This window comes from Calonectris borealis, chromosome 3 (assembly GCF_964195595.1).
Source record: "Calonectris borealis chromosome 3, bCalBor7.hap1.2, whole genome shotgun sequence".
NCBI classification, from domain to species: domain Eukaryota; kingdom Metazoa; phylum Chordata; class Aves; order Procellariiformes; family Procellariidae; genus Calonectris; species Calonectris borealis.
Window position 1 is genome coordinate 100,940,573 of NC_134314.1, and position 288,358 is coordinate 101,228,930.

The 288,358-nt window shown below is 39.1% G+C and overlaps 3 protein-coding genes across 6 annotated transcripts; 2 read left to right on the plus strand and 1 right to left on the minus strand.

Moving 5' to 3' along the window:
- Positions 1–59,234: 59,234 nt before the first annotated feature.
- Positions 59,235–207,560, minus strand: MTA3 (metastasis associated 1 family member 3). 2 transcript variants are annotated; one of them, XM_075146937.1, is made up of 19 exons: positions 207,497–207,560; positions 205,158–205,225; positions 203,177–203,270; positions 184,290–184,416; positions 170,727–170,790; positions 169,431–169,548; positions 150,645–150,747; positions 137,202–137,301; positions 132,009–132,197; positions 127,443–127,517; positions 122,115–122,173; positions 119,404–119,528; positions 117,991–118,142; positions 117,281–117,503; positions 108,675–108,761; positions 103,260–103,406; positions 90,191–90,222; positions 82,696–82,850; positions 63,495–63,630 (listed from the first exon to the last, which is right to left on the minus strand). In XM_075146937.1, the coding sequence occupies exons 1-19, from the start codon at positions 207,522–207,524 to the stop codon at positions 63,495–63,497; spliced, it is 2,082 nt and encodes a 693-aa protein (XP_075003038.1). In that variant the 5' UTR covers positions 207,525–207,560. The 2 variants fall into 2 exon arrangements, with proteins under 2 accessions (XP_075003037.1, XP_075003038.1); XM_075146936.1 differs by lacking the exon at positions 82,696–82,850 and having other exon boundaries at positions 59,235–63,630.
- A 19,570-nt stretch (positions 207,561–227,130) lies between these two features.
- On the plus strand, positions 227,131–237,359 carry KCNG3 (potassium voltage-gated channel modifier subfamily G member 3). Of its 2 annotated transcripts, none has more exons than XM_075148156.1 (2): positions 227,131–227,786; positions 236,714–237,359. In XM_075148156.1, exons 1-2 carry the CDS (start codon positions 227,131–227,133, stop codon positions 237,357–237,359), a joined length of 1,302 nt encoding a protein of 433 aa, XP_075004257.1. The 2 variants fall into 2 exon arrangements, with proteins under 2 accessions (XP_075004257.1, XP_075004258.1); XM_075148157.1 differs by having other exon boundaries at positions 227,131–227,753.
- Positions 237,360–255,573: 18,214 nt separating this feature from the next.
- On the plus strand, positions 255,574–265,790 carry COX7A2L (cytochrome c oxidase subunit 7A2 like). 2 transcript variants are annotated; one of them, XM_075146940.1, is made up of 3 exons: positions 255,574–255,959; positions 264,438–264,572; positions 265,456–265,790. In XM_075146940.1, the coding sequence occupies exons 1-3, from the start codon at positions 255,888–255,890 to the stop codon at positions 265,597–265,599; spliced, it is 351 nt and encodes a 116-aa protein (XP_075003041.1). In that variant the 5' UTR covers positions 255,574–255,887; the 3' UTR covers positions 265,600–265,790. The 2 variants fall into 2 exon arrangements, with proteins under 2 accessions (XP_075003041.1, XP_075003042.1); XM_075146941.1 differs by lacking the exon at positions 264,438–264,572 and having other exon boundaries at positions 255,575–255,959.
- Positions 265,791–288,358: the final 22,568 nt, after the last annotated feature.

Consider the following 288,358-nt stretch of genomic DNA (forward strand, 5'->3'; position numbering starts at 1 on the left):
TCTAGCCGGGCTTTTGCCTTTCTAATTTCCTCTCTGCACGACCTAACGCGATCCCTGTACTCTTCCTGAGTTGCCTGACCCTTCCTCCACAAGTGATAAACTCTCCTTTTTTCCCTGAGTCCCAGCCAGAGCTCCCCGTTCAGCCAGGCCGGTCGCCTTCCCTGCCCGTTCTTCTTTCGACACATGGGGAGAGCCCGCTCCTGCGCCTTTAAGACCAGCGGAGAGCTGCACACACAACACACGGCTGTCCACGACTGAACCACAAGGAAATGCCCGGAGGGTCATTTAAATGCCACCCTGCCACGCTCTGCTCTCAGGGTGCTGCAGAGCGCCACCTCCACTGAGGAGTCACAGGGCCCTGTACTTTACTTTTTCCAAGAGCTGAGCAAAGCTCATTCTCTTCTTGCAAATCACAGCCAGAGATCTATAACCTCATTTTACCCAATAGTCCCAGGAAAAGAGCAGTCTGGCAAGAAGCAGAAGCCCCAGAAAGAGCTCCCATCTCTGCACAGGAGAAGGAAGTCAAACTCAAATCTTGCTGTCCTGCAGGAACATCCCAGTCACAGGCTCTGCTGTTAGGGGCATTTCCATCCCCTCTTGGTTCAGCTCTGCAGTATTGCAGCAAGATCAACTGAGCCATGCAGGAAGCACCACAGTGTTGCTAGTGAGCTAGAAGATAATTCCTACTCCCCAAATGGAGTTGCAGAAAACATTACTTTATAAAATAAAAGCAGTTACTGGCAGAAAGCACATATCATTACAAAGCCATCATTCCAGTGGCAGTTATTTGCCTGAACACATTTGTTATCTGTCTATAGCATCTTGGCATACATTACAAAATGAAGGTGAACAACACATTTTGATTTGGGAGAAAAGCATCAGCAGATTGTCGAATGACAAATAGATCAGCTTTGTTTATGACAACCTGAGAAAAATGTTAACAGTTACTGATTGCTTCCTGATATTGGTGACTAGCAACCCACATGGTTCAAACCCTATATGCATTATTACTGAGTGGCTAATAAACATTCAATGTGCAGGTCCCCTCAGACAATATCTTGTTATTCTCTTCAGGAGGAAAATGGTAAACACTGAATGAAACTGAGTAAAAGCTTCACAGAATGACAAGAATTCATTTCATTTTTTTATCCACCAAAACCTACTAGGTTAGCTTTACTTTTAAACGAAGATAGGAAACTGTATGCCAGCACTGGAATCAGGAATCAGATGGCCATATCCGATCAGACTTAAAATCAGAGTTTAAAATGAAAATTAACCAACTCTGGCTTCTATTTCCAATATGGATGACAACGTTCAGCTGTCTAAAGCTATTTCTTCCGTCTTTTGGATATAAGCTAGGCAATTTACACCCAATTCTTCACTGAAAGCAATTTTCCACTACTTACATCTTTGCCATTTTAGATGCAGCTGCCCTGATTTATGCCAGTATGTTAACAGAATCAGGCTGCTACACTACAATAATGCAAATGTTGCTTTATTGTGTTCTGCATCGCCCAAAATACCATTGTATAGTTGCATAAGGTTTATTTATATTATATATACACACACATTATACACACACACATACATATACACACAAACACACCTATATATGCCTTCTGAGTATTTTTATGCAGTAATTAGTTGTATCTTTCCCACACTGGTGAAATTTGTGCCAAGCATACCGTGTGTGCTTGGCGTTTTGTAACACGACTAGCCCATTATTGGCAGTCAGAGAGATAGAGATTGATACTAAAGGTCATTTTTATTTATGTCAGACACAGGATGTTTCAGAAGCTTTTATGGAGCAGCTACATCTGTGCTATCTATGGGTTGGATCCACTCCATACATACTGCTGGAGGACAGAAAAAGCAGATCATACAAGAGGGAAGAACTATCCTGGGCTTCATTGGAAGCCGACTACACTAAATGCTCCACCTAAACTAGGCTTTTCACAGCATCCCAGGCAGTGGGGCTGTGCAGCTCGCAGACATTCCTCATGGAGGGCTGAAGGTTGTTTTTTTATTATCAGTTTTAATCTAATAGAAAGGTTTGATGGCATTTATTTCCTCTATAGCAAAATTAACTCTACTTGCAAAGTTTCCTCCCCCTCAGAGGGAAGTAAGATGTAGGCTCGGAAGCCCAAATCTGCAGTGATATTTAAGTGCCTGAGGAACTGTGCCAGAATGTCTGGCAGGGGAAGCTAAACAGACTCAATTTTAAAAGGGAGTATAGTGAATGGAGAGACAGACTGAAAGCTCAGGAGAATGAAGTACTCCTTCTATCTACTATGGGGGGAGCTGTTAAGTGGCAAAGCAAACTTCTTTTCTTTTCTTGTTCATCTGTGTGCTTTAACCCACCATTAATGCCATCTCCACTCATATTTGGCCTTTGCTGTAGCTGGCACCAAGTTAGTCACAGATGCTATTTCCAATGACATCAACATCAGTGCAGTGGGAGCTGGACAGAGATACAGTTTGTATGATCACATGAACAGTCATCTTCAAGTTCCTTGCCCTGCAGGACTAATAAAAATTCTCTTTGTGAAAGGTACTAATATCCGTCTTGCTTAAAAACCAGGCACATAGAAACAGTAGAAAATATTTTGAAAACCTGTGTTACTGATTATTTTATACAGCCTGTGTATTTTGTCATTAAACTGTTATTTTCCATAATTATTTCTTAACATTTTGCATTGAACCCATTTTATTAATTTCGTCAAGTGTCTAGACTGGGACAAATGGTATTCTCAGCTGTATTTGTGTAAATATGTAGCTAATGGAAGTACCCTGATCTCACAGCACTACAACAGAGGACAGTTTGGCTCTCTATCTACATAGGCATTATAGCTAAAGCCTGACACAATGATGGAACTGCATCAGCACACGAAGGCTGCTTAATACAAGGTACACTCCAATATGACATTTCTAATCTGCAGGTTATAACTTCACTCTAATAATATACTTTATTCAAGATAGATAAAAGAACAAAACATTTGGTGCTTTAACATCCTTATTACAGCTCAGTTAGTCTTCACAGAAATGCTAGAAAACCAGACATTATTAGCTGCATTCTGTTTAAAAGGAACAGCTTCCAGATGTCGATATTAACATTTAGATACATGGAGAAGACAGCACTGGAGAGCAATGGGAACATCTCAAAAAAAAAAAAAAAAAAAATCAGTTAACTGACTACTTTCTCCTTATTTTGGAATTCAACTAAAAATTAAGTGTAGTCCAAAGCAATCTTAAAATTAGCTTGTTAATCATGTAAACAGAAGAGAATTATAAATTGAAACAAAGACCATTCATATTTTCTATTTTTTAGATTTGACCCTGCCCTAGCAAAGATTACACCTGCTCAGAGCGGACTCTACAGTAGAGCAATGAAAAGCATTCAAATGCCAGTGATGTCTCTCATATTTGTATTCCTAAAAGCCCAGCATACAGAAGTCTTTGAAAGAAAAAGAAAGAGGTTCATTTGAAAATATTTTAGGGGACTAGGAGCTAAAGAAGATTTGTTCAATTCATTGTAATGCTTTCTCAAATAAATGCACACTATTAGAATTTGACATTCATTTATCTGATTTGAAGAAGTAAGGTTAGGAAACATATGCTAGAACAAGTAGTAGCTCTTGTGTATGTGTTTTAAAGGCACACAAAATCCCTTTCACTCCAGTGCCTGATGTGTTTAGGGAAATAATAGATATAATTTAAGTTATCTGCCATAAGGTCTTCACTGAAGACGTTCATGCTGTGAGGATTTCTATGGTGACTACTTAAAGTGCCATAAGCGTTCATTTTTGAAATTGAGAGCCCAGGGATACGATTAGCTACAGTAACAATACCATGTAAACCACCTAAACAGAGTTCTTTTGTTCAGGGCCAAGTAAACTAACTTCCCTTTTCGTCTATGGGAACCAACTTCAGAATCATTCACTAAGTTAAAAAAAACTTATGTTTTCTATCAAATTTTTACAAGAAAACATAATACATTTACACATACACATATAGCTGAAATAATGAGTTCCTTAAATTACCTAGTATGCAGTACATCAGGTAGCCTATAGAAAGTCTACATGAAGAAGATTATACCAGGGTGAACCAAAAGAGGACAAAAACAGATTTTGTGGAACATTTCCAAGTCTATTGAAATTCACCTGCAAAGAGATTCCAAAGAGATGACAAGTGCTCAACGGTCATTAAAATATTTAAAAAATAAATACTCACCAGTATATTGAAGCTGCTACAACAAATTGAAGTTCTGGCACGATGTAGCAGTAAAAAGGGGAACCTAAATTAATAAGCATTGCTCCAGAGTGAACTCCAGAGTGAAGAAGAAGAAGAAAAAGCAATCTGATATCTGCCTTAGCAAACACAAAACTGGAGCAGCCAGATCCTTTATACCTGTTTCCCTTCCCTCCAGGTGCAGTCTTGATTTTACCAGGCATGAGTTGGGGGCAGGAATTAAGCACACACTGCCATTCCCAACGTGTAGACTCTTTAGAGATCACAACCAGCAAGCACAGATGCAATCCAAGGTTAATTTATAATGGGATGGGGCTGATAGGGAACAAGTCCTAAAACTGCTTGGCCCCAACTAACTCTTCTCAGCCCTGGTCTTCATGGTGATTGCTTGATCCAGCTGAATGTATTCATCTCACACAGCCGATGGCTGATACCTTTACTCATCAGCTAAAGTCATACTTTAAAACCTCTCCTTCTGCAGTATAGTGCAGTTGATACAGATCATTAAAGCCAGCTTGAAAAATACAGTTTACTTTTATGCAATCATCTGAGAGAGAGAATTTTATACCAATTCAAGTAAAGCTCCATAGAATACCTAGTTTTCATATTCTCTTTAATTCTCACATCTATTTCAGACCTCCATTAAAACTGCATAACATTAATTTATTCAGGAAAGCGTAATAGTCTCCTGTTGGAAGTTTTCTCCATTAAGTTGATATTACTGTCACTTCATGGAAGGCCTGAACAAATGTCCTTTTTTTCCTATAAGGGTTATTATTCAGAACTATGCTCAGAGAGGCAGTTTCTTACAGTAAAAGTGGAAATAAATGTTCTCGGTGATATACCGTCTCATCTTCTTATCCTCTGACTGGTCAAACAATGACAAAACTGTATTGTTCATTTTAAAGGACACTTAAGGTCTCATTCATGAAAGACATAGTAGTGGTGGAGAAACATATCAAGGAAGAGTAATGAATCAGACTGTCGGCAGCCATGTCAGCTGAAGGAATACATACATCCAGGCTGCACATGAACTCCCTGAACAAATCTACCTTGCCTATTTTTAGCACTGAAAAATACTTTAGCTGAAAAAGGAAGATGGCAAGGTTTAAAGGGACTTGTCCCAGGACTGCAGTGAGAGGCAGCAGAGCCTCTCTGCTCATAGAAGGGCTATGGGTGCCCTTCAAATGGGATGAAGGAAAGGATGAGCTGAGCTACAGAAGAACAAAGGCAGAGTTAATGCACAAATTCCTATACCTGCTCATCAGCTAGTGTCCTGAAAGCAGGGACTGGGCACAGAAACAACTCCATTGACAGAGCTGAGTGGGGAAGGGATATTTATTCTCGCTGCTCCCCGCAGCTAATGTCACTGCCTCTCAACCTGGGCACTGGAGAATGGCATATCCTCCTTGTTTTTATTTGTTCCCATTGAGTTCATTAAGTGCTTTTCTTCACCAGGGATGAAAATATTGAGTTCCTGAACATGCTATGTGTAGGTTTTTTACTGCATTCACTACCACATACAGCTACAAAGCATATGGATAAGACATAGTGTGGTCCTGTGTAGCTTGAATGGACACTGCTATTGCTGCATGCTCAGAGGAGTTTTTCTTTAGGATTCCCTGTCCTCTTAAGAAAGCTAACCTTCTCTCTGCTTTGGTTTGTGCTATTGCTGGAGACCAGGAAGGAAAAGCAAAGCTGCACAGAAGGCAAATCCCACTGTATTTGAGTGATCAATAAAGCAAATATTCTATGATGTAAGGCTCCCATGCTCAGCAAGGCACTGTAAAAACTTAGATTGAGACAATCTGTTTCCCTGAGGCTTATAGGCTAAATAGCAAGCTAGAGAAAGGCAGCTACACATCAAGCAGAGAAAGGCATCTGACAAAAGCCTTATCAGCCCTCCATTTCCTTCACCCAGAGCATATGTTTGTTTCTTCTCAGGGCTGGCATTTCCGAAGGTCTGTATGCTCAGTACTTATCCTAAGTATCCAGCAGTGAGAAACAAAAACTGCATAGTCCTCTGAGTTAAAGGATTATTGCATTAAAACCTTGCTTCTCTAATTACTCTATGTTGTGAAAATTCAGGTGCCCGACTGAGAAGACGACAGCTAGAGTAGAACAGAAATGACTAAGAAAAAGATTCCTGCCACTTTAATTGTTTTTGTACGAAGATATTACCTCTTGATGGGTAAACATCAAATTAGCAATATTGTCAGGGTGAGGAGTAATATAGCAATCAAATAATTCCTTCCAGCTATATAGCAACAACTATGTGCTCTCCTGTCCTATTGTCTTTTCCTCAGTATTTGGCACACTGCGCATTGAGTATACTTAAAAACATCCCTATGCTGTAGACACTATTAAATTCCAATTATTCTATCCCTTTGTACTAACTTCATAACTTTGAAGCTTATCAGCACTTGTGTTTCCATTTTATAGAGAAAACTGTATGCCATGGCTGGCGGCAGTGACATGGGAGTCAGTGAGCCAAAATGTTACTTCAAAACCTGTGTTTATACGCTGATGGCTCTCTCACACATTCCACTGGAGTCAGCTATAGGGAATTTGAAATCCAGCATTATCCAAATCAGTTTCAAAATAATCCTAATATTTCTTAGCATTAAAAAATAAACTTTATTTAAACTAATTTTCTTTTTTTACTCATATTTCTACTTTAATCAGATCAGTTTCTGCAGTATTACTGTCCTGTCACTACCTCACACCTTAATATCCTTCATAATTTGAGTAAGAACTTTATCAGCAGTTTAGACATTGTCTAGGGGATCTTAATTCCCATTGCAAAAAGGAAACTACTCACATTTTGGAACTGTGAGCATGCACAAGTTCATTCAGTAAATTGTCTTGGATTACCCTGTGACTCAGGATGCATCTTTGTTGCAGAACAGGCAAGTGCTGGAAGGGAGACTGAGAGCTGTTCCTAGTCTCATCCTGCAGCTCTATTCTGGGGCGTTCCAGCTAGTGCCCTTCAAAATTAGGGAGTACTTTGAGGAAGAGCACTCCTAAGGACCACTCCATGCAGTATGAATGAGGTTACAGGTTTGACTCCTCCAGCCTTCGCATCCCCTGTCATTACCCACCATGGTTTGCATTCTCCATCACTTCTGGCATACCCTCATACAACATCCCAGACCATAAAACATGTGGCACAAGCTCCTCAAGTGCACCATGTTCTCTCAGTAAATACACTATCTTTTAGGAACTTCTCATGTAGACCATCTTCTTTTCAAGTCAAAACAAGCTTGCATTATTACAATCCATAGCTAATTTCCTACTTCCCCCAGACCGCATCTATATATTTATCCTCTTTCTACGATGTATAAATTTACCTGAGTATGCTAATATGCATAGCTATGTTTGAACAAATATTTAAAGTGAAAATGTTGTTTCAGTGAACACTAGGGATGTGTTCCCTGTTCTCTGAGTTCAATCAGCAAAAACTCAATGGATGTCAATAGCGTCAGTCGGGATTTTCATCTGTATAAATAGGAGCAGGACCTGACAGCCATACAAATTACATCTGTTCCATTGCAGCCATCTGTAATTCAATCTCCAAAATATTAATCAAGTTTATCTGACATGATTTTTCCTCCATCATCAGCTCGTGCTGCTTATTGCTTCTTGGTCTGTTACCCTCATACACTAGATTTTTATCCCCCTTAATATTTATGCCTTTACTTTAAGAGAGATTGAGTTAGATTTATTGGACAACCTTTTTAGTGATCAATACTACATTACCTTCTCTTTAATCATTCTATACGCATCATCTGTTTGCTGTATGGCTCTCTGTGGTGTGGTCTTTCTTTGCACTGCTAACCTAACATGATATGTTTAGGTTTAGCAGTACATTTCAGTATTATAACTCCCTATACACTCAAAGACTAGTAGGTCAAGCACCATCTTGATTTTTATGTCAATTTCTTAGAGTTTCATTTTATTATCCTGAGTTCTCAGGCCTGACTCTGAAGTAAGGTTACAGTTAATTTTTCTCAACAATGACAAGGGCTAAAGTACTTCCCCCCCCTCCCCCTTTTTTTAATAAAAGCTTTGATTTCTTTAAGCAGTTCATTTCTGCTGGAACTCAGAAAAACATTTTGAGATCTGACAGAAATGGCTATACTATAAAGTCTTTTTGAAAACCTGTCGATACTTAAGTTTTTCTATGGTAAAGTACTGCAGTTGTACTAGCACATCATTTTACCTTACTGTCTTCTCCAGGGATGACTGGCTGTCCCACTTCTTTACTCTGCTGTTTTTCGTTCAGCTGTACTTTATATTATTTTTTCCTAGAATTAATAAACCATATAAATATAAGAATCAGAACATATGCGTCTAGAGCTCTCCCCCTCTGACATCACACTGTATCAAAACACTTCAATAGTCCAATCTTGGCTACTGAATCCACTTAAATAAATATGGGATTGTTTCACCACAATTTAAGTTTGCAACTTCCAGATATTATGTGATTTTGAAAAACCTCCATTGACCTTCCTGAAAGTATTTTCTTTCCAATTCTTGTTAGATCTGATTAACTATTCTAAAGAATATTTCAATAGAAGCAAAGAAAATGATCCAGGTAATTTATATTTTTAATAAATCATTTTGACTTCCCTCTAGTTTGACCAGGAACGGTCCACCTTGTTTTATCTTTGGGTCTTCTGATGCTATGTATGGTATATGGAAATCTCTGTTTTTCTTAAGGAATATTTTTATATCTTATTAGTCTTCTCATTACCCAGCATAGAACAGTGTACCAAAACAGTAATTTTTCTACAAAATCACATATAGTGTATAAGTCTAAAAATGCTTGAATGGGTTAACAAAAGCTGATATTGGGTTGAGCCAATCTAATTTCCTTCTAGAAACAAGGCAAATAAAGGAGAAATAGTACCTGTCATATTTTGACCCCACTAAGGCCTTAGACACTGGCTCACATAGAAGCAAATCAAGAAAGTATTGTCTATACTCTCAGTTGAACTTCAAGCGATAGTTAAAACTAGTTGAATAAAATACTGCAGAGAATTGTTAGCCATTGACTGGCAAAATGGTCTTGCATTCAATGCTGTATAGTAACAGTAATCTGGATGATGCAATAGACAGCATATTAATTTAAAACACATACAATCCCAGACCAGGTAGAATTGCAGTATCCTAGAGAGCAGGCTTAGAATTCAAAACTTTCTTGATACATTTGTAGAAAGTTCTAAAAACAATAGAGTGAAATGAAAATACAGTGGGGATGACTGTAATGCATATAAGCACAAACAAATCAACTGCATAAAAACATGGGCAACAACTTGCCATGCAAATGTTCTCCTGGAAAACGTTTGGAGGTTATTGTGGATCACAAGATGAAAATGAATCATCAGCAGGGCATTAGAAATGAAAGAACAGACTGTATTGAGATGCACAAACAAACTCCTGAAGGAAGTCCTTCCAGTCTATGGGGGACTCACAAGGCTGCAGGTAAAGTCTTGCTTCCGGTTGTGCATACCACATCTCAGAAGGGAAGTAGGCAATACAGTTACAGCCCCTCCGACCCCAACAACCACCCTGCAAAAAGGTCAAAGTCTAGGTTTTTTTGATTAATATGCAACATCTGAATACTTTTTCACTAAGATGGAAGAGATACTTGTTCATGAGTCTTCATATAAAGTTTATTTGTTAGACTTCTCAAAGCAAAGCACCTTCCAAAGATTTCCACAATATCTTATACTTTTTTAAAAAAACAAAACTGTATTTTCAGATTTTAAAAACTTGTCTATATCAGTTTTGGAGGGGCAAAAATAATTAATTAGACACAGGCTAATTCTCTACATGAAAGTTGATTTTAAGTATGGCTGATAAAATTTGAAAGGCTGAGATTAGTAAGGCAGTGTCTCTGTATGAGGTGCTTATTCTTTTTCTCATTCTTCAACTGGAGATTTCAAATTAGAGAGACTTGACCTGTTCATCCCCTGATACAGATACCAAGGAAGTCATAACAGACAAGAGAAGAGCTGTTTCTACCCAACATTACCAAGCAAGAGTCAATGAATCATAGAATCATAGAATCATAGAATCATAGAATCATAGAATCATTAAGGTTGGAAAAGACCTCTAAGATCATCAAGTCCAACCATCAACCCAACACCACCATGCCCACTACACCATGTCCCTAAGCGCCTCATCTACACGTCTTTTAAATACCTCCAGGGATGGTAACTCAACCACTTCCCTGGGCAGCCTGTTCCAAGGCCTGACCACTCTCTCAGTAAAGAAATTTTTCCTAATGTCCCATCTAAACCTCCCTTGGCGCAACTTGAGGCCATTTCCTCTCGTCCTATCGCTAGTTACTTGGGAGAAGAAACCAACACCCACCTTGCTACAACCTCCTTTCAGGTAGTTGTAGAGCGCGATGAGGTCTCCCCTCAGCCTCCTCTTCTCCAGGCTAAACAACCCCAGTTCCCTCAGCTGCTCCTCATAAGACTTGTGCTCCAGGCCCTTCACCAGCTTCGTTGCCCTTCTCTGGACACGCTCCAGCACCTCCACGTCCTTCTTGTAGTGAGGGGCCCAAAACTGAACACAGGATTCGAGGTGCGGCCTCACCAGTGCCAAGTTCAGGGGCACGATCACCTCCCTGCTGCTGGTGGCCACACTATTTCTGATACAGGCCAGGATGCCATTGGCCTTCTTGGCCACCTGGGCACACTGCCGGCTCATGTTCAGCCGGCTGTCAACCAGCACCCCCAGGTCCTTTTCCTCTGGGCAGCTTTCCAGCCACTGTCCCCCAAGCCTGTAGCGTTGCCTGGGATTGTTGTGGCCGAAGTGCAGGACCCGGCACTTGGCCTTGTTGAACCTCATACAGTTGGCCTGGGCCCATTGATCCAGCCTGTCCAGGTCCCTCTGCAGAGCCTTCCTACCCTCCAGCAGATCAACACTCCTGCCCAACTTGGTGTCGTCTGCAAACTGACTGAGGGAGCACTCGATCCCCTCATCCAGATCATTGATAAAGATATTGAACAGGACCGGCCCCAGTACTGAGCCCTGGGGAACACCGCTCGTGACCGGCTGCCAACTGGATTTAACTCCGTTCACCACAACTCTCTGGGCTCGGCCGTCCAGCCAGTTTTTTACCCAGCGAAGAGTGCACCTGTCTAAGTCGTGAGCCGCCAGCTTCTCTAGGAGAATGCTGTGGGAGACAGTGTCAAAGGCTTTACTGAAGTCCAGGTAGACCACATCCACAGCCTTTCCCTCATCCACGAGGCGGGTCACCTGGTAATAGAAGGAGATCAGGTTGGTCAAGCAGGACCTGCCTTCCATGAACCCGTGCTGGCTGGGCCTGATCCCCTGGTTGTCCCGGACATGGCTCGTGAGCACCCTCAAAACCAACCGCTCCATGATCTTTCCCCGCACTGAGGTCAGGCTGACCGGTCTGTAGTTCCCCAGATCCTCCTTCCGGCCCTTCTTGTAGATGGGTGTCACATTGGCGAGCCTCCAGTCATCCGGGACCTCCCCAGTTAACCAGGACTGCTGGTAAATGATGGAGAGTGGCTTGGCAAGCTCCTCCACCAGCTCCCTCAGCACCGTCGGGTGGATCCCAACTGACCCCATAGACTTGTGAGCGTCCAGGTAGCATAGTAAGTCGTTAACTTCTTCCTCTTGGATTATGGGGGCTTTATCCTGCTCGCCGTCCCTGTCTTCCAGCTCAGGGGGCTGAGTACCCTGAGGATAACTGCTCTGACTATTAAAGACTGAGGCAAAGAAGGCGTTAAGTACCTCAGCCTTATCCTTGTCCTTGGTGGCAACATTCCCCCCTGTATCCACTAAAAGATGGAGATTCTCCTTGGCTCTCCTTTTGTCATTAATATACTTATAAAAGCATTTTTTGTTGTCTCTCATGACAGTGGCCAGGTTGAGTTCTAGCTGGGCTTTTGCCTTTCTAATTTCCACTCTGCACGACCTAACGAGACCCCTGTACTCTTCTTGAGTTGCCTGCCCCTTCTTCCAAAGGGGATAAACTCTCCTTTTTTTCCTGAGTCCCAGCCAGAGCTCCCCGTTCAGCCAGGCCAGTCGTCTTCCCCGCCTGTTCTTCTTACGGCACACGGGGACAGCCTGCTCCTGCGCCTTTAAGACTTCCTTCCTGAAGAACGTCCAGCCTTCCTGGACCCCTTTGCCCTTCAGGACTGTCTCCCAAGGGACCCTCTCGACCAGTGTCTTGAGCAGGCCAAAGTCAGCCCTCCGGAGGTCCATGGTAGCGGTTTTGCTGGGCCCCCTCCTTAATTCACCAAGTATCGAGAATTCTATCATTTCATGGTCGCTAAGCCCAAGCCGGCCTCCGACCACCACATCTCCCACCAGTCCTTCTCTGTGAACAGCAGGTCAAGCGAGGCACCTCCCCTGGTAGGCTCCCTTACCGGCTGTGTCAGGAAGTTATCTTCCACTCACTCCAGGAACCTCCTCAACTGTTTCCTCTCTGCCGTGTGGTATTTCCAGCAGACATCCGGAAAGTTGAAGTCCCCCACGAGAACAAGGGGTAGCAACTGTGAGACTTCTGCCAGCCTTTTGTAGAATATTTCGTCCGCCTCTTCATCCTGGCTAGGTGGTCTATAACAGACTCCCAGCAGGATATCTGCCTTGTTGGCCTTCCCCCTCATCCTTACCCACAAGCCCGCGACCTCATCATCTCTATCATTGAGCTCCAGACAGTCAAAGTACTCCCTAACATACAGAGCTACCCCACTGCCTCTCCTTCCTCGCCTGTCCCTTCTGAAGAGCTTATAGCCATCCATTGCAGCACTCCAATTGTGAGACTCATCCCACCATGTTTCCACGATGGCGACTAAGTCATAGCTATCCCGCTGCACAATGGCTTCCAGCTCCTCCTGTTTGCCACCCATGCTGCGTGCATTGGTGTAGATGCACTTGAGCTGGGCTGCCGATTTCTCCCCCGACATTGGTGTGCCGTCTCTAGGCTCTTCTCTAGTGAGCCTGGTTTTACCCCCTTCCCCCTTCGAACCTAGTTTAAAGCCCTCTCGATGAGCCCGGCCAACTCATACGCGAGAATCCTTTTCCCCCTGTGAGACAGCTGAACTCCGTCCGTTGCCAGCAGGCCCGGTGCCGTGTAAACCTCCCCGTGGTCAAAGAAGCCAAAATTCTGCCGATGGCACCAGCCCCTGAGCCACGTGTTGATCTGATGAGTTTTCCTGTTCCCTTCAGTATTCCTCCCTGCCACTGAAGGGATCAAGGAAAACACCACCTGTGCTCCCGATCCTTCCACCAGTCGCCCCAGTGCCCTGAAGCCCCTTTTGATCCCTTCGGGACTTCTCTCTGCAACCCCCTCACTGCCAGCCTGTATAACCAGTAGCGGGTACTGATCAGAGGCCTGCACGAGACTAGTAATGTCCTTAACCTTCCTAGTTAAGGGAGCTTCCTAGTAATGTCCTTAACCTGGGCCCTCAAAGTGGCCAAAGGACAGCCACTGTTAATGCTGAATTATAATAAAATCTCAGTAAAAGTTTTCTACTTCTGGCATTGCAGCTTAAGAGGACATAAATTACTGTTTCATTCCTCAGAGGGCAATCTAGCCTTCTTTTTAAAAGAATTCTAAAGCCATGTAAACTCCAGACAAGACTCTTCACATTTGGCCACTGCTCTGCAAATATTAATGGTGCCTAGATTTTTAAATATTTTTAGGCCTGCTGTTTTGACATACAGCAAGATGTAAATTATTTAATTTTAGTGTCACTATTTGGCCCAACTTTTTATTAAAGTAAATCTAAAGTAATACCAAGTAAAATTACGGGAATTGGTACTGATTTCAATAGCAGGAAGTTGTATCAGAATACATTTCCTAAACAAAGGACACATTTACAAATGTTTTGTTGTATCTAGTACAATGTCTGTTATCTCAGATGGAATCAGTTGCCTTCTGCAAAAATTTAGGAGTTTACCCCTTAACAGTCAATATTGCTACTTTCAGATATTAAAAAAATCCTAATCACAAAACTGATTTTTAAATCATATTTTGTAAAAATAAAAAACTATTTAAGATTTCCATTTTTACCCATTACTTTAAGGTTTAACTCATCTCATTTACAAACTTTACAGCATTATCTCAAGAGCTAGAGACATGTAGGAAGCAGGAAGTATGCTGGGATTTATCCCTCCCTCCCTCCCTCCCTCACTCACTGTCTCACTGCCAAGTATTATATGACTGAAGAAGAGCTGGCAATCCTGGTTATCAGAATTAAGATGACAAACTGGGTGTCTAGGGTCCAAGACCATAATCCAGCCAAGCTGTTGCTCCTTCCCTTTCCTTGTATTTATAACAGCATCTGTTCCCTCAATCTTCATAGTGAGTAGCAAAGTTGAAGAAAAGAGGCAATTTTCTCTTTTTTTACCAATCTGCATGGCCTCTTGCCTAACTACCTGCCTGCCACTCAGTACACATAGCATGGGAAGCCCATTTTGACAAGACTTGAGCCTCTACCTTGTTATTTTTGATGGAAGGAAGAGAAGGAATTTTCAAATTGCAGCGAGGGAGGATGATTACAGAAGGCAGTCTTTGTAACTGCTGCCAGCTTTGCAGAACTTGGCTTAGTAAAAGAAAAACAAGTACATGAAACATGTTTCATCATTGATCTCTCTTGCCTTTTCCTTATCAGTAATTAGCATTAGTAGCAGAATGTGTGCACTTCCTCAGTGCAACTAATTACTGCGTAGATGGCCAGAAGTTTTCAAACCAAAGCTTAAAAGACACAGACCACCTGCAGGATTTCTAGAGGGACAATTTTTTCCTCTCTCATTCAAAAAAAAATTGTAACCATATAATATTTTTGTTACCACCGTCTCTATTGATACAAGACAGCATAATAGTGACTAGGCATCCTTCAAGGCTGGACCAAAATTCCTGTACTGTCATGATGAACTATCACAGAAACAACAGATATCCAGCACTGCTGTCCAGAACTTAAAGTATTTTTTTTTGTCACTGATGAGTTAGGCTTTCCAACTTTACTCCTGTCTTTCACAAATCAGCTTTTCTTTTCAGGCAGCAGAAGACTGCAGTCTCTGGAAGGAAGAAAAAATAGGAAATTTTTAACCAGGCAAGAAATTGAAAACAAATCTAAGTTTATGTTAAAGGCAAAACTCTTCCCCTCTCCCAGTTAAATACAATAACTCTGCCTTCTCTTAATTGACCTGCTTCTTCAAGTCACACAAACGCTCTTCAGTCTCAGTTAAAAGAGTAGAAGAGATCACTGAGGTCAGTGTGAGACCTGTGAGGTCTTGCCTTTCACAGGACTACAGAAGACACTGAAGTACACCCAACAGTCTTGTGTTCATGCTTGTCACTCATTTGTGAAAGGTAACCAGAAACATTTTTTGAGGGAATAGTTCATGATACTCAAGGTTAAACAGAAGAAAAAGAACAAGCACAAACTGAAGATAATGTGTGAAGAAGGGAATAAAAAAAGTAACAGTGATGAAGAAGGAGGGACAAAAAACCCCACGGAAAATAATGAAATCCCCATACCAGTGGCTCTCAGAAGAGGCTTTTGTACTGGTTCCTACAGGGTTGAAAGGTGTAATGCTGAAGAGAGCAATTATTACTGATAGATATTGAAGAATACCATACTGCCATAATTATGAATAGATGTTCCCTTTCCAGTAACTTGAAAAATGCACCTAAATGTTTAAGAGAGATGTAAGTTTCCAAGCCTTAGACACTAGCGTGGGATGCCCTAGTGGCATCCTAGCAGGTAAGTGACAGTGCTATTTTGGAAGCCACATTCAGCATGTACCCAAATTAACAGCATCATAGAGAACACACTTCCTGTACAGTGTTCTAGGGAAGCTTCAGAAACTGAGATGACAACATGATACCAAAATGCAGCCAAATATATCTGCTATTTTAAAATAGTCTAAGGCTAAAGAGTCTCCTTAAAGCCATAGAAACAGTTGTTCAACATCATGTGCCAGAGAAACATGCTAATAAATCCAGCATTTTACCAGTGGCTCAGGATCACAGATTTGGGTGATGAAAGACTTTGGTTTTGATAACGTGTTTTGTGTTCAGCAAGGAATGGTAAAGCAAGAGAACTTGTGGTTCAGCCTGCAGGAGAATGGGATGGGTATGCTTTGCCCCCAGAGTATGTGGGCTACACTCTGAAAGAGCTTCAGATACGAGGTCTATCAATATTGTCATTGGACATGACTCACTGATTTCATCTTGGTGGTGCTCTCTATCATCATAACAAAACAAAACAGTTTTTGAAAAGGGCCAAAAAAAGTTAGGTACTTCATTCCCATGGAGGTCTTTAGGGAAAAAAAATCTCAGTATCATTGAACAAAGATCAGATTAAAACAGATCAAGTATTTTCCCATATTTGTAAGTGGGAACAGTTTTCCGGGTAAGCTGTTGTTGAACAGTCATGGCAGACAATGGGGTTTATGGGGCAGGGTCTCTGGCTTCAGAGTACAATTAATTTATAAATATCATTTGAGACAATTATGAGTACAAAATTACTCATCTGCTTCTTCATGGATGACCAGGCAAGTTATTTACTCTGTGTAATTAAATCAGTTAACTGGAAACTGAGTGATTCACATTTTATACAGAAAACTTTACCACATAGTTTACCACTAATTTTTTTCCCTCTCATTGCTCTACAAAGAATTTGACAAGGCTAGACTTAGTGGATTCTGTGGCTTTTAGCTGTGTTCATGAAAAAGGTGCATGGATCAGATTTCCTGTTCAATCACCCAGCACTTTCTATTGATATTTCCCAGGTAACATCAACAGCTACATGAATTCCAAGCCTTTGTGCACCTCTGTGTAATGCTAAACCGGGCACATTCCAAAGCTCTGCAAAGGTCTCCTTAACTCCATTTGTTTTCTGGAAGGGACTCATTCCGTTAATCACACAGACAGAAAGGCTTACATTTTGTACTATTGTCTACCTGACACTGCTTTCATAGCAAGACATTCATTATTGCTAATGTCCAGGGAATAGTGGGTATGCCAGGACTTCAGTACCGTCCAAGTGTCTGCTTGGATAAAAGCATGCTCCTGAAAGAATCCCTGTCTGCTCTATGAGTTCCTTTCCTGAGATCCTTCCAGCGTTTTTCTTTCTGCTGATGTCTGAAAAGAAATTAAATTAATGTTCTGGATATCTGGCCACATCATTTCTGAAAATGTTTCTTCCTGAAAGCACTGTATGTTTGCAGGACTCATTAGAATGTGCCTGCATAAAAGTGTGTGTGTATAGTCCCTACCTTTTATCTTAGTCAACCTATGTGACTCAAATTTTGCCATCTCAGAAGGTGACAGTTACCTCCAGTCGGAGAATCTGGGGACTCCAAGTGTCTAATAATGGAAGTACAATTTAGGACAGGTCAGACAGATGCTTTATTAACTATGAACACTAGGACAGCATCTCTCCTTCTGCTCCCCATTTCTCTGCCAAGTGTTTGCAGAGACCCAACCTATATAATGTTTCAGGAAAAATGAAAGAGGTAGGGAAAAACAATTGCTTCAATGTTAATAAAGCCAGGTATCCATCCCTGGGAGGGATGAACTCCTTAAGTAGCTTGCTAGCTGCCACACTCATAAGGAATCAAACAGTAAATAACATGACAATATGGAGAGATGGCTCTTAGTGGAGCCTATAGGAGTGGCACACCCAGTATTATCTTAGCTCAGAAGCGGGGAGTTGGAAACAATCACAGACTGTTAGCTTTTAGTCAAAAGGAATGTTCTTTTAGTAAAGGTAACTTCTTAGCCAGACCTCTCAATCTTAAATATTAATAATTTTACCACTACACTCCTTTTCCCCTCAGTGTCATAGACACTAAGTTATCTCAGTGTGTGGAGCGTATTTTGTAGGTGTTGGAAGTTACTGTTCTGGATTCCAAGCACACAGTAGCTGTTCCTTCAGCAAGAATTACTACCAATGGACTTTAACTTGCATACAACATGCTGCAGTGGATTTCCTATACTGTCCTGTAAAGACACTCTGTACTTCCTGAGTGGGCAGAAAGAGTTCCCTCCTAAGTAAAACCAGCTGAGAGGAGATAAGAGTACATCACGGTTAAGATACCCAAAGTTGCAAAAGACTGAATGCTTAAACAGCCAGATTTTGGAAAAACCCAGGGACTTTGAGAATAAGACTTTAAAAATAAATCTTCAGACTTACCTACAATACATGACAGTTTTACAGTATCCCATAAAAGATGTCCTTCCTTTCAATGAGAAGTAAAGTTTATAGGAGGAGACATATCTTTTATTAGAGCAACACAGATAAACTCTGCTTACTCTTCAAAGTCTCCCACTCAAGGTAGTGATTTCCTGTCCTCAGACTAAATGTAGGGTCCTTTTCTCAGTTCCTCCTGTCCACATTCCTCTCCCTCTATATCTGACTAGTCGCGCTCATAAACTACCAGGTGTGCCAAGCACACCTCTTGCCTGGGGCCCATGTCATATGCCTGTGACCCTAGAACATCATTTTATTGGGGCAACAGTGGAGGCTATGCTGGCATGCCATTGCTTCTAATGGCACATCAGAGGCAGAGCACACCATAACATAACACCGTCCCAGATGAGAGATAGGCAAACTTGCATGTCAGCAGGAATCCCAGGTAGCTGATCACAGGAGGGCAGCAGCCCATGACATCTTTCATAACGCTGGTAGCACACAAATAAGAGAGAGATGAGGATCCTCAACACCATCTGTTTTGATCTACTGTTCCACTCCTGCGTGCTGAATTACAAATGTAGACAGACCTCAAGGGAACTAATTAGTTCCCTCCAGAAGAGAGCTGGGGAGTGAACTAACATATCCACAAGTTTGTATAATGAGGGAACCAGGAACAGGTCAGGAAGCTGTATTATATGACAGCGTAGATACACCCATCGTCATCTCTTTTTGCAGTGATATCTACTGGTCCTGTAAGGAAACAGCAGTTTACAGCTGTTGATAACACCAAGGTAACACCATTTGTTTAAAAGAACAGACGATATACTACATTCTCTCTCTTTCTTACCTACCCCTGCTACATCAGTAAAAAAGCCATAAAAATTTAGTCAGATCTCTAATTGCTATGGATGGGATACAAAGGCACAAGTGATACTGCAGCAAAGGAGGAGCAAGGCATTCCAGATGTAGGATTTCTTAGGAAAAAAAGTTAAAAGTAGACAGAAACCAGTTTGACTTAGATCCTTCTATGAGAAGAACATTTAAAAACTGTCAATTCAAAGTTATTAATATTGTAAATTGGAAGCAAAATCCCAGTAAAAATTGTGGCTGGACCCAAGCATGGTGGAAGCTGAAGAATGAGGAACCATCAAGCAAGTTACAGGAGTCCCCATTGTGTTGCAACTGGAAGTCTGGTGAGCAAAACCGTCAAGAACAAATTATTAATCCCATATGCTATTCATATTGTTTTATTAAATCTGGCAATATACCAGTGTATAACCAGAATAGTCTTGGTCCTTATGTATTTTTGTTGCCTGTCCATCTGGTGTACAGGTCCAAGAAGAGATATCACCTTCCCTGCAAGCTTTGTTCCTCCTGGATCTTCAGACAATCACGTTTACGACAGCAACGTAACAATCTCTATCTTACAATTACTGTTATAAGCAACAGTGTTGTGCATTAATATTTATATTACACAAGAACACTGTATTGAACCAGATTAACTCCTTATACATCTTCACTACTGTTTAAAGTGTTTTAAAACTTTATACTCATGTGGTAGTTGTTTTCTCCATGGTACCAAAGTTTCAATTACTACACACAGAGAAAGCTAATTTCTGGAGAGCTAACACCACTAATTCCTTGCTACTGCTAATTTGTTCCTTATCTTTCTATAGTCTAGAGCCCATAAGAGCATCCCTAATGTAGGAAAACACTGTACCTCTTCTCCCCAAGTATCATTTTATTCGCTTTTTTGTCTAAGAAACATGATTACTACATTATTCTTCAAGTTGAAACATTTACCACGCATTTACATTTTAAAAATACTTAGCTTTTTGGAAAGAGAAGCATATGACCCACAAGCTGTAAAAGCCTGATGTATACTGAATATAAAGGCTCTTGGAAGATAAATTACAATAATCAATACTACTAATCAATAAACACATAAAACCCCACTAATAAGAACTGTAAACAGTATTGAAGTATGAACTGAAGTAGTCAAATATAATTATTGTATATATGACAGGCAGAGAGAGTCAAGTCATTCTTAGAAAAGAGTGATCATTTCTACTTGTTCTCAGGCCAAAGAGGGAACTGGCTTCTGAATTTGAGCCTTTTCCAAGGCTAAGTGATTTTTTTCCCTATGAGGCACTGAAAGCCCTACTTCTCGATGAAATCCAACCACAGAAACACAAAGGCACAGAAATAAGCTTACTGCGAGGGAAGCTAACTAACCAATTAGATACCTGGCAGCTTCTGTTTGATAATTATATCAAAGTATTTGATCAGCTTGTAGTGAAGTGTTTCACAAAACCTCAGAGGGGAGGTGAAGGACTCAGAGTTTGTCTCCACAAAATGGCAGGTATTCTTGTGAAATATCTACGCCAAATTTTCAGCAAAACTAGTGGGAGTTAAAGACTCCCACAAGCTCCCAGAAAAGCTCAGCATCTTGCAGTAAACCATAAATGAGCAAGAGGATAAAATATCTACCTTATACTGTATTTCAGTGCTTTTAGATCAGAGATAAATATAGGCATACTGGCTAGATAGAATAAGAAACACGTTACCTCTGCCAGTGGTATGAAGATTGTCGGTTTGGCAGCTTCCAAGAGTATAATTTTTTACATGGACTTCTATCAAAAAAGTTTCCTATTCTAGATCAACAGTGAAAGCAGTACACAGAAATACACGTAGTCACCAGCATCTCTGTACTTTCTTATCTGTGTGACTCGTCTCTCAAAATAGAAGATATTTTATGCCTGTGAGATCCTCGGACTTTCTGCTCTGAATTCTCAGCTAGGATGCCAAATACAATTAGTGTCAAACATATGATGGCTGTTTCTGAGACCATGAAGGTCTGGTCAACTGATCACTAACTTTTAGCCAGTCTTTTTCACTGAAGTTGTTGGGCCTTTTACTTCTTTCCTGAGCAGAGAAAGCTATTATCAGTTTGCATAACACAGGAGTGGTCAGGACCCCCAGTAAGGTAGCACAATTTATAGGGTGCCTGTGTAGAAATAGATGTGAAGGCATGATCCCAGCCACCAACAGCTTCCAAATCTAGGGCCCTAATTCTCCTGTCTATGTTTGCATGAGTCATAGCTCATTCCGCTCTGGAATCAGAGATTTATTTATTTGTGTAAATACTACATATAATACACAAAAGGATATGAAAATGACGACTCGCATAGGAAAAGAAGGGGAAGAAGAAAAAGCACAGATTTTTCCATGCATTTCCTTATATATTTTAATTATCAGAAAGAAGATGAAGTTCAACCTTCCCCATCTGCCTCTCCACCCATTATTATCTGTCTCCAGCTCCTCAGACAAATCAGGGTTGGGGGAGATTGGTTTTGAAGTGATCAAAGTCTGTGGGGGTTTTTGCGGAGGCAATTACCCTCAAACTAAAATTCCATTGAAAGAAGCCTTCAGATATTGAACTGTTTATTTTTCATTTCTGTTGATTAAAGTATGAGCTCATTTTTTACTCTGTCTCTTTCATACTCTTAATAAACTCATGCCCTGTGGTACTGGTGACTTTTACAAATCAACTTCTCAACTACCCATCAATCTTTACACAGAGCATTAATGTTTTATTGTTCTTGTTCTGGTAGTAATGATTTTTCACTTCCTCTGCTGATTTTTTTAATCAAAAGTAATTTACAGCACTCTTCAACAGATGAGCCTTTGCCAATTCTAAATACATCATATATGTGTTCTCTGCCATTTGGTCAAATCAGAAATTTGACTTACATGCTTTTCTGACTTTAAATCAAGCCATATTAGGTAATAAACAAAAAGGTCCTGTAGAAATTTCCTTAACCATTTATATATAAAGAAAAAATGTCATTTAAGTAATTTTTTTTCTGTAAAGTGTTTTTGCAGGTAATTTTATTATGCATAACTGTATGAAATAGCCTTTTAAAATAACTTATCTTACACTGCTTTGATCTGCAGTTTCATTAAAAGAAACAGGTTTCTTAACTTCCAAAATGATTGTTTCATAAATAGTGACAAATCATCTGGATGTGTTATTAAGTTGATTCTGAATAACTTAAAAGCTGTTCAGAATCAATATGAATCCAGGCAAACACCTACCTGGCTTTTCATGTATGATCTATTCTACAAGAAGCAGTTCTGAAGTTTTCCAAAACCTCACTTAACAGGTGATCAGCTTTGCCAAAGATTTCCCTTTTATTGGCATATACCTCACTTTCAGTTCTCTGCTGTGCAATAGAGATAAGACTATTTCCTTTCTAACACACTGTTTTGTGTGCTTTTAAGCTCATAAGATCCTTGGATACTGATAGCCTTTTACTACAGGCATTGTATAGTATTTCTTATTACTTCCAGTAGGAATTATAGCAAAATTATAAAAATAATTAGATCTTCTTAGCAATAATTTATAATCATTTGTTAAATGCTCAGCTAATAATTTCTAAGTGTTTTTTTACATTGCTGCAACCAAAAAGTCAGCTGGTTATTCCCATCTGTGAATTTTCCATGAATGTGGTTTATAACATAGTTATTGCTTAAACATCCAGTCAATATTCGTTAACTTTTCCAATCTTAATATGAAGATTTGTGTATACTTGAAATTTTTTGTATCTTGGAAGTTTTTCAGAGCTGAAAGTAAGAAATTATCTCGACCCTTGGCAGAGACATTGTCTAAATGCTTTTTTCTGTCCATGTCCCTGCTGTTTAAGAAGTAGGCTGATGAGATCACAGACAGTAAGTGCTTCTTCCTTCAGACCCTGTTGCCAAAAGGCTTCAGTCTAGAGTGTGTGAGTCTTCTGGCAGTATGTAATCCTTGAATTTTGAACAAGCTTGACATTTATATTATATAATTAGGAATAGCAGTTATGTTGCTATGCCGCTTTTCCCATATGACACAAAAATCCAACATCAAAGACTTAACGTTCATTACACCGTTACACATTCAATAGCCCATCTCCACTGAAAGATGTTTTTCCATTCTCATTTGTGTTAGATAGCTATCAATTTTTATTACAGGAAATATTGGCAGATGGAGCAATGGAGGACTGGAGTGCAAAGGTATGTGGGAGGGGAAGGGGTGCAGGGGTGAGTTTTCAGCTCACGAGGCACAATATTAGGCATGTGACCGAAAGCCGCATTTGAAAAAGAAAAAAACAAAGTAATTAAACAAAAAAAGACCAGCCTACACTATAGTTCTTTTTTGGCTACGTGCTGTTTTTCTGAACCACAGGTCCCTTAAAGTGCTTGATTCAACAGAAATGGAAAGCAAAGCTGCAGCTAAGGTTGTAGGACCTACAGATCTATCTGCTGCCTCAAGTAGCAGCTGAAACCATACCTATCAACCATACATTAGAAGCAAAGAAAATACAGGCCCCATATCATTATAAATCATCATAAGGAAACATTTGGAAGAATCTGCATGAAACTACGAGGACCTTCCACCAGACTTATCTAGTTGCCTACTCTGTGGTATATTAGAATATATTTCTTTTATTTCAAAACTCTGCACAGATTTGCTATCAGGATGGCTATATATAATACTAATATTCAAATGTCTAGTGTTGTATTGAACATCCAAACATGCTAAACCATATCACAGATGCCAGTGTCCCTTGGAAAGAAGGTTCTTATGAGAATATGATGTTCAGAGAGATCAGAAGAGCCCACTTCCTCTCCTATCTTCAATAGAGACATCTTGTGACCAGCTAAACATTACCCAGTCTTGTTAGCTACTAAAGAGTACCTCTCTCACACTTCACGCTGTGAAGACAATGCTGGGTATCTATTAAGCAAGAGCTCTGTGAGGCATAAATCCTGGGAGAAGAGATAGGAATACAAATTAGCTTGTTCAAAAAGAGTCAAGAGCCAAAGGTCTCAATTATTCTTTAAAAAAGAATAAATGAAGCCCATGGTCAGTTCTGTTAAAAAACTGCTGTTGTCAAAGTATTACACCAAGGTCACAATTCAGGCAATCTCAGCTTTTAAATTCTCCCCAAATGCGGAAAAGGTAGTTCAGGTATAACCTTGATGTGCAGAAAATGTTGTTCTAATGAGCCCCTCTGTCTGCATACAGCCCACTAAATAAAGACATGACTAAAAAAGTATTTTTTTTATCAGAAAATAGGGAGTTTGCAGTATATTTGTAAATTCCAGATTATTTCACTCACTTCTACCCCTATAATATTATTTTTTAATTTATAGTACTGAAGAAGCTCAGCTCCTTTAGAGTGGAATTAACTGGAATTTCATTTTGGACGGCTAAAAGTTTTTCACATAGCCAGGACTTAAAGTGAAAAAGAAGTAATTTCAAAAGCTGAGATAGAAGGGTTTTATTAACATCAGCTGGTCTTTTTCATGGCACACAAGAAAAGACAGTGGGACTATTTTTAAGATAAAATAGTTAATCTAGCTTCCTTTAATGTTCTCAAAACACTAGCAGGATCTTCAGTGATATTAAATGTTAGGGGAAATATATATTGTAGGGCTTGCCTGTGCATAGAAAAATTGCTTTATTCACATCCGTTAGTATTGATGCGATCATAGCGCTATTGTAGACTAATTACAATATGAGAAGCAAATTAAATTATACCAGTGCGATTTCATTCAAATAATGCTTCACCAGGAATAACTGAGTTGGAAGAGAAGATTAAAAAAAGTCATACCTGGGAAAAACTTTTGTGCCAGGAGAAAAACTGTGTGCAGACCAAACCTTCAGTATATGGTACTTATGAAGTCTCATCAGTGGTTATTTAACTCTTTTTTTACAAAAATAAATCGAAGTAAATGCATCTGCATGAAGACCTTGGTCCTAAAAGTCACCCTCATCTTTGAGAAAGCCATCCTCAGGTCTCACTGATATGTGAAAATACTATTACAGGAAGATAATGATTTTCAGTAAGTCAATATCAGAAGGACTGTTACAAGATTGTGCTTTAATATCTTCCTGCCTACCATCTATCAGTATTTGGCAGCTTAAACGCTGAAGCACGTGATTTGGAGTCTGCTGGTATCTAGAGAGACAAGATAGCACAGCTAAGTATATAAATATTTAGGGAAACTGAAGTAGTAACACTGAGTTTTCTGAAACTGACGTAGGGGTAACTAAAAACTAACCATCTAATAAATAATGAGAAAACAAACTATCGTTTGCTGTGATATACAGGGCCAGGAAGTTCACACACAGATCCAGACCAGCTGAAGGCCTTGGAAGAATCAAGGTGAACTTCCAGGGATCCCCTGGGGGTTTCTGTGCAGAGAAAGGAATGTGGGAGTGTACAAGCCACAGCCTTGAGCTGTGCACAGTGCTTATTGCTCAGTAGGGTGCAAACCCACAGAGCCAAATGCTGGCAAGGGTCCTGTGCCTAGGGACCACTTTGCATTCCGGGAATTTCAGATACTCACCGTGCGTCACTCTTGTTTCTCCCCCCAAAATGGGGAAAGAAAAGGAATATGGCATTTTGTCTAATGGCTTTTGTGTGATGCTCTGGTAGGAAGGAGCACTTAAAAGAAATAAGAACCTGTCAAGTCTCTTACACCGATTAGTGCTCAGAGTCTCACAGGGCAGAAGAAAAGAGGCTTGAGAAGTCTGCATTAGCCAAAGTCTAATTTGGAGAGGGGAGCTAGAAAAATCAATGGAATTATGGGTGGAATAAATAGCAGAAAATAGAAGACAGACTACAACAAGCAATCAGTGAGCCAGCAGTTAGAATAGCACGTTATACTACTTTTACCACAATGATCTGAGGAGGGACTCACCGAGGAAGTACTGAAATGATCAGAAGGGTGTATAATCCCTCCACAAACAAAGTAAATGAGGAAAAAACCACACAATTATCTCTCTCTTAGGCACCTATAGAAACCAAAGCAAAACAAAACAGCAGGGAACAAACAAAAAAGATGCAAAATTGGCTGTGAAAGCCGTGGTAACCTCAGACTGTGACTAGCCTCAGAGAACACCTGCTGTGTGAATTGCTTGGGCTTTTATTAAAAATTCAATTAACGTAAACAGTTGTAATAACGGAACAAAAACTAAACAGTGGTTACGTACAGCCAAGCCACAGTCCAATAATCCTGTTCCCTTTCTCAAGCAAAAGCCTAATAAAAACAACAAAGTACTCAGAGCATCTGCTTGGACAGGAAGGGCTCAGGTGTAACAAAGCGAGACAGAACGTGCAAGTGCTCGGTCACTGCATTTGGAGAGCACGGGTTCCAAACCCGCAGTCCAAAGACACACATATGAACAAAAAGCCACCTTTCACTCTGAGGCAATTGCAGTTGAAATGCAGTTGTGCGTCCTATACTCTCGCAATATCTAGCTACCACAAGTATTCAGTGCATTTTGGCAGCAGGTAGGTACAGATGTCTTAGACTGCAGCAAGGGCCCAACCTTTTCTGGCAGGCCCTAAACAGGAGATGCAGGCATTGCCTCTGTACATTCATTCACATTCCTGAATTTCTCTCCTTCTCTAGAGATATTCAGCTGAGACAGATCTTCCTGCAATGACCTCTTCTTTTGCGGTCTTTTGCAGATAGAGCTCTGAAACAGGACATCAGGGGAGGCATAAATGTCCCAGAGGAAATTATGCCACAAGACTAAAGAATGCAGGATAAAAAAAACCCTCACTCCCCAAAGCTCCAAGGAAAACATAAGCCCCTCTTCTCCGTCTCTTCACAAAATACATGCAAACAAATCCATTGAAACCTAACCCAACTTTACTTTGGGCATTAGCACAGAAGGAGGAATGTACCAGACACTACCCAGCTAACCCACTAGACATGTCAGACATCTGTCACATTGCATGGTCCAGCAGTAGAAGGTGTTCAAGAGTGCAAGAGGTTTCTAGAAGTAAAATCTGTGAAGTTTTCAAGCTATCCATAATTTCTTTTTTCAAAAATATAAATATTAGCTGCTGGTTGCAAAGTGTAGTTGTCTAAAAAAAAGATGCCTTTATCTTTCCAATTCATCATCTAAACAAACTAATTCAAGGCGGAGAAGCAATTAAAATGCAAAAATAAAACAAAACTGAGACAATGTTCTTTGTGTACATAGCCCTCAATGTGGTTTGGAGTTAAGTTTACATGAGCTTATGTTGGTATGGTTAAAGGAAAAAAAGCAATCTTGTCATTAAAAGAGCGTATCAAATCATGAAGCTCACACGACTGGGAGCAGCATTGCTCAATTTCTGTGTTACCCAAAATGAAGTATTCAGTAGAAAACACAGGAAGAAATCAGCCATGCCATAAAAGTCCAAGACATAATTATTATTTTTACTTCTCACCATGGCTTCTGCCCCTGTTCACTAGCTCCTTTAATTAAAAAAACAGAGTTACAGTATCTCTCATAGGATTAGTAACTACATCAATCAAATTGGAGCTTAAACTCATGTTGCTAATTTAGAGGCCAAACACGCTCATGAGGCAAAAACTCCCCAGCACCTCCACTAGCAGTTCTGCAGGCAGAGTCTCCAGAACATCAGGGTGAATTTCATGCTGCTCGGCATTGGCGCCCTTTCCAGAGCCCATGAAGCCACGACAGCTTAGTTAGGGCTTGTGGGAGGCAGCCTTACTGCAACCCACAGACAGTGCTTACTGCTTCAGAGGGCAGGAAAGAAGAGATTCTCTCCGTCCTCCTCCACATCCAGGCACATACTAAGAAGAAGAAATAAAAACAAATGCTAAGAAAGAAAGAGCCCAAACCCACTGGATTATCATGTGCTTTCTATGATATTTGTATTTTTATAATTTAATGTGCTTATGCATTGCAATGCATGTGATGAAACTTAAACCAACAGAAATCACTTGGGTCACTGTCATCCCATCTCTCTCACAACCAAACATATTTCAATTAAGAGGACAATTTGACATTCAAAAACTTTCATTGGGATTTATGTGCACAAAATTAATCTTATTGATTGGTGCCATGCAGGCCCTTCTGTCACGTCCTGTGTTAATTAGGGTCACCCTTTTATTGTCAATACTAGAAGAAGGGGAATAGAAATATGACAAAATTAGCTGCTTCTTACACGCGTTAACACTTGCTCTTCCTAACTCTCCAGAGTAAAGTATTTCTTCACAACTACTTCTAAGTCAACAATAGTGGAAGAAAGAAGAATATTAGGAATAGAGTAGGGCAACAGTGTCACAAAATATTCTGGGAGCCATCCCATAATTTTTTTTTATATATTCTATAAACAAACATGTGCATGCTTCTGCAATGACTGATAAAAAAAACCCATAAGAATGGCATTTTGCTTCTGTACTTTTCCCAAGATTAATTTTAAATAGTTGAGCAGTAAAAATAAATATATGCTGAGTCTAGTTCTGAAGTTGTGGTTGCATTTCTACATCCAGGATCATGGCCTGCCAATCACACATTTCAGTTGAATTGTAATTGTGCTTCATTTGGCCTGATGTTATCCAAAGATAACACTTTTGAGCAAGTGGAAGAAGGTTTTTTTATGTTGTTGAGAAATCTTGTGTAAGCTGTAACTTTCTTGCATGTGTGCAAGTTGCATCAAGAATTACCATAGCACTTTATTTCTAAAATATAATGGGATAACAATAGTTCAAAGAAAGTCAGAACCGCTGCACATGAAACCATCCTGTTAAACTTGATAAACCTTTGCCAGATGATGCAAACTTTTCTATTAGCAAACAACTTCTGTAACAGTTCTGAAATGTGCCATGAAAGACAAATGATGTTGTACATTTTAGGCATGGATTATGCTAAGAAACCATTCAGTGTAATCTTTCTGTTGCCATTATGTCAAATATACTACTGTTAACTCAAATTTACAGAGCAATTTCCTTTTGATGAATCCCAAAAATGTCTGAAGAATTAAACCCATACAGAAGCACTGAGCTCCAACTGCCTTAGGGGCACAGCATGGACCCTGACTGCATGCATAACATTGCATAACAAAGACAACAAATTCCCACTTTCGAAGCCATCATAGGCAAGACACTGGAAAAAGACTGTAATTTATAAAGGTTCCAGTGAAAGATCCTCACAAAACCATGTCACGATTCTTAATTAGTTGACTAGGGTGAAAGATGCAAAATGAAATGGACCAGAGCACAAATAAAAATGTAGCTCTAGGAAGAAAGGGCAGGCAAATTGTTGTCTTCTAAATGCTGCTTTCCCACATGAAGGTTCATCTGGAGGTCAAGAGCCAAGTGACATGGATGTAGTGCTGTTTACATCTGGCCAATAGCCTGAATGTTGCTTGCTCATCTCACGTGCAGCTTCACGGGTCTTTGCCAATACAGGCCCTCAGGACTCCCAGAATGGGCAGCGGGGGGGGGTAAAGCATGGGGTACTCCCTGTGATGAAGCAGCCTAGGAACCTCTGTCCCCACCTTTTCACAGCTGTTAAGTTACCAAATTAACAGGCTTTGGGGGTTCCAGACATCCTAGAGAACTGTAGAAAGGTTTTGTAAAGGTCAAATCATAATTTTCTTATTCTCTTTTTCAAAACAAAGGTCTTAATTCACATTATATGACAAAAATCAACTTGTCAATTTTTTTCTCTATTTCAGAATGATTTGTTTCTATTTAAGATTTTCTTCTAGTTTTCTGACAGCTGTGATATAATCATAAAAACCATAATTCTTCACATTACAGATGATATGAATAAGAAGTACTGTGATAAATACTTTGAAAATAAAGAATCCTTTTCTTATTTATTTCCTCTGACAACTCAAGAACAAGGAGGTATTCCAGAAGAGAACAAACCTGAAATTAATGCATAAGAGTACATTATTTTACAAGGTATAGATATGCCTATAAAACTCATTTCTGCTAGATACCTTCAGCTAGATCTAGACTTCCTATAAACCTTAAAACCATGTCCCAGTTCGTACTTAAATTGAACTGTTTGGAGATAAGACCATATCCAGGCAAACGGTGTCCGCTACCCAACAGAACAAATAGAATAAAGTGAACAGCTTAGAAAGATTCCCTGGGAGTCTAATATTTTAATGGACCAAAGGAAAAAAAATATAAGTTTAATTAGTGACAATTTAAAATTTAAAAAGATGTTACAACATCAAACATATTGTTTCAGGGAACAGTCTGGTACATCTGATGAGAGAGCACAAAGAGTCTTTCTCTCTTGCCTAGCTTAGCTACAGAGTTCCTTCCTTCTGATACAACTGTTCATGGCACTTTTAGAAAGAAAGTACCGAACAGTCACATACAAAGACTAATGGACATTAATGTACTTGAGGATGCCTAAACAATTTGACAAATGTGACTCTGATGATTACACAGTACTTGTTGACTAATGAACATGGATCTACAGATTTAGTATCCTGAATAAAGGAAACCACTTGTTGGTGTTGGACCAGTTCTTACTGAATGAGACTGAATGAAAGCAAGAACAAAATTAATGGTTTTAGTCTACATGTGGTTTTGCTGGAGGCCTAAAAACAGTACAGCCAGGTTTTGCATGCTATGGCAATGCTTTATCTGAGCAAATATTTCACTAGTCACCTCTCTAGAGATCACCTCTCTTCATCACGATGATGATGAAGCCAGGAAAAGCTCCAGAACTGCAGCAATGATTAAAATGACAAGTGGACATTATACAGTTTTGATAATTTTTGACCCTGCGCTTCGCAGTGGAATTGCTTTGAGCATCTTTCGAGCTTTTATATGAATAGCTGGAGACCAAGCACCATATATATATTCACCATAATTGTTGCTGATTTCTTACTGATGATTAGACTGTCATTTCATATGCAGTACACCCTGAAAAGAGAATATTGGATTTCCAAAGAACTTCTCTGCAGTTTTCATCTATTCATGTTGCCACTGAACAGGACAGTGTATTTCTCGCTGTCATCACATTAGATTGGTTATTTAAAGTGGTTCATCTGCACCACCAGTTGAATAAAATATCAATACTTGGTGCTATAAAAATAGCAGTTACGGTCTGGATTACTGCTGTGCTGCTGACCCTCCACATCGTTGCCAGGAAAGCTTTTCATTATGACAAATCTTGTCAAAATTACATACCTGACCAGTAAGATACAAGCAGCAGTGGTACGGCATAAAACTTCAATTTGTTCTTGATTTCTTTGCTGCTTTTTATGCATTTTCTTCAGTATTTTTTGCATTATCTTCAAACTGAAGCAGTTGGCTGAAAGGAACACAGTCCAAAGAGCTATAAAGTGCTAACAGGCCTTGTTCTTTGTTCATTGTTACATATATTGCCTGCTTCTTTCCTGCTCTTCTGTTTGTTCTGATTGGCACTGTGGAAAGCATTACAAAAACTGCTGGTATTGTAGTTACTGTATTCCATGCTTCAATTGCCTTTACATACCTAAACAATGTGCTGAACAGGTGTGTATTGCTTTTAAAGGCCAGGGTTCATAAATAGATGCAAAAAAGAAAAAAAAGCTACAGCTATTTAGAGAGACTCCTGTAACAGATGAAAATGAGAGTTCAGCAAGAAATGTAGAACAGAGACTGGAGTCTCTCACAGCATTAATGTTATGACAGTAGAACTACTTCAGAATTGTGTTTGCATCCCTCTGTTACTCCTGATTTTTATTTACTAAATTAAAAGGGTGCTTTTGGGTTTTGGATACATACAATACGGCATCATGGATACATGTGTGATTTGGATACAATGAGGCATCATGGCCCAGCATTTCAAGAAAGAAGAGCATGAGGGAATCCTTAGTTAAGACTTATAGTCTTTTTCCAGCAGGTAAAACTTTGGGCAAGTCAAGTGGCCTCAGAGTTTTCAACTGGCTTCACTTAATTTTGTATGTATTCAGCTAATGCTTTGTTTGATTTTCTGGGACATGAAGGTTTCAGATGAAATCTGAGTTGCCCAGACTTGGAGTCTGGTCAGCACAAACACCACTGTAGTCACTAGAAAGAGACAGCAGCACATCCAGAGCGAGATACATATTGTAGAGAAGTAGACCTGTTGCCTTGGGCTGCTTCTTTTCACCTACTGATTACGGAGGAAATCTAGCATGACTCAATTCTTGATACAGAGACCTTAGCTAAATTGCTGATAGTAGGTAGGGTGAATAAGAGTGTAAATGTTATTACCTCTGAAGTCCCAATCTCAGAGGGACTCAGCTTTCATTTAACAGGAGTGGAAAAATCTTTTTAGAAGAGCTAAGCACTCTAAAAAATTAAAAATCTGGCCAGTGTACCACCGTCGGAACTGGAAATCTATCCAATTGTGTCTGCCCCAAATATTTTTCAATCTTTCTTTGACAAATCCAGACACAGAAAATTAAATCTGTCTCTCAAGAAGCCAATGGGAGTTTTGCAATTATCTTCAATGAAGTCAGAATTTCATTTATGAGATAGAAGTATGAGATGAAAACCAATGTATAAGAAACAGGTTTTGAGAAGCACTTTCAATAATTTAGTTTACATGCTTGACATACAAAATGAAAGGCTGGTCCAAGCACAGGACATATATCAAAAGAGGCACTGAGGTATGAAGGAGAAGACAGAATAATAAAGTGAGAACAGAGGTGAACAGATGGAGCACTGGAAGAAAAAAGAGGAACAGGGCTTTGAAGTCATGGGATCACTCGAGACTGACACTCAAATACTAAGATCAGAAACTGGCTTCCCATAGTGTAAATTCTGCCTTGGTTACCAGAAAAGAAAATAAAATCAATTTTCCATGACTTGATTATCACAATCTAGAATCAAGCCAAATTTCTTAATCCAAATTTGCTTCTCTTTGTATCCAGTGCAGAATGAACAATGCATGAACAACGTAATGAATAGCAGATTGTGAGAAGTCAGGTCAAAGTCCGTTGTTTACATTATTACCTAATCTTTAGAAAACAGCTAAATAGCAAGACCAGGTTCTCTTAGGAAGCATATATCATGTTATGAGTTATCTTCTTTGAATCATGCAGAAAATAACCCGGGAGTATATTTTTATTGGTATCACTAGCTGATCCAACTATTGTTTCACAGTATTTTCCTAAAGCAGCAGTTCAGTTCTGTTAGCATTGATTAACCCGGTATTAACTCAGTATTAACCTGGTATTAAATCAGAATTCTCATACACTTCATTTAAAGATCACAGTGTTTAAATTTTCTATATGGCTGAACTCTTCTTGCCTTCAAAAACATTAGAAATCATGTGTCATCTACTCTTTTAGTGACAGTCGACATTGCAAAGTCAATGGAGCAATGTCAAATTATATCAGTTATGAAGCTGGCCACAGTTCAAAGTTAATTTAAAATTTCTAACCTATCATAGAGCAGGCAACAGTTGTGTGGCTGAAAACATTACCACAAAAAACACCAGCAGCAGGAGAAATATTCTGCTTATTCCAGATCTAAATAAGTGAACTTAATTGCTAGGGATGGTAAGAACTTCAAACATCCAGGTGTTCTTTTTCAAACGGTCATGGAAAAATAATTTAACTCTGATTTTTTTTTTTGCCTTTTTTTTTTTTTTTAATGACATAAGGGATTGTTGTAAAATTAGTTCCTTGATAGGCTGCTAGATGGACAGCGGTAGCAGATCACCAGTAATTCTTATCAGAGAGGCTTATTGTGGATATATTCAGAATTACCATCCAGCTTCAATTTTCATTTAAAAATTCCAGAAGGAAAGGCTATGCCATATTGCTACAAAAGGCTGATCTGATCTTCTTCCAACTGAATGAAATCTACCTTATGCTGATATCATGAGATTAGAGTCAGGTCCAATGCTTTAAAGGGAGAAGCTGTTTAAAAATTCTGATTAAAGCACATTGGGTTTTTATGGTTAATTTTATACCCTGCACATGTCCAGAGCCACAGCTGAGTTCCTTAAGCCCTTCATTAGCCCCTTCCTTTCGGGCTAAAGCAATAGCGCCGTAATATTTAATTTCATCACATGATATTTTTGGTAGCCAGACACTGAGCAGAAAGAACCAAGCACTGTTTTCATTTGCTGTTATCTTCTATGCTACGCAGCAGCATGAAGTTAACCAAAGTACAACTGATGGTATGGAATCTTCTGATATAAATTTCAAGAAGTAAGAACTGTTAAGAACTCCTCCAGTATGCCATCTCTGTATTTTTGGCTATCGGCTGGTACAGAGTAAGATGCAGTGGGCATTGTTCCAAAAAGTTTGGCAACCACTGATTGGGTTTATCGCAATTCTTGTAGGCTATGAGAGTTCTCCGCCAAACACCTGTCCAAATATGTTTTCCCATAACTGAATGGGTTATTATTCTTAGTGTGCTAAGAATGTTTCTTCTTATGTTGGGCATAACTGTGCAAAATTAAAACTCACTAACCTATTTGGCACGAAGTAGTTTTCCTGTGCCTATAGATTACTACCATACATTCTGAATCAGACTGTCACAACAGTCAATGACAGGTGCTTCAGTTATACTTAAGGATATGCCTACACTTTCTGCATTTTTTTTCCCTGCAAAGGGATGAACGAGCCACATTCATTGGTCCTGGTCAAGAAATGAGGAAATTTGCATATATGTTTTTTTGCAACATTTATTAATCTAAAACAATAATGGAAAATATTTCTGTCTAGCTAGCAATCTGTTGTGGAAGTGTCTTACACTTGCTTTGCCTGCTTTTGACTTAATGCTATGAATACAATACTCTGCAACACAATCCTCAGAGTTTTGAATTAATTATAAGCTTTTTACTTAACTGAGAAAGGAAGAAAAATTTCTGGGATGCCAGTTCAACTACTTTAAAATTACATCTTTGCAAGCAGTCTGCTTCTACGACCAGGGGGTGCAGATGTGTGCTTGTGTTGCATGCAAAAGTAGTTTTCAGCTAATCCACATCTGCTCATCTGTGAGCACCCTGCACCAGCCTAGCCGTGTTTTACAGCAGCCAAAAAGCTGCACTGGGAGCTACTGATCCACAGAATAAGGATGGAGAACAGGACCACTAGTTGCAGCAAAGGCAAGCCTCCATAAAGAAACAGGCTCAGCATCTGAGACGCTAGTTTTAGGGCCAAATAGCATTTCCCAGCTCCTGAGCCTGACTGCATGTGAGCCAGCGACATCTGGACTCCTTGTCATCCTGACATTCAGATGTATACCAGTGTCACAGGGAAAACGAACACCAGGCAATGTGACACTGCTAATTAAGTGGACCAAGCGAGAGAGAAGCTTTGGCTGGAAAAGCTTTACACACACACACACACACAAACCAAGACCCACCCCAGTTACCACTTGAGTGGGTTAGCTCAGTGTTGCCTGGAGGAAGCGCGACACCCGCTGAGACCAGATCTAGTGTCAGGCTCTGTTCAACAGCTCAGCACCAACAAGTAACAGTTTCACGTTGGGTCCTGCTTATTCTACACAGTGTTGGATGTCTGCATAGCAATGTTTCCCTTGATCTCAACTACTGGAGGGTTTTATAGCCAGGATTTGGCACAGGCTGCTGATCAAATCAGTACCTAGCGATATCACTGCCTACCTTTCCAGCAGTTTCAAATAATGCACTTGTATAACATGTTGATCCATGGCCCATGCCAAGACTCACTACACACTGTTCTTGTTTGCATTTTCTTGTCAGCTATTACTCATTATACTCAACTGTGTATCAAAGCATGGTCATGAAGGTACAGCAACAATCAACCTGGCCCCTTTTTCCTCTTGATCTTCCCTCTGACAGTCCCTCCTCCTCATGGAGGAATCATTCACAGAAGCATACCAGAAAATCTGAACAAAGCTGTTCTTGCATCACAGCTCAAATTCTTCTTGTCTAGATACACCTTAAACATCCAGACTCTACTCAGAGTGCCTGTGCAAACAATCAAATAGCAGACAATCGACCAAAAGCAAGTTTCTATGTGAACCCAACCAGACAATACCTTGAGAAAGCTTTTCTAATTTGGCCCTGCTTTGAGTGGGGATTGGACCAGATGCCTTGCAGAGGTCCTTTCCAATCTATGAAGTCCTGTCCAAACTGTTTTTCTATGATCCTCTGACATGATCTCCCTTCAACATAAGCTGTTTGCTCTTGACTTCACCGCTTACATCCTTTCAATAAGAAAACCTTGAGGCAACCCTGAGGCAATTTGCATGTACCAAGAAGAGACAAATCCTCAGCTGGAACAGGCATCAAGAGAGCTTTTCAACATCTCTCTCAAAGTACAGGATAGAAGCCAGCTTTTGGAGAATATTTAGGGCACCTGTTCATTGTAATAATTGAAGGTGTCGTAGATAAGAAAAATATTGGTTCTTGCTACTGGCCTAACAACCCTTTTTCTCTTTTGGGTTGCACTCAGGAACTGTAACATGTTGATTCGATGCTGCAACATATTGAAAAAAGGTGTGTTGATGTAATGTAAAAACAATCCATTGATCATCCTGACACCCAACAAATAACTTTTCCTCTTTAATCTGGAAATGATGGGTGTTGCATGTGTTACTAAATCATGCTATTGCTATTCTACAGTCTTTATTGCTCGGCTTTAGGTTTTGGGGTTTTTTCTTTTCCACTGGCACATATTTCCAGCTTTCTCCTTCCAGGTGCCATTGTGACATTTCCTTTACAGGGAAATGTGGGTAGAGCCAGATGAGCTACTTACAGTGTACAGTTCACACATTTGTTATTATCTACAGCTCACATGATACCAAAGAGTAAGAAAAAGTCCTTTCCCCAAAGACTAGCCAGGATAAAAACAGCAGATAAAGAGATACCAATTCAGAGCTGGGAATCCTGCTGGGATAAGAAACCAGTACGTATAGATTTCAGTTCAGTAGACTACCTTCCAGCTGACTGTGCTGGCCTTCCTCGACAAATACCAGTGAAACATTACATTGATTGAAGTACTTCTCAACAATTTTCCCTTCTTGCAAATGATCCATGTGCAGATTTTCTATTAATTAGTAATTTGTTGCTTTTTTGAGATATTAAAAAAATTACTTCTAGGAATATAAATCAGACCATAGATTCCCTCAGAAATACTTGCCATATCATTTTACTAGGTGTTCACCGTTTATGCTTATTACAGCTATGCAGCTGCCATGTTATCTAATTTACATGTCTTACTCAGCAAACCCCAAATATTTTCCATGGGACGTTCAGCTGGGTGGCCTGAACCACAGCTCCTTTCCATCTCTCATTACCAGGTTTCCTTCCCACATGGAAGAAAGCACCAAGGCAAAAGTCCAGTGTACACATCTGAACCTGGAGTTCATGTTCACAACTCCAATTTAGACAGAGTCATATCCTTTTTACCAGCATTAGACACAACTTTCAAGTCAGTTCTCTGCAACAACCACAGACTGGTCACCATTTTAAAAATAAATATTTGCCAAGAGTTGCCAGTGCAACTGTGTGAGTAGCATTAATATCACCAAAGACATTCAATTGGCTTCTAATTAGAAACGTGATTTAATGTTTTTACCACCCTTTTTTGTTTCCTTTTTAAAACATCCATATGTTTGACATTTTGTTCATAGGAATATTCACAGAAATGAATTCTGGGTCCATGGCTGAGATACATAAGGAAATTAATTTTTTTGTTTGAAGTGTAAGGCACTTTTAAAGATTCATTTGTTGAGTCAAAGAACTAAAACAGTAATGTACATTCATAACATAACATGTCACACAGCTTCATTATTAATCACGAATACTAAGTACCCGACTAAGCGAGCTGGTAGAAAAAAGGACTTTCCCCAGAAAAATGCTAACAAAAATGAAAAACAATGAAAAAGAACTATCAGCATTTTTATAAGGAACTATTTCTGTTCCTCACCACCATACCCACCCCCCCAAAAGGAAACCTAACAGCAAAAATTATTTCCAGAGAAAACAAACTGGGAGATCCAGAGGAGTTGTAGTTCTAATATTTCATATCACTAGTCTCCCTCACAGATTTATCTTCTAGGTCGCACTACATTTTCAATGGTGCAACATGATCTTTCACATCATGAAAGAATCATGAGAGAAGCCAAGTATATCATGGAAGTCTGCGGTCAGAGCATATCAAGAACAATTTAACTGAGCTTGAGAGCCCAGTGTTATAATCTAAGAAAAGACAACCATGATTCCCATAATGCACTGTAGCAGAATTTTTGAATGAAATGTCTTATTATCAGTCAAATACTGGCATATTCAACCACTTGTATTTTTGAAGGAAAATAATAGACCCAAGTGAGATACTTGTGAAAATATTTGTTTTGTCAAAAAACGCTTTTTCTACAAAATAGCAATATTGACTAAAAAAAAATACAATCAACCTGACTATTTAGAGCAAATGGGTGTAAATACAAATAACTACATTGGTTAGGGAAATTATTTACTTATTTAACTTTGCATTTGGGGTGCTACAGTATTTCTATTTCTGTTTGCAAGGCTGGATTTCACGGCAGTGTAGTGCCCCCGGAGTACAGTGGCAGAGAAAGAAGCTATACCACAGCTTCCTCTGACACTGTGCATGCAGAGTGAGTGACATAGAGACCAACTGTTTAAGTAAATATTATTTAGAAGCCTTTGAAATGTAGAAGCAAGATAAACGTAAGCGGGGAACGCCATTAAATGAAATAGTTACCTACTTGAAAAGGATCTTTTTCTCTCACATTCCCACATACAATTTCATTGATTTCTGTGAGATTAATTGCATGCATCTGGGTTGCAAGAACCACTGACAGACAACCTGTGAGCAAACAGAATGGGTGCCTAAACTGCAGTTTTGCATTCAAAGCCAGTTATGTCTCTGCATGCCATCTACCATGATTATTATTATTTCTTCTGAATGTTTACTGTATTTGAAATATGTTTGAACAACATTGTTCTTACTAGTTCTAAAATTGTTCTTATAATGGATTACCAAACTATAATTCAAAGCTTTGTCATAAGTCAGGCACAGAAAATAGCGCATTCCATAATTATGCATTTTGCAGAGGCTTAGTAAAAAAAAAAAAAAGGTAACTGACTAGAAAAAAGGCTTTTCATGGCTTCTTTCACCTTAAATATCACCTCCTTTCTCTTAACTGTGTCTTCCATAGGTGATTCAAAACTACAAAACTACTATGCAGGAAGAAAATGATTAGCAGACTGTCAATTCTCATATCTTGGTTACTATAGTGAGTAAATTTTGATGCCCAATTTCCCAGAGTTCAGGGATTATCTGAAAAATTTAACAAACTTTTTGAAGTAAATGGAGAGAGCGGAGAGGCTTGACAATATGCCTCACGTATATCCTCATATTTCGGAGAGCTGAGTGCTTTTTGAAAAAAAGTAATGATTTTTACGGAGTCTGGAGGGTTTTTCAGAAGTGTAAGTCCATTCTGACAATTCTTTTCTTATGGGAGTTTAAATAGCTGTTCTTCATGCAAAAGAAGTTGGCTATTTAATATGCTACAAGGTGGATCTCCAATGCAGTAAAGAGCCCAGCTCTCATGGTGTTATGCAGTGGAAAGGCCACTTTTTCCATTCCAGACAGAGGAATGAAATCGTCTGCATTACAGAACATTTTGCTGAAGCAACAGCCCCTTTTCGACTGGTTTGTAATGGACTTTGGAGAGCAATTCGTCACGGGCCAGGACATAGGGCAGGCATAAAGTGCTGCCCACTTCCATTAGCAGCCCACAGGGTCTACGAGGAATATCTTGCTGCAGGAACAGCCAGGCCAAAACTCTTAAAGTCACTGAAAGTGCAACAGATTTTTAAAAGCTGTCTCCTAAAGCAGGGGGCCAGGACAGGACGGGCTACCAGTGTGACTGAAAACCCCATTATAAATCAAGTATACCTGTAACACACCCAGAAAATGTCTGTCACCAACTCTGGAGATTTTACCGCAGCGCTGATTCACGTGCTTCTCCCTGGGCGCAGTGTCATAAACAGCAGCCGACAAGGCCCAGACCGGCCGTCCTGAGTGCCCCACCTGAGGCCGCTCCGCCACTGGCCTCCCGCAGCAGCTCACCTGGGCGGCGGCCATTTCAGGGTGGCCATTCCCAGGCAGCCGTTTCAGGGCTCCCTGCCGTCAGATCTGCTCCCAGCTGGAAGCCGTGGGCTGAGAGGGTAGTAAGAGCTCACGCCTCCTGCTGCCTTCCCTTGCCATTTCGAGGTATTGACGTGCCCCGCAACACGTGCCGTGCGGCCTGGCAGCCTGCATCCAGGTAATCAGCTCTGAGTGCTCCTAGGTGCCTCATCAGATGAAGAGTCCAGTTACACACAGCTCTCACCAAGCCTATATTTCTCACAGCAACAGAATGCTTTCAGTTTTCCCATGATCAATATCTTTAGATTACGTACCTGTAACTGTAACTATCGCCTGGTTATTTCAGGATACAGGTGCGTATTTGCATAGGAGCCTGCAAATACAGCATATACTTTTGAAATCACCAGCATTTCAGCAATAAGGCAGCTATAACTATGTCTCAAAATAAAGTCAGCTTTGAGTGGAAGGGGGCACTTGATACTTTAATTAAGGGGGCACTTTTAATTAAAAGTGACTTTACATACTTTAAAAATAAAACTAAAAGATATCATGGGATAATTCAGGTTGGAAGGCACTTCAGACAAAAATATAATTAACTGCTTGAGGATTTGAATTTTTGTGTGCCGCTGCAATGAATATTAAAAGAAAGCTTTATTTTTCCTAGTTCATGTCTTTAAAATTCTCGTTTTCTTGCAATAAGATAGGAGACAGATATATAGAGGCTTACAAAAAAAAATGCAAAATGTTGGGAGCGTAGCCTGCATGTGCAACTCAGCACTTTGCTAGGACAAGCCATTCCTTGCTTGCCAGACAAACCCTGCTGTCTTTAAATAAGGTTCCTGTAATTTAGTGAAGAGATAATGCCATGTTATACAATAATACATGGTCTCCCTCACATTGTCAACAAACGTGGCAAAGGGGGAAATACTTCTACTGGGACAGAACCATTACCACGCCTTTACTGTCATTATGTGAAATAATGGATTTGGACACAATACTAACATGTGGTGTGGGGAGAGAAGATCTCCAGCACACAAAAGAAATAGTCTTTGCCTTAGAGTAACAGCAGTTATTCATGCTTCTACCTTTCTGGTAGAAGACTCTTCCCAGTGGTTGAAATAGAAACATTTCTTGGTACTTACCAGTAATATACACTATTAGTTTGGCTTCAAATACTTTACCTCAAAAGTATTTCTTGAGTATTGATTTTCAGAGATTTAAACTGTTTCTTAAAAATGCTTAACCATTTTAATGTAGCCAATAATAAAGGAAATAAGGAGTTCATTACACTAATACAAAGATATTCATGCAGAGTAATCATTACTTAATAAAAATTCTGCAACCTAATGTGTGGATTTGTTCTTCTTATGCATTTAATACTACCATGGGTCTTTACAGAATGCTAAAAAAGCAATTTTTGCAAAAGCCTTTGCCCCAAGGACCTTATAGTCTTGATCAACCAACTTAATGATATTCCTTGTATATCTAAAGATGGGGATAAGATATTCAAATAGCAGAATCAAACCATATGAAATTAAGTGCTTCCATCCACTTGCAGGCCTGTAGTATGTCCATGGACTAAGTTTAGGACCACATAAGATCTCTGGATTAAAAACTTAGAAAAGTAGAAAATTTGATGGGATTATTTCATTTAATATTTTTATCTCATTAGCTTTTTATCTACTTTTATCTTTTGAGGAGCATTAGCAATAAGAGCTGATGAGATCTAGTGTATTGTGACAACTATATTTCTAAGGATGTGCTTGAGCTCAAGCTTGTAAACTCCTGGCTAATACCATGTCCTGGAAAAAAAAAATTATGTAACATAAAAATATCTAAAGTTATACTTTTACCAACAGAATCTTAGTGCTGGGTGAAAGTTACTCATATTAAAGGCATTTTTTTTCTTTGCATTTCAAAACAAGTTTTTTACCATTTTCCTAAGTTTCAGACAACCCCTAAATTAAATTCTTTTTTTTTTTTTTCCTACAGTTTGGTTTGGTCTTGGAAGCCCATTCTTTCATATTTGTGATACAGAAGTCTTCTGAAATCAAGGGCTTGGTTTCACATAGCTAGGAAAATGGTTGAATACCTCTAGGAGAACTTAGCCTGATCCCTACCCCTTCCCTCCAATTTTTCCATGCAAAGCATAGGAAGTGAAGTAGGGAAGGAGATGCTGAGCAGCTTAGCAATGACTGTGTGTCGCACCCTTGAAGTTACAGTTTGCCCTTACACATCTGTGAACAAAGGACAGCCTCTTGCTGAAGGTGATTGCCAGCGTACCTATTAATTAATTCCTTTCTGTACTATATCTCAGATGCTGACTAGGAAAGATTTTTTTTTTCCCCCTGATGTGGTTTGTACACAGCCTTTGTTGCTTTATTCCTGAACTTCTGTTGTAGTAATTTCTAAAAAAAATGAAATAAACTCAAAATTTAATTAAAAAATAGCAATCCAAATGAATTGCAGCAAATTCAATGGCAGTGACAGATGTAGCATGCAGTCTTGAGTAAAGTTGTCCAACTTTGCATATTTACCCTAATGGTTTTTTTGGATACTGAGATGTCATTGAAAAATGTCCCTTTAGACATTTCATTTAATGTATCATATAATGGATTAATTACTGTTCTATAATTTTATTTCATTTATATCATCAAGTTTTAAACAACAGTAGAGTAAGAATACACTGAAAAAAAAAAGATATCATTCCTCTGATGGCTTTTACTACAAAATTTCTTAATTAGTTTGGGATCCATGTGATCTAAAAGTTAGTTCCTGGAAAATACTGAAAGACGTTCATGAAAGTCTTTCACTTTAATTCATTGTATGCAAGGGTACTTACACATGGAATAGTCTGCAATATACACAACCCGACATCTTCATTTAAAAACCCATTTGAAAGCAAGTGGGAAGCAGATGCTGTTCTCCCTTATAAGACACCAGCACAATTCCACTGGAATTCAGAATATTCTAGTGTAAAGGCACAGTCAAAATTAATGCAGAACTCTTGAGCGGCTGCCAAAGTCAGCTTTAGCTGGAAGGCACAGCAGCTCTTTCCCAAAGGCAGCTCTCTCTGACTGCACAGATGTGTCATCGGCAGATGGGCTATGGGATGAGCAGCTGCTCCATCGGCCACGAATGGGCAGTATGAAATTTCCTGACTGGACTTCCCTGTGACAGCTGAGGTGGAAGAGTTGCTCTCGAACATATACCGGCATTGGTAGGAGTGTGGCTCCTCTCTTTTCTAGTCCTGTGAAGGCCCAAGGAAGCTGCTAGGAAGTGAATATTCTGAGCTAACAAGCAACACAGTTTAAAGACAAAAACCACATCACTACTCCAACCCTACCGGTCCTGAAAAATAAGATGACATCAGTAAAAAATGAGAAATGTATTTGAATTTCCCACATACTCAAGTACTAAAATATGATATAACCAGTCTTCGATGATTACCACATCAAGCTTGTCTTTCCACAGCATGTCTCCATTATGCTCTTCCTAATAGAGCAGGGGAAACAGCGTGACCTGTTCTCAGCCTCTCTTTGCCTTGGAAAAATCCCTAATAATTTTTGTCATTACACACAAAAGTCATTTCAGGTCACTGCTTTCCATTTGCTAAGAAATGTCACAAGGGCTTGCCCCATACCCTACCTGCGCTGTCAATTCAAATTTGCCATATCAACAACACTCAACTATGGACCTCTTCTAGAACTCATCAAGGGACTGTGAGTACTTTGCCCATGGGTGCAAACGTCAGTCAGCTAGAATGGGCAGCCAGTGCAGGTTACAGAAAAGCAAAGTACTGCGGCACATCCCACAGCAAGGAAGCTGATGGCCAACGTTTTGTATTTGATCTAACTGTAATACCTTTTTTTTACATATTGCCCTGCAAAGCAAAAAGGAGTGTGTTGCAGAAATCGGAACCCAAAGATGGAATGCCATCATTATCATGATGACATTACAGCAAATGCTGCAATTACAGCAAAGCCAAGACCTGGAAAAAGATTTTTCATTCTTCTTGATCACAGCTACTGACTGAGCATCTAGAAACTGTCTAAAAGCTAATAAGGTTCCTAAAGGATGAAGCAGAATAAACAGCCGTACTGGGACTGTTCAGCCTAGAGAAGGCTCAGGGCAGATCTTGTCAATATGTATATATAAATACTTGAAGGGAGGGTGCAAAGAAGGTGGAGCCAGGCTCTTTTCAGTGGTGCCCAGTTACGGGCCAAGATGCAATGGGTACAAACTGAAACACAGGAGGTTCCCTATGAACATCAGGAAACACTTTTTTACTGTGAGAGTGACTGAGCACCGGTACAGGTTGCCCAGAGAGGTTGTGGAGTCTCCCGCCTTGGAGATATTCAAAAGCTGTCTGGCCGTGGTCCTTGGCAACCGGCTCTAGGTGGCCCTGCTTGAGCAGAGGGCTGGTCAAGATGACCTCCAGAGGTCCCTTCCAACCTCAATCGTGCTGTGATCCCGTGATAAATGCTAATATAAAATGCTAATACAAAGTGCTAGTGCAAACCATAGCTATTTTACTGATTGGGATAGTACAACTTTATGTCAGTTCAACTTCTGTTTGTTTGTCCTAATTGATATTTCTGTCTTGTTCAGATATTAGGTTACTCATGCAGTCTGGGCAGATAGGGCACTTGATGTCTTCAGTACAGTAGAGATATTGCCCTCTCCTTCCTAATACAAGGAATCCTGATGAATTGTCCCCTCTAGGGAAAGGAGCAGTTCACCCAAGCTGTCCCTTGGAATTACACCAGAGCACCCGGTTAGAAACTCCAACCACAGCCAGTCTGTGTTAACAATGGACCTGGAAGCACCTCCCAGCTCTAAGAGTTCATTAATTCGCTTACCACTCTCCTGTGCCATATCCAAGCATCAAACAGAGGTAAAACAGAATCAACTGCAACAGGCATTCCTACTAATCCTCATGCTGTCAGAAAGAGATAAAAATTAAGTCATTAATAAGCACGCTTAGATCTAAAGAGAAGCCTTTACAAGCAGCTGGCACCCCTTTCCTACGAATACAGACATAATGCCCACAGCTATATTTTCATGCAAGATGTAACCAACCATTGCCATTTATTCCCCACCTTACCCAGGAAGGTCACTGGTTTCATGGAGGCAAAAATATCATTCATATTTTAACCTCATCAAAAGTCTAATTTTGAAACTTAGCAAGAGCCTATTGAGAATGAGGTTATATTCCATCCATTGCAAATTATCCACAAACTGTCATGAGATCGTGTTACAATGGGCTGTCATATCCAGCTGTTTTTTAGTCCTTGAGTATGTTTCTGCCGTGCAGTCTATGCTGTGATGATGACATATTTAACAGCATGCTTGTGCATTCTTCAAGATGACTGGCATTGCAAATGCCCGGTTTCTTTCCGCTCATCCAAGGAGATCTATCATTTCAGGAAGCGTGATTTTCACAACAGTAAATCAACTTACTTCATTTTAAATTGAAATGGATTGCTAAAAAGAATTACTTTCAAGGAGCTGGAGGTTCAGGCCCCTTCCTGAAAACAGAGTTCCCTTGTTTCCTCTTCCATGAGCATGACAGTCAACCCATGACACTGCACATCACATTGCACAGTGAGCATTGCATTGTGACTCAGATACTGCCAGTGGCCACCTGCCTCCTTCAGCAGCTGAGAGTTTACTGTTAGCAAGTGAGACTTCCCTGTTGTGCTTTTGGGAAGGAATTTGTCCTAAAGACAAAACAATAAAAGGGATACAGAGAGATCCCAATGTTCTCTTCTTGACCCTTCCCTTGCACAGCATCACAACTATTCATGATGAAAGAGACCCCAGGGAGATGTTTTACCCATCTTTCTCAAAAACCTCTCTTACTCTCTACCAGAACATTCCTAAGTGGCTGTAGGAGTACCTATAATCCAGTTTTGAAGGGAGCAGAGATCGCTACCTGCAGCTACACTAGTTATTTTAAGTAACACTTGCATTTCTTAGTGGCGAGAGTGTATCTTGAGTAACACTTGGGAAGGGAAAACAAAGCCAGCTGGCATCCCCACCTCTGAAAGCTCTGAACAGAAGAAAGCAGTTTGAGACACACTAATTTCTGGATGAGGTGAAAAATGAGGTGAGACTCTTCAGAAGAGCTGTCTCTTCATAAAGAGGACTACATGCACAACTGCTAAAAGATAAGAGCACAAAGAGAACATTCACCCCTAGTAACACACTTACAGTGGTAGCTGCATATGCAAACACTTACTGAGATACTGCTTTTGTAATACAAAATACAAGAAAATACAAATGTGAGTAAGATTCAAATACAAGGAAAATTATATTTGAATCATAATCTCTGGATTTTTAAAAAACTTCAGTAGGAACATGAGATCCCAGAGAAAAGACACCTGGCTCCAAATTTTCTCTACAGGAAGCGATAAACCAGAGAGCTTGAACTTAATACATTGCAAATGTTTGCTTTAAGGACATGCTATGTCCTATGCTATCAGGACATGTTCCAGATTTTTAGCTACACCTGTGAAAAGGAACCTAAGACACAAAGTTACACAGCCTCATGCACCAGTTTTTCATCACTGTCTGCTACAGTCTGGGAATGCTGGATGAAAAAAATCAAAGTAAAGTTTGGAGTAAAGGACAGGCCCAGAAATGTGCCAATTACTTACAGGCAATCATTCTGAAGACAGGGTATTTTATGATGGAGATTCCACATTTTATTTTTATCATAAAAAAATACTACTCTGCTTTCTGGTTCAGTAAGCTACTTCAAGGTAACTTGCTAGAATAGAAGGAATGCATTAAAATACAGCTTTAATCTACCAAATAAACCCAGAGCAAAAGTAAAACCCAGAAGAAAAACTACAGTCGCTATAAGTATCTAACTGGAAATACAGAATACAACTCAGATGAGAAAGAAAGTCAGGAAATTCTTGGTCTGATCTTCAGCTGGTGAACAGGAAACATATTAACATTGAAATAAAAAAAAAGATGCGTTGATTTACAGCTGCTGAGAGTCAGCTGTGGATCTGACATGATAGACAAGTCTGATGGTATAAAACAGAGTCAAAGCTCTATGCTGATAAATCTACATAGGCCAGTTGTTGTTTTAAGCAGCAAAATCCAGATTGATTGTACCTAGTCCCCAACAAAGGATCTAGCACTTGGATCATTTAAAATTGGACTGGGGCATTATCTATTGAAACCTGGTAATCATTTATTCCTGCCTTTTCTTAACCAGTTTTTCGGTTTCTAAACAGGAGTCTTTTAAGGGGAAGTATTCTTAGTATAATACCTTGAGTATGTATACATTACCGTGGGTTCTAGAAAAGCCCCATTCCCAGGTGACAGCCCAGAGTGAGTCCTTTTAGTCTGCCTTGTCATTGACAAATTTCTTATGGATACAAGGAAGCACAAGTTCCTGATCCCCACTGTAATCACTGGGAGTTTTGCCTTTACCAAGGCCTTCATCCTTCATATGAGCTGTGTTGCTTGGGGACAGTTTGGGGGAGGCACTTACACATGCATTAAATGACCATTCAAACTCGAAATAAAAGCAGACAAAAGCAGATGTCTGTTTGGGCTGTCCTTACATATCTTTCTCTGGCAGGTGTTTCTTTCCAAAAACTCTCCTGTTTTTCACATCCAGACCAGAAGCCATCCTTAATGTCTGTGGCACAGTAGTTTAGGGGTGCTTTGAATTAATAGAAAAAATGATGACATGAGGAAAATGAGACCTTGCATAAGGACAATTTCTAGTTGCCCTGCTGCTAATTGCAGTAATGTAAAGTTCAAGCAAAACAGTCACTGCTGCATCACCTCTGCTGCAGGGTGGCTCCTGCTGCAGGAACAACTCAACGGTTCATGCACCAGATACTGAATCATAGCTATTAGTCCAAAATATTTAGAAGAACGAGCACTAAGGTCAGATTACTTTCATGTGCTGGGTTTTAAATTGTGATGGTTCAGCAACAAGTATTCAGAATAGTAAATACACTCTCTAACAGAAACTACTTCGGCCACCTCAGGCTACACTTGTGCCCACTAATGAAGAAGAATCTTAAAGCATGCACTGAAGATCTCTAGATGAGACTGTATCAGTCTGAAATCCCCTGCTAGGCTTGCAGGCAGGGAAGATGCTATAAGGCACAATTCCACTGTTGAGTTACAGAATTACTGATGGTAAAGACTCTAAACAGAACAATGAGCAACACATATATTTGAACAGGTTTTGTTGTCTATTTCTATTTTCTGTTATCTCACTGATAGCTAAGTTGATTACCTTCAGGAATAACACATACAGACTAAAAAAAATATTGGTCACATTAATGACCAGACACAAACAGGGAAGGGATTAACATAATCTAATCCAATTACTCCTAAAAGCACAATATGCAATAGACCTATATGAAAAATAGCAGTTAGAATTTTCCACAAAGGATGCCCTTCAATATAACCACAGACAAATGTTTGTCTGCTTCGCATTTCATCTTAACTTCCCTGTTCAGAGTCATTATATAAAACCTGCCTGTTAAACTAACCAATTCCCCTAAGGCTGGCTGTTTCATTTTTATAAGAACAAGAAGATTTTAAGTATTCTTGGGAGCTGCTCTCAGGAGTTAATTATAGGGTGAGGAAATGGGAACATGCAGGTGTATGGCCTTCAGACTCTGGCACAAAGAAGTATTCACTTATGATTAAAAAAAAACAGTTAAAGATTTGAGGTCCCTGGACTTTAAAAATATACATTTATATGAAAAACAGAAATGCAGATATCCCATTTGTTCAGTCAGTCTGTCTTCTTCAGGCAGTCTGTCTTCTTTCATGAGATATCAACAAATAATGAACATCTGGTAAGATTGGAATTCAGTGAGCTCAGCCTATTTGTTAACTTCACAGGTGGTATACCAATAGCACATAGACAGATGACTAGGTCAGGGACTAGGACTAGTTGCTACTTTTTCCACAGAATGAAATGACAGAAAAATGACAAAATTTTGACGGAATTATACTGTGCCTCTCAGGATACCTCTCTCAAAGCCATTTCAGTTGTTCTGGTAGGAAGCTTGGAGTGCTGGTGTTCAGACTTCCCCATTGACTGGTGTCAGACCGGCAGCTCTCCTCTTCATTCACTGCCTTTAAGAATTTAATTGTTCTCATTTTAACATTTTGTATGTGACTGTCACAAGCACGCAAGCACAGACCCTTGCCCCAGCACTGAAAGTGGTTACGTAGACTGTGAGATGTGTGGTGTTAACTCTGCCTGGTTTCAGACCACAATTCACGCTGGGATGTCAGATGTCCCGTCCTCATCCCACATGATATGATGGCCCAACCTGTCTCACCTATCCGTTAGATTTTGTGTTTTTAAAAAAACTCTTGGAGGGGGTGAGGACCAATGAATGTTTGCAGTAGAGTTAAGAGTCTTCAAGTATGACAAAACTATTGTTGAAGAAGAAAGGAGTTAAGTGCTTTTAAAACCACGCCCTTGAAAGAAAAGAATACATACCCCTGCTTGCAAAATAGAAACTCCATTTAACAATCCCATCAAAAATTACAACTTCCCTTATTCCAGGAAGAAAAGGCAAAACGGCAAAGCTCTCAAACTATATTCCAAATGATAAAGCCAAATCCTCTGTGAGATCGTGAAATCCTGTACTGCCAGTAAAGCACTAATGGGAAACGGTTCTTTTCCATGCAGATAACTTTAATAGTTGACTATGCAAGGAGTGTTAAAACACCTAGGAATTAAATGTTGAACTTTTTAGAAAGTTCACAAAGAAATGGAGAACCACTGAAGCAGAGCTTTCCAAGAGACTGCATCACCAAATCCTCTTAGCTCTGTGTGCTTCAAGTAAGCAAAACAATTCCAGTAGTGCTAGAAGCAACATGCTTAACCCTTAGGTTAGTGGCATTTTCTATGCTGCATACCAGAAAGCAACAACTCCACCTGAACTTTGGTAAGATTGGATTGAAATCATACCTTAGTGATGTAGGAGGCTGCAAGTCTTTTGATATCTGTGTGTGGTGGTGGGGAGTAAGGTTGAAGACTGACAATTTTACAGTCCTTGTAAATCACTTCATTGTTGCTCCCTTCAACGTATTTCTATTTAAGGGAAAAGAAGCAGTTCCTGTCCTCTTTTGAGCCTCTGATAAAGTACACGTTTGTGTATGGTTTTGTAATCAGTTTACCCATGAAAGTTCAGATCAGACACAACATCTGGTTTGCAGCAAGATTTTCCTTTCCAAAAGAAAAACTGAATTAGTCTATCATGAATCATTCAACACTATTGATATTACAATCTGAACTAAAATAAAAGTCATAAAACTACCAGACAGTAAACCCAACACTAATAAGAGTAGGGGATCTAACTTTAACAATTTTTTAAAATTATTTTCATTAATGTTTGGCATCCTCAATTTTTCTGCCATCTCACCTGAATTTACACTGAGCCATCCCTTTCTTTCTAGCCCAGTATATTTTCAATTTGGTATCTCACTCCTGGACTGTATCAAATGGCTAGAAAGGGATAACTTCCTCGACTAAAGAGGAACTCACACTGCATAGTCTTTACTTAGCATAGTCCAAAGAAAGAGAAAAATGTTTTGGATGGAGAAGGTAATTCCCATCAGAGGATCCCCCCGAAACAAGCGTTTACTAAATCTGTCCCCTAGATCGTACAGTGTACAACTCTCACACGTGCAAGGTGATGAACAGATTTCAAACCCCAGTGGGCAATGGGGTCACTCAGCGTAATGTCGTTTTTATCACTTATTATCTCGACAATATATTCTGAAAATTCATTTGATGTGTGGTTTTGGTGAAAAGTTTGCAGTTTGTACTGCACTGGAGACTAGATGTCTGGGTAGCAAGTCAGCGAATGATAGGTCAAGTTCAAAAGCTTTATCCAAATATAACTATTAAGCATTAAAATTGCAGTTATTGATCTGAATTATTTCAGATTAGATCTAGGTCACACAGAAACACAGTATCAGAGCAAGGAGTGCTTAAGTTTGCCAAAGCACATGGGCCTGTCGAGAGCAGTGATGTCCATTCCCAGAACTCTCCTACCTTGCTTGAACTGAGAAAGAAAGGTGGCCCAAATAAGCTTTTTTTCTCTCCTTAGTCCTATAAAAAGTTGATTCTCTGGGTGTAGTTTGACCAGCTTTGGCTTTCATTTCAGGGCTTAAAATAATACTGTCTTCTCTGCATAGGCAGCCTCTGTTTCATAAAATAATGGCAGCAAAAAATCAATAGGCTCTCAAGGCCAAAGTTTAAAAAAATCTTTGTAATGTCCCCTTCCTTTGCCTTTCACTTCCCAAAAGAATCATTCGCTTGATGAACAAAGCATAAGCTTTTTTCAAAAATCAAATGGTAGGTTTTGATCTCCTCTGATTTTAAAACTACTCAGAAGCCACAAGTACACATGGGAGCAGGAAATCTTTCCCTCATCATAGGAACTCTTGCAGCAAGATGCAGAACCATGATGCTCCCCAGCAGCAGCTCTTCTTGTTGTACTGAGGAACGTGAGGTGACTAGAAAGAGGGCAGGAGTTACTGCCAGAGGGACTTTGCAACACAGGTGCAAACAAAATGTATTGCAAACAGCAGCATGAAGTTCATTAGCAATGGTAATAATGGATGGGCCTCTCCCGTAGTATGCCATGGAGCACATGCCGCATGAAACAATGCTAACAGCAAAAGTAACAGCACACTGAACTTCTCATAAATGCACTCCACTCTGATCCCGGCACACAGGAAAGCAATTCATCTCTGACTGTATTCCAAGTCTGGGCAAGATCTAGAGAACATCTGCCAGGATACATTTAGCTGAAAGCTAGAGGTTTGGTGGAGCAGACAGCATCAACTTCCAGCAATGTGCAGGACTCCACATTTATATTTGTATAAATATACAAATATCTATTTGCATTTGGAAAAAAACAGCTGTTGATTTTTGATTTTTGTATTTTTAACCTGCTTGTAAATAGATACATTTAGGTTTTGTGCACTTCATTTCTTGCATTTATTTTAAGTGCAAGCAAGCGTTTAAGTGAGGCACAAATTAAAAGGGAGAGGGGGCTCATAAGAATGTATGTCACTTGAAGCTTGTTTTACTGAAAGTTAGCAGGACTTAAGTTCTGATGTGCTTGTTTCCTTTTGACATTGAAAACATGCCAGCACTTCCATTGCTAATTGCCATAGTGAACTGGCCTTCTATTTATTTTTTAAATTATTTTTATCATGCACACTAGATGGTGCTCAAGTTAAAAAATGAGTGGCAACTTCGATAAACTTTTCATAAGATTAGCAAAACACATGTTGTTCCTTTGCAGTACTTGTAACAAGAAATCAGGAAAACCTGCCTATTTACCTGAGTCTCCTCCTGACTGCTGATCATCATGCATTTTACTAAAATTTTATTTCACTGGCTTTGTTCATAATCACTACTGATTTTTAGTTGCGTATTTATGAAATTTTTGCAGTCACTTATAGCATCCTGCATTATTGAGAGCTGAATGAATTAAGTGAATATAAGCACACAGCTACAACCAACATGGAAATACATTTCACCAGTCATCAGAAATTCAATATCTGTGTTCATGACAGTACTGGCTTGTAGAAACATTTGAAAATAGAATTATTTCTTTCTCAGTGATCATATTGGATTAACCTATTAGTTTATGGAAAAGTTATCATCTTCCTTGACATTTCAAACAGATAAACTATACCAAGGATGACACTGACCTTTATCTTAGCTGCAGTCTGAGTTTTGAGCAAATCAGGCTCCTTTCAAGCAGCACAGAGAGAAAGGACTAAGCAGTTCAGAGTCTGACACTGTTTAATAGGTATCCAGTTCTGGCTGAAGACTGATAGACCCTCCTGAATTGGCAGTGATTGAACACAAGTGGTCACAATCAGACGCAGATGAGGACACAAAATTGGCAAGGAGCAGACACTGACAGCAATGCTGGATCGGTCACAGGCAGAGATACATGCAGACATCAAATTAGTCAGAAATATATAGATGCTTGAATCTGGCTGATAACATTGCATTGATTTGAGATCTTTTCTACTTTTTCAATACCTTAATAACTCCTCATGGAAAGTTATTTATTTCTGCAAGGTTAATAATTCTTTAGGTAAACCCAGACGCTAATTTGAGCTGCGGACAGATGCCCTCTTCCAGATCTAGCTGTGCAGCTGAAGATGCTACTGACCTAAGCTATTTGTCTTCCATGGCCATCAGAGGTTCTTCTTTACTCCCCTCCCTTGTTGTTAGCGGATTCACACGAATCCTCTTTCCTTCATTTCAGAAAATACCACATAGTTAAGCCTAGTTTTCAGGCTAACTTTGAAGCAGAAAACAGCAGAGTCCATGCTATTCTCTCTGCTGAAAGAGGGCAGAACCCCCCAGCAGAGGATTAGTAGCACGTAGCTGTTCCAGGGTGACACCTTCAGTCAGCATGGCTGCTTGCAAAGCGAACACCAACCCCACAGCGTTAGCCCAGTCCAGCTACCAGCTCCAGTTTTGGAAAAATGATGACAAATTATTCCAGAATTGCGAATCAATGGTCTAGGGAAAAGGAGGCAGGAAGCAAATCTAATTGAATTTTACAGTACTTCACAAATCCCCCTAAATATTTGCACAAAACCTGAAAGTGATCTTGATTCTTTTTATCCAACACCTGCTGCTCTGTCACAGTTCAGCATTAAAAAACAAATGACTCCAATCTGCTGGAAATAACAAAAGGCAAGAGAGTGTCAAGTGCTGTTTGCACAAAGAGAACTGTGCAATAAAGAAGTTCATAAAATCATGAGCAAAGTTCACCTTTATCCTCTACAAATAACATTTCAACTTCCCTGTGTGTATAATGAAAAAAGCAATGTTTCATCACATACAACCATCCTGTACTTTTCAGTGTATTATCCTATCTTTTTTGCCATTAAGTGAAAAGCATTTAAAAAGCTGTGAACAGAAGTCACCATGGATTTAAATGCAGGGAGACCATTAGGAGCTAGTAACCCTCACCCACCCCTTGATTCAGAGAAGAAGAATACATCTTTTTCTTCCTCACAACAGATAACAGCACACCTCTTCTGTAGAAACTAGTGACATCCTCTCCTGTGTCCATCGCTAAGGTGACCCTCTATCTACTACCAGCTCTTGAATCTTTTATTTTTTTTAATATCACAGACATGGCCACAAAGCTATAAATCTAAAAAGCATTTTTTAATAATTACAGGAGGATATTAGCCCTAACCTAAAGAGCTTACAGCTTAGCCTACAATCCTACTTCAGGGTTCTTTGTTGCCTTCAAGAGGATTTGCACAGATGCAGGAGTTTGACCAGGCGGCCATTTCTAGAAGCGTCATGCGACTTTACAGAGATTAATTCTACAGATCTTATGGTGAGCGTGGGATTCTTTCAGAATATCCCCAGACAGGATAAACTGATCTGCTCAGGAAATAATTTCTCTGTCTATGCAACTCCACAGTCTTACATACTGTCACCAGATTTGAACATTCAGAGAACTGAATAGTTAAATGGGAGGTTTTTTGATAGTCTGTTTGATTCACTCCCAGGCACAAGAGAGGATTAATTGCAGAGTAAAGACCCCTCTTTCATTGAGGATTTTACCCGTAAGAAAACGGAGGGTCGGAGTACACTGTTGCAGACAGCACTTTGCTGAGTTGTCAGGCTGAGTATCTTTGACTTTGGAGATGTGCACCAATGAGTTTACACACTGGTTTTAGAACAGTATACGTAGGTTGGCCCAGATGGGCAGAAGGCTGAAATCAAATCAGCAAAATGAAAAGAGCTAGTGAATCAGATTTTCTCAAATTAACTGCTATTTAAAAATAATAAGCAACTGCAATTGATTCTCATTAGTGCATCAAGGGAAGATGGAGAAAATCCAGAGCTAGGCAGTCACTTAATTTATATTCTTCACTGAAATCTTTCAAGTTTAATCCACACAAGCAGTAAACAGAAGAAAGCTATTCAGCATTCAAGTAGCAGGTCTAATTACAGGCTGGCAAGGCATGTGTAATAGGTACAGTCAAGCCAAACCCTAGAACAGAACTCCTCTAAGCCTTAAGGAAGGGTAAAAAAGCCAAACATTTGAGATTGCAAGTCTGCAGCAAGCCCCAGTCTTTGGAAAGGACAGTACAAAACCCCTGGCTCCAAATACGTGAGAAACTGGGCAGGTTTGAAATATTAATCTGGACATGAATTCTGACGATTTGGCCAATGTGTTATCTAGGCTTATTGAGCTGTAAGCCCAGGTCAAATGTTCACTGCCCTCATCCTGATAGGTACAAATTTGTGATTTTGAAGACTATGTCATATTCCAAGTAAGATCTGAGCATATTAGATGAATCTTTATCGGTAAAGGAAAGACCAATGAAAAGGAAGGTGAAAAGGAAAGAGTAATGGAATAAAAATGGCCTTAAACTGGAAAAGGAAGAAGCGGTGAGGGAGCAAAAGCTTCTAGATGCTTATAGCATCTTAATTATAATCTTCCTTGACATCATTCTGAAAAGTCAGTTAAAATTCATAGATATTAGGGTTCAGGGAAGCAAAGTAAACATAACATGGCAGGATTAGGGTGCCTGAGCATTGATGAAGCAACTTGGAAGGGGAGTGGATCCAAATATGCCATTAGGATCCAAATATGCCATTAAATGAGAGGGCTGACAGCGTATTCCCGTTATGCAGCAGCGGAATGGGAGTATCTCCAGAGGGCTCAGCCATTCTGAACCACTTATTATACTTCAAACTGCAGCAGTGCTGCGAGGCCTGCTTTAGCCACAGAACAAGACACTATTGTGCTATGGGTGACAGCAGCACCAGCCAGACAGGCCGTCCCCATACTTACAATTTTAGAATAAGAAGTATCAGAGTGGTTTGTAGTGCCCAGTACACAGTCTGCACAAAGGGACAGTCAGCAGCGATCCAACCTTTCCTTCTCCCAGGCATTCAGCAGCAACTGAGCCTAACCCACGCACACTGGGAAGGGCAGCAGCATTGAGCTCTCCTTTCTTCTGAACATGTACAAGAAGCAGGAGAGCAAGCAGAGACCATAAAAAAGGAGAAAATATTTAACCATGCCTTAACTGTGCATGTACAAATTGCAGGATGGAGTCTAGTCCACTTGAAAAGGCCAATCAATACTGCGCTTACTATTACTAATAGGGAAAATAAACAATGGGGCAGGATTAACAAACAGCTAGGATAGAGTCAGGCTCCTACAAGCAGACCGTGCAACACAACTAACCTTATGGATTATGGATTAAATGCATATCCTAAGGATCAAAGGCATTCAGTGTAACTTTTCTTAGATTCACTGTCTGAAAAGAGATTAAAATTCTAATGGAAATCTAGACTGAAGGAAAGAAAACAAATATGGAGCCATTCATCAATATTATAGTCTCTAAATTTCCATTTCATCTGCCCCCATAAGTTATCTTATTGAAAAGTTAAAGAGTGAGTGGTTCCTTTTTCCAATATGTGACTACATGTGAATATAGTTCCTTTTTCCAATATGTGACATTTGTGCAAACAGCACAAATGAGAAGTTTGATGAATACAGCAAAAATAAGTGCAGCGTCCAGAGAACTGAACAGAAAGGACTGCTTGAAAGAATGATCTTTCAGTCATGGACAGTTGTACCCATGTAACAAAAGAAAATCATGTTCAGTGTCCTATTCTGCTATATCCTGCTAGTTTAAGGTTGTACACTCTTTACTTACTTCTTAGCTTCACAGAAATCCTTGCGAAATTCCTTTTTTTGCTATTATTATACAGAACGTTCTTTTATGTGCCTAAGCAGAAATTAGGGAAGGAGCCACTTTTAGCCCAAAGGTGATATGAACTGCTTCCTCCACATTAATGAAACTATCGCTTCAGATTACTGAGGAGCAAATCTCTAAAGTAATAACATAGCTAGCAAGCAGGGGAAAAAAACCTATAAACACATTAGGGAGTCATTATACTCCTCCAGGCTCACTGGGGCTTGGCTTTGGGAAGGAAATTCTGCAGCCATTAATTGCTAGCTTGGTAGGAAGAGAATCAGCATTGAGATCTGGCTCTAATCCTTTTCCTCCCATTCTATTGCCCAAAGCAGTACAGACTAAGATTTATTTCCTGCAGGAGACTTTGTTCCTTACAAGACTCTATTAAGCCACTTAAAAACAAATGTCCTCATCACATAGTATCAGTGCCAATTCTAGTGCTTAAGGAACATCCCAGTTACGCAAAGCAGACTTTGATTTGAGTGTATCTCAAAAATTATTGGCCACAGACAGTGCTTTGGCCTGGCATCTAGGTTTTATCATCATTTAAATGAGTAATAAAGAGTTTTAATTTCCATAAAGATCCCTCTGCTTAGCTTATAAGGAACACACGTTTAATGTATACACAAAGAACATATATCTGAAGAACCTTTGGTCTTGCCACAGTGGTAACAAGTGGCTGTAATATAACAGGGTCCTAAAGCCCATGTAGGGCTTTTATGTTAAGTTGAAATGGTAATAGTCACTCATCTGCTAGTTTCCTATTGTATAAAACAGCCATAGTGCATCTGACGTCATGGAAAAGTGTCATGGTGTCAAACCAGTCTCACAGAAAATGTATTCTGCATTTACAGTGTTTTATGAAAGTTCTGCATATACCAAGGACCAAAACAGAACTCAGCTCCTAGTAAAATGCCCTCTCCAATCATTTCTGCTTTCAAGTAGACACCACAGCCTTTTTTTTTTCTTTTTAGTATTTTTCTTTTTTTCTGACTGCTAGTGCAAGGGAAAGAAAAACACTGTAAGTATATGTCCTTTCATTGCTGAGGCTTTGTAGGTGTGATCAATACCTTTACAGGGAACTAAAGAATTAAGAGACCCTCAAGTACATATTTCAGCTAGGCAAGGGAAAGGCTTTACAGTCGTACTTTGGAAGTGATGAGTATCTTGGACATCCTCCTTTTTGACTGAGATCCCGTGTAAGCCTGGTTAAAGACATTTCCTCAGTTCCCCCAGCAAAGGACTGCTTCCAGAGTTTATCCCCTCTTTGATACCAATGCAACTCACCCAGAAGGACTAGTAAGTGTAACTCATCTTGCCAAATAAATCCAAACACCACAGAAGAACTTGAGTTTTGCTACTTGGAATCTGGACAGGCCTCTTTAGGGGAGGGGGAGAAAAACAGAAAAAGGTAATCCATTGTAATGCACACACTTGAAACAAAAGTTAATGTGTGGACCAGGCAGCATGGATTTATGCAAATCCTGCCTTCCCCAAGACAGATGGGGGAATTAGGAGATGGAAAGAGTTGCCTTAAACAAACCTGTGAAGTAGCAGCCATCACTTCTGTTCAGAAGCCCTTTGTATGATTCTCCTTCTCTGCAAAAAACATCCAATTTATTTGGGGAAATTACTTCAGATGTTAGTAAGGAAGAGGATTCAGATTATGTCCCATATGCACATAGAAGCCACCAGTTCTAGGTGCTACCAAATTAACAACATGCAAAGTTTTTTACACTAATGCCGACCTGCAAAGTTGAGATGGGCCAATCACTGGAGACTGCAGTGCACTGCAACTTCTAATATTTTTTGTGGACTATAAGCCCTTTTGCCCAGATTTCAGTTCAATCCTAAGAAGTTTTCTCGTGTTCCAGTGCAATGACCACTACTTCATGGCTCTCTCCCCCTGACTTTTCAGTCTTCTTTCCTCATCCCCATTTCAACTACTTGTGTCTTAAACTCCAGTGCAGTTTAAACAGCTCATCAATTTTCAGTCTCTTGATTATTCAATAGTCTACTGTAAAATAGGATGACAGTGTCAATGCAAGAATTTGGTTTCCTGCAAAAAGGGCCAAGAGTCACAAAGTTTGTACACAAAGACACTTTAATGCAAATCAAATAGTACTATGTTTCATTCTAAGGTGCTCCACATCCTCAAACACTCAACATTGAGCTTCCCAGTTTTAACATTCCCTTGAGAAATTCACTTTTAGTCTAAACAGCAGAATTTTTAGAAGACAATTCTTTAACACTTCTCTTTTTTATTTAATCAATTCTGTATTTCAATACCAACTGTTAAATCTTTATGAGCAACAGGAGCATATTCTGCAAATTTGTTGATCACTATATAGTACAACCTCAAAACTCTTATCCAAAACCCATGTATTCCAAAATTAGGTTTCCTCCCTCAACATGCAACATTTGAATAAAAAAGTCCTGACTTACTCCAAAAAATTCCACTGTGCAGTTATATAAACTCAGATCTCTTGACACCCACTCTGATTTATGAAGACACAGGTTTATATAAAGGACCTTCAAAAGAAAATGAAAAATGAATAATATTTTGCTGAAATTTCCAGAGGATTCTAACACTTCCATTACCATAGCAGTACACATACATAAAGACACCGTGTCCACTATATCATACTTGGCAATATAATATTTCTGAAGGACTATAATTGTTCTCTGCGCAAGGCTGTGGCATGTTATGCTGTGACTATATCAGAAACTACTACGCAGCCATTCCATTTTATTTAAGCCTTCATAATTAGGAAACTACCTGTGTTGAAATTATATTTATTAAAAAAAAAATATATCTTTCTTTAGATTAATGAAAGTGCACATTCTGTAAGTGCAGATTCCATTTCACCATTTCTACTGCTTGTTTGTTCTTCATTTCAGTTTCAATACCCAGTTTTTCCTAACATGCTGCAAGGTTTGGACTGCAGAAAATAAGGCTATATTTGCCCTTAATCTAAACACTGGTTTAAAAGATGATGTCTTCGTATCACCAACACATTTCAAGCAGTCTCAAGTATTTCAAAACCTCAATTTTCCATCCCCCAGAACCAAAACTTCCATCATTAAATAGTGGCCTTTAAAAATAATCTGAAAACAATATACAAACTATTTCAAGAGAGCAGCATAGCTATATAGTTGAAATCAGCAAGATAGACACTTTAAACGTTAAAACAATCTTCCTACTTTTTATATGAGACCACTGGACACAAAAAGATCACTCATTTTGCACGGCTTTCTAGCCTCATATTTGTAAGAGGAAAGGCAGATTTTCAGATAAATTTCTTATTTAGCTAACAGGAAAATAAATCATATTGCGAATGCAGTGCTGGTGCTGCCTAGATTCTCTTGCTCACATCCATGGTGAGTACCAAACTTCTTGTCCTTGCTTCTGAGGTTTATGTTTATACTCAGTGTCATTGTTGATGACTGATACATGTTAGCTAGTTTTAAAATAACTATCTTGGGAAGCTTGATAAAAACAGTACTGAGCTCTGATTTGCTGTGGATATACTGTTACAGTTTACACAGGAATGTGTCATCTTTGCTCACAGCCAGTGGAAAAATCTTTAACTCAACAGAAAGCATGGAATTGCATGACATTGTGGTAAAGAGTGTCACAAGTTCTACAAAAATTTAAATCTTTATGCCCAAACCCAGCAGGAACATGTCTTCAGCTAATCTTCCATCAATGCTTTCGGCTGAAATTCACAGGTAAATCCTGTATCCATCTCTGGAGAACATCTTGCAAGAAAGGAGATGTAAGATGGAGAGAGGGCAGGTAAAGACAAAGGTGCGATACATGGCGTGCAGTTTCTCTGTGCACTGTGTGCATTTTAGGGGAGGAAAAGCCTCTGTGCAGCTGCATGCGAAACAGTGTAAAGACACCGCAGAAGTTATTCCAGCAGTCAGTCTCCTCCATGCCTCACCCACCCCACGGGTCGGCTATTGCAACCTGTGAAATGACTCTGCCAGGCAGGGGCACAGCATTATTTCCAGTGTATCCAGGTGAAGCACCTCAGCTTGAAGCTGCAAAGAAGGATTCTTTCTTACCTTGGCTATTTGATGCAAAAGATAATGGTATCAGGCAGCTGGCTGCGCAACAGGGAGTCGTGTTACCAATCTCTCTCTCCTCAGAGGGAAAGAATAAAAAATTACTTCATGTCAGACTATTACGGATACTAATAGTTTGTCAAAAGCAGAAACACACAGAGATTTTACAAAATACTGGCTAGACACCGTAGCACACTGACTAAAAGAAATAATTTGCGTACAAGCTTAATAAGGCAGGGTAAAAAATCCACCACCTTACAGCTAATGACACTTTGAAAATGAGTCTGCTGTGTGTGATTTCACTGATGCCTGTGGGAAACAAAGCTCTTTCTGTTCATGTTTTTCATACTTTCAGTCAAACAGATTGCTGAATAATCATGTTTTCTTTATTTTAATGGGTGAGGAAGCTATTATACAGAAGGTGTTTCCATATGTCGTAGTTAATAAAGGCAATTCTTACTAATAAGAATAGGTTGCCTCCACTTCGTTATGATGAAAAGCCCTCCTGTTGTGAGGAAAAAGCAGATCATGTGGCTAGAAGAGACTGCTAGGGCTGCACACTTCAGTGGCTACTGGAAAGAACAGTAAGCAGATGAATCCCAGGTCTTCTCCAATTGAGTCCAAATCAGTGACATTCACTAAAGTGCTCAGGAGCACTTCATGTCATAATCTCTCCTTCACATTCACTCTTTTCTTGCTGGTGAAGGACAGTGGACAAGACCTGGATCCATCACTCCAGAAAATCATCAGCAAGTCCCTTCAGGAGGTCAAGGTGCTTCCTTTTTTGAAGAAGCATCTGGGTCACTGTCTCAAGAGCTCAAAATCCTACATGGAGAGTGTGGCTAGTTATAGGCTGAGATCACAGATGCTCTTTCAGGCTGAAACCATAAATCACATGAGGGGGAAAGAATTTTTGTGGAATCACCCAGAGGTATGAGACACCACTTACACCTTTGTCTTTCTAACCACAGGGCTGAGTACACGTCCACAACTGGATGAAAGCCTCACGTCTATACTATACTGTTAGAGCTACCTAGTAAAGAGAGAGAAAAAAAAAGTCTTGAAGCTCATCTCAGCTTACTATGACGTGTTCAGTGTCTGACTACCTCTTAAAAAGCCATACGGAACTGAAACCTATTGAAGGACACAACTTGCCTCAGATAATCAATGTATCCCACAGTTTACACAGCAGTGCTACACACTGGTTGCCTCTTGATTTCAAAGCAGGGCAGAGATTGTTCACCTGTAAGTACCTGAGTAGAAAAAAGACCTGCCTCTGTTGCCATTCCCACTTCCAGGGGGACTGACAGTTTCCTACAAGTAGTTTCAAAAGGCACATCATCTCTCCATGGTAAGTATCCACCTGTAGCCTTACAATTATGAACTTCAAAGCATTCTGCAAGATATCTTTTTATCCAGATGTATCAAAATGTAGAAATTATTTTGTGGAGAGACATTTCTAATAGGAAATACTCTATTTCTTCATGTTTTCCTGGGAATGGCGTTCTGCTGGTTTTCACTATTCAGAATAGGCTTCAAGAAATGCAAAAAATACCCAAAGAAATAGGTGGATGCTTGCAAATACATAGACAATGGGACCAGTTCCTACACATGCAACTAGTCCAGCTGGATGTTCACACACAATACTTTCCAGGATTTTAACCAAAGCTAATATGGCCAGCATTTTGAAAATTGGCCACTAATTATGGGCACTTCCTAATTCAGTCTAAGTTTCAGAACTGCTAAACAAGTCCTTGTCCTCATTTCAGGCTCTGGATGCTCAGCAGTTCAGAAAATCAAATCCAAAGTGACTCAAGCCAATACTGAAAAATACGAACACCCAAAGTTTGCAGCTGTTTTTGAAAAAAGCCCCTCAAGGCTAAATCTCATTTTAAAGACACTGCAATAGTTTTGAAAGCTGCATATTTTTGCATCAAGCCACTAGAAGGCATAGACAAATGTGGTGGGTGGACTCTGCATCCATACTCCTTCAGCGTGGTCAGTGCAAACAGTCCCTCCCTGACCAGCCAACGCTAATGACTGGGAATGGAGGGAATAGCAGGGCAAACTGGGACAGGCCCGCACAGTGAACCAGAAGTAGCCCTTGCAGAGACGAGGGAAAACAAGGGCTGCTGTTGGATCCTGCCCAGAACACAGAACCCAGCCACAATTTGTCCGTACAGTGTTTCTGTCTCGAAGATGTGAAAGGTCCTGTTGTATCTGCATTCACAATTGCACATGATTCTGACATGATTACGGTGCTGATGCTGTTATATCTTCAGTGCATGATGGTTCCTGGCTCTGTTCGTGCCTGCCTATTGTTCATGAGAGACTTTGTCTTTGCAATGATCAGAGAACAAGGTGTTCTGGAAGCTCTTTTCAGCTGTGATCTGGTGAACTTCTTACGGATTTTTCTGTAAGGAGGGAAGGAGGAAAGGAGGGAAAGAAGAGAGAGACAACAGAAGAGATAAATCTCAGTCTTTAACAGAAGACTGCTCAAGAGCCAATAACAGACATAACAAATACTCTTACCAGAGCAGGAAGGCTAGTTCATGGAAAAGAGACTTGCAGTCAACAAGAGTGAGCCCTGTCCATCAACTGATGATTCACAGTTGTCTCCAAGTAGTAACTGATAATTACTCAGTGAAAAGTGAGTCGGTGTTAGACAATATTTGGATAATATCATTTAATTATATGAAATCTTGGGCCAGAATGCTCAAATGGTGAATCCTCACATGTGATACAGGAATGAAGGACCACAGAAGAATGAACCTCATTAGCACCCAAGTGAATGTGTTACCTCTGTAGAAGTGATGGACTGGGAGCAACTGTTATTTGCATTGCATCAATTCTGCACATAAAGGATGAGCCAAATCTGTGGGCTTTTTGTACTAGTGCCTTTCAAGTCCAGTAAATTCACTTTAATTTTAGACTTTTAGATGATAAATCAAACATATTAACTACAAGCAGCCATGCTGTTTGTATCATAATCTTATACATCCAAGGATAGTTAATTCTGAAACAAAAAGCTTTCTTATGTTCCAACTGCTCTGTCTCTCTAATATTATAAATCAATAACCACAATGCTGAGTGTATCCAGGGTAGAGTACCAGAAAACACAGAAATGACACACAGAGAGTATGTCAAGAATCACCTTCATTAGTAGAGTCCTGAATATTAGATGTCACTGGAAAATTACTTATTTTCTGAATTCACTCAAGTCCAGAATCCCAGCTTTCATTGAGGTAGTTTTACAAATTACAGAGATTTTGAGCTTATGGAAATAAATTAAAGCAAACTGGGGCCTCTAACACTAAATGAGACCAGGCTTTCTAATACAAACTTTCCAAGTTGAAAATGTGACCTGACTACAAACTACAGGGTGATGATGTGTCTACCTGCATCAAGGTTTGAGATGGTAACTCAAGAAGTGATTTGTCCCTTTCCTCTTAATGGGCTGTTAACTCTGAAACTGAAAAATGGTGGCATGTGGCATGGAAAATACAGGTTCAGCTTAAAATAAATTCTATTGAATACTAAAATGATAATTTGCATATTAAATTTCAAACACGTATTTAGTTACTGGTTAAGTATTCCCCAGGAATGTAAGCCTCCAGTTGAGTAACTGGGCCACAGAAGAGAACATAATCAAAGACAAAACAAAAAGCCAAAAATCAGGAGAAAATACTGTGTTCTTAGAGGCTAACAGGGAGCCTGAAAAGCACATCTATTTTGGTTAATATATTTAAAAGGTGGAGAGAAATATTCATTTTAGCTGCCTGAAAGCAGGATGTCATCAGCATCTCATGGCCTGAAATACCAAATTAGGATTTAGCATCATTCAGTAATAAGCACAGCAAAAGAAAAGGAAAGGAATCGCCAGAAAGTTAAGTTCAGGCTTTTCACACAATCCCACAGAGACACAGACTTACTGTTCGAGTACTTACTTTACATGGTCATCTTAAATTAGGCCTAAAAAGATATTCAACTGATTCACAAGATATTGCATACCTTCCAGAATGGTAAAATCATAAAAATGTAACCTGAGACTGATAGAAACAAGTATTTCTAAAATAATAAGAAAGGTAGGTTTTGTAAATTCATGTGAATAGACAATAGCTGTTATCCACCCTAATTATTAATGGGGATTATTCCAGCAAAAGCTTACAGAACAGGATCCCTTTTCATATATTTGTTTGCAAAACTTTGTATTTATTTACAAAACGAATGTCGTCATTAATCATTTGAGAAGCCCATGGTTTACAAAAATGTTAGATAATAGTTTGCCCTTTTGAATTTTTAATATGGCAACCTCAAACTGCTAAGAAGTTCCTGCTAATGAAAGCAATTTGCAGCTGACACTAAATGTAAGGACAGAAAAGTATTTGTGATTACAATTTGTGATTATTGTGTAAGGACAGTAAAGTCAAAAGATGTAGTTATTCTCATTAAATACTGGTTCGAAACTAGCATGAAAAAAGGCAGAATGAAAAAGGAGAAGTCATCAGCATTACATCAAGCAAACCACAAAAAGAGTCAACTCTTCACTTAGTATAAATAAAAGTGGCTCTATACACACTGTCAGAAGAACTAATCTGGTATGCCCTCTAAAAAGACAAACCAGCACTTCTATTTAAACAGGATTGTGAAAATGCTTCCAGAAATTAGCTTTCTGGGATATAGCCTTTCAGAAATAAAATTGGAAGAATGGAAATTTCCACCGACTTCTTTAAACAATACTTAAACAACCATTTCACTAAAAGCCAAAATGGTTCTTTTTACTGCAAAAAATATGGAGGGTGGAGGGAACTGATTCTTTACACTGAAGAATTTAGCATCTAAATACAGTCAAGCTTTTTGAAAGGCTTGATCAGGTTTTATAATGCTTCAGAGTTTTTTTTAAACACTTAAACATGCAGGTTGTAATAGTAGCTGATGAAAGGCAGGAAATTCAAAGATAAGGTTGTTGGTCGCCCTTTCACTCAGAGCACTTCAACACACTCTCCTCCCTCCCCCAACAATACAGTGAATTAAGAGCAGAGTCACCTTTAATGTTCAATTTCCTGTCCCTTTTTCAGTTAATACCAGCCATATGTTTTAATTACACAAAGCTTTTATTTGGTGATGGCAAGTAAGTGGCTTTAATATCTGTAGTGTTGATAACAACCTTTGCAGTTGTTATGAAAGAGTAATTGCCATTTTCCCCTGCTTTTTCCTTTGACTTTTGTACTAGTGCTTGAACGATGATGCGTTACAGACTTCATTTGAAATGCGAATTAAAAAGTATTTTAAAGCCTTTGCATTGTATTTCTAGTCCTCCTGAGACCAAAGGTATGAGAATGAATCAAACTTTTAATAGGTGATTGGTATATGAAGCCCACTGTGCTCATTTTTATGTCAAATGTGATCCACTGCTGCTAATGTAGGAATAAGATAAATTCTTTATGTCTGCATGATACTTCAATTAGTAACTGCAGATAAAGGTACGTAAGACCCCTGGGACCTATTCAGGGAAATATGGAACTGGACATAAGTACCACACACTATTAAGACCTATCTTATCTTTGCAAGTTTCATACACAGACTGGCACCTACTGGGTAGAAATAATAGTTGGGCTGTATAGGGCATTTATGCCATGCTTAAATTTAATCAGGCAAACCATTTCAATGAACCAACCCTTTCTCAGTATCTAAGTGAATTCCATGTAACTAACCATCTGGTGAAGTTAAGCACAGTCCTATGTAATCTGTTATGTCCAGATTTCTCAGGAATAGGATAGCTGGCAACAAAATTTCTCATTTGTAAAAGCTGACTCAAAGGTCCCTGCTCTGATTACACCATGCATTAAAACAGCAGCAACTTTTAAACTTGAATAAAATAAAGAAAGGTGACCTTCAGTTGATGTTAGTCAAGAATGTGTTTTTGAAGCCTTTTCTAATAGGAGTTAAAGGCATTACTTGCTTTAGCTCTGTTGATACCGGGCATATCTGTCTGTTAATGCTTCTATTTATAAACTGTTGTGCATCAGTCTTGCCTCCTCTGCATTAGACTCAGAGTTGTGATGACTAGAGTGACTTTGGTCTATTCAGATATACCAACCGTACTTAAGAAGTAATACTAATTAAATTCAAGTTATAGCAGAAGTTCTTACTGTGAGAGAAATTAATTGCATGTAAAGGCCCACTGAAATTTTAGCAGATGACAAATCTTGTTTTGAAAGTGAACGGAAAGAAACAAACATTTTCCCATGAAGGGGAATCGCCCCCAACACATACACACTTTTGAGATGTCCATAACCCTTCTTAAATACCAAGGTCCAGAAGTGCTTTTGATTCTCTGTTTCCATGAAAAGTGTATTAAGGACCTAATACAAACCTGGCTAAGAGTTTTAAGCTGAAGGGCATAGTATTATGTCTCATGCTCTACCTAAATTAGTTCGATATTTTTGCCTGAGTCTTTCCTAGACTGATACTATTTGAGCAACATCCTTATACACAAAGACCCAGTGCTGTGGAAATGTATTATTACCCAGTTGTTGCTGGTAGCACAAGCAATATGCACAGGTCGGCAGCAGGCATGAGAGAACGGATTCCCTGGGCAATCATAGCTGAAATTCCACCTGATCTCTAGATTGGGGTGAAGTATTCGGGTATGACTTGCCAATTGTAAACAGCAACTTAAATGTGCCAGGTGCACAAAATGCTGCCAACTCTGGAAGAAGGTGGAGTTTTAGACGTAAACTACAGCAAGGCAGGATTTTGCATTCTGGCACAAGTTTTATGCGAAACTTGCAATCAGTCTAACCATCGAGACATTCAGAGAGAAAAACTAAACCAAAAAAAAGAAGTCTTCTAGACGAAGATTCGTGAAGTTGCTGCTGCTCCAGGGCAATGTAAATTTTGTGCAATGTAAATTTTCAGTGCAAGCTCAAGGCCAGTTAGCAAAAACAACTATTTAAAAAATAACCATCATTCCTTGGGGGTTATTAGACCTAATTATCACTCTTTTCTCTGAGGGCTTCTTGTATCCAGAGGTACACTATAACTATTCAGTGGATTAAATTACAAGAGGGGGCACTGTCTTAGGAGGCTGATAGGCTTTCTATTAATTTCAACAGGCTTTTAAACAAGTGAAAGGCCAAAATGTGTGCAGTGCTGAGTCTGCTCAAAGACAATTTAACTGGGATGAAGCTGTAGGCACGATCCTTAGAAACCTGACAGTTTACAGAGGGACTGAATAACTCGGCACTTCCTACATTTCTACCTGTGTGGAAATGAGAAGTATTTTATTTAATGGTCTGTTTGGCTTGCTGGTTTAGACATCTTTCCTTCCCCCCTTCCCTCCCCCCCCCAGCACTTTGAGGCTAAAGCTTACCCATATTCCATTAAAGTTTAATCTAACCTCAAAATGACAGAAACTAGAAGAAATATATTTGGAAGGCAGAAGTGGGTTGACACTGATACACCTTTTAAAAATAAGCTCCTCTGTGAAATGTTCATTTATAAAACAAATCTGAAGTGTTTTAATAAGCATTGGGCTACTGGAAAGCAGTTGCCATGAGCCACTTGGTTGCATTATAAAACTCATACAGATGGCAGATAGAGTGGTACAGCCTTTATAAGATTAAAGAGGTGCTGCTTTAGACATGTCAACATCATTTAAATGTTTTAAGAGCTTGCCTTATTTTTCTCCTCCTAGCAAAGAAATGTTTTCCTTTGCTGGTGTTTATCTTCCATTTTGGCATCAATATTTACGGAGCAAAACTCTTCTCTATGAACAATAATTTATAGACACACCAGTTACAAATTACAGTGTCAGATCTTCCTAAGCAGCTTAATATAGTATTTTCAAACATTGCACCACCGTGAGGGCTCCTCTGATGTTTTGTGTCTCAGAGCAACAGCTTATAGCTACTATGAATATACATAAAGCAATAAATAATGTTTTTTGAGCATTTTCTTTACTGGGCGGAAAAATCCAGGTCACGTGTTTAAAGCACAGACTTCTATGACTCTGTCATACCTGACATGTTGCACGGCACAAGCCACCTCTCTGTCTCTTTCTACCTGCTGCTGATTTAAAATCTACTCAGATCAAAATCTCCTCGGAGCAGAAACCATCTCTTTGTGTGCATTTTTAGAGTGCCTAGAACAACAGGAACCTTACCTATTATTGAAATTATTTATATCCAGTTTTACTGCAAACAACTGTCATGGCTTTTGGAAAAATCACCTTGTTCGGCAGATTTTTCCATGCTTTCATTCCCCCTAAAAATGGGATATTTCATTAATATTTTGAAGTGGTTTAGGATACTAGAATTAAAGAAGTGCAAAGTCTTATTCTCAGCATTACTATTCGTTTTTCAGGTGAATGCCGGAAATGAGAAAAAACTTTTAACCCCTAAGAAACATTATAAATAGATGCTGTCATACAGCAGTCATCACATGATGACTAAATGTAGATCTTAACAATCAGCAATGAAATTATCCTCCCAGTTAATCTGTGAGCTCGGTACTTACCACCAAAAGACTAAAGTTACCTACTGCAGATGGCTAGGACAAAAAGAATGACACATCAGTTTCAGCGCAACGCTGATTTCTCAGCAGCCAGCAGCAAGGAGGCCCTACCAGACAGATTGGTGGTAGGCACAGTTTAAAAAACCCCCTTGATCTAGTTGGTAGGAATGACGGACACCACAGAGCTCAACATGGATTAAGTAGCTCAGGACTTGCCCTGCATCTTGAGTGGAGCTTTGTTAACTCAGCAGTGACGTTCTCTCACTTCACACACCATGCAGCAGTGACTATGGTAGAGGCATGCTCAGAGCCATGTTCCTCAGTCGGGTTTCTCCCTCGAAGGAGGGAGAAGGGCCTGCCTTCGGATTCATGGTGTTTCACCACAGCGTCCAGCTCCGTAGAGGGCATTAGAACCGATAAGACCTAGCAAAGGTAGCTCGATGGAATGGGTAAAAAGTAAATTATTCATACTCCTTAAGACAAAACAATGGCTCAGGCTTCAACAGACTTGTAACCTGAGCTATGGGACAGCTGCTCTGCACCTTACCTGAAATTCATTAGCCTCTCCTTAGTTACCATCGACTTCAGACATTTTAAGGCATGAAGCCTGCTGTATTAAAGAAAGAGTTGCTTATCCTCTCCTCCCCGTGAATGCACACAGAAGATCAATGCAAATTTGTCAGTACGTAGGCACCCTGGGAATCCACGGAGCCAGAAAGCCTTCTACAGCTCACAGGCACAAACACCAGATCTCAAAGCAACGCCTTTCTTCTTCCTAACCGTATCAGAAGGGTGTGGGTGAATTCCTACACTACGTAACTTTATACTCTACCAATAGGAATTTTTATTACCACCTAGTTATTTTGCAGAAGGATGGCCACTCTGTATATTGATTAAACATCACCCACTATAAGACAAAAATATTACCCACATGGCAGCATATATTTTTTCCTGAGACAGGCAAGAAATTGGAGAGAAGATACATCAGCGCTGGCGAAGAGTGGAACGCAATGTTGCTTTCAACTACTCCCCAAACATCTGGCGTATTAATTCACAACTCCAGTGCTACCCCAGACTTTAAGATGACAAAAATGTTCAGAATATACAACTTCTGTTTCTTACCTTGGGCTATAAGCATAAAGTGCCATTTCCCCAGCAACATTAAATACTGTGTTGAAAATTTTCAAAAATATTGTGTTAATTAAATATCCAAGACAACAGAAAACTTTCCATTATATGCTCCGGGGGGGCGGGGGGGGGGGGGGGGGGGGGGGAGATAATTTACTTTTGTTGCTGTTTCCAACTTTGTCACACTTTAAACACCTCATCTTAACTACTTTAGCATTTTATTTATTAGGAGAACTGTTTCAACACAAAACTTTTTGTATGGCTTTTTATTAGTATTTTTCTTTCTTTCTTTCTTTTTTTATCTTTTTTGATTAATTCAGGGTAGGTTTCATCTGAGGTTTTTGGCCTGGACACTGTGTTTACCGTATTACAGCTTATATTACCTGAGGCTCAAAAAAATTGACAATATTTTTCTCTTTATCAATTATGCATATACTTTTCCTGGAATAATATATGTACCAATATAATATATTTGGATGAGCTTCTTGCATTCTGGCTACTTGCTATTAAGCTAGGGCTGAAAATCAAAATTAATCGTGCTTACCAGAAACAGTCGGAGAGCAAAAGCTCCCTCACGAAACTGTCCCCTGGGGCTCTGCTCCGCACCATCCATCTCTTGCATAATCAGCACTTACTCTACACACAGAAGCTCCGGTGCAGACTATGGATTAGAAATCTGTACTGTGGCATCAACAGAGGAAAGCTTTGCCACAGAATGATTTGATGCTAATTTCTAAGGTCAGCTTCATTTCAAAGATTGGATTTTCACTTTTTTTTTCATATTCACATCACCGAAGGTCTACTTCAAGTTCATTTTCTGCCACTCACCCTGCTCTCTACTCTTATGGCCAGCACTTTTCATGTCAGGATCTCATAGTGTTTGCTGGACTGCTTAATTAAAAACTGCACAGCATCCTTAAGAAGAGGTACACATCAATATTATTCAAGTTTACAGACAAAAAGGTGGAGCTACTCAGAGGTAAATTACTTGTCTGGTGTCTCACATCAAGCAACAAAGGCAACTTAGGAATTTTAAATTGCGGATCTGTGCTTTTTCCAGTAGAACAACACTTCTGTTGTATTTTGTCAGGTAAATATTTTAGCCTCTATCCATAGCACAAGTAAGGCTAACAGCCAGACACATCTCCTTAGATGTTTGACAAGAACTGATAGTTATCTCTGTGATTGGCTTTCACAGTCACAGTCATTGTGTTCTCTTCAGTATTTTACATTTAAAATGCCTATGTAATTACTTAGCCAAGATTTTTCACAAAAAGAGACCAACTAACATTTGTTTTTCCACAGCCTTACTTACGTTAATGCCAGAGGGTCATGCATTTAAAAGATCTTAATGAGTTAAAAAAAAAAAAACACGACCCACAACCAAAACCAAACAAAACCAAACAAAACCCCCAAACCTATCAGAGGAAAAAGATAAGAATAAATGATTAAATACATAAACTGAAATATAGACTAGCTCAGAATTAAGTCCTCCATCTGTAATTTTAAATAAGAATCCAATACAGGACAACTTATAAATGAAAGTTAGTGGGCAGTTCTGTGTGAATTTTAAGCCTGTGAGGATCACTGACATTATATTTTTGAACATATTCACCACAGTAGTTTTATCATCTTCTTTGCTATTTAACTTTAACAACAGCACGTTCACCACAGGACTTACCTAGTTTCTGCATCTGCATTCAGATTATTGCAGTGTTTTCCTCTGCCTTCAAATGAAATAATTCTTAACCCTGTGTCCAGCTTCTACAAATAACTATTGCTCAACATAGCACAGAAATCGTAAACAGGGAAAAAGATCTCTTAAGACTGATATTGTGCAGTGTTTGAGGATTAAAATAATCAATAGCTAAGATTTAATGTGATAAACCTCTGCGGTTTAGGAGTGGTGAGAGTACACTAATTTTAACCCTAAACTAGTGTTACTCTAGCCTTGCTATAGGTAACAACTGTATAATCAACCTTGTCTTTATCTTTTCCTTGATACTTAAATATGCAGAAGACTATGCTGGTCTGACAAGTTAGCATTTTTATTGTTATTTTGTATGTTTCCCAAGGCTTCGAAAGAGAAATTGGCTTCCCATACAAAGATGTTTCTTTATAGAAAAATGTCTTCTTGTTCAAAACCAAATTGGTTTTAACTCCCACAATAGAAGGTGACCAACTATTACAAGATGACACATTCCCACTGGGGATATGGATTTAGGAAAAAGCTGAGCAGCAAGCTAACAAAAAGCTAAGCCCTAAGACCTTCAGTTAAAACATCCTGTAAAGAGGATTGGGTTCAGCTACATCAAATCCTCTGCACAAACACAAAAGACAGCTTCTGAAGGAAAACCTTTTGAAATGGCCAACCATACTGCAGGAAATTCAAAATTTGTGAAGAACTGAAAGAAAAAGTGTTGAAAGAATCGCATGACAACCCAATTTAACACCTGACATATAAGGTGTATTACTGACTAGGTGATGTGCTCTAGCTGACTGACTGCACTCAGTGGGAGTTAGGCATGCATTAAAGAGCTTTGCTGAATTGGGTCTGGAAGGTCTAACAAAGTGAATGAGGTTTATGGAAAAGTTAAGTACTTATACAGGAGCTTCTCCACCAACATCTGTTTTAAGACAATCCTTAATGCACTTATTATCATCCCTGTGTTTCATTTCAGTTCTTTTTTTTTCTCCCCAAGACAACAAAATTTTGCAAAAAGTCTCATTTCAGAAATTATATTTCCCTTCCCAAATATAAAATGCTCTGGCTACTTCTGCAGCTACTATCTGAACGTGAAATTACTTTTGCTAAGGGAAGCGGAGAAGATTGCAAGTGGTTGAGTAACACCTCTAAATGTGTCACTGCTCTTTAGCTGAGTCATGTGAATTAAGCGCATTCAAGCCCCTACCTAAGACGCAATTGCAAAATATACTTTGGTAGCTAAGCCACCATAGAGAGGCAGCATATTTGAATTTCTGCTCACAACAGGGTAGGATCAGACAAGATCATTTTACAAGATCCAATGGTGTGACTTTTCAGGCAGCAGTAACTAGGTCATTTACAACCATCTGTTCTTAGCCTCAGTCTCCCTGCGGTCATCCCCGAAGCTGTGCACTAATTAATTTTCACTTGCTAATCAGTGGAGACACCTCTGAAACTAACAAATCACCCATTTTCAGTCAGCAGCTTCTGGACTCCTGTGGGCGGCATTTCCATGAGATTTTATTACCAATAAAGGTAAAAAGTTTTCTCTGAAAGAAGATCCCCTGCAAGGCTTCTGACCTGCTCCGTGTACAACAGCCCTGTGAAAGAATAAAGTACTCTTCATCTGATTCTTCAGACAAAGAACAGAGGGTACATTGACAATTGCCTCCACATCTTCAAAGAAAGTTCTTAGGCACCTTGTTAATTTTGGTATGAGGAGTTAGGCATCTAAATGCTTGGAGATATGGACTTAAAAGACCTGTTGGAGGTCTCAAGGGAAGTCTGTGAGGGAGCAGGAAACTGAATCACATTTTCCCAAGTCCTAAGTAAGCACTCCAACCACTGCAACATCTTTCCCTTACCATGTAGCTTTAAACAGGGCAAGTAGCTTACTACAATGTCACTGAAACTTCATCTTAAAACTGTGGGAAGATTAATACGTAGCTCCAAAGCAGAATGGTTTTATTTCATTTGTTCTGAAGACTGACAAAGCAAAACTCTTAATATCATATGCTCTTCAAACCTACCAGCTCTAACTAATGGCACAACTTATACTGAACTTTGGGTTTTGTTATGTACGTGTTTTCCATGTATTTATCCATTATTCCTCTTATGTGTTAAAAAAATATACACATTCTTCAAATGAATTGATTTTAGCTTCATGGAATGATCCTGCTTTTATAAACAAATGTTTGTATTATCATAGTAGTGTTACTTTGACTTTAGAATCATAGAATGGTTTGGGTTGGAAGGGACCTTAAAGATCATCTAGTTCCAACCCCCCTGCCATGGGCATGGACACCTTCCACTAGACCAGGTTGCTCAAAGCCCCATCCAACCTGGCCTTGAACACTTCCAGGGATGGGGCATCTACCACCTCTCTGGGCAACCTGTTCCAGTGCCTCACCACCCTCATAGTGAAGAATTTCTTCCTTCTATCTAACCTAAATCTACCCTCTTTCAGTTTAAAGCCACTACCCCTTGTCCTATCACTACATGCCCTTGTAAACAGTCCCTCTCCAGCTTTCTTGTAGGCCCTCTTCAGGTACTAAAAGGCTGCTATAAAGTCTCCCCGGAGCCTTCTCTTCTCCAGGCTGAACAACCCCAACTCTCTCAGCCTGTCTTCATAGGAGAGGTACTCCAGCCCTCTGATCATCTTGGTGACCCTCCTCTGGACTCGCTCCAACAGGTCCATGTCCTTCTTATGCTGGGGGCCCCAGAGCTGAAGGCAGTACATAGGTATCGTAAAAGGAGCCAGAGGAAAAACTCATGTAGACAAATAGTGAAAGAAAATATCTGTGGGTCCATGAAAACTGCTCAATGAGAAACAAATGGCAAGAGATTATGGTCTAGTTTTTATACCACTCTTTGCGATTCTGTATCACAGTACCGCAGCTGGAGCTCAGAGAATTATGATTTATAAGGTGTGAACAGTGTGCAGCACTCATGAATAGTCCACACTAAGTAAGGTCAAAATAATAGCTTGCAGAAACTGTTACACTATAGATTTTCACCCTCATGAGTATATAACAACTTTGAGCAGTAGCCAGCCAAGTAGGACCACTCCTGAGTTATAGCAAGGACACTTCCTCCCCAGACTCCCAATGTGCAGTACTGTCACAGTGACTGGAAATGGTTGTCAGCTCACCTGTACTCAGCTGCAGCCAATCAATAAGATATTTGCAATCCTATCAGGGAGGATTAGATACAATTCTAAGGGATATATTCTGTAATCCTTGCTTTTGCAGATGTATGACAACTACATAATGCAGCAGAAGTAAAGGAACCAGAAAATTACATCCTTAGAGGCTGATTTTTTGGTTAGAGGGTAGTAGCTGGTGCATCACATTCTCAAGCTTGCAGCTGATGCTCCAAGGGTGCAGCCAGGCATCTTCATGCAGTTGGTTACAGGGTCGGGGTCTAATGGCCACAGCACCATGCAGGTAAGAAATGAAAATGCACCGTGCCCTGGATCCAAGTATGCTGAAGGTCAAAACCAGGATCCCAATTCAAATCAAATTGCCTCATCTTTATGAAAAGCAGAGATGATCCCTGACTGTATATTAAAAACACTTTTTTTGGCGCACAAATTTTTTTGCACAGTTGGGGACAACTAAAAAAGAAACAAACAGAAAACCAAACACACCTATGAACATTTCTGTGATACGATTTGCACATGTGAAAAGGAAGAAGGAGCAGAGCAATTCGCACTGGAACTCTGACTTTGATCTAGACCTGCACCTATGGGCTGTAAAGCAGACCCCGGGCACTGGAGACTCGCTCCTCCACTCTTCCCTTTTCTCCCAGCAATGTGCTACAAGTGGTAGCTCAAACCCTGTGCCTGACCTTGTCTAAGCATCAATTAAAACACATGTGGGAGGGAGAAGGGTCAAGGGCACAACAGTGAATGACCGGTTAATAGTGGTGATACTTAGAAGGGTTTCGTTCACCTGAGTCTTCAGTTTGCTTTTAAAGGTACAGGTTAGGGTTTACACTGATAAAGCTACAATGCAAAGAGTGCTAGCGGCATATGCAGGAGCACGAAGGGCTGTGAGCACTAGCATTACTCTCCCCCACTTCTGCAAGAGAACCAGACCACTAATGGCAAGGCAAGACTCAACATTCTGCTCAAGCTGGTTGTCAGCCTCACATCCTCTTCTTTCTCAACATGCAGCTTTGGTTTTTAAGCTTTTTGTGTGTGCTATGAGACATGCATAAATAAAAATGAGTGGTATCAGGTAATTATCACAGCAATTGTGCTATCCTTACGTAGTACCTCAAAAATCAAAGGAAGCTTTTCCTTTTGGAGACAGAACATGAAGTGAAGAATAGGAAAATTGCCTATATAATGCTGCCACAGGGGTGCCTCTCAAATCATTTTATCAGCACAAAGGAAGCAGTGTCTGTTGGTAACAGCTAAAGATCACGTTCTAATTTTAGCAGTTGCAGTTAACTCATTCCCAATGGAGTTGCACTTACCGTGAGAAGGTTTCTAACTGCTTCAGCACTGAAAGGAAACAAGCATCGAGTCATTCAACTGCAGTTCTATATGCAAATATGCTTTTTGGCCCATGAAGGGAAAGCATATGGAATCTGCTGCTATAACCCATTCAGCCAAACATTTCCACACATTTCTTACAATGCAAAAGCTGAAAAAAAAATTTCATTTGCCACACAGTGTTTTAGCTGTCCCTATACAAGTATGATTATTAGCATGCACGTGCATTCTGTAATGGACAGAGCATGTGCATAGAAACTGTATGCACACTGCATACCTAGAATTGGTAAAAAAAGTTTTAATCAACAGATACATTTCCCTTGACATCCCACAGCTATATTACTAATTTTATTCATAGATCATAATTATGTCTTATATAATTCAACAGATATTAAGCTGATATATTACATTTTTATTAAAATTCTGGAGACCATAATATGAATTTTCCCATCTTTTCAATCATTATTTAACTCCCAGAATGGTGGTTCAGTACAAAGAATTTAATTTCACACAACATAGTCATCTTCTGCATTAACCTCTAACAGAGCCTACAAAAGAATCCACATTACAGCTAGTCAACAAAAGGGGAATAAAACCCAAAAAGCTTCCTTATACAGAAGGTGATTTAGTACAATGTCCTGAATAAAATTCTTTTACAGTTATGAGACTTTTGGTTGATCCTAAAGCATGCACCTAGTGCTAGGAGAATCCTAGAAGCTAATATCTAAGTGTATTAAAAAGAAATAGTCTCCCTTGGTGAGTAGTGATAAATGTAAGGCTCTTTAAAGAGTGATTTTTCAATGAATTGTGTAAACAGATTTGCACTTTAGAATAAAATCTTGAGCAAGTTATTTCACAGTAGGGAATGAGAATTCCTTTTTCATTCAAAAAGAGTAAGAATAAAGGAAAATACAAAAACGTTAAATCCAGCAAAGGTCAACATAAAATTATGATGTAATGTGAAGGTAAGTGTTCTTGAACTGTCACCTGGTTTTCTGCCTAGCTTAATCCCTGCTTTGAGCCTGTGACTGAACAGAGGTGTGGAAATCCCAACTGAGCTGGACTCACACAGGCATCAGGAAGGTTTTTGAATGGAGAGTGCAGCCTGTCACCACAGATGAAATAGCAAAACTGGGTACCTCTATATTTATTGGCAAAATACACTGAGCATGCTGATAGGTATTCAGGAAGGAGATCTCTACAGATAGATATAGATCAATCAAGAAATTCACATGGGTGATTCATTCATGGCACTAATAGGTATGCAGATGCAAACTCACTCTGTCCCTTCCCCACACTGGCCAGGGGCTCTAATTGGAGCTCAGCACCATGCTAACGTGCAGCCCAGCTTTGCAGACATCTCTAGGCTTGGAGAGAGGGGAATACAAATGGGAATTATGCTGGCATTTTCCCCCAGATGTGCAGATACTGATACACAACATGGAAGGAAACTGCTTTCAAATAGCTACAGCTTCAAAAAAAAAAACAAAACAAAAAAAGCTGAAAAGCATGAGGATGCATGTTACAACTGATATAAAGTACATTCCTGTTCCACTCTGACGAGCAGATCAGCACCTAAAATATGTTGAACTTCAGATGTAAACTCCAGTCTTTTTGTTTCAATGATACATATGCTCACACTAAATTTTAAGTGTACCTGCAGGCACTGTTGAACTGTGGCCTGAGTGAAGAGTGAAGGGCACCGCTCTAAACTTCTAGGGTAACTCCAAGGCTTACCTTGGAAAGCTTAGATGATATATAATTTCTACAATTATCTTCACTGCTCTGAATATTTAGCTCCCTACTCATTCATCATGACAAATATCTGGAATCTGTGAGCAATTAGATATACAATATTTAACTTTAAAGAAATATGATTGGTGCTTAAATTCAGAGGGGAATGGATGACAATTTCTTTTAAAATATCTTCCAAAATGGAGCTATAGGCATAAATACATATATTCATCTTATTTACTGATAGATAATAAAATTTAGAATGCTCATGTTTTGCATCTTTGGCTTGGTTAGCATGAAATACACTGGCATCTTCTTTAATTTAGCAGCAATATTACTTTTTTTTTCTCAACCAACTATTGCAGTATAAATTTTTTTAGCTAAATGTCTGAGAAAATTTACCCTCTAGACTCCCTACTTGACGTTTTATAGAAATATGCATCTTAAACCTTAATTCACTGCACAAACAAAAATGTTTTAGGACGGAGAAAATTGTTATGGACTGTTGCAAACAAAACATTATACTGAAAAATATTTTCCCTTTTGCAGGCTGTAATTATACTGAAAAATATTTTTCCTTTTGCTGTAAATAGCATGTGTTGTGGCAACCCCCAGTATCAATACAGGCTGGAGGATGAAGGGATTGAGAGCAGCCCTGCCGAGAAGGACTTGGGGGTACTGGTGGATGAAAAGCTGGACATGCGCCAGCAATGTGCGCTGGCAGCCCAGAAGGCCAACCGTGTCCTGGGCTGCATCACAAGAAGCGTGGCCAGCAGGTCGAGGGAGGCGATTCTGCCCCTCTGCTCTGCTCTGGTGAGACCCCACTGGAGTGCTGCGTCCAGCTCTGGAGCCCTCAGCACAAGACAGACATGGACCTGTTGGAGCGGGTCCAGAGGAGGGCCACAAAAATGATCGGGGGGGTGGAACACCTCTCCTACGAAGAAAGGCTGAGAGAGTTGGGGTTGTTCAGCCTGGAGAAGAGAAGGCTTCGGGGAGACCTTATTGCAGCCTTTCAATACCTAAAGGGGGCTTACAAGAAAGATGGAGACAAACTTTTTAGTAGGGCCTGTTGCGATAGGACAAGGGGGAATGGTTTTAAACTAAAAGAGGGTAGATTTAGACTAGATATAAGGAAGAAATTTTTTACAGTGAGGGTGGTGAAACACTGGAACAGGTTGCCCAGAGAGGTGGTAGATGCCCCATCCCTGGAAACATTCGAGGACAGGTTGGACGGGGCCCTGAGCAACCTGATCTAGTTGAAGATGTCCCTGCCCATGGCAGAGGTGTTGGACTAGATGACCTTTAAAGGTCCCTTCCAACCCAAACTATTCTGTGATTCTATGCGTCTGTCTTACATGTATTTTTAATGAACAAACACACATGATAAAACAGACCAGATCCTGATGCAGCACAAAACAAGTGCCCTAAAGAACGAGTTGTTACCTTGACTCAAATGGGATGATTATTTCTGAGCTGAGTGTTCAGAACATATTTAAACACCTAATGGCTGCAAACTGGCAACTGATTTTTTTTTTCATTCTATGGCAGGACTGGATAAATTGCTGCTTTTTCACAAATGTCTCCTCCCTAGATATCTCTTCCCATTGCAATTATATTGCATTCAACTGTGTCACGGCTGTGCTCAGCTACGTGAACTCCTATCAGAGGACAGGCTGGCTGTCAGGGACTAGTGTCCATTCACTCTTCCCCCTTCTTCCCCCAAAGAGCAGAGCATTTAATTGTCGTCTTGGGCATCAGTGCATTCCTAGCAGCAGAACCAGGCAGTGCTTTCCACTTCGAGCTGTAAAGGCCGGAGGCAAGTGAGAGCCAAGAGCAGAACGAACTACACCATCTCTTCTAAATAATCTTGGAGTAAAGGTGAAGGGAATCAAAGGATCAAAGGAAAAAGTTAGAAAGGAGAAAGCACACCTGAGGTAGGGAAGGAATCAATGGGGATGGGATGGGGACGGGGCAGGGGACGGGGGGGAAGAAAAAAAAGGAAAAGCCCTGTGAGAGAGAAGGAACAGACCTCACGTGAAATGGAGTTTCAAAGGATAAAAAGTTGCTGTTTCCTATTAGTTATAGTTTTGAAGATTAATGTGAGTGAGGCACTATTACTCCTTGTGTGTTGCTAGCACAGAAGGAAGGTGCATGTATATATACTGGCACTGAAACCTACAGTGTTAGCTCTGGTCAGAGTGGGAATGGCTGTACCGGGGCAGTTCAACCCACGCCCGTCCTCCAGCATTCCCTGCCGTGCGTCTTCAGCACTGGCCAGAGTGACGCAGCACGACGTTCTCAGGCACCTCCTTGTTTGAGGGAGTATCAATGAGGTCTAACTGCCCTATGTTCCCCATACCAGGAGATTTCTCAGTGTTACTCATTGAAGTTCTAATGATTTGGAGAAGAGCAGCAGACGCAGAGTCCTGAGGACTAAGCCCCTTGTTTACCACCACCGTGGGTGCGGAGGGGGAGACAGTGCAAGTTCTGCCTTGCTGCCTGGCCCGGTATGGTCTCCGGAGCCATGGGAGTGGGGAGGGGGATTTCCTAGGATGGGAACAGGCAGGACATCATTATCATGGATGAGTGTTTTGCAAAGGCAGGATTCATCTCACTATAGTTCAATCAACTAGACTTTAAACATCTAGCCTAGGTCAGTTGTCTGGGCTACCTCTGAGGTCAGTGGGGAGAGACAAACACTGTCAGTGTAGGACTCATCCTTTGACAGGCACTTCTCTCTTTTTTTCAAAAAAAATGTTGAAAATTCTAAAACTTCTAAACCGGCATCTTAGGTTACCAGTCTCACTTTGAGGGTATAACCACTAGGGATTAGTCTGATTCTACTACGTTCTTTGCATCAAACAACTCTCAAAATAGTGAATGCTATCAATCTGGGCTAGATATCAGAAGCCTAAGAGCTCACCATCCTCCTACCATTCTCTCTGAATTGTTGCATTCCTCATACAAAAGAAAAATGAAGTGCCATAATTAATTGATCTTGAAATAACCACTAAATTGTCACGTAGTAGCTGAATCTACCATAAACGGGACTAAATATGCACATCTTCCTTGGTTAGCTCTATATTTACATATGTTCTTTCTCTTCCCTCATTTTATTATTTGCATTTTTGTTCAACTACGAGCTTTTCTAGGCTTGTGAAATAATCACAGAAGTGATGAGCAGTCTGATGTTACTTGCCGTAATAATCCCCTTGCTTAAGCAAGATTTTAAAGGTTTTTAAATAACAGGACTAGCAACCACAGCTTACAAAAATAGACTAACTTCTTGTCCTAGTCCAAATTAAACCAGGGAATGGCCAGATCTTAACAGGGGAAGAAAAGAACAGAGGAGCCTTCAGAAAACTAGTGACTCTTCTGTGATATCAAGCTCTATTGGGAAAAGCAAAGCTCATTAAATTTTTCCAATTAATCTGTAAATGAACAACTGAAAAAGATGATCATCTTAGTTGCTTTTAAAAGAAATAAACTTCTAGCCTAGAAAAGATGCTGTCTGCTGTATATTTCTCAATTGTGTGCTATATATTTTTCAAGTTCTGAAAATTTTTGAGTATAACCTACATTGTGGATGCATTTATATTTTGCTGAATGATCAGAGGTGCCTTAAACTTCATTGTATATGAACTACAATTACTAACAATTAAAAAGTTCTAATCTTTGCCACAGCGAAGTAGCCCTGACTGAATAAGTCTTATTAGTGAAATACTGGTAATATTAGTATGCAAGAGATGCAAAGTTGGGTGTATGTTTTGACGTAACATTGCTCTTCTCTGTAACGCAAACTCAAATAATAATGACAAAAACTTATTCAAATAGTGGATCAATAACATGTATGCAGTGAAGCCTTATTCACTGCTTAGATTTCATTTCTCTTACCTGGTCTCTTCTGTAGCTATAAAAAAACCATCATCTGAAGCATCAAGCCAATTTTGCCTCTGTCTCTTGATCACTGGGATGGTGCTTGTCTTAATGGCACTTGCGCTGGCTTGCAAGGCCTTACCATTAGTCATATGAACATGGGGAGCAGCATGCTGAAATCATAACAAAAAATGGGAGAGATATTTGCCTGAGAATAAGCATAATTCTGTTAACTAATTCTCCTGTAAAGGGCAGCCTACACACAGCACCCTTCTCAAAAACCAGCTAGTCCTCTTCATCAAGTACCTGTGCGCATTGACATTTTTATATACAGCTCTGAAAGCTCTTTAAAAACTACATTAACTATTGCTAATGCCATTTTATACACAAAGAAGTTGAGGCATGAATCAATGCCACAAACTAAGCAGTTCTGCAACAGAAACCTGTTGACTTTAGGAGAGAATTCACATTTTCTGAGCAAAAACCTAGTATCTCAAACAATGAGATGAGACTTGTTTTTTCATCCAAGTATGGCATTAATCTAATTTTTAAAAAATTTATACTTCTCACTTAATAGGTCCTTACTCTGTCTGTCTGTCTTTTGAAATAAACATCACTGTGTAAGACAAGTGCTGCTAACCTGCTGCTGCTAACCTAAATGCAAGCAGGGTAACAAAGGTTTATATCACCTTGCTGGTGCCATGGTTCTTAGGTTCACTCACCAGTCATTATATATTACAGCTGACTGCAACATGTCTGCCTTCATTTTAATACAGATAACATTAAACATAAAATGATACATTGATTTTCCACTGAACCTTTACCTGGAATAATTGTGCAACAGGAGAGCAAGTGCTCAGATCTAATGAGAGAAGGTGTCGTCTTACACATGAAAAGGAGAGAGTAAGAATAGTATTTTCTATATGGTCTATAGGTAACATTTTGGAAGAATATCCCATGACAAATATATTAATTTTGGAAATAACAACCTTGTTTGCCACATGATCGATTATCAGCAGGACTAAATAATAACACTATTTGATTAAAACAGACATGTTAGAAGACATTATACAAAGATGAACGTTTTGCTTACTTTATCTCACATGGATTCAGCATCGTATTTTCTTAGGAAGAAGTACTATTTCTTGGTGAAATAACACAAGTATTCCTCATTACTGATAGCATTTTTGTTTTAGCATATTGCTAAAACGTGCACAATTCTGTACATCCATGGAAGTAACCTCTAATTAGGGGACCGATTCCACAGACACTGAGTAAGGAAGAGGTTGGTAACATCCACAGAGACTAGCAGAACGGAACACAAAACCGATCTCTTAAATCATGTCATAAAAATACAACAGCCAAAAATAATAAACAAGGGCCTCATTTCTTCTGCACAATTCTTACACTCATATTCAATGTATTATATTCACATTATGCCACAACTTTTAACACACTCCGGATCCATACCATTTGCTCCCTCCAGTAGGACAAATTTTATGCATTTGACAAAGAATTCCAGTGTTCATTATTTTAGGTCAAATAACTGAATAATCTCCTCTATGATTCTTTAGATCTGATGTAACAAAACCAAAAAAGAACAAAAAGAGCAACAAGACATCAAATTTGAGTAAGTCACAGATAACTCTTTCTTAAAGCTAAACTATTGTCCTTTGTCTTAGAAAGAAATAAGGCTTATGGTGAATTTAGTTGCTGTTGCATAGAGTTAGGGCTGTAAATCTATTTTTGTAGTCCCTCAAAATATTTGCCTAATTTTTCCATTTTTTTGTTCTGTGTCTAGACTGCAGTTTGGTTTTCACATTTTTTTTTGTGTTGGCTTTGGTGGGGAGGAAGAAGTAAAGGACATGCTACTAGAAGTAATTCAACTGTTATTTAGAATAAATTCAGGATAAGATACATAGTTTCGATGAAATTAGAAATTCATGAAACTATGTAACTGATGATCTCTTGAGTGGAAAGTGCTCAAAAAGCGAGTAAGAATTCATACATGGAAAATGCTGCCATACATCAAATTTCACAGTACAATTATTTTTGTTCGGCAATGGGCATTGCCACACATTACACAGGAATATGCAAGGGCTCAAAGGGCAATTTTGTGCTGTGCTTCCCCAGTCAGAAATGGGTTTAAGTTATCAGATATAATGGTTTATATCTTTTCACAGGCTCCTTTCTAATACACCACTGAATGTTTCCTTTACTCGAAACAACACGCACAGGCAAAAAATGTTCAGGAAACGTACAAGGTACAAAAAGTGCATTTCCTATGGCATAAACGCTGAAGAATAGTTAAGCCTCATGGAAAAAGTACGTGTTTTTTCATAATACTTTTTACCCTGGCAGAGACAGATGTCGTTACTAGTTCTGAACCTCTGCTTTCGCTACTTTTATTAGACCCTAACTCTTATTCCAGGCAAGATATAACATTACAGAAAATAGTGCAAGGGTTACAATGTAATCTCATTTCTGTTGCATCATATTGATTAGAATTTTCTCTTTTATTTCGCTTCTCCCCCAGTCCTTTCAAGCTATTTGAAGAAATTAATTATATTTCACTTAAGGACAAGAGAAAATAAGATCCATTGTTCTCCAGTCTGTGTGCTAGGGACCACATTATCTTTAATTTCTAGTTAACGAAAACAATTAAAGTTCTCAAACAATTTAGCAGTAGAAAATCAGTTCATTAGTTCCTCTCAAAAGATGTATTTACCACTGTGTATAAAAATGAGCATTCAGTGCCACTGTCATACTAATATCAATACCAAGAGCAAAACGAACTTTCATACAAAGTACTTGTTAAATTGGTTGTAAATTTTTTTTTTTATTTTCCCCCTCTAGCGCAGTTATGCTAGGAAGGTTATGAAAGCTTCAGGAATACTACCTGTACCACCACAGAAGCCCTACTCAATCAAAAAACCCTGCATGCAGAAAGCTCCAATAATTTCATCATAACACTGCCGTGCGCAATTAGCAGCTGGCATCTTGATTTTGTCTGTCTACATCACTAATAAGCTGTGCTGTCATTTTGCAACAAAGCCACTGGTATTAAAAGTCCGCATACCAGTGGTGGATCACAGAGCAGCACCTGAGCAGCAGGAGCTTTACCCAGAGTTTGCTAACTGCATGTTGGACAAATCTTTCTCCGTGCTGAGTGACTCCTTTCTCCCAAGTTTTCTCCCCCAGTTTTTCCTCATCTCAATCTGGGTACGTTCATTGAGATCTCTTGTACCTCTAGGACAAAATTGTTCCGTGCCTAAAAGACATCATGAGGAAACCTATCTTGGAGTGCACTTGAAAGAAAGACCTCGCAAGGCGACGGGAGCTCTGGTTCAGGCAACGTTACATCCAATAAAGAAGACAAATAAGTCAGCACAGAGTTATCTGGGAGGAGTTTCACCTGCCGAACAGGAGGTCTCCGTGCTGCAGACTGAACACATCCTCAAAGACTTCTGAGACCAAAGGCAATCTTTTCAAGGTCTTCAACAAAGAGGAGTTTATGGGAAGACCGTATGTTATAATGTCTTCACAGCTTCACCTGTCCCCTGCTAAAACATTTCTCTGGGGGCACCATTCTCAAGTACTTCACTCACAGGCTGGTGCACAGCTCGACTTTTAAGAGCTGCTTGCAAGTGCTGCTGATCAAAACTCACCTGGCAGGGGCATGAATTTCCCATTTGCATACACAAACGTTCATTTCCCACTGAGCAACTGAGACACCTCCAATGGTCAATGAATGCAATAGTCCCTTCCATGGAGAAGTTACGTAAGAATGTGTTTCTCTCTGCTAATTCTGGAAGCAGCAGCACTCATTCAATTAGTTACTAATTCAATCAGTTGCTTAACTGTAAATCCAGGTCTTTCAATACAAGGTGCACTAGGCATAAGGTTTTGCTATGTCTGAGAAACAGAGGAATTAGCTGTGTAGCATCACTATACACATGATATGTGCTGTAGGGGCAGCTACTGGTCCAACAAAGTTTCAATACTATTCCAAAACCACCTACAAAGATACTCCAAAAACTTTTTATTAAAGTGGTAACTTAAGACAGCATCTCTGTTATGGAGGGTAAATCTCCTCTCCTTACTGGCTCCCAGAGAAATTTCAAGCACAAGGGTATTAAGATGCATGTTGGAAAGTCAGAGAGGAATCCTGTACAAATTCAGAAATGGGACTCAGATCCCAAATCACAGTCGAGGTTCCTGTCTGTAAGTTTCTCAACTTGTACTGGGATATAAATGGCAGAGCATTTATCCAGTGAGAGCCACTGAAGATTCTGAAAAGACATCCAGCTTTGAAATGAATATATAACACTAACAGGCATTGTAAGTGTAAAAACTAATGGTGAACATTTATGCTGTGACTAAAAGAATATTTAACTGGATCATCATAAATTCCTAAGCGGACTTGAATTTATGATCTCTTACATTTTTCCTCATCCTTTCAAAAAGGAAAAAATTCCCATTGCCGTAAATTAGCATTTTTAAAATTCTTGTCGCATCTTTAAACAAAAAATCAAATCAAATCAAACAGAACAAAAGAAGCTCACTACATGGAGAAAAAAAAAAAACACTAGAAGAAATCAGGCATGCTCATATGATTGGTAATAATCCATATTAATTGGTTCAATATATTTGACCTAATTATACAGGATATAGTGTAAAACAAGTGTAGAATTATGTTAAGTTTAAATCAGGTATTGATTCTGTTTTGCCACACCTGAAGTGTTCTTATTTGCAAAGGCATTAGCATTATACCTTTAATTAGCATCCAGTTTGGGGCTGGTTTAGTTTACTTATTCATGCAGATTTGAGATGAATGCAAAAATTACAAAACACAGTCTCCACACAGCATGGAGTTGCAAACATTGATACTAGCATGCAGGCACACATTCATTTTGGGTATAGAATTTCATTTAAGAAACCCGAAGGCTATTAAAAAAAAAAGATTTTCAAACAACAGATCGTATACAAGAAATTAACCAAATAGTCAACACAAGTATTACTTTTGAACCTGATTTGCTATCAAATCTTTTACATCCTAGAATAGATGTAATGCTGAAAATCCAAGTCAGTTACTTTTCTTTACAATGTTTATAGCCTCTGTATTTCATGGAAGTTACACAAAAGCTGAATAAACCATGTCATTAAAAGCAGCATTTTTAAGTAAATATTTATTTATAGAAATCAGTAAATCAGTAATGAAAAACTAACCTAGGTGCCTATCCACAGAATAAGAGAAATTTGTGTTGTAGTTAAAATACAGAAGATCCCCTCCCCCCGTCTCCAGACCCTTAAAAAAATTTCTAGTTTTTTTATTTTTACGAACAAGGATCTGAAACAAAAAATAGGGTGACATCACTGTATTTAAATACGGAAGAAGAATTCTTGTAATGTTCTCAGAAGAACTGCACTTCTTCCTTAGCGAAGTACACTCTATTCCTCATTGGCTTTGATTTTAACATAAATCTGAATCTTCAGAGATGAGATCAGATTTAATGCCTTACTTACATTATTCCACCACCTATAAATGCAACTTAAAAGGAGTTCAAATACTTCACCTTGGTAAGACAAAAGCTTTCTTACATCAAAGCATCTGAGGCAGTATACAGATTTGCTGCTATACCTCTCACATTCTAATTGACTAAAGATCATGCTTTAACTTTTTAATTGTTACAATATTAACCATAATCAGTCAGAAAAAGGGGACTTTATTTCAGAGGAATTATTTATTGCAGTAGTCATTCAAAAATGGATCTCAGCAGTATTGTTTTGCTATGTCTGTATTGAATAGATAATCTTGTACTGTTTCTAATGCAAGGAATAGTTTATTTTCTGGCTTTATTGACTCATTGGAGAGTAAGAAATTTTTCATTATACATTCAGTTATGCTTTAATTGCAGAGAGGCATTGTAACATACTGTTATAACTTTTCACACTAAACACAATACTTATTTTTAACTGTACTTTTATTTATTTAAGTGCAATGGACAATTACTGCACTCAGAACATCAGTCTGAGCAGTCTGAGATGTCAGCAGAGAGGTCTGGAGAGGTTCACAACACAGGAACCTCAAGAGCTCAAGTTATTTAAAAACCTTTCTCTTATCTCTTTAAAGTTTGGTATGAGGACACATTTAAATAGGCAAAAACCTCATTTCTTTGGGTCAGTTTTTAGAGCTGTTTTGATACATTAATGGAAAAGAGGGACTGACAAAATGTGTTATCTTCAGAGCAAAATTAATAGGAAAATAAATAAAGGAAAATGAAGAGTGAAGTTTGCACCAGCTTCAGCATTAACCTCTAGCTCTTTTCCCAGCACCAATGCAGAATTGGAAAAATATTGAACAACTTTTCAATCCCTTCCAAAATTTTATAGCAGAGGAATACACTTGAATAACTAAGCATCTTATTTTGAAACGGGTCTATGTAAACCAAATTCATGACAAACAAGGATTATATCACATCCAATAGAAAACAGAAACATCACTTTTTCCAGACATCTCTCTACTACTTTGAAATTTTGTCATCTGTAGTCCTTACCTATTTATTATCCATTTGCACTGGATTATTAATGACTATTGATGATAAAGGCAATGAACTATATTTACCCTTTGTCCCCTGTTGAATCAAGTATCTGTGTGGGAATTTACATGTCCCACAAATGCTGTACATACAGAAGAGGTAATAAACTTGAAGGGACACCCTGAAAACTGTAGGAATGAAAACAAACAAGCTCACATCATGTTTTGTTGGGTTTTATTCTAAAATTTCAAAACTCACCTCAAAAATTGGTCTTTTTCCAAAAGTGGATAGCCCTCCCCCCAAATATCTACAAGATAGGCATGACTCATTCCCAGTCAGAGAAAGGTTTTCTTTATGTGAATTTTTGTTCAGTCCTTCTCTAACTCTTATTAGGAGTTTGAAACACAAAGAGACTGATAAAATTTCTCACCCTATAAAAACCCAAGATAGACATTAAATCCGTGGCATTTTTATGCATAAAACCTTTCAATCTCATTTTTGAAGAGGTATCTGTCCATTTAAACATTTCTCTGTTTCTGGAACCCAAAGTATCAAACTCAAGGTAAAGTCAGAAACCAGCCTCACAGGAATGTGATGCAAGAAATTACTCAGCGTATGTTTTGAACTTTAAATGTGCTCTAACACATGTGATACACAGAGAATACAAGAAATTTTATCAATATTAATTTGACATAATCAAAAATCACTTAAACACATAACACACAGAATTGTAATTGGATTTTTCACCTCTTCAAACTGACAGCACTGCTACTTCTTAAGCTATTCAACCTCACATTTTGTTCAAGATTTCCCATAAAATGCGGTGGCAGACAGACTCATTTTATCTCTACAGTGATATTGGACTTTATAAAAAAACATGCTAACAACTTAGGATACTATTATATCCACTTTGTTTTCAAAGGAAAAATCATATCTATAGATAGATAGATACCTATAATCTCCTCTATACTTACCATTATTGTTCTTGTTGTATGGCTGGATGATTCTGGAAAACAAAAGAACCACAGCGTATTAGAGTATTGTCTTTATCCATGAAAGCCCTATTTTCTGATGCTCACCCTGAAGGCTAAGATGCTACTGTTCAGCTACAACAACAAACATATCAGAAATGCAGAGACTGGAAAGATTTCTCATTAAATGAGCAGGAGAATCATCACTGGTCCTGAAAATATACGCCACACTACAGTATGCTGTTAACTGCACTCAGTCTTTTTGCTTAATTATCCTCTTCTGCAAGAAAATATAAAAATGGAACTAATTCATAATTCATGTTTCAAGAAGTGGGTTTTTTCATTTTGCTTTTAACATATGGCATCATTTAACATGGAGGATTAGCTCTGCAGAAAAAAATACAAATAGTATGAGCATAATTCCATTACTATTCCCATTTGAAAGAGCTTTATAAAACTAGACAATTCTTTTTCTGAGAATTTTGAGATGGATTCTCAGTTTGAAACTAACAAAGTGTATTGAGAAGTGCATCCAGAAATCTTAATTATTCTCTCCTATATGATAAATCAGGTGTCAGTTAATTGAACTCACGGTTATATTTATATAAAATTGCTGAGGAATCACAACTAGGCCAATAGTTAACATAGATTTCACCCTGCTGTTTAAATTAAATTACGTTTGCTTTTTATCTTCCCCAAGGACAGAAATCTCACCCTCTGTGGCTTTAAAATGCTACAGTTGTCATATTACAGACGTGTTCTTTTTTGAAGCAGTGTAACTTCAGTAACTAAACACCCTCCTAACCAGTTAAAAAGACTATAAGAAAATTCACTGCTGATCTATAAGATGCAAGATGATGCTACTAGCAATGTCATAGACTTGCTCAAAAGTTTGAGTAAGACATCATATTGGCTAGAGTACACAGAGTTCTTAAGGAAGAGACATTTAGCAACACCAAATGCAGTTCTGGGTAAAATGTACACAATTCTGCATTAATTGAATCAGCAGAGTCTCAATTCTGCAAGTGAGAGAAATGTACAATAATTACAATGGGTTAGTTATCCTTGCCCCAGTTCCAAATTGCGATTCTTATGGGGGTCCCAACTGGCATCACTTATTCAAAGAATTCTGCTGGGATTTTGTTATTGTTAAAATAGTATTAAAGAGATTAAAAGGACATGAGAAAGAACAGCTGCACATCTTTTTCTGAAAAAAATGCTAATTACATTCTCAAACTGGTGTTTCTCTTTCATTTCTCTTGAGGGTGCTCACAAGGCATGTGCAGGACAACCAGGGGATCAGGCCCAGCCAGCATGGGTTCATGGAAGGTAGGTCCTGCTTGACCAACCTGATCTCCTTCTATGACCAGGTGACCCGCCTCGCGGATGGGGGAAAGGCTGTGGATGTGGTGTGCCTGGACTTCAGTAAAGCCTTTGACACTGTCTCCCACAGCATTCTCCTAGAGAAGCTGGCGGCTCACGGCCTAGACAGGTGCACTCTTCGCTGGGTAAAAAACTGGCTGGATGGCCCAGCCCAGAGAGCTGTGGTGAATGGAGTTAAATCCAGCTGGCAGCCGGTCACGAGCGGTGTTCCCCAGGGCTCAGTACTGGGGCCGGTCCTGTTCAATATCTTTATCAATGATCTGGATGAGGGATCGAGTGCTCCCTCAGTCAGTTTGCAGACGACACCAAGCTGGGCGGGAGTGTTGATCTGCTCGAGGGTAGGAAGGCTCTGCAGAGGGACCTGGACAGGCTGGATCGATGGGCCGAGGCCAACTGTATGAGGTTCAACAAGGCCAAGTGCCGGGTCCTGCACTTCGGCCACAACAACCCCAGGCAACGCTACAGGCTTGGGGGAGAGTGGCTGGAAAGCTGCCCAGAGGAAAAGGACCTGGGGGTGCTGATTGACAGCCGGCTGAACATGAGCCGGCAGTTGCCCAGGTGGCCAAGAAGGCCAACGGCATCCTGGCCTGTATCAGAAATAGTGTGGCCAGCAGGAGCAGGGAGGTGATCGTGCCCCTGTACTCGGCACTGGTGAGGCCGCACCTCGAATCCTGTGTTCAGTTTTGGGCCCCTCACTACAAGAAGGACATGGAGGTGCTGGAGCGTGTCCAGAGGAGGGCAATGAAGCTGGTGAAGGGCCTGGAGCACAAGCCTTATGAGGAGCGGCTGAGGGAACTGGGGTTGTTTAGCCTGGAGAAGAGGAGGCTGAGGGGAGACCTCATTGCGCTCTACAACTACCTGAAAGGAGGTTGTAGCGAGGTGGGTGTTGGTCTCTTCTCCCAAGTAACTAGCGATAGGACGAGAGGAAATGGCCTCAAGTTGCGCCAAGGGAGGTTTAGATTGGACATTAGGAGAAATTTCTTTACTGAAAGAGTGGTCAGGCCTTGGAACAGACTGCCCAGGGAAGTGGTTGAGTCACCATCCCTGGAAGTATTTAAAAGATGTGTAGATGAGGCACTTAGGGACATGGTTTAGTGGGTATGGTGGTGTTGGGTTGACGGTTGGACTCGATGATCTTAGAGGTCTTTTCCAACCTTAATGATTCTATGATTCTATGATTTTGAGGAGTCATCCTAACCAGTCTGAAGGTATAGTTCAATCACTGATAGAAACAAAGACAAGCCATTGTAAACTTCTCAAAATATTTAGAAACTTCAATCCAATATTCAGCAGTAATTCCTGTATCTAGTTTATATTTACATTTGTACAAGTCTTCATCCTTAATCAAATCTAATTTAAAAAAAAAAATACCAATACAGGTATCAATAACTTCCCATTGATAAAGGTTCTGTAATGTCAAAACCTACCTAAAGCCACTGATATATCAGTTGCCCCCTTTTCCTCTCTTTTTTCACACAAAAATTATCATATATAAAAATACATTTAGGCCACCAGTCCTCCAGACAAATTTTAAACTGGTAGTATAAAAATTAAATACTGTGACAGTCGACTGTTTCCGGATACCTGAATACATTTGGCACTGTTATAAAGAAAGAGAAGACCACAGTAGAGTGAAGAACTCTATAATCTGTTCAATTTTTATCTTCATGGTAAAGTTATTTTTGTTATTACAAGTTTATTTATTGTGTTGACATCCCAGTGAAATAACATTTCAGACCTGAATGTTCCTGAGAAAACCCAGAGACTGCATTCATGGAGGTATAACCACTGAATAACTCGAGACAAGGACTCAATCCATTTATAACCCCAACTACCCAGAAAAAAAAAACCCAACCTATCTCCAAGAGCACAACTGCATTTCCTGAGGAATCCTCAACTTAAGCAGAATTATCAGGTTAAACAAAAAGGATGGGGCTTCTTCTCTCTTGAAATATAGAGAAGATACATTACACAGCATTTCCAGTCACCCCCAGAAAGATCAAAGTGAACAAACAAAAATCCATACTTTTTATACTCAGATACTACAGTAAAAAAAAAATCTTCACTCTTACTCAGAGGTGCTATGCTTTTGGCATAGCTTTATATGCCAAATCTATAAAAACTATGCTTAGCCATGATTGTCCCAAAATACTCAGTTACCCTCTCAGTTCCACAGACAACTGAGTGAAAGAGATAATATCTCCCTAAAGGGAACTGAGGAACAGACAAATGTACCTGGAGGCTGTTAAACAGCATATTTTTGAAGAATACTTTAAAGACACTTTTAATGCAATGCCAACAGCTGTTAACTCCAAGATATTACCATATTGATAACCTATTAATAAAACTGAGCAAAGAAGAGAAGAAAGATCTGTCATATTTGTAGAGTAATATCCCTGTGTTATACAATAAAAACATTCTCTGTCTTTTGCATATCTTTTTTTTAGCTTTTATTGCTGTAGATACTGAAATATCATTTAAGTTGCCAAACATCTTTTAGAAAGACCAGAGTATATCCTGTTTAATAAGCAGACATTGTCAAAAGATTCTAGGGCCTGGCAGAGACTACTAATTAAGGTACCATTGTTACACAATTTAAACTCTTACATACTCTGATACCCAAATATTCAGATTTTAGAACGGAGGAGACACTGATTTCTTCCAGAAAATAATTATACCCTGATTTGGCAGGATTCTGACAAACATTTATGCATGAACACACACCAGCCAATTCTGTGGAGAACTTTGCTTTCAATTAAAGCAACTAAGGAAGAAAGCCTTTGCTTCCAATTAAAAAGGCAGTCATGCAGCATTCAAAAAGGCGTGTTTTAGAAAAGGTCTGCACACCCATGCAACCTCCAACGCAGCTGGGGGGCAACAGAGCTTATTTAAAAACCACAAATGTCTTGGTGTTCACCAGAACAGAAAACAAAACTTTGGATTTTCAGTTTTATTTGCCGAGTTTTAGAATGCCTTTGGGAATTTAAATAATCAGGCTCGAATTTCAGTGAAACTGGCACCAGTGGACACTTGGTTTATAAATGAGTTCTTATAGCAAATGATTTTGTGCACGGCAATGATCTGTACTTGCACTTCTTCAGTAGAAAGGAAAGTCCAGGACAGAGAATGATTCTCCCCTTATGGCCGATGAAGTGCTAGTGAAGTGGATTACTCCACTTTAAACAGAAATGATTAGACAACATCACTAACAAGGGCTTTTGGTGCTCTGATGCAAGTAAATTACGGTAAATGCAACTTCAGTACTGACAAGATATTTAGAAGTGTATTATTGTGGAGAAAGTAATGCACCGACAGCAGAAACTAAGACGCTCGTATGCTCTTTCTACAACATATTTATTTGAACTCAAATAGAAAAGAGTAAATTGTAAAAAGAAATTTCCTCACATTATAAGTTACTTTACCAACTATGTTGACCAATCAAGTGTTTCTCGCTGTTTACGGGCACTAGGAGACCATAAAATTTCCCACTGTAAAGCCGTTTAAGGCTAAATCAGAGAAAGTCCACTGCTAAGGGATGGTGCCAGCTACAGAACTATTTCAAGTTTATATATTATTCCCCAGCAACATTTTTTTTTTTCCCCTAAAGGGTTCTTCAAGCCAGGACAGAAACCACATCCTTAATAACACGCCAGTCCTTTTCCAGATGTTCATGTGTTATGTTTATATGTGCTACTCTTTAGTTCTGCTGATAGGAAACTTAGTTATCTGATAGTCACCTTTCTCTTTTATATTAACACGGTCATCAGCAATACTAGTGGGTGAAAGATGCCCTTTTCTAAACTTTCCAGAATAAATACTCTTCAAGATAATGTCATTTAGACATGTGGAAAATAAAGGCAGACACGCAATAGCAGCAGTGTTTAATCCTAGTAACACTCGCAGTTTATCGTGGTGCATGAGACTATAAAGAACCTTATCACCCAGGATGGACCATCTTATGAAATAAGCTGAGAAAGGAAGAGTGTTTCATTATTTCTTCTCAAGTCAGGTTATGAATGTTTTAAGTAACCAAAATAATTGTTTTATTCCTACCAGTTTGTGGCAGTGGAACAAGAGACATTAAGTGTTACTTCAAAAGCATTATTAGAAAAATATATATCTTGTAATCATACTAAGAATTAGTTTACTTTATTTGAAGGAGACCCTTAGTCTCCCAAGATTGGAATTTGAAACACTAGAGAAACAATACATAGACCACAAAAGCAAAAAAGCACAAAACCGTACAAAATGATCACAAAGCATTTTCCCCAGACACAGGAACTTTCCAGTTACACTGCCTAAGTACTTTCTGAAGGTGCCTTCCATATTGCATTATGTAATAAAATGGTTAAGAACTATTGCTCTGTAATCACAGCTTACAAAAAATAATCAACCTACTTGACAGTAATCATACACAGAAGCACTTTAAGTATGAACTCCAGATCTCGAATCCAGAACATGTAATTCATGAGGTAATACGCCACTAATCCTGTTATCCAACAGACAGGATTCTCTTTCTGCAACTTTAATTCTTTAAAATAATACTAGGGGAAAGTAGTGGTTCCAGGAATTAGGTTCTGGTTATCTGCATTGGGTTCTGAATGCCAACTTGATTATAGTGTTGTTCTTATTGTTTACTGTTTTAAGAGCTGATTTATTCTGCCAATTAGAAAAGCCAGTGTTACTGCAATTTCATGCCTACAGATTACCTGTATATAAAAAAAGAAACACTGATTCAGCAGCAAAAATGGGGCAGTTCACCTTGAAGTGCCCTTTCCTCCACCTGCAATCCCACAGAGCTTGCTTTCTTACCCCTGCTGTTATTAGAGTTATCAGAAGCACGTGTTACACTCGTGAATACAGAGACACAATGCTATAATCTTTTCATAAGTATTCGTTTCCTTAGTACCACAAAATGTAAGTGATGTCTGGCACACTCAAAGTGGTGCATCAAAGCACGAATGCAATTCTAGTTTTGTGCTTTTTGTGAATCAAATTTAGGCAAAGAAGCTTCACAAATCCAAAGGTACGTTTTTGAACGAAGGGAAGCAAAAAAAATAAAAAATCTGCTATTAAATTTCTAGTGTACTTCCACCCTTGGAAATAACTCACGTTTCACAAGACATAGTAAGCCTGAGAAATACAGTAGAATGGAAATTGTGTTTTGACTTTGGCAAAACAAAAGCCATCACTGTCTATATTTAAAAAACCCACAACACAGTGCTATGCTATGCTAACGCTTCAGAACAGTTCTTTCTCAGAGGAAATTCAAGGAAACATGGGTTTGCAGAAATGGTTTTGCTCCTCTCAAGTCCTCCTGTGACCAAACTCATCACAGAGAAGACACACTGCTTACCTTGACCCACTGAAAAAATACTCTGCACTTTGAGCAGTCTTCGGACACAGAATGGAAGACGGTTCTTTTATTTATAATCAAAGAACCTCGAATACTTGGGAGATAATTGTAATGTGAATTCAATGTAGGCAAATGATGACCGCACATTTATCACTGCAAGACAATAAATCATTTTCTCAATGTTAAGAAATTTGGGGGGGGGGAGATATTTCTCTTCTATTTTTCAGACAAAAATATTTTCCTCCTAGTTGATTATTTTTTGTGTTAAGTCACAATGTCATTTGCATCACTGGCATTGGAGGAATGAAGACCAAAGCGGGGAGAGAGGAATCATCAACTCATTGTAAACTAACTGAAGGAAAAACATTGTTTTATAATACAACAATTTAAATAGAAAAAAAAAAAAGGCTTGAGACGTGCAAACATGAGATGTAGTAGCTTAGTTCTACAAATGATTGACAATGTCAGCAGTAACACCCTGGGATAATTAAGGCCCGCGTCATTTTCCAGGTACATAATTTGGGGTCTGGAAGTTGTCACTAGTTCATCATCTCCAGTATCATCATTTGTACCTCTGCAAAAACAAGTGAATATACTCACCACAGAAATGCAAGCTTTAGTTCATTTTAGTTTTCTACTAAATATTTAAAATGATTGCTTCCAACTGGACAGTGAAAATAAACAGAAATTGGCTCCTCTTGCGCAAGTTGCAAAAATCAAAGGTAGAAAGGTTGTTAGGTTAATCTCCTGAGGTTCAGAGATGGCTTTAATGACTTTGTGTAGAACTATGCATGACAAGGCTCTTACCATAAAGCATTTTGTACCATGACATAAATAAATGCTCTGAGTAATATATGTTGGGAAATAACTAAGAGCCATAAACACCCTTTTCATAGTTCTCTGCTTCTCCAGTAAATGACAGTACCACAACATCAATTTTTCCAGAGGGATCTACTTTCCATGCTCACATTTCCATCAATATCAGTGCACACATTTCAGTAAGAGATCTGTAGCCAATTATTTCAAAACATTTGCTGGTTATACCAAGGACCAAAGCTAGAATGCACATGCCCAAAGCAAATTTCAGAGGAAAAACTGGCCGTGGAAAACTGGCTGTGGAACAATATATAACTTCTGCTTCTCACTTTTGGGAAAAATGGGTATACACAATTCAGCATTAATCCCACTTTGTGTTTCAGCATGGAAGAAATGGCAAAAGTGGATTGGAAATCATTGGTATGTAAAATGAGGTTTATAACAATTTAGGTAGGTTTATAGTTTATCAGTAAGTAAGAGAAAATTTCAGGTTTTATTTTTTAAAGTAATGGATCATGAGATGTTTTTTGCTGCTAGCCTGCCACCGCATTAGAACATCTCCATCTCCACAAAAAAATAGTATAATAACGATCAGACACCTTTGAGAAAAAACAACTCCCTCTGCTGAAAAATTCCATCCTGCAGTGAAAACTCCTCCCTTCTAATATACTTTCACACAGGGTTATGTGAAGTTAATTATGATGAAGCACATATTAGAATTGTTTTCTCTGTTTCAAGAAAATTTGGGGCAGGAAAGACTCCCGTTTCCCTGCTTGTCAGTTAGGCTGCTTATATTTTTATGTGTTTGTCAAAGGAGAGTCTCAAATTCCCCACAGAAAAATAGGAGTGAAATATAAGCCTTTCTTCCTTGCTTATCTCCTCAATAGCCAGTACTATTAGTCATAGGCAGAGAGAGAAGGATTGACCAAAATAGCATCTAAGAGAGAAGGTACAGGGTTTTTTGAGGTCTGTCTCCCTTTGCCGATTACTCATGTCACTTTCTCATCTTGCTGTGCCAGAGATGTGCGGGTTCCTAGGAAAACGGACCCCAAAATTGCCGTCTCATTCTCAGATACAGCTGCATACTTCAGTATATTCAGGAACAGAAATTTTACTGTTGAAAGAATCCTCTTGAAGGCATCAGGATATCTCAGCCTGAAATACAGCATTAAAGGTCTGGGAAGGGGAAGAGAGAAGGAGGATCGGGGCTGTTGGTTAAAGTCTCCTCAGCTATGAACAACCGGTTCTCTTATTTCTGCCCACGAGTCATGAAAACGGTATCAACAGGCACAGACTGATTTCTGTACCTCATTAGTGACGTTAGTATCTTGGGCATCCTGTGGGTATTCTCGTTCTGATGCATGTAAAAGTAAGGAAAAGCCTGCCAGTTGACAGAGATTATACTTACGTAAAATAACTTTACCTGATCTTTCCAAATATTATATGGAAAATTATCATTACTCACCCCACCAAAACAATAGCCTGATGTGAAACTTGACTACTGTTGCTCACAATTAAGCAGCTTGTGGGTGAAAGTAATTGCTCGGAATAATTTCAGAGATTTAAAGATCAGATTCAAGATATCTACAAAACACTTTACAGTCACACCTAAATCTTCCCATCATCAACTCCAGTCATAAAACTGGGTACACATAACATTCTGCAATGTCGTGATTTTCTGAAGACAGAGTTTTCCCATTTGAAAGAGACTGTCTTCGCAGCAGAGAACCATTTAAATATCTTGTGTTGACTTTTAAGCAGCAATGGAAATTCTGCATCTCAGAATAGTTAAAAGCACCAGCATGCATATTACACGAAAACTCCCCAAAGTACTGTCATTTTTTTCCAGAATGGAAAAAAGCTTTCTGGCATTTTTCATTCCATCCTACAGAATGCGAGATTTGCTGCTGTTTGAAAATAAAAGGAAAAACACTTTCCTAAGATGATCCAGAAAAAGTCTTTCTCCTATAAGAAAGGACACAAACAACTACAAGATTCTTCTCTCTAGCTAGTTACAATATACAACACTTAAGCAGTGCAGTTTTATTTAGGTCTATGCCTCATACATGGGTTCATGCATGCAACTACATCTCTCAGCCACCCGTGACTGACGCTCAGATCACTTAATAGCAATATATCAGGGAATAAACCCCACCATTTATGAAGAGAGAAATGTGCTCCCTCATCATTCTCGATAAAGACTGAGCAATGGTAGTCAGAAATTACAGACTCCCTCATTCCTATCAGTTGCATAAGACTCTTGCTGGAGGTGCATTTGTGGAAAAATGAAAGGGAAACTTGCGCTGCATTGGCCAAAATCAAGACTCAAGCCAACACAAGACTTCCCTAAAAAATGCTAATCATGTTCTTATTTATTACCCTTAAAAGCATTAAACCAAATACTAATGATGTTTCTCATCATCTCCCCCAACTCCCTCATACAGGCATAAAGAAGTGCCATTTCCATATTACATTGCTTTATTTCTGAGCCAATAATTATTATTTTGTTAATAACAAATTCTGTCAAAATATGACACTCAACTCATCTAATACTGACTTTAAATATGCCAATCTAAATATATATTTACACAAGCCTAAATGACATTTACTTGAATGCTGTAAATTATTGTATATCTTAAGTAAACATATTTATATGGTTTCTTTACAACAAATTTCTAATACAGTTGAAAAAAATCAAACCTGACCATGCAGACATTTCTATGTCAGTAACATTAAGATCATGAAAATAGCACGAGATAAGACTTAATATAAGCCAAACAGCAAGAGATAAGACTTAATAGAAGCCCACTGTGCTCATTTGTGTTTGCTCATTTCATCAAAGCATGCACTGAAAGACAGAACATATCATCATCTCCATAGCTGGCTTTCTGGGTACTGTTAATTGATACAATGCAATAAACCCAGCAACAATCAATAGTATTTTGGAACCAAAAAAGCTTTTTAGTGTATTTATGGTAACACAAAATCTCTGGAGGTTGGCAAAACCTTTCATTGCACAGACAGTACACCGTTGTTGGTGCAATCACACAGAAACCACCGTTTCCCAAGTTGATCTGGTCACTGAGTTTTTGCTGTGTACTGAAGAAGCTGGATACATTACAGCCCTAAAAACCTATCTGATATTTACCAATAACCAGAGAAGGTTAAATGGCAAATATTAAAAGTAATTGTTTTTAAGTCAAAAGGAACAGAGGACCTGTGCTGTTGAGAATCATTTCCACTGGTTTGATCGTTTTGGAGAGTTTGGTTTTCCTTTGCATTTTATTTACACTTTGCAGGCTTTTAATTAAAGAGAGGGGCTAGGATAAGAACCAAAATAGCCGTTTTTAAATATTAAAATAGCCATTTTTACACTAACAAAATACAGATTTTAGTTGTTTAGGATATATGCTTTCTAGTAACTTACTTTTTCACAGAAAATAGATAAGCAGAAATAATTATCTCCTAAAGCAATGACTTACAGTTCTCAATACTAATTTTTCAAATTAGCTGTTATTTTATGCAAATTGCCTTAACACAGTCAGCTGTTTGATACAAAGTAATCAGTGTGGCTAATGACTGGTTTTATAAACTCTGTACTTTGAAGAGAAAATCCGTACTAAGTAGAACAAAAATTGTAAAGACTTCCAAGCATGCCTCCTTATAGGGACATCATCATCATAATATTTACCTTGAACTTACCGCTACAGCCTTCTCTGCAGTAGAAACATAACATCATCTTTATTTCCCGGTGAAAGTCATTCACCACTCAAAGCTCACATGGAGAGTCCAGTCTAATGGCCAGCACTGGGGCGGGGGGGAAAGCAGCCTTCGTTCGCAACCCCATGCAGTAACTACCAGACCATCCCTGAAGAACTTCACACTCAAAGATCGCAGTGGAAATTCAGCATTTATGGCTATGCCGATTAATGGCATCATCTTTTCTTCCAAGTCAGAGTCACATGGTTGCCATCTTGGTCCACTGAATAGCTTCTGTTGCCACACATGTTACTTGCTTACTGCGCAATGGCTGTTTGCATGCTGAGCAAAGTGATCCTCTCTTCTGTGTATACTAAATACCCACTTTTTGTCAAAGTATGTAGTGATTTCTATCTAGGTATTATTAAAAGTAGAGTAGCTATTTTCACTTCAAGATACAAATAGCGTTGGCAATGACAGAAAAGCATGATCATTATGGGAAGATGATGGATAATGGACCAAGTTTTTCTTCCTGTATTTGGAATACTATTTCTATTAGCTTCTCTAAAAAAAGAGTCCCTCTTATTTCTACCTCGACCTATTCTGTGAAGCATGAAAACAGTCAGTCACCTCTTTTGTGCAGATCGTCTCCTGAACAGTCTACTTCAGAGCCTAACTCCTTTCAGATTTCTAATCTCAACCGCCTTATTCAATTACAAAACAAATAAGCAGAAGTTACATCTCACAAAAAGAGAGTTCAGGAAACGCATGCATTTCTTTTCAGCACAAACAAATTATATCCTGCTGGATTCCTCCTCTTACTTGGACATGAGGTAACACTGTTCACAGTTCCAGTTGAAAATCTTTCTTTTTGGTAATAATTTAAAAAAAAAAAAATCAGTAACACACAGTCACTTTTCAGAATAAAAAAATAAAGATTATTTGAGACAAGTTAGCCTTACCCACAAATTTCCATCATTTTTTTGCACAGCCTCATATCTGATCACCATTTGCACCATACTGTAATGAAGTGGCTGGATACACCAGGCTTAAAGATCCCCTCTGGCGCTGCACAGCGTACAGGAAAAGCCTCTCCTGTGCCTCTGACGCCTCTTTTCCTTCCTCCTCTGCAAGTGGTATAATGCAGGGACAGTCTCTTTCTACAGAACTCCTACCCTCCGTCAGTCCTTATTGCCAGGACTACTTCATTCTTATTTTAACTGACTCTGTAACACAACCTTGGGACGCAAGACACCAAAAGCTATCTTCTCTCTATTACCAATCACACTGTTGAGAATCCAGATTAAGCTGTGTTTAGAATTCACATACTAGCAAAGAGATTGGTTGTAAACTAGCAGCCCCAGTATTTAACAATTTAGCTATATATCAAGTAATTTAGCACAGAGTAATTCAAAAGGTCTTGCATATCTCTGCAAAATATTTCTTCAAATAAAAATGCAATGCCGTAAACCAGAATAAAGCATTAGTTGCATCTCTCCCTTCACCAAATTTGTTTTATTCCTTTCTTGTCCTTTTATATAGAGATGAAGGATTAGTAAGAAAAATGGTAAAAATAGTTTGTTTAAAAGATGGCATTAATATACTCATGTTCAATTAATAAGCACCACCATTCATTGCATTAAGAATCAATGCTATAAATACGCTTACATTTCTGTTGGTCTGTACCCCCTCATTTAATGTCATTTCTTAAAGCCGTATTCTCTACAGAAAGGTCACGAAACTTTGTTATTTCAGGTCCAGAGAAAGTTCTGCAATTCAGAGACTTAAAGAACATTTCTTTTATATTCCTTCACATACCATCAAGACCATTATGATGGCTGTAGTTTCTTTTTCCCAAAATACTTAGTGAAGAGTGATTGGAGGGTGCAAGCAGTCGTTTTGCACTTGGACTTTGAAGGCTTGGTGTTGACCTGATTACATTGGGTTTCACTGCAGGATGAATCTCTGTTTGAGACAAAAGAGACAGAGAGAGAGATTGTACATACTTGATTTAAAAAATAAACAAATAGTCTATTCAACATTAAATCTACATTTAAATTTCTAGTGAAAGGAAAGAAAGTTTCTTCAGCATGAGTGTGTTTACAAGACCTTGAATAACAATTCAAACACGAGTTTTCATACCTACAGTTCTTCCACATAAGAAAAATCTATTTCACTTTAGATTGCCTGAGTTCATGCTATGGTGTAGATGTGTAAAGATTTCAGAGACTGAAGAGATAATACAAATCAGTCTATAATAGGTCTGTGTTTACATTTTCCTACCGTTCTGAGGTTTGTATTTGAGCTACACACCTACACAGCTTTTTAAGCAAGTAAATAAAAGCATTTTACTATAATGAAATCCCCTCAATACCTCAAGCTATTCAATATTTTCTGCCACAATAACAAGTTTCAAGGGATCTTCCCAAACACACGTCACCGGGTGCAAGAAGTCAGGGAGCCAGCTAGCAGGGCTCTGAAGCTAAAACTATCCCAAAACTGCAGCAGGAACACAAAAATCCTTAAGACTGCACGGGTTCCCCAGGTACTGCCGGCCTCCCATACAGAGTCGTTATTGGGGAGTTTCAAACATCCCAGAGTATCTAACATGGTTCACAGAGTAGGATTATTTTGGAGAAGGAGGAAGACAGGTGGGTAAGGGGCAGTGAAGCGCATCTGGCCAGCACACTTCAGGGTGGCAGCTGCTGTGTTGGCCAAAAGCTGATACAGCTGTATGGAAATTTCTCCGTTATCTGCCAGATACAAGTGGCAAAAGGAGGCCTCAGTAGAGCCTGCTTGTCCTTCACCAGGAGTTTGCTGAACCAATTAACTTATTCCCATCACACATTTGGGTTCAAAAAGCCACCACTGTGTACGTCCTCGGACAGACCCAAATTTGCGAGGGAAGTCAGAGCGCCCGAGGGCAGGTCCCCATCCCTCTGACACAGCCACAGGGCACCGGCTGCCGGCACCGCGCAGGCTGCGAGGCACTCGCAGCCCCATTACGGCCGGCCACCCCATTTCCCCATGGAGCAGAAGAGACCTCTGGGCTGAGAACGTGAGGGCAGAGGGGCTGGGAGGCGGATCAGGAGAGTCAACCGTCCAAGGGGAGTAAGAAAGGGTGAAAAAAATTCATTTGGCACCCCCTTAAGTGAAAGTGCTCCCTTCTGCTTTTTTTAATAAAATAAAGCGTAGAAGCTGGGAATATGCAAAATCTAAAGTGAGGCCAGGTATCCAAGGAGGAGGCCCTGCAGCCTCTGCTATTCACAGCTATCATGCAGGAGAAACAGAAACCATTGCACAAAGTCAAAGTCCACTGCGATAGCAGATTTTTCCTCTTTCACAAATGCCAAGGAAATCTGATATCCGAGCGCTCGCCTGCCCGGCCTCGCGCTCTCGTTCCCACGGGGAGCCTTCACACGCAGCCTGGGGGTACCCAGCCCACCCACCCCGGCTGGCAACCGGCCGTGGCTGCAGGGGAGGCTGGGGGTGCGCTGCCGTAACAGTCGCGATAACCTTTAAGAGGCAGAAATAGAAAGGCGGGACAGCCAGTTTGGTCAGTATCCAAATAGGTGGAAAGGAGTAGGGCGGCCACGGTGACTTGGCCAGGCTGTGCTGGGAACAGCATGCCAGGAGGAGACAACGCCAACAATTCTCACATTTGAAAAGACTTTGCGTAACTGTTAACCACTGGTTTGGTCAGAACGTGCAACCATACCCTTAAAGCGTGAAACACCCTCATCCAAGATGCTTCAAGAGGGTCAGATTAGAAAGAGTAGAGTAGGGTGTTAGAATAGCACGGACCTAAGGCACAGGTAATTGCTTCAGGGCAGTCCTGTAGATTGGGCGGGGGGTGTGTGAAGGACAGTGTCATGTCACCGATCTTTTCACCACTTACGTAGACGAGAGCTTCTTACTGCCACTCACTGCAGTACTCATCTGCTTTTCATATTAAAAAGTTTAGGAACACCACACTCCCAGCAGATTTCATGGCATGGCCCATTTTTCATTCTGTAGAGAACAAGCGTCTGTTTTGTGTTTTTACTAAAATGGGAACAGTCTCGTGCTTAATTTTATGAACACTACTGATGGCTAAAGCAAAACTTTCGACTGAAATAGAAAGGTTTGCACTATTTGCTGAAGATGATTGGAGTTTGGATTCTAAAATGCTCATTTGGCAATCTTTTCCAGTTTTCTGAGGGAAATGATAAATTTTCAGGGCTAACACCGCTAAAATATTATTTGCCAAAGAGCTCCAGCAGCATCCACAATAATCCCAGCAGCTGGATCAACATACGAGAACTTGTAAACCGCTTCTGTCTACAGTGTATAGAAGATATAATTTTATATTTTCAGGATGAGCAAACAGTTGAAGAAGGACTTTTCTTCAAGTCTAGAGGTCACTAATCCGTTAGTTTACTACAAAGGCTGTCCTTTCTCTTTCTGCAGTAGAGGAAGGTAGCAAGACCAAGCTCTCATTTTAAGTTCTAGAAAGGAACTTTTAAACAGCCAGGACCACTTCCCAATGGACCAAGTCCTTCTTGTGGGGTCTTTACACCGTACACTCACTCACCCTCTACATACAGACTTGCTTCAAGTATTTGCATGCTGTAGATCAGCACTTTCTAACTAGCTGCTTCATCACCCCTGAGAGAGGTAGTGAGGCATTTCAGGGTTTTTGCCTGAATTATGTTATACCATCATATTATTGTATTATGGAATAATAGTAATTAGGGATCTTTTAATTCCTGCTGCTATTATCCTAGTTCTATTGCCTAGTGCTTCACTGGAAGTCTCCTAGTCACCTGCACCTTCTGCTAACTCAGAGAACTAACTATAACATCCAAATAATCCAAGCGATCCCTTTAGCCATACAACAAATAACCAGTTGGCCAGATTCAGATTATATGATCATTTCTGAAATAAAAATAAGAAACAATACTTGAACAACCTATTAGGAACCTTTATTATAAGTCCAGGTTGCAGCCTCAAACAAGTAATTAACAATAACAACTCTAAAACCTTCTATTTCCACTAATGTCACTAGGGTTAAAAAAAAAAAAAAAATTCCAAAGCAAACAAAGAAAAGTTGAAGTCTCCTACTGAGTCGCTTAAATAAGCATCCTGGATTCCAGAGGTGCTTAAGCAGCTGCACCTCTCTCTCATCTCATCTCCTCAACATGCATCCCAGCTGGAAAAGTTAGCCTGGTTTCCTCGTAACTAGGAGGTAATATAGGACATTTAATTAGCCAGGGTTTCCCCTTAGGGGGTTTGTTTAGTAAGCACAGTGATGACTGAAGAGATTACAGGGGACTAGCCCCAGCTCTCTAGAGGACAGGACCTACTTTTAATGCTCAACCTACCTCACCCGAGGAACCGGCAGCCAAGAAGCAGAACAGGGATAAAGGGAAGCGACGCCCCGGGACGTGCAGGGCACTGAAGTCCTCTCTGCCTTACCAGTAGGGCTGAAAACAGCAGTGCCCTGAGAGACACAGTTAACTGTATTCCAATAAATGTCTGTGGGAATGGCATGGAAGGAATTTAAAAAAGAAAATAAATACCTCCTGTATAAGCTATGACATGATAGTTAATGCTAAATTTTATGAGAAAAATAATGCAAGCATTACTTATTCACTGGAACATGCAAACGAACATCCCAAACAAACAAAAACCCATCACAAACTAAACTAAAAAAAAACCCCACCAAGATAAATGCCAAACAAAAAGCCATTTTCTAGCCATCCTTATACAGCTGATTCAGATGTATGTCTATAACTACACTGGCTACACTTCATATCCCTGCAATACGTATTATTTACCTTCCACGGTAGTGAGATACCTTCACGTCCCATACAGTCAAATGCTAAGCAGGCTCTGGTATATTTTAGCACTGTTAATCTTCTACAAAACCTTCGCCTAGGTACACATAATGCTGTCTGACGCTGTTCATCCATTTACTCTCATTAATCCCACAGACCTATGCTCCCAGAGGTACCAAGACAACCCCTCACCGACTACATCATGCGGCACTGAAAACACGCAGTATCTTCTAATACTACACACGCTGACGTTTCTTCTTTTGACTACCCAAACGGGGTCAGCCGGGTGAACCATCCATCTCCTGCCGGATTCCCCCACCCACAACCACAGCTCCACCAAGTCAATTAAAGGAGTCCTTTCCTCATTCACTCAGACAACAACATACGTAACGCACACAGCGGGGATGCCTGTAGGAAATTATCACTGGCTTTTTTCTTAAACTCAGGGCAGAAGGTATCAAAATTCAGTGAGAGTGGGCATTAATTCTTCATTACCCAGTTTTCTGAAGTTTGGATTTTGTTAAATTCGATGTTCTGAAAGAACAGTTATAACTACATTAATAGCTGATTTCTATTTCAGTAAGTCAAGAGACTTACTATTCTTTACTTTGTTCTAGTACAAAAAACCTCCTGTTGATTGAAGTTTTGAGAAAAACATTTAGACTGAGTTCTACCCTCACCTTTACTTCTGTAGAATGGGATTAACACACTGTAGAATTATTCACTGCTGCTCTGATCAATGGATTGATTTCTATATTCATTTGAGGATTCATATAAGGCCTCTGGGGTATCCCATCTCTCATACAATTATGTAAATATTTAATAGTGTGTGGTGGTTCCTCGCAAAAAGGATTACTTTCATTTTTTAAATAAGGAATCACAATTACTAGAATTTCTCCTCTCCCTGTTACCTTATGGGAGTCCCTTTACCTCCTGGCTATGATCAGATTTCATTGCACCTTTTAGAATTATGTCATCATATTAAGAGATCAGTGTCTCATTGTGGCTGAAGTCTGCTCCTTTCAAGTTCGTGGGAGTATTAAAAGGGGATATTCGAGGGACACAGTAGAGTAGCACTGGGCATACCGAGTATCTCATCTTCCCTTCGAGTGCTTATTTATTTAGACTACCTGCATATTTTTCACATTCTGAATTACATCAGGTTTCACTCTGCCATTTTAAACCAGTACTGGAAGGCCTCCTGCTTACATCCTGCAAGTTCAATCATCCAGTAAGTTCAATCATCCAGTTTTGCAACGGATAGCAGATCAGAATTTTTATTAGTTTCTTAACTTTATAGTTTTCTTTTTACTACAAGCATAAATCTCTCATTCTATGCATACGGGATTTTTAAGTACCAGTAAATACTGAATGTTCATTTGATTCATTTTTTCCTCTGGAGGCAGATACCCACCTAAATACCCAATGATACATGACAGTGGCTTTCTGGTGCTTTTGATCTTCAGAGGATTTCCAGCAACTTCACAATGTCGATCTGCATCTGAGAATGTTAAAGAATAAAACTCAGTTTAAATATTCTACCATTACAAATATAATTAGGATGCACCAACCAGTTTCTGACTTACATTTTTACCACAAATTTCTTTTTTCTTTTTAGCACATATTCTTCTTGTTTTCATCAATGTTAACAATGACAGATATTTAAAGGCAGGCCATGTCCTCATTCATGCAAGTGATGTTATGATTTTTTTTTTTAAAGTTAATAGAAGTTCTAACACAAATCCGATAGCATTTTTTGTCTACAAAGTCTTTCTGGAGACAGTCAGCTAGGCAAATGAAACACAGATGAAAACATCAGTACTAAAATAAAAGCAGCTCTGGCTATGAAAAAGAATTTATATGGAATTCTTCATTGATTTCTACAAGCTTGTCTGGCCCTAAACAGGGTAATACAGAGGTAAGAAGGATTTAAAGTTGGGACTACTGATTTTGGTCATGTATTACTCAGATGGTATCGTGATTCATATCATTCTTAATAAGTAAAACAGAACACAGGGGCCATCATGGCAAGACGAAGCTTAAAACCCAATCCCCAAAAAACCCTTTACTGTAAACTTTTGAACAAAGTGGTCAATTGTAACCAAGTATGACAGAGCTCAAAGGTCTCAAAGATTGGAACGTCCTGCAAAGTAAATGAAAATAAGCAGTTCAGTAACTACCTTAATTTGATGCTAAAACTGTGAACTCACAACTTAAAAGGCTCTGCGAATACAGAAGCAGAGAATCTCTCTAAATGCCGCAAACATAGAAGTGTTACTATGAAGAGGTTCACTCTTAGACAGCGGAGTCCATCAACCTAAGGCAAAAATTCACAAGACGCTAGGTTTCAGTAAATAGTTTCAAGACTACTGGAACTATGCTATCTTTTTTTTAAACTACTCAGAATGATTGGGTCATCTGTCTTCCAAAAGCACATAAGTAATCCCCATATAGGGCTTCCAGTATCCCTAGAACACAGGTATTCTGTTTTGTACAAAATTGCGTTCATGTGTTGATTGTGTAGATCTAGAATTCCCTCACATGGAATTACCTCCCACATATACATACATATGTGTACACCTTTTTTGTACAGGTTTCACATGTAGATCTGCATTTTCTAACAAGCTTTACAAGAGCTAGATATATAGTTTATAATAACTGTAATTCTACTTTGTCTCCACCTTCTGTTCTACCAAAATGTTCCCATTTGTTTCATTCCAGCACAAGATATGGAGTACATAGGTACACAAAGAGGCACACAAATTGTACATAGAACAGTTTACATTTGAGAAAAAACCCAAATTTACAGTCTCTTTATGTATTCTATCTAGCTACGTGCAAAAAACTTGTAGGTCATGAAACCACAGCAATGACTGAAATAAGTAGTTCAGTATGTTCACAGATGTTCTCAATGCAGCAGACAAGGCACAACTTAGTTCAATATATTACGGAAACTACTTGAAATTCTTACGTGCTAAGCCTAAATGGTATCTGGGAAGCCCAAAGGTTCCAAAGCCCTAATGCCGAGTACACAAAGTACTTTATTATTTTACCTTAATAACAAAATATACTGTTCCCAGTGAAAAAAGTGCACTGAGCCTAGTGCCTGGAATATTTCTAATATTCCACAACACTTGAAATATTTTAAGTGACAGAGTAGAACGATGTGTCTCCACTGTCTCCCTTGGTAAAATAAGCACAGACTATACAGTCAGTATTTTACAGTTACTTTGGGAACAGCAAAGCATCGCCTAAGAAGTAATTAGCAAGAAAATTTTCCATCTACGTGTCTTCACTGTAAAAAAGGGCATTGAATCATGGTGAGATATTAATATGCGGTCTGAGAATACAAACTGCAAAGAGAGCACCATTTCCATGCTTGAGGCAAAGCATGTTCACCAAAGATACCAGGTGGGTATTCCAAAGCACACCAATATATTAAAACAGTTAAATGTGTTTAACAGCAGCAAACTTTAATCCACAATATGGTACTCCCATGAAATATATATAATAAAGTTTATGATCTTTATGCACTACATACAGAAAAACACGAAGTTAGATTGTGCATCATTCTCAAGTGTAAAACCATAGAATAAATTTAGGTAGGAAGTTGTCAAAAACAAAATTTAAAAAAAGTCCTAAAATCAAATATGGGCTTCCAGAAGAACACTAAAAATCTTAGTAAGATCAGTGAAATAGTAGAAGCTATGAGAAATAAAAATGTATTTAAAAAAAAAAAAGGAGTATTACACTTGTTAGCATATTTTTTCAAAGCTATCAAAAGCAGAAAGTGTGCTAGTGCCTGTAGCAATAGGAGATGATCGAGGTGTAAGGAAAATATAGAAGAAAGATAAGGTCACGGCAGAAAAGCTGAATGAAGTCTTTGCAGCCACGTTCACTGCAGAGGAACTTAAACAAGCTCACTTCCAAAACCCTTTTATGAGGAAAGTGAGAGAACTGTGTCACATCGAAGCGTCCATAGGAAACATTTCAAAACAAACTGGTTAATGAATAAAAACAAGTTACCCAGGACCAGGTGGAATTCATCCAAACAGAAACTGCTGAGCACGTATACTGCTGGTGTTTAACTAATGCTTAGACTGGTCTTGGTTCAAGGGAACAAAAACACGGCAAATGTGATAACGTTCTTCAGTAAGTAGGTCTGCAGAGTGGCAAAAGGGTTGAACTATTAATAGAGGCATACAGTTAAATATGGAAACATCAAGGGAGCCAACAAAGACCTTGTAAAGGGAAAACACGTTTAATGTGTTCACATTACTCAGCGGTGTGTCCTTGCAAGAAGAGGGACGACCGCATACTGGGCCTTACTAGCCCGAGGCCAGCCCGCGGGGCGAGGGAGGTAGCCCTTCCCCTCGGACCTTGTGAAACCGCCTCCAGACGCTGCATCGAGTTTTGGGATCCCCACCATAAATGAGATACGGACATACTGGAGAAAGTACAGCTATTGAAGAGTCTGGTTTGGGGTTGGAGTATGGGGTGTACACGGAGAGTCTGAGGGAAGTGGGTCTCCTCAGCCTTGAGATGAGAAGGCCAAGGGGAGACCTGATTGCCACCTGTAACTACCTAGTGGCAGAGCACAGAGAAGACCAAGCCAGACCCTTCTCGGAGGTACAGAGGGAGAGCACAACATGCTATTGCTGTCTGTGGCAACAGACACAAGCTGGGAGACGGGAAATTCTCATTAGATGCAAGGAAAAGATTATTTACCGTGAGCTTGATCAAACACTGGAACAGGTACCCAGAGAAGCCATGGAGCCTCCATCCTTGGAGATACACAAATCTCATCTGGACAAAAGGCCCTGAGCACTTGAGCTTTGTGCAGGGGTGGGATTAGAGACCTCCGGAGGTCCCTTCCTGCCCTCACGCCCTGTAAGCCAGTGACTGCGAGTGTCAGGTCTGCCAGGATCCTCTGAAGGAATCGTGACGTGTACACATGCAGCTGATCTGGCATCCAACTTGGCATTTCAATTAGCTTTTAACAAACTCTGTCACCAAAGACCGTGGCTGCCCAGCTGTTACGGCATAAAAGAGAAGTTTTTTCCAGGTATTAGCACCCGGTTAAAATTAATTGGCTATGTAACCCTCTAAGGATCTGTGCTGTTCAACATGTAAAAGATCAGGAAAAGAGGTGATTAGAGAGTTAAAGTTTCCTGATAAGAAATTACTGAGCATAATCAAAGCTAAAACTGATTGCAAAGGGTATTAGCAGCATCAAGCAATAAATGTAAACTAATTCTTAAGGGGTAAAATGACTGTAACGTACAGATATAACGATGGGTTCTACACCACCACCGTGCAGAAGAAAATTCATGGAGTCAGTGTCAACAGCTTTCTAAAACTATCTAGACAATACTAAAGAGTGGTCACTTAAAAAGAAATTAAAATCAGAATATTAGAAATTATGATGATAGGAAAACAAAAACCATGTGACTCTCTCTAAAATGATGGGAAATCTGTACCTTGAAGTGCATGTAATTTGAGGCACCATAACCCTAAAAAGGATACAGTACAATTAGAAAAACTCCAGGGAACAACATTACGAACCACAGTGTGAAATGGATTCTTTATGAGGTTTTAAACAGACCAAGTTCTTAACCTAGAAAAGTCACGACTGTTGTGGGTATTACATAGGTCAACGAAATCAGGAATGCTATGGAGAAGCATTGATGATAGCAATGAGGTTTGTTCTTTTAGACTTGAGAGGGTTTTTTAATTATTTCTTTTTTTTAAACTAGATTTGTAGGTCTCTCAAGCTTAGAAAGACTCTCATTGGGGAGTTATTTTTCTTTGACATTCCATCACATTTCTATCAAATGAATCAGACTATCTAATGAATGTACTGTGCTCTATGTATTCCCTGAATTGTATTCTTCTTAGAAACTTTGGGGAAAAAAATAGTGTGTTCTTTTAATTATTTTACTGGCTACTAAAATCTGGCACAAATTGTATTCAAAGATAACAGTAGAGAAAATATTTTCACCCCAGATGCAGCCAAAAGATCTTCCATAACTATCAAAATCAAGGATGTGAAACATTGCTTGTGAAGCAATACCCATAAATGTTACTCAGACGAATGGGTAGTTTTATGCCAGTAAGACATAGGCTGTATGCTCACAATGACAAATCAGTAACATTTTGCACATTCTACTTAATTTTCACTTGTCTTTGTTCTATCAAACCAGATCGTAACAAGCAAGTACTGTGTACCAAACTTGTTATTAAATCTGCAGATTTAAAGGTATGTTAAGTTTTGATCATGAACAATATATCCATTTCCAGATAACTCTCTATATATTATACAGATAATATATTACCATCGACTGAAAACATTTTGACAATCATGTCTGCACAGACGGAATGTAGTTACCCAAATTTAAATTACTATAGTTAATACATAGAGTTATATTGATAAAACTATATCCGAGCAGGGGAAAAAAAATCCTCAAAAATCTTCCTGTGCTAAAGTACTAAGGTTCACAGATGCATGTATCAACATGCTTGTAAGCTGGAAACAGATCCAATCTTGTCAGTGACTGTCTGGAAAAGAACGCCCACTTTGGTTTCCTCTAATTAAGAGAGCTTCCATAGACAGGATAGTTTTGCTTAACTTCTAAAATACGTGCAATATATTCAAACTAAAAAGAAGGTATGTTGCCTAATTTAGAGCACGGGACTTTCCTCCTACTGAAACAGTTCACCCATTCTAATTATTCCTGAAAATCCATCAGACAAGTTTATTGTCAACAACTACAGTGAGTCTATTATCCTCAGGCAGAACAAAGTTTGAGATTTCCATGATGGGTTGTGCTCCTAGCAGGAGATGCCATGCCTTCTCAACCTCCTGGTGACCATCCCTAGATTGAACTGGGATGTAAATGCATCGTCTCCACTACCTCCTGCTGGCATCTGAGCAGGGGTCATGCTATATGGTTCAATAATGAGAAAAATCTAATTCTCTGCACTAACTGATGGAATAAAGAACATAGAACAGGACCTTGTTTTCTGCCAGTGGATGTAATGGGGTGAGGGAGATGATGTGGGTGGAATTACAATAATAAAAAATGCTCTGTCTGAAATCTGGTTTCACCTAAAAGATGGTTGGGCCTGAGGTTAGCATTCTTGGAGGCTTCCATGCTCCTCCAAGACAGAAGAAGTATCTGCAGATGAGTTCAGGTGGAATGCAAAAATCAATTTATTTTAAGAGCAAGCTCCAACTGGCTTGTTCAGACTTTCTTTCTCAGAACTGGGAATTCGCTTCATTTACAACCTGGCACTTCAACAAATTGCGTAAGACTAAGAAGACATAAAACCTTGTACGCTGCTGGGGTAAGTGCCCTACCATCCTTCTGTCTTTAGATTTTATGGTTTCTGAGTGTTGGTATGGTGCCTACTGCAATATAGTTGTGAAATGCAGTTACGTTTTCAAGCACAGGTTTGGCACACACACAGAGTGAGGCGAGTCTGACAAAGCATCTAAGCAGTCGTCAGAATCAAGTTTCAGCACACCAACATGGAAAACAAATTCCAAGTCAGTTCTTGGACGTCCTAACCATTTCAGGCCGTATCGCATCATGGGTGACCTGCTACTCCGGCCAGGTTATTATCTGAGCAAAACTGTAACTTTTGTAACACCAACACAGACATTCACTCAATATTGTAGTTACTCAGTGGTATTCAGCATATGAAATCATTACTGTTAATTAAACATCTCATTTAAAAATTAAAAAAATTAAAAATTACTTGCATCAAGCTATCCTTAGAAAATTATTCAAGGCATTCTCAGGAAGAGAGAGCCTATTTAGTTATAACGTTAAAATCTACAGAGTGCACTGAACACAGGTCACCAGACATAGGTACAGGAACAAAACTAGAAAACAATTTTTTTATTTACTTACTTACTAGGCTTTACTAGAGTAAGAATATGACAGTGACAATGCAGGTAAGAGCATTGTACAATTCCACAGAGAGAGATGTTGCCAGAAACAGAGTATGTGCGTGTGTGGGTGTACACACAGAGAAACATGAGTTAAATTAATTAAATGAGGTATAATCTGGTTTCCACTATTATAAAATAATTTGAATGTTGTGTTCAAAAAGCATTAACAACCGCGACTCTCTTTTTTCAATCTATGTCAGGTCTAATCAGGAAGCATTAGCATTCAAAAAGACAAAATTGCAAGGTCCAAATTTTGCTTTAAGCAAGAAGAATAACGAAAGACAGAGACTACAGGGGGAAAAAAAAAAATCTTTCTGCTCTTGATGTTAATCTGATGTGGCACTTTTTCACTCAAAGGAACAAAGAGGAAGCACTCACAGCACTGCCAGTCTGATACAACAATGACTACTTCCTGCTGAAAAGCTCAGCTTTTCACTCCTTTGTGTTAAAGCTGAACTGTGTATATAACACTTGTTCTAGTATAATGGTGAACAGCTGGATGAAAGTTTTTTCTTCTTCTGTTTTTTCTCTTCCTTAAACAAAAGCTTCATCTTCTTTCAAATTGAGTTACCTCAGTGAGTGAGAAGAAATAGGGATATGGATAAAAAGATTCACGGTTCAAGTGAACTTCTAAAATTAATCTTCCTCCATGAGTCAGCAGAAATCAGTGCAAATTACATAAATTAAAGGGTACAACGCTTTTCTCTCCGAAAATAACTCTTATTTTGTATTAAGGATTAAAAAGATAATCCTAGTCCAGCCTTAGGCACATTTCTTCCATAAAGTACAACCCATTTTATTCACACAGTGGACATATGGTTTCCTTAAATCTGAAAGCTGCTCCTGACTTGCATAGCTTTGAAAGAAGGAAACGGCCAACAGGACAACTAAATAAATAAGACAAGGACAACGAACAGAAATATTCACCAATTTCTGGATGACTGCAGAAGTAGGTGAAGAGTTTGCATGTGAGGAATGGCTGGTGTTAAAGTTCATAAGGGGAAAATAATTACTCAAAACGAGATTTTAAGCCTCCATGGAGTAAATTTCTTATAATCAACGCTGACATCATTGGCATCCCAGTTAAATATGCTGGGAAAACAATTAGCATTAATCTAGTAAACATCGTTATAAAACCAACATCTAATATTCTAAAAAGGTCTCTTCAATTCTAATACAATTAACAGTATGATGAGCCAGCATGGCTCATCTTGGAATACCGAGTGTCTGCTCCAAGAACTGCATCTTTGGAAGACCGGGAAACATAACCAAACAGCGTGAGCAGTAAAACAACGTGCTCGGCGCAGATACAAAACCTGCTGAAATATTCAGTGACTTTGCAGCAGAACTTACACACATATGCACATAAATAGACATATTGTTGCTGTCTACAACAACTCATAACCTTTTGTCATACTACTAGTGAATTTATCAGTTCTTTATATTTATTTATACAAAAAGAACAAGCATAATATAGAATTTTATTTAAAACTAAAATTTAAAACTGGAACAGACAAAAAAAAAAGATGCAACTATGATGTAATAATAAACATGGCTATCACCACCATCTGATCACCACAGTAACAAAGGGCTGTATTACAGGCCAGATTTAAATTCTTATGCATCCTCAGCTCCTTATGTCTTGACCAACCCCACTGAGAAAGAGTAAAACATATACAGATCTATACTTTCTGCTCAGCGAAAGAATAAACAAACAATATAAAATATAGGCATTTCATACTGCCCAGTAGGAAGCATGTTTTTTATGTCACGGCATTGATTTCCCCCCCCGCCCCCGATTTTTTTTTAATGACAATTTTTTGCAAGCGAATGAGGTAACAGTTATCCCCTTTTTAATTTATTTGAAATGTTTCCCCAGCCTGAAATCTGTTCAAGGCAGCCAGACTTTTATCCAATGTGTTGGTGATATGCTGGAGAAATGAAAAAATGAAAAGCAAAAGTGTATAGACAAGAAATGTTTATTGAAAAAGAAAATAAAATTAAAAGACAAAAATGGGTGGGAAGCACAGCACACAGAACTAAGAATTAAAAAAACATCTTACATTCTGCCTTAATGGCAGCACAGTTAATAGGGACAAAGGGACGTCTTGCTGCCTGCCGCAGCCGGAGGGTATTTTTGCAGACCTGACGGGCCAGTTTTGTCCAACACGTTGTGTGAAGAAAGAAAGCTTGACGTGTTTTCACTGCCGACTTTGGACTTCCAGTGTTACGAACTGGAGTTCCCTGTGTGGCCTGCCGGGACATGTGCGTTCTAACATGGGATTCCTACAAAAACAAACAAAAAATCATAACACATACATCTGAATTACAGCATTACAGAAATCCACAGTTTGGATAAATTCACAAGGCTAATCAAATAATATGTATAAGCACTATCCAAAAAAACCGAAGCTGTAAAACACAGAGTAGAGAACTCTATTGTGAGTGAACATATAATGCCATTCTAGATGAGATATTGTAGAGTCATATTAACATTTTATAGATAACACACCATTTGATTGACAAGATGACATTTGTCCATCAAAAATGCATGAAGTGGATGTTTGTTCATCTAAGACTTAGTCAAATAAAGACATGGCAGGACCTCCACACTGTTCAGTTCTACTTAAGACAGGAAAAGGATTAATAAATTGAGTTTTGTAATACCAAAGTTGAACACATACATAAAAAATCATTCTATTAAATATTCAAATCACAGCACTTGCAAAAGCACCACATCTCGTTTTAGGAAAGTTTATCTACGCAATCCTACCTCTGTAGGTTGGCTGGAAGACAGTTTATCTTCATCTGTCTGTGTGGGCATTTTCAGGCCACCATATTTCTTCCAATAAATCCAGCAAGATGCACACAATCTACATTGCATATTAGGAGGACCCCAAGAATACCATTGGTGAGACTGTGGAGCTAAGGAGGAGAAAACAGCACAAGTAAACTGGTGCATGCTACATTCAATATAATAAATCCAAATGCTGTAATAGATGGCTTTATATGGCTGTAGTATATGGCATTATAAGAGCATTATACAGCTAAACATTTAATACATTTGACATGGAGAAAATAAGAACTTGAATTTTCAGTTCATTTATTTTTTTACAAAAGCACCCCAGAAGTCAACTCCAAATGGAAATTTCGAAAATGCTTCCCTATTTACTTTCAAACCAGGGACTTTGTAGTGCCAAGAAGAGATTTTCTCCTAGGGGACTACCAAAAAAAAAAAAAAAGCCCTAAAAATCCTCCACTATTTCTAATCTTACCCTGCAAGACAGGCTTATGAAATTGCTTGTTACTTACTAGAATTACTTAAGATCTGTTTTTCATTCCTCAAGTCATGCAAAGTGAGTACTTACAAATCAAGACCCATGGAAGAAAAGGACAAGCACAGCTCCTATTGACCTTGAATATGCATATGTACCTTTATCTTCTGCGCGTTGAGACTCGTGAGCAGAAAACACTAATTTAACCTTTTTTCTTTTCTTTTTGTAATCTTTCACAAGAAAACTATTCTTTAAAAAATGTGATTTGAAAAACAAAGTATATAACTGGAACTTTCTATATACAAAATACGGTTTTAACTTAATTAGGCTTTAAGAGACAGGCAGCCATAGCAATGATAAGTGAAGAACTCTCATATGGTAGGCCTTTTCAATTCTCTCCACTTCTGCATTTTATTATATCTACTCTGATACAAACTATGTTGAAGGCTGCTATTTCAAGAAGTCCAACAAGGACCATCAGAAACAAAATACTAGGGGGAAGAAGCCCTACGCCTTTCCCCTGCCCCCCAGCAACAACAGAGGGGAAACCCCTCCTCAAAACCTCCAAAAAACTCAAAAACCCTGCAGCCTTACAGGAGAACCAAAAATAAATTTGAGTCTAGTATTCTGAAGGTAAAGGAATAACATATCAGTGCCATCGTATTAATACTACTTTATCTTTGTGTACTTTCTGAATTGTTAAAAAAAAAAATCATAAAGTGGATTTGAATATTGACCTTTAATCAATATACTGAAGGCAGCTCTAACTTAAAAGTTATTTCGCCACAGAAGTTATTGAAAATTATCCTCTATAGCATGCAAACAAAAGTACATACATTTGTTTTTAAAAAAGTGCATATTAAGATTAGCCCAGACGCCTGAACTGTTAAAAAAAAAAAAAATTTACTTACTATAGCAGCTTTCACAAGCCCGACCTATTAGTGAGGCCGGTGCCTGATAAGAGGCTCCCATTGCTCCATTGACTGCAGCAGGTTTCCCATTGTTGCTGGATATTTGATTGGGATTTGGTTTATTGCTTTAAATTAAAAAAAAAAAAAAATTAAAAAGTTATTTTACTAACCGGTTAGGCAAAATGAAAACCAACAATCTAATTCTGGAATTCTGATGTGTGGTGACAACATCTGTAAAATCTGCTCTAAACAAAAAGACTAATTTTTATACTCCTCTAGTATTTTCAGCACTGTAGGAGACTTGCTATGTAGAGAGCTGCACTGATACTCAAATTTACAGACCTTTGTAAAATGCTCTCATATGGTCTAAGCTACTTGGCAAGCTAGTAAAGACCAAGTGTCAGGGTCAAGCATTAACAAAAGCCTGACACAGCACAGAATTTAAGGGGGTTCCAGTCAACAGATAAGGCTTTAAAGGTGAGGCTGGGGTAAAGTATAACAAGTAAGAGTAGTAACACTGCCTATAATACTACAAAGCTGTCCACCCTAGAAGAGGGTCTCCTGCCTCCTATCTCAAGAAGTAGTACATAACTTCCCACCAACTGCAGTAGATGTGAATGTCTTATAACCCTGGCAAAGCTCGCCCATATAGTATCAGGCTGTTCCGTCTAGGTTCTGTTCTAAACTACCTTCTCTCTGAAAAGGCTGAAGAACTGTTGGTTTTTTTTTTTTCTATATTACATTATTGTTGTGATTATTTTACTTACTAGTACTTCAGTGAAGTAGGACTTTACGGGTCAGTTAATTCAGAGAGAATTAATATACTTCCCACTAGGTTAAGTACAGTATTTCCAAAGCTCCAACTTTGTGGGTGTTAATTACCCCTTTGACAAGCTATACTCTCAATACAAGGCTGGATACATTGATTCCCAAAATTATTATTCGTTACTTTAGGTAGCATAAAATATATTCACGATTAGTTAAAATGATTAATTGAAGAAACCTTTGCTGTATCAAGTCTCTACTCCAAATGCCAGCAAGTCTGCCTCATGCCTTCTCCTTTTTCACTATATCTAGTGAGAGACACTTTTACAATTTCCAAATACTCTTTATCAAGTACCTTGGGCTCAAGGTACAAGAGAAGGAATTGAGACACGATCAAGTCTCCCACGTTATGATCTGTTGCTTAGTTACCTTCCAGAGAAGCCATGAATGGAAAGGGACTCTCTGGTATTGAGGACAGAACCTTGTTTTTTACAGGAAATAACAAGTTCAAAAAGGTATTCAGCTTTGAGTATGAATTCTACTCAGATTTCAAATATAATAAATCAGTCTTGAAACAGAGCATTAGCAATCCATTTGCTCAAGAGTGCCCCAGACTGCACAGTTATCGAAGACTTGAGAAGTCCTACCACCTCTTACCATTGACCATGGATTTTGTCTTGACATGGAGGCAAAAGACAGGCAGTGAGAAAGATAAAGGCAAAAATCCTACATTTCAAAACAGGTTTTGTCATCCAATACAACTAGTCCCTACTGCAAACATATTGGCAGAAGTCCTGAACTGTCCACTTGGACCAAGTAAATTAAATTGAAAAAGCATTATAAAGACTGAGCATCTTACAGTTTTCCTAAAGCAGCCACTTCCCTGAGAGGGTTAGGAAACACTCCTACTTGAGTGTTCAGCTTTTTTCAAAAGGCATCATTTATCAGAGACTTGAGCTTTAAAACTCACAACATTTCTTCAGAGATGAGATTAAAAAACTGAATTTAACAGTCTGCTGTTTGTATCATTAAACCCAGTTAAGAGAAAAGTCTGTATGAAATATGGAAATGAAGCTCTATTGTATGCAATTTATACAAGTCATCAAAAAGACAGCAGTGGATTTTCGTTCATTTGGTATTCTAGTCTTCTGTTATACAAACACTCCTAACAATGGGAAATTCACATATATGTAAACTGAATATACCCACAGAAAGCTTAAAAGAATGTCATCTGTAATCCTTTCTCTTCTCATAATCTTGAGGAAATTATGAATATGAAAGAGACAGATTATATCTTGTTTCTGTAAACTACATGTAACAAAAGCAGATACAGCATCGAGTTTAAATCTAAAAAAACAGATTAAAAACGCCTCAGAAGAAAACAGATTTCATTAGAAGACTTGTTCAAAGATAAAAGATTTTGGGCTGTGTGCTACCTTTAATTTACAGCCAGAACATCTCTTGTCTCTAGCTGAAGAACAGACTGTATCAACAAGGTAAAAGTGTAATGGGAAAGTATCTGATTTTATTTTATGTAACTACATTAACAACTGCTTTTATTTTGAAATATTGCATTTACATTTACATTACAAATATGAAGTGTTGTGCTACAGGGATTCCGAAAAACTGGAAAAACTGCTTTTTAAATGATAAGGCCCTTCTTGCATGTAAGCAGTCCACATAGCACTTGATCACATTTTGTAAAACTTCCCACTGTTCCAGAACAGGCAGTTTGCAGGTCAAAGACAACAGGCTCTGTTAAGTACGAAGGTTTCACTTATGACAAGAGTTCGTGGCATTTTCTGATTATATCACTGTATATTCTGTTTGTATATTACAAATACTAAGAAAGTAACTATTAAAAAGACTAAGAAAATATCATGCATGTTACTGTTTCGATTTTACCTGTGCATTATTCAAAAAAATGACTTTATTGTTATACTTACTAGGTGGGGATGTATACTTGTTTCAATTTACTTTCTGCTTCAGCCGCTTTCAGACGTTTCTAGTTGAAAAATTAACACATTAAAATATTTTATTATATTCAAGTATGAGATTTCATAAAACTGCACACAATCCATCTTTAAATTATTTCTATTTTGTGATTCCACAAAAGCCTCCAAAACAAGTGTAGAAATCTACAAGATGAAAACCATGAAAAACAATTTCTCTATTTTTATTATTAGTTTGAAATTACAGTATACTGTCCTCCCCAGTAAAACTCACAGGCCTCACATATGACTGTAAAAACGACAATTACAATTTACATAAATTACATCTACATAAACATGTACGACATTGTGGCTAACCCTCACTGCAAAATAAGCAGAAAATAAATGAGCGAAATTGCACACGATGAGTTCCTCATCACTCACGTAACTCTTCTTGTGTGCTCTGTCAAGCCCGAGGTTAGTCTTTTATAAGCAGTACAAGGAAGTGGAACAGTAAAGTCCCCTGACTGTTAGAAATAATTAAACATCTACTTCCGTTAATGTGCCATTAAAACTGTAGCTCAGGAAGACGGCAGTAGCAGGACAGCTACACTACTATCAAGATAGTTGTGAATTTACTAAATTATTACTTTCTTCATACTTGCAACAAACTCAAAACATGTTGCGCTCAAGAAGTATTACTAACTTCTAAAATGTTGAGAAGCTTTAGTTATTTCCATATATTATACAAGTAACTAAGACGACTATTTTTTCAGCGATGGCAGAAGAAATGAACAGTAGACATCTGAACTCTGTATCCGAAACATTCGTCTGTATATAAAGATGAAGGAAAAAAGATTATTTCCATGAGCTTCCTGTACTCAAGACATTACTTCTGTTCACTTGAAGAAAAAAAAGAAAAAAAAAAAGATAAAAGGAGTTGAAACAGTCAATTTTATTAGAGAGGAAGAAAAAAAAGAGGGACACTGATATCCAGCAATAATAAATCGACACTACCTGCCTGCCTCTCAAGATTCCCCCTTTCTTTATCAGCTGTTTAAAATTCAGTCCTCCATTTCTCCTACAACAGCCAACTCTCTTCTCTGCTGTACTCCTATTTTCTGATATCCGATATCTGCAAGGCTCACAATCCACAAAGATATTTCCCACCTTGAGAAAAGTATCATCAAAAGACTCTGCTCTGAGAGTCTCTTGCCTGAGCCATGAGACAAATTACAGGTTTAATCAGCTTTTACTGGTTGAGTAGTCTGAGTAAGCCCCCTCATGTAAACCACTGCTCTTTTTCATTTCAGAAAGTTGCCTCTGTGCAACTGTTGCATCACCATAACTCTCATCTATAAAAACTGCATCTTTGAGGAGCAATCTATGACAAATGGACTCCTAAGCAGTCCGTGCCACCATAAATTAATTCCCATGCACTATGAGAGGCCTTTTCTATTTATTTCCACGATAGGTTAGTTTTTTTGGGATTTTTTTTTGGTTTTTTTTTACAGGTTTTTGCTGTTCACAGATGCCTAGTTGTGTTCAGAGCTACAGAACTGACTTCCATTGACACATCTGGTGCAGTTGCAGTCTTTTCCTAGCACCAGGCTTGGCAACACCGCACCACCTTCAACAGGCCCACAGCAGAAATGCAAACACAGTATGCTCTGCCTGCTTAAGTCAGTTTTTACAAGAGTAAGGAGAAAGAACAGCAGCAGCATGCTCCAACTCTCATAAACTGGTAGTTTTTAATCTGAGAACATTTCACAGCCCCAGCAGAAGAGCTCTCAACAGTGAACTCTTTCCACTTAACAGCTTCAGGCCACAGGCTTTCCACAACTGTCTCTTTTTCCTTTTCATATTATACCCAACAATATAGAATTTGTTTTCAAACTGAAAAAGCATGCGAGACTGCAGGGCAGCAGGTCACATGCGTTCCACAGAGGTTCATAACAAACTGGTCCCAATTCTACAAAAAGAACACATAATCTCACTGCACACCTAGCAAGACCATCAGAGCAGAAGAGAAAAACACAATAAAGGGAAAGAAATGAGGAAAGTGGCCTTGAAGCACTGTCAAAATGTGAAAGCATTTGTAGGAAGCTGAATGGCAGTGACAGTGAGAAGTGACTATACACATGAATTAAATTTTAGCATACTTTTAATACGGCATGGGGGTTGCAAGGAATGCAATTTTAGCAATTGCTTTCCTCCTTTATTTACTTTATTGTATAAAGTGAATCATATACTGCCTTCTACAAAATAATCACACAATGCCACTTCAGTATAAGCTATATTTTTATGCACTAAAACGATGGTTAACATTGCTTTCCAAAAGCAACCGAAAATGTCACAGCTTGAATTCACACTGACCTATCAACTTTTAAGTACCAAGAGAGAAGAAAGGATGCGGAAACAAAACTATCAACAAATAGTTGCAATTTCTGAGAAGAAACCTCTGCCTGTTGAAATTTAGAGGATGAAAACTGGTAAAACTGTAAAGGTTGGAAGTTGAAACTGAAAACATTTAGACAAGAAACAAAGCACCAGTTTGTAACAAAAAGGGTAATAAATCACTGGAGCAATGTAACAAAGAAAGCTGATGCTCTTCCTGAAAAAAATTTACATCTGATCTTAAACAGTAGCTATTTCAAACAAGTCTTGCAGACTGCATTGTAGGGGAGGTCAAGCTACACTAACCCAGCTTTTCACCTTTCACCTGGGCTCTACTACTTGTAATCAACTACCCATCAAAGTGAATGCTATTTCTTTTTAAGAACTCTTGTTATGAATATCAACTGACAAATATCCCAAGAAATGACCATTTCAGTACGTTAGTACTGGTTTCAACAGCGGAAATAAATAAATGAGAGGGAAATATAGTATGTTGTTGTAGTACAGTAATGTAGTTATCCTTACATATGTTCTCCCTTTTTTCTGTTGCAAAGTCTCAGTAAAAGTCTTTTTGCATTCAATCAGATTTTTAAGGAGAACACCACAAATAACGAGAACACATTTCATTCAGTGGAATGAGCCACCTGGCCTTCCTCAAACACCATATAATGTAGTGGTCATGAAAAGTGCCATATCACCAAGAATGATTACCCAAAGCCTTAATTAGTTTTGCTAGACAGGTACAGCACAAACTGAGAACTTTAACATATCTATTTCCCTTCACCTTGACTTGAAGGGAACATGCTCTGAAGGCAAGGTGGCAGCAGTATCTCCACTGCCATTAAATCACCACCTTCAGCTACCAAGCAAGAATAACATTTAGGAGCAATCATGACAAGGGAAACCTTCCTTATGCCTGACACAATGCAGCCAATTCACACAAAGAAATAAAGATAAATAAAGAGCAAATTTTCATATTAAATCACACCAATCTAGAATTCAGAGACTGTATTTTATGTGGAACATTCAAGAATGTACATCGACCTTTTTGTCTTCCCATTCCCCCAAGCTGCCCTACCCCAAGCATGATATTTAGAGAAGAATGACTTCTGAAATTGCCACTTTCTTACTGAACATATTTTCTCCCTGAAATGCATTCAATTATCACAGCTTGTTCTGGTGGGGAAAAAAACCCTACAGATACCATTTTTACCGAACTATATTATTTTTACCATTCCAGAACAAACTAAACAAGGGCAGGATGAAGTTCTGATCTCTCGTTAGGAGGGATTACAGAAATGTTAACCAGGATAGAAATGAGGTTTTTGGCCTACACCGGTTTTGTTACTGATGATCATGCATGACCTTGAAAGAACATGTCTAAAGCATTAAATCCTGTGGTCTGTTGCCATGTTCTGAGTTACAATGTTCTAAGTTTACTTAGTTACAAGTAAAACACAGGCATTTGTGAGAGTATTGAAGTTGTAGGTGACCATAAAGCCTATGTGTTTTTCTCACATGTGAAGCTAAAAAAACTAATCCTGTGGAAGGATACACAAACTCGACACACCATCACAGACCTTGATCGTTGCAGCAACAGAATCACAATGAAGCCCTAGAGAACTTTAGAAAGGGAGTCTCAGTCTTTCCCCAACCACTCCAGGGCAAGTATTTCAGAAAAATTTCACAGGAAACAAGATCAGTCTCTGAGCAACCTAAGAGTGTTGACAAAAGTCAATTTGCACTTCAATTTATCCATGGCTTTCAGTATCAATAAAATCTTTTTATCTAATTCTTCAAGATCATCCATTGCCGAATCCTTAAGAGCTGACAAACAGAACAGCAAATCTCTGCTGGCAACACCTTTCTAGGATAAAGATTAACAGTGCAAAAAAAGCGTTGAAAGTGAAATGAATGGAGACAAACCAGAAAAACATGCCTTTTATATTATTTTCTATTTGTATTATCCACAGAATTAAAAGGTCCTTGTGATAGTCCAAGAGTCTACTACGCGGTAAAACACTTTTCCCTTACTTTTCATACCCTAACAAGATGATGTAGAAACACTTTCAAATAAACCAGAACAACCTGAAGCAATCATCCTTCTGACACACTGTAACAAAATCGGGAACAATTCCAAAGATCCATCTAACAATACAGGTGTAATCACTGCAGCATAAAATTTATTTTCAACATGCTGTACATACATCACCACTAATTATGCAGCAAGTAAAGGAGCTACAGACTTAGATGTTAAATCACAAATTATAATGGAGTATTTTAAAATATTCTGTATATCTAAATCAAGGAGTAAATCTATATAGTGTACAATATCAAAAGCACTAACACTGAAATTTTGCCTAAACCTGCATAAAATATCCCAGTGTAGGTACCCAATATAATCTTATCACATTTCTGCTCCAGAGCAACCCAAAGAATTGAACATTCCGTCAGAAGGATGAACACATCCATTGTATGCAGAATGTTCTCAGTTTTGTTTTTAAATCCTGGTAATGCCAAAGTAATGTTCTATCATGGAATATCAATAAAAGGTTCATAACATTAGCAGTCACCTTTAACACAGTGTATATTCCTTTTCCTTCAGTCCCATGCACAGCTTTACAGCCTAAAGCGTTTGCTCTGCAGCCCATTTCCTTCTTATCCCATACTGCAGTAAGGACCAGGAATCACATTGCTACAAACCAGCATACAATACAAATGACTTAAAAAGCTCTTCACAGCTACATGATGTATAGAAGGCATCAGAGGATTTGACAATGCACCCTGTGAACAGCACAAAACCACTGGTCTATAGCCTAAAATATTACCTTAGGCCTCCCACTGTATTTCTTTTTAAGAATGCAAACAAGATTTTTATGCTTTAACAAGTTCAGATTTTTTAAGAACGTGGCTGACTGGTTCATGCTGAAATAGCCATTAAATTACCTGCTGCACATATCTGTCAGTGGTTTTCCACATGTAATAATATTCAATGATGCTAGTCAGCGACTTCCAAGGGAGCTGAAAAACATTTATTACAAATTAAAGTGGTTCCAAGAAATTGCAATGTCCACATCTTATTAAACACATGTTAAAATCAAGTATAGTTGATACACAAATAGTAAAATGTCAATGTATTAAATACCTACATTAAAATCCATATGGAAATAAATACATATTACTAATAATGATACACAATCTTTTCTTATAGTTAACAAAGATGCAGAATTACAACAATATTATACATCCAAATGTAATTTATTCTGTTCAAGCCATATGGTTAAACAAAATGATCAAAACAGAATCCAGATTTCCATCAGGAAGCACAGACGGTAATCTCTCTATTATAAAGTGTATCAGATGGAGAACAACATCAGGACCAAAATAAATCATCTTGACAAGACTCTGTTCGAGTCTCATGATAATTTCACTCTTAAAAAAATACAACGGTTATTGTACTTAGTTCACAGGTTTTTCAAGTCCCATAATAACTCAGCTGCTCATACAATACCACTAGTTTCGCATAAACCTTTGCATACTCTTGACCATTAAACAAGAAACAAAAGGATGCTAGGGACAAATGCTATCTTGAGCAACAAGAGTGATACTGACAATGAATATTTCACAAAAATCTCTGCGCAAACTCAGGGCAAGTGATGATGATGATGATGATTATTTTGGGTGCACATGTTCATTGGTAAAGTGAAAATGTATTAGCCTAAGTTTAGGGGAGAAAATTAAGCATACAGCAGCCATTTTTAATTACTACTGAATCACCTATTTGACTCCATAAATTCTATCATTTAAATTAGTAATTCTCTTACAGAATTCATGCAATTTTTCTTCATAACCTGGAAACATGCTACTATTTTGTGCATGGTTTTTTCTAGAGGCATGCACTAACGCCAATATTCTCTACTCTCCAGAAATAAGGATGATTTTTAAGAAATCCCAGAAAATACACAAGTGGAAACATTATCTTTCCAACCTCATTCACTCTACTTTGGGGCTTTCTCCCCATCCTAAGCCAAACGCATATGTTCCTGAACCTCTAATTATGTTCCTAAAAGCAACAGAGAAACACTGTACCAAGCTGCCTCTCCCAGCACGCAGGAGCTCACAGCCAGTTTTTCTAGCTGCTTGCTTGCAGATACTTAGAGGCACTGAGTCTGGCGCCCACCTCTGCCTTTCAGGAGCTGGGATTCAGGTCCAGACTCAGCCGTGCAATCTCTTTGAGGCAGTGCACCACAGTGTGTAAATCCCTGGTCCAAACAGTAGCAGTTTTGTCCATTTGCATTTAACATGTAGCAGTGTAACAAATGCATAAGCTGATGTTGCAATGGATACCAAAACAATTCGGTTTACTAAAATCCTTTTACTTTCTCATGTAAATTATGCCTTAAGAGAAATCTGCCCAAGAAAAGGCCGTGACAGGAACATGCGTTTGGTGTGAGGTGACAGATGAGCTCCTTCTCAGTCTCTAGGTCCATATTTTTCCTGGCATCCAGATGAAACACTGTCACCCCAACTACCTGCCATTGTCAACTAGCACATTTTAGCTTCTCTATACTTATTTTCTTTCCTGAACACTTATTAACACAGTCATGCTACAGATTATGTTTGACATTTCTCTAGAAATACTTTAATCTGTTTTAACTATGATTGTGACACCAGTATGTTCATTCACTCAGTAGGCATCTACAGTTAAAGAAAGATAATTAAGGTGCTTGGACTGGATAACCATAATCCTTTTACACTTTGATTCACAACTCAGAAAACCTGTTTGACAGACTGAGTATGAATATTCTGTATTCTGTTTACCTACGCACTTAAATGACAAAACACTGTAGAGGCACGTGAATTTTCCAGAGGTTGCTCTGAACTGCCAGAGAAGCTGTGAACAGCCATAGAATAACGTACTCTCATTACCAAATTCTATTAAACACTAATTGAAAGAAGTAAAAATGACCATCTGCATGACATTTTTGTAGGAGAAAATTAGCATAGAGGTGTCAGCAGTAAAAAAACTGAGAGGGAGAGGGAATTTTCAGTTTCTTCAGGATAAAAATGGACCACTCAAATCAGACCAGCAGGAAAAAGGAAGGATTATAAAGTATCTTAAAATGAACATGTTAACTTCAAGGCATGTTTCCACAATTTTCTGAAGTTGGAAAACAGTTGCTCCTATAAATGGTTCAAGTCTGATTCCCAAGGCCTTTCCTGCCATATTTGAGATATAGTTATAGATTTGTGAAAACAGTTGATAATGAAAAGCTAAGAATTAACAAGCATAACAACTGTTTCTTACCATTAGGAAAATAGTTATATCTGGAGAACATAAAATACTCAGTCTTCTTCCATTCTACTACCCTGGGATGTGAAGTAATTCAAGCACAGTAAGTAATTCAATTAACTTAAAAAGTTTAGGTTGATTAGGATTCGCATAGGTTCTTAAAGACAGCAGAACCTCAACAAATGAGCTCCTATAACAGTTGATGAGCCAACAGCTGACGAAAATGATTATTCAAAGGCTAGACTGGTAATTTGATAACAAATGAACTTCTCTCTATTAAAAAAAAAGGTAAACTCCTTTACACCATTTAATTTATAATAACTGTCTTGCTTACTAATATTTCATGTTTATAGCTTAATGCTTGAGCTCCACATTGAATGTCAGTTCACACAGTGAAATTCTGCCTTCACGATATAAGAGAAAGATCTTCTACTCATTTAACTGAATCAAGGATTTAACTCAGAAAATTAAGTTCCAGAAGAACTTAGTAACTTAACTTTTAATAAATACGGAATTTAATTTTAGAAAAAAATTAAATAAGTAAAATTTCCATGGGAAAAACCTTTACTATATATGTAATATTGACTATTCCATAATTAGACTCTGTCTTTAGGAATTTAAGTAGCAGAATTCAGTAGGAAAAGACTTCCTGCCTGCCAGACAACCCCACCTCATCCTGAAAACCCAACAATTCAACCACCTACTTCAGAAGCACATCAATACTTCCTGGCTACTTGATACACCCATTGAGACAGTCATTTTCTCTTAGTCCTCTGGGAAGCTTTCCTCTTGAGCGTATGAATGTCTGCATAATTATTTGTTTCCCTATGACAGGCACATTTTACAGCAAAATAACAGTCATTGAAAAGCCAAATACTATGTATTAGGAAACATTTAGTTAGAAGACATAGCTACTGAACTATCGTACAATTACAGCTGAGGACCATTTATCTGTATGAGAAATAATAAGGAATTGTAGTTTACATTAAGATTTCAGTTCTAAAACTCTATAAAATATTCTTTTCCAATCGTATTTTCTTGAACTTAACACAGCTATTTCATCCATGATGCAATTTTCAATCTTATGAGATGAATGCAGTGAACATTTTCTCCCTTAGGAATCTCAAAAATAACACGCAGATATAATACACCTGTTAAAATGTCAGTTCTTCAGAAAAACAATAGCCTTCCCTTCCCACCTTCATTCAATTCTGTTTCATTTCAGAACTGTGAAAGTGAAGAAAAGACAGCTTAGCTCAGTGCCAAGACTCCTCCCACTGTCCTGCACTCTATCTTGGAAGGACTTCTACGTTTACCATACAGTATCATTTTCCCCTCACAAAGATTATTAGTAGTATCTGCAAAGAAGAAAAATCTGAGCTCTCAAAATCAAGCAGAAAGAGTTGTTATGAAAATGTTTCAATTGACTTCAGTCTTAGATAACAGAATTCCTTTGGCTCAAATCCTAGCCTTTTCACAAAGCCCAACCTGAACTTAGTACAACAGAGGAAATCTTTTTCCTGGAAAGAAAGAGGCTCTCCAAGAAACGTGCAAAAAAATTTGCAGACAAATTACTAGCAGTTCCAGCAATCAGTGTTAGAATCAATTTCTTTTAATTACTCTGCATTAGAATTCAGCAAATTAAAGCTTTGCTGTCCTATAGTCTGATATTTCAGTACCAAAACCAGTGTAGTTAGAATATACTGGAAAACATTTCCTTTACTTTTCAGAAGTGCCAAAATACCTAATATGTCAAAATAACTCCCTGTAGTGCACTTTAAAAGCTATTTGAATATAAATTTCTCTCTGCTAACTACAGATGGAAACCCCAGCTTTTCCAAAAACACTCAGGGGAATCAGCCATGTCAGCTGCTAATGAATCTCACTGGAAATTGTGGAAAAGTTGTGAAAAGCTGCTGGAACTTTTTCAGATGCTTGTAAAATCCTTGTAAAAATCCTTTTCAAAACATATCAGCATGAGATATCCTACCTGGTATTAAACCATTAAACAGATTATCTTCTGTCAACATCTTTCCAAAGAACGGCACCGAACAAGAAAGCATATTGACTTTCATCCAGATTAAATGTGTATGTATGTTAATTACATATATTAGCTACACAGATTTCTCCTCTAGCTAATCTTCCAAACCTACAGAAAGCAGTTATGCTCACCCATGCGAAAACACAGTAACAGAAAGGTGTACTACTTTCGTACTTACAAAGTCTTGTCGAATGTCATTGAAGTCCTTGCCATACTTCTCCAATGCCTCTTCAAATAAACTAGCTTCTGATGCTGACCACTCTTCCATTTCATCTCTACACAAGACAGGCCCCCCAAGTGGCACTAGAACACTGATGGCACTGCTCAAATCATAGTTGTGTTTATGCAGTGTATCCATTGCATGAAACTAGAACGGAGAAGGACAGAATAAAAAACTTGTTTAAATAGACCGCAGTCCATTTCAGTTAACGCAAATTCAATGGCTTATTTTCTATAAGCCATGCAAGAAGCCTCAACTAATGCCAAATTTAGAATCTATCTTGATATCACAGGCTTTCTGCTGTGGAACATAGGGAAAATAAATTGTTTATTCCTTAATTTGGGGAAGGAAATGCCTTAATAAAATGTTTACTAAAAATGACATTCGTTTAGTAGTTCCTGCAAATTACTAGCAAACATTTCTAGAGAATCTTTAGTTGCTAGAAATTGGTTCCAAGCAACCCAACAGAGACAGTGGCATAAACTGACTGAGGGGCTATTTTCAATTAACAGAAGTTCCAAATGGTAGCTCAACAGCTGCCCAGACATCTATGTGCTCAGTATTCTCATTCCTGGGGAAGGAAGCCATTTATTGTTTTCATTATCATCATACTGAAAAACAAGCAAGACTTTTGCCCCTTGCTAAACTTTGTTGTCAGACATGGGTAAGTGAGGTTTCTTTGGTTACTTCACTTTCCTTCATAAAAGAGGAAAACAGAAAACGAACAAGTTATAGCATTTCACTTTAGAGGTAAGACTGAACGCTTCATATCAGTAACCAACGATGGGGAATATGAAAAGTAAGCAATTACATCACAAAGCCATGCGCAGGGAAATCGAGCAACATACAAGAAGCCTTTCTGACTCAGCGTCCCAAAGGCCCCCATCACCACAATCTTCAGTTGTTGTGCTGAAGGAGGTATTAGAGGTATAAAGTGCAATAATGTGTGTGACTGCATAACATGAGTCTCTCACCTGTTTGTCCCACCACAGCGATGAGCTGTAACTGTAGCATGCAATCTCTAACACAGCCCTAAACTCATCTTATGAGAGCGGGCACCCAAAACCTTTCAAGGAAAAAACACTCTTGCATTATGTGTCAGTATAGCACTTACAAAGCAATTGCAGTTGAGCTTCTGCATACAAATGTACAGCAAATAATGAATTCTCCTTATCTTCTGCCATCTCCCATGAGTGGCTAAAGCCTTTCTCCAGCTTTCAATATACCTCTTTGAAAGCTATCAAGCACAAGATTCTTGAATTGTTTTGTCTGCAAGAAGTAACGTCACTGTTATCCTACAGTATGTCATTTTACTTATGGTTCAAGTTGAATTCACCAGCCTTGAGAAGAAGCCTTCTAATATGTACTGAAGTATTCTAATACGGAAACACATAGCATAATGTCTAAAATCCATAATCTTCAGATTAGAGAATATAAAATGAAACCACGGATTTATTGCTTATCACTCCGGCAATGAGTAAGCCAGGCCTAAAGATTGAACTCTTACATGCGTTACCAAGGTTTAAACCTTTGTTTAAATTGCAGCCCTTGTTGAAAAGCAGCACATACTGGACATTTTCCAAGCAGCTGCTAAATCTGGATCTATTCACTGATACCAACTTTCTTAAAAATGACAACAGAAGTGAAGAAATCAGGATCTTGCTCTTGCCTTATGTTCATTTTTCCATCTATAATAAACATCTGATTCCATGAAGCTTTTTTTGGTATTACTAAAGAAAAGATTCATAATGAACTCTGTGGATAAGTACTGTCTTCACTGAGCTGTTCTGTGATAGAAGACCACTGACAAGTTCCCACAATAACACTCTCTGCCTTCTGCAGGTTTGTCAGCCCTTACCTGTAATCAAATTCCCACACTGCAGTAAGTAAATTGTGCTAGCAAAAACAAGAGCTGCCTGAAGACATTACTAGAGCCCAAGACAAAAAGTCTTGGAGTATTTCCTTTTTATCTGCTTTACCCAAGGATGAGAGGACTGCAAGAAACAACTAGTGGGTACCTGATACCTAAGGAGCAGAAGGCTGGGAAGAACTGTCATTGTCTCTCCCAAATAGGAGCTTGAAGGACAGAGGAAGAAAGACCCTTCCCTAAGAACTCTTGCTCAGACCATACTGTCCTGAACATACAAAGGGTCCCCACCAGAGGAAAGGTATTAGCCTCACAGACAGAGGGAACTCCAAGTCCAAATTTAAGCAGGTAAAGGAAGAAACTATCCACAAAGCTAAGGAAGGGCTGCATGGAGCTGGGAAGAAAGGGAATGACAGGGCACACTGCAAACAGGCTGTAACACACAGTTCCCAAACCAGCTGCAATTTCAGTAGTCAGTTAAATCAACCAGACTGAACTGCCTCCAACAATGCACTGAAACTGGAAACAAAGTATGGATTCTGTAATTCAGTAATCTTTTAAGCATGTTTATCTTAGGACCCACATATATGGAAGTCTAACAAAAATCATTAAAAAGATGTCGTTCAAAATGCAAAGGAAAAACCTGTTCATACTTTTCATTTTGAAGAGACATCCAAAACCAGATTTACATCCTTACAGTAAAGTAGCACAGGCTCTTCCAAACAAGCCCACCACAAGGAGCAAGTGATTCCATCAACCTGCTTTGCTTTAATGGCTCTCATTGTCAGTGTATGCACTACGCAATGTTTAGGAATCTGAAACAGGAAGCCTTCACAGTTCCTTTCTCTTCCCAGAGATGAATTTTCCTTATAAAATAAAACACTGTCTTTCAGAAGGCCAGAAATGCAAGTTTCAGTTGGCTGTATGTCTCACAAATCTTTATCACTGTAAGAAAAGAACATTTACTATCATCGAAGAAGGTAAACACACATTGTTTCATGTCTTTTAGTAGGGTTTTCTAGAAGCATTGGTAGTTTCCTGCCTTGTCTCATTACCTTTCCCATGTTTTCAAAATAAGGAAGCCTGAAAGTAGCCTCTCACTTGCTGTTAAGCTGCAAGACCTCCCTAATGTGTACATTCACTGCGAATTTACTCATGTTTATAACCTATGCATTTATTGTATTCTTTTTTAGTATCTTTAGTTTACAGTCATCTCTAATTGAAACAACTGATTAGGAATACCGGAAAGCCACAGGTGTGGTGTACAGAAATCCCATTAATAGCACTTCGGGTGCAAGGGTTATCTGCCTTGCATTAAGAATACAGACAGTATAATTTTCTTCGTGTTATGCACCTACATCCCTTCCAAAGCATAAATAAGATACACCACAAGTTCTGCAAACATCTGTACTAACTTTAACTGCTGCTGAAAATATGCTCCCAATTAACACGGGAACGTCTGAAAGAATAACAACTATAATGACAAATTTGTCTTTTCTTAATTTAGAAGGAAGTATATTGCCAAAGAGCAAAAAAGAAGCGTTTAAAAAAGCTGAGGGGGTAGGAAAATGAGAACGGACAGACACAATAATTAAACCTGGGGTGGCTCCTCTGGTGCCTCATTATCAGATATGCCTTTCATTAAGCGTAATGGAACTTAATGGATCTTCTATGGCACTCAAACACTAAATGTATCCCTTTATTAGCAGCACTGCACATGTACTTTCAAATAAGAAGAAATTGCTGTAAGGATGAATCTACGCTATTAATCACTGAATACAGTAAGAAGGATGCGCAATGTGTGGGATTTATTAGAAATTCTTAATCCAATGAAATCTTCATAAAATGAAGAATGTTAAACTAAAGAACTATTTTGATGGAGAAAAAAAAAAGCATTTAATGTGAACAGAATTGTGTTGGTAAGGCCAAACCAGCAAGCGAAACAGAAAACTCATTTTGAGTATTACTGAAAACATTACATTTTGCCACTGCCTCTACTACACTACCATAGTCCAGACTAAATCAGTTTCCTGTTTAATAGCCTTTGAGTACACCGCAAAATGTAAGAAATTAAATATTTTTCTCATAATACTAATGAATATATTTTACCTGGAATATAAGAACTGCCCTACTGAATCAGACCAGTCATCCATCTAGCCAAGCATTCAGTCTCTGACAGCAGCACCAAGGGATATCACTTAGAGAAAATACGCAAGTAAGTCTAACCACAGTCTCAGGTCAATTCCCATTTCATCACCAGCATCTACAAACCTTGGGAATGAGGAATGCCAGACAGTACACCTCTCCCTATTCTCCTCAGTACCCATTTATGGACCCATGGTCCATAATTTTTCTGACCCCTTTTTTTAACCTGCTCATACTGTCTGTTCCCACAAAATTTTGTCTAACTGAACTCCAGGGGCTCTCCAGCCACTTTATAAGGCAGTACCTTAACTATTTTAAACTGATCTGTTAGTTTCATCAAGTGTCCTCTAGTTCAAATACTCAAATATCTGATGAATAGCAGATCTACTTTGGCCTTAACTATCATCTTCATGATTCTGTACACAAATACTTAAAATAATAAACAACTCCTGCTGATGTCTTTGGAAATCTAAGTCAAACTTGATTCTACGAAACAGTAAGATTTTTTTGTTCTCACATAGTTTTCCTGGCATGCTTTTATTACTGTAGCACATCTTGTCATCTCAGCTAATATGAATATACAGAGACAAAACTTTGGTCTGTAATTGATATATTTTTAACTTTCTTTAGAAGATGCAGGTGCTTACATTACAGTGAACAAACTAAGGAAACATCCTAAGGACATCCTAAGTAAAATGTTCTTCAAAAAGTTGCTTACAAAGTCAGATTGCTTATACTTTATAAAATTTACTGACACATACATCTAGTAAGTATAAAACATCATCTAAACAATTTCATGTCAGCTTTATTACCACATACTTTAAATCACACTATTGATTAATTATACTGAATGAATCCCTATACAATGTGTATTATCCACTCTGCCGTGCAAAGTATCACATATGAAGGTATTATATTTAAATAGATTTCAGCTACTGTCAAGTGATTTACAGTATGATTACAAGGGCAGCACCAACATGCTTACAGAAAACACATAGGATTATCTACCATACACACACACACCTTGCACGCAGGGATCTAAAGGAAAACGGATATCTGGAGGACAGGGACTCTGGAGTAATAGATACTGTTGCATTCACAGATACAAAAAAATGTAGGGTTTTTAAGAAGCCACCTACCAGTGTGATGTCTCGGGAAGCAGCAGCTGCACTCATGTGTAAACTAGGTTGCCTGACGGAACTACTGCAGTCCAATGCTCGAGCAAACGTGCCAACCGCACTACAACAGAGAAACAGTAGACAGTAAATGCATAGAAAGATGTAACCTTTTTATTATCAGACTATGTCATATCTATAAAAGTGTCCTTTTACAAATAAAAGTCACATACTGTTACTCTTAAGATTTCAGATCTTTGCTAACAAAAGACAATTTGATAAAGACAAATCACCACACACTGCAGGAAAAACTCTGACCTTCTCCCCCAAAAGTAACAACCTACATATAAGAACAGCAGCATGGAAACAAAATACTTGGAGAATTCTAATGTACCAACTTTTTAATGTACCAATTTTTTATTATATATGAAGTCACAGATCCTACTCAGTTTGGGTTTTTCAACCGTGACCATTATTTTTAAAATTAAAAAGCCACAACGCTGTTTAACAAATTACAATACAATTTAAAAAACAGGGTTCACTCTGTTCCCATGAGGAAATTAATAACATTTTATTCACTTCATGCATGTCTACTACTTCCATTAGTGAGGCAAAGAAAGCATATTAGCTTAGTCTAAGGTACCTGCAAAATAATATTTTTGTCACAGGTTTTAAGTAATAATGAAATAAAGGATCTCTCAGCCAACTTAATAAAAGCATTCCAGCATTACTGAACGGACACGTTCTTCTCCAAACCTTTACTTTTTTTTTCACTTTTGTTGATGAATTGTGTATGGCATTTATTATACTTACCACAGCAACAAAAGATAATGAATAGAGATGGAGAATTAGTGTGATAGTGACTCTTCTAAACCGCAAACTTTTCTTGGAAGCCTATCTATGTATCATCCACAGTGAAGGGAAAGATGCATAAGAGAATTTGACTGGGCTCAGCATATCATACAGGAAATGAGGAAAGATGCAGCGACACGTGTGGAAGATGATTAATTAATAGAACAGAAGTTGCTCCAGTACCCTGAGTTGCGTAATGACCCTTGAGGTGCATTTTGTCACTATGATATTAGAAAAACATTATTTGTTGCAGTTATGACATGATATAAGTCCTTCTAACCAACTCACCTAACATTTTTAATACAGTGTAAACTTCTGGACTAAGGACTGGAGCCTCACTCAGCAATTACACTCACGCAAGTTATAAGTGCGGAATTACACCAATGAGGAATGTCATTGACAGAGATCAACACAATGAAAGTGTCACATACTATAAACCTGATATTCAACAATAAATCTAATGTGCATCAAGAGTTTAACTCACTAAGGTGAATTATTGATCGTGGAGAAACTGGAAATAACATCTGTTACGGCAATTTTATCTTGAATTTCAAAACATTTAATACTGAACGCATGTTTCGGTACTTGTTGCCAAAAACTTGTAAGACACAAGTTAAGATTCAACAGCAGTGATTCACACACTCCAGATATTAACTGCTTAAATTTCTAAAGGTTGTGGAATAAATAAGTTATATTCACAGTTGTTCCACAACCTTTGCTCCCTCTTTGCAGAGATGGCAAATATGTGACAAGAACACACACACACATTCCATTTTCTTTTTTAAAAGGTTTGGCAGTACATAAAACAGTATTTGTCCACAAATCAGTCCCAAGAATAAGGCTCTATTGTGAACACATTTCCTGATAGTCAGTCAACCCCTTTAAACATGCTGGCATTGATAAGGGTTGTAGCTAAACAGTCTTTCCTGTGATCCTTCTGTTGCTACTGTTCAAACCAGTAAAGCTGCATGCGGCATGACTGTATTTCCCTTCTGCTGCTACCTACTAGCTTATCTTCCTTTTGCATAATTAACACTATTTTCTTTTGACCATATTTCTAAAATAAAATCAGAGTATGCTATGGAAATTACAAAGAGTATGTCCTCACAAGTCACTCTCTAGCACATCAAGAGAGTGACTTCTCTTGTGCCTTCCAACTTTTTAGGCTGACTTCAGAGCCCAAGCATATGTGAATTATGTTGCCCAGTATGTAAAGTCAAAATTAAGACACAATATAAAGCTACATTTATTTCGAGTGAGTGATAAAAGAGATAAGAATTGATGCACTAGTTGACATCGCTTCAGTGCTGTACTGAGTAGGAGAGGATCACAACTGTCAGAGGAATGCTGCGTGGGAGTGTGGGATACGTGAGTGCAAAACAAATAAGAATCACCATAAAATGCAGGCAGTGTGCCATTTGGGGGGGGTGGGAGGGGGGACAGGGGTGTGAGTGTCTGCGGCTATATCTTGAAATCAACGTAACTTCCAGTTCACCTTTCCCTGGAAACTTTTGAAAAACAGTGAATTTTTCAGACGATCCAAGCAAGTGTAGGAATGCTAGAGCATTTGGCTGTTAAATAGTAACTAGTCTCAAAACTTATCAGTGATATACAGTGCTCTGTATAATCTAGCCATGCAATCCAAATTCAATATTAATTTTAGAAATCATTAAAATACCTTAATTTTCATGTTTTTCCATTTAAAATACAGATATGAGGAACATATTGATACAAAGGTCAAACATTTCCTTTGTCATTTTTCCTTGCATGATTTTTTTCTAATAATAACACCAAAGAATTATTTTTAGAATGTCAAAATGAAAAAGTAACTAACTAACCAATGCCTAATTCCAGAAAACACACTACTGTCTTCACCTATCTGCTACCAAAATAAAACTCAGTATTAAGCCAATGCAGGCTGAACAGTCAGACCCTAACAATTCATTTTTTCTTTTAAGCAGACTCTTTAATGTAAATGTTTCATTACGTTGGCAGAATCCAAAGAATAACTGTAAATATTTAATTGAAACTATATTTAATTCAACAACAATAATAAACTCAGGTAACCAAAAAAATGTGCTCAGCAAGCTAGTCACAAATTAGTTACTCAACAAGTAATTAAAGTACTGAGACTTCAAACAGAAACCAACACTCCCCACGCCTCCCAAAATAAGCTAAAGCCAAAAGGCATACAGACAGTGAATTACACAGGTGGCAGAGAGATGGACAAGAATGATAAACAATTGGTATTACCAGCAGAGAGATCATTCTTTGCACAGGCTGTATCGGTAAGCAGGTATAAAAGCTTTAAGGGCTAGACCAAACGATCCAGTGTTACCTTAATTAGGTTTTCCTTGTTTTAATTATCTTAAAGACCAGAACCAAGAACGTTCTCTCAAGGACTTATAACCGACAACCATACAAACCATACAAACATAAATCAAGATAATCTGGTGCCAGGATCTAAGACTATGGAACAAATCCACAAATTCAGCAAAACTCAACAATATCTATGTCCAAAAAAACCTGACAGTGAACTCTCCAGGGATGAAGTAGCTCATCATCATTTTGTTGTGCCTATGGGCCCTACATTCAGGAGAAACTTCAGATTAGGTACTGAACACAGAAAATACATCGCTCCAAATTTCTTATCACTCAAGTCTAAGACATTCAAGGAAGTAATTGTTCAAATTTTTGCATAAGATTAGTATTACTAGTAGCCAATGAAATTATGAGGCAGCAAATGCAAGAGACTGTTATAACACATTTCTAAAGATTCAATTGCTCATCAGTAACTAGTTCTGAAAAGGGACATTATTTACCAAAGAAAATCTGGAACCACTGTGATTATACATCAAGATAAAAACAGTCACTAGTCTCCCCGGTAGCAACAGCCGTCTGGCATCAAATCAGATCCAGAAAGTTCTGGATCCAGGCCAGTAACTCTCTATTTTCTTCTACCTTGTATTCTCAAAAACCCAGCTGAGACAGAGATCCTTTTTAATCTGAGGATGTTTATTTTAAAATTGTTCACTTTTATGCACTGTTTCTCTGTTTCAGTGATACGAGATGAGTAGTGGATATATTCTGGACAGATCTGTTTAAAGCAAACCACCTCAATGCATGAATCTGCAAATTCACAATTTTCCTCACAGATTTGCAAACTAATGAATGAAACCTACGTCTCACCGGAGAATTAACATTTTTGAGGAAAATAATTAAGTGGCTCTTTGGTGGCTTCCTATCTGCTAGGAAAGCTTTTTGTTTTCCTTATTATTACAGCAATGTTCCCTTTCACTGTAAGTTGGAAATGGTCCTAAAAGATGACCTCTTAGACTGCTATCAATAACAGCACTTTATAAACAGCCAATTAATATCTGATTGCTCCCTAAGAGAGTCTCGTGATACTTAAAATCTTGGAAAGAAGGAAAAAAAAAAAGCTTCTTCAGGGGAGATATATGTCATCAGCACAATATTAATTAATGTTGAAAAATACCCCTGAGATTTTTACCACTGCATAATGCAAAATCTGACATGAAGAACATATTCATGGTAAAATGATGCCGTTCCAGAAGACACATTTTCCTTGCATTTCTAAACAACTGTCTGTACAGTGCTATGCTTCATTATTATCACTTCAGATACTTAGAGTGCAAAGGGAGATGACATGATAAAAATGAAAGTCACCTGCCACTATTCTTTCTCTGAAAGACTCTCAAAGTTAGGGTCAGGGGTGGCATTATATATAATGTCCCTACGCACCACAACTAGCCTTCAGTTTCATTACTAAATGAGTAGAAATGGAACATATGTGAAATCTTTATTATTCAATAGAAATAGAATCCGATACATACAAGTAGTTTAATTCACAGGATCATCTGTACTCCATGCTGCAATTTCAGTCACAGAGGAGATTTACAACCTCCAAAAAGCAGGTCCATGAAAATGCTGCTGCAGAAAGTTGTTTTTTTTTTTTATAATGCAATAGATGAGAATTCATAAAAAAAGGTGCAAAAAGAAATTCAGCTCCAAGTCTGAATAGTTGTTTTCAAATGAATTTGGTCAAGAAGAAATATAGTAACACAAAATGTACAAAGGAATAAACATAGAATCATAGAATCATAGAATCATACAGGTTGGAAAAGACCTCTAAGATCATCGTGTCCAACCATCAACCCAACACACCATGCCCACTACACCATGTCCCTAAGGGCCTCATCTACACGTCTTTTAAATACATGTATTGGCCAAGCATGACAGACAGGCAGAAACACAGTATTTTTCATACTCCTAGTAAACCTGATGTGAGCATATTTTTCCTTTTTATTGCCAAACCATCTGCCTACCATTAGATGCTGTAATTCACCTTGCTAGCAAACACCTAGTTCTGCGAGTGCAGCATTGGCATCAAGATTTTTCATCATCTTTACCACATAATTTTATGTTGCAATTCTGTCATTAAATTTCACTACCTCTTTAATGAACTCCAATTCCTCTTACTTCTCATCACCTAAAGAGAATCCAGAAGCACACTAATATCGAAGCTTTCATGTATTTGTATTTTCATTGATGAGCTTTGGCAGTCTTGTCTACCGCCACTGACTACACTGAATTATCTTGCAAGAACAGAGTATTACTATTTGAGCATACTTTTACATGTTTTTTACTTATTGTTCTCAGTTGACAGATATATTCTTTTCCTCAATATGATGAAAGACACATTGCTAGTTGAAACTGCACTGTGTTCCCTTCCTCACTGTAAGATTAATTCATGTAACAAATAAACCTCCATATACCATGAGCATTTATAACTAAATCAACAGTAACCAACAGAAAATGAATATAATCACTGTCTTAGAGAAAATGAAAAGTGGAAACAACACAGGAAGCATCAAGCTCCAATTCAAAATGACTAACACGTAATTTTCCATTCTTCTGTGATTTTACATCAAAAAATAAGCAGTCATTCAAATGAAGAGAAATATGTTATGTTAGCCAGAGGTATGCAATGCCATTTTAATTTCAAAGTAATCAAAGAACAAAATTTTAAGGTAGAGGTGCAATGCTTTAAGGCTATTTTAATTAGTCTTCAAAACCCTGTTTTGAAGTTGGAAATACACTGGGACCACAAATGTCTGCAAAATAGCTTGATTTATTAGAGAGATATTCCTTCCCAAAGACTATGCTAATAGTCTAGTTAGACGAAACAGACTAAGTTGTTAACTATTTCACTGCATCATAAAGTACATAAATGGAACTAGAATGTACCCAAAACTTACCATGTACTGAATTACAGGCAGAAGGAGGGAACCCAGGCGACGGGGGGGGGAATGGACACAGGTCCCTGCTCGGGGCACCAGGCAAACCCCCGCCCGGCCTCCCTCACCTCAACCTTCCCAGTTGCCCTTACAGAACAGATACGGGGCTCTGGAACTTGAGAGCCAGACGAACAAGGACGCAGATGAAGGCCCATCCAGGGGGTTGCCCGAGGCGAGGCAGCCAGCCCCACAAATTACGACTGCCTCCCCTAAGAAAAAAAGGAGGGTAATTGTCATAGGTGATTCCCTTCTGAGGGGGACGGAGGGCCCAATTTGCCGGCCAGACCCATCCCACAGGGAAGTCTGCTGCCTCCCTGGGGCCCGGGTGAAGGACATTACTAGGAAGCTCCCTAGTCTCGTGCAGGCCTCCGATCACTGCCCGCTACTGGTTATACAGGCTGGCAGTGAGGGGGTTGCAGGGAGAAGTCCCGAAGGGATCAAAAGGGACTTCAGGGCGCTGGGGCAACTGGTGGAAGGATCGGGAGCACAGGTGGTGTTTTCCTCAATCCCTTCAGTGGCAGGGAGGAATACTGAAGGGAACAGGAAAACTCATCGGATCAACACGTGGCTTAGGGGCTGGTGCCATCAGCGGAATTTTGGCTTCTTTGACCACGGGGAGATTTACACGGCACCGGGCCTGCTGGCAACGGACGGCGTTCAGCTGTCTCACAGGGGGAAAAGGATTCTCGCGTATGAGTTGGCCGGGCTCATCGAGAGGGCTTTAAACTAGGTTCGAAGGGGGAAGGGGGTAAAACCAGGCTCACTAGAGAAGAGCCTAGAGACGGCACACCAATGTCGGGGGAGAAATCGGCAGCCAAGATCAAGTGCATCTACACCAATGCACGCAGCATGGGCGGCAAACAGGAGGAGCTGGAAGCCATTGTGCAGCGGGATAGCTATGACTTAGTCGCCATCACGGAAACGTGGTGGGATGAGTCTCACAATTGGAGTGCTGCAATGGATGGCTATAAGCTCTTCAGAAGGGACAGGTGAGGAAGGAGAGGCAGTGGGGTAGCTCTGTACGTTAGGGAGTACTTTGACTGTCTGGAGCTCAATGATAGAGATGATGAGGTCGCGAGCTTGTGGGTAAGGATGAGGGGGAAGGCCAACAAGGCAGATATCCTGCTGGGAGTCTGTTATAGACCACCTAGCCAGGATGAAGAGGCAGACGAAATATTCTACCAGAGGCTGGCAGAAGTCTCCCAGTCGCTAGCCCTTGTTCTCGTGGGGGACTTCAACTTTCCGGATGTCTGCTGGAAATACCACACGGCAGAGAGGAAACAGTCGAGGAGGTTCCTGGAGTGTGTGGAGGATAACTTCCTGACGCAGCTGGTAAGGGAGCCTACCAGGGGAGGTGCCTCGCTTGACCTGCTGTTCACAGAGAAGGACTGGTGGGAGATGTGGTGGTTGGAGGCCAGCTTGGGCTTAGCGACCATGAAATGATAGAATTCTCGATTCTTGGTGAAGTAAGGAGGGGGCCCAGCAAAACCGCTACCATGGGCTTCTGGAGGCAGACTTTGGCCTGCTCAGGACACTGGTCAAGAGGGTCCCTTGGGAGACAGTCCTGAAGGGCAAAGGGGTCCAGGAAGGCTGGACATTCTTCAGGAAGGAAGTCTTAAAGGCGCAGGAGCGGGCTGTCCCCATGTGCCGCAAGAAGAATGGGCAGGGAAGGTGACCGGCCTGGCTGAACGGGGAGCTCTGGCTGGGACTCAGGAAAAAAAGGAGAGTTTATCCCCTTTGGAAGAAGGGGCAGGCAACTCAAGAAGAATACAGGGATCGCGTTAGGTTGTGCAGAGTGGAAATTAGAAAGGCAAAAGCCCTGCTAGAACTCAACCTGGCCACTGTCGTGAGAGACAACAAAAAATGCTTTTACAAGTATATTAATGACAAAAGGAGAGCCAAGGAGAATCTCCATCCTCTACTGGATGTGGGGGGGAACGTTGCCACCAAGGAGGAGGATAAGGCTGAGGTACTTAACGCCTTCTTTGCCTCAGTCTTTAATAGTCAGAGCACTTATCCTCAGGGTATTCAGCCCCCTGAGCTGGAAGACAGAGACAGCGAGCAGGATAAAGCCCCTATAATCCAAGAGGAAGCAGTTAACGACCTGCTACGCCACCTGGACGTTCACAAGTCTATGGGGCCGGATGGGATCCACCCGAGGGTACTGAGGGAGCTGGCGGAGGAGCTTGCCGAGCCGCTCTCCATCATTTACCAGCAGTCCTGGTTAACTGGGGAGGTCCCAGACGACTGGAGGCTTGCCAATGTGACGCCCATCTACAAGAAGGCCGGAAGGAGGATCTGGGGAACTACAGACCGGTCAGCCTGACCTCGGTGCTGGGAAAGATCATGGAGCGGTTTGTTTTGAGGGCGCTCACGAGCCATGTCCGGGACAACCAGGGAATCAGGCCCAGCCAGCACGGGTTCATGGAAGGCGGGTCCTGCTTGACCAACCTGATCTCCTTCTATGACCAGGTGACCTGCCTAGAGGATGAGGGAAAGGCTGTGGATGTGGTCTACCTGGACTTCAGTAAAGCCTTTGACACTGTCTCCCACAGCATTCTCCTAGAGAAGCTGGCGGCTCACGGCCTAGACAGGTGCACTCTTCGCTAGGTAAAAAACTGGCTGGATGGCCGAGCCCAGAGAGTTGTGGTGAACGGAGTTAAATCCAGTTGGCGGCCAGTCACGAGCGGTGTTCCCCAGGGCTCAGTACTGGGGCCGGTCCTGTTCAATATCTTTATCAATGATCTGGACGAGGGGATCGAGTGCTCCCTCAGTAAGTTTGCAGACGACACCAAGTTGGGCGGGAGGGTAGGAAGGCTCTGCAGAGGGACCTGGACAGGCTGGATCGATGGGCCAAGGCCAACTGTATGAGGTTCAACAAGGCCAAGTGCCGGGTCCTGCACTTGGGCCACAACAACCCCATGCAACGCTACAGGCTTGGGGGAGAGTGGCTGGAAAGCTGCCCAGAGGAAAAGGACCTGGGGGTGCTGGTTGACAGCCGGCTGAACATGAGCCGGCAGTGTGCCCAGGTGGCCAAGAAGGCCAATGGCATCCTGGCCTATATCAGAAATAGTGTGGCCAGCAGGAGCAGGGAGGTGATCGTGCCCCTGTACTCGGCACTGGTGAGGCCGCACCTCGAATCCTGTGTTCAGTTTTGGGCCCCTCACTATATGAAGGACATGGAGGTGCTGGAGCGTGTCCAGAGAAGGGCAACGAAGCTGGTGAAGGGTCTGGAGCACAAGTCTTATGAGGAGCGACTGAGGGAACTGGGGTTGTTTAGCCTGGAGAAGAGGAGGCTGAGGGGAGACCTCATGGTGCTCTACAACTACCTGAAAGGAGGTTGTAGCGAGGTGGGTGTTGGTCTCTTCTCCCAAGTAACTAGCGATAGGACGAGAGGAAATGGCCTCAAGTTGCGCCACGGGAGGTTTAGATTGGACATTAGGAGAAATTTCTTTACTGAAAGAGTGGGTCAGGCCTTGGAACAGGCTGCCCAGGGAAGTGGTTGAGTCACCATCCTTGGAAGTATTTAAAAGACGTGTAGATGAGGCGCTTAGGGACATGGTGTAGTGGGCATGGTGGTGTTGGGTTGACGGTTGGACTCGATGATCTCAGAGGTCTTTTCCAACCTTAATGATTCTATGATTCTAAATTAGCAGATAGAAAGAAAATGAAAAAAAATGGGTCAGGTCTACGGCTCTCAGCATCTGTCCAGACCAGAGCCTACAACTCTTACCACATTTCAGTCTGGCCAGGACCATGTTTGACTCCTTGACAAATTAAAAGAAAAAAAAAAAAAAGACGGGACTATTATGTTATACACGCAATAGGAAAGTTTGTATTTCCTAATACTATGCAATTTGGAACAGAGTTAGAGAACATGAGATCTCACAAGGAAATGAAGTATTCCTTGTATATTAGGAATGATAGAGACTGATGACTGGAGAAAACAGGGTGCATCTCTACCGGTATTTTAGTTCAAATTAGGAATGGAGTTTCAAAGCAACTGTCCCCAGCGTCTTTATCTACTCGACTTTAACCAACATCAAAAGTTATCTTGTAGCATACAAACTGGATTTCCATTAAGTTAAACAGTAGTTCCACACACTCATAGATATTTAGTCCACAGGACCAGATTAGAGTTAGCCTAAAAATAAAACTGCTCAAAATGTGCAGTGTGGATGCTAGGTCCTCAGCACCAAACATTTCAATTCTACAAATCCATTTCTTCTGTACTGTATTATTTGCCAATGTGGACAGATCTAAACTGTTGTTGCAGCTTCTCAGCGTCCTGTTCTTTGAAGCTAGTAGACACAGAAGAACTGTTGCCAATATATATGACAGAACAAAAATTGCTTGATGAAGCTGTATCTTATTTGAATGGAGTAGAAAATGGTGTTGGAATTCTCATTGCCAGAATATAAATGACAGCGCATTACCCAAAAAACAACTCAAAACCAGAATACATTAGTCTGATGCCTCAAGCCTCTCCTAACAGATACTTTTGCTAGTTCAAGCAAGAGGCCCTTGCCCAAATTATGCTTCAGTAGTAACAGTAAGGTACTTTCAAGATTTGTAAATCCACAGTCAAGCAAGACTACTTAGGGAGCTCAAGGTTAAGGATCTTCCTGCTCAAGTACTCTCACGCTTTTTTCAAAATCTCCATAAATTTTTCTGGCACTGCTACCTCTAATTTCTGGACAGGATAGGCATATTCTTCTACTTTTATATCCAGCAGATTATTGCATACTAGGGCTGAGTGACAAGCCTAGACTGACCAAGCGTATAAACCTAGAAAAAAGGCCTCTCGCTCCTGAGACAGTAAACAAACCTTGTAAGACTGGGAAAGCTACATGCCCTAGGCCAAATATAAATGTTCTTGCAAATGGGCAATACAAATACAAAAAGAGAGTGTTTAAGCACCTTCTAAAGAACCAACAAAGCCTGCTTGTGTGATTGAAAAAGCTAAAGCCTACAAGGACAAAAGCAACTCTTCCTTCAACCAAAGCAGACTGAAAAAACTGAGAATACTCGATGCCTTTGATGCAGCATGTAAAAAGGATCACGTGAAAATGCTTTTAAAATTTCAAATACAGATAGCATACACACACTTGACCAAAATCACAAATAGGAATGCGTTTAGGAAAGAGTTCTTATTGTCAGAATTTCAAATTTGCAAAACTAAACATAACTTCCAGGAACCAGAGAAATACCATTCTCATGGGAATCCCAGCAGGCACCGCCGATGCCCAGTGAACTGCAGTTAGGCCACAGCAGAAATATCTTCTGAGTCTGTAAGCACAGTTTACCAGTTCATAATACCAACTCCACTGTTACTCAAGCAGCTTTTAATGGTCCAGTATAACGAAAGCCTTTACATGCAAGCAGACAACATACTGAATTTAAAGCTGGCACAATCATCATAGGAGAACTGTTTCTCCAGAAATCGGTGAAAAATCTCTCTTAGATGCACTTAATGCAACAGAAATGTGATCTTGCAGCCTATGAATACACGTATATAGGAGCTTGGAAATAGTTTCTATCAGTTCAAAAGCAGCTTACAAAGATGAATGGAGTTTTGGGGAAGAACATCAATAAAGTGGTACCTGAGTAACATCTGATTACAGGTGGTCATTAGTGATTGCCTACCACAAGATCTTGGATAGCTACAATTAGTCAGCTATGACCAAGACCTATTCCCGCCATAACAGAAACCTTTTTACAGAAATTCATCAACTTCTAAACAAATGCAACCTTGGTCAGGGCATTGCACAGGATGTCTTAAGTAAGGGGACAAAGAGAGAAGAATGTTTTTCTCTAAAAATTTCAGTTATTCCCTGTCATTTATTCTCTGTCACTTCCCAGTAGACTGCTTACTGGCACACTCCTCTGGCAACATTTTCAGCTTCACAGTATACTACTTCAGCTCCCCAGAGCGGCTGCAAAATGCGGAGTGGAGGGATGTGAAGACAATGAATGAACTCCTCAAAAACGCACGTAATCTTCACACAGATGGTATTTTTAAGGCACCCCATAACGGTCTGCCCATACATATCCAGGTATTATATTGTTGGTGATAGTAATAGTTCTGTTTTCCGGATTCTGTTCTATGGAGCATCTACTAGGCATTGTGATCTTCTGAACAGATGCATGTTCACACCCATACCCCTCCAGCTTGTTTGGAAATTCAACAGGAGCAGGCAATTTTTACAACTGTATAGAAAGGATACAGCACTACCAAGTGGGGGAGAAAGAAGAAACCCAGGTGGATCAGCATCTGAACTGTAAAATAATAAATCAGCAACCCATTTCACCATACACAAGCTGGAGAATATAAAGCAACTTCTATTTCCTTCCTGAAATGCTTTGTTCAAAAGGGAGAAAGAATAAAGAACAGAAACTGGAAACAACATAAAAGGATTATTTGCCTCAGAAGATTTGAGACTATGCTCTGCAACCAGGTTACAGAAAATACAGGAGATGGGGTGATTCAGGATAAAATCCCTACATTAGCTGTGATTAACAGTTCTCTGCCATCATTAGAACAGCACCTTTGTACTATATCTGTAAGTATGAATTACAGGACAGGCAAAACATGCTGTATCTTATGAGTGTCGAGTTGTCCTTCAGTAAGAATTCTATAGAGTTTGAAAGTTTTTTTTTTAAAGTAAAGAAATTATTTTTAAAGGTATTTATTAATTCCAAGGGCTTTGATGTTCCTCTCATAAATCTGCATAATCATATGTTAATTTATAAAATTGAACCGACCAGATTTTTTTCACTAATGAAAGGCATCACTTCAAAACTTTTATTTCAACATTCATCCAAAATAATTGCACTGCATGTTATTCAGTTTATACACAAATTGGGCAAGTTCTGCATCCATTTTGTTTGTTAACATTTTCTTTACTTCTACTCTTAACTTTATATTACACTACAAAATACTATAGTAAAGTAAAAGTACTATAGTAAAAGACTGAAATATTAGCAGTGAAATCCTGTTTCATTTACTCTGAGGGGAAAACAGACTGATGTCTACATTTAAAGTATCAAATTCTACTATAACCTGACATACAGGCAGCGTAGCATTATTCCAAAATTCACTCTCTTTTTCTCCCTTCTGTATTGGTAGCTTCAATAAATATGCAGAAGATTATGGTTTGATTTTCTCTTTTAGCTAACTGTGGGAAAGAGAAGGGCTCACAAAATGGCAAACAAGTTGAGTAACACGATATAGGGGAATAAATAGTCAGTAGGAAAAGGAAAAGGAATTTTTTTTATTAGAGGATTTTAATCTTACCGTGCTACAACTAAAAACTGGTCAATCTGACGGTCAGTAAGGGGGCTATCTGGATCCCATACTTTTACTTCCAGCTTTGCCTGTTCTCTGTCATCTAATTCTCCTGTCAAAAGGTAGATGGGACAAAACACTTATTACTCACAATGTTTTTTTCTGTGTATTTCTTGCACTATGTTTAAAAGAGACATTGTACATTTTTAAACACACACACAGAGTACTTAACAATCAGCAGTTATCCATTTAAATTCCATAATGCAGCATCAGTAAAATAAACATCTTCCCTTAACATCAGCATTTCAATTTAAGGAGGCATTCTTAGGAGGTGTAGTACCAAAGAACTTTAATAAAATGTGATTATAAACTTGAAACCATAACCTAAGTAACCAGTGGTTTCTTTAAATTACTTCTCAACTATATCAAAGTTACTGTTTCACTGAAGCCATATTAAAATTAATTTACACTTAACCAGCTTTAGCAATTAAATTCTATCCAATTTGCACTCTATGCCCCCAAAACAAAAATAATGAAAAAACGCTGTCTACTTAATTTATTTTTTTCACCTCTTGCTCTCAGCCACTACATTATCTGTATTGTTAACACAAATCATAATATTAAAATTGCTGTGTATGTTGACTAGTTATATCCTCTTATAAAATAACATATAAGGCTACAACACAAGAAAGTTATAACATACTATATCATGATTTCCCAACTCTGTTTGTCTGAACAGAGTAATTTGTGTACATGCACGTGGTCGAAACAATGGTTTTGGTGGTTTCCAAAATTTAATTTGCCCTGTATTCATTATTAAAAGAGTATGGCATTTGTACTGCTTGGAAGAACAGTGAAGTGTGAAGATGCTACAATGATTCACATTCATATGGAAGCCTAAATCTTGGCTCAGGATTTAGGCTTCCAAATGAACCAATAACTTCTACTGCAAAATGAGAGACATTACAGAGGCTGATCAGGCAGGCAACACACATTCTACTAGTAGAAGATTTACCTATGAGATGTGGCCAAGACATTTGGGGCCACAACAAGGTGACAAGAGCAAAGTTAGAATCATTGTCTTCCTTGGTATTTTAGAATACGAGCATGTTCTTCCTTCAGTGAACATGTGAAAAACTCCAATGTTTAGTTGGATGCCAGTACTTTTATGAGCTACTACAAGAATAAAAACCTGTTCTCAAATACAGCCGTTCAATTTCCTTTGAAAATCTAGGCTGTGTAGGTACCTCTCTGAGCACACAGAAAATCACTTTAGTCTGTGTTATTTCTTATGACTTAATGAAAACAGCCAGTCTAAACATGCATAGTATCATCAAGACATGAAATAACCTGTACACTTAAGAGTCTGGAAGCAGACTGCAAACCGAGCACTGGCTTTTCTGAAATCTGATCATATATGGCGAGTTTCTCTAGCACATTCATCCTGGAAGGAAATGAAAATGTGGTATATATTTATCCCTACCAAATACACCAGTTAGAACTGCACCATGCTGTCTGGCTAATGTTTCAGGAACACATTTCACAGTCACAGTCTCAGAAGAATAAATTACTTTCTTCTGATACGCAGGCAATAAAGAATTGTCTGCCTAATGGGACTTACGCTTCTGTTTAAGCTAATTCGCATCCAGTACGGGAGACAAACTGTTGATTTCTGGCAATCCTGGGCAGGATTTTAGGTCTATAAACTTATTCAATGGACTACACACTTGTCAATACATTCATTTTTTCCATCTGTGACAGACACGTTGTGGGTGATGTTCTACATTTTATACATTATCTCTGAGCACTTCATTTCAATTTAATATATAGTTTTTAAATATCTTTAATGTTAGTTAACTGTTTCAGAACATCATAACCTGGAGATCATAATTCTAGAAGTATGACAAAACCCAATACTCAGGCAGGATATACTTCTCACAAAGAGAAAACATCATACAAGCACAGCACAAGTATTCAAACAAAACATGTCACTCTCCTGAATCAAGTTTGCAAAAAGATGAAAAAAATTGCAATACTACACGTCTTACTCCAATTAGAGGTAATTAAACAATTGCTACTACAAAATGTTGTTCTAACTGTTGATGAAGGTAAATTTGAAATATTGCCAAACAGTATTTTGTAATGGCAGTAGACATAAACAGGATAGAAGTAATGGAATATTTATACCAAAAGAATCCAAACACATATAATGTAATATTTGCAATATTAAATATTACTGCAACGATGGTAGACAGAGAGGTTTCCAGAAGATATGTGGTCTCTGCCAAACTGCACTTACAAAAAATGCTTCATTCCCGCTTTTCCACTTAAATCGCAGGATATTATCACTTGAACAGGAAGAAAAGTAACCTAAACAGATCAAATCATCGAGGCAGTCAAGCAGTGCTGTAGAAATCTTTGAAAAGTTGATTTCAGGAATAAAAATTTTATTTACTTCCTTTGAATGTGCTGAAAGAATCAGAATAGGAGGATCACATAAGAGAAACAGGTCTTCCTTCCAGAGGTCTTCTTTCAAAATAGTAATTATAAAACCCCCTCTGTTTTCCTTGAGCTGTCTGTCCTTAGTTAATCATGCCTGTACCTTATTCTATAGGATTTTTAACGTGGCTGACCCCTTTAAAACTACGACAACTATCTCTCTGTTAACACCTCTACATTTCTCTTTTATATTGTTGAACTTGACGCAGAACTACAAGACATTCAAACTGAACAGGCATCAAAGCTGCCATAGTATTAATTCCTTATACTGCAAACTCCAGGACACAAATGGAATGGGGGAGTTTAACTTTTAACATTTTCAGTGTTGCATCTGAGAAGGTTCTCAGGTTCTGTTTTACAAGTGTTACCTTCTCTCACCATCACCAACATACCAATTACAGCTTCTGAGAAACGGTAGGCTATTTTTTTGAATGGCTGGTACGACATACCAGTGTATGCAATTTATTTTGAGCGCTGCTTATAATTTTATTATAGCCAACCTAATCCTGAGAATTAATTTTACTGGAAAACATTAGTAGATGGCCAGAAATATGCTTGGTTTTCTCCTCATCAATCATTCAATGCCTTACTTCTCATGGTTCTCTTCTAATAAAAAGCAAAATGTGATTTTTTTTCTTAAAAAAAAATATTAAGTTCTGTATTTCAGTTAGTCATTTTAAACAAAGGAAACCATCATATGCTCCCCCCCCGAAAACAATTGTAAGAAACATTTTACAAAACAAAAGTAAATAAAACTCAACTTTGAACTGAATGCAAATAAGATGAACTACAAGAAATTAAAGATCTACTCAGTCAGTCTTTTAGACTTCACTTCCTGCAGATAAATACCCCCAAGGTAATGGGGGTACATTAGATTCGGCATGATTCTATGTTCTTCTTATAACATATCCAACTAAAAGAAAATAACTTGCAATATGAACTATGAACATTTTGTTAGAGTGCAACACTTTTAATTTTACAGATATATAACAATGCTGCAATATTGTATCCTTTTAAGGAACTGAAACATGCTATAAAAGTTGGAATTTTTTACAAATGGTTTTCAGGGAAACAATGCCAATTCCACTTTTAATGACAAACAGTTGATGAGGTGTCTGACTGAAAAAAAGCCACGAGAACAATTTTGAGAGATGCTACTTGTCAGGTACAATGTCTTATTTCTGTATTTTGCACAATTTGCACTATTTTTCAAAATACCTTTTTATTTTCCTTTTCAAAAAGTAATTTAGCCGTCACTTCAAACATATAAACTGAACACCTGCAGTGCTCAGCTTTCTGCATGAATCCATCTTTCACGATATGCAAAACAGAGATACCAGCTGCTGGATCCTTAATCACACGGGACAGAAAGTCTGTAGTTGCGATTTTTTGGTCATAGTAAGAAGGCAGACATAGCCATAGACAGCAGTTGGACACCAGACCAATAGTTTGCACCACAGAGTTCCTCCTACTATGGAAATTCATTCACGGCTTGATACAATCTCTTGAAATCAGCCAGGGGTTTTGACTCATGCATTAATTACCCAGACTCACTAGATACCTAAGCACATACACATGAAGGCCTTTGTATATGTTTATACTCTTAAAGCTTGGCACATATCTAAGAAGTAAATTCACAGTGTCTTCATCTTTGTGCTTCAGTTTTATGCCTGTGAAACAGGAATATCTCTTAGCTACATTGCAAGGATGCAGAAGAGAGATACTTGTCAATTCTTATCCTCCGTTACTCCAGTTCAGCATGCAACACAATGAAATTTCTGTTATTGGAATACGGGATCAAATTTAGCAGATTTTTGCCAGAACTCTTCAGCAGTACACTAACTGCAAGTAATCCTAAATGTCTTTTTGAATATAGCTTCACATGCTATATAACATTGCATAAATAGGCAACTAATCACTGAAAATGAGGTTTCAATTCATGAATCACCTTCTCACACTGCTATTTAGACTGCTTGTCTGCAAACCTTTTCTCTAACTTACAGATGAGAAAAATAGCATCACATTGGATTTTCTCATACTGTCTAGCTATGAACAAAGTTCCAGCCATTAAGCCTGTCTGTCTAAAGTAAAATCTGAGCTTTCTCCTTCAATGAAAAGTTTGTTAGTTCCCCTCTAAAACACTCAGCATATTTATTCTGCATAAAATGAATTATACATTCATACACAGAGGTTAATTATCACAAAACATCACACAGCTTTTGACAAACAACTGGTGTGGGGGGGAAGCATGTACAGCTTGACTGAGAAAGCCTGTTACAAAATGTCGAAGTAATTGCCACTGGGAAAATAAGTTTTACATGAGGTATAGGGGGAAAGACATCTTTCAGATGGATGTACAAACTTTATCTACTGACACTTCATGAGTTCAACTCTGCATAAATTGAATTCATGGTAGACAGCTAGCTGACTGTTGGTCTTAACTAACAGAAATTACAACTCTTCTCACTATAAAAGCTCTGCAGACACAGAATTATTATTACTCATTTCTGATTTAATTTTTTTTTTTATGATTTGTGATTCTCACCGGTACTGATCGTCAAAAATCATCCAGAAAAAAAGTTCAAAAACTTACACTCAACTCTGCAAAAAATAAAACTGAATTACGTGCAAATAACTTCTCTGATTAAAGTAAGATGAGAAAGCTTAGATTATTTTAGAAGTGTAGGCAAAAGGAAAATTATGTTTACCTTTCAGTTGCAGAAAAATTGCCCCCATTAGTTTGCCTGACAGATGTATATCCAAGATTTCAATTAGTCATTCAGATAATGAGTTGTATATTTACACAAATCTTATGGCAAAACACAATTTATGAATATGACGCATGTATGAAGACTAGAAATGAAAAACAGACTAGATAAAGACTACATGTATAGAGACTACAAATGAAAGATATCAGGTGATACAAGCCCATTATTTGTCTACAGCAACTTAAACTGCTACTGAGCATTTTCTAAGCCAATAAAACATGCATAGTCCAATCACCTCCTATCCTCTAGGGCTCTAGCCTATAAAAAAAGAAATCAGTTGTTTTTAACTTGAAAAATCCCTTTCGAATTAAACTGCCTCCAACTCCAAGAACCTTAGAGCTCTCTCAGTGCTCAGCCTTGCAGTGCTTATAAATCAACCACTGATGATCAAGAGACAAGACCTCACAAAGCACTCAAAAGAGCTTTAATTCATCATGTTCTGAATTCCTAGAAATAAACAGAAAGAATTACAATTGTGCTCAGAATAAACTAAACTGTAACCACGCAGTAATGACAAACTTTTCCATAACGCTGCAACAAGAATGGCTGGCTTATGGGAATGTCCAGTGCTGGAAGAAAGGAACAAATAAGGTTGCCTCTTTCCCAAAACCCTGCAGAGCAGTATGCAATAAGGAACTTCCACACATCGGAGAACATGGAGACATAATGTCCTAAAATCATACCATTCCTCACTTGATAGTGAGTGAGTCCGTACATTAAATCACATTTAGGTAGAATCCCCACTGTTACAGAAATGAAATAATAAAAAGTCCTTCCATTTCAGCTTTTTATGGCAATTCTAAAGGCAATGACTTAAATTAATATATTGCATAAAACTACAAGGTCACCTTCAGTTCAAAGGCAAAGACAAGCATTCAACTAATGAAAAGATACCTGAAATTCACCTTTATTTTGGAATTGGCTTCTTGTACTCCTTTGATATCTGTGAATAAACCTGTACAATGCGACTTACACCAAGATTCCCCAGGCCTCACTGCCATTTTACACTATTTTTTTGATTGGTAGACACTGTGCAGTGTCTAGCACCTATTCCAATCTGAATACAGGAAGATTGCAATAGTTTTTCTGAATTCCTGAAATAACAACACATGAGGTAATACAGTTTTCAGGAAAGCATAGTGAAAATTATTCTGTGTATAAATAATAACAGTACCATACTACTAGATGAATATTAACAATATTGAAAATACTGTTTTGAAAAATCCCTTTCAAATTAAACTGCCTCCAACTCCAACAACCTTAGAGCTCTCTCAGTGCTCAGCCTTGCAGTGCTTATAAATCAACTACTGATGATCAAGAGAAAAAGTTCTGAAAGCACTCAAAAGAGCTTTTGTAAAGAGGGATACCGCAATGCACAGACATTGTATTCTTATAAAAATAAAAAACCCCTCTAAATTAAAATGAAATCCTGCAATTTTTTTTTACATAAACTTGATGTTATGCATATGCAAATTCTCTTTGACTATAGTATTCTAAAGATAGATAGGGCTATTCATTTGCATAAATTTAAACACAACATGTAATTTAGAGAAGAACTTTTTCTTTAGGATGAAATGTATTTTGACTTATTCAAGTGTAAAAACCACATTTCATCTGCATCTGATATTTGTTTTTCATCTTCTACAGAACCAACTTAAAAGAAAATCAGACACAGTAGAACAGCAAGGGAAACAAAAATGTGAACTTACAATAAGTCCATTTAGGCAAAGTTACTGAGGTAGAAAAAAACAGCAAAGTCAATTAAACGCCAAGATGTTGCTGCTTGAAAGGTGATTTGAGCTCTCACTGCGATACGTTATTTCGGATAATATGCACATACACAGCATACAATAAATAACTGTATCCTCCATAAGTCTGACTACCTGACAGAACTCATTTAATATTTGAACAATCTCAGCCAAGGCTCTACAGCTATTATTAATAAAGAAATCTTTCTGATAGCAATGACGGACAACCTTCCACGCCAACAACGCAGCACAGACCATGCCTAAGTCTCCTCAAGAAGCTAAAGACAGCAGGAAATCATGGCTCTCTTGTTATGAAGACTAAAACTACAACTGACTTCTGTTCAAGTATAAAGCAAACTTGAGAAAGGTAGACCTGCTTTTACAATTCGGGGTGGGGTGGGGTGGGTGAGAGGAGACCACTCCGACAATCCCCAAGCAGAACAACCCGAATAACTCACCTCAACTGTTGAACAGTTTTTATAACATGTAATTGCTAAACAGCACAGTTTCCAACTCTTCTAATTTATCATTTGACTGTTAACATAGAAGTTATGCATGATCTGAGAAATGAAGCTCAGAAATTTCCATTACCACATTATATAAGAATAGTATATTGTAAGTATAGTAAGCACATAATATAAGGACGAAAAGAACCAACTTAATCCATGTAACTGCTTGTTTGATCAAAATTATACATGCACTTAGTACCTCAATGAATTGTACTGAAAGGCAACAAATACTTTAAAATAACATTACTGAAAAGACTTCATAAAACACTGTGTTTTACAATGCAAAGCTTCCAAATACCTAATTGAGCTTCTGTAGTATATGTGGCTGCAACCCTAAACTACAGATTTCCCTTGCATCTGCAAGGTTAGGCAGTAGTAAATGAAATCTTTACTGAAAACAGGCACAAAGAGGCCATTTACATGTGCTTTGTTTGTTTAATTTATAGTAAAACTGATAAAAGTCTATAAACATGCATTTAATTGCCCAGCACACGAATCACTAACTCAGTTCCCTAGTAGAGAAATTGGCAAGACTGATGTAAAGGTTTTTATAATCCTATTAAAATTTGACATGAACAACATTGTAAAGAGTATTTTACTATTTGTGATGATCATGCATTTGACAGTTAATTATGAAAAGTTTACTCTACTGAGCTTGATAACAAGAAAAAAATCTGCAAATTGGACTATCATATTTAAATTTGCTAACCTTCAAGAAACAGCTCCTTTTTTTAGAAGGTATTACAGAAAAACTTTTCATGTTAACTCAAAGTCAAAAGCGCAACCAACAGAAACTCCATCTGAGAACAAAATATATTTGAGTATGCATAAACAGGAGTTTTATTCTGGTATATTACCTTTGTCAATTCACCTCATCTAACCTTAAACATCCTCTGATCTATTTTAGATACTCGTCTTCAGCTGAGATGAATCAAGTCTAGGCAACATTCTTCTACTCTGACCATAAAGGTAAGTCTTACTGGGTTAGCACAATCACACCTTTTCTGTCTTGTATTCTGTTCCAATTTCCACAAGTAGAAACTCCTGAATCCACTTGTTGTACCTTTTGTTCCATGCATTACTTCTGAAAACTTCATTAAAATAGAAAGCCATCACCTTTTAGTTGAACCAATCACCCTCAAAGATCTCTCTGCTTCTGGCATATTCTGACTGGTATTTTGAAATGATCATTTATTTTGCTGCTAACTTACTACGTTTTCCGACAACTTTGAAGCTTCAATGCATTTCAGACTGAACTTAGTGGAACAGATTTCTACAAGGTTCCTGGGCATTTTCTTGAAGCAAATGCAAGTTAGGCATAAACATTTCCTTTTATACTTGCTCCTGAAGGTAGTTCTAGTACCAGAATTTGAGCTTCACTTCCTGCTGTCTAGATCCCAGTAAGGTCATCTTGAATCGACAGGAAATCTGGTTTTAGACAACAGACTATGGACACTCAAATTGCTGTATGTAGAACAAAAGAGGTGCACAAGGTACTAACAAAAAAGTTCCTCCACTCCATCCAAAAAAGTACTTTACAGTTGACAGCTTTTTCCACGAAAATCTTTTCCTCACATGCCACCATACCGGTCATCGAAGAGCCTAAAGCTGCTGCTGTTGTGTGCACAGGAAAAGCAATTCTTGCTTTGATGACTAAGCAACTGGGTTTAAACTAAATACACTGATTTATTCTTGTAATTGCAATTTGGTTCACTCACAAAGGAAACATTAACTACTTCAGGACCACATGGTCTCAAAATCATCAGCCCTCATGATTTCTTAAAGCCAGTTAAAAACAAAAGGCTAGACATATACTATTTGTGAAATACTAAACTCAGGAAAAAAGAGGCAATATTTTCTGAATTTTATTTTTTGAGAACTGCCTATTGTATTAATGTGTCCAGTTCTCATATCCAGCAATTGTCATAAGGCTGATCACTTAGCAGAAATTACAGACCACATTTTCTGAAAATTGATAGGACACTAAGACACAATATTTGTTTATCCTGTCAGACATTTCTCATAGCTGCACATTATCCGTCTTCAGGGTCTAACAGTTGCATGGCTGTCCAATTTTTAATACTTAAATATTAGAATACAGAATATTCTAAAAATATTTCATACTGCCTGATAAAATTTTATCTTCTCGCAACAGAATGAAATCATTGCAACTACATCAACACTAATAGAGATAATCCAGCACACAGACTTTTGACAAGAGAATGAGTTGCGACATTCAAACAGCTCCTGCAGGTCTCTGGCTAGTATGAGTGATTTTCAAATTCAGCAGTGGTTCTTCCAATAAATGGGAGTATTATGTACTACGAAGTAACAGAACAGATCCCTCCTATGAGATTACAGCTGGATTCCACTATTCTAAAACACATTTTTCATTTATTAAATGAAAACAAAATTTTAGTGTATATGGGAGGCATTTAAATAACCAGAAAATACAATATACTGAGTCTAAGCATCTTGTACTTTCATAATGGTAAAAATCCAAACAGTATGCAGATGAGTTTCTTATTTGTCTCTTTAGTTGTAAAAATTTTTAAACTTGAAATCCTGGAATTCCAATATTCCCAAACATTAACAGGCTTGAACTCTTGAGTTTAATAGTTTCTATCTGATATGTCTGGTCTATTAAAAACAACATGCTCTTACAACTGAGTTGCAGTGAGAAGCAAAAAAACAGAGAAGACATTAGGAAATACCTCTAAAGGAATTATTTTGTTCTTTTTCAAAACCAACAAAAGTTTTAAAAGTCTTGGATACAAGTTCTCTGATGTCGTGGTTTAACCCAGCAGGCAGCCAAACACCACACAGCCGCTCGCTCACTCCCCCTCCCCACCCTGTGGGACGGGGAAAGAATCGGAAGGGTAAGAGTGAGAAAAATCGTGGGTTGAGATAAAGACAGTTTAACAGAACAGAAAAGGAAGGGAAAATAACAATAATAACAATAATAATAATAATGATAGAATATACAAAATGAGTGATGCACAATGAAATTGCTCACTGCCCGCTGAACAAAGCCCAAAACCAGCAATCGCCACTTCCTGGAACATGCCTCCCCTTCATATAGTGAGCATGACTTCACATGGTATGGAATACCCCGTTGGCCAGCTGGGCCAGCTGTCCCTGCTATGCTCCCTTCCAGCCTCTTGTGCGCTTGGCAGAGCATGGTAGCTGAAAAGTCCTTGACTAATAGACTACTTAGCAACAACTAAAAACATCAGTGTGTTATCAACATTCTTCTCATACTAAATCCAAAACACAGCACTAGGAAGAAATTTAACTCTATCCCAGCTGAAACCAGGACATCTGAACATCACCCAAAATTTACAGCTTAAATTTCCCCAACCGCTCCCCTTCTTCCTATTAAGTGCTCAGCTACTTGACCTCCATTAATTCTAAAATGCCTTGCCTTCAAGAAATGGAACCGACTGCATAGCAAGTGCTATTTCTAGGCGCTCTCTGGATATTTTCACAAGTAAAGAGGGACTCTGGGTTTTTACACAGATACTGTGAATATAGTTTATAATTTTATTTATTAAAAAGGAAAAAAAAAGCTTTGAACAGAATGCCTTTCCTACAGGCTACTTCTTCCTCCATTTCAGAGGCTCTAATTCCTCTTCCTCTCTCTGTCTTAGTAAGAGGGTACTCCTCTTCCCTACCAACTCCAAACTCTTTGTACTGCTTTAAATGGACAGAGAGTACCTAACTGTGTCAGATTCCTGCTCCATAAAGAACTCCCCAGAACACAGTGCTCTCCTTTTAAACCTAGATACATCAGATAAGCAGCACTGGACTAGGAACAGGACTGCAGCTGGGAGGGAACCATTAGCATGAGAAAAATTCCATGCAGCAGTACACAGACATCCCCATAACAGTGACTCTAATTAGCAGTAAAACGTTCTTCCCAGGCACCTTCCACTGTTCAGATAAGTGTGTCCACACTGATAGCTGCTAACAGCTGCCACTGTGATGCTGCCCAGGTTAACATAGGTTGGGAATCTTTGTGTGCCCAAAGACACCCTTCAACCACCTGAACAACTTAAGATGGGTAGATAAAGTTCAGAGGTTAACTCCCTCTACAATCTACTCTCTAGCTGGTGGTTTTGTGCTAAATCTCAGAAATTACCCCATGTTTCATAAGAGAGAAACAAAATTTTTAAAGGTTAGTACTTGCTCTGTTAACTGAATCATACTATGCATGTTATACTTTTTCTTACGTTGCAGTATTATAATCTAATTACACTGAAGACTGGTAGGTATTAATGCTGTTAGCTTAACATTAGTGTTTGCACTTCCTAATCTTTGGGTGTTCCTTTTATTTTTAGACTGAGATTTGCTAAAAGCTTAACATATTGTCTCAAGCCTTTATGGAAAAGTCAGCTGAAACTCAGCATGCTAATGGCAATGACTGAACACATACAAAGAAGTTATCTATTACCCAACATCATCACTGGAGGGAAGGTGACTAGCAGTTCGAGGCTTCTCTTGCAGCTTCTCTTAATGAACAACGACTGTAGGTAAGCACAGAAAAAGATGCGGCCTATGATCATTTTTGAAGCACAGGTGTTTTGATTAAATGACTGTCCACTCACATGCTTGTTTAGTAAGAGGTAAACTTCCAGTCCCAACTCTTTCTCTACAGATAAAGAAGCACTGCCCCAGGATAAAAGGCAGAACACTGTGGGCTGAATCTCATCAGTAGGTTGTTAAGCTGGAGCACCATAGTAGAATCAGTTCCAGTTGGAAGGGATCTCAGGAGATCTCTAGCTCAACCTCCTCCTCAAAGCAGGCTCAGCTGTGAGGTCAGACCAGAGCTTTACCCACTTGGGTCTTGAAAACCCCTAAGGACAGAGATGACACAACTTCCCTGGGTACTTGCTCCACAACCTGACCATCCTCATGGGAAAAAATTTCTGCTCATGGCCATTCTGAACATCTCATTTCAAGTTATGTCTCTTTTATCTCATCCTTCCACTATGCACCACTGTCAAGAACCTGTCTGTCGTCTCAACAATCTCCCTGCAGTCACTGGGGGGGCTGCTGTTGGTCCCCCCCTTGAAGCCATCTCTTCTCCAGGTTGAACAACCTCAATTCCCTCAGCTTGTCCTTGCCGGGCAAGTGCTCTAGTCCCAAGAAGTGTGATGGCCTCCACTGAACTTACTTCAGTTTATTAGTAACTTTCCCACATTGGGGGACCCAAACCGCAGTAGCTAGATGTGATTTAATGAGTGCTCAGTAAAAGGGGATGATCACTTTCCTTGATCTACTGGCTATGTGCCAGGTGACACAGTCCAGAATGCTGTTTGGCCCCCTTCACTGCCAGCGTACACTGCTGGCTTACATCCCCTTGCTGTCTGCCAGCACCCCAGGGCCTTTCCCACAGAGCTGCTCCCCTCAGCCCCTTTGTCCCCCAATAAATCTCATACACTTACAAAATATATGAATAAGAGTTACCTTCATATGCTATAGTTCTCCCTTCATCTAGAACAAAATTGAAGTCCAATCTCAAGCCACATAAGAAGAAAACTATCCTTGTGATTGAGACACTACCAGATGTAGGGTTAATTATGGTCTAATTTTTTTAGTCTTGTCACTCTTCTTTCATCCTCCTATTTGCTACAACATTGTCCAAATTTCAGAGGGCATTCAAATGACTGAAGTTTTCTCAGATAATCAATAGAGTCAAAAAGTCTATAAACTACGTAAGGGTCTAAGACCTTGGCAATGTGATCTGTTTAAAAAGGGAGCAAAAAAGAGAAATTCAAGTTAACTGTTAGCAGAGAAATCAAATTAATTCTCTGCACTTGTGATGACTGGACAAAACTGGAGAGGTTCACATGCTTCATGAGAGACCTAAAAGAAGACCTACCTCAAAATGAAGCATCTGTAGGAGAGGTTACAAAACAATTATACAATATGAACATTAACAAGTTATTTAGTTTGGACAAGGATGCTCTCAAGACTTCTACAGGAACTCAAGGATACAATAGCCACTAATAGTGACATGTGAACTCAAATCCATTTGTGTTACCTAGGGTGTGAAGGAGGGTATATGGGCTAAAGGAAAAACGTGGGCAACTAAGCACTGCTAAGGCTCACAGCTTTATTAGCCAAATTAGTAGAAACTGCAACAAAGATATACTAGAGATAGGTCAGTTTGCCTTTTATAAAGAAAAATCACACCTCGCTACTTACTGAAGTTCTGCAAAGAGATCATAGAGATATGTAAGGAAGCTCAAGGTGACAGCCTACTGGATTTCTAATAGGCTTTAAACAAGTTTTAAGAAAACTAAGAAACCACAAGAGACACTATCGTCTGCACGGATAAACAGCTGACAGTTTGATTCAGCATGGTTCATTAAGAACAACCATGGTGGGCCAAGTCTTCTCAAAAACACCTATTTCAATATTCAAATGTTCTACATTGTCTAACAAAGCACTGTTCTACCAAATCCTGGTACACAAAAGGTTCATTCATTATTGCTTGACAAAGTAAATGTAACATCAGAAAATTTATTTCAATAAATTACACTTAGGCTCTAATTTTCTTTAAAATCATAGGAAATAGTTATTCCAAATTTTATTAGTTTTCTTGAAAACACAACTTAGTATTTTTTTGTTTGTTTTTTTTTTTAGTCAGAGAATTACTCCAAATAGTTTCACTAGACTTAGGTATCGTGACCAGATCACAGTCACGATAAAGTTCTTTGTCAGGTTTATTTAGAAAATATCCTTTGCTTCAGAAGTTTTAATCGAGCTTTGACAGACAGGGGAACAATTATTGAACTCTGTTGGCTTTGTCCCAGTCTTTCCACCTGATTCACAACCCTATGAATAAATAAAAGTAAGCCATTACTTACGAAATTACTGATTTGGCCAATGAGGTTATTTTAAACACTTGGCTTCCCTATCTACAATAACACTTTGACTGTATTTGTTTAGCTAAGCTGTCATGTATTTTACTGTGTGACAACTACAATTAGACCTACGATAGCATGCATGAGGCAGAAAGACTAGTGCAGGCACATGAGAGAACATTTTTTTTAATGCATTAAAAGAAATCCTGTAGAGAAAAAAAACATTCTTGAGCATTATCCTACTTCATGAACTATCTCTCTAACACTTATGCTGGTACTTTTCCCTCTCTCATTCTCTGCTTTCTAGCCAACCATGTAACAACTTGTCACTGCATCAGTTGTTCCACTGCTGAGAAATACTGGTTGAAATGCCAGGATTTGAAAACATTTGGTTTTAAATAGATCAACTTGTGAGACAGGGAAGGATCAGTGTTCCACTGAAGTCTACAAAGTATCTAAATTGATTTGCCTTGGAGCAATTTCCCTGACCTTCCTCATACTTGTATTTCCCTCTACACAAAACAGGAATAAATAAAATCTGTTAGTTAAAGGTGATAGCAATTTGATCATATTCAGAACAATTTATAAAAGTATGCCTTTTAACCAAATAATGATGATGATAATGACTTGCCCAAAGCAAAACTGTGCAGGGTTTTTTTGTTGTTTGTTTGGTTTTTTTGTTTTATTTTGAACTTATTTGAACTTTATTTGAACTAATTTTTTGAACTTAGTAGTCACATGTTTTTTAACTTGCTGATCAAATACAGTAGCTGGATGCACCAGACAGCAGCTTCTGGCCATCACGTGCAGAGAATCAGGTACCTTGCTCCTAGACTGCAGAGTAGGGATGCTTGAAACAAGATACTCATTGTCCAAATGTATGCTTTGGTTCTCCGAGATAAACCTTTTTATTCTTGCTTTGTACAGAGGAGCAGAATGTTACCACACATTGGAAACAGATTTGAAAATAAACAACTGCTATATTCACAGAATAAGCCACTGGAGAAATGTGTTGTTAAAGCAGAGAAAGGACCTTCTTTACTATCATACTAGCCAGAATTTGAGTCAATGCTGTAGAATATACTCTCCTGTTCTCCACTGTAATAAGAGCAACTAAAAAGACTCTCAAAATCTTCGAACTAGAGTCTAGAAAGACTGGAGCATTTGGCACTGGGGGGAGAAGGAAGGGTTTCACATAACCATAATATCATTCGAATCTGACAACTTTGATCATAGTTTTACTCTCAAAGATGCTCATAACAGAAGTCGTAAGAGACTGCTAAAAGAAATCTGGTCTGGTCTTTCTCCGAAGTTATAGTCTTCACTAAATGTGTAATCTAAGCAATTTAGCTAAACCACGACAAACAAAAGCAGCATAGATAAACAAGGCTTAGGCATTTTCAACTGGATTTAAACTTCGTTTGTATTTGTTTACTGTAACTGCATAAAGGATTTATGATTTACTGTATCTCAAAGTGGAAAAACAGTTGGATCTGTAATACTTTATCATGTATCTTGATTTTAATAAACCGTTTAGTCTTTTAAAAAGAAAACATTCTTTCCATTTCAAAAATTAAAGAGAAATATAAAGTTATCCAATTCACCCATGGGGTGGGGTGGGGAGGAGAAGGTATGCTGCATTATCCAAAGTTTAGCCTAAGCACCACGTTTTGGAGTGTTTTATTTAAGGACAGAAAAATGGTAACATCAATGCAAGGCGGGGGGGGGGAGGGCGGAATCTATTCCCACAAAAAAAAAAGCATATAGTTCTCCAATAAACACTAAAGACAGTAGTCCATTCAGACAGAACATAAATTATCACAGTACTGAGAAAAATGCAAGCAATTTCGATTTTTAATCTACTAGAATACATCAGTGTGTTTATATCAAAATAATTTAATGCTTACAGAAGATGTGGAAGACTTTCACAGTTCAAAGAACTTTTTCATTTTTCAGCCACTTTGTGACTGGTCTTCTGAAAGCTAATCTGAACTGGCATGTTTTAAGTCATTTGAATTGGATTTATATACCAGTAACTTTTAAAAGAAAATAACTGATGGTGTGCGAATCTTCGATTTTTCTAATTTTTTTTTTTTTAAATGGCTTTGGGGGTTTTCCTGTAAACATAAAATATGCCTACCAACCTTCAAAAAGGTATACTTGCTTTACATTAAAATTGGCATGACAAATTTTACATGTGAATAAAGTTAGCAATGCTTTCTATTTTATTATATAATACTATTATTAGATGACATAAAACCTCATTTTTCTCAAGTGATCCCTGACTGACTCGAAGTTGTCTAAATTCTTTCTTTTTATTTAAGGTGATTGCTCTAGGCTTTTAGTTTTAAAGAGTCATACATTAAGGCATAATAATTTGGACATACAGATCATTAGCCACTTTTAAAAATACAGGCTGAAAAATTTATTTCAAGATTCAGAAATCTTCACAGAATCCCTTATTTTCCAAGCATATCTATTTTATTCTATTAATTTTAAACATTGTGTAGATTTGTTTTAGTGAATAAAAAGGCTTGACAGTGAATGGATTAACTTTCAGGCTGTCGGCTTACATAAAGATACAGTAATAGCTGAATCATCTTTTTCTTTTCCTTGGAGGTCAGACGGCTACGGAAACATTTAGATAACAATCAGTCAAAACTACAATAATTCAAATATTTTTATCCTCCTAAAACCAAACTTTTTTCCACCAGCCACTGAAAATAAGCACAGATTAATCCAACTACACTGCCAAAGAAGTTCTCTGTATACCACCAGATCTTTGCTTTGTGGGCAACTTGGTATTTCTGAACCTTAATAACTGATGGACTATTATTGCCTACTAAGGACAGCAAGAAGACTGCATCACTTATCACATTTTGGGGATTAATGGGGAGTGAGGAAAACAAAACAGTAAAACAAGTGAAATTCTGCCTTCATGATGTAAGAGAAAGATCTTCTACTCATTTAATTGAATCAAGGATTTAACTCAGAAAGTTAAGCTCCAGAAGAATTTAGTAACTTAACTTTTAATAAATACGGAATTTAATCTTAGAAAAAAATTAAAGTAAAATTTCCATGGGAAAAACATTTACTATATATGCAATATTCACTATTCCATAATTAGGCTCTGCCTTTAGTAATTTAAGTAGCAGAATTCAGAAGGAAAAGACTTCCTGCCTGCCAGACAACCCCACCTCATCCTGAAAACCCAATAATTCAACCACCTACTTCAGAAGCACATCAATACTTCCTGGCTACTTGATACACACATTGAGACAGTCATTTTCTCTTAGTCCTCTGGGAAGCTTTCCTCTTAGGCATATGAATGTCTACATAATTATTTCTTTCCCTATGACAGGCACATTTTACAGCAAGCATAGCAGCGTATCATATTCCAGTCATAAACTTGTTCTGAAACAAGTCTGTTCGCCTTATAAACAAATCTGGAAAAGACTTCCTACAGTTTATTTCTGGTTATTAAAGAGAAGTCAGAATAGTAATGGAGGTGAGCTACGGCATTCAGAACTCCTTTGACTTAGTGCAAGTAATATTCCTGTCACATAATCCTTTCTTATTAAGGAATAAATACCAAGATTCTTGAAAACAGTATCTATGTCTAGATACTTCTCAAGAAACTTTTTCTTTTGTTAGCACTCAATGTAGAGTGCACATTTCACTGACAAAACCAGCTCATTTTAAAATTTACTAAGTAAATATAATTGCAAACATAACAAGACACAGCTGCTCATGCCTCTTAAATAACACCCAAATACTAAATAAATATTGTACTTGAAATTTTGTTTAAAAGAATAAAGTTCCTATGTAGCAAAAGACTAAGGCACAGGTAGTTGTGCTAGATTATAAATAAATGAAATAAAATTTTAAAAATACCACTGATTTTAAAGATATGCCAACGCTTGAAACATTTGTTTCAGTCCTGCTACAAAGCAGACAAAATGCTTGGATGAAAGCCAGTATATTAAAATAAAACGACAAAAAGACATTATCTATGCAGAGCCTGTTTTAAAAGGGAAAGAATACATTTTTCACTTATTTTGTTACCATGTTATTATTCTACAAAATGGGCTGGTCCTCTACATCTTCTTTCCACGAGGCCTATATCAAAGAACTAACTGGACCGTACTATTAAATAAACAAACACTGAATGCCTAAATTGTGTTACACACAAGCTTGAAACGGACAATGTCTTCTCAACAGCTATTCAAGTATCCTTTCTTTCTTTCTTCATAATATCTACTGGTATTTGTCAATCTTCTAAGACCTACTATTTTACTTTCTCTGCCTCTATGCTGATTAGTTTAGTTCAGAAAGTCAGCATATAATAATGCAAGATGAGGATTTTTTTTTTTTGCCTAATCAAAGATCATATATTTACCTTCTGCAAGCATGTCTGGCACATCTGCTTGATATCTAGGCCCCACTCTGATTTCTCCCTTGTCTGCTAAAAGCGTTTTCAGTGATGGATCATACACCAATGAATAAAAAAAAGTATCCTAAAAAAGAAGACACATTTGCAACAGCATAATGATTTTCAAAATTAAGTTTGCAAATCTGTATCACCTTCCGCCTGGAAATATTAAAGTAACTCCCTTCACGCACTTTTACAGAGCACAGGTTTGGTACGTTAATCCTTATTTTAAATAATGCAAATGTTTCACGAGTACTTTTAAATGGCTAGCTGAAGCTTCTCTCATTGCTAAGAGTTATTTCAGAACAGAGCAATAATGAAAAGATTCATACACAAAAATGTATCAATGGATTTGAAAAGAATTAATGTTAATTGCTTTCTGAATTTAACATGTTTCCTCCCCTAAATACCTCTACCATACTGCCTTTGCATCATAGTCTCAAAAAGTATAAAACACTGTCAGTGTCTAAAAGGGGGTTACACAAAAACAGTATTGGCATATCTGGCACAGTCACCTGAAGTATCGGGCAGGTCCTGGTTTCAGAAATATTTTTACCGATTATCAGTGATTTTGGTGTAGAAATTTTAAAATAAAGACATGCTAATTTCAGCTAAAAACCAGTCTGCCTGATGTTATATTAAGACACCCCAAAGAAAAATATGTTTATTTTGAAAGGTATTTTGCAATAAAATTATCTTTCAAATTCTTGGGGAATTTTCTTCCCCTCTGGTAAGGCTAAGCACCTTAAGTTCCTTCCACAGGAAATGAAAGGTGAGGAGACATTTTCCATACAGTACTTCAGAGCCCTTAAAATTAAACTCCTATTCTAAGTTGCCTTCTACAGGCGCCTCTCTTGCTCCCTCTGTCCACTGACTATAGATGATTCTTCTTTCTAGAATGCCTCTAAGAAAAAAAAAGAAATTGAAAAAAGGAAAAAATAAGGAAAAAAAAATGTGAATTCCCTGTTAACTATGCGCCACAGGAAAAAGTCTGTATAGTTTCCTTTTGTAAGACACCATATGAATTACTTCAAATTAATTATTTTCTAAATACAACCATATTCATAATAAAACCATTAATTAAGAGGGTCAATTAAGTTTTTATCCAGTAACATTTTTAAAAGTGTTTTCAACAACATAATTTTTCTAACTTATCATTCAAGAAAAAACTTTCAAAGTTTTGTTTGCCCATTTATTAAAAATACAGCCGTAAAAAACCATAAACCCATCCCAATATTTACCCAAATAGAAGTCACATATTACCTCTTTCTCCAGATATGACAGCACAGATTCTGTCTCATTCAGAAGTGCAACACTGCATTTTCCCCTACACAAACATAAGGGAGAACTGTCACTTTGTAAAAAGGTCAAATTTTTATTAAATCAGAAAGTTATTTGCAACAGAACAATCCAGACATACTTTAAACTTTTACATTAAAAATATAGTAAAATGCACTTTGCTATACTTTTAAGATACAAAAATTAACATCAAAGCAACAAAATGAATGGCTGTACTGACCCAGGCACTCAAATACATAAGATTTCTGTAGAACTGGAAAACGGTTTCAGAAATAGAAAAGCAATAAAGGAACAACAGGTAGTATGGCAAACAATAATACACATAGAATTAATATAAAGGCCTGGATGAATGAAACATCACCTCCAAGTGACTCACCTCCAGTAAGTTCAGTGCCTAATTTGAAACCAAATAACCCAAACTAGAAACAATACAAGGTTTTACCAATGGCCTGTGAAAGTAAAGTACTTTTCTTTTTTGAATGGAATTATTTCTAATAATTAATCATGGAATTCTATTCATTTCTTCTATGGCCACATTAAAATGCTAACAACCACACTTTTCTGCCGGCTGCCAGTAGAAAGCTTCCCATTATTCAGTAGTGGTACAGATCTGCCCATATATAACACATGGAGATAATGCAATGGGAGTTTGACGCACTACCCCCACTGCTTTCTCTTCCCCTCTCTCTCATCCCCTTCTCGCCCCCCCAACATTCCTTTGGCCTCAAATTCCTCTACCTCCAATTTCTCTGCAAATAGTCTGCGGAATTATGTTTAACAAATGGTATTTTAAAGAAACACTCATAGATATGGATGAAAAATGTTAAGTGTGCTGAATCATCTTGCAGGCAACTGGCATTTTTATGCTATCATTTTTAACTGAACTACCATTTAATAATAATATATCATATACTATATATATTACATATTACCCCTTAAATACCTTACCTTGTATTTCATGCACCTAAGTTTTATTCAATTTCTATCAGTTCAGTCAGTATTTTCCAGGAGGTTCCAGTGACCTTATACATATGGCTATAGTACCTCTGCCCAGAACACCCTTCTCCCATCTTCTCCCACGGAACAGACCAGCACACAAATACAGAAAAGATAATTGTCTGCAGAGACCTCCTTGATTTTAAGATAACACCAAAGAACTTACTGTAAAAAGCTCATGTTTCAATGAATGTTGACTGTTAAGCTCAACCATAAGCATTAAATGCCAATTGTTAATGGCTGATCATTAAGCGAACATACCCAGCTGATGTCTTATTCATTACCACTGCACATCATAGGAGATGGGGTTAAACCACTCATTAAGTATATAACCTCCTGAATTTCTCTTAATCTCCGTATTTGTCAGGAGAACCACACCAACAAAGAGAAATGGTGGGAAGATGAGCAAGAAAAACCTGAGCACAATACAAAACAGCAGAGGAAAAGACTCCTGCAGTCGAGAACTAGGAAACCTTCTCTATATTCGACCATGTCTTTGACGGTTTTTTGAAGCTTTTGGCCTTGATAATTCCAGAATATTCACTTCTAAAAATTAATTATATTTTGTACCATGAAGTCAGTTTGTCAACTTTATTTGAACAGACTTTGGGGTTTTTTTAAGTGTAAAAGGCTAAACAGGGGTCTACCTTTCCAGTTTGCTTCTGTTCCGTATACCTCTAGTATGCTCCCTCTCCACTACAGCCTACCCTTATTTAACTCCAATTATTGCAGAGGCATTCTTTCAGTGTCACTGCGACTGCAAGAGTATTTTATTGACTGACCTTATACCTTATTGCTGGCCATTTTAAAAATTTCATTTTACTTCATTAAGAGGTAAGATTAAACCCCCCGGCACATCTTCTAAGTGAGTGAATGTCTCTTTGACATCACATTTCTTTGCACAGCATTTTAACCATCTAATGGCTGGAGTCACATACCCAAGTAACATTTTATATGCATATATGCAATCTCACATACATGGACTAGAGTCTCAAAAAAGACAATACTAGACGTATAGTAGTAGATAACAAGCTAAAATGAAAAAAAGCATTTGAAAACAGGTAAATTACATAGAGTCAAAATTAGAAAAAATTATCTGTATTACAGTTACCAGTTTCTATACTCTAAAAACCTGAAATCCTTATTACAAATTATTTAGAATCTTTACCAAACACACAAAAGCCTACCATTTATATATCTCCTCTTTCTCTCTTTTTTTTTTTCCATCAGAGGAAAAACCTCTCAGCCTGTTGTAAATGGTCTAGTGGGTTGAACCAAGCATCTAGCTCATTATATTGTCTCTGGCATCTCTCAATCATGAATGCCTAGGAAATAACTTAAGTGAATACAGATTTGCAGTGGTATGTCCCTAAATGTTCTCCACCCACCATTGCACTCTTCACCCTTTCTTCCAATACTAATAGTCAAAATGCGCTGGAGAGAAAGTTAATGTGGTTTAAACCACATTACAACAAGACTTGGAGATCTTTCTCTAAGGCATGTATCTAAAAACCCAGAGCTTCTCTGGATTTAAATGTAATATTCTTCTCCTCAGTGTTCTGGAACTTCGTTCAATAATGTTTTTAAACAATTTCAGATAATTGGGACAGAAGAAGCTGTATCAAATAAAGAATCAGTATTACAGGATAAAATCTGACTATTCTAACCTAGAGAGAGGAAAAAAAAGGGGAGCTAGCTACCTACAGAGACAAGGAAAGTGAAAGAAAATATACACTGCATTTACCAGATTGTAAGATCAATTACACACCGAAATAAAACCATACTTTGCTAAGATTATACACTAGGATTTCTGAAAGTTTTGAGTATTATTTAGACTGGTAGAGTATAATGCCATAGTTTCATTGTTCTATCGGTGGAGTCTCCTGCCTGAAACGTGTCACAAAAACTAACCAAACTAAGGTAAAAATTACAAAGAATTACCCAGCTTTCGTGAAATGGAATTTCAGATATGAAACCTTCTTCCTCTTACCTGACTCTGATTCTCTGATTTAAGCTAGATTCCTCCACCAAGCAGCATTCTTAACTTAACTGATATCAACAGGGTGAATTACTAGTAAACAGCATCAGAAGGGCTCAGTGATGTTAAGATTACATATCTGGTTTTGACCTTTTTCTCAAATTAAAAATATTCAGAAAAATTAGTTTTACTTCCTACAGAATTGGGCAAATTTATCATGTATGAATGTTGAGGGAAAGTTTCAGATACCTCAGCAATGTACAAATAACCGCAAACAAAAAAATAAGTTAGCTTTTATGTCTCCACTTACAATTTAACTCGTATGAGATGAAATTGTCCCTTCAGAATCCTTTCTGCTCTTAGATGTACTTTGTATTTAAACTGGTCACAAATAAAAAGTTCTTCCATTGAGCCGACAACAATACCAACAAAACTTGTTATAGTATTAAGTCAGTCAGCAATAAAAAGTAATTTAGAGATCTTGCAGTAAAAGGAGACAACAAAGCTTCCCTATATATATGCTCATGATATTACCAACCTCTATCATATAAACCACTCAGGATTCAATTGCTTCCCCTGTCCTAGGAACCAGAGCTACAACTTTTTTCTTTAAAGCATTAACCATGTGAAAGCTGTTCTCACATGTTACACCTTTCTTCGCACCCATTCGTTAGAAGCTCTTGTCTGCTTTTTTCTATCTTTCGGGTGACTCCACCAGTAGGTTGACAATATCTGATCATCTACACCCATCAGCTAAGGGATGCCTAACGACCTATTTTTCCACACCTACAACCTACTTCCATACTTCAGTGAAGTCCTTCTATTGCAATATAGAAATAAGACTCAAACACTTTCCACAAAAATACTCTAAAATACTACTTTGGGAAAAATGCCTTAATGATTTTGTAGAAAAGGATTTCTTTAACAGCTCTAGCAGAAAGTCAGGACCATATAGTGCCAAAACCAAAATGCTAACCATTTACAACCGGAACAGCAAAACACAGAAATGCTCATGAGGATTATAAGGAAATGGCAAGACATACTAGTCATCATGACAGGTAGAAGTCTCAGTGCAGTGAACATAAGGATTTCACACACACACACCCTCCATTTTGGGGAGCTATTTTTCTGTTCGGTTTTTTTGTTACTGTGGAACAAAGAAAAGGAGAATAAAGAGAAGGAACTAGAAAATAAACGGCAGCTTTGTGAGACACTCATAGATAAGACCCTCTTGGACAATTCAATAAGGAGGTAATGAAAATTAACACTCTATAGGAGATGTCAGTTAGTATGTGAGTCCTGAAGGAGAGATTTCAAAGAGAGTAAGCAGAGATAGGACCTAATAGGCCTTGAAAACTAAAGACAAAGAAGCACCACGTTTGAGTGAGACCTAATGGAGGAATGAAAAACATTCATTCAGGGAATGCGGGAACATAATTCAGACAAGACCATGACAACGATCAATATTTAGAATGGAGAGTTACAACAAGACTTCCCTTACTAACCTGTTATGATGAATACATAAGACGACGACAACCAGCTCAAGAATTTAAGCAGTACGGAAAAAAGTGGTACCAAGACTATTATAGAAGACAATGTTATGAAAAGATTTCAATATAGCCTGGTTAAACTACCTGGAGCAAAACACCAAATTCTCCAGAAAATACACTTAATGCCTATCTGGGGGGGAAGGAAATCAGACTTCTTGTTTGCACTGTCTGGGTAATTGCCCTTTAAAAAGTTTTTTCTTAAAGTCATTAAAAATACAGTTTTATGTATTTAAATTTAAATAAAAATTTAAAAAACTCATGCAAACACTGATCTTTTAAAACTACCAAAATGAACTGAAATCAACAGCAACTGTTTTGATCTTTTAAAGTCCTTGTTTGTTTCTGCACAGCCCCTAATTTTAAACCAGCAGAAAGTTCTACAATTCTTGTTCTGCTATTCTTGCAGGCTATTTCTTCATGTTTTCACCAGATGAGTAAGACAGCCCATGAGATACAAATCTTATTTTAATAAGGATTTCTTGGGACAGGAGATATGCAAACAAAAATTACAGAAAGAAATTATAAAAGAAACAAAAGTTAGTGCCTGTTAACCAGGACAAACCATAGGAGTGGAAAAGGCAACCTCATGGGTATGGTATCGTGCCACGTAATTTCCCTGTTGTAACGCAGATGCAGCCTAGGTGAGACTGATGCAGTGTAAGAACTCTCAGAACTCATTGCTCTGGGTTCCCACCAACTCAATGAAACTTGATACGCACTGGTCATTCAGATACAAGTTGAAGAAAGAAAACAATATATGCAGACATGACACCACAGACTCTGAAATTCTGCTATTAACAATTATTAATTGCTCTCCTGAATATGACAGAATTAGGTTGGGCAATTTTGTACAGATAAACCAATTGTCTCTTGCTGATCTTCATCAAGAAATGTTGGTCTCAGTAGAGATTTGGAACACAGAAGTGTGAGTCACTAGCTAGACAGCCTGAGAATAAAATAACAGGAGAGAATATTAGGAAATATTATGCTTGTGAGGAAAATCTGATTTGATTTTAACATATGCTGTTACTTCAATGACAACCAGAGATTAAATTAAAAAGAAGGTGCATAATGAAGAGGGGTAGAAAGGTTTTGTGCAGCAGTAGAACTCAAGAGTAACCTTTCCCATTTTCAGCATAAAGGGAAAGAAGGGGAAAAAAGGTACAAATATTGAGTAGAGGAGGAGAGCGCTACCTTAAACAAAAAAGGTTTTTCCTAAACTGTCTTAAATGGGAAAGTGTTTTGAAGATTTCCAATCAAAACAACCACTTTGAGCCAAGTCTTGATCCCTCACAAGCAGTCTAAATTGCAATGATGATCACCAAACCACAGACTAGGAAGTGTGGAGTCCGAAGAGCTTCTGCTAATTATATGAAATTGATTCCCCAGTGATGGGAAGCCAATACTAAGAGTACTTGTGTATTTTACTTTTAAGCACAGTTTAAGGGGCACAGAATGATGCTAACAGACATGTACCCAAGTCTTTATAGCAAATTTCAAGTTCTCCAGATTACAAAGATACTTACAGCTGGAAAGCAAGCTATTGCACAACACTAAAAACAAGAAAATAAAAGCATCATCATAGTGATTTTAATCTGCAACAGATCCCTAACTAGAGTTTGACTTTTAAAATATTCAATCAATATCTAGAATTGACAGAAGAAAGATCTGCACTGTATTGATTCATACTTAATTGGCCTGAGTTTAACTCTGCTCATTTACAGAGCTGATTCAAACATGAGAAAGAAACCCAACCAAACAAAAAACATTTGATAGGTGAATATTACTGGGATCTGTGTCTCCAACAGAAGGATACCAACCTCCAAAACAGTACAAGATTGTGTATCTGTGGCCAAAAGAGAGACTAATAAACTTGGTATTACCTGATTAACACACTCTCGATCAAATACAATTAAAACCAGAATGCACAGCAAAAGGTTTATGTACATCTAAATGAACCAGTAAATGCCTGGCATCTAAACATATACATAGATCATATGGATGGCCCAGGCTTTTTATGCTGCATGTGGCTTTTAGTCAAAAAATTCAGAGTTTAATCTTAATTAGAGTTGGAGTGCTGATTTTGAGCACTCCAAGTTGGTAAGATTTAAAGGCAGTCTCTTGGAGCAATCATGCACAACTGACATGGATTTAAAAGTAATTTGTAGATAATGTTCAATTTTTTTTGCATATTCTTAAGGTTCCAACTTCTATATAGTTCTCACCACTGTTGTCTAGTCACAATCTAAACAGGATAAAGCATTCCCAATGTGAAACAAATTTACAAAAGACAAAATTAAAGGAGACTTTGCATTCAGTAACAACTTCCACAGTTTATATGTTTAAACTACTACATTGTTAGCTGAAGAGCCAAAGCATTCAACAACTCTACCAGAAGATCTTACCTTAACAGTTGTAGAAAATTTTAAGAGGTAAATGTATGGATCTATGAACATACACACATTTGAAACAAGCATTAACACATCATCACTTAAAACCGGATTTACACTAATATTGTTCCAGTTTACATTGCTGACTGAATCTTGTGTTCTGCAGCTGAGAAGGGTCTGCAAGAAAACACTGAGTAGAAGGAACAATGCACTGAGTACCACGGAGAGAGGTAAATGTTTTCTTGGTCTGGGCACAGTAAAACTACATGGTTTAATATCTCAAAATAAGCATAACCATATAAATACTTTCTATAAACTATTGTAGGAAACTCAAAGCATTGATATTTTTCCTCTAGGGATTAATTCATGCTATGAAGTAAAAAATTTGTTACCTTTTAGCACAGCAGCAGCAATGCACATGTATTGAACAAAAACACAGGAGGATGGTTAGGAATGATTTTTCAGTGTGACGTTACAAGGTCGCCAAGCTCAGAAGCAATGCACATCGCTCCATGCAACTGAACTTAAAGTTTTGCACCATATGAAAGACTCCTACTTTGTAATTATGTCACTACAGGGAAATATATACTGATTTTCAGGTATTTAAGTGACAACCTTCCACTGATAAATACACTTTTTCTTATACTGTTACTAGTACTGGCTATTGACCACATCTGAAAACAAGATTCTGGCCTAGATTAAATTTTCATCTTAATTTGTGTAAGAATTCTCTGAATTCTGTTGGAAAAGAAAAAGAGACCACACAAAAAAAAAAAAAAAAAATCAGACATGCTTCAAAAGTCCCTTTGCTCTAAATAAACTCAATCCAGAAAGGAAGAATTCCTTTCTTAACAATCCAAATCATCAGGTAAGCACATGCCTATGCAAAGCAGATTCACTCTTTATCCAGTCTGATTTATGCCAGAAAATAAATCGGGCTTATAAAGTTCAAAGTAAGCTTCTAAAAACTAGCTAAAATTTGTATCTCATATATATGCACACACACACGAGGTATATAAATGCATACACAACACGCACACCCCCCGTATGCCAGAAACTTCTAGTTAGCCAAGAATGCCAAAACTAGAAATCCTGAGGTAATACAACTCAATCCTAAGGTGCCATGCCTTAAAAAGTCACAACATTTTCTTCTATAAAATGACCTGCCCTATCTGACTTGAGCTTCAAACCATTCGGTGTGTTTTAAATGAAGGAATCCCACATTCAGACAAAAGTGTTTCTCTATACCTTAGTTGTTTGAAGTAGCACTATTAGTGAGTCCTGATGAGATAATGAAGAAAGCACAGCATAAAGAAAGCTGTATGATAAAACTGAGTCATTTATTATGCATCTAAAAAAGCATTACACTCTTATAGGCAGTTTGTAAGCACTACATGTTTTTATAAACTGCACATACTTATGCTACTTTTTCTGATATGTCTACAAAGTGGCACGAACCAAAGTTTAGTCTACTCAGGAGCTAGGAGATAATTTAACAAAAAACAAACAAAAAAAAACCCCACCAAACAAACAGACAAAACCAAAAAACACCAAACTCTAAAAAAATAAGACACTGTGTTCTGGACCTACATTACTGATCAGAATGATGTTAAAAGATATAGGAAAAAAAAAGAGAGTAAAAATGTATTAAACTAATAAAGGGAAAAATTCCAGAACTGAGGGAAACCAAGATTCTTATAGCTTGATACTTTAGAAGTTTAAGTACACATTTTTGTACGCTTACATGCAAAAATATGCAGAGGCTCCAATTTTCTTGATAAAAATTAAAGAACTCTTGCCATTATCAGACTATTTGGAAGCCTTTTAATGTCACACATGCACACGCCTTCTGCAAAAATATTCAACTTCTCCCCAATCACATTAATCAGCTTTTAATAAAATGTTCTTATGCAATCACAATCTTTAAAAGGCTCATGAAGTCCTTTCTGTGTGGGAATGGAAGTAACAAACCAAGCCAAGAGCATCTTAAGATAGCTTTGGGTTTTGTTTTGGTTTTTTTTTTTAATAAAACCCATGGCAGGGGAGTGAGCGAGCGGCTGTGTGGTGCTTAGTTGCTGGCTGGGGTTAAACCATGACAGTATGTATGAGAAGGATTCATAAATTAGAAAGAACTGAAGATTTCAGAATCACAGTTCAGAAAGTTTTTCTGAATTAAGGCCATAGGTATATAGAAAGCTTGAATTTGCTGCTTATGCCAAGCAACAAATATAATCCTCTAAGAAATACAAAACCCACTTTGTTCATCCAATGACAGATTAAATAAATACTCCCCGTTAAAGATTAGGGTGTAGGTTTATTACAATTATTTGAATAATCTCCATGACAAATATGCACATAATGCACAGGTGTCGTACACAGCCATGTTGAGTCCAGAAATCAAGCTCAGCAAGAATTTCAGCATCTTGAAATTGTGTCCAAGAAAAGCAGAAAGTACTCAGTGAAAACACAGTCTCCAGCAGAAAAAAAAAGTATTAAAAAAATACTATGTGACCAGAATCTCTGCACTTATAGAAGAGTAGAGTGGTACAAATACACATAATTAGCAACTGATAAAACTACCAAGAATATGGTAAATTATCCATCACTTGGAAATTTTTCAACCACGCATGGATATCTCGCTGAAATATGCAATTTAATTCAAGCACAAATGGTTGGGATCACGTCAGCAGTCACTACACAAAATTGTGTGGTCTGAATCAGGTAAAAGAGCAACTAAAGGGGTCATGACATAACCGCTCTTCTTTGGTCCCAGGGAAGGGCTCTTAAAAACTTGTATTCAAACTCAAACGTACCAGAAAGATTGTTGAACAGAAGTAACTTAGCAATTTTGCTTTTTGTTTACTCAAGATGAGCATTTGTCAGCCTGCTGTAACTAACAAAGAATTTTGACACAGTAGTACTTTTTTAACAAAAACCCACACAACTGTATCAACCAACTAAATCACCAACATGATAGCAACCAAACACCTATTATATATTTGAAATCCTCTTTCCCCTTCACAAAAGGCCCCACTCTTTGAAACTTTTCTCCACTCTCAAGCTGTTTTGATTTTAGTCAAATAGTCTGTATACAAGCCTCTTTTTACTTTGCATAAATGTGTTCCTTTTTTTTTTTTTATTTAAGCGGCACGTGTGTTATTGCAGTAGAGAGCAGCCCAAAAAATTCACACATGATTTTATTACGACATCTGAGAATGTTTGGCTTATGTATGTTTTCCAAACACTTAAAATAACAATAAATAAAAAAAACCCCACAACCCCAAGACTGAAACACAGTTATTAGCAAACAAGAACTAAGCAAAGATAATGAAATAGCAAGATGAACCTTGATGGATAAATAAATTCTTCTACACAACTCATATGAGTTGTGTATTAAATTTCAAAGCAATTACAAATGATCTTAGAAGTTAATGCAATCTTTTACAGCAATCTAAATGTGTTTATCACCTATAAACTCTTAAGATCTTAAGAATGAAAAATAAATTTAAAGCCCAAGTCAGATAACCCAGTGCATCTCTCCAACAAGATAACCATTTGCAGATTTTTGAACAAAGGATCCATTTCACTACGTGCTAAGTTTTATGATGAATTTTACAACACCGGCAAACAATTTCACCTTTGTGACAACTTTCAATATTTTTTTCCCCCGTGCCTTCTCATGCCTTTCCAAAATGCTGTATTTGGTAATGCTCAAAACTCTGAAAACCCAAGTTGAAGTACACAGCACTTCAGCTCCACTCAGCCCCTCTCTGGGAGCAGCATTGCTTACAGGAGCCATCTGCATGAATTCTGGGTGCATTTATTGTGTGACGCTAACGAAGGAGAGCGCTCAGTGAGTCTGACTGACAGTGTATCTCTGTTACAAGGACATCTGAGGATTATGATGCCTGGCAAAACTGCATCTGTAACATGCAGGGATTAGGAAGGAAGGAGATAATTCACTGGAGGGGTGCTACCATCCTTACACATTTGAGCAGATAGGAGAGGGAATAGTTTCACTTGTAACTTGACAAGTTGTCGTGGTTTAACCCCAGCCGTCCACTGAGCACCATGCAGCCGCTCGCTCACCCCCCCGCCAGGTGGGATGGGGGAGAGAATCAGAAGGGTAAAAGTGACAAAACTCGGGGGTTGAGATAAAGACAGTTTAATAGGGAAAGCAAAAGCCGCGCACGCAAGCAAAGCAAAACAAGGAATTCATTCACTACTTCCCATCGGCAGGCAGGTGTTCAGCCATCTGCAGGAAAGCAGGGCTCCATCACGCGTAACGGTTACTTGGGAAGACACACGCCATCACTCCGAACGCCCCCCCTCCTTCTTCACCCAGCCTTATATGCTGAGCATGACGTCATATGGTATGGAACAGTCTATTGGCCAGCTGGGCCAGCCGTCCTAGCCACGCTCCCTCCCAGCCCCCTGCACATCTGGCAGGGCATGGGAAGATGAAAAGTCCTTGACTAGCGTAAACACTACCTAGCAACAACCAAAACATCAGCGTGTCATCAACATTATTCTCACACTACATCCAAAACACAGCACTATACCAGTTAATAGGAAGAAAATCAACTCCATCCCAGCCAAAACCAGGACACAAGTAGGCACTAAAGTAACAAGCCTTGTCTTTGAGACCCAAACTAGTACATCAGCTTGCACTGTACCACATGCCAGCACTCCAGAATAGTGCTGCACTGAGCTAGGCAATTACACCTTCTTAAATACGTTCCACTGCAGGAACACTGTGTCCACAAGGCAGCATTGCCATGTTTAATTACTACTACGCTACTCGCCTTCTAATTCTTTTCTAAATCTGGCTTTTTTTTTGGCGCCAAAACTTATACCACTTCCTAAAGCTACTAAAATGGCATACTGACACCTAATGTAAAGGGGAAACAAAAAATCCCAATATTTATAACAAAACAAATTATATCTCAACATTTTCACCACGACAGTGGTTAAATACTGAAACAGACACCCAGAGAGGCTGTGGAATCGCTATCCTTGGATATTCTGGAGTACTGATGGGAGAAAGTTGGCGGAGTACCACCTTCACAACATTTCTATCCTCTTTTACAGCAAAAGCTAATTATTAAAAGTTATGAAAACTACTGAGAATCACAGAATCTGAACATTAATAAGTTAAAAAGCTAAATAAGGAATATTTTGCAGTGTGTTTTCCTTCTTGTTTCTTTTTAAAATAGAGTTAAGATTGTTAAAACGTCATTAGACTACATAAAGCTTGTTCCAGAATTCGTCTGGTAAAGGTCTTAGTAACACATGACAGTATAGCCCTACAGCATTCATCTGTTCTGAAAAGGAGATGCAAGTCATAACTCTGCATTCGCCTGCTGTGCAGTGCTGCATGTACTATGAATTCATGTGTTTTTCTGGCTTCTTTGTGACGTGTGTACTGGAGAACCTCTATTGTATTTGCTCCTTGAGTTGTGAGGTGAGAAGACATTTACTTCTTCTATGCAATCTTCTCTCTACGAAGCGAACACCTTACTTCGATATCTAACTGTCAAAGTAAGTGAAAGAAACTGCGCAGGATTATTATCTCTATGCTATAGTTGGAGAAGCAGAGATTTGACAGTTAAATTACTTTCGCAAAGTCAGAGAACAAGTAGCTGAATCAAGCACAGGAAATTAATACAAAAATTTCCAACTTCCAGATTTTATGTTGGCAGTGAGAAAGATAAGCCACACGTTTGCCAATGAGAGAAAATATATATGCACATACAAAGTGTTTCTCCTATTGGAGCATATACACTTTTTCTTTTTTTTTTTTGGGTAGCTTCTAGTCATTTATGGTCTGAAATGGCTGAGGGGAGCTGGATGTAATGAGAAAATGAAAATTCTTTCAGAATGCAATGTAAGAGCCCTTGTTTTACACTTACTACGCTCCCCTCTGTCACTGTGCTCTTCCTTTTCCATTTCTAGGTACATCATTCCCCCTCAAAAAAGAATTTGCTTGACTGCTAAATAGGAGATGACATGAGCACTTACATCATTTACAGAAAGAAATCAACAAACCCTTTTTGAGCTTTAGCAAGCCTCTTCCTACATTAGCATTAGGGCAATTTAAAACAATACTTGAAATGCTTTTGCAACATTTAGCCAAACTCAATCACGACTACTTCTTCACATTTACTGAAATAAGTTGGGCTAATTTTATTTTTAAATGCATGCAGCCCTAAATTGCAGATCTGACCACTGAGTCACTGCCTCCTTTCCAAAACCATCTGTGGTTTCCCTGGGCAGACAAAACAGTCAAAGTTCCTCTGGCCAGCAGAAGAATTAATAAAACAACTCTTCCAAAGTAGGAACAGACTGACCTTATACCACATTATCAACTGATGTTCTAATTGGCAAGCCAGAGCTCTGAGACTCTTGTCCCTTCCAAGGCTCAGACATGAAGTAACAGAAGGAAAAACCAAAGGCGGTTCCAAAGCAGCTCATGGGACAACCTGACACAACTCAGCTGTGATCCATCACATCCTTTTGCAAGATAAAGGCTGAAGTGTTCAAGCAGGTGGGCTACTGGCAGGCAATTCACCTCAACAGAATACACAGATAAATGATATTTACTTTTTCTTACCTGATATGCGTCGCCGGAAGGGACTCATACTGGCGAGAAAGGAAGAGCTCTCTGTGCTTCAGCTGATGTTTCTGTTTATCAGTCAAGTCAACCTCAATTGTAGTTTCAGACTCTTCTTCAACTTCTTCTGCAGAGAAGCAGAGCGTAGGTCGAAATTAGCTCTGTTGCATAACACCGTTGCAGCCATTTCACCTGGCACACCCCCACCCCTTAGCAACCTCCCTTAGTATTTCAAAGAAAAGGTGAGTTTAACAAGACTACAGTTTATGTAACTTGACAGAATATTAAGTATTTTGAATTCTATACCTTCTACTTAAACTCTTTAAAAAATCATGCTCCTCTCCCACTCTACTACGCGTTGATGTCTTTCACACAGGTGTAAGAACAATCCTGACAACATTACTCATTCTTTTTTCATCTTCTTTCATCTGTTTTTTCTCTGGGGGTGCCTCTTGCTTGCTGACCAGTTCTGGTTTAGATTTTCTGTTGCTGATATTGGTATTACTAGAACTTCTACAGAAGTCCTGGGGAAAAGTCTATGAACAGAAATTTACTAAAACACAAATGCAGTCTAAGACTACCAAATAGCAGTCTAAGAAAACTGAAAAAGCCTACTGGCTTCCATTATGTTAACCTCATTAGATACAACAAATAGAGTTTATTTTCATATTGAAATAAGATTTAAAATTATTTCTATTTTAAGGAAGACAGCACTATTTAATCTAGAAGATAGCTTCTATAACAGCAAATTGTAAATTATATAATTCTTTTTGAAGGATGTTTTCAGTTGAAAACTATCTTTTATAGTTACTCTAATCTGAAGTTCTCTAGTATTATCTTGTATGTGATAAAACCAAGGAAATCATTCCCTTTTAAAGATTTAAACCAACTGCAAACTGGGAACATAAAGAAAGAAATAGAAGCAGATACTAGAAAGTGTCACATACAGAGTTAAAGAGCAATGTTCACAGTGGTTGCTAACATATCACAAGATGACAGGCTCTCCAAAATGGCTACCCTGGGATCTTTATGGCTGAAATCTGCCTTCCTAGTGGATTCTTGGAACATGTGGAACTGGAATCTATACTTCCTCTAGCTTCCCAGAAAGGACAAAAAGTCTCCGTGAATACTGTATGCAAAAATACAAACACTTTAATAACTTCTCTAAGATTAGGCAATTTTCTACCTGCTAAATTATCCATCAGCTGCAAAACCCAGTGTACTTTATAAAATATGTCTCAGAAATTAAAAAACAAAACCTCAGCATTAGATAGTATTTCACATAACTCCCTACAACAGATCACCTCGTCCGTTCTTCCAACAATAGCCATTTTTACAAACAACCTACAGACACTATCTCAAAATGAAGCCTGCCTGTATCCTCCTGGCAACCACAGTTCGCTCCAAATGCAACACTTCATTTTATTTTTTTTTTTTTAATCATGCCTGCATGTAGCTCATTCCACTTCGAATAGTTCTTTCCACGGAAGTGATAAAACAGTACATTCTGATATAACTTCTTCAAACCCAATTCCATACACTTTAAGTCTATTTTGCTGTAGACCCCACCAGACAGCTTCCTTGTTTTGGCATGTTTTGCGGGGAGATAGAATAAAAAAAACAAAAATGAAAACAAGACACCCCCCCCAAGTCTCGCCTGACACCCCACAGCCTCACCTGACACAGGTTCAAGTCAGACCACAACTCAGGTCAGAATTATTCTGGCATCTATAATACTAACAATAAAAAAGCTTAAAAAAATCTGTGCAAAGGCAAAGCATTTTTTTACTTAAGCAAGTAATTAAAGAAAAAAATAGAAGTTAATGTTAAAAGGTTTATGTTTCAAGCAATTAATATCTACAACTGTTTATTACAGTAAGTGACCATTACAAGCTACATTTGTATTTCAAAGTTGTTCTTAAAATACTAAGACATGCCAGTGGTTGCTTTATTGGTTTTGTTTGGGTTTTTTTAATAAATGTACTGCTTGTAGTATCCTACACGTCCAAAGTTCTCAGTTAGCTATTTATTTCCTCTCTCCTTCCTGAAAAATATCAAAGCAAGGTAATCGTGTTATAACCACCTGAAAACATCTGACAAAAAGCAGTCCCTTAGAAAGCAATCTAGGCATCCAAACACAGGTGTCTGGGGCCATTTTAGATTGACATATCCAAAACATCCAACTGCAGATACGGCACAAAACACAGGAGAATATGTGCCAGAGATGATATGCCAGAAAGTTTAAATTGGCTTTAGACACCTATGCTCAAGTATCTTAATAGCTCCCTCAGAGTAAGAATTTAAATTAAAAAACAATTAAAAAAAAAAACCAAAACTTGAATTGTGTATTTATTGTACTAATCTTACATAAGCCAAAAAAGTGTTGATCCAAGAGCCTGAAGCTGAAATTAAATGTCTCTTACACACATCTCAAAACACTCCAAACCTAAACATGAAACAATGTTACTTTTTCTGTTGTATTTTTAGAAATATATATATTTTACTCCTGATGATCTGACAAGCACAGTAAGTAGAACAAACCATGGCCAGATACAGAACAGTTTCACTCTTAATACAATATAATTTATCACCAGGACAATTTTATAATTTTCTTCTTCAGCATTATAAAAACAATGCTAACAGTAGTATTAGCATTTAGAAATACAAGTAATAGTTTGCCCCAGCAGTAACACAAACAGGTACCTAGGAAGGAAACACTGGATAGCATAAAGAAGTGAGAAAACTAAATTTGCTTGATGGCAAATACAAACAGAAAACCAATCTGCTTGACGGCAATACAAAGAATTCTGCATCTCAACAAACCTTTAGATAGCTGCCTTCAAACCAGGTTTTTGCACAGATCAGACCTTAACACCTATCAGAAGAAAAGCGGTGAAGAACTTCCAGTACTTTTAGAGATCTCTTCACCTTTTTGACTCAGATTTGTGGCACATGTGAAATTTTATTTGCCATCCAAGGAGAGGTTATTCTTGTCAAAAAGAGTGAAATGGAAGGTACCTATAGGAAATCATAACGCAGCACTAAGCTACGCACATTTTCAGCACTCAGGAAGAGAAATAAAACAATGGCTCAGAGTGAGTAAGTATTTTAATAGAGCAATACGGTGATGACATACACAGGCCTCATCATTCCAAGATTAGTCAGAAAACAAAATTCACCTTAAAATTTTTCAGCTTAGGAATATGTTGAAAGTCTTAGGTATGACTACAAAGATGAATACAATCAGTTTTTGAAAATGACACAATCCCCTTTAGGTCTTGGCCAAAGTTTAAGATAATGCTGTTTTGTAGTACTTTTTCTGGTTTACAAGAAATATTTATTATTTAAAGGAAAAATCCTGGAGAGCAAAAGCAGGCATCTCCAGTGAGCTTTTAAAGCTTTAGGTCTATTTATTATGCATGGGCTTTCTAATCAGCAATTGTAAATACTTACTTTGATCCTGAAAACCAGAGTGATCTGGTGATACTTTCCGTGCCAGTTCTACAGACTTACCCTTTTTCCCTCGGATGTAAATAAGACTTAACTGACAAGCAAGCAACGGATACTGGGAAAAAACCATAATCCCCACTGATTTTACATATGCGTTACCGCTTTTAAAAAAGTGATAAACTCTTTTTTCCCCCCTTCCATTTAATTTGTGGGATTCACTGATGGAAAATGGTGTTGTTAATAGTGAGCGTGAGAAGAAGAGACAACTGTCCATGCCACCTAAACTTCGTATACAGTGTCTTTATTTATAGTTAAGTAATGTGATGACTCAAGCTTGCCACTAGGAAGAACTGCTTGTTTTTACAACCAAAATCAAAATAAACTGAGGGCAAGTCTCTAGAAACACAATACACCCATTTAATATAAAGTGGTTTAAAAATAGCTAAAATAAATCCTGAAAGACACTTAAAGGTTTAAATGTGACTCAAACCACTCTGTGGTTAATCATCAGCTAGCAAACAAGTTAAATTCCTCTAACACATTACTCTTCCTTAACTAAGTCAAAATAACCCACCATGCGTTCCCCTCGTCTACTGCAACAGAAAGTAAGAGAGATTAGTTTAAATACTGAAGGCTATCTTCAGGGAGAGGGAGTAAATCTTCAGTTTTAAAAGGAAGAAGGAAGTTCTCTCTCTATTGCCACCAAACCGCTGACAGTGTTACGTTCAGCCAGAGGTTGGCTGGATCACAAAACCATGGAAACACAGAGTAGTTCAGGCTGGAAGGGGGCCTCAGGAGGTCTCTAATACAAATTCCTCCTCAAAGTAGGCTCGGCTGTGAGGTCAGCCCATTTTATTCAGCTGGGTCTTGAAAACCTCCAAGGACAGAGGTTTTCATAAACTCTCCAGCAAACTAATCATGGTGAAAAAGGATCTGAATAGCTCTTGCTTCAATTTAGTCACTGCAAAGAGCCCAACTCCATCTTCTCTATAACCTCCCCATAGGCACTGGGAGTCCACCTCTTCTCAAAGCTGAACAGGCTCAATTCCCGCAGCCTCTCCTAGCAGGGAAAGCGCCCACATTGTGGCCTCTGCTGAACTTGCTCCAATTTATCAGGAACTTTCCTGTATCAGAGGCCCAAAACTGGATGCAGTGAGTGATGCAACAAGTGCTGAATAATCGGGGGGGATAATCACTTGCCTCAATCTACTGGCTATGCGCCTGGTGATACAGTGCAGGATGCTGCTGGCCAACTTCGTTGCTAGGGAGCTGCTGTCTGCCAGCACCCCCAGGGCCATTCCCGCAGAGCTGTTCCCCCAGCCCCTCTGTCCTCAGCCTGTATCCTGCCAGGGGCTCTTCCTTCCCAGGTGCAGGACTTGGCATTTGTCCCTGCTGAGTATCTTCAGGTTCTCGACAGACCATTCCTCCTGCTTTCTAGGAATCCCTGACTACCAGACCTTCCCTCAAGCGTATCACCTGGTCATCCGCCCCAGTGTGGTGTCACCTGCGAACATGATGACAGTACACCACATTGCCTGCTTCAGTCACTGATAAAGTCAGGTCCCCGTATAGATCCCTGTGGACAGTATGAATCCTTAACCACCACCCTCTGACTCAGACCACGCGATTAGTTTTTTATTCACCTAGTTCTCCCTTAATCCAGACCAATTCCAATTCCTCGGCCTGGTGTGCCTACCAAAAATGCTAGTGCTGGCACAAAAGAAAAAAGCAGGAATAAAAGACACAAACTGGGGAGACATGATGGAAAAAACCAAGACCACTCCTCTCAAAGCAGCATGGATCGACGCTGAATTAAATCAGCAGTGTAACCAAAACCTGAGGTGCATTAACTTCCTACCTCTTAAACTTAATTGCTTCCAATTTTGAAACCATATCTCAGCTTAGCTGCATCCGGCTTATGCAAGCTTAGATGGAGAGATTTAAATCACTACCACGATTTGTAGAGTTACAGAAGTTTCACTAAGTTTGTTAAAATACCTTTAAAATCATATTAGGTCAGTGTAAATTTCAGTTCAAAGAATGCCACTAAGCCTTACTTTCACAACAGCTTCTAAACTTTTTTCCTTTCCTGTATACCTTTTTCTTCTATACTCAGCCCAAAACCTATACACATCATAGGTATCACCAACATATTTTAGAATCTACAGAAAAAAAGCTGAGAATGCTGAACAGCAGCAACTTTACCACACACATCAAAGGAAAGATGGCTGTGCGTAAGTCTCTCTTAAGCTTAGCTGTTGTGGCAAAAACATCAAGTGCACATTTGGCAGTTAGATGCTACAGCAGTAAGAATTATAAATACAGATTTTGGGAGAGAGGGAGTAAATCTATTTACTGCCAAAATGAGTACGAAAGATAAACATTAAGTCTAACCATCTGAACAACTCTATTCAGACTGTGAATGAAGAGCTCTCTTAGGTGAGCAGTTGGCCAATTTGCTCATCTGCGTCACGCTTCTTGCCACACGTTGTGTTGTACTAACTTAGTTGTGATATTTAACCCTCTAGTGCTATAGTAAGGCAGTTTAATCAACTTTGTGAGCTAGACTGTGCATAGTTATACTGTCAATTTGACTGAGAAAGTGTTTACCAAAGCTGAATTAATTAGCTCTACTTACACCACGTCTGTTAGCACAATGTTCAGATGGCTGTTAGAATATATAACAGCAATTTGATATTTGCTGTTACCGTCAGATAGGATTAGAAACCTAAAGCACAATTTGCATGGATTAGGAGTCATTTAGATAGCGTATTACTACCTAAATTGTGGATCCGAGCAATTCTGCAGGTAGAAAAAAAAAAAAGACTGATCGGTTGTGTTTACAGGGAACAGGTGTACTTTTAATTCCTAACGGACACCACAGATAAACACGTAGCCAGTTTTCTTACACAATTATCCAGGTGATCCTTCCACACTACCTCATCATTATTTTTCTAAAGGAGGTCACAAAACAAAAGAAATAATTACACTGCACAACCATTAAGAACTAATATGCCACACCTACTCTCCAATAATAAAAATTATTTCTAAAATCACGCAAAAGTTTTTTTTGAGTACTTCCAAGCATGTTACAATAATAATAATTCACAGGACGACAGTCAGTTATAAGCAACTGGGTAACTATCTCATGTTTATCATAGGCCTGTAGCTAAAATATTTAATTAAAACTATCACAGTTTTCATTACCAGAAAACTCTACCTTCCAAAACTTGATGGTTTTTTGGATAACTGTTTTTGGAGATTTTTGAGAGCAAGGAGCTTGTGGGTGGAAGGCAGAGAAGGATTACCTTCATAAGTAGTATGAACCATGATGTGCTACATTAATAAATATATCCTAATAAATTAAATGCGACATGAATAAATGCCAGAGTAAACACACTACTTTTTTAAGCCTGTTATTCAGCACTGTAAACTTGTTTATGACAACATTATAGAACAGAAGGGTCCCACAGAAGCATGAAAACAATGACATGCAGGCATTGATGAAAGAGTTGACTATCCTGTATCATAAATCTAAACTAGATTTTCCCCCTTCTCCCTCCTTACCTGGTTTCTGTCTCACTAATTCAAATGCAAACTCTTCCAAACAAGAAAATAACCTGTTCCAGGGCTCAAAGTGTGTTTGGTCACACGTACACCTGTATGAACTGTAGCAACCTGTTGCAGCTTGTGTGGAGCAACAGCCCTGTCCAGTGTTTCTCTAAGCAGCTTGTTAGTAGCAGCAAGCGGCAGACTCAAAATTCTGCCATGGACACAGCTATTTGCAATATGATGAATATTTGCAATGTCCAATTACTGGTATCAAGCACATCAGCTAAATAAGAAGCCAGTTAGTAATTTTTCCAAAGTGTAAATACGTTTAGAGCTGTGGTGGGAAAGAAAGTGGGAAGTTTTAGTTCTACCCTCAAATCCAGACTGGCAGACCACCTACAGAGCAAAAGTGCACACGGGGAATCTGACACTGCCCAAGAAATCATTTTTTAAATCTATTGTCTGGCTCAAGAAATACAAAAGCTATCTGCAACAATGCCATGTAACCTGCATGAATAATTATTAGACCTGATTTTGAGAAAAAGGAGATCTGTATCTTCCATTTTCATGAGACTTGGATTTTCCCATCACTTGCATTTTCACCATTTCCATATAGACCTCGTGCTCATAATATCTTAAAACAAGATGGTCTTTCCTTCAGAATAGGCAATAGGTGTGCCTGATCCAGTTAGTTAACAAATCGTATAGTTGCCTCTGCTTAACAAAATGCAGTGCAAATACTTGGGGAAAAAAAAAACCAAACACGTAGAGAATGAAGCACACCAAATATCTCTTAAGTTTTCTGTAAGAACCCAGAGTCCACATTTAAGATCTACACTGGCATTTTCTTTCACTATGTGACAATGATAACCACAGACCTTCAGAGATCTAAACTGCTTTTCTATCATACAATTCACATCTTCAATAGTAGGTAAACAGCTTTTCAAAATTTGTTGGCAGAGACGAAAAGGCACAGATTGTACAAGCACTTTCCTACCCCTACTCAGAACGGCACATGATTCTGCTTATAAAACACAAATTATTTATCTTCTACAGTATCTCATTCCAGAAGGGCTGAATTTTGTTTGATTTTTTGCAGGGAGGAAAGAATTAGTAGGAAAAAAAGAAAGAAAAGGATTTGTGTATCCTGTTCTTGAGTAAACTTAACCAAGACACATTAAAACTCTATGTGCAGGATTTTAAAATAAGAACGTTTTTCAAGATAACGTCTGCTCAATGCCCACAAAGTAAGAAAGCTTTTCTGTTTATAGGCCTGACGAGACAAGCAGGAAGAGGAGTTCGTTCACTCTGATGGTCTGTAAAAGACTTAAAAGTTCATTTTTTTCCATCTTCAGCTATGCTAGAGATTTATCTTCCAGGGTATATTATTTCCTTGATGCATACACAGAGATCTTAAGATTCTTATTAATGGGAACAATACATATGAACTGAGAAAAATATAAAGAGATATGACTATATGTATCACTTCAAATTATTAAAACCTTTTAAGTTATTAATTCTGATGCCGATGGGGAAAAAACAAACAAAGCAGCATAAGAATAAATATCACTAGTCAAATTAACTAGTCAAATCTTTAATACATGCCATTTTTGTCTTTTTTTTTTTAAATAAATGGAAATAAATGTCACGTAAACCAATGAAGTTTTTCTTCTACTCTCAGTACTTTTTTTTGTAGACAACACATTCAAATACCATGTTTGTTATAGTATCAAGTAAAATATAAAAAAACCATTGTTTATTCACTTCATACGTGTTGAATGTTCAGTATTCTGATCCTGGGTTTTTTTCCTCTTATTAAGAAAAAAATTAAAAACAGAAAAAAGGGAAGAGAATTATGAAAGTATATGAAGCTCATCACCCTTTAAAGGCAAAAATAAATATAAAAGCTGTCCATATATCAAAGCCCTTTTTTGTGTATGATACTTGGCAACTGAGTCCTTGGCCCCTTAAGGTCCTACTGAGAATAACAGTATCAGGATTTCACTTCTGACAGCAGCATCAGTCAAAGGATCTGGCCTAAAGGAACTGTCACATAGCAAAGGGTCACAGTACCCTGTAGGACTAGGTTACAAGTCACTACCCCTGCCAACACCAACAATTTCTGCACTGGTTTAAGCCAAAACAAGGCTGCACTTTTAATACAGGAAACTGAAACGTGGCTCTCTTCAGCATTGCATATCACTGTCACAATCCTTCACAGAAACAAGAACAGACAAATGAAAATTTCAGTCTATCACCCAGCATATCAAAAACGGGAAGATTGCTAATATAGTTGTGCTGGTTTTTGATAGATGCTTAACCTGTTGTACAAGTAGAAAATGCACATGTACTTACATAACCTCTGAATGTATGCATACATAGTGCTCTATGCATAGCCCAGCAACGACGCAATCTGCCCAGAGAAGACATTTTATGTGCTGTGATAAATCTGCAAACAAGTTTTGGATTCAGAGAGGGGGGACAGTCAAAATGAACTGCTCCCCAAAGTCTTTTAGGAATTTGATACTGTAGAACAGGCTTTTACTGAAAAAAAAATTGCACTTTTTACCACTCAAACTTCTTTTGCTCATGGGAGTGATGTATTCTTCGTTAGTACAAAACATCTCTCTGCAAGGATCCTTGCAGAAGCAGTTGTGTAGCAGAAAATCAGAATCAAAATAAGATTCACACTACAAATCTTCCCTTGCTCAGATAGGGTTACAAACAGTAGCTGAGGGGAAAAACAAAGTATTGATCAAACAGACAAATCGCATCTCCAAATAGCACAGCCATTCCAGCCACCCACTTTGATACTCCATGTAGTTCAGGGCATGTCAAACTCAACATATATGGTAACTTTGAGCCTATATCCTGTTATTTGTGCAGGCTACATTTCAAAGAGTTTACAGACAAACCACAGAAGTACTTTACATATTAATCTTATCTGCTACTTCTACCTTTTCCATAATGCCTCACGCGATACATACTCAGCACTGCATGAATCACCTTGGATAAGAAGCACTACATTCATTCTCACAGTGCTCTGCCCAAGCTAATAAGCTCCATCTCTATCATCACGTGTGACATTACAGGCATGCATGAGTATTACCGAGGACAACTATTGCAGACTTCACTTGACCGCATGATGCATGATACAGACATTCAAGAATTACTGCTGGTAAGCCTTTAAACCATCAGGCCTGATCCCTGATTCATACATTTAACTGCCACTGCATGATGGGAAAAAAGTCTTTCTATATTAATAGTGAGTTTACATCATTCAGATTTGTAAATGATATAAATTACTGATTCAATTAGACTATCAGAGAACTCTTTGAAGATGTAAAATGCATCTCTAATTGGAGCCTTAAAGATAGAGATAACCTAGCAATGTTTTTGTAGACTAAAATCTACGCCTCAGGTGCTTTGGTACAGTGTGGGTGCACCGGGAAGAAAGTGGGAAGAGTCACTTAAAAATTATGAGCCAAGGGAAAAAAAAAAAAGTAGAACCATCTGAGATTATGGAAATCTAGGCGATGTGAAACATTCTATTTATCTTCATGAAACAAAAAATTATGATCAGTAATATCAATTTAAATGTTACTAGTATTTTGGAGGTCATCAAGAAAACAGCATATGATCATTGGCCTGCACAACTAACAAACATTAAGGAGGCAAAAAAAAGTTAGCAACTGAGAGATGACAGTTATGTGTTTTCCACAAAGCAAAAGAAAGCCAGAACAAGTATGGTAATACTGATGCACGTATTTAAACTTGACTATGGGGAAATAAATCCTAAGGAACACAGGGAAACAGAGAACGCACAATGCCTTGGCAGTTTTCTGTGAATGCTGTCACCTTCCAATAACTCAAATATGAAGAATTTATTTTGTGAGTAGAGCTCAAAACAGCGTCACTTTCTTTTGTACCCCACTGAGTCCCTCCCTACTGAGGAAACATACTAAACAATTATTTCAGTAATTAAGTAATAAAAATAAAAGCTGAATTTCAGATATCTATTAAATAGTTTTAACCATAAATATGAACCGGTATTTTGCAGCTTTCCACTCTCCACAGCAAACTCACAGAGTTAATCCAGATTTTGGTTTTAGTTTGTTTTTACATTCACAGAGATCGGCAGCAATGTGTTCAAGCCTTTTAAATTATGTGTTCAGAAAATAAGATTTTTGAATTTAAAAAAAAAACCCTAGGTATGGCTATTATAAATCTATTATAAATCTATTCTTAAGAGGCCAAAAGATGAAGCTAGCAGCTACGAGCTAGTTTGCTAGTTCATGCAAAAATTCAGATGCAGTTACACAACTAATGGCATAGAGTGGACAATATTTTTATATATGCAAAATCCTACATACCCAAACGCAGATCACAGATATTCAGGTGAAAAAAAAAATGAATTTATGCAAGTTTTCCATCAGCACTAAGAACTCCTAAAATTATGAACTTAGTTGGAAATCCATTCACTCCATTAACAGAAGATCATTAACATTCACAATCTAACAAGACATTCTGCACCAAAGGAAGAGTCTGAACGGGCAGAGCAGTTAATAATTCCACGAGATACTTAGAGCTGACAGTAAACTTGTTAATGAGACAATATACACTACAGTTAACTACTAATTCTAAGATGTCATTCACAAAAAGAAGATTCAGACATTGTCAGAAGAAAAAAGCTCCTCATTACTGCTTCTTTATTGCTTTTACCGTTGAGGGGAAAAAAAAATCACAAGTATGCAGTTCCTGCACAAAAATAAAATGAACAAAACACATAATTTATGAGACTACCCAAAGCGCCCTTAAAAAGGATAATTGGGAGCCTTGAGACAAGTTTCTCCTTGGTGACAAGGGTGTAATTTTGGACAAGGCTTACTCTATTTCAGGAAGTTTTGAATTTTTTCCCCCTCTCCAAATAAATTACAACTGAAGGCATTCGCTTGGGTAAATTAAGGAAAACTTCATGTTCCCTTGTCTCAAGAGATCAAAAAGGTCATGCCTGCCTCACAAAAAAACCCCTATTCTTCAAGCTCATTCTCAGTGAAAGTGATAGTTACACTAATATAAAAATACCTCAGCATAAAAGCTACTCTGCCACTGATTAAAGAATTTGTTATCTGCATCATCCTTAAATGGTCCTCCTAGGGTGTGCCTCACCCACATCACAGACTTCAGGATACCCAGAAGCAACATAACATACTTGAATTGGCTAGTGCTTAGTTTAGATGTCTCTATTAGTTGACTGTAAATAAGTACAACATGTAAAATTCCCGTCTCGAGGAAAAGAGCCATTGGAACCCATTCTCCTAAACTTTCTCGGCTTACTGTGTTTGGTTTTGTCTCTGTTCACCACCTCATCTTCAAAGCAAACCCAAGAGTCTTCTGATAGCTTGCTCACAGACTTCTGAAAGACTTGTCTTTTCCTCAATGAAAAGAGGGTAGATATGGGAAGTCAAAAATCATTGTGTCCTAATTCTTCAGTATTCACGGGGGACAGATGGAGACACACAGACACACAACACTACGCTGCAAACAAACACTAGTTTGTATTTACAGAAGCCTTGAGATTAAGAAGGTAGTACCTCACTGAACCAGTTACACAAGTCTGCTCACCCACTCCTCGGGCATATCTAGCAGCCAAGCCTTCTTCTTCCTTATAAATGCTCCAAGAGAGTCTCCTATCTTTGATTCCCAGCTCTGCCTTTCCACTCCTTAGCTCCTTTCCCTCCTACCTAACATCCAGAAAAATGGTATCCTTCATCACAAGGTAATATCAACAGATCTGTTTTCTTAACAGCAAGCAAGCAAGAGGCCTTCTCACCTACTGCAATTAAAACACGAACCATAACCTAACAGAAAACCTTCTGAAAGCCACTAAATTCCACGGAAGAGCCACTTACACAATACTGTTAGAGAGACAAATCAATTGAACTCTTGAGCTCTAAAGATCTCTTTTTTTTTTGCACTCATGTTACCATAAATAAGACCCAAAAGGTGTTGTTTCTGTTTTATTTGTAACAAGACCAATGCAATACAGTGATTTTCTTTTCATTCAAAGGACCACCTGCTAAATAGGCAGCTCTCTAAACATCAATTCCCTTGAATGAGTAACTAAAATCCCTCTCTGCCTCTGAGCATCCTTTCCTGTAGGATAGATGCCAATCTCTACTAGCACTACCAGTAGAGCAAATAAACTGTCTTAATTTATTCCCTGGAAGCTGTACGGAGGATATAACAATATAAGCATTCACCACGATTAAAAAAAAAAAAAAGTATGAATTATTTCAACATTTAAAATTATTAAGGTGGAGAAAATGGGTCATATGCAATGGAAGAATTAGCATTTGTCTCTCACATTGATTTGACCAAAGGTGCTTTTAACTAAACATATGCTATAGAGACAACAGGTATTCAAGGGAACTAATGGGACCAAAAAAAGCCAATTTAAGGTTTCAAATAAAATCTCCAGCCAAAAGATCCTTTTTATGCTAAGACATTATATGATTTGAATTAAGTAACAGGAAAAGTCTCTCATCTTAAAGTGATTTTTTAGAAAGGAGATTGTGATTAAAGAAACATTATACCCTTTATGAATAACAGCTTTTTAGTTTGATGTACAAGAACTACTATGATGAAAAAGAACCACAACAAAAAAAAAACCACCAAGTTTTTGGTTGTGTTATCATCCGATTGGACAAAAATAACCCAGTAATACTGGATTATAAATGTTTTGAATTATACTGAGTCAAATATGTGACTAAGAGAAAAGAACACTGAACAACACAAAGGGTTTTAGGCATTTTACTCTGGAGTTCTTTACTGAACCCTCAGTGTCTCCACACACACATAATCTTCTTATAGATTGAATGCATTCCTGTTTCAGTTCTATGTACACTTGAATAAAATACTGAAAAATGAAACTTTCTAAGTTGTATTTCTTCAATTGTTGAAGTGGGCAGGAAAAACTCTCACGTGTTTTTCCTGGAATTGAGTATTGAGAATACCACTCGCAACAGCAACCGTATATTAAAAAAACTGATGACATATGAAAGGAATTCACATTTCAGTTTTGTTTATCTTTGGGAATATTAATGAGTAATCTGCATTACTCTTAAATATATCAAACAATATTTCTCAAGTTAAGCTCATTTTCTTGCCATCTTCTATGCTACCTGCTAGCCTGCTGCTCTCCTGAAATAAAATGCTTCCCAAAAATCAGATGGAATGTTAACAGCTTCATTCTCTTGGATGCATCTGGAATGTCTGGCAATTATGATGATACTAACATAGATTGAAAATATGCAAAATAATTGTTATTTTTTCACAAATACAAAGCATCTTCACATAAAAGTAAGAGAGCTCAACAACAGCAAAGCTGCTGTGTAAGATCAAACCATTTCCAGCACTGTTGGAACATTCTTGGTATTAATATACAAAATAAACTCTTAGTTTTTAGGGTAATTATTTGTAAGGTGCTTTGAGATCTTTTAATGGGAGCTATAAAAACATATCGGTATATTAAATATTTTTTCACCAACCTTAGTAAGAACTTCTAATAAGACCATTACTTTACAGATAAAGAAACTAAAGTACCGAGAGAATACTTGATTTGTTTCTGATCACAGTACATCAGTGTCATATCAAGGTCAGAACTGAGTACAGACACCAACTGTTCAACAGGAATCACTAGATCACTAGCAGGACTCTTCCTTTCTTCCTAGAAATCTATCGTGTAGAAAAATTCTGTAGCAAAAACACCATTTTGCAAAGCAATGTGACATGAAACATGACTGTTCAAGAGCCGAAGGCTAAGAAAAGTCCTAAAAAAATGCACAACTATGAGAAGTAAAGCCAGTAAGTCATCTCTACAAGGAGCAATTGAGATTGAAAAAAGGATATTTGGACTACAGCTTCTGTAATCTAGAAAAATCAGTTTTATCTTTGATCTCTCGGTCACTGAAACCAATATGCCTCAGATTTTTTTTAAATGGACTACTGTCTCATTCACAAGAGCATCAATTTTGTTAATGAGAAAAAATACATAATGCATGGGCTTTATCATAGGCCCAGAAAAATTCTGGGCATTTAGTCAGGAGCTCAGCACACCTAAGTCAAAGCAAGCTCTCGTAATAAATCAGAAGACAAAGGCCTCTGACAACAGGAATTTTTTTTTATATCCTCCCCAGGTGGTGACTAGGTAAAAGCTGTTTGAGGAGTTGCAGTAAGAGAGTAACTTCAGAGATAGTATTGCGTGATAGCACATGACCAGAAAAAGAATTTAAAATGTAAGGAACTGTAAAAAAAAAAGTCATCACGCACTCAGGCCACCCTACTCCAGTTCAAGAAAGTAATAGTGCATAAATCTATTACAAAAGGAGGAAATAGAGAACATGAGCCCTTCACTGTAACCCAAACCCAGTGCTGGTACAGAGCTAGTATAGTCTCCCCTCCCCAGGTATTAAAACCTTGCCCTAAAATATTTACATCAACTCCACTTTAAATAAAGGATCATCTGAATTTTATAGATCCAGCTACAGCTGGTAATTTTTCTTTCAATCACACCATTTGGTTAGAAAACATCTCTATACCACCCCTTTATGTTTGCTTCACCCATTTTAACGAGCTGTGTGTTTTTGTCCCAGCTCTCCAAGTTCATTTGCTTATGTACTTCAGTCATCTGTTGCAATAGCTCTTGTACTGTCCGTTGTCTTCTATTGATCTCTTTTCCTTCTTTTCCCCATAAAGTAAGCCTTACTCTGCTGCACAAAGAAAAGAATGACCCCCTCGCAGCGACCCTATGGTAATGGTTACAGCTTAAGAGCTGGTGGGTGCTACACTCCCAACAGAACTCCCTTACTCAGTTTAGGAGGCTGCATAGGATCAAGAAGCTGATCTTGGCCAGTGTTTTGTTTTGGCCTTCAAGCTGGCCTTATCAGACACTCTGTTTTATCGTAACAGAAATTAAAGGGGGAAAAATGTTACGTCTTCAAGGGCCCATAAACATTCAAAACCCCTGCATTTCAGTGGCTACTGTTAGTTAATAGAACTATTCCCAGATCTAGACTGACATCATACATGATTCAGCTAGACAAATAAAAATGCTCGTTAAATTAACTTCCACCAGAAACACCAGAGAAAAAATGGACGAAATGCAATTTCCTCACAGATTACTGTCAGATGTTTTGAAATCAAGGGAATTCCTCTGTACCCGAGTATTTTAGCATGGCCTAAGGAAAACTCGATCTTCCCCCCCCCCCCCTTTTTTTTGTATCCTGAAACTTTTTTGAAGACATCTTAAAAAACAAAGAAACAAACACAAAAAACCCTCAAAAAACAGTACATTGACTCTTTACCAGTGATAGTGTCACAGACCTACATCATTCCATTTTTCCCAAATATTTTTGAAAATTGATTTGAAACTTTTTCAAGTTATGGAAAATTTGTTCTTAAAGTTCCAAAATATTTTTTTACGAAGCTATTTTCTTCTCTTATTAAATGGGACTATACCTACATCACAAAACGCAACCTTCAGAAATTGAAGTGTCACCCAAAAAAACCCAATCCCCACCTGCCAAAATCTTCAAAAGTGCATTACTCAGGACAGTTTTCTCTATAAGAAAAAAAAAAGAATTGCTAGCAATATAAAATGTCATTAGAAAAGATCAAGCAGACCTTATACTTCAAAGACTTCTCTAGACACGTACACTGGAGTAACCAGTGACTGAACTAGCATTTCCATTCCATAAAAAACTCGTATCTTTTAGCATTTATTTTATAACAAACCAGGTAGAAGTGTTGAAGCATCAACATGTTTAGCTATATAAAACATTCCCAAAACATTCAATTCATAAATAAACAAATATTTTGTTTACATACATCATATTTTTAAACAGAACACTGTGGTATTCCAGAATCAAAATATTTAAATTGATTTGACATTTATCTACATCTGCTGTATGAGCTACACGAATTCTTCACTATGTGCTGTCCCCTGCTAACTGAAATATATATCTTGTAAGATAACTTAGCTGTACAGATTCCACAAATTGGTCAGAAAGAAAACATTACGTACAGAGAAAACGTCCACAGAGAAACCTAATTCATAAGAACGATGGGTTAGAAGAGTTACGACCTGTGAGACAGAGGCATTCTAAAGATGCTTGTTGAATCAGCTAGAAATTACATTTCTATTTTCTGGCTAGAAAACAGCAAGAAAATCTCCATAGAGAAAATGTGATGGAAGATTCCATGGTACTTCTACTGACACCAACAAACCCCTAGTACGCTATAGTGGAAGAGCAGCAGACTGTCAACAAGTCCTTTATATCAAAGTGCTGACAAAATGGCAATCTAAAACTCACAGAGGAAATAGAAAAATCTTACACGCTTTCTAGATCAAATGATGCCCACAGAACTAACACATCCTTTTCTAAAGAATAAGCCAACCAAAAAAAATTTACAAAGATTCATATTTTAAAAATCAAATGAAAAAAATTGTATTTCCACTAAAATTGTTATCCTTTTCATCCTTCCCTGCCCCCTCCATTAGAAAAGAAAAACAAAAAAAAATGTGCTGGAAAGCTTAGTGAAGCTCACTAAAAGTTCTATGTTTCTATACATTTCATATGGAAGAACTCAAAAGACAGTAATGATTGTGGGGGCAGACTACCATACAATAGGTCACTGATAATTATGAAGTCTACCTAACTATATTAGAAAAGCATTTAAATAAATCATCCCCTTAGAACATAAGCAAGACGCACCTCCCTTCTTTAAAAAAACAAGCTAGTACTTCACACTATATACTCAAATCACCTCCACTTCTCTTAAGACCAATGAAAGAATAAAACAAAAGCCAGCTGTTTCTCTTCACTAAAGGTACTTATATGAGTAAAATTATCAGAATTTGACATTAAACAAATTGTAAAGTGTTTTTTTTAAGCGCCTAATTACTCCATCATATATCTGCACACAAAATATAGCATTAGGTAATGTCTTTGAAGAGATCCATCCTGATAAATTACTTATAATACCTATGCCACTTATTTACATATTCATTTTGAAAACTCAAGTATCATTTATAATCAAAATGTTATTTAACAGTATATAGCAAGAAATTTACCGGATGTTGACATTTTTAACACTTCAGGTATTTACAAACATGAGTGCAATATTTTGCAAATAACTATTTTTCTCAAACATCTCAGTTTCTTAGGTTCTGTTTTTGTCTTCCGAATTATATTTTTAATTATAAAGTTATGGAAAAACATAGTGTTTCAGTTGTAGAACAAATGGCAGCTACCAAAAAAAGTTAAGTTCAAGATGAAAATGGGACTTTTCCCCCATTATCACTTGTTGCTTTTCTGAAAAACCAATGAGATGATGCTTACTATTATTTTACTGATTAATGTTTACATTTATCATAAATGCACATAACAGCTACTTTACAATCTCCAGTGATTTTCAGTCTCTAATGATCCATTTCATTCTTCAAAGTAAGCAATATGTGTTTATGTCTAACTAAAAAAGTCAAATCAAATCCTCACGAACACTCTTAAGCTTAAATTGACTTACACCCAAAATTTAATTTTGATATAAAAAAAGAAATATAGCTGTATCTTTCAGATGAAAAAAGATTTTTTTTTTTTTTTCACACGGAGACTTTCAATCACTTTAATACAGCTTAACTCAAGTCCTGGAAACAACTACTAGGAGCAGGGCCAGTATCAGATAATGCTAAGCATCTAACTGGATATTAATTAATGCCTAATATAAATATCTATTCCTCATGCCAAAGAAATGCAATTTTAAGTAGCTGCAGAAACTGAACAGGCTGTGATAGAAAGAAAAAATGCCCTATACAATCTACTTACTAGCATGCTTATCTGCAAGCATTATAAGACTGTTGGAAATATCTCTTCGCCTGTAAAAACACACCACTTTTGCTTCCACGTTTCCATTGGCAGTCTACAAAAGAAAGATAAATCAAGTCAGAATGTATCCTTCCTCAGCTGAGTAATACAAATTAAATGCCCTCTGCTTGCAATTTTCCCTTATATTAGTAGTTCTCACATGATCAGTCAGGCTGAAATCAACAGAATTACTCAAATAAATAAAAACTTCCTGACACAGGCCAATATCAATTTCAGATCAGATAACAGTATTGATTATAATTATTTAGTCCTAAGAATTTATGTATTATTCAGCTATTTAGAGACATAATGCCAGTATTATGTTAACATAAGAATCCTTAAGAATTAGAAGCTTGTGAACATTTCTTTGTAACACAGCTTTACATAGAAATGTATATTTCAAAGTACTCTGGCATTTTTTTCTGAATCATATTTAATATAACATGGTTTATTTGAAAATTCACTGCAGCTTGTAAGATAAAAGAGCTATTTAGTCCACAGTTGTTTTCATGACTCATTACAGGGATCATGCTCTTTAGCCTGATAATGTAAAGAATCTACTAATACTTGAAGAACTGTACCCTCTTTCTTGTTATGAAAAGTACAAAATTAGTTCATTACCTTGAGTTATTTATTTAAAACTCAAGATGTGGCATTGAAAAGTGCCATGTTTTAATTAAGTGTCTTACCAAATAAAGAAAGCATCTTACGATAACCAAAGCATTTCATTACATATTTGTGTTACATCTCCGTGTTTGCTCAAAGTCTTTAACACATGACAGCACACAATTCACAATTAAGATATCTGGACTATATCATCGAAATTCTCTTTAAAAAAAAAAAAAAGAAATCAATACATGACTCTGCTCTACCATTCATGAGCAAGATTAAATTATAGCAACGCAGTTTAAAGATAACAAATGTTACATTCAGAACATGATTGGAATCACTTCAATTACTGGAAATAAAAAATATTCTTCTCCAATAAAAGTCCAAAATGATTTGCCATGCACAAGCCCAGTGGATGTTGTGTTGGATAGCACTAACAGGTAATGTGATTGATGTCTGCTATGGAATAGTGTTATGTTCCATTAATAAGAAGAAAACCATTTGCAAGTCACCAATTTTTTAATTTACTTTCTAACCACAGGAAAAAAAAAATCTTTATCGTTATTTACATCACGATAGGCATTTTGATCATAAACTTTTGACATAAAGTATCAGTAAGTTTTAATACCGCTTGATGAAATAGTAAAAATATGCCACGCTAAAAAAAAAAAAATAAATCCCACACCATTCTTAGTAGTACAAGAACGAAGAAAAATAATCATGCTTTCCCCAAAATGACACTCTGAAAAGCCTCCATTCTTTACAAAAATACACTCAGGATAAAGACAGAGAATACAGTTTCTATTTCTATTCAAAAGCCTGTCCTTCATTCACAACTGCCAATAAGCAGAGCAATAAACAGCCATAGAAGCCACAGATTCTGTTATTTGATCACTGGTACCTACTAGCTCTTTACACATATATGCGAAAGCAGACACACAACATGATTGCTATCATTCCAGATGGATTCACACTGTCATCACCGTATAGACAACTAAATTCATTCCTTTCCTCAAGCGTTCATAGGATTGGTTTGGAAATTTTTACAGCAGAGTACTCTTGTTCACCAGGAATGATCAACTGCGTGTTTCCTTAGATAACAGGGCAGAATTACAGGATATCACACAGCAAGATTTCTGTAACTGAAACATACACAAAATACATAGCAAATCTCAAGAAAGTTAAAAAACAACAAAAAAAAACCCACCAAACAAAAAAACACCAGAAAATTCTACCACAATAGTAATCTTATGGGATGGAAATCATTCTCAGTTTTTGAAAAGTGCACTGACTGTTGTCAAAGGTTAAGCAAGAATCTTAGATACTTGTGTACCTTGTTAAGTTCTTCAATTCTCCTAATAAGATATGGATTGCTGGAAGAATTTTCAAAATAAACATAATCTGCAATGAAAAAAGGAAAGATATTGAAATACCAAAAAATAATACATAAAAGCATATCATTATTAGTGCAAAAATTTTCTTCTAAAGCTATAAGCTGTTATAAAGCTGAGATTTCTCAGTAAACGTTAAGACAGTGAAGTATTTCTGTACTGAGATTTAACATAATTTTTTCCTAAATTCTGGTTATGACTGCACTACACGCGCTTTAACAATCACGCTGAAATAAAGTTAAATGCCTTGTGTTGGAGCTTACACTGTAATTCAGTAATCCACACACTTCATAAATCTTGATATAAAAGTAGCGGTTTCTCACAATCGATTAGGGAAGATTTAAGAATCAAGCGCTCAAGTGAGTTTCTATATTACGGAGATAAGTATTTCTGTAAGATATGCTACGTCGTATTTATTATCAGGTGATGTGGTAATACAGTTATCCAAATGAGTAATGTACATTTTATGATACTTGCTTTTGTTGTCATCTCTGTTCAGTAACATGCAAACTATATTAAGCAGTAATAGTCATGGGGTTAGTGAGGTTATTCCAGGACAAAATCTCTTAGAGCATCATTAATATAAAAATATTTTCATAGAGTATATGGAAGTTTACTCATATCCTGAAAGCTGCTCCCATGTAACATACAAAGAATTGACATGCAGTGCATTTCCTTCAACAGTTTTCTCAAAACTTGTTTTCATCAAATCAAAAAGTACCCACATCGAATCAAAAAGTCAAATGCTACTCACGCTTTACACTTCATATTTGACTTCCGCATCATGCACCTTGCAAACTTTATTTTAAAAAATTGGATGGGGAGACCACAATGATGTATAAAACTTCTGCAGTGCTTCTGACACCACACTACAGTGGAATAGACTTTCAGGTAGCTCATTTAGCTCTAAGGAAAGACTACGATCTCTGGGTATTGTTCACAATTGCTTGTTAAGATTACAACAAAAAAAAAGAGAATTGATGACCCAGGAAGCAAACCCTATCCAGATTTCAACAGCGCTGCTCAGAGAAGGATTACTTTCATGAGTAAAGGCTGATGGGATTACAATCTAAATGCCCTAATGAAGGAATATGCAGATGGACGACTTGTGGATATATCAGCAGATCTCAAAACAGAAGTAGAAAGAGATTCAAACTAACCACTATCACCCCTCACTTCCTCGCACCTTCCCTCTCACCTCAGGCTGCTGAGGAGAGAGCAGGAGGAGGCAAGCCATTTCCGAGCTCCAAGTACTGAAAACCTAGCGTGAGCCGTGCACCTGAGCCACGGCGCCAGGAACACAGCCACGTTCACTCCGTAAGGGAAGGAAGCGGAAAGTTATCGGTGTCTGTTTCGACAGGCCGAGGGGTTGGAAGAGAAACGCTTGCCCTGGGTTTTTTACCGCCTAAGTGCCCCCCCTTCGCCCCGAGCCAAGCAGTCACGTCCCAGCGCACTCCTCAAGGGTCACGCCGGTGAGCAGGAAAGCTGACAGAAATCCCCCGGTTACACCGCCGGATTTATTATTTATGCCCGGGAGATGAAGGAAGGCGCGGAGAAACTCCGCCGTTAAAGGGAGGGAGCGGGCGCAAGGGAACGGCACGGAGGGAAGCGCCGCCGGGCGACCCCCGGGGCGGGCACCGGCTGCCCGCGCCACGCCGCCCGGGCCCGCCAGGCCGCAGCGGCGGCAGGGCTGGGCCAAAGCAGGCCCCCGGGCCGGGGGCGCACGGCCCCGGTAGGCCGCCCCTCGCTCGCCTCGCAGGCGAGCCAGCCTGCTGCGGCGCGGTGCGCTGGCCCGGCGGGTGGCGGGGCCGGGGGCCCGCCGGTCGGCCCCTTCGCCGCCCGCCGGGGAAGGAGGCGAGGCGCGAAGGGAGGCCATGCCCGGCCCGCGCCGCGGTGAGGGGGCAGGAAGCCGGCGGCGCGGCTCCCCCCTTCCCCGCGGAGGGCGGCGCTGCCCTTCTCCTCCTCGGCGGTGGGGGCCGGCCTCCCACCCGGCGCACAGGGCTGGCGGGGGAGGAACCTGCGTCCTCCCCCTCCGCCCTGCGGAGGGCTCGGCGGACCCTTTGCCGGGATCGGCTGCCGCCGCCCGCCCGGGCGGGCCTGGCCGCCCCTCTCGGGGCTATGGCGCTGGCCGCGGCAAGCGAAGGGGACCGGTGCGCCTCTCTTCACCCCGGCGCGGCGCGCACAGCCCGCGGCTCGGCGGGGCCCCCCGGCCAGGCCCCGTCTCCGCTGCCGGGCGCGGGGCCCCCCGGCCCCGGGCGGGCGCTGCCGCGTCCCCACATACCTCCCACTCGGTACATGTTGGCCGCCATGTCTGCGCTCTGCGCCCTCCTCCTCCTCCCGCCGCCTCTGCCGGGCCGGGCTGGGCAAGGAGGAAGCGGCTCGCACGGCCCCCCCGCCCCGCGCTCGCCCCCACCCTGCGCCACCCCTCCCCGCCCGGGCACAGGACACAGCGCCGCGCCTCACGGGGCCGCCGCCGCCTCGGCCCTTTCCGGAGCCGCCCGGCGGGGAAAGGGTTAAACAACCGCCCCCACCGCTTCCCTCCCTCCCCCCCCCCCCCGCGCGCACCGGCCCCGGGGCGGGTCGGAGGCAGAGGCCAGCACTGCGGGGCGGCGGCCCGACCGCAGGTGGGGCGATCCGAGCGGGGGCCGGGGCCGGGCGTTACCGGGGGAGGTGCGGGTGCGCGGGTGCCCCGGCCCAGCTGCCCGCGCCCGGCGGGGGCAGAGCGAGGTGCCTTACCTCAGGGCGAGGGCTGCCCGCCGTGCCCCAAAGCCGGCCACATTTTGCGGGCTCCCGCCGCTTTGTCCCAAAACGCGGGAGCCCCGCGCTGCCTGGAAGAAGCGGGTGACACTTTCTTCCAGCTCCTCTCCGGCCCCCTCTTTTTTTTTTTGGTGGTTGCCTTTCCCCCGGCGCCGCTCTGTCCCCTGCAGCCGAGGGATCTCTTCCCCCTAGGAAACTCCTAGTAATAACCCAGAGAAAGTTCCTCGCCCGTGTGCGCGCAGCACCTGTTGGCGATCGATTTGGCGGCTGCTTTGTTCGCCCGGGGAGCGGGCTGCAGCCGGGGAGAGCGGGCGGCTGCGGCGACACCAGCCCGCCGCCGGCAACGGGGCAGGACGGGCACGGTGACTTTCCAGCTTGCTCGCAACAGGCAGCAGAAAGCATCTACGACAGGATAAAGATAAATCTAGCAGCTCGTCTCGGAGTCAGGAAGCGTTGAAGGAGATGCTTACAAATCATCTGACGAGAGGGATGTTTCAAAAATATTGATGTAACACGAAGCCATTTCCCCGTGTTTATACAAAGTTCACACCATCACAAACAATCTATACACTACAAACAAATTGATACTGCTGTGGAAAGCTTCCTAGGGAGATAAATGCTTTTTATCATTTTCTTGCAAGGAAAGTGATGATTTATTGTTTCATGTCCTGGATTTTTGTGCGTGTAGCTTGAGCATTACCAAGCTAACATTTCACTTCATCCTGAGCTGCAGGGAAAGATGTTGATTAGAAGGAGGATGAGCTTCCCTGGTGTTTCAAATGATCGTATGCTCTCTTCCCTTTTTCCCCTTTTCAGTGGATCTGGGACTATTAAGTTAAGACTTCTTCTATTCTTAATTTCCTGCGTGACTGCTTTGTGTCAAACAGGCAACTGAGTACCAAATTCCTGAAAGATGTTAAGTTGGCATATAATACAGTGATTTAGTCGTCTTTAATAAACAGCAACACATTCATGCATTGAATGGAAAAATTGGAAATCTTTCTCTATATTGTATCCCGACAAGAACATCTGTGGGAGCTGAAAAGAAAGTCTGTAGAAACTCCTTGGGAAGTAGCAGCTCTATCCAGCTGGTTATTTCTAGAGGCACAATAACACTACCTTAGCAGAGACCTAAATACAAATAGCTAGAAGTTAAATGGTGTGGTTTTTTCACTCTGGTGGTTTACTACTTGGTAAATGAAACAGGTTAAACTTTCAAGGCAAGAAACTTTCAAGGTTAACTCAAATAGTTGGCTTGTTGCAGTCATTATCAATTAAACAAAATGCCTCCAAGCTCTTTTCCTCAGCTTAAGTCTGCACTGTGACATTAGAGGAATTTCCCACACTTTGAAGCTTACAATGTACCCTCATCCAGCAAGGAGCAGATTTGGATAGAAACAGACTCTCACTTCCATCATCTGAAGGCATGGCCTATGAAAAAGGAAGGCAGCTGCTGAAGATACAGAATTCACCTCTCAAGAACGTGAGAGTAGCCCAGGAAAGCCCATGGTCCCAGCCTGCCCTTTCAGGTTGGCAGCCTGAAAATAGTAAAAAAAAAAAACCTTTACCCGACGAAGGCATGCATCACAGACCAGATAAATAATGAATGACGTTTATATACCTTAATACTGAATCACCGGGCCTTATTATTCACACTAACACAGTTTGCATAGCCACAGACATCACAACCTGATACTGTACGGTGTCACGCTGCTGTATTTGCATAGTTTAAAGTCACTGCTGCAAGCTGAGAGAGGCAGTGGGCACAGCTAGCTGTGGTTGGGTACCAAGTTGCTGGACTGGGCAGTACATTTTACTTTGATGTAATCTATAGAAAAGCCTAGATACAGCTTATTTTCTCTGCTATCTCAGTGCACAGAATGGAAAAAATTGAAGTTATGTAAACATCTTCATTTTTCTAGATTAAGTATAATGGAAAACTCTTGTTTCAACCACAACATTGTTGAAGAAAAAATTCAGATAAGACCTTTGTCTTAACCTGGTAAAATATGTATTCAGCTACAGACTGAGATTACTTGTGTTGTTCGAAAAAACCACATTTCTGTGGCAACTTAAATCAAAGTTGCAAAATAGATTATTCCTGTTAGAGACACAGATTACCCGAGAACTTCATTTCACAACTTTTTTTGTTGTGCCATCCTGAGCAGCCCATCATTCATCCTCGTATTCCTCCAAAAATAGCCAAGGAAAGAATAGAGTGTAAAGGATCATTTTAAAACATAGACCAGTTCCTGGTCCAGGCTCACCAACTGCCCGCACGGTGAGCTAGATCAGCGGTATGGAAGGAGATGGAGATGAGGCACTGAGAGCAGGGCTGCCTGAGGTATTACCAATTCCGTGGTATTACCAATACAGCGTCTATTGACATATCCAGGTCGCACCCTCTTTATTGGCTTTTTCCCTTTAGCATTTTCAGATGCATCTCAACCCATTAAGCTGACTGGAGCTATACAGTTTTCTTACTGTATTTAAAAAAATGCAATGATTAAATACATTTTTTTCATTAGGGATAACACAAAGTTTCACTTTTTATTCATAGGCAATTTAAGGCTTCTTTCTCATGTGTGGAATTGGTTGGACACAGGGAATGGGAATCTGCTATCAGAGAATTTTATTCCTGAATTTTCAGTTTTAATTCCCTATAGTTTTTCAGAGACCAAAAGTGGTAGAACTCTGGCTGTTCACGTTAGTGCAGAGATTTTAGGACAAATCCTCAAGGATTCTTGCATCTGACACAAAAACTCCTCACCACCGATGCTTTTTTCTCCACTATTGCAGAGCCAAGATGAGAGTTTCAAAAAGCTGACAACCTTACCGCCCCAGAAAGTGGCAGAATAAGGGAACTTCCCTTGCAGCTGTCATGCAATGTCTGGTTTTGTGTCCAGAGAACTGAATTTCAAAGGTTCCAGCCCAGCATCTTCTCTAGGTCATAAAAGCCTGAATCTAACAAAAAAAAAAAAAAACCACCACAACCAACCACCCAAACCCAAAACAAAAACCCCACAAACTTGCTCACAAAAGACACCAGTACTGAAAACAAATCTTCCTAAATTACTTCCTTAAGGATTAAACTGACAGTTCAGAGGTCTAAAGTAAAATATATTGATAGAGGTGTGTTTAAGAACGGAATACTTATGGATCTTACAGGTAGAAACATCTTACTGAAATCAACAAAAGCACTGGAGAAGAGAGTTGCTTGAACCTTAATAAAAGGTGCTCAGCTCCTTGTAGAGCTTTCATAGAGACTCACCCTCATGCTGATGCAACAGACAGGAAAAGGCATTTAGACTTTCCCGTCCTTGGGGATGGGGATACTTAGAAGACCTGCCTAACTCAAAGTGACTGAGCCTGGAGTGATTTTTTGGCATGGGTCATCCGGAAGCACAGGAAACATTCAGCAGTTCAAGTTTATAGTTCACGCCAAGGGAATGGCTCCCTTGCTACTAAAACTTTGCTACAACGAATAAACAGGCTACATGCGCGTAACCCATGCAAAAAGTTAAAAAAATACCGAGGACTTTACAAATTATCATTTCTTACCAGCCTAAACTCCTACTTACACTGAGAGTAATTCACCGCCACAGAGGACTTCAGTAGTTCACGGACTTGTCCTGCGGCTCAAAAATAGTAAGTAGTCTGTACAAAGTCACTTTCATCTAGTGTGAACAAACATGCCCGCTAATACAGCTGCACATCGATCAGACTGGCTTACAGGCAGCTAAAAGTACACGCACTTTTTTTTCCCCCTACTAATGCAAAGACACACCATCACTTGCAAAGCCTCATTAATGAATTTGTAGCAGAAACAGAATTCATATTGCTGTCACTTAATTAGTCAAAGAAAAACATTTTTCCATGTCAATACTGATGATTATATTTATAAAAACCTTAGATAACTTCCATTTTGTAACATCGTGTAAGTTTTTTTTTAATTTAATTTACAGGAATATAAAATTCAATGTTTATTATCGTAAGTGAAAGAAAATTTTAGCTGCCTCTACTGAAAGAGAAGCTAGGTGCAATCTGTAATAGATGCTTCCATATCAACTTCTTTATAGATCAGCAAAAAAATCCCAACCTTCTCACAAGAGAAAATCATCTTCTCTTGGCATCAAAAAGAACGCTGGCTTTTTTATTGACTCTGTGAGTCAGATCTCTCAAGAGACTCTTAGCTAAATATGTCACTATTTTCATTAAATATGATTTAAACAATAGCTTAAAGTTAATTGCTGAATTATCAGTACTCTGCAGATTTAGATGTTCAATCCAAATCTTAAAGTTGTAAGAATACCACTAAATCAATGTGCAGAGAAAAATGGTGCTTATGGTTGGCAGCATGTTATTATTTGAGTGGGTAGTGAAAAAGAGATATTTGGTAATGTTTTTTCAATAAGTATCATACTATTCTATAGACAGATGCTGTAGCCTAACCATACAGCACTGCTTTGACACCATACATAATTTCATTTCCCATAAATCATACAATTGAATTAAGGACTTTTTTTGTGCAAAGTAAGTCAGATCTGGACCTGTATGTACCTGTCGTCTTGTTCTGACTGAATTTGCTTTAGTGAAAACCATTCTATTGCAATGGAAATAATACTATAGGTTTGATGGAGAGAGGGAGGGAGGGATGGTAAAGTGGGGTTTATTATTAACCTACTACTAAAGGCTACATATACAAGAAATGCATTTCTTCCACTCCACAGGCATAACTCTCACAGTTTTTGATAATAATAGTATCAGTAACAAAGATCGTATTTTCTAATCAGATTTAAAAAAAAAGAAGAAAGTTTGCCCATCTATAGCTTTTGTTATAGCTACCAATTTATTTTGCAGTTCACATCCTAATGGAGAAAAAGCCTACAGCTCTAGGATTCAGTTTTGTACCCCATTCTGTTTGCCAGTTTTAGAGAAGACTTAAGTTCACATCTTGTTTCTGTTGAAGTCAATGTGAGTTTTGTGGTTGGCTCCAGTGGGACGAAGATGAGACCATTATTTACCTTTGTTATCTTTGATGTAAGCAAGGTTGTGAACCAGAGCAGTCGGAAGCACGCTGGAGTGTTGCATATATCTGCAGCACTCCTAAATGAAACCACTTTGGGCTTGAACACAATAATACTAGATAGACATTGAACACACCACACTAGATTTAGTCCTTATCTCTCCCCTTCTATCAACTGATCTGTTTTTCGTGCTAAACACCTGCTAAAAAGCTGTCAAAGGTGCTTAATGACACATATTTAAGTAGAGTACGGTACATTCATCTGAGCAGAATTAATTTAAGTCAAGGACTCAGCATATGTTCAGCTCAGTTTTTCTGGGGAATGAATGATTATGGGCAAGCAACAGTGAAGCGCAACTTATTGATCAAATGTACCCTCAGCCCCTCAGTGCCTTACCGTGCCTCTAAACACTGCCTTGTGTTTCCATTACACATTTGACTTGAAATTCTCACATACTGCTTTTACTTCTAGCTTTGAAAATCAGAACAATTTCTTTATGCAGGTAGCAAGTCTCCAGGTCAGTGCAGCAACGATTGCTTGTTATTCTGTTGGTAGGAGGAACTTCACTTCTGAAATAGCTGGCTGAATTTCAGGGACACATTTATCAGTGGTATGATACACAAGCGCCTTCCTCTTAAATCAGGGAAATCGTGCCTGCTTACACACAGTGAATTTAACTTTGTGTTCAAGTGACCTTTATTTCTAACAACAGGCAGTATCACAGAGGAGGTCAGTTTGCCTGCCTGATTAACAGGCTTCGGACTGAATGACTTGCTTCCAAAAAAATCAGTCTGGGTACTCGTGAGGAAGAACAGCAGTACTCAGCAGAATGGTAGTAACACTGTTATTTTGGAAAGTATTGGCAGTCGCTTTTAAGTGAGTCTTTTACGTGGAGACAATCACATACCTGGCTGAAGTCAGTGAAGTGCATGAAGCATTTTCTCAGGATGAGCGGAAAGTAACGTAGCTTTAGGCAGCCAGATTACTGCAGGTAGTTACCAAGTAGATACTGCAGGTAGATACCACAGCAGGCAATCGGTGATGACACAAGAAATATTGTAAGAATGAGAGGCTCCCTAGTTGCAAAGCTGGCATGTTTTTTTGTTGTTGTTTGGAGTTTTTTTTGTTTGTTTTAAATCAGCTATGTGTTATGCCTGGCAAGAAGAAATAAACAGTTTGAAAACCCTCTTCCCCATAGCACACAACAGACTGACGGAGAACACGTGTGTACTCGGAATACCCCGAGTATTCCCCCTATATGCAAGGGAACAGGACATTTTACGTATTTCCTAAACAGGACTACAGCAAGGAGCCTAACTTTGGATGTCATACAAACTGATACATCCTGCAAGTTCTTTAATAACGTCTGTTTGTGCCAAAATAGACACAAGAACAGGCAAATTTGTGCCAAATTTGGCCGTTTGTACCAAATAGGCACAAACAAAAACCTGAACATATTACCTGCCTCCGAAACATCCTTATTCAGTAAAAGTCTCCCCATATTGCAGTTAAGTCTCTTCTTCGTAGGGAAGGCAGGCGCCAATTCTACTATCTGATAGGTCTGTCATGTCCATGCTCAGTCTGTCAAGTTTTACTCTTCTCCCTGGCGGATTGAAGATTTTTGGCTCTACAGTCTTCAGGCCCGTTTATCAGATGAGTCTCTCACTATTCTTCAACCTCTGCAACTAGACCCTTTTGCAGCTTAGGTCTTGGTTACAGCTAGGGATAGAAACCTGTAAAATCTGGATACCTGAGATTAACAGTCTGCAAGTATCTGAGTCTTAATATTCTACAATATTGTCTAGAATACCAAGGAATATTTTATGTGCTTACAAACAAGTTGTTCTTGTCATTTATATTTTAATATAAACAAAAAAGCAGGGTGCATCAGCCCTCTTCTCCTTATGAAGCTCCACTGGGAGGCAAGAGTACAGCATATAGCTGAGACTAACAAACACACAGAGCCAAAATTCAATGTTTCCATTCCCCTGTCTTCCGCAATGCTACCCAACCAACTACTCTGAACTAGGGAATTGGCAATGAGGAGAACTGCTAGAGAAAAAAAACACAAATTCATGCTCTTCAGAAAGAATATGACCAAAGAAGCATCTTTTACAATATGCTCTTTGAAATAGCCTAGATTCCTTGATCCAGTGGCTCTGCCATACAACTCAGAAAATATTTCATGGTCCATGGAAAGAAGGAACGAGTCTTGGGCTCACATGCATACAGTGTGCTTGTTTTCCTATTCTTCTAAACACCAGAATAAGCTTTACTGGAATAACCCCCTTTCACATTGTTACAGCTACATTCCCTTTAGGCACCTGTAAAAGTTTTTACACTAATGCATATCAACACCAATGGGGGGGCAGGGGAAGCAAACCCTCCACACACAACCAAAAACCCACAAACTAGGCAGCAAGTTATTCAGGACTAGTTTCACTGAAGCCAGTTCCTGAATTTCACCAAAATAACAACCAGTAGCTAGGTCGAAATACAAACATCTGTGTACGTAAAATGCCCAGAAGACATCAGAGACAAAATAAATACAGCTCACGCTGTTAAATCACATATACTCTGAGACAGAAGAGGCCTGCTTATGCATGTTTCTCAGATCTGCTTCCAGAAGTTCTGGTCTTCCTCCCAAATGAAGACTCATATCCCCTCGAGGACTGGCTGGGTCTGTGAATCCAGCGGTCAACATCCAAACCCATCACTGTCGGCCTCAGTTCTAACAGGTGCTGAATTCCATCTGCTTTCATGAATATCAGCTGGAAGATACATAATGTACAATACAGGCAGAAGGCCCTCCAACTTTGCAGTGCCAGAGAGTACTGTATAAGTTCTTGTAATAATTATTCATAACATCAGTTCCCTACAGACTTCTCTATGAAAATAATCAAAAATAGTACACCATGACAGGGAAGGGGAAATTGCAATAAAAAAATCCTAGCCACAGTGACTGTCAAGCCTTTCAGAATGTGACATCTTTTAACGAGTATTTTAAGAAGATTTCATGTTTTCATTGGGTTCCTCTTTGGTAGTTGCCCAACATTTTGGGATGAGGAAGGTTATTTACAATTGATGAATATTTTCTTCTGAACATGAGTCATTGTGTATTTGGCTATCAACCTTTTCTGCTTAGAAGATAAAAGAAAACAGCATAGTGATCTGTTGTGATGGGAGAAGCAGGAGGAGAAGGTGTTTGGGCGGGGGCGTAGTGTTGCCCTCTATAGCACAGAATCTGGATGCCACGGAGTTTACACTACTTAATCTGACATTTTACCTTAGCTCTTTAGCAAGCTTAATACAATCTATAAAGCATAGAATATGTTAAGTTTATGTTAGTTCCACCTTTAAAACTTGAAGAGGCACCCTGCTTAATAGCAATCATGACCTAAAGGTGACCAGTCATTTTTAAAGGCCTTTTGCAGTTTTCCTCATACATCAAAATATAAAAATGAAAATATCAACTTGTAGTTTAAGCCTCTCTTTATTTATGGGACAAACCGTGCTGCTGAGCAGCTTTCTTATTCACCTACAGATTTCTATGACAGAAGTATCACAAGGACTGAAAACAATATTTGCTGCTGTATCAGTTCTTAACAAATTCAAATACATTTCTGAATGCAGTGCACAGTTCAAGAACTTCATTGTTCAGGGATGAGCTGTTCCCTACAAACACCGGGAAACCCCATTACACTTTCATCAAAATTATTTCCCCACCAGAGAGGACAAGAGTCACTACAGTTCTTCACGATCTTTCTGGAATTGTGTATTAAATCAAAGTATTCACTTTCTGTTGGAGTCTGCTGTTCTGAACAGCAAAAGGTAATGCTGCTACTTCAGACACACCAGCCTTGCAATCCCCTCCGAGTGCAAAACTTCGAGGCACAGAGAATCCATCATGTCACCATTCATAACTCTAAAATTTCCTCCATCACTATTTCCATTACCAGCCTCTGTTCCAAGGCTTATATCTTGGCAGTAAAAGTTCATGCTAGGCTGAAATTTGTCCCATGAGGACAAGGAACCCAAGAGCTATTTTCTTTTTTACTATGGAATTATTTCTCCGGTTGTAAGAGACAGAGAGGATTGCTTTTATGTCAACAAAATAGGCAAAGAATCTAATGCCTGCAAACAGTTGTACCAGGCAATTTGTCCATGAGAAATAATTTTTCTCTTACTCACAATATCTGTCTGTTGAGCCAGTTGACCTAAATGGTCACAATTTCTGCAATGCAGATTCCTTTCAATGGAATTTATAATCTAAAATTCTGTAAATACAGCGAATACTGGAATACTAGACAGACCATCATTATTAGCGATGAAAATGTATTATTTCGTTTGCCTACAGAGACTCAGAAATACTGGGCCAGGATTAACTCTCACTCACACCACCATAAATTCAGAATAAGTCTATTGATACCATTGAGTTAATCCACAGGAATCGCAGCCTTGAGGAAAGCAAGAGAACTTGGTTACGTGATTACAAATTCAGCAATAGATTGATTCTTCAGGGCCCAAGCCCATGAAAGGAAGACACTGCATCTATCTGCCCCGCTCCCAGTACGGGATGAGAAACCGCACGCTCCAGGTCGGTAACTGGCCTGCCAGACCTCCCTGGCGCGCTGGGAGGAGGAACACTGGTACATCGAGAGGCTCCCTCCCACAAAGCTGCCAAGAAGCGTGGAGTTAGGAATCGCAGCTCCACAAGCTTGTCTTCCTCCTGGCTTTCAAGGACTGCTCCCCCAAGGATAGCTGAGATGTAAGAGACTGTAAAAATCAGCTGTATGAGTAGACAAACTGATTATGTATTTTGCAGTGGCGGAGTATGTTTCACGTTCTGTGAAGTCACTGGAACACTGAACTTGAGAGACGAGGAGATTGTAAGGAATAATTTCCAAATAAACTCTGGAAATAATAAGAGAGCGCCAGGCTCTGGCACATCCCTAATTTCTGCTGGGACCCAGGCCACAGCAACTGCACGCATCTTTGAATAGGTGACCACAGCCCTCCAAAACACTCTCCAGGCTGAGTGGGGAACTCCTCACCATCCTCTCTTTAGAAAGAGGCACAAGATGATTGGGGCTAAAAAGAGAGGATGAACCTATGACTTACTGAGTAGGACAGTCAAAAGTAGGGCTTCCAATACAGCTCCTGGAAAACAGGAGCATGGGATTTCAATCCTATATTTTAATCTGTACCTGGGGTTTGGAAGGGTTTTTTTAAGTTTGTTTTTTGGACTTTTGTGGTTTGTTTTTTTTTTTAATGCTTCTTTTCCTCATTCTTCTTCTCTTTTGAAGAAGAAATAATTTTTAATATATGAATTACAAGAAGTGTTAGGTAGAAGACACAGAAAACCAGTGATGTAAGTTGGTGCATTAAAGACAGATCTCAGAATTAAAGATATAACTATAGGAGGAAAGAAATCAAACAAGCAAGGCACTGCAAACATGAGATGTCTGTTCCCAGTTTGAAGTCTGTTTGCCAGCACAAATGTTTAAACAGATGAAATTTCTAAAAAAGAGAGAAGAAAGAAAGAGAGTCACATTTAAACCTGCTGAGGGAAAAATGCGTTGATGATCTGATAACAATACTCTTCAGAAAATTGAGGAAGCAACATGATCTTAAGGTCATGTTTTGTGGTCTTCAGCATAAGACCACAACACAAAATAAAAATTTATTAAAAAAAAAAAGGTCAAAACCCCCAAACAGAAAGAAGCTCCTCCAGCCTCTGTGGCATTCCAGAATGCTGCAGTCTGTGGGCAGAGACTTTCTGCTAAGGGTAGGAGCCTTCTGAAACAAGCTCCTGTGGTTTTACTATAGTTTCCCACCTTTGAGAACCAGGGCAATACCATATTCATTGAAGTGCAACACAATGCAGTGTGTCTCATTAAATGATGTTAAGCTTTCCGAAAGAGACATGTACAAATTTCTTATTACTACAATCTCAAGATTACTGATGTCTCTTGCCTTGCTTGTGCAATAGTTAAAAAAAAGAACAAACAAAAAAACTGGATCAAAGGAAAACATGATTTAGAATCTGAAATGAGCAATCTCTTTTATTCTGTCTCTTGCAATTGAAAGGCACATCTATAAACCTGCCTGGGCAGCTGAACATGCAAAAACCCAGTTGTACTGAAAATTTACCAAAGCTCTCTATCAGAATAAATTTGCATAGCTCTGCAGATAGCATTAATAATTTGTTTCTTAGCCATCATTTCCAGGAAACATCTGGTTTGTCATCAAGATTGTGACATTTTGGTTTTCTGCTATATCCAGGCTAGAGTCAGTCCTAACTTGATGGCAAAGTTGTGCCAAAGCCACTCCAGCCTCAGCAGTTCGGTTCCACCGTTTATCACAATGGGAAGCAGGGAAATTAGGGGATGTCTAAATTGCTAACTTGATTGATTGATTAGCTTTACATCCTGCAAGTACATCAGTAGCTGAGTCAGAGAGGTAGTGGCCATTACAGCAATGCAGGTGGCCCTCTTGCCATTTGCATTTCAGCATGATGCAACTGTTTCCGAGCTCTGCAAAATCCACCAGCAGCACTTTCTAACACACCTCGTGATGGCAAAGGAATACATCTTTTTCAACTGCAATTTCATTATGATTTACACGCATTATAGAGGAATACCGCTGGCAAACCACTCCTCCTCTGAATTCCACTCTTCCCTCCCCAAGGGGAGTGTGGGGAGCTCACCTTCCCCTGCTGTAATTAGTAGGAAAAGAACAATTAGTGAACATGTTGCAGCTTTCCAAGAAGTGACTCAGGAACTGTGACTTTAGTGACACTTGACTTAAAATGTGGGGGCAGGTCTGCACGTAGGTAGGATCTGCAGTTGCCAGCAGAGAAAAAGTGTGTTGAAATAGGCAAAAAAAGATGTTAAAAAAAATCATGAAGTCAGTAATTGCACAAAATGAAGCTGTAGTAACTTATACCAGACAACAACACAGGATAAAAACTGTACACAAATGTGTATTTTTACAGTGTGAAAGAAAGAAAAATATTTTCTCATGCGTTGTTTAATCTCAAGAACCAGATTCTCACGTATTTTTCTAAGAGGTGATCAATCTACTGGATCATTCTGGTGGATTTTGTTGCAAGTATTTGTACCTGATCCAGACCATCAGTGATTACATCTTGAAGTCATAGCTGAAAAACACCATCATGAGGAATATTACACCTTCGTAACATGAAGGCAGAGAAAGACAGACTCATTCTGGCTATTAGAGACATTTCTAGTTGTGTAACGGAGATAATGGTGTGATCACTTTAACTTCCAGTTCTGGGACATAATCTAGTCTCTTGTGTGATTTAGGAAGGACGCGTTTGATGTATGGGGTGAGAAGTTACTGCTCCTGGAAGCGGATACCGACTTGCGCCAGTGGTACAGCAGTGAACTTGGGGAACATCTATGTGATCTGCTTAGATGTTGACAGCGATCATGTAGGCTCTTGGGGAGACAGGTATACAATTGCTTACACGCAACCCAGTTTAAGATAACCTTTTTGCTAGAAGCCAGAGTCCTCTCTAATATATTGCAGATAAGTTACAGAAAGTACTGAGGGATCTTTAGCTTATTTCTGCACAGCCACGAAAGGCAAGCTGCCATTTAATGTCCTACATGGTAAGCTCAGGCTGGAGCGGCTTCATTGGCTTCCCTAACGGTAATGGAGCTATGCTCCAGTTGTTCCTGAAGCTCTGATAATGCAAAGGGTTTAACACCTCATTGCACTGCAGAACTGAGGAAGGATGTGAGCACTCTCCAGTGCTGCAAGAGGCTCAGGAAAAGAGGATTTTTACAGAGAAGTTTGATCTCGTTTTCATCCAGAATCAAATTATTTCTTTGTGAACAGAACACGAGTTTATTAATTTTAACTGGATGAGTATTTGACTTCAGATTTAGTATTTTAAGAACCTGAGCACCATCTTCAATTTTTAAATAGTTATGCAAATGTTTATCTAGGTTAGCAACCTCAATCATTTTTATAAACGAGTATAGTTGACAGGCAGAGTTTTGGGACTTCTGGAAGAACATGAGGGATTAGACTGAAAAGATGAGTAATTCTTTTTAGAAATAAAGATCTGTACATACGGGGTCAAAGTGACCGAATTTTGTATGCTCAAGTGTTATATAAGACCTGGTTCTGCATCATTTATTGTCGTTTAGTACAATCAAGTGGTCAGTAGTTAACAGCGGCATTTGAGAAGAGCAGTATTTAAGAAGGAAGTATTTCCCCTATTCATCAGGAAACAAACGAAAGAGTTTTCAAATACCTTATTTAACTTTATTTCCTCTGAAGAGTGAAGCTTAGAGCAGTGCAATAGCAAGACAGAGCTTCTAACTCTTCTCTCCTTCCCCTGAGAGCTTAGATACATAAAATGGGAAAGTATACTATTTCTCACTAAGGAATAAAAGAAATTAACTGATACTTCCAGAAATTTCTCTTTATAACTGATATTTCCAGAAATTTCTCTTTAGCATATTTTTTCCACAAATCCAGTAAAACCCTACTTGCAGGACACTGACTCACTGTGGTTAAGTCTCACCTAATTAGACCTCTAGGCTTATCACCTCCTCTAAATGAGCAGACAGGGCTACGTGTGCTACCTTCACTGGCTCTGCTGAAGTTCCCTGCAGTGGGATTTCAGAGTCCCAGCTGTCTGAATTCCCTTCCCGAAGACCACAGGTGACTCCTAAGGGCATCTGCCCCGAGTCCCAACCAACACAACTTCTAAGTTTCCAGTCCTGTTCTTCAACAAGGCATAACAGATGCCTATGGCTCAATTCAGTTACCTAAACACAGGCTTGACGTGTCACCTGTATGGCATCCAGGACATTCACGGGGGCTGCTGGGCAGGGCACAGAAGACTCATGCATTACTGGAGCAGCAGGTGGAGAATAGGGAAAACGGGGGGCATCTCAAGTGGCACTAACTCAGGTATGTTTAGGCAAGCAAACTGAGCTCATAGCCTTTGCTGAGGATGCAAGGGAAAAAGAAAGCACAACAGTAACTCTTTATGTTAGCTAATGCAAAAAAAGAGATTATGACAAAGTAATGTTTATATGCATTTATCTGGCCTGGTTTTCTTCCTCTTCTGAGAGCATACTTTGGATTCACACATGGCATGCACACACACGGCTTCTCCAAATCCCAGTATTTCTCTCAGTCTTCTCTGCGGCCAGTGTCCCTTCCCCTTGGTAGGCATTTAGAAAATGATCTCACTGGTGTGAAAACACATTCCTGTGTTCTTCTCTCCTGTGAGAATACATACCTTTGAATTCCCCATTAGCAAGTCTCCTTCTAATCACCTTCCTCAGGCAAGCAATGTCCTTCTCTTCGTGCTTTGTAGCTGCCTGCCTGGAGTTCAGATGTAACAAACTGGTTTACCCCACCCAGTACCCATCTCTGTCCAAGAGGGCTTCATTTGATTCAATGCTCATTGGAATTTAATAGCCTTCAATAATTAGCCCAGCATTGGGTACAAGAAGTTGTGCTGGGATTTTCTCAATACAACAGAGAAGGCAGTTGTCTCTCACATTAAAAAAGCTCGCAGTCTGACCTACAAATACATCGAGTTTCCAGTATCAAATCTTAATTGTTCCCAGCCAAATTTCCCAAATCGTTAGCATGTTTTATGAAATAAGTTAGTCTGGTTATAAATGTCAACTACAGATTGTATTCTGTGCACGTGTATATATATGTGAATACCCAGCTCCCTACTAAATGTCACTCATCCACTTTTAGAAACATTCATATTCAAAAGTATTCAGATTTTTATAAGTATCTCAGTGACAAGGGAACTTGTACTCTTATGTCAGGTGCCACTGACAATCCAAACTGCATCTGTCATTAGACTGTTTGTTTGGTAATTATACGTGGTAATAGGCTCATCTCCTGAAAGGTTTTCTATATAGGCCACAAATCACACTGAAGTAGAGGGGCTTTAAGTAGAGGGGCTTTGCTGCAGAGAAGTTTGATTAAAGAAAAAACAGCTATTTGAAACCGTTTTTCCCCCAAGACCTAAACTAAAGATAAATGCAAACCATAGTCCATCTGTGCATGCAGAATCTTTTGAAGCATTTGTTCTAGTCTTTATGTATTGCCTCTTCAAGTAATTAAGATAAATATGGCCAAATGCAGTTATGTTTAATACCAAAAAGCATTGGGTTTTCCCCCCCACAATTTTACACGTTGCATATTGTATACTCCCTGGCCAGGAATATCTTCTTGTTCTGTGTGTACAAGTCTATCATCATGGCAATCTGCTCCACAGCTAGAGTTCCTATGTGTTGTGGTCATAAAAAAAAAAAAACAACACTCCTGACAGAAGACACTCCACCAAAAGCCAATTTTGCTTGCACTGAAGTCAACAGCACTCAGTAGCTACCTCAATAGGAACAGAATCTCATCCCGAGTTATGAAAAATTCCTGCCATCAAAATATACCACTTTGTTCACATACAAAATGCAAGTAAAGAATCTCTTTTCTAAAAGCAAACATAGAGCTGCACTCAAAACACAGAGCAATGGTCTCAGCACAGGGCCAGAGAGATTTGGAAACTGTAGAAAATATTTCAAGTTCATTAAATACCCCTAGGATGCAATAGCACAGTGCAAGCCATGAAAATAAATGTTGACACAAAGAAAGCTATTTTTACATAATGACTATTAATTGTGAAGTTCCTCCTGGGCAGCAAATGATAAACTACAGCACCAGGAAAAGAGTAATTGCTTTGATTCAACATCCCAGCATGTATCTCCAGATCATGAAAACCCAACCCAACCCCAAACCACCCCCCCAACCACCTGAACTCAACTACTTGAAAGAGGTCTGTATTACATTTTAGACTATTAGCGAGCTCAGTCCTTCTAAAGATTCAATTTACACCTCATACTTTACCATTTAACATATAGGTTGAACACTCTTTACCAATATCTATGTTGACTTATTTAAATGGATTTATTGGCTCACTTGTTTTTTACTAATTAGGTACCATCTTTAGAATCAGCATCTGGAACTTTCAGACACACTTTTTTTCCATAATAGCCTTTTAAAAGGTATTTTTCTTAATATATTACTAAGTGTTTTGCTTACAGTCACACAAAGTCTTAGGTGCTTTGTCTCTTTCATACTCTCCATCCTATTTTTCAAATTTCTTAAGACTTTCAGTCACAAAATTCAACACCAACAAATGAAAGTTACACTCACCGAAGTTTCCTGGAAAATAAGATGGATATACCACGACAACCACTGAACTGACACTTGTAAATTCTGAGTAATACCCATGAAACAATCTGAATTACCACGAACATACTATAAACCAGCTATTTCACAACTACAATGGGGTGACCAATCTCAAAATGCCAAAAATCAGAACATTTACTGGAAAATTACAAATCCTAAAATCGGTCTAAAATCCGAGGTTTTGTTCCTGGTAAATTGCTGCTCCTGGTGCAAGAAGGTGGTGTTCACAGCTACCTGACTGAGACACCAGCTCACTAGAACAAATCTCCTCAATTGAAAGCCAGTAATTATAACTAAAATGACTAAACTTGAACCTGCTGGACTACTGAGGAAAAGAAAACATTGCTGTTGTCAGGTTAGCTTTGCTTACACTGGAAGTTTGACAATGTTATTCTGAAGGAAGAAATCATTGTATTCCATATTTAAAAGAAACCAAAAACCAGAAATAGAAATACACATCAAATCAACCTACAATGCTTCATCAAGTGATGCACTTCAAGGATAAAGTCTTGTCAGCTCAGTACCTGTTCTGCCATACAGCTTCACAACACAGCACATAAAGCTTTGTTCACCTTGAAAGGATTCCTAGAACGTACGCTCCAAGCCATGTTTCTGTACAGTTAGTAAATGCATGTCTTCAGGCCACGTTATTTGTACTTTCCTCTCTTCCTCTACAAGCTCCCTATAAGGAATGAAGGGGGCTAAAACGTATGGAGCAGGAAGCATGACAAATTGCAAAGCCAGGAGCACCTGGATAACTCATTATCACTGTCAGAGTTCTAGTCAGGCTTTGCTATTTAATTTTTTTAACAGATATTCTAGTAATTGTTCCTGAAAGAATTAAATTCAGAAGCATACACATCAAAGAAAGGTGAAGAGGTTTAAAATAGTGTTTGTTGCTTATCAAATTAAGAGGCAGCCAAGATATGTTAACTGAATGCAGCTGCTGGAAGCAAAAACCTTTCCAGCTATGTGAAATCAGACACCAGCATGACTAAAAAGCGATCAAAAATGACCTTACTGTGGAACAACACGCTGGCGTGTATATTTTACTACATTTTGTAATTGGAGTTTGGGTGGGTTTCTTGTCTTCTCAGTAAATGAATAGAGAACAATGACTAATTGTGACCTCTAGTGGATATTCTATATAACAACCATAGCAGAGCTTGCAGGATTCTCTCAGTACTAACGTGGACATTTCTTCGAATCTCTCTCGAAGTATTTTTTAGATGACAAATAGGGTTAAAAATAGTAGCGCTTAATTGCATTCTCCTTTAAAACAGCAATTTTTACTATACAATTAGATTACTATCCATTTATTTTGATACACCTAAATGTGCCTCACAAATCTCAGCTGAGTAACATGGCAGCAACAAGGACAAAAAAAACCCCAACCCATAAAGACAAGTACATATATCTAGAGCAACAAAAACCGGGGATGGTAAAACACTGTTTTAACCTGGATGTCTTTTTACAGACACACCGCTTGACCGACAAATCTTTGGCATTAGTTTTGGAAGGATATACTCACCTGCCCTTTCTCCCATCAACTGGAGGCACATTCCCAACTGGAAGGACCTCCCTGAAAGGGAGAGCTGTATCTTGGGTGATTTTACCCCATGATGCTCCAGATGTAAATAAGCCTAGAAAATACCTCAGCCTGGAGAATTGTCATATTAGGGTAAAAAAAAAAAAAAGAAAGGAATTAAAAAAATCAGTAGTGGAAATGAAGAACTCCCTGTACATAATGCAATCAAGTGAGATCAAGGCTTTAAGAGAGCAGACAGGGTCGTGCCAGCTGATGCATGTTTTAATGTTGTAGATGGGTGTAGGACACAAGAACGTAGGAAGCCGCAGGAGTACAGACATGAGACTGAGCTGAGAAGACGGCTCTACCTAAGGCACCTAACTCTTCCTGCTGTCCATACACTATACGACGAGGAAAAAGAAGTGTCTCCTCATGCAGATGCTCACGGGGCTGTGTGGGGGACGTACTTTCAAAAGAAACCCGCGTTTTCCAGGAAAGCCCGGCCGCTGCCCCGCGCCGCTGCCCCGCCGTGCCGGGAGCCGGGAGCCGCCCGCCGCCCCGGCAGGAACCGCGGGAAACAAATGAGACGGGAGCGAGAGGCGCTGGCAGCCGCCTGCCTTGAACAAAGAGCAAGTGGTGTCGTGCTCAAACGCTTCACTTTCAGCTTTTTGGGGGGAAAAAACGCCCCCAAAATGTTACTCGGGTTTGGTGGACAACTTCGCCCGAGTGCCAGTTGGCGGGGCGGGCAGCGGGGCTGCCGAGGACGGGCTCTCCCCCGCTGCAGCCGAAGCCCTCTGCCCGGAGGGGTCCCCCCAAGGGACGGGGTCGGGCGCTGGGCGGGGGTGGCGCGCGGCCCGCGGCAGCGCCCCGCACTGTGCCGCGCTGCGCCCCGCCATGTGCGCGGGCGGGGAAGGAGGCGTGTCCCCAACCCGCCGCCGCCGCGCCGCCTCCCGCTCGCCTGCGAGCCGGCACCGGCGGAGCGGAGCGGCGCCGGGTGCGGACCTCCGCGGCCCCGCCATGCCCGCGGCCGCGCTCCCGCCCCGGCGGGGCCCCGCGGAGTCGCCCGCCCGCCGGCGCTGAGGTCGCGGCCGCACCTGCGAGCGGCATCGCCGGGGGGGCGCGCAGCCTCCGCCGCGCCCCGTCTCCTGCGCCGCTGCTGGAGCGCCCGCAGCGGCGCCTCTCCCGCCTTCCCTCCCTCCCCGCCCGCCCGCCCGCCCCGTCGCCAAGCGGGAGCCGCCAGCGGTGCGAGCAGAGCCGGAGCCGGGGCAGCCTCCGCCGTCCGCGCTGCCCCCCGCCTCGCCGCCCTGCCCTGCCGCCCGCCCCCTCCTCCGTCCCGCCCAAGCCATGAACTTTGGCCGCGGCCCCTCGGTGGTGTTGAACGTCGGGGGCACCCGGTACTCCTTCTCCCGGGAGGTGCTGAAGGATTTCCCGCTGCGGCGGGTGAGCCGCCTGCACGGCTGCCTCTCGGAGCAGGACGTGCTGGAGGTGTGCGACGACTACGACCGGGAGCGGAACGAGTACTTCTTCGACCGGCACTCGGAGGCCTTCGGCTTCATCATGCTGTACGTGCGGCACGGCCACCTGCGCTTCGTGCCGCACATGTGCGAGCTCTCCTTCTACAACGAGATGATCTACTGGGGGCTGGAGGGCTCCCACCTCGACTACTGCTGCCAGCGCCGCCTCGACGACCGCATGTCCGAGACGTGCACCTACTACGCGGCGGAGGAGCCGCCGGGGGAGGCGGCCGGCGGCCCCGAGGGCACGGGCCGGCGGCCGCCGGCAGCCGAGGGCGGGAAGTGGCTGGAGCGGATGAGGAGGACTTTCGAGGAGCCCACGTCTTCCGTGGCCGCCCAGGTCCTGGCCACCGTCTCCATCCTCTTCGTCATCGTGTCCATGGTGGTGCTGTGCGCCAGCACCCTGCCCGAGTGGCGGGCGCCGGAGAACCGCAGCGTGGAGGAGCAGAGCAGGTACACAGCAGAGTCAGTGAGGGAGCCCTCAGGGTAGGAGGATCCTTTATTTTCCCGCTGTCCGGTCCCCGTGTGTCCCGTCCAGTGTGTCCTGCCCCTCGTCCTGACGGTCCGTAGCTGCAGACGCCGCCGGCGGAGATCGCCTGTGCGCCTCAAAACTCCGGCCCTGAACTGGGGGGCCGGGGGGGGCGTGGGGGGGTGTCTCGGGGGAGCGGGCGCTGCTCCGCAGCTCCGGCCCCCACCGGGCTCTGCCGGGCGCCCGGTGGCCCCGCGTGCGGGGGACGGGCGTGGGAGCGGAGCCCTGCGGCGGGCAGGGCTGCCACCCCGTGGGGCGCGGGCAGCAGCCGTGCCACGGGCAGCCCGGGGCCGGCAGGCAGGCTCGGGTCTCGGGGAGGCGGGCGGCGGAGCAGGTGCCATCGGAATACAGCTCCTCTTCTCTGTCAGGGTGTGCCTCTGCTTCTGCAGGATCTTGGAGCTCTTGTTTCCCCCCTTTTAGGAGCCACGGGACTCCTCACCCCCAAAGAGAAGTTCAGACACTCGGAAAATCATATTAGGCCTTACGATTGTGGGAAAAAAGGGAAATAAAACCCTAAAAGAAAGGAACGCAATTCCCTTCTCTTTTCCTTTGGGAAAAGTACAATCCTGTATGTACTCTGCGTGTATGCATACAGGCCCTTCTGCCGGAGCAGATCCCGTGCCTGTAACGGCTCTGCTCTTGTAAAATCTTGTATGTGGGAGCAGCCTTACCCCTGTTCCTCTCTCCATCTCAGATTCTCTGTGTGGGGAACACAGGAGATGATCAGACTGCGCGTTAAGCTCTTGCATCATGTAAGTGCCCCCGTGTATGAATGTAACAGATGTTTACACTTCCTTTAGATAAAACGTGTGTAAGCACACTAAGCATTGCAAAACAGTTGCAGAAACCAGGGCATGGGGTATAAGGCTCAATCCTGAGCCTTACTAGTAAGAACAAACCCTTTTTCATCCTCTTTGTGACCTCAGCTTACGGTTACATCAGTGCAACTCTGCTGACTTCACTATCGCTGCTCGCTCGCTCTCTCTCTCCTGTTCCCTAGAGAACAGAATCAAGACCACTCTGGTAGGATTCCTCCCACAAATAAGACTGACATATAAAGAAAGAAGTAAACATTTCTTGTATTTGCTAGCTTTTCCCTTCTTTTAAAACAGACAGGATATTCAATAAAAAGTTTTCAGCTTCTGCTCTGCTAAAGGGGCCCTACAGTGAAATCGCAGCCTTGTCATTATGAAATCATCATCTTTTACCATAGAGTTAATTGGAATGTGATATATTATATCTTAGTAGCCAAATTAATTCCTTGGAAAGTATTTTCATAGTTTCCATTAGCTTAATGGAAAACTGCACCTGTATTTCTCATTGTAGCTGAGCCAAGGAATTAATTGTATGAACAAAAAGAAAGCAGATACAGATTGAGAAGCTGTTGATTCCTGCTTAGATTCAGATATGTCAAAAGTTCCTCTTACAGGTTCTTCCAGTTAAAAAGCCTTACTTAAGCTTTGCAAGATTATTTCAAAGGGCGGATGCTCTGGGTGATCTTTTTGTAAGGCAGCAAATTGCTTAGATACCCCCAATAGACGGGAAAATAGATGCAACACTACCATAGCATTAACGACATCGGTCATATCTTTGTTCACATCTTCATGGTGTGGTAGTCAACAATTTTTCTCTTACTGAAAGAGTTCAACTTGCAAAGGAAATATGACGTGTCATTTTTCTTTCATAGTGCCTTTGTCTTCAAGAACTTGTGTGTTACATATACACACGATTTTACTCTTCTGAAGATTGCATGTTGTATACCAAGTGTTTAAAGGATAAAGCCCTAAATACTTGTAGGGTACAGTATAGCCAAGCACTTCACAGGGCAGTGAAGGCTACTTTTAAAACCAGAAAGACCACTATCAATGGTAGGGTGAGTTTCTTCGGTACTGGTTGTAGTACTCTGTGGAATTGCAACAAAAAAAGAGAGATAATCGTAAAAGTTGCAGCTGAACAGTTTCTAACCATCTTCTTGCAAAAGTCTGTCGCATATAAACACCGACTGATACAGGCTGGTTCATTTAATGTGCGACTTAACCCATGTGCTCTCACTGCACAGGAACTGATAGCAATTTAATGGTGAACACATGGAGAACGGATACCAACGTGTTCCTTTCTGTTCACAGCTGGTCACCTGCTGAGGTGGCCTTGTTCTCTTACGGGAGCCACTCCTTTCTTTATTGCATAAGCTGCAGCATGACTAAAAAGTCTGTTATATCTGGAAAAAAAAGTGTCAGCTACAGTTGCTTTTAAGTGACTGCTCCAGTTTAGTTACAACTACTTAGAGATGCCATAGGATTTGACCTAACATGCCCAGTTGTCTTCTGACTTTATTTCCCTTTATTTGTTTATATTTTCTTTTGTTTGTAGTTATTTCATTTAAAATGAGTTAGGTTTTCAAAACCTAAGTAGCTAAGTGGCTTATTTGAAAGTCTGACCACAGAAATCACACAGGAGTGTCTGGGATTGCGTACTCTGGCAATGCTGTCCACCTTAGGTAAGAAGGCTTTTAAAAATCTGGCTGCTAGTTTCTGATACATTTAAAAGTTTAAAGCCAAATTCTGTCTTTTGTTTATTAACCAAGGTTCCGCATCAAAATAAAGAAATTCTATTTAAGATGATAATACAATAATTTTTTTTTTTTTTTGTCAAGAGAAATTGTGACATTAATGCTGTATGCAAGTGAGTTTTGACTCACATGGCACTGTAATTACTAGTATGAATAATTTACATTATTCTAAAAACATATTTTGAAAAGTTTTAGAAATGAAAATTGAATGGGCTTGCCTAGAAGTCCTTAGGCTGTAGATTTTGGATGTAACCGACTATTCAGATCAGCATAAGCCACTGCTTAGAAGAGGTAAGAACTACCTCATGAAACTCAGCAACTTTGGTATTTTTAGTCTCTCAAATGCTTACCGATAAAAACCCCTGTCCTTCCCTCAATGTTATGTTACAGTTCAGAAGGGTACCACATGGATAATTTCTGTGGCTGAACTGTGGTAACCATCCCCAGAACCGCTTTGGGCAGCTGTAGCAGTGCGTCTCCAGGTTACCTGGATATCATCTCAAGAAGTGAGGGGGTCACTAACTCTGTAATTTACAAAATCAGCCTCTTTAAAGAGGTTTGCAGTGAGGGTTACTGCGGCTGCCAGCTAATACCAGCTGTGTTTACTTTTCTTGTATGAACACCTCTTCACCAGAAGAGGAATTGGGTCCACCAAAGTTTTCTCAGAAACCATTACGTTGTTACGACTTTTCATGGTGACCACACTCTCAAAGGTTGAACAGCCCATGGCTATTTCTGATCCTTGGGAGTAACACCCTTTAGAGGGCAACAGGGAACTCCACGAGTAAGCCTTTTTAAGGAGAGAGGGATGGGGAGTCTGACCCCTGAATTTCACAGATCTTACAGACACTGACAATATAATTCCCTGATTTGCAGAGGGATTGCCTTCCCCGGGTCCGTTCTCAGGATGAGTTATTAAATTTCTTGCATTTTAAGATTTTTGCTCTCTTCCCTGCCTTGGCACGTTTCACTTATCAGAGCTGAAGATTTGCATCAGATTTGCACAGTTTAGGAGCAGACAGCAGGGACACCTGTCTCCCCTTCTGTTCCTTCTGGCAATTTCAAGTCATCTTTGCTCTCCTCTGAACGGTGCCAACAGATGCATACTGCAAGTCTCTGATCAGGGACCCGTCCATAAACTGATCGTAAGCGTAATGTTTTGGGGAGAGCTTCTCAAGCCTGTAATAGGAAGTCATTTGAAGCTGCTTGACTTACTGCCAGCACAGTTCTATCTACCTGCCTTTAAACTATTTTTCTAACGCTAAATACGAGTAGTTTGTTAGCACAAGGGAGAGGCTGTTGCCTCTTTTCCACTTACTAATAATGATTTGTACTGAAAGAATCACTCAGTTATCAAGCCTATATGATTGCTGTGTTCTTAAGCAAAAGAAAACAAACACAGTAACTTCTCCAAACAGCATCTCTCAACAGATGCCAGTGGGTTTTTCTTTCATCTCTGCAAAACATCAGCTTAAAAAGTTGCATTTGAATTTTAGACACACAAAAATCATTATTCCTTTATGATGGTGGAATTTCAGAACACCCGAGTGCTCACATCCAACATCTGTTCAAAAAAAAAAAGAACTGATTTCCTGGCTAAGATCTAACCTGAACACCACATTTTTGCTAAGTTAAAACATTAGGCTGCAGGTAAAGAATGGAAGTACAGACCTAAGTTAAAAACACGGATGTGGATTCTTCTACTGAATTTACGAGCTTTTTGAAAAATAAAGATAACGCAAAGAACAGACGTGTATCACTGCCTGGCCACAGGAGAACCTTAACGAGCTCAGCAGGGCTAGGTGCCACTCGTGTTCAAAGTATATGGAAAAGAGGCTGAGGACCCCAGGGCTCCAGATACTCATATCCAGGTATCCCCTGAGAGCTGTGAAAGGCATTTGCCCCTTCCCTGGGGAATGCTGGGTCAGTACAGCCTCCCACATAAGGCACCGGAGTTTAATGCATCAAGACATATTATTGCTACCAAAGCAGGGACAGGATGGAAAAAAGCCAGCAAGGTTTTTAATGCAGGGAAACTAGCTGTTCTGTGGCCCTTACTTTACAGTTTGTAGCGAGACAGAAACCCTGTTGATTTCAAAAGGATTAAAAAAAAAAAAACATTTGCTGAAATGACTAGGAGTCTTCCTGAGCAGGAATTTGATCATTCTGGCTACTGCTTGGACAGGTTTTTCAGGTTCAATGTGCTTTACGTAGAAATAGGCTTTAGCAACAATTTTAACAAATCAGTGTTGACAGACTTTAATCCTGTTATATATCGTCTTTATTCATATCAAGTGTTTTCCTCATGTGTCCCGTTGATGTGTATGTTTTATTTACAAGCTTAATAGATAATAGTGTCAGTAATGAATATTTTGGCTAGATTTCAACCAACTCACCAGGGGATATTGAAAGTATACAAATTGTCATGCTGGGGCAAAGAGTAATGCTAAGTTGAAATATTCTAAGACATTCACAATATGATTTTTTTAGTAATAACAAACTAGTCTTGTTAGTGATTGAAAAAATAATTTCTGAAGTGGTTTAATTCATTGTACATAAAATAGCTTATTCTGAAAGGAAGTTATCAGATGGAACAGAAAATTGAAGTGTGATGGGATTACAGTAGAAATGAGGCTCACAGAGGCTTGATTTTCCCTTCATGGACAAAAGACCCATTAGAGCAATCTTGAAAGACTGTTAAATACCAAGAGGCTTGAAATTTTAGGAGAAAAACCCTCTTTCACGTGCTTAGGTCTGGGACAATGAACCGTAAGTTTGAACACAAATAACCTGTAACTGAATAAAAATTAGGATTTAGTATTTTCTCTGGTTATTTATAAATTTTGTGGGGAATCTTCAAGGAAACACTTCATGAGTTTGTTTTTAATTTCCCCTCTCCTTTCTGAATACGAGCTATTTTAAAACTGAACTGATGGGGGGTGGGGGAAATCCAAAAACTGTGATGGAAATTTATAAAATAGGTACGACATTTTACCAAATACAGCTCATGATTTAATTATATAGTTACAGATTTTAATACAGCATTATTCCAGGAATAGGCAATAAAAGGCAGTCTGTTCTGTGAATATGCAGCAAATATTTGAAGAATTGATTACAGAAGATACAGTAACTTTAGTCTTCTGAGTGCATGCATTTTATTTGGCTTTAACTTCATACTCAGTTAAGTTCTCTTGAGGACTAACTGTTAAATTTGCTTTCCTTATTAGATGTTATTTATCCATTAACAAGATTAGCTATAAAGATAAGTCACTACAAGAGAGGGAGAGGGAGACTTGATCTGAAAGTGGAAACGTAGTATGTAGCACTTGAGATTACCCAACAGGCCAGAGGTTTCTAGTTCTTCTCACGAAAGCACTTACATTTACGTGATTCACCAGGACTGCCAAAATCCATCTACACTGGCAAAAAAAGAGTGACAAGAGAGGAAAAATGAAAAACGTTTCACTGGTAGCTAAGAAGTAAGGAGAGGAAAGGAAAAAATAAGGAACACCCTTCTTCATTATCTTCTCCCTAGCCAGGATGCGTATAATTGAGGAGAAAGAAGGATAGATGTACAATGGAGAAATGGAAGTGCAATACATAATGGAGTGGCAGTAATGCATCTCCCACTGTCTTGATCTTGCTTTGTCATTTTTGCATCAGTGATGATCCTTAGCTCTCTTCAAGTCCATTCTACAATAAAAGGCTTCTCCAGTCCTCCCTACTGAAGTGTAACTGATTTACAGTATCTTTTATGCTAGGAACTGCCAGAGTAAAACAATGGATTGATCACATTTCATGGATTTGTATTTGCACAACTATTCCCCAAAGTTACACTGGACCACTGAATCAATGTTGATTCATAAAGAAAACTTCTACTGAATCACAACGATCACGACCTAACTTCCTTAAAGCTCAACTCAGAGATAACCTGCCTAATTTGTGACAAAATGGAGGAATCACTTTTCCAACATTATCAGGGCATCAATACTGAGTGAAAAAGCTTTAAATTATATAATTACGAATGGCTTTTTCATTTAAATGCTCCATGTCATAGGATACAGGCAGCACTACCAGAGAAATCTCATAAAACGTAATGAAATACAGTCTGTTGGAATTGTTGACTATTCCTGGCTGCAACTTTCTATCCAGATACAATTTTTCTTTTAATCATTACACGAGATCTCAACTAGCCCACGTACAAGTACATTCGGACTTTATCGGTGTGTCCATTATCATGATCTTGCTGTTTGACTGATTTTACTAGGGAAAGTCTTAGGTATTTCCTCATCATGTGTAAAAAGCATTTAAGAGAACTTACCCATTAACATTTGTTTCTTGATTTTTTTTAACATAAAGGAACGATAATCCACATTCGTACAACAACTTTCATATATTCTGTACATGACTTTTGTTTAGAAGATGTTATGATCTGAGCATTTTTTAAAAGAAATTAAATCTGCATCTGAGGTAGTTATCACTCACTGTCATTATTAAAAGAAGCACTAGTACTTTCAAAAGCTTAATTTTTAAGAGAACACATAATTCTTAAGAGCAAGCTATTTTTGAAATTCATAGGTCTTTCCATCAAAAGGTGCTAACATGAACAAGTGTTTTATAAGCCCTTTATAAAGAAAGGCCACTTGCTTACAGAATTTTCATTGTTGTTCATGAAGCAAGAAGAACAAGGTCTGATTTTATGTGAATAACTATTTATTTAAGCAGTTAATTTATGTTCATTTAAATTTGCTGTGACTGGAATTACAGTGTACCTTACGACTTTACATCAACCAACCACTACTGTTTCCTCCATTTTTTAGCACAAAACTAAAGTGAATGAATGAATAAAATGAAATTAATAAAAAATAAAGAAAACTTTAGTGTATGAAACTTTTATGAAAGTTAGTTTATAGAGTCTATTAGTATAACTACAGCAGTTGCAGAAGAATATTGTCTTTCTAACAGACCATTGTCTTAATAACAACAGACTTCAGAACTGGTAAAAAATTATGCATATGTGTTAGGGAAGCAAAATTTTAGGTTTGAAATGACAGTCGGCTTATTACTTGCAAATCATTACGTTTCTACAGACACTACCTTGTTAGGGTCCCTGCAGTAGCAAAAAAGCTCTGGTTGTATGTAGTATTTTCAAATCCCTAATCTCATGTCAGTTTGGTTTCAGACCTGTTGGTATGAGAAGGCATTGGTCATTGGCTTTTTCTTTGTTCAAACTCTTGGTGAAAAAACATAAACAAAGGAAAGAGGGAGAGATTAGCTCCCATTCCCTCCTATATTAAACAAGTGAGCACAGCCTGAATTCTTAAGAAAAGGGTTATTTTCAGATGGGAGATTTGAGACTACATGCACAACAGTTATTAAATAATCCTAGAGCAACATGTTCATCTTTTGTTTCTACCTTCCACTGGTTTTGAGTTGAGATATTCTCAAGTCTCATTCACTGCACTGGGACTTGAAAATAGTTAAGAACATACTGAAACCACCTTCCAGGATTTCTTTTCTTAAGGCCATTATTTGTATTTGGCAAGAAGATGATCGTGCCTATTGCTTTGGTTACCTTGACGTTTTTGCTGCAGCGCAATTTAGGTGGAGTTACATTTAAAACAAAAGAAAAAATTCAGTAATGCAGAGCATAGTGGTAAATGGGAGGACACAAGCTTATTACTTTGTGTACCCAATGATGAAAAATAAAATACCATCTGTATTTAGTGTCAATACCTATAAAGTTCCGAATATAGTTCTAGGCAAGCCCCTGTTTGGGATGCAAATCAGACACGTACTCCATCTTCACTTCCATTTTAGGTTAGCAGTCTGGTTTTATACATTGCTGTTCATAACCAGCCAGTTCGCTGATCCACAGTCATTCCCAAGTGGATCAGGCCTCGCAGATTTAAAACAAACAAAAAATGAACAAAATCCCCCAAACCCCAACCAACAAAAAAAAAAAGAACAGGTGTTCTAGATAATGTTACACATTGGCATCAGTGGCATACCATTTCCTGTAGGGTTCCAGTTTTTGTAGGCATATTTGCCCAGTATTAGGACCAGCAGCAATCTATAATTCAAAGAAAATGATCAGTGAGTGAGTTCTTAGCAATGGTCAGCTTAAACTCCTCGCTAGATCCTCAGGTTAACTGCTGAAATCTGGTGCTACATGCGTAGGGTAAGAATAGCGTGGCTTTCTCTTTGTTGTTTGTGAAGGTCTGAGTGTCAATGTGGTAATATCTCTGAACAAACCAAACATCCACTAAAGCTTTTGCACAAAACATAAACACTGTACTTTGTTTCTTTTGACAGGATAATTGAAGCTATCTGCATAGGTTGGTTCACTGCAGAGTGCATTGTGAGGTTCATCGTCTCCAAAAACAAGTGTGAGTTTGTCAGAAGACCTCTCAACATCATTGATTTACTGGCAATTACTCCTTACTACATCTCTGTTCTAATGACAGTTTTCACAGGGGAGAATTCACAGCTTCAGAGGGCTGGAGTCACCTTGAGGGTCTTAAGAATGATGAGGATTTTTTGGGTGATTAAACTGGCTCGTCATTTCATTGGCCTTCAAACACTTGGTCTGACTCTGAAGCGTTGTTACAGAGAGATGGTGATGCTACTTGTCTTTATCTGTGTTGCTATGGCAATTTTCAGTGCACTTTCCCAGCTTCTTGAAAATGGGCTGGACTTGGGAACAAAGAATAAGGATTATGCCAGCATTCCTGCTGCTTGTTGGTGGGTGATCATCTCGATGACCACGGTTGGTTATGGTGACATGTGTCCCATCACTGTACCAGGAAGGATTCTTGGAGGAATTTGTGTGGTTAGTGGAATCGTTTTATTAGCCTTGCCGATCACTTTCATTTATCACAGCTTTGTGCAATGTTACCATGAGCTCAAGTTCCGATCCGCTAGGTACAGTAGAAGCCTCTCTGCTGAATTCTTAAATTGACCAAACTTGCATTCTGTTGTAGTTACTTGCTAAGCTTTGTCTTAGAAGAGAATGGTGGAAGGACCCTTCGCGTGTCCTCCTTGACTGGATGGTCCTATGGAACAACATTCTCGCCAGCCTGGAGAAAGCCCGTCACCATTCAGACAGGAAGGATGGCCATCTGCCTTGGGCACCTTGCAGGGACAGGGAGTGATGTTTCAAATTTGAGAGAATAAAATTAACAAAAGAGGATTCAGAAGTCCTCAGCCAGACCAGTTTGGTCTTCAGTTTGCCCTTCCACACAAAAGCAGAACAAAAAATGGGCTTAACACTGAGATCTGTCATTCCCATAATTACATCCTATACCATTCTAAGCCACATGCAGCATAAGTTTTTCAAAGATTTCAATATCTAAAAGCTCCACAGAGGCATTGATAACTTCTTGCCTAAAGTATCTCCACTTTTAACTCAGAAAACCAAATTAGATACTGAAGGAGAATCACTGCTACTTTTGAGCTTCGTAACAGAGTAGAGCTGGTTCTGTAACTCAGGAAAGATGAAGAATATAGGTCTGTACATCAAAAAATCTTGAGGCCTGATTCTGATCTTTGATGAAGCACACAAATCTTCTGTAAAATCAGTGAAGTCAGTGGCATTGCTCTGAATTTGATAATTTAAAGAAGTGCAAGAAGCGCACCTCTGAATGTTGTGGCAAGGACTTCCTTTCTTTGGAACCAAATCATTAGTAGAAGCAAGTGTTGTACTTTATAAAGATCAGCATAAAATATCAGGCATTGATAAATATATTTTCTGGTAGCTTAGTGGGGGAGCTATCCAAGCTTTATTCAGTTCAACTCCATCCACCTGAAGTTACATACTCATAAGCATAGATTTTTTCCCCCCGTTTAATTAAACGTATATATCATAGTGAAAGTTCTCTAAGATTCTATCACTTGAAAGAGTCTGGAGAAAGCACTGGAAAACAAGAGTAGCTGCTCCCTGTCAGATGAGACTCTTCATCATCTTTAAATTCTGCAATCCTTACTGAAGGATACACTTTACTTTAATGGAAGTTTTAAAAACTGTAAAAGGCCCAGAGCTTACCAAAGAAACTAAAATATAGAAGTGTGAGTTGCACTTGGCAAAATGGTGTATTATCCAATGTAACTAGAAAATTAAAATGAATCAAGTTAGGTTCTGAAATATTGTTCACTACATTTCTTGTGTAGTATGCTTAATAGCATCGTTCAGTATAATTCTGAAAGGCTGCTACGTAAAAATGTGCAGTTAGATACTAAAACACACTAAGGTACAGCTTTACAAATTTGGGTACCAATAAACATCAACAGGGAGCTTTCTTATTAACGTGGAAATTCAGAGTCATCAGCATAGTTGAATTTGGTCTGCTTGCCTGAAAATACCGCATTCACTATTACTGTGCTGTAGAAGCATCTTTTATATACATATTTGTTAAAAGCTTTAGAAGTAAAATGAGTACCACCTAGAAAACACATCTCTGGAATTGCTCACTCAAATAAAAGTACCACATTGGTCAGTAACCAGTACATCGAAGGCTCTACCCGGAGACCTGAAAAATTCATTATCATTTTAAGTGGTCTTAGTCTTAAGTAGTCTTAAAGAATTACATTGCAAACACAATTTTTCTGAAGACCTGAAAAGAATTTTAGTTGCCTTCTTACAGACCAGCCTGACTTTTCCTTCAATATTTTTTCAAGACTACGTTATTAAGTAACGTTACAGCCATACCTCTGTTTCCTGCCACTGATGCATTCTCATGTTCAGAAGGTTAGCTCTGTAGTTCCCTCTATTACTATATTTATGCCTTTTATATCAGAATCGTGTCATTCAGAAACCGGCTCCAGCATTCCACAGAGGTGAATATGAGATAAGCAAAAATTTCTTTCTTAGGTGAGATTAACAGCTGATGTTAGTTAGGCAAGTTGTGACTTCAGAGACACTTGGATGTTTTACACCAGCGGAGATGCTGGCTCTGTATTCCTGCATGTGTACCTATATATATGCTGCATATATTATATATTATAGTCAGTCGAAATGGTTTTTTTTCTCCTCACAAAAAATTTCCTCCTTGACAAAATTGAAATTTCAGACTTTAATCGAAACACAGCTGTTGAAGAAAATGACATTTTCATCTTCTAATGAAAAGTTTATTTTGACAGTATCAAAACCGTTTTCAAGGAGAAAATCGATATTTTTTTGTATTCTGCTCCAATTTTTTTTCCATTAAAAATAGGTAAAAAACCCCCACGTAAGAACTTAGCCCTACAGATTTTTATATGCTGTTTTTAACGCTTGGGAAAAATACTGTTTTCCATAAAACTCCTTAAAACTTACTTTGTCTTTTGTCCATGTATTGTATTTAACCAAACCAATACTCTGAGATACAACCCTCCTCCCACAAAACACCCAAACCATCATCATAATGACAATAGTTTGAAATCCATACTGAATGTGAATATAACTTAAAGTACGTTGCAGTCTTGATTTCAAGACAAAATAAAATGCATTTCAGCACTACCTATAAATCTAATCTTTCGATGCCCGTACAAAGGAAAAAATATAAATTATTGCACATAATAACTAGTGAATACCAATTTGCACCATGAATCATTTTGTATGAGCAATTAAGGACAGGAAGTTTTCAAAGATCCAGGCTATATGTGGTATACAAACAAAATGTTTGATACTTTATAAAGTGTTTTCCAGCTAAAGAATCCTTTCCCAGTGTAAAAAGATTATTTAATGAAAATAATCGCGTAAAGGAATAAGTCTGTGGAGATTATCTTAAGTCGTACTTTTTTTTTTTTAACAGCTTATGTTCACTTTTTTATATGGCAACAGAACAGAATGACCTAATGTAATTTTTAATTAGACTTATAATAAAATATTATTTTGAAACTGCTTTCTATATAAGCCCACTAAAGGAGAGATATTGGGGTGGGGTTTTTTTTCTTTTTTATTGTTGTATGGTTATCAGTGTGTAGACTTTAGTTTCCTTAGAAACCAAGTTCAAGTAACGTGATCTCAACAGTAGCCTTAAACCAGAATTTTATAGTAAGTAAATAGGGTTCCTGACTTCTAGTAATATATGTCATCTTATTTTCAATGGACCAGTGTTTTTTTAGTGAAACTTTAAAAAAACTGAATTATATGTGTAGTCAAAAATAAGCACACTTTTAAACAGATGAACTGTTTTACTAAAAGTTTACCTGAGACCATGTTTTACACAGACATGGGGTGCAGCGCTCTATTTTGAAATACAGCATTTCAAAGCCAAGTGAAGACAAGCTGGCTCATTTTAATCATTGCCAGTTTGAACCCTTTACAATAAAATACATCTTCCAATATCTGAAACATTCACAGTTGGAACAAATTAGATGAAATACAAATAAAATAAAATGGGGGATAAATGAAGACAACTTATGTAATTGCGATTCAGCCTTTCTGGTCATCTAAAACTAAAACCAATGCCAATGAGTTTAAAACTGCCATTGTATGTTTTGATGACAACAAAGGTTAATCATACATTATATACTAGGTTCAATCCTTAGCACTGAGCTGTTGGGAACTATGTATTGGCTGCAGTCCTTCAAGGTACTGCGTGCTACTTAAAAGCATTTGATCATTAATGAAATCACTGGAATGGAAAGCTGTCTAGGGTACATTTTCCTTCTACAGTTCTACATGAAGCACCATCCCAAAAATTGTAAAGAATGGAGGATTATCATTTCCCTTGATGTAAGACTCGGCAGTGATACTGTCTTGATGAATAACCACCCCCAAAAAAAAAAAGGTTAATTTGATTGACTGATTATTTTAAACAGCTTTATCAACATAGGGATCAGCCCTTTAAATATGTGATATTCATTCTTACTGTACAATGGCTTATCCTGGCGTACATAGCAGCAAGTTTGAGGAAGATAAAAATCCTGTTAATGTAAGATTCGTATCTTGATACCCATGTATTTAAAGGAAAAGGTACTGGGTTTTCATATCGTGTATGCAATTTGTGCCCGTAAAGGAATTGGTCTTCAGCTTTTGTTGCGTTCAACCCTCATGTTTCCAGAATAAAACTGAAGTCCTTATGGGTTCAAAACACTTGTCTCTTCCCCTCTATGTAACAACTACAAAAATCTTACCAGATCTGAAGGTCTGCCGGGAAGTGGTCATGAGCACACACCAGCCAGCTAAATTCAGCAGCCAAACCAGCCAGTTTCCTGGGAACCAGCACAACGAACAAGGTCTGCTGTGCTCTGAATTTTCTCCCACCTAAGAGGTTCAGGATAAAACTACTGATGGAAGTTTAATCATTTGAAGTACCTTGAAAATTTTAAAATTACCCTTTCAAATGAGCTTCTAAGGAGACATTTGGTGGAAAATTAAATAAGCTATGCATAGCAAAAAAGATAATATTGCTTTGTAAAAAATTTTTCATTATGATTTTAAAATCTCATTTGCTGTTATTTATTTGTAAAAGCAAACATGCAGGTCAGTATATGTGATGCTAGTTAAACTTGCTACATAAAATAGATACCCATTTAAAGTAAGTAGACTTAGTGAGAAAGGTCTTCCAGCTTTGCTAGAGCGGTAACAGTTTACACTAGCTGAGGAGCTGCCCCAGCCCATATGGAAGAAACAACAAAACGCTGGTTTCATAGTGAAAAACTAATACGATGTATGGCCTGTGAAGTGCAACACAAGGTAGGGAGTATCTTTTGCAGATGACAGGATAGGTTAAGCATCAAGAAGGCTGCACAGTGAGCAACAGACTGACAATCTGCTTGACAAGAAATTTTAAGAGCCACAGAAGAAGAAGAATATAAATCTGTGGTCAAATTAATAAAATGTGAATTTTGCAACTACACATTTTAGACTCCTTTATTCACAAATGCAAAGGTTTATAATTTTATAGAACATCAATTTTATATATTGCTTGCTTATCTGTGAAGAAAAATGTATACTGTAATTTGAAAAGGTAATAAATGTGTTTTTTTGGTGTGAATACAGAATTAGATGCGTAAAATCACATAATAAAATTTGCTGGTCTTGTTGCTATATTTCACGGACTAGTGGTCAAAACACAAATGTTTATAAAATGTATTCTTTTTAACAAATGAATTCTGTGGCTATTCATATTGTTATTGTACCTCGGCAAAAACTTTCTTCCTTTAACAATTTTTGACTACTGAGAAGTCTGCCATTTAGAACCTAGGAGTTTTACTCAATAGAAAATTTCAATATTTGATCCAGAAGTTAGTCTGAGCCAAAAAATAAAGTTAAACCTACACAGAGTTATTCTTCAGCAACTGAATATCTCTTATTATTATGGACAACAGAACTGTCAAAACAAAATGAAAAAGCAGCCATGTAACACATACATTAATCCTCAGGGATTATTTATAAGAAAAAATCTGGAAAAATGGATTGAATTTGGCTTTCAAGTTCACTGAAATGTATTTATATTAAAAAACAAACAAACCATCAACATGGTGTTCATTCTGGATTTTCAAAACAACCAGAAGTTTCACCAGTGCAACGCTGCATTATTGTGAACAGATCTGATACACTCTGGTGATTCTTTAAATGTACTTCCAAAAATAATCACAACGAACGTTCTTTAAAAAAAAAGTTTGAATATTTTAAGAGATCACTGAATTATGAACTATTCTGGCACCAGCCCACTGCATTATTATGAAAATGAACAGACTTTTCGTTGAGAAATCATGAGCATTTTTACTTCTCATATTTTATTTATTAGTTTTAAAAGTTTTACATAAAATCAGTCAGTTAAGAAATGAAGCAGGTGTCCACATAGTCATATAAGTATATTTTAGAAGTGTTTTTCTAAGAGAACTTCTAAAATATTTCGGAAGCAGAAGGGTTTTTTAACGTTTTTAATGTTAAAACATTAAAAAATCTGTTACTATTTTACAGATATGCTCAGCACTTGCACCTTCTAGCAATCTGAGATGCAACTGTAAATACATAGAACCCCCCCCAAAAGAAGATCAATTCTTGCTGTCTTGGGGAACATTTTATACATTTGTTTGCCATAAGAATTTTAAAAAGAAAACAGTAAAGAGATCCATTAAAACCTAGGAAATCAAGAAGTTCAAAATTGGAATTCTTTCTCTTGTACCCCAGAAATACTCCACTTCAGTTTTTATATTTCTTTTCGCTGCTCTTTTACCAATATTGAAGTAGCAACTAGGAACTACAGTGAGGACCAGGCTTCTGTTGTACTAAGCGCTCTACAGCCATGGATTAAAATTACCATGCTGCTCCCAAAAACCATATAATCCAAGACTGAAACACAAATCAAAGCTGTACGCAGACAACAGTGCAAGCAAACAACATGGCATTTCTTTGTAGCATGAGTGTAGCTTATCTATTGAGTCTGATATACTTTTAAGTACTAAGTGTTCAAATACAATTTTTTTTTCCTCTTCAATTTAGAGAGGCTCCCAGAGAATGCAGCACTTAGAAGACAGTCTTTTCTACATTGCTAAAGGCCTTGTCAGCTGTACTGGCTGTGCCAAGATAGCACAGCCCCTAACCATGACTTTTGTTGTTAGGGTTCAATATTTGAACTTTATGTCATTTGATGGGATGCTATGAATGAGTAAAATCGGGGCCATTTATTAGAACAGCATCTTGAATCCTTGATGCTATATAAGGATGCTGTGATATAGATGCCATATAAGAGTAAAAGAGAAAAATAATCCTGACCGTGTATTCACTACGTATAGTCATGCAGAGGCCCAGTGAAAAGAAAAGCTTCAGTAGCAAAATGACTTCAATAAAAAATAAATAAATAAAAATCTGAAGGTGTGGATTCCTGCCAGAGATTCTTGCTTATAGCCCTCAAATTTAGATGGATTCCTTGAGTACCCCTGCCTTTGGGTGCCTTTAGGCTGTAGCTGTTGGGTCCTTTGATACAAACTAAGCCTATAGGTCACAGCAGCTTTTTGGTCTCCATTGACTCAAGAGGCTTAAAAACCAGATATGTCTGAAGAGAAAAATCTTCGAGGGAGTCAGGCAACCAGCAGTGAACAAAAGCTAGCTAAGTTGAATTTTGCTTTGTTTTAGAAAATCTATTTGTCATCTGGGTTATGGAAGACAAAGTCTTGGATGTAAATGCCAGGTTACCCTCAACACAAGACCAGGGACCATGGAGCTCATCTGCTTCCCTCTTTATAGCAGACTCCATCTTCAGCATCTCTATCTCATTTTCTTAGACCTTTCTCTTTCTCCTTTCACCTGATCTTCACTCAAAGAGCATTAAGGTTAAACGTTAACATCAAGGGACTGGGGCTTTGCCTTATCTTCATACAGACTGTCCCATTCACATTTGAAATGCAGTTCAACTCCAGATTAGATAGCTGAGAATAAATATCCATACATTTCTCTGTCTCAGTGTAGGATAAGAAGCTCTCTCCTCCCCCACAGTAAATGTCATATATAATGGGAAGAAACAGTCATGCAAAGCAAAGCTTTTACAAAACGATACAAAATAGCGTAAATCGTCCACATCCCACTGTTCATCTACAGTCTTACTCGGGCACCTGGCATTCCGCAGCCCTTTCAAATCCACTCACAACTCTGCAGTAAAGCTCACCTATCTGCCTTTGGCCGCTTACTCCTGCCAACATGAGTGGACCTGACAGCTGAATTGCCAATGGGATGTCGGAGTTACAGATTTGTACTACTTTACTTTTTGGCTCGTTACTCTAAGTTGCTGTTTCTACGAAGAAACTGTAAAAGCAAACTGGCCAAGCTTGGACAGTACGTTTCCACGGGCTGGTCCACTTCTACCAGCATATAACAGCATCATGCTAGAAGCAACTAACAGCCTCGGAAACTGGTAGGTTTTCACTCTAGTATTAAAGATCCCAGTTTAACATCCATAAGAGGAATTACTACTTTTATGTTCCCTGTTTTGGGGATTTATCCCTACTTAAGAGTCCGGGATTGTCATGTGAACTGAAAGAAAATTGCAGAGAGCAGGTGGAAGACTTAATTAATGAAGAAAGGAAATGGGGTGGAGGGATAGGGAGAGGTTAAAAATACTAAATCCAACAATGCAAAAGGCTCTGAGACAGTAATGAAGTCCTTTCTAAATGACTCCCCCAAAACTAAGAATATGCAATGCAGATAACTCCCGGACACTGAACACAATAGGAATTCGCTGTGCTTTTCAGCCCTCTTCCCCATCACTGCTGCTGTCCTGCCATACCCTCCCTGAGAACACATCTCTGCTTTCTTCCTTTGCCAGACTTTTTCCATCCAACGCCTTTCCTCTTTGGTTTTTATACTTTTCCTAGCTGCCCCATTTTCTTGCAGCTGCTAGCCACATTGGCAGGCTTCTGTGCTGGCACCAAGTACTTCTGAAATCGCAGTGCCAGCCCACTGTCTGCCATCCCATCCTGCCCATTCTTTTCTGTCCTACTGTCATTTCTATAGGTACATGCTTATATAAATTGAGCGTCCTGCCCCTCGAACTGTGCTAAAAAGCAGTTCCCCAGTCCACTCATCCCTGGTAAGTGTAACGCAACTGATACCTGCCTACTTCGCTAAAAAGAAAAGCTTTCACCCATTTCTTTGGGTTACACACTGTGACAACAACTTGTATTGCCAACATCTGTGATTTACTACTTCCCTCTAAATGTTTTCTGAATGTGTCTGCTTGCAGACGCAGTCTCTCAGATCAGGAGAATAAAAGAGAATCTGGCATCGCCTCATGCCACTCAGCAGTCGCTTCCCTTTCTGTCGAGTGCTAATGACTACCAAAAAGCATAAGGCATCCACACTAAGGGGATCCAGGGACTGGATTCTGCAGGCTACAACGTAAAATACACACAAAAGCAAACAGAGGGCTTTGACTTAAACCCTCCCCAAAAGTCACATCCTTTCCTTTCAGCGATGACCACTGGAAACTTCCATGAAAGTGCGCCATCTCGGCATGGAGGGTCCCTACCCTAGCCTTCAATCATGACAGCTGGTACAGTAAACACAACCTTTTGCTGCTTACACAGGCTAAAGTTGTGGTCAGCACCATGTCAGCCAACTCCTCGCGCTCTAAGGCTAACTGTAAGCACAAATGCTGCTGTGTTCAGCTCTATAACTTGGGCTCCCAAGCGACATCTTTATCCATTTTCTCCTACTATTTTAAAGCAGGATATACTACATACAATACTTATTACTTGGCTTTTAAAAAGAGTATGAAACAAAAGCTCAGCTAAAGCACCATAAATTGTCTTGGAGACTAGAGCAAGAAGATAAGCAATACAGTACTTGATTAGGCATTTTCACTGCTCAAAGGAGAGTTACAAATCTCCTGAATCAAAAGACGTTGAGCTTGAATGTTACAGTTCAGAGGGAAAATTGCTCAAGTCCATTGTAGAAACCTGCAGTTATTTACCAGTAGTCATAAATAATCCATAAATGCTCTACTAGGTCTTTATTTCCTCCTCATCTATCAAATGTGCAAATCATATTTTATGATTTCTTTCTTTTTGTAACAACCTTTAAGAAAGTTTTTGAAGCTTTAAGGCTGCAATCACCCAAAAAGGAACAAAAGGGAACACACACAGGTATTGTTCCAAAGTTCAAATTGGTTTATGTGTGAATCAAAGTCAGCTCTTAGATTACATTGAAAATATATGGGACCTTAAGTAAAATCTTTTTAATAGCACTTGGAGAATGTTTCCCTTGTCTCTACCCATAAAACTTTCCTGTGAGGCAAGCGTGTAGCTATCACCCCTAATTTGTGTCTCCCTGAAGCACTACAAACGTGATGCTGTAATTCAATAACCTAGTGAAAGCAAAGAACGAACTTGGAGTAATTTGGTTCCCATTATTTTACTGTAATCTCTACACTATAAGGCAAGTGTTTAGCCAGTGCTAAGAAGCTTGAGTTTGTAGGTTCAAATTATGTTAATCTGATACTGTCTGTTTGGTGGCAACTGGATCCGGGATAAGCAATTTAATGCGGTCAAAGCGGTGCCTCCAGCAATTCTGAGGATGCATAAAAGCAAGTTTCCATTCTGCCTTTGAACAGTGAGCAACAAATACTGTACTCTAAAGGAGATGGGGAATCCTTCAAGAAACCATAATCACATCAGCTCCACACTGCACAATCTAAAGAGAGAACTATATTGGGGAGGGGAAACAATCAAGAGCATGCAAAGTAAAAATCAAGTAAAACCATGGTGCCAAATCTCCATTTCCACACCTCCTCACCACCCCTTTTCAGTTCCCTCAGGCTGCAGAATAGGATATAGCACTCTTAAATGAACATGCCTGCACCACCACTGGTACTGCAAGCTCTGATACTCCCTGGGAAAACAGAACTCAGATTTTCCCATTAAAAAAGCCCAGGCTCCTATATATTGAGCCAAATGAAACTCTCCGTTAGCAACTGGCATCACAGAACCTACGCAAGACAAGGAAGCCAGATACGGTTCAGCAAAATTTACTGTGAAAAATCTTTAGGAGGGAGGATGTTGTCAAAAGACATGTTTTCAACAAAAATTTTTACTCAGATGTTAAGCGTGGTCAGCAACTAAATCACACTGCTTCCATCCACGTACACATACCTGCACTCACACAGGTCATCTCTTGCTTGGGAGAAAACTATAAATAGAGATGCAAAGCGCAGTATGAAGAACCCTAATCTAACTATAGGCTCTGTAAGGCTGTGTATGCTCTGCCAAAGAAAAGTTCCTGCACAATGCAGAGGCAGATGTTGCAGGCAGCATTTACTTGAAGGGCTCCCTATTTCTGCAGCTATCCAACCCTTTAATGTGTGCAAGGACTTGGCTCAGGAACAGTTCCTTTCAGCTTTCCCTGCTGTTACTCTACTCACTCCAGCACACTTCAGTCCGCTTTTCTGCAGAACTGCTACTGAGCTTCCCTCTTCCCCTCACTCCGGACTTTATCAGTGTTCTCCCACACTGTTACCTAATCTTCTGAACTTCTTTCTCCTATGCAGGGAAATGCTGCGATAAGGAGGTAGATAGTTCCTTCATCTGCTGGTACTCCCAGTTTTACAGTGTCCCTATTCTGATGGCAGTAAGAAAGCACAGACAGGTATACAACAGCTAACAGAATATTTTAAAAGGAAAAAAACATCATTTATAATGTGGCAAGACAAAGGGAAATGCATCAAAAGACCTGCAAGACTTCCTGAAACAGATCTGAGTTACACTACCATATGAAGAGACTAAACCATAATAGGTACATGCTTAGAATGTCAGTGAGACTATAGGATGCTGCAGGAAAGATAATTAGGAGACTGTCAGTTGTAAAGGTACCACAGGGTAATGGTTCCTGCTGCTGGCAGAATACAATCCTCAAAAATAAACGTAGTCAAAACTATGCATTATTTTCAATGCAGGAAACACTGATCTCATGGCATCAATCTATTTTTATTGTTACCTCTGATGTGCTCAATGATTCATGAAACAAGAATATTTTCTATGAGAAAGATTCCTCTAGTAGCCATACTGTTGACATTAGTATTACTAAATTTAAGTATGCCTTTTTTTTTTAAAAAAATCAGTCAAATAAAAACCCCTCAGAGTACAGCCTGCTGACAAATAATCTAGGCAAAGCTGCACCTTCTGCCTGAGTATGGTGATAGTTCAGCCAGCTCCAAATGGCTTTATCCCATGGCAGTACTTGGAAGAAGGGCTTAGAGGTAGTAACTGTGAATGAGATTCTAGGCAGGCATTAGGATCTAGAAAATCCATCCTCACATCCCATCTTCCACAATTTACCAGATTGTGCCTACTGTGGGGAGCAGTGGAGACAAGAGGAGCGATGTGCGGAATGAAACAGCTTATGCTGAGGACCTGACACCCACACCATACACATTTCAGGGGGTGTTACTTCAGACTAGTTAGCCTGGTCCCATTGTTGGAATGCTCGTTAGCCTCAGGTGTGTTCCTTAAGTGCATCTTACAGTCAACCAAGAAGTCCAGCTTCATCCAAAAAGATATCCCATCTGTGAGCTCCAAGCCTGCTTAGTGATACAAACCAAAGAACAGGTGTAACTTGGAGGTTCACTTCAAACGCATATTTCTGATTAAAAGCTTCCCAGTTGAGTACATGTGGAGGAAAGTTCTCTTTTTGCTCCTTATATTTCAGTTTCTCCTCTGTAACATACTGGAGATCTGTTGTTTTCAACCTTTGTGGATCCACAGAACTGCAGACATTTCACTGGAGTTGCAGGTCCAGGCTTTTCTTAGACTACATCGTGGCTGAGTGGCCATGGCGCACTGCGTGGTCCTGGTTTCCTATTCACTCAGTCTAGAGACTCAGTCAAAGACTGCAGTAGTTTCCTTCCCATGGAAAACTGTGTCCAAGAGCAAACTGGGAGATGACTCTTTGGCTCTGCATCCTAGACATATCCTTAGCTAAAACACAACCAAAAGATTTTACAAGACATGTCTAGTGCTCTCACAAGGATGCCTAAATGCAAAGTACTGCTACTTGATGGCACCACCTTAAGAATTATGAGCAAACAGTGATCCTCTGGTGGAAGAATTGCTGTTATTCTTGTTTCTTTGTCCTGAACAGCATGGATTCCATGCACTCTATCAAACAGGACTGCCTCAGCATGTACCTATAGGTCACTTTGCACTATGTTGAGGGTGGAGCTCTAACAGTTTCTGTCTTCCTCAGGAAATTACAACCCAGAAGTTGCCAACTTTTGAAATTTATTACCTATGATAGACATTACGAAAACTCATCATGTGAAATGAGGCTTTCATCTATTCATGTTCCTCATATCCTGAGGCATGAGAGAGAAGTGGTAAAACATGATCACGTGCTATAACATAAATACACTGACAAATTTTTAAACCCAAGCTCATGATTTTTGAACAGCTGGTGTTGGCGATCCTGCATGTTCATTGATTATTGCCTTCTCCAAGGAACTGTTAGAGTAGATACAGGGCAGTGTCACTGTAGGGAAAGGGTAAATTAAGCCCAGACATAGCTGTATAGAATTTTCTGAAATGTGACTGATAATAACTAAAATTAAGTGCAATTGACTAACAAGTGGGCGTTGGACCAAGAAAGCAAAAGACTTAGGTATTCAAGTCAAGCCACCTGGCATAAATTGCCCCGTGCATTTCCAAGACAATTGTATTTTAGTTGTTAATACTGAAAAAGAGGGCATGGGATCTTTCCTCAGCCTGTCACAATATCCTACTATCTATCTGCTTCATACTATACAAATGTACAGACCATTTCCGCTAACACATGTGCAGAGGAGTTTTTTTTTGTCTGTACATCTTGCCTTATTCAGAGAAGTTTGTTACAATACTGCACTAAGGATGTGGTTGTCTCTGGACTCCAGTCTGTGGATTTGCATATGAAAACGCTGACAAGAAGAAATTAAATATAAGGACAATGCATCACCCTCCCAGTATTTACAGCATATCTGAGAAAAATAAACTTCTGCTGTGGACTGTTGACTGTTTGAGAGAGAAACACTTATAGCCTAGGGAGGGAGAAGGAAGAGGTGAAGGAAGACTTTGGCAGCAGTGTGAAAACCGAAAACCTTGCAGGTACATTTTACCTCTCAATGTCCAGAGATATTGCTTACTTTATTTGGGAACCTATTTCACTACCTGTATAATGTTTAAAGGAAAAGTTCAGGAAGAATAAGGTACTGCCATTGTGAGATTTCCCTGCTGGTTGTAAAGGAAAAAATATGTCACAGCAGAAAACACGCAGACAGAAACTTCGCGCTATGGTTGTCCCTATCAAAGTCAACAGCAAGAAAGCATTTTGAAATGCTTTCCAGTACAGCATTTCAAAAGTGGGAGTGTTATAAGCCATAGAGATAGGGCCTGGGGATTTCAAGATTACCTTCTCAAAAGTAGAATAAATAGGGCTTTTAAGTAATTATTATTTTACTGACAGCCAACACTGATGTCTCAATCAGATGAAAAATTTACCTTCGCTTCTGCAATTCTGAAAATAAAGGGGGAAAAAAGCAAAGACAACAAAGCTGAAAAGTTCTGAAAGCAATATTTACTGTAGGCTCCTATAATGCTTTTCACATCTGCAGATTGGAGGACAAAGGAATACTTCATTTCTAACCTGGAATAAACCATTGCTTTCACAATTTCCATTCTGCTTTTATACAGGTAACACATAACTGCAGAGAAATGGTCTATAAAAAGCATAACTTATTGCCTCAGAAGTATTATTCAATCATTAGGCTTTACAATAATTATATCATCAAGTTTTCAATTCCTTAATTTACTTTCTCAGACAAGTTCTGCCTGAGAACCTGGAAAGAATACTATACATGTGTAACAAGAGGTAGATACCCCCAAATAAAATTCAACACCTTTAAAAAGATTCCTGATCCCCATCATACTACAGTCAACACAATGCCCTTATTGCCAAAATTGCTATTGCTGTTAAGTAACTATTGCTATCAAGTATTTCAGATGTAGAAGCCTTATGTCAAGACAAAGTGCCTATGAAACAGAAGTGAAATATGGAATTATTTCTAAATTCATAGAGAAGATATAAATGGTTGCCTCTTTAATCCCATCTCCCTCAGAAAAAAAGCAAAGATTTTGTTATGAGAAAGATACATGGTAAAAACTTCGGCTAAATTTATATTAATATTGTAACTGTATGAACAGTTTTAAAACTAAAAACTATTTTTATTAATTTTCAGTATTGTTAAGTCTATCAAAGAGAAATCTCCTACTTGACAATAGTAGTCTATTTCCAAGAGTCATCTGTGCTGTATTCAGTACATATGGACAATAAAGCACCAATAAATTCAAGTACAGGTTTTAGAAGTAACTACTGCCTTATTCTGTGCATAGACTTGATTTATTTCTTTCAGTTGATAACACAATTCAAATGGAACATGTTTACAATATCACAGTCTCTTGCATTAATAGAGTTTATGCTTGGTGATCATCTTCTAGTCTGGGGGTTTGTATATATTATGCATACACACACACACACACACAAAGCAAAGATCAAGCAAACCCAACCTAGTACTCTTAAAAATGAATACTGCATAAACAAAACATAAGCGCACACGGCAATTTCATGTTCTAAATCCACCCACACAGTTGTTCTCAGCAATTCAAGAACAGAGCTTCATGGGGAGATTCACAGAGTTTGAGTTACAGACATCTGTGCTGAAATAATGATCAGCATATGAAGGTTTTGTTCATTAAGCAACAGAATAAGATCTTGTTTTTTAGTTTATTTTATCCTCAAAAAGAAAATAAATACACAAAAATCACAACAACAAAAAAGCAGAATAAGCTCAAGGTATTCTGCTGCTTTCATTCACCCCCAGAAATCTACTCATCCTGAAGTATAATCTTAGTGCTCTTCCAGGAACGAGCAGTGATAAACAAACTTGCATGTATGAAATCAGTTACCTTAAAAATCTGGAAAAAATTAAATAGATTAAAAAAAAAGAATGGAAATAGAAAAAAAATGAAAATAGATGTCCTGCAGTGTAGCCTGTAGGATAGTATTGTCTTTAGCTGCTGCCAATACCACACTGCAGATGAAGGTATAAAATCCCCAACAGACCAGATATAGAACTGCCAGTCCCCATGAATTACTCGTCTCAGTGTCTAAAAGTCAGAGCTCAGCTTAAAGTCCAATGCAGGAAGTCTTTTCCTTCTGGGACACTTTGTTTACATTAACTGTACATAGTTTTATGGTCCACAAAGATGCGCAGCCTTTCTTCGAACCCTGCTAGGGTGAATGGCCTCATTTTGCCCCAGTTACTTCCTATGGCAGTAAGTTTTAAAGTCTAATTATCCATTGTGTCAGAAAGTCTGACAAGCAAAGCAGTCTTGGCAAAAGTCTAGAGACTAAAGCAAAAGATGGATCAAAAGCCTAAGGCAAAAACAAGTTTCTTCCTTTAAAGGAAAGACTTTTTGCCATTCTCATTTTACTTTCCTTTTCATGGAATGTCCCCATGCTCCTGTGTTACAAGAACAACAGCAGAAGCTTCATTTGTAACTGTAATTTTATTCATGTCATCCTCCCATGCATATCTCTTGCAAGGTAAACAATTCCCCATCTTCAATTTTGTGAGCTAAAACAAGAGAGAGGCAGCACCTAGGTTTTGTTTCAACAGCTTGCAGCAGCAAAGTTTCACAGCTTACTTTTAAGCATCATGACTTAAATTGATTAACTGAAAAAGGGGACAAATTTGTACAACCTCCTTGGCGCTCCAGGGCACGAACCTTTCCTTTCTGCGGCTTTCAGTCAATATTGAATGACTTTTCAAGAACTTGATTCAAGAGCATCAATGGAGCAAGAAGTAGTTATACAATGGTGTTATCTCCATGCATGACCTGCCACAAAACCTGTGCTCCTCTGGGATTATAGCATGTATTAATATTGGGAAAAAAGGTAGAAAAGCAAGATATTAAACAACCTTAGTAAGTGAGCTTGCCAGGCACACCTATTTCTTCTGGCAAATTCTGAAATAGCTGGACAGGAGGAGCTATAGTGCATCTGCAGACAGATATGCCCAGGGAAGCTTCCAGAGTAGTTATAATACAAGCCAGATCCCATGGATTTCAATAGGTCAGGACTGTCACCACACGAACCTAGCCATGATTCACAGCATTCCACTAAAAGAGTATGTATACCCCATCCTCAGGGTCTTCTGCTCCATTACAGGCAGATTTGTAATCAAACATAACTTCTATTTTAGTTTTCTCAGAAATAAGTACAATCCTGATCAGCAAATTCTTTTCTACCGTAAATTATGCAGCACATGTTCCAGTTCATTAATGCTGCCTAGTCTTGAAAGCTACAGGGATTTCACAATTCTTCCTGTAACATTTACAAAATATTTCCATAAATTTCGTACTTACAGAGCAAATAACATATCCTCTCCAGTTAATGTTCCAAACACAGAGTCAGAACACCAACTCAGGGTACCACGTATGGACCATCCAGCTGGTTCTCTCAATGAGAGGACAGCAGAGACAGAGTTTGCGGAATTGAAGTCTCACCAAGAAGAAAACCTGCCTCCAGGGCAACAGGCACAGATAAGAACGGATGCAGCAAGGATCTATGCTTCTGGTTCATAGACCTGCTCTCACAAGTAAATGGAGGCACAGGGCTCACAGGGGCTTTCCTCGTTACTGAGCAGTGGTTATGCTGTATAGGACATGTCTGTTCAGAAGGGGATAAATCCAAGAAGACTCAAGGCTCCATTTTGCTGCCACCAACTCAAATTCTAAAAACTAAGTAGAAAGCATTACACGGTAAAGAAATCGTATCATACATTATTTTTATATGCATATTTCACTCTCTAAAACATCTCCCATGAATAGATCTTCCCCCAGTTTATAAGCAAAGTATATTTTAATAGTTTTCACTCAGTGCATGACCACAGATATTTTTATAGCAAGCCTATCTGCAAAACTGTATGTAGGACTCCTAACAGGCAATACTCTAACTAGTGCGGGTCACTAATGATTAAACATTACCAACAAATGATCCTTTTTAAATAAGGCCTCAGTATGTTTAATCTTAACCAGCAGTAGGCAATTCACAGGGTGAATTCAAATTATGAATTTGCCCTATCAGACTCTGGTGATAGCAGGATACTCTGGATTACCAATGGGAATACCTCAGTTGGCAACCGCCTGTGATCCAAGGCATGCACAGAAGCCAAATGACCACTCAACGCCCGCAGGCCATCGAGCTGTAGGCATGGCAAAACCCGACCACGTTGTACCTTCCGCCTCAGGGCTGCAGAAGACCCCGAAGCCTGCGTGACTACCTCAGTGGCGGCAAGACGGCGGCCTGAGGGAGGGCGGGAGCCGCCGGCCCTCAGGAGAGGAAGCCCGGGCTGGGCCACCGTGAGGGGACCACCATGCATCAGGAGCCCTGTTCTACGCCTGCGTGTCCTCCTCCCGAGCCGCCCCCGCGGCACCCCGTGCCCACAACACCGGCCACGACACCCGGCGAAGGGCAGGCGCCCTCCCCCTCCCCGCCCGCTGCCCCTGCTCCTCCCCTCCCAGCCCGACCTCTCGGTAGGGGCGGGGCCTCGCCTCCCGCTTGAGCTGATTGGCTGACGGCAGCCACGCCCCTTCACGCCACCTGCCGCGAGCCTGCATTCCGCTACCGGTGCCCTTCGGCGGGGGGTGGTGCGCACGCGCACTACAAATCGGCCTATTAGGGGCCCGGCCCGCTGCCTGACTGAAAATTGCTGCCAGCCTCACTTTGAGAGCGGTAGGCATTCAAGGCACAGAGGCGCTCCCACTGCGTTAGTAACGACTCGTGTGTTTCGCCAAATTTCTTTTACCCCGCTCCTTTGGCGGCTTTCCGTTCTCACCCCTCGCAGGCGTTCGTCGCGGGGGTCCGCGAGCCGGCGGGCCCTTGCACGTTAAGGCATCGCGAAAAGGCGGCTGGGGTCCTTCCGCGTGAGGCGTCGCAGCCGGTGGGCCGTTGGGAGCGCGCGTGCCGGTGGCCCCCACCATGTATTACAAGTTCAACGGCTTCACGCAGAGGCTGGTCGGGGCGGCGGCGTCCGCCGCCTACAACCCCCAGGTAACGGGGCTGCCGCCGTTCTCGCCCTGGGCGCCCTCGCGGCGGTGACCTTCGCCGTCCTCTTCCTTGTGCGGCGCCACTCGCTCCCCAGAGCCGCTGGAGGAGCCGGGCCCGCCGCCCCCACCGGGGCGAGCGGCTCTGGCCGCCGGGGGAGCCCCGGCCGGTGGAAGCGGCAGGGCTCGGGCCGCGGTGGCGGAGGAGGGGAGTTGCCGGGTGAGTGCCTGCTCCCGGGCAGAGAGCGCTTGGCTGCTGCTCCGGTGATTGCCTCGCCTGCCGGCCCAGGCCTCCCCGGCAGGGGCTTCGGGACCTGGTGGCGTTTATTTGGGTGGGGAGGGATCTCCCGCGCGCGTCCGCGGTGCAGCTGGCGAACCTGGCCCGTCGTGTGACCTTGGGCAAGGCGGCACGCCTGGTTCTGCCGAGCCCCTCTTGGTTCAGTTTTGGGATGTATTGGGTGTTATAGCAAGAAATTAACACGCTTTCATCATGTAGGACTGCCCCCGAGCTAGAACGGTGGCTGGTGGTGTTTTAAAATCGTAGCTGGCAAATACAAACAGCAGTGCTGCTAGTCCCCCTCTTGTCTACGCATGCAGGAGAACTAATTACTAAAAGCATTAAAACCTTTGTTAGGGAGGACACACATCTACAGAAGTCTGTTTAAAGCAAATTGAAAAACAGCCTTTCCTCTGTGTGATGCTGACATATTTACTGACTGTACACAGGTTAAAGGTTGCATTAAATAGGTTTATACTTTCTATACTTTACAGTTAAAGTACTTGGTTAATTCTGCAGGAGTGGAGGGGGGCTGAGAGAGGGGAGAATGGATCCTGATTACATCAGCCATTTCAAGACATTAATGAATGTCTTGAAAGAAATCATAGAACTTGTTTGCTTTTATGTACATCAATATAGAATCCTAAGTAGTAGTAGGAAGATTTGTAATGTGATTTTTGTCACGGGACAAATGCAGCATGGTTGCTATACCGTGTTCAAGTTTCTGAGTAAACTTTGAAAAACTTAAGTTCTTACAGTTTAGTAATAAAAAAACCAACCTGGAGGTTAAGGATTGGAAGAATTTTTTTTTTTTTTAAAAAAGTCAACCTTCCACAGAACTGCCTCCAGAGAGCAAACATATCTGATGTGACTTGAGGTTTTTAAGGAAAAAAAAAAAAAGTAGATACATATGTACACACAGAAGTGAAATCAAAGTTATGGTTTGTCTTTTTCCTGATAAACTCATTACTAAAAGACATTGTATTCTTATAGACTAATGTGTATTGTTGTGATACACAAATAAGTCTTTCTATTTCATTCTTTCTTTGCCTAATTCTGTTAGCAACCTACTTTACAGTTCTGCTTTCCTGGATATCCTTGACTATGCAAGTTGTACTTGGAAAATCCAGTCATCTTCTGCAAGCAAGATTATTGTATTGAGTTTCTGTAAAATCTCAAATTGTTTCAACGGGCCCAGACCAACCAAGCTTTTAATTTTGAATTTTTTTGAAGTTAAGATGTTATAGTTTAGATGGATATATGATTAGAAAGATTAAAAGAACTGGATGATCAGGCTTAGCATAGTGCTTAGTGGGTCATACTCTGCTGGGATGCTCGTAACTAGTGGAATACTGGAGGTTACTGCAGGACTTTATCAATTACCTGGAGCAGGCAATAGAGTGCACTCTTGTAAAGTTTACAGAAGACATCAAGGCAGTGGTTCCAAAAATGTTTGAAGCAGAGATGCCATTCAGAGGGACCTGTCTAGAGCGGAGGAATAAGCTGACAGGAACACTATGAATTTCCATAAGGAAAAAAGGCAAGGTTGTGCATGTGGGAAGAAGAGCCTCTGGCAGGGATACAAGCTGGGAACTGACTGGCTGGTGGGAGCAGCTCTGTGGTAGAGACCCCAGAGGTACTGGCAGACAGCAAGCTGGGCGTGAGCCAGAAGCATGTCCTACCCGTAAAGGAGGCCAACAGCATCCTGGGCTGTATTACCATGTGCATAGCCAGTAGATTAAGGAAAGTGATGATCTCCCGCTACTCAGCACTCATTGGATCACGTCTGGATACTGCATCCAGTGGTGGGCCCCCCAGTATGGGAATGTTCTTGATCAACTGGAGCAAGTTCAGCAGAAGTCACCAAGATGGTCAGGGGGGCTGGAGCACTTTCCCTGTGAGGAGAGGATGAGGAAATGGGGCTTGTTCTACCTGGGGAAGAGAAGATGTAGAGGGAAGGGAGACAGATGCAGACCAAAGACCAGCCAGCCAGCACCTGCAGGGAGGTTATCAAGACAATGGAGCCAGGCTCTGCACATGGTGCATGGTGGGAAGGCAAAAGGCAACAGGCACAAGCTGCAACAAGAGAGGTTCAAACTGGATATAAGGAAAGACATTTTCATGGTGAGAACAGTCAGGCAGTGGAGTGGGTGCCCAGGGAGGTTGTGCAGTCTCCATCCTTGGAGGCTTTCAAGGCCAGACCAGACAAAACCCACAGCAACTTGTTCTCACCTCAGTTTGGACTAAAAAGCACTAGAGGGCCCTTCCATCCTGAATTACCCTATGATCTTAAGTAAACATTGAGGTACCAGTGACTTTCTGATATGGCAATTTCTGTCCCAAGAAGATTTTTATCCTCCTCTTTCCCCATCACTCTCTGGAAGGCTTCCTGGGTAGCTATCAGGGGGTGGGGGTGCAGGGCACAGGGAAGACAGTGAAATAAATAATTTTTTCTAGTCTAAAAGTATGTCTGTTCATTAAGAGTATGTCCAACAGGCACCTGTGCTAGAAAACACTCTTGCAACTATTGCAGTGTTTGGGGCACTTCTTACCTCTTCTGCACAAAGTTATATTCAAAGAATAAACATTAATTGACACTTCATTTTTGTAGAGGAAAGCAAAGGCTAGGGTTACCATTGTTGGGGCAGAGGGAAGGGCTTCAAGCCCAAGCAGTAAAGTACTTTCTGGAAGGGTATAGCTCAGAACACTATGTATTAATCTCTAGGTCATTGTGACTAATTTTCTACAAATAATGCATCCTTTTTTGGATCCTAAGAGAAAGGCCCCAATGCAGAAATACAGAAAGCTCTGACAACCACCTGGAGTAAAGTTGTCCTAAAGACAACACTCTTGACTTCTGGAGCCCAGGTTGTGGAGTATTGCTTACCTTTCTGTTCAGCAGGCTCCATTACATTATAACAATCATCCCATTTTAAGTACATCTTTATTTTTTAGGGATTAAAGAGGCAGAAGCAAGATAAGAAGGGAATACAGAATTCTCTATTATCCCACATTCTGTTCTGTTAATGAATATTAGGTGTGTTCTGTTAATGAATATTAGGTATGTACGAATATCATTGCACTAGATACATAAAGACGTGATAAATTCTGAATTCTTGATATCTTCTAGATTAAAATGCTGTAGTGTCATATATCAAAATTGGTTCGTAAAGGGTCTATGCAAAACTAACTTCACATATAGGTATCATTGCAGGTAGAAGAAAAAAAAAGTCTAGATAGATCTCACTTCTGTGCTCTGCAAGGAAAGAGAATGTCCAAGGAACAGAAATACTTCTCTTCTAGAACATTGTAGTGATTTCTTTTTAGGTCATCATCGGGCATTGTATTTCATTTCAGTGTCATCACTGAAATGTTAAAATCTGATTTTTGAGAGAATGTAGTTGAGAAGATGAGATTGTATCCAAGCAGGAGCATTTCACATAAGTCTTACGAATATTGTCTTGCTTTATAAATGTGGGGTTTTCTTCATATTGATGAAATATCTGGCTCACCATTCACGCTGCTTAGTGCTCAACTGTGGCATGTAAATGTGCTATGCAATAGAACAGCTACGTTTTAAAAAGCTACCTTCGATCCCTTTTTACGATGTTACTAGGTCAGCTTTTTGATAGAATTTTTTTTTTTTTTTAGTTTGCCTCTACTCCCAGGTGACACGTTCAGACACATCAGTGATAAAATTGTTTGCAACAAGTAGAGATTCAAATATGAAAGGAATGACGTGAATAAGTAGATGTTAAGTCCAAAACGAAGTATTTTTTTTCCTATTGATTTCATTGCTGTATTTAATAAAACCATAGCTCAGCATGTTAAATGGTTTGCTTTTTATGCTTCTATTTATCTTGATGTTTCTGGAAAAATGAAGACATCCTGCGATTCAAATTCTGCTTGGTCAAATATGCAGTGTAATAATTCACTCTATTCTGTACTGTTAGGTTCTAATGCTTCCCGGTGGAGTATTGTTCTAGATGCAGGTTTAAGCTTATTGTGAGCTTGCAAAATATCGGTCAAAATGCATTTCAGAAGTTCTTTTGCTGACAGTAACATAACTAACAGATTATACTAACAAAAAAAAAAATCTTAGTTTGAAATCTGTATTGTTCTTCCCATCTCAGTCTTAGCATTCTTCGAAGACTTAATTTTGCATTTAACAAAGTTATGTAAAGTAGCATGAACAATTTAGCCTGTTTGAATAAATGGGAACTTTCTCAGCTAGTGCAGGTGAGGAATCAAATAGGTTAAAAACTACTATTCATATTTAGGATAATGACTGCCATAACCATTACAAGTACAATAAAAACTATTAATTCAAAGAATTGTCTTATGTTTAAAGTACAAATAGTGGGACCAGTTTCAAATGCCATCAGGTGAAGACAACTATATGAACTTTTCCCTAGTTCTTCAAGGCTGACCGTGATCCTAGTAGAAATTTGGTCATACTACCATATCTTCACTTGATACAACTTATTTTTCTTGTAGCTATTTAAACCCGCCCCAAACCACAGATCTTTTGATTTCAGCTGTTATGAATTGCTTGGAGTTCGTTGAGAAATGATAATGGTTCACCTTTTATGCTGTAGATGGTACTTAAAATGTACACAAAATCACTTTTACTTAAGTGTGTCATCCCAATACAAACAAAGCCTCAAGTGATCCTACCTAAAAGCATCCCTGTGTTAGTGGTAACAAATATATTTAACCTCATACAGTGAGGTATATTCTACTGTGAAGGACGAGTTATTTAGGTTAGAAGTGTCTAGGTTCAGCAAGTTCATAAAAGTTACTTCAATGCATGTTCTAAATAATAATTCTCAGCTTAACTTTCTTTCCTGTTTCCCCTTTTCATTTTAGTCCTTACCTCAGTTTTCTCTACTTTCTCACGCTCTGATCTGTTTGAGCAATTCCCCTAACATTTAAAAACTTAAGTGTGGTGCTGTCTCCATTAAATTGTTCTCCAAATCCTTAACTGCTTTGTGCTGTCAGGAAAATGTAAATCTAGCTTGGGAATTCATGCTATCAAGGCATAAAATGTTTTACCTTTGAGCATGTTGGCCAACCAACAGATAGATTGGGTCCTAAGACCTTCAGACCTCTGACAGGAAAACAAACGCACTTTACAGAGGGGTAGGCAGAGAATTTTGTTTGTTGTTTTGGATTAGCTACGTGTCCTGACCTTTCATTGAGGACTTCAGCATTTGACAAAGTCATTGCTGTAGCATGCTGATGAAATCAGCTGATATTGACTCTTCTGCACGAGTACATCTGCTGTACTTTGTCCAAGAATTGGAACAAATTCCTGTTAATGTGATTAGAAATAGAAAATTAACACCTTAATATCAGAAGAGGAATTATCAATGTGGAACATTTTCTTATGAAGCATGGATCAAATGTGTAGACACATTAATTCCTCAGTACTATCTTGAGTGTAGGGAGACACTGATGTTATTAAATAAATCTGCAATTTTAGTCATGTTAAATACAATTAGGGGTCATTTAAGGTGTCTTAATGACTTGCTTAAAAAGTGATCTGTACTGAAATTCTTACGTGTAATACTGAGGATTTCTCTTCAGCCACGCTAAGCTTAGCAAGCAGCTGGGTGTGAGATAAAACGCTTGTCTGTGTTTATTGAGAGAAAGTGACAAGTACCCAGTTAGAACAGCCACGCGGTTACACTAATTCAGCGGAGCTTGGTTGGAGCTGACCACAAGATTCACAATTCATGGATGGAATTCAAGTGGAGTTTTATGTTGGGGTGAGGGACCCTGATTAATGCAGTGTCTGTGTTAGGCAAACTGAACTGTCTGTCTTCTGCAGCATGTGTTTTGTTGTACTCTTTCCTGAAGCCAATGAACCATATCAATGATTTTTATTTAAATTGCTATGTAATGTTCTTAACTGGCGCCTTGCTGCTTTGGAAGTCATTTACGACAGTACGCTGATGATTGTATGAGTTTTCTGAAATAGTTTCATTTGATTTCATGATGAACAGTTAGTCACTTGAGTCAGGTTTGAATCTCCTGTTGCTCCAACGGAAGGGGATCTTACAACTATCTGAACAGGAATGTATTTCTGAAGCCTGAAAAAGTATGCGATAACTCACAGTTGTTAACATGACTGATTTCACTATTCTAATAGTAATCCGTAGAGTGTGTCTTGCATCCAGGTGGTATCCTGCAGAGGCAGGAGTTTTAGCGCTAATAACAAATGGTAGGGCTTGCTAATCACATTTTTAAGCCCCCTATCTGAGTTTAGGAATGATGAAAAAAGTATCTTTATCATGGAACTGTTCGAAGTAGTTCGCAGCTTACTCCAATTCTCAGTATTTACAGTTTTTATACACTACAGATAGCTCATGAAATAAAGTAGACATGATCACAACAAGCAGGAATTGCAGTGATCTACTAACTGTTGAAGTGATCTCAAAGCCTGCTCCTGAAAAAGTTGGGCCCTCAGGAAGGCAAAAGTGAGATTCAGAATTGGAAACTTAAAGGAGGATGAAAGACGCACATTGCTGCGATACTAACAATCAAGAAGGCAAGAAAAGTTTTGGAAAAAAAAGTCACCTGCCCATTTGGTATACACATCTGTTCTATAGTCCCTTCTGTCAAATCACCAACCTTTTAAAGACAAATCTAGTAAAGTACTGAAAGTTCTTATAGACAAAAATACTGGTCCATAATTGCTTTCTTCAAGTATTTTGACATAGCTGGTACTTAGCCTTGAATATACAGCCAGTAACTTCCCCTGGCTAATAATAGTTTCCTAGATGCTTCCTTCTTACTGGTGTGACCAGAACTGCTTATCTTAAATAATTCAGTACTTGCCTTCTGCGCAATCCTATTCAGTAGGAAGGCACTAGTTACTGAATGTGTCAGAGAATCCAGTTTTGGCTGCTGTCTTTCAAAACATAACCAAGATGATCACAAAGAGATTCTAATATTCGTTCAGGCACTAGCAAAGTGGGAAGCTGGACCCATGTCTTCAGGATGGAGCCCTGATGACCATTCCATAGGCTATTTTGGGATGTTGAGAAACACGGTCTTTCTGTTGAAGATGCCTGTTGTGGCAGAGAATTTATGTATGGAGGAAACATGTCTGGTCTATGGCAGGCATAAGAGAAAAAGACTGCCAGTCTGCTTCCAGCTCCAAATACTGTTCAGGTAGTTCTCTTAAGTACACAATGCGTCAACTAGTCCTTTGAAAGAAACTAGAATTTCAGTGCAGCCGTAGCTTGACCCATGGAGAGCAATTGCTGCTTCTTTATAATGAAAACCTGTTGTATTAACCTACTTGTACAATGCTTTTAATTTTTGTGGCAAGTTAGGAAAAAAAAAAAATAATTACAGCTGTTTCAGGAGCCATAATGTAAAACATCACTGCCATGTGTCCAGGCATAACTGTTAAATCTAACTATAATAATAAAGGCAAGGAGGCCACCTCATGATGGCTGTGACTTTGTGCACTTAATCTTATCCATAGAACTGGATTATGTAGTTTTTAATTATGGCAAATACAGAGTACAACCTTCTGAACTAAAAGGAAATTAAGTTATGCTACTCATGGGGAGTACACTGAGGTGTGGAAAGTTGCAGCAGCATGTGAATTATTAGGTGTAGTTACATCTGCATAAAGTGTCCACCATGTCAGGGCTTCTGGAGTGTCCTTGAGCACCAGTTACTACTTTTGTATGAAACAAGTGTCCTAATCCTTTTTTTTTCTTTTTCCTCCTCAAACTATACATCCAAATTATTTAAGGCCCACTTATTTATTGCTCGTGCTCAGGAGGAAGAGTTCATTGAAGTCTCCTCACTCTGTTTGACCCAAGCATCAGGGATTCCCTGCTTCTAATCCTACTACTTGCATAGAGCCCTAGATAGTCTGACTATGTGCAAAAAACAAGCAGCAGTTTGGACCAAGTACCAGCACAGAAAAACTTACGATAGCTATAAATTTATGTCATGAAGAAATCAGAAAGGAGGCCTCTGTTCTCCTTGGTAAGCCCTAACCCAAAATTGTAGCTGAGAAATGAGTGGGCAAACAATGTGTAGCTCATTGTCACAGGTCTTCATACCAGATAAATATTCTTTGTAATGTATCCTTGTAATGACTGGCGGTGTGCCTGCCTAACGTGACAATTGGTACATTTGCAAGTGTTATATACCTTGATATTTTAATCTTTATTTATGCAGGGACTCAAACCAATAGTTTCCACTGAATCCCCAGCTCTGATTTTTGGGACAACAACTAAACTTGCTTCAGATTTACCAGCAACTGATTCTTTCTTGGGTAAAAACAAGGTGCCAGACCTACAGAAACTTTTTCAGGTAACGACAACTTTGAGAGTAACTTAAAGAAAACTGGAGAGTGGGACATATTTTTCCTTATTCTAATGTGGCTAACTACTTCTGTCATTCTACAATACCAAATTTTGTAAAGTCTAGTTAAGAAAGTGTCAAATACAGTATAACCTGTATACTTGTACTATACTACAAAGTATATATGCCTTGTATAGGAGATAAATACAGAAAATGGAAAGTCTAGTAACATTGTCTTTTCGCTGGCTTCAGAAAGTGCTTAATGTATTATTTGGCTATTGGAAACACTTTCTGTCTGGGAATCCAAGTGTATGCCTTAAAGCAGATCTGGAGGAGCAAAGCAGATCATTACTGTTTTGTGTATAATAATTTGAATATTACTGAAGCTGTTTATAATGCAATATAAGAAGAGCACAGTAAAGTTTTCAGAGCCAGTTTGTTAGCTATGCAATTTCTAAGTGTACTAGGGCTTTTCATAAAACAAATCAGTTAAGCATTTTTTTAAAAACATCAAGAATGTGCTTTATGTAATATTCCCTTTTCTCTCTTACATGCCACTTGCATTTGGAATGTGTCAGTATGACTTGGTGAATAATTTTTTATACATATCTTTTCACGTTCTTTTGTTAGTGACACTTTTCCCATCCAGGTCCTCTTTAGAAATATTTCAAAATATATTCTTTCCGCCTGCACATAACAGCTTTGGCTAATAAAATTAACTTGCCTTTGCATTTGTCTTGCTAAGTGAAAAGCACTTGATAATACACTTGATTGTAGATAGCCTATTTGTCAGGAGGTTTCCCTCTCACAATTTACCTGAAGTAGCTTGTTCCGTATGGCCTTGGTATGGGTGTTCATATTTTTTTTTTTTCTTTTTAAACTCTTCCCACAGAAAGCAGATGGACTGCCGGTACACCTGAAACGAGGAGTTCCAGATAAGCTGCTTTATCGGACCACTATGGCTCTAACAATAGGCGGGACTATCTACTGTCTAGTAGCACTGTACATGGCCTCACAACCAAGAAACCAAAAGTAAATGAACCACAACTCATGGGACTCGTGACACTTCTCTGAAGGACCTCCTGCATCTATCTTTGCACTTGCTTTAATTCTGTGATCATACAGGGTTCATTATTCAGATCAAATTTCTTGGAGAAAATGTTTTTAAATTGGTTGCCTTATATGTTCTAGAAATCAATATAAACAGACTTAAAGACATCATTTTAACATATGGTTGTAGCTTTGCATTTGTTGTCTTACAAGAGCTTATGAACAGTTGGAGAAAGTTAAGCTTTTCCTTCCTTCCCTCCCCTAACTTAAGCAATCTTAGAGATAGGACAGGGCAAATACTTTGTGGGCTATGCTCCACATTCCTTAGTGAGAGGATGCTGCTGGTTTCCAAAACAGTAAAAGCAAATCATTTAATTATTATAACAACATACTGGGAACCTCTTTCTGTCATACACAGCTCATTTTGCATAAGCAGGTAGAAGTGAAACCTTTTCCAAATGCTGGTATATTATTAAATATTTGTACCTCTGGTGGTAGGACGAGGGGCTTATCTCCTTGGAGCATTTAAAGTGGATATTTATTCCGTAATGTTAGCATCACTGTATGCAGCAGAGTGCACCAGTATTGTAGCGTCAGTTATACCAGTTTTTGGACTTTCATTTGTCAAACTATCTTATCGTGCAATAAAGATAACTACATGAATAATAAAACAGACAAGTCTGAAAGTTTCAGACCACTTCAGTGGCCGGGTAGTGAAATAAACACATTGGTACACTTTTGTTTAAGTTCAACTTGTAGATCTCAAACCAGACAATTAATTCAGCTACCTTACTGTAATCTTTTTGAGACTGTAATCCTCTTAAAACCCTCCCTCGGAACTCATTGGGTGTTTAACTATAATTTTTGGTGGAACAGGTCACTGTCATAGCTCAGCTGTGTATTATTTTCAGTGCACGCACGTGTCTTTTTATGTACACAGATACACACACATTTCCTTTGCTGCGTGGGTGGAAGAGAGAGAAGCCAATAAAACCTTTTATTCATTCTCTTTCCCTTGTAGTATCATAGCCTTGAACTGCAAGTTTCACACAAAAAGCATCCTCTAATTTGATAGATCCTCCTTTAAGAACATCGAGTGTTCACTCTTGGTCACCCAGGCTCTGGATAAGCATGGATTCGCTGGCCTCTGTAAAGACCCATCTCTCCCAGAACTGTGCAGAAACCATGCATGTAAATAATGAAAACAGTTGATGAAAGGAACCTAAAATTCCCATTTCTTCAATATTTTGCTAAAAACATTCTGATTTTTTTTCCAGTCAAGTTATATCAAAGCCTTATTACTGTTCCATAGGAAAGAAAATAGCTGCCTGTACAGTGATCTTAGGTTTCAGTTGGTATTTCAGGATGGGAGAGATTAAGTCACTGAAAAAGGAATTTGTAAGGACAGCAAGACGCAAAAAATAGCAGAGAATAATTAAGTAAGTTCTCCAGGAATTGACAGCTGTGTTGCCTCTACTGATAAAATATTTTATCCTCAGTAGCCCATGCTTCTGTGGCACTAAGAATCTTGTGCTGTAGGCTGTTAAATCCTATTTTAAAAAAAAAAAAAAAAAAAAAAAAAAAAAAGAGAGAAAGAGAAAGCAGCATGGTAGTTATTGTCTGTCTTCCCTGCATTTCATATATTAAACATTGCCTACAAGAATCTTCTAATAAAGGGTACTTCGCACACAAACTTGATAGGTAGATTTTCATGAGGATGAGTTTTGCTTAGAGAATTTTTATGCTTTTAGGGTTTTGTTTTTCTTAAAAACAAAACAAAAAACTCAACAAAACTATTTTTTCCACAGAGAGGATGACAACTTTCTCCTTGTTGCTAAGGCAGGTGTGGATAAAGTAACTAAACTGTTCTCCCATAGCTCATTAACCAGTGGAAATACTCTTCCAAGTACTTGTGGAAAGAATGACAACAGAGACTTATCACTCAGGTCCAGCTTTCTTAAAGGAAACTCAACTAGGAGATTGGGTTCACGTATTGCTATAGAGGTTATGGCTGAGCTATGGATATTAGAATTGTCTTCCTATTGCCGTGGGTCTAGCTTTTTCAAGCTCTTTGTCAGCAGCTAAAAACACGTGTTCTAAAGGGAAAAGAAAACACCAGCAAATTTTGCAAATAACCAGATACTAGATAATCCATTGTTTTCTTTTGGTTTTTTTGCAGTGTTTGAATTTCGAAAAGCTATTTCCACTTTGCCCTTCTCAAAAAAGCTGACCCAATTGAAGCAGGATGAGAATGCTGCTTCAGCTTGTCAGATTCGCGTCCCTGGTTCAGTTGGAGGTTAAAGAACAAAGAGGCATTGCTTGTCTGGAGCCACTGGGCAGGGCTCCAGTCGTGAGAGAAAGAGGAGACTGCATTTCTGTATTCCCACAGCAAAGTGCTCTGAAGAACAGGAAAGCTTGCAAGCTGTAACCAGAAGGTTACGCTGTGGCAGCAAAATATTGCTCCTTTTCTTAGTTAGTTTTGAGATTATCATAAAGAAATTACAACATGATAAATCCTTTTTCTTCCTAGAAAAAAAAGCTCTGTTAAATATCTATTTAAAAATATTTCGGATGCTGGACTTCTATGAGGATTCAAAAGGATTTAAGTGTTTTGAATTAGTTTGTGATAGAGAGACCATAATCATCTTAAGTCCTCAAGAACAGCCTTACCTTTAAAAGGAATAGTCTGTCCCTGGCCTGATGTTAAATAAGGTCTTAATTAAGGAGAACCAGAAGTGAATTGCAGCATCAAGAAGGCTACTTCAGTATTTTGAGTCGTCATCCCCAGAAGTAAGAATCTGACTTGGGTACTACAACTTCATTATATGTGTGTTATTTTCTGCGTTGTTGTTTTTTTTGGTGGTGTTTTTTTGTTGTTTTGGGGTTTTTTGGGGTTTGGTGTTTCTTTTTTTTTTCCAGACCCTCTCAGTTTTGTCTTAGAGATTATGCAACCTACCAGCACTAAGAACTGAGAAAACAAGATGCATTTTTAAGTGATAGCCTATACTCTAGTGTTTTGGCTTGAATGCACAGTAGAGAATAAATTATAATAAGCTCTCATACCCCAAGGTGCTGGGTTTGGAAGGGAAAGCAGCTGAGATTTACAACACTCGGGAACAAAATTATCTCCTGGCTAATCATCCAGCCCCATCGTGTTATCTTATTGTTGAGAGACAGTGGTTTTCCTTCTTAAATGATCTCTCTGGCAACCTGAATTCAATAGTTATATCTTTGTAATGGTTTTTAAATAAGATCTCCCTCCTTACTGTTTATGTGGGAGTAGTAGAATAAATGCACTTGAGAAGATGTTGATAGTATGCATGTATGTCTTTCAGCTGCTTTAAAAATAAAAGTATGTTAAGGAGAGGATTCCTCCACAGTATTTCAGTATGACCATACCGTCTCAACAGGCTTTTGCCATAACATTTTAAATTGTCAGTAGACATTAGTTGATTGATCTTGCCTTAAAGTAAAGCTTGTCAAATTAACAGGCACTGTAAGGAATAAAAGCAAGAGAAACTAGGAAAATGAGAATCTAATCTTGCGGACATCAAAAAGCAGAAGAGAGTGTTTAAGAGCTGTTTCCTCACTATACATAGTACTTACTCCCTCTTTACCCTCCTTCTTCCAAATTCAAGCCTTGCAAAGAGGCTTCAGAAGAGCCAGAGATCATTTTTTTCCATTCTTTTCACAAACCATTACCCCTGCAGATCCTAAAATTTAAAAAATCCAAATGCTTTTACACAAAGAGAAAAAAGTGCATGTATTGGATAAGTTACATGTAAAGTCATGCTAAACTGTTCTAAAAAAAAAAGTTAGAAGCTACCTGCATTTTATGACATAGTATACTAACTTTTCTCCCTCACTCCCACATTTTTGTTCTTAAAGACCGTGAAAAGTTTTCTAGTTTACTTCCTTTTTTACACAGCATTTTAAAATATTCTGTGCCACAAAAGGAATGAAATTGTTTCTAAGTACTTCAAGGCAACTTCTGAAATATTCATATCAGAAGGTATACATTTGTCACATGTATTTTTTTCTCTGCAAGTTGGAACAAGCCCTGGAAGTTTCCTTTGTGAAGTGTGTGATCCTGTCAGCCCAGCAACTCACTCGCTCCAGGTACACAGGTGAACCCCTTACTACAGTGGCAAGGCTTTGAAGAAGCTCTTCTACAGGTGTGCAAATGTAGGGGCATCAAATGACTTGCTTCCAAGCACCCGACCACATTTCAAAGAAATACAGGAAATACTTCTTCCCTGCAACATTCTTACACTTTGAGCCATGTTGCCTCGAACGTATATTGTACCCATCTTTTATATCTTCCTTGCAATTCAGTCACACATATTAATCTTGCTGTTAATTGCTTTATCTGTTTATAGTGTGGTGCTACCTCAAACATCTTGATTTCCGATTTCATCACTGAGCCCTAACTTTGTGCACCCAAAATTTAAAATTTAGGCATTAATTATAACGCACCTGTTACAAAACTTTCACTTGAGGCATAGAGAAGAGACAGCTAACAGCATCCGTAGCAGAGTTCAGTACGATCTGCCACCATAAACGAGATGTTCTTCCAGCCACACAAAGCCATGCTTAGCGTTTTGCATAGTTTTTCTTGTTACATGTAAGGAAGATCATCTGTGTAATCTTGAGTCATTTACCTACTCGCAAGAGAAGATTGAGCATTGTCTAATCCACAATACTGCGTAAGTGCAAATTGCGTCGTCCCTCAAACTAAAACCATAACAGCACTTATTTGGAAGGAGGCAAGGAGAACATGTTTGGAGGAGTGGAGAGGTTGTAAGTGTCAATTCCACCAACTTGATCCTGACTTGTAGCCAAGAGAGCAAAACTAATGAAATGCAGCTTTTCTGGCATAAAGAACAAGTGCTACTTGTTAAAGCTTATTCTTGCACAAGGAAGAATTCCTTTCTTGCATAAGGAAAATGTATTAGTCTTCTAATTGGAAATGATTAAGCAACTCCGCTCATATGCAAAACAAAAAAACACACTTCAGCATACTCATTGTTAGCAGCATGGCCCTGCAGAATTAACAGAAGTCAAGACTTCAGGCTCTCATAAACCAACAGCAGCAGCAAAACCCGACATTGCAATAAAGCAGGCTGGAGTCCACATAGGTTCACCAAGATGTGGAGAAACCAATCAAACAGCTTGTAGCGCTGTGCCCTTCTCACACTCTCGCTTCAGAAAAGCATACTTAAAAGAATTATTTCTGGCAATCTCAGAGACTTGCTGGTTTCCCAGAAGTTCACCTGGAGGCCTTTCTAAAGCTCTGTAACAGCTTTCCATGGCCACTGAAGAGTGGTTTGCTAGACAAAGGTCTGAACTTTTGTTTAGACACATTCCCAGCTATGCAGAGCCTGGCGGATAATGCCTATCAGGTCTGCCTGCAGAGAAGCTGTGTATTTGATCCCTCTGTACCGCTACATGTAGAAAATGTAATCATAATACAATATCCAAGTTTGACTATTAAAATGTTTGAATAATTCAAAGAGGCACATGCCCTTCAAGAAATTTCTCATCTGTGTGTGGCGTATTTTTTACTTTTGCTGACCAACGGGTTGCGAGAAAAACCTATGTAATACGGATTTCCTGGATTACAGACTGAAATCCCATGTTCTTTATTTAAATTGTATGGGATAAACCAAACTGAGTAAAAATAGAAAAATCTGTCAATAGCAGTATTAACTAGAGCCATCCCTTCTCCCTCGTTTGCTGCCCCTCCTTCCCAGGGGCAGATGTCGGCACCTGTGCTTTTCCTGCCGGAGCGGGAAGCAACAAGCAATCGTGCACGTATTCACAGTATGATTTCTCTTGCTTCTAGAACAAGGGAGATGGGGTGGCCATGGAGTAACCAAACAGCTAGACTCCACAGTTTTCTCTGAAACTGTAGCACCTCGCATGCCTGACTGGCCCAAGGAAGGGAAGATCTTCATGAATACTCTGGCCGGTCAACAGCAGGCCCAGCTGCCATGGCTGGCACGGAGGTACAAGCGGCGAGAGAAAAGGGAAAGTGATACTCGCTGTCTCTGGAAACAAAGCCAGCAGGACTACTTGAAGAGATCAGCTGTAAAGAGCACCATCGAATGCCAGCAGATCTACTGGGAACGCCACTTGTGACCATGTGTCAGGTGGATATATGTGTACACTATTTCAGCTGTAAGTTTGGGGTTCCATGTTTTCAAAATTCAGCAACTTTCCCCAGCTAGATGACAATCTGTTGTGTGAACACTTGTATATGCCCTTTAGTTTTTACATACTGTAAACTCAAATGGCGATCTGATACGCACATTTCATCAGGATCACTGATCTGTGTTTATCTTTTTATCCCTGTAAATTTTAACTGGCTGCATCAGAGTCTTCAAATGCTAGATCAAGCCCAAACTGCTGTTTCAGCTTCCATTGCTTTTATTAGGTATTTCTACTAAGCGCTTGCTGGACAGAGCTATATAGTATCTTTTATGAACAGCTCTGCTCCTAATAACTGAGCCTGCAAGTTGCTGAACTCAGTGCATGAATGAGCAATTATGTGCTTTATTTCTCAGGACAAACACACAGATATGCATCCATGAGGCCTGCAGGCTTAATTCTGTTTCTCAGTTGCACTTCAGGAAAAATACATTTCCAGGAGCAGCAATAAATAAGCAAGCAGAATCTAGTACCTGTAACAAACATTTTGCCTGGTTTGCACCAGAAAAGAAATTAAGCTAGGCAAAACCCAGCAAAACCTGTCTTCACAGGGCAAAGGAGAAGTTTAAAAAAAGCATATGTTTTTATGTAGTCTGTTGAAATCCACTCTAGACAACTTAGATTTTAACTTTACTGCACTGTCTACCTTTGGATTTTAACATACGTTAGGCAAAAATACACTACTACCCCTTTTTCTCATTAAATAATTGTTTCAGTTTTACACTGTGAGGAGGTGTATGACTGCTCTTCTAGAGCTGCAAATGCGGGAGACACGGTGGTCTCCAACTCCACAGCTTGTGAAAGGTTTCAAACAAGTGTTTTTCTGTTCACGCATTTTTTTTGTGAAAAATTACAAGGATCCTATATGCTATCATTTTTAGAGTCAGCTTTGCTCGTACACAGAGTGTTAGGCCAGAACTAGAAGAGCCCTGCCAGGTTGCCATGTATCAGATGGATCCTCTCTCCTGGGGCTGAATCAGAACAAGTCCTGTTTCTGGCAAGGTATAAACTGATTGTTAGGTTGTATTTCTATACTCCTCACCATTTTATCAGCAGAAGTTATGTTGGTTCAGGTTTGCGTAGCAACCTCCCAAAGTTTAGTTCCTACTGGCAAAATCCAGGCCAAAGTGGAAATGGTACACGTGAAAGAAGAAAGTACTTTATGGTTCTGTTAACAATGATCTGTTACACAAACATTCAAGGTTAGGATGAAGAGCATTAGGGAAAACCAAGCCAAAACAAAACAAAAAAAACAAAACCAAAAGGCCTGGCAGAGTTTCTGTCCATTTTGACAGATTATGACAGGAAATCCCTACAGATTTTTCCCCTCTCAAGATTCCTTTCACATTTTATTTCTCCCGATCAGAAAGATCAAGTAGCAGACAACAATTTCCTTCTTATGAAGGAGTTTGTAATAGGCCACATCTCTGCAGCTCCAGACGTAGAACTTGTGCTGACATCAATGGAAGTGCTAACTGTGAATTTGTGACACTATAGGTGACCCAGTTTGATGCTCTTTTGGGACTGAAAAGTTCACAGGACACAGTATAGAACAAACTATAGAGCTGTTACACTAAAACGGTCCTTTTGCCATCCAAGGTATCCCACATAAATCTGTGTTGTCATACCTGCCTGGTGAAACAAATACGGTTCCGATTGTCCCATCCGCGAAGACAATATAACCTAGAGGCTACAAGATGGGTAACACTGCTGGGTTTTAGATCTCCCCCTTGTTTTCTCTGGTAAGACCAGAGCATTTAATAAAAGCACTGTTTGCATACGGTAGACTCACAGTCTACCATTTACCAAACACTGTTACAGCAATCACCAAAAGTATCTTTTTTTTTTTTAATATATAAATAAAGTTACAGGATTTTTCACTGAGTACCAAGTAATTTATAAACCTAGGATGCTGATTTGATCCCCCCTACAAGGACAAACATGCTTTGGCTGATCCTGGTGCTACCACTTTGTTCTAATTTGTTTTATTTTTCAGACTTTATTTTTACTCCAATAGGGAAAATCAAGAATGCAAGAGTGGTATGAAAAATCTGTCATTGCTTAAGTGTGCAGAAGGAGCAAGAACTAGTCTTGTACAATTACGATTGAAAGCTCCTCACAGTTATTTCATAATGTATTTCATAGAATCATAGAATAGTTTGGGTTAGAAGGATTTCTGCAGATACAAAACTGCTTGAAGCTTTGCATTATAGTTTGTATATAATATCACTTACAATTTTTTATTTTGATCAAAGTCCTTTTGATTTACTGATAGCACTCATTACAATACACCCAACTGTATCACGGAAGCCAAGTATTACAGTCCATGTGAATCTTGGCTAGAGTTTCACCCGAGTGATGTATGAAAGAGGGTTGCAGAATCTGATTTAGAAGTAACTGCCTATTTGCTACAATTTTTGCAACAAAGAACAATTTATGATCGGTCACACTGGAATAAATCTGAAGTGTATTAACTTTCTTAGGTTTACTCTGAAACCACCTTTATCTCATACAAAGTCAGTTATCTGTTAGAAGATAGAGCAGTATTTTTAAATAGTGATGGCACTAACAATTATAAGCAACTTCACAGTTGTGTTTGCGGTGAGCAGTTGGGTTCTGTGAGCCAGAAGAGACCATCAGATCTGGCAGCCTGAATGGCCATGGAGCATCATCTTGTCACTATAAATTTTATTTCTGTAGAATTTAGGACAAGCTCTAGTACTAATTGCAGTATTTCCATTTTTAGAATAGACAAATGCAAAATGGTCCTCTATTTCTAGCTATTTGTATCATTTTGGTTAGAAATCAGATGTGATTTACTCTATTAATCCTTCATTAATAGCATTTTGTTAGGTATGAACTATGCAGGATATTAATTTCAATACAGTAACAAAAGGCTTGAAATGTATTTCATGGCTTGCGCAAGAGGAATTGGAGGGCGGGGCGGGGGGCGGAAAGAGGCCTGGTTCTCACTTATTTTGTCTGCTGCAATTGTTATATCTGTTCAAAGTGAACTTAGGATAATGACTTTTTAATTCTGGGGCATTTGTATTTCAAGTTGATCTTAAAGCAGTCCATTCAATTTGAAAAAAATAAAAAAAAATATACTGATCTCAGGTAATCTAACCTTCAGAAGTTGTTAACTTTAAAATAAAAGAAAGTACATACTATTTCTGAAGCTTTAAATGACACACACACACCCCTGCCCCAAACACTAAAATTTCTGGAATAAAACCATCACACAGAAACACATGCACTATTCCTTATTGTTTTTTCCTCCTTGTGCAAATTAAACTATTCACTGAATTTAACCCAAGCTTGAGTATCATTTAGCTTCCACAGAAACTGACTCCCTTAACAGAAGGTTTTTAAGAAAACAAAATAAAATTCATCTGGCTCTAGTGTAAATGGCTTGATGGTGTTCTAACAAAGTGCATTTGCCTTTCACAGGGCTAAATTACTAGAGCGCACGCATGATAATAGAGCATACAAAGCAGAAGAAAATAGGGAATCAGGTCAGAGACTAATTGTAAGGCTAATTTAGCATAAGGAAGACTGGAAGAAAGAAAGTATGGAGGAAAAAATTGAGTGAGGTTTTACAGTGAACTATTATAGATTTTAATAAAACTAGACTAGTATACATAGCTGAAACCCAGACTCTGCTTCATAAAGGCAAAACTGAAAATGGCATCCAAAGAACAGAAATTATATAAATTATGACACTGAATTTCCCTGCAATGTTTCCCTAGAACGTCCAAACTATTATGGAAAGTCATCATCCAAATACTTTTACTTCTTACTGTTCTATTAGGGCTAATACAAATAATTACATTTACAATGGAGACATTGGTCTAGGAGTGGATGGCAGAAGGCAGACCTTCCATTACAGACCATTAAGAGTTCTGCGTGAGCAGCTTATTTCTTTCAGAAGGCAACGAGGGTATTCAGACATCTCAGTGAAGAGGGTTATTTGTTTACAAGTGTTTCTCAGATGAACATACGCTGAGACCGTAGACCTCAAGATGAAGAGATCTGTGGATGAACACTTTAAAATTATTTCATTTCTACTATTTAGTGGAACTTTGATGATGCAGAACACTCAAGAGTTTAATAACACAACATAACGCAGTGTTTTCTGTCTGGTACTTAAGACTCAATTATTAATTAAAGTGACTATACTGCTGCTTCTATCTAGAATGATTTGAAAAAATTTCTGATTCATTAACCTCTGCATTTTACCCTAGCTATTGAATTTTCATGTTTCATGTAAATATGTTTTCTTTTCCTTGTCGATGACCTGTCCTCCATTCCAAAAATATGGAAACTTAATATAATCATACCTTCGAAATATTTTCATTTGAATTTGATAAATACACAATATTAATGCAACATAAGGTTATGCCAAGACTGACCACCACTTTGAAAGGAACACATGGCTTCAGAAAAACATTTCTGAGCACCCAAGGGGACATAAGGCATTAAGAAGGAACAGAAATGAAAGCCTGTTTTATATAGGGCTGTGTGAAAGGGAAACACGAAAGGCTGGCGAGATGGAATATTCTTCTTGGCTTTCTTCCATTCAAACATTGTCATTGTTGTAATAGGAGCTTTGCTGAAAATCTGCAGTATTTTATTTTACTATGAGCCCTATCAGTGTCTCTAACCAACTCTTAGTCGTTTGTCCCAGTGAAGGAGTATGGCCCCTATTAGACTATTGAACACCTGCAGTTCAGCTTCGCGACAGAAAGAGTAAGCATTCAGCACTTGACAGGATTACAGCATGGTGACCATCATGATTACTTTGCCCAAGGCCGACCTTGGGAATTTATCTTGTTTGTAAAACGTGGCGGGGAGAGGAACTAAGCTCAGTACCTGTTTTGAACGGGTAGAACACAAAAGTTAGGGGCCGTCTGTGGGAGACAGAGACTTGTGAACAACAAGGCTTTGATCTTCAAACTGTAAGAACTGATTTGTTTCAACACAGTTGTACAGATGGTGCCTATCTGCCTTATGATCTCACTGTGCTCAGTGTTTTGTTCTCTCAGGGTTCTTCTTGTGTCAAAACCAAATCCATGTGACATATTTGAATAAACCTCTATTAACTAACGACTTAGGAGAGGATATTTCCAGCCAAAGCTGAAAGGGCATGCCTCATTCACAGGGCAGTGTGGAAGGATGCAGGTAAGACTAAAGACAAGCTGCTCTGCGTGCAGCAGAACCATTAACGCCTGCTCTTCTATGGTAGTCATGCCTTGTCTCTCAAACTTGCTCCCTTCCCTTCAAGGTAACACTTATCCCAAGTCCCCTTTAATATTCTAATCAGGTAGTAGACAACATACAGATAATCTGGAGCTACTGACGGTCTGACAGACAAGATTACAGCTGGTAAATTAGCCCCAACAAATCACAAGTAGCAGTTGAAGTCTGCTGCTTTTCCTGACACTGGGAGCTCAAATCTTTCAGCTTTCTACTCTGTCAAGGCATCAATTTCAAGAAGTTTCCAGGATTTAATTTTCTATGATTTGAAGGCGATCAACAAACAGGTTTAAATCATCATCAGTGGGGGACTGATAGATGGACAATAGATTAAATCACATGTTGCATAACTGACTCGCTATGTGCAATAAACCTTATTCCTTGATAAAGTAAGACAGAGCTGCAAATGAGCCCTTTGGCCAAAGCAAAGAGGAGAGATAGCAGTGCATCAAGACACTAATACTCTGTAGGAGTGAGAGTGCTAGCTAGTATAACTTCTGATGGCCCATAGGACCCAAACAACGTGGGCAAGTTGGTTTGAGAGCATGACTGTCTGATTTGGGCTGCTCTGCCTGCGTTATGTCAGAGGTACTACTTCACTATCCTCGTCTGTCAGAGTACTGTAATTCAGCTGTATCTTCTGCCAGGCATGGTAGTACTACATTTTTTTTAAATAAGGCATTGTAGTCAATCTGCAATTCTATACTGCAGTGTAAATGTGCATTTCTGATAACAATATCAATTAAATATCTGGAAGAAAAAACACAAACCTGGAAATTAGTATTTACCCCAGGTAAATATGGGAATCCTGGATACTAAGCAGTATAAAAAGGAGCAAGAAATGGGCTTTGCCCTCAAATACTTGCTGGTGAACCTCATCTTTGTAGACAAAGGTACAACTCACTGAGGCATGTAGCAGTTTGGTGGCAGACAACAGTCAGAGCATTGGAGAACCCTACTCACTGCATGCTACTACGTCTAGAGTACTGTCATCAGCAACCAATATTGAAAATACCTGTGCTGCAGTAAAATGCTGTTTAGCTAATCACTTAATCAGGACAAGCGACATTACAAACGCTGTAAGCCGCATCCAACTTTGTGGGTCAAACAGTATTTGTGTTTAATAAAACCATAAAAAGATTTAGCAAGTTGCCATCATGCCTTAGGCATATCCTCTCCACACAGCATTCACCATGTATCATGCAGCACCATTCCCTAGCAACACAAAGCATTATTAGCAACTTAAGTCCCAAGGTTATTAGTGAGCTATGAACTCACAATACCCAGAAGATAAAAACCTCTAATACTTTTATTGCTCTCATTCACCAGCTGGTGTTTTAGTCATAGTATGTTGTCTCATTAAAAATCATTACATTAATTCTGTATATGATTAGAATCCACAAAGTCTGTTGCACGTTGCCCTAAAAAAAAAAAAAAAAAGTCAGTTTCCTATAGTCTCTCAGAGTGCTTTCAGGTTTATGTTAAAGCCTTTTCCGAAGAAAGGGTAAAAAGGAATAGTCGCCTGTGAAAACAAAGGTCTAAGCAATTAAAGTGGGCTGTGTGCTGAAACTGGCTTTGTGCAGTTGGAGGTGGAAGGCAGGCAGACTGCCTAAGTTTTAGCTTTGACCTCACCAGGCCCTGAGCTCCCAGCTCAGTGAAGCATTTTTCCCCCATTTCCCCCAGCACAGTGGTGCCTCAGCCTTATTCTCAGAAATGTTTGTTGTTGGGCTGGTATTTGCTATATGGGACCCACACATCCACTAGAAAGTTTTTAGAAGTTCATGAATTGTATTAAAAAAGGTAAAAGCGTTGCTGTAAAATAAAATCCTCCAGTCCCTGGAAAGACAGTTGAGGACTGCACCCATCTGCTCCACTAGTAAATAGGGGTAAGGGAAGACCTTCAGTATTGTTGTCCTCTACGTTTTGCTGCGCCAGCTCTAAGCCAGGCCCCTCCTCCTAGGTGAAACTTCTGCTTCATCTTGTTTTGTTCTTCACCCTCCTTATTAGCCTGTTTCTGCTCTTATGCAAAGTACTTCTGAATCAATTTACAGGGGCTCAGGTTTGGGAAGAACCAGTTTTGCTGAGAAATTGCCTTTCCTGCCCTTCAAGACTTGCTCTCAGAGCACTGCTCTTGATGGATATGGCTGCCTCACACAGCATGGGATGAAGCAAAGAGGCCTCATTCGTTCAAGTTGCAGATTCAGACACAGGATGTCCGAAATGTCTGCTTTCAAGCTGTTGAGTGCCACAGCTCTACTTGTGCTGCACTGCTCTCAACCATGGTACCGATTAGATGTCCTTTCCCCCACCACAGGGCTACACACAACACCACATGTCACATCTCACATCTCAACAGGGAGCACTGGATCACTTTATAAATAAAAAGTAATGAAAGAAGTCAGGGCAAGGGAGGTTTCCTAACAGCAAGGATGCCGATGTTCAGAAGCCATGCAGTTAGCACTTCTGTTTAATACGCAAGGCAACTGCTACTAAATAGAGCCTGGTCTGTTTTCAAGGGGACACTCACCATGAAGGGGAAGGCAAGCCTGCAATCTGACCTTCTCCTAATTCCAGTTATAGACAATATACACAATTCCCAGTTCATTCCGTCTAATGGCAGGATTGTGAGTTCTACTGAGTATTTCTCTTTTTCAGTGAATGTGGAAGGAATGGGAATTGAGACTATGAAGGCCTTTTGCACTCACCCTCCTGTCGGTCAGCCTTCAAAAGGAAGCACCATGGCTTCCTCCCAAAACTCTGAACAGTACCATGAGGCAAATACGGGTGCCTCCAAGTCTCAGGTCAGGCTGGCAGAGGAGGTAACCTCGACTCACCCCATTTGGGAACTGTTTTGCCTTCAGAGATCAGCAAGTGCCTGATGAGTCTCAGTCCCACCATCCCACCCTCTGGGCACAGTTCTGTTCCAGTGACAAGGTGGGACAATAGCTGGCAGACTGGTTTATGGCCAGGCTGGTAAATTCACACAAACTCCCACTTGTTGGCATAGATCAATAGCTGAAATACCACATCACAGTACTGCCAGATCCCTCCCTGCCAATACAATCTCACCAAATGGTACCGATGGTATTTGTTTGCATATAGAGACGTTCTGAATCTTATCAGCCAGAACCATAGCATTTCTCGCTACTAAGCCTTCCTCTCCACTCCTGACATTTAACACTTGCATTTTGTCTTCCTGAGGCAGCAAAAGTATTCACTGAGCAGACACGTCTTTGGTTTTGCAGCTTTTCTTTCAGAGGCTCGAATTCACAGAGCCTACAGACTGTGGTTCACTGCCAACCCCTCAACACAAACTACAGGATTATAAATTCCCCTGCGAATGGAGGATGGCTGTCCACTGGGACCAGGGGAGTTCCTAGGGCCAGGACAAGGAGGTGGTCTCAGTGCAGTTCAGGCTAATCCTGTGTTTGCAAGGCATCTGAAAAAGAAGGTTCTGGCTCACCCTCAACGCCAGTCTCATCCTCATGTCCCTTCCTTTCTGTCATTGAGCCTTAAGCAGAAATCTTCTGGGGATATTTCTAAATTAGCCCGCCAGTCATCCTCCTATTCAACACGCAGCAGCAACTTTCCAATTAGCAGCTATTCTTTCACTGTAGTCTACACTCTAAGACTCATTATTCTAAATTTATCTACAAATTGAACAGCCCTCTTTCCATCTGTAATCAGGCCAGGTACTAGCATGTTCTAAATCCTTCCTCATCTGAGTACATTACTGCTCATTAATTTTCTTCCTTAGTGTTGTTATTCCAGTTATTCCAACAGTACTGCATTGTTGGTGACTACTGACACAAAAAACTTCAGCTAAACAACTCAGCCCCTGTATGTCTAGTCTTTAATATCAGTAAAATAGGCACATTTATGTTCACATCTGTTTGTAAAGCTGAGTCCTGTTCATAAAAGTATTGTGTACCACTATGTAAAAACATCTGCAGAGAGGACTATACAAACATTTCAAGTTCAATTTCAGTTTTTAATTACTTTTTCATCCTTATTTTTCTAGCTGGAACATGACAAATTTCTATCTGAGGCTGCATTTAAGAAATATGAGTGCTAGATGGTTAAGACAAGAACTAAAAACAAAGGAAGAAAATACACCTTCTCCTAACAGGAGAATATTGAAACGACAGAAAAACCAAGTCCAAAAATATTCCAATATGAAATAGGATATATGGTTTGAAATCTGAAAAGAGACAGACAGAGACACCCAGTGTAGTAAACCTCTTCACTATGTGATGAAAATGAGTTGTAATTTGTGAAATTTAAAGTTAAAGAAACTCTACCTCAAAACACATTCACATCAGAGATCGACAGAATCCAGACCTGCAGTCAGCCTGGCTTCCTCTGACCTAGTCCACTTTTCTTTCCACTTTGACACACCTTGCATGCCCCCTTCATGAACAGTTTGTGACTCCCCACCTAGCCCCTGCACTTCTGTGTGCACCAGAGCCCTCTGCGAGCAGAGGCACGTGGGCATAGCCAGACCTTTCATGCCCAGCAACCACATTGTTTTTGGACACATCTTTCCTTTGTGGTGTCTCCATATTATCCTTGCTATGTAAACAGCAAGGGTGTACAAAAATCTAAATGCAGTGATGAAATGCAGCACGAGCTGCACAGCTACCCCAGTGATTCTTCCAGTTAACACCAGATTGTGGCTTCACCTTACCTCGCCAAGCATTTTTCTCACCATCCTACCCAGTTTAAGATATGAATTTTGTATCCAGATCTATGTTCAGCAAAGCCCTGTCATCTGCAGTTTTCTCAGAAAGGCACTCCACGAAACAGAGGATGGGTCCCTGCTGTGTTCCTTGCCCAGTCACTCCTAGACTAGAGCATCTGGCCACCTGCAAAAGGAAATCAAACTGAGCCCTTCCAGGCTGCGATAATTGAGTCTCCCCTTCCCGAAAGATGATGAGAGCAAGCAGGAAAACACTCTTTGTCCATGTACCATTCTCAAAGGCACCAAAACACCTTTAGGAAGGTGTAATTTTTTTTTCTGAAAGCTAAATAACACTGAGAACAGACACTGTAACACTCTGAGGTTTCTTCAGGCTGACAATTTTAAATCCTGTTTCAGTCCTTCATAGACTTCAAATTGAACACTTGTTTATGCTTCCAGTAAAATACTGTTATTTTAACTGCCTTAAAATGTTTCTTCCAGTTTTCATACTAAAATTTTCTAGCTCTTATACTCTGAACCATATAATCTATTATAGCTTTTTTCTTCACACTAACACTTCAGGAGCAATCTGTGGATATCCTAATCCTTCCCTTTCTAACACCATAATCTCCTGATCTTTAATAAAAATTTTAAAAAATTAAAAAAAAAAAAAAAGATTTGCAACGCTGTTCTGTGCCTCCTGTTCCATGTTAGCAGTTGCTAAGTCACTTTGCAAAATTATTAAGCAGCCAAGACTTTCTGCTTTATTTGATGTTTTCTTTTAGTTGTGCTCCATTAACCTTCCTCTGTTGCTTTATTATGCATCATTTGTTTCTTCAACTCCTAGATCAGTTTCATAGTTCTTTATTACTCCTTGGCATAGCTTGCAACACCTTCCCTCAGTGCCACATTTACAACTGGTATATGATGCTTTACTGAACTAGACCAGTGTAATGTGAATGCAGAAGATGCATTTTTCCAACACTTCCTAAGATTTTTTTCGTTTGTTTTGTAAATGAGAGCAAATTAGAGGGAGTCCAATTATACCAGACAGGACACTTACATGAAGCGACCTTATCTAACATTGAAGTGAGCCCTGCTTGGAGAACGAAGCTAGACAACATGATCTCCAGAGGTCCCTTCGAACCTACAATTTTCTATGACTCTCATTCCAATCTTCACCTTGCTCAGTTCTGTCCAACTTACTTACTCCTTGGATCCTTCTCCTGACTTGCCAACGAGTTTTTCATTCACCATAGGCGATATCAAGTCCTTCTCAATAACGGTATGTGCCCACATATGGATGAAGGGCTACACTCACAATACAGCAATTCAGGTTCAAATCTTCCCTGCCTACAAACTCACCCTATTCTCTCGTGTTCCAGATAAATGCTTTAAATATCTGCCATAGACTGCTCGGTGGCTTGCTTTCAATTTCTTGAGGCACTTTCACTTTGCACAGACTACACAGCAGGAGCTGAGACCGAGGTCTACCTTCTCCCAGGTGAGTGCTCTCACTACCAAATTGTGCATCATGTTCTCACCCTCTGGTTTGCTCTTCATCCTCTTCTAGGTGAATACTCGACTACTTCACTGTGGTATATAATGGACTGGAGGGGAAGAGATTGTGCTGTCACCTTTCCTTTGTTTTTAATGATGAGTTACCATAATTATTGGGTTTGAATGGTGCACACACATACACACACACACACTACAGTCTCTGTTTATAGGGAAAAAAGAAGTCAAGAACAACAGCTCCCTCCCTTCCTTGTCTTCCTCCTAGTTGTTCAGATGAAGCCAAAACTTGTTTTCGCAGCCCCAACAGAGTACACACTGATCATTTCTCTTGCGTGGTTCCAAGCCAGTGAAACAACACTGGTAACTACTTTTAAACGTCATTAATGGCACAAAGAATAACACTTGGATTCAAGGTGACAAATAACACTTTGTCACTTAGAAACTAGTTATAAATAACAACTTACTTCTGTGTCCAGTCAAACAGGAAAAGCTGTGACTAATGCAGAGAGGCTACCATTTTTACATATGAGAAAATACCACGTAGGAATAGCAATTGCTTGTACCTAAATGCTTCCTCATGGCCACTTCTAAGGAGAGACAGAAGGTCAGAGTTAGGCATTTCTGTCCTGCTTATTAGGCCAAGTACGAACAACAGCATGTGTGGGGCAATAAAGGAGATCCCGCAAGCTTGTGGTTTCTGCTGCATCACGTAATTCAAAGGTTTCACCTGTCTAAGAGGGGCTCATAAGAAGGCAAGAGTCACCTCCCTCCACCTCTGCAGATCCCGCCCAACACTTATTCCACATTCTTCAGAATAAGGGCTGTCTCACCCAACATGCAAGTATAAGGGTGCAGGAAAACAGTCTCAGTTACAGCCTTAGGACACTACTGCCAAAGAAACAGCTGACAACTGAGGTCATGGTGCAAAACACAGCTATGGCCTGAAAGCTTCATAGAAATATCTGAAATAAGTATTAAACACTTCTTTTTTTTGGTGGATGAATTTCTTCAGTACGAAGAAGCAGATGAAGACTTTGAAGGAGTGTGCGAGAACATAAGTGGGAAGCTAATGAGTGAGCAGGGTGCCATGCCCCAAAGTGAATGTTATCTCTGCACTATGAAAGAAGCTAAAAATGATACCTGCCAACTATGGAACTTTTGCTGTTTGAAGGAATAAGAGATTAAATAGCTTCATGAAATGCCAGAAAAGATGACTAATTATTCAGTGAGGCATCTAGACCACATTAATTACAGCTTGGAAAGAGAAATCTTGATAGGGTTGTTTCTGTAAGTTGGCAGCACTGAAGGACAAGACTTCATGTTCTAGGTAACAAAAATAATAGTAGTAATATAAATAATTAAGAAAATCCATCACCACCACAACAACAAAACAATAAAGAACAAGCAAACAAAAAAGCAACTCCCCCCCCCAAACCTCACAATGCAAGAACCATTACTTCATGAAGAGGATCCAAGAACTATTTAGCAGTGTCCACTCTTTCTCCTCTAAGCCAGGAAATCCAGCTCATATATTTTGGGGTACTTTTGAGGTACCTCAAAATATTTTGTTAGTAGAATATTGAGTTTTATTCTTGCCCTTAAAATAGTGCAACAAAATAAATCAACAACTATGCAGAGTCTGTGTTGTGGTTTAAGCCAGCAGGCAGCCAAACACCACACAGCCGCTCACTCACTCCCCGCCCCCCACAGTGGGATGGGGGAGAGAATAGGAAAAAAGTAAGATTTGTGGATTGAGATAAAGACAGTTTAATAGAACAGAAAAGGAAGGGAAAATAATAATAATCATGATGATAGAATATACAAAATAAGTAATGAACAATGCAATTGCTCACCACCCATTGACCGGTGCCCAGCCAGTTCCCAAGCAGCGGTTACTGCTCCCCAGCCAACTCACCCCAGCTTATATATTGAGCATGATGTCATATGGTATGGAATACCCCATCGGCCAGTTGAGTCAGCTGGCCGAGCTTGCTCCCTCCCAGCTTCTTGTGCATCTGGCAGAGCATGGGAAGCTGAAAAGTCCTTGACTATTAAGCACTACTTAGCAACAACTAAAACATCAGTGTGTTATCCACATTCTTCTCATCCTAAATCCGAAACACAGGACTATACCAGCTACTAGGAAAAAAATTAACTCTATTCCAGCCAAAACCAGGACAGTCTGTTACAGAAAATTTAAATCCAGAAACTATGAAGGAGAGAACCTTGTGTGACCTCAAGGAGATATGAAGGATACGATTCCCTTGAGATTTTAGAAGAACAGTATTTTCATTCCTCCCTCCCCCTCTTCCTTTCCATAGGGTATGAAGAGATGTTAAAGAAACTGGATTCTCTTCTGCTGGGGAGAAACTTGCTGTACCATAGCAGTCTCTCTGCCTGGAGGTATAAACATTACTTGGAGACAATAACACTAACCTTAATTGCAGTGAATGACAATTGCAGTGACTGAAGCCCTACATCACCATGTATTTTATTAAAGAAAATACCGTACACTTCAAGACCACATGATTACCAGACTCCTGCCCTATCAAAATGAAGCATCCAGAGTTTTCATGAGCTTTTTGGTCTTCTACAAGCAATATCAAAATACACCATGATACTTTATTTCAGAATGAGCTCAACAGCCTTTTACTTCTGATGAAAATAAATACTAAATTCAAGAAGCACCCCAGTTTACTGTCATTTTAATTAATTCATGCACTCTGAACAACAGTCAGCAATTAACTTTTTTCCAGCAGCACTATATCAAACAACATGAATATCTTAAAGCTAATGCAATTTTAATACCGTTGTTCATAGAAATATAAAGTTTGCTTTGGCTCATCTGAAAATCCTTCCCTATGCTCAGTCTCCAGACAAAATTCAGCTTTTCAGTTCTCCAAGTCTAGTTTCAGGCGACTAACAAACAGCATATCTTCCACTGTGATGCTTTCAGAATTGTTTAGATCTGATCCTACAGATATATCATGCCCTACCTTAACAGGATTACATTTAGTTTTAAGCTCTCTTTTATGACTGAACACTGGCAGGCCCAGGTCCTGGGATCCCATACTGCAGTCACGTTCACATGAGGGCCTCTTGTGCTTTCCGGCTCTGTGGTGTGGCTGGTGACCACCATGGAAACTACCAAATTTAACTCAGATCTTCTCTTACCTCTAAGAACAGTCGAGCTCCTCCAGCACTGCCGTTCTTGGGCTAAGGAAGGACTTGCAGCAGGGAACCAAACCAGGGAAAATTTCCTGCAGGAGCAAGGAGGGGAGCAACAGCAGCAGAAACAACCCCCAAACAACTAGTGAGAGCAGCACCCAGCTGATACTCTCTACCATCTGCTGATTGGGCATTTATTGCCTTGCTATCTGGCTCCTTCTGGTATAATGCCCTCATCCCAGTATTACTCTACCTGCCTTTCCACTCTTCTTCCTCTCTGGTAGAAAATCCTTAAAGTCTTACCCTAAGAATTAGGGAAAAAACTCTGAAAGCCCAGTGAAATCCTCCCTTTTCAAGGGAAGAGAAAAGATAAGTGGTCATCAGAAGAACAAGCTTACCACTGCTGCAGTCCCACCGATTGCTCTACCTACACCTTATGTATGATTTTCTATCCTTCCCATTTGAAGTCTTCACTCTTTGGAAGAATAAGAATTCCTAGCTGCTCTGTATTTGCAAAATTTTTAGCATATGTGAGCTTTGTTCCTGTCTGATCCTTAATTCCATCATTATAATAATAAAAACTGAACATTCAGAAATATTACAAAAATAATGATTAGACAGAAACCTGAATTTTAGGAAACAAAAATAGTTGGCCTAAGATGTAAGCTGTTTTAGAGACTGATTTTCTTCCCCAGCTGTGAGAATCTAGACTTCGCAATTCAGCTTTGGGTATGAGAATTGCCAATGTTGTTGAGAGCAGTCTGGAAAATAACCTGGGATGCAACACACCTGTGTTTGCAAGGACAAGTTAGGTAAGCCTAGTTTTCCTTTTGAGGGCTGAGACAGTCATTTGTGCTCACTCAATGATCTTACCTTATAAAAAAAACCTATTAAAATGTTTTGTTATGAAAAAGGAAAGAACATGTGTAAAGGGCATGCTGTCATATCTGATCAATAGATCAAAGAGAATTAATAGATCTTTACCTTTTCAAGTGAGAAAACAAACAAAACCCAAAGAAAAATCATGACGTTTATTTTTATATAAAGTTAAAAACAAATGAGCAGGCAGGTCTGCAACTGACCCACATGCATTCCATAGCTTGAGTTTTAGGTTTATTTCAAACAGTTTTTTCTTCCTTTTCACTCAGAAGAAGATTTTCTTTCTGCTTAGAGATCTGTAGAGAAAATCAGCTACTATAGTTGAACATTTTCCATCTTTTCTTCTTAGTTAAAAAACTATTAGTCCAAATGAAGATTTTTGCAGAAAATGTTTGACCTCCTTAGATACTCTTATAATTCTCTTACAGAGAGAAATTGTTAATGGTTTAAAAAAAAAACCAAACTCCAACTCTTTTTCCAAGCAGTTCTCTTTTTATAACATTAAAAATCCCCATATTCATAGTCTGTCTTTGTCTTCAAGTATTTTCTTATTCCAGCACCTTTTGTATTTGTTTGCCATTTCAAAATCATATTTACAGGAATGCACCACATTTTGAAGTCCTCGTTCAAAGACAATTCAGAAAGAAGGTCTCGTGGTTTGACACCCAGTTTCAACTGCTTTTTCTGCCTTTCTGTGCCTATACAGGTAGGTGGATTTTTGCCTTCAGCCAGTTCTGCCTAGTGACAGCAATTAGTTGTGGGCATGCTCACAGCTTTGTCAGTTAAATTGATATTGAAGAAGGGATAATATCAGGTCGAAGGTTTGTTCACCAGTCACGCTAATATTTTCATTAGATTAAAAGAAAGGTCTTACTTTTCTTGTTTACAGGGATCACTAGGGCAATTCTAGGAAGAAATGGAAGATCTTCAGAGCTATTGTACTGTGGTGTGAGAAGTATTCTTCAGGCACAAGATAACAACTTTGGGGAATAGTATAGACAGTTTAATTGCTGGTCATAGAGTCTGAATTTGT

What these genes read in the sequence shown, in the direction of transcription:
- COX7A2L (XM_075146940.1), top strand. Translation starts at nt 255,888, where the DNA reads ATGTATTACAAGTTCAACGGCTTCACGCAGAGGCTGGTCGGGGCGGCG. An exon ending in CCGCCGCCTACAACCCCCAG is followed by an intron (nt 255,960 to 264,437) that starts GTAACGGGGCTG and finishes TTATTTATGCAG; the next exon opens with GGACTCAAACCAATAGTTTC. An exon ending in ACCTACAGAAACTTTTTCAG is followed by an intron (nt 264,573 to 265,455) that starts GTAACGACAACT and finishes CTCTTCCCACAG; the next exon opens with AAAGCAGATGGACTGCCGGT.
- KCNG3 (XM_075148156.1), top strand. Translation starts at nt 227,131, where the DNA reads ATGAACTTTGGCCGCGGCCCCTCGGTGGTGTTGAACGTCGGGGGCACC. An exon ending in TCAGTGAGGGAGCCCTCAGG is followed by an intron (nt 227,787 to 236,713) that starts GTAGGAGGATCC and finishes TTCTTTTGACAG; the next exon opens with GATAATTGAAGCTATCTGCA.
- MTA3 (XM_075146937.1), bottom strand. Translation starts at nt 207,524, where the DNA reads ATGGCGGCCAACATGTACCGAGTGGGAG. An exon ending in CAAGTATACATCCCCACCTA is followed by an intron (nt 119,529 to 122,114) that starts GTAAGTATAACA and finishes TTTAATTTAAAG; the next exon opens with CAATAAACCAAATCCCAATC. An exon ending in CCATCATAATGGTCTTGATG is followed by an intron (nt 90,223 to 103,259) that starts GTATGTGAAGGA and finishes TTTGTTTTCCAG; the next exon opens with AATCATCCAGCCATACAACA.